Genomic DNA, 210,150 nt, shown 5'->3' with positions numbered 1-210,150 from the left:
TAGACGGACAGATGGGCTGCGTGGAGGAAATTTAATCTTGCGGGGGTGGGAGGTTATAGTATAAAAAGGTGAAAGAAGGAGCTCGTATACTTTTATATAAACGGTGTGTGATTAAAATGCGTTTGTTTCTCTCAAAAAACCTCACTTGTATTGCATCAATTATCGCGGATTGTTCATTTTTGTGAAACAAATGGAAAAAAAAAATGTATTAAAGTATTTCAGGGATATTCTCTTCAAATACGGTAAATGGTAAACAGCAAAGACTTGAGTATATTATATTTATTGTATAGCCACGCGTGTACTGACATAAAAAATACCGATCGGGATACACGCGTCTCACGCGCGATTCGCACCAACCGTCCCAGTATAGGTGTACCGTACATACAAAAGAAAGAATATCCGCAAAGGGGACACAAAGTGAGCTTACGAGGATTAGTAGCCGTGCGCCGCTCATCAACTTTATACCAACTATTAAATGGCACATACGTATACAGGAGGGTATACAAAAGGGAGCCGAGAGTGTTTGCTCTCTGTAAGGGATTGTCGTTTCCCCGTACATATACTCTCAGCCATTACGGAATAAGGGAAAGTCCGTGCACGTACATATACATATAGGTACTTTTAGGTATTGCACAAGAGGTTTTTCCATCATCGCGCGTAAGTACTTAAGCGCGTGCAGGGGCAAGCATACAGTTGAGAAATTTCGTTGCCATAGTGCAGCTGCTGCTGCTTTCTTTCTTTCATCCCCCTCGTGTCTCCTCCCCCTTGACTGGCGCGCCACGTCTTTGTCCGCGTTTGTTTGGCCGTTGTATGTTGTGCAAGGGGGAGGAGGAGGCAGGGCGCACACTTTTCTGGACAAAGTCGCATAGACGTAAGTACATTGCACGTATAGGTGGTGCTGACGAGGATGAGCTCGGTGGAGTGCAGTCCGATGCTCCCTTACTCCCCCTTTTCTAGCTGATTGCGAGCCTGCAGGGCTAATTGCTCCCTCCGGGTAATTGAGGACGTTTTCTCTTGGACACGGGTATGTATGTATAGATGTCACGACGGCGCTTTCTCCTCTGATTGTGTAATCACTGGACACGGGAGATCGGAAGTTAGATTTTTCAACAATTTCTTATTTTCTTACAAGTTCCATTGCCACCGGCTTATTGCAAGTTAACAGTTATTGTTGAAATCTAATCTCACTTTTTTAAGATTTCACTGTTAGTTTGGACAAACGAAACCTCTCCTTATGTATGCTTTGTCGTGAGGTTTATTGATTTTGGTGTGCGCGCTTGTGTTGTATATAAATCTATACACGAAAATCGAGTCATTGGTTCTCCGGTTAATCAAGTCCTGGTGCGCAGTATTTATAGCTAAAGTTACTAATACAGGGGGCGTGAAAGTATACGATGTACTGGCAAATTACTGACTGATTGTTTGGCCAAACGCGTTAGTGTGTTACAGGGAGTACCTTAAATTGCTTTAATTGACCGGTGACCGGACGACTTTAACCGGCCAATCGGTGAATATTGACTGATTTAAATTAAGATGGCATCGCGTACATCTGCACGTGTATACTTAAAAACACCGGTTTGCAATTACAGTCTCGGCATTGATTCGCAAATTAAATATCTTCGCTGGTGGCAACTCGCGTTGAAGAAAAAAAAAAAAAAAAAAATCCAATTGCAATTATCACCCGTTGATTAAAAGTCTCCTGATGCGCCGTCGAGTTTAATATTATCCCTTCGTTGGGAACCTTAACTCCGTTGCAGCCGAGATTTGATTAAAACCTGAAATCGACACGGTATATACTCTTATCGGAAGATCAGTCCATCGGCGTGGTAATTGGTATCTACTGATTACAACTCGAAAATACGAACCACGGCTGTTGGAATTTATTTATTGAAAAAAATACGAAAGTTGGGAAGAACTGGTATTGTTTGGCACGGCTGCGGGCTAGTTTCGAATTTCCCTTGTGCCCTTCGAAGACGTTACGAAAATAAAGGATCGGAGGGCAGGGGGGGGGTGCCTTTTGTTGCTGGAAATCTTAAAAACTTGACGCTTAGAAGACTGGTTTTCCCGAAACTCGGAGGGTCGCTGGTAGACGCTTTTGGAAAAGTTTCGCCAAGTTCGCGGGGATGGCTTTTGGGAAAAACCACGCGGTCGAATTACTCAAGTTGGGGAACAAACTTCCTTAATCGGTGAAACGAATCGAGCGAGGGGCGAGCGCTCGGGATAAAAAGCTCGGTTGTGAAACTCGAATCGAAAATACTCACCTTTTTGATGCTTATACTTACTTTTTTTGCTGAGCTGCATGACAATTTGTGAAATATTACCAAACAGAGTGTTGGCACGAGTTGAAAACTTTTTCCAAGTTTTTCAATTGGCGCCATGATGTTGGGATCATCTGCATAGCTGGTAATTATACTGATTTGATTCGACGCGAAGATAAACAGTCGCAGGAACTACTTTGATAAATTACATATTCCCGCAGCGATGAACGGAATTCATTGTGCGAGTAAGCAGTCAGTATTACTTTTTAAAAATACAGTATAGTTCTTTTAATGGAATATTGACGCACGTTTTTAAAGTTTTTGCACTGGTCTTGAATCTTTCAAAGTACCTTTCAAGGTGGAACCAAAGATGGATTATCAAATTAAAAATGTTGAAAAAATGTCTAAAGACTAAACTATCGTTACTTTTTGTTCTTGCTCGTGACAAGAGATCAGTACGAATAAATGAAATTGTTAAAGTAGTATCTATCAAATGGCTCTTTGAAGCTTAACTTAAGAAAAATAAAAATATATTTAATAGACTTGAGATTTTTGGGCACAAATGAATAATAAAAATTTTTACAAATATAATAGTTGTTTATTACATCGTATGTATATATATATATATATATATATATATATGTATATGTAAGGTGTACGCAACAAATAATACAGTGACATATGAAATCATTCGCTTTTTTTTTTCTTCTTACATTTATTTAGTATAATTATAATACATACGCAAGACGAACGCAAACTCAGACTTAAAAACTTACGTTTTCCGCGGAATTTTCATCTCATTCACGCCATCTCCCATTGAAAGCACAAAAGATGGCAACGAAACGCAAAGTATGGTGTAAAATTAAAGTCGAAATTCATTCATTCCACGGTCTTATAACGTTACGCAATCATCGACCAAAAAAAAAAAAAGGATCTCCAAGCCTTCCGAGGCAAAAGAATCGATAAATTCGTCACTTGCCACCTACAAATTTATTTTACTCATTTTTTCACTCCATCAAACCTTTAATCATATTTTCTTGTCGTTCGTAGGTAAATTTTATTTTTTCCTCGCCTCCACAATTTATTTCTTCGTAATTTTTTTATTATTATTGGTTTTTTTCATTTTTATTTTTACACGAAAAACCACAGTTGTCCTTCTACGCGCTTGTATACGTATATAAGTACACAGTCATTAATACGTATAATCGTGAACACGTACACGCTCGCGACAGAAGTTATTAGTGACTCTTTCCTCGCACCCCAACATTTTTCATTGTTTAACTCCCCCCCCCCCTCTCTTGGAAATATATATATATTTATAATGTAACATACGTGACATGCGTGTCTCTCTAGGCCCGGTATCTAAACTGTGTACGGCATAAATTCGAGAAAACCTATACATAAACTCACACTCTGCGCTTCGACACTTTGGCCCTTTTCGTACTTTTTTTTTCTTCTTCTTCCTCCCTTCCGTCGTCCCACCTTTTCATGTATACATATTTTCACATTTCTTTTGGCAGACGTTAAACAAAATTGCGAGAAAATTCGCCTACGAAAAAAAAAAAAAAATCTCGTAGCTCTCGTGCTCAGCTATTTTGCGTCACGATAATCTTTTTCTTTCTCACCGTGGAATCAGTTAAGCATAACAACGTTGCGATATATGTGTGTACGCATATTCATACCAATCTACGATTACAAATAGTATGTATAGGTATATACACGGGAAAAATGTCATTGTTTCTCAGCCCCTGCGGAGCCGAAAAGTGCCGAAGCGCACCCGCGACAAACAGCCTTCGCTTGTGACAGACGTATTACACACACGTTCCATCGATACGTTTCCTCCGACTCGGCGTATAATATACATGCGTGTAAGAGCATCAGAGTAATGTCGGAAACGAACGATACACGGGGTGGAAAAAAAAAAAAAAGAAGAAGAAGAAATACATGGCCTACGTTACTCGCGAAAAATTCATACTCGCACGCATAAACGCATCACCCGAGTACCATAATACTAAATTACACATTTGTACATTCCTCTATCGTAGGTTTATACACGTATAATAGCTCTCGTTCCGTAAAGCTTGATCGTCCCCACCCTATGTATAATATGTATACGACTATTCGACCTCCGCAGTAGTACAGGTGATTTTCCATTAACGAGCGCCCATACGACGACATTGCCATTATTACGATTAATTTATACTTTTCGTTCTCTCTCTTTCGCTTTGCGATCGAAATCGCGCCCACTACGTATACAAGCACACATATACACAACCTTTCTCTCGCAAGGAACGAAGCTCGCGTGTGTACCCTTGGTTTTTCTTTCCCTTGTTTTCACGATTTTTTTTTTCTTTTTTTTTTTTTTTTTTTTTTTTTTCCTTCGCTCGCACGTACACAACACAGAACTCGGGGTAATTAATATCAGCCTTTGCTTTTTCTCTCTGCAGACCTCGTCGACAGACCTTTCCCCCGCTACTTAGCCCCCCCCCCCTCCCTCGACTCTTTTATACATTATACACCTGCGCTGGTTACTCTCATTATTCTTCTTCTTATTTTCATCACCATCATTATTGTTACTATTTAACGTTAGCGCGATAATTGTTATTATTATTTTTATTAATACTATTATCATCATCATCATGTATACTATATATACCGCGTTACAATTATACTCTTCCCAGCTCACCCTAATATGTATAATATTTATAACTCGTCCGTCTCCTTCATATCTGTTGCGCACTGCACCACATCCCGATATACATATTTCATTACCCGATTTTCTTCGCACGCGCGTGTGTGTGTGTTTACTCTCGTATAGCTTTGACTTTAAACATTGTATGAAAAAAAAATAAAAAGAATAAAAGGCAGCTCGATGGGGCGAAAATGTCGCAGCGAATCGTGCGAGAGATCTGCCTCGATTGTGCCGTTATTTACATGCTCGAGGTCGCCGATGCTTATTTTCGATAAGGGAGTGCGGGGGGGTATGGCACCGGAGCTCGCTCCCATATACTGTTTACACTGATGTGTGCCCACGCTCCCTCCACTTCTCTTCCCCCCCCCTCATTTTTCCAAACTTGTTTGGCTGTTGGATTTCTTTTTTTTTTTGCTTGCGGCGCGAAAAAAGTTTTTTTTCTTCCCTGCTGCCATTCTGACGTGACTCGAGCATATTTTCCACGCGAGATTCGTTCCTGCAGGGCTTTCGGGTTGACGTTTTTTGAAAAAACGCATGCAATTATACCTATACCGATCTCCTGGATAAGTATCGCGACTTTGTTTTTTAGTTTTACTTCGCATAACGTAAATTAATTTTTTGTTTTTTTCCCCATCACACATGTATTCCTTATTTCTCGAGTGTTCATTGTACATTCAATGAGTTGAAAATAAAGAATACATTAATGTTGAACGAATCGAAATCATGACGACGGCCGAAAGTAAAATTGAACCAACACAGAGGGGGAAACATACATCGTATAATTATGACCAATGAACTAATGTTACCACGTGACGAATCGCAATCATAAACTGTGCAGTCCACAAGCGAGTTTGAAGCGTTTCGTCACGATGACAGTTTGGAATATCGTGACGAGACGCCCTTTTTTCCCCACTTATCGTTACCCGTGATAATTTAATAAAAGTCGATTCGATGCGTACATGACATCGTCCTCCGTAGGAGCTTTCGAAATCGAGTAGCAGAGCACGACCCTCGCGTTATTTCCCTCCTTGTATATAATTATGGACAAAAGTGAGGTAGGTATCTCGAAAGCGCTCGATTTAATGCCAAGGGTGCAGGCTCAAGTGGACCCCACCTTCTCTCGCTTTAGCATTTTTCGAGGGAATAATACATAAAAGAGGGATATACATCGGCTCGTTACAAGTCATGAGGGCGGACGAGTACAATTAGAGCTTAACGAGATTCAGCTGCGCTTTTCCTCCTATACACGGTGAGGGAAGGGGAGAATAACACAGCGACTCGAGAATCGATACGAGAGCGCGCGCGCGCGCGTCGAGGGCCCCAAGTAATCTTGACGGAAAATTTCCCCCCCCTGTTCGACTGTCTATGTATATATACACACATATATGTATATGTGCGTGCGTGTATTTGTGTTTATGTGTATGTATATACGTGTCGTCGATCGCCCGATCGTCTCTGCTTTTGCACAACGAGCATCAATGATATGTGTTGATATGCAAATGGAAATTTTCCCTCTCGATGCGACCGTGGGCGCCGTTCGGTTGAATTTCTTTGGAGCTTTGCGAGCGGCGTGTGGGAGTTTGGCGATTTTCTTTTTTTTTTCTTTCATTCATTTGTTGCTGACGATACTTTTTTCGTTGCATTCCGATATTGTGAACCGATTTCGGTATATGTTGATCAGGGTAACGGGGATATGTGGGTAAAACCATATTGTTTTTGACGCGATATGATTAATACATTGATGAACCGAACAAGGAAACCAATTCGATTCCGAGATATGTCGATGTGTAAGGTACAAACAAAATACTTGAAAAACGGAACATTGTTGCTTGTACTTTTTTCCACGTGAGATATGTAAGTGTGTAATATGCGAAAGCAATGATATTGTAATTGCACGAGCTACACGTTTAAAGTGTTTGGTCGAAATTTTTGACTTTTACAAAACACATTTGTGGTGATATGGATAATAATTTTAAGAACAACCAAATCTGTGGTTCGCCAAGTAGTTAACCAGTTCCATTAAATTTGACACTTTTAAACGGAAAAATCCAATGTAGGAAAGTCGAAGAGTACAGTCTTCTTATGCCGATCGTTGAAGAAAAATATTGTTTAGTTTTATGTAGAATAGGTGAAATAGTTTACACAGTATTGACTTAGTTTTTTCTTAAAACGTTTATCAATTTTTTTTAAAAACATTTTATGCTATTAGTTTCGATCACACGCTTTGAACGTGTACTTTGACACTTGGACTTTACAATGTAGGTAGTTTTTCCAAGCCAAATATCATAAAACTACCTGCGCTGCGTATAAATCAGTCATCCGGAGTAAATATACTATACGTATTGCAAGGGTTGCGTTTCGAGGAAGAAATGCCAAATCCCCACACAGGGGCACGCTCCGCGAAGGCAAAACACGCGCTATAACCCCACCCCTCCCCAGGGGGGCGAAGCCCTTTTCGAACAACAGGGGGGGAGGAGGTGGGTCAAAAAAATTCAACTGAAAAATCAAACCTCGACGCGCGCGCTCTGTCCGTTTGTTTTTCCGCGCTGAGCGTATTAAAACCAAACTGCGCGGGTAACCCGATAGCTCGCCGATTTTTCTCCCCCCGTGTATATGGTGTGATTTTTTTTTTTTTTTTTCCAGGCATGAAGCTTCGACGCGTGAAAAACAAAACGGGAGGAACAAACACGAGCGCGTACATTGTCGGTTGGTGCATATGTGTGTACACTCGAGATGAATGGCCGAGTGCGCGTGCAGTATATACAATTACAGGGTTCGCCCGTGACGTCCATGGGACTTGAGCGATTTATTAGCTCGAGTTGCGGATCCCCGACTCCCATTTTTTTTTTCTTCCAAGTATTTATTGAGGTAGATTTGCGCTGAAGAAGTAAAAGGGAGATTTTGGAGGGAAAACGCAGCTTTGCATCAATTGATGAAAATGAAACGAAGGGTAAAGAAAATAGGGGTTTGAGAACTAAAGAGTTATATAATACGCTTGGCTTGATTTTCTTGCGTTGGCTACTCAAATGAAATTTAATTGGATTAGGTTGTGGGAGTCGATACAGAGACGCGTACCGAAAAACCAAAGGGAGACTGTATAAGGTGTTAAACTAGAGAAACAAGGAAAAAAAGCGGTGCAACGTTGGCATTGAAAAAAAAAAAAAAAAAAAAAAGTGTTTTTTTGACGAAACGACGCTTTTTTGGAAAATCCTTTTGTTGACATTGACACAATTATTGCTGAGTTGCTTACCTTATCGCTGTGTAAGCACTAGAATTGACTCGTCTATAATTGACGATAAGTTAAATTGAGACGAGATTTCGAAATTTCATAAGAGCCAATCAATACTAATACTGATAGTGGTGGAAATAACAGTTTTCAAGTTTACGTCGAGATATAACTCGTATATTGATATTTTAGCAGTCACCGAGTTATTTATTACCTCATAGCTGTAATCGTCATTAAAAAACAATTTTTGTTCCCCTGTTGGCGTAATGTAATTGTTTCGATTACAAAATAGTCTATTAAAATAATCATACAGTGCTAAAGAAAAAAAAAAAAAAACCAACAGTTCTTAAGATAAAAAGTTGTATCACTAAATTTGTTTGTCATTCAGGGTTTCCCGAGAGCGTCACTTGTAGCGAAATGGCAATCTAAAATACACCAGCACGCAGTGGCTGTTACGCCTGGATGTTGCACTTTTGTTGACCCACATACCGCAAAAGTGACGATCCATTTGGGGGGATGAGAGTCGAAGGTGGAAAAAGAAAAGAAAAAACTCAAGTTTCATCGCAATATCCTACTCGAATCGACCCAACGAGCGAGTGCAAGGGAAAAGAAATCAAGAGCTGCATGCACCCGCTCTCTCTCTCTCTCTCCCATTCGCGGCTCTAATCGTTTCGCCGGCGGCGGAAAGATACCGCTGCAGCCATTACTCGCGACTCGTTTTTCTCTCGTTTCTTACGTATACCCACATACCTGCTGCTGATGCAGGGGATGATGGTGGTAGTGGCGATAGGTGTATACATGGATACAGTACAAACCGAGCGAAACGCGATATACCTATATACCTGCAAGAGAAAGATGAAACAATGTCTATAATGTATCACCGATGCGGATCTGAAATTACTTCCTCGGATGGACGTTCAATTACTCTCCCCGACTGCAACACAGCTCGTGGTGGTAATAAAATTGCCCATTGCACGGTGCAGCCAGTAAGAGGGGAGTGTATACGAGTGTCGCTCGAGCTTGACCGATCGTTGAGGAGATATATACGTGTGTACCCAAGTACATCTACTGCAGGGTGGTACACGTATACGCACCTGTCGCGCGTTTCTTTTTGTTGGCTGGCTCGCGCTTTTGTTCGAAGGGCAACGGATGGCTACCTGCACCGGAAATGCCGCTCGGAAGCCGGGGCTCGTTCGTTCTAACGATCGAACTTGATCAATGGCCGCTTCATTCGCGAACTCGACTCAAACTGCTGCCAGTACAAAAGGCTTTTTTTTCAAGTTTACCTATACACGTATATGTGCGCACGTGTGCGCGCGTATATCTCTTATAAAGCTGGGAAGGGAAAAATTTATGGCCCAAACGCGCGTACGTGTACATAAAAATGTACCTACTCTTGTGGATGATGCGAAAAGAGTAGGCATCACGCGCGTGACTGCGAATACAACGGAAAATAGGCGTGCAACGTGCATAGGGTCCATACAACTAGAGGGTCTGGAATATGCAAGTGCGTGCACACGCGAGCGGAAAATCGTGCGCGTGTGCGTATATTATGTGAGAAACTTTTTCCCTTTTTTTCTTTTTTTTCCCTCTCCTCTTTGCATGTATACGAAAGTTTACCGATCGAAATGCTTCCCCCTTTTTTTAGGGTAAGGGGGTGTGGTTTGCTCTGTTCACCGGAGCGAAAGAATGTTGCTAACTTTTCCGCTCTCGGAGCTCAAAGTGTCGAGTGCACGTATATCATATACGTATATTTTGTGCACGGCAGTGGGAGTTTGAAAGGAAAAGTTTTTCCTCGATTTTTGAAAATCGGCAGTGTACAAGAGACACAACCCGTGGCTCGATCTGTTGGCAGTGTGAATTAACGTGATGTAACGCCCCGGTCGAATCGGCGAGCGGTAACGTATCAATAGAGTTTGACAAAAGTTTACGAGGGAGATAATTTGCGGTTTCGGCGCTAATTGCAAGACAATAAAGGGGACGAATCCGCGTGAAAAGTGTAATATATAATAATATATATACCTGCTACTTGTAAGAGGGTGCACGGACAATACAGGTATATGTATGGCGTGACAGTGATTTTTCGTTTAATTGAAACGTCCCTCGCGTGCGCGAGTTTGGCCCTTGCCGCGTGTGTGCGGGCAAAGCGCGAAAGAGAAACAATAGAGAATGGAAAGAAGGGGGGGGGAGGAGGAAGAAGAAAAAAAAAATAAATTCCGCAGTCGCGCCGTGTACTTGTACTTACTACTTGAAAGCCCGAGTGTCGTTACTTAAATGCAGCGCGTGCACTCGCGGACCCGTACCCGTACCTTGGCTTGGCTGCACGCGACGCGACGACAACGGCTTGAGGAGCTATTTTTTTTTTTTTTTTTTTTATTGCATACAAATATATGTATATGGTTTCGTGTGTTACGTGAACCCTCCCCCCAAAGACCTCGCAAAAAATGACCAATCGACGCGTGGCAGGTATACAACATTAAAATTAACGGTGAAGAAACGAGTTTTATTTATTTTTTTTTTATTTTCTCATCATTTCTTTTCCTCCTCTCATTTTTCTTTAAAGCGCTCTCATGTCCACCGATGCATAATGCAAGAAAATAAATGTATCGACCCGCGTCCCACACCAAAACTGCGGAATCTCGTTATTTCCGTTGATGAGGGTGTATGTTCACCCCAATATCCCGTACGTGTACACAAATACGTATATATACATCAACAAATGCCACGAGTCAGAGTCGTCATCGTCGTGAGCGAGTTTTCTTCCGTGGGTCCAACAGCCAATAACCCAATAACCAATATCAATCGGTGGTGTGTAGGAAAAATAAATCAAAGGGAGGGTGGGTGTGTGGTGAAGCCCCCGCACACAACCCTGCAGGCAACGAGCGCACGTGCCTCGACTGCGAAATCATAGCTATTCTCGGCACACATAAATATAATAAGTAAGTATGTACGTACACACGCGCGCGCGAGCGTTTAATCGTTCGAATAAACAATGCCGAGGCTTACGATAACGGGATGTATGCGGGGGTAGCTGTGCTCCGTATCCCGTTGCTGAGAAAGCGCACGGACGCCCTCCGTGACTTGCCTCCTCGGATCTATTACTTATCCGTCTTTATGATTACGGACGCATGCGTTATCTATCTTTTTTTTTTTTTTTTTTTTTTTTTTTTTTCTTTCCAGCCGGACGTATTTAGGTGTCAACGATAGTGAAATACACGTGAAAAGACTTCCTGCGGCATTTGTCGGTGTCGGCCGATCGAGGGTTACCCAAACACACGACATATGTTTCATAGGTAGGTATAGCCACGTGTGTATACGAACGAAGCAAGTATATATAATTACCCGAGCGGACAATAAATAAATAAACACGTGTGCATGCATATTTGCGCTGAAAGGCAAGGAAGGATATTACGTTATTACAATCGTATGGTACGACACCCCTCCCCCCCCCCCACCCCGTTTCTCCTCCCTTTGTGTATTTATAGAGCAGACGCGCGTACATTGTACTTATTAGTACATATTACAAGGGCCACCCTCTTCTCCTTCCCCCCCCCCCGCCCCACGGCACTGGACATGCACGTATAGGGGGGCCCTGTATAAATATACTTGCCGCGCAGCTGCTGTTACTTTTATGCGTAACAATTTGACGTGCACGCCTCCCGTTACGTTATACGTGCCGTAAGTACAATCATGCGTCCGGTCGAGGCATGTATATGCCCCCCTTCTTTCCTCACGTAAATGACGGAGGTCGAGGTGTATAGGCTATATATTATATACACCACCAGCGTTGTGCCTTTTCCGGGATACGCAACTCCCCGCTTCCTCCTTTTTATTTTTTTTGCCATTCATAGGTGAAAAGAAAAGAGAAAGTGGCTCGGGGAGTCGGTGACGCGTCCGCGTGAAAATGTTCAACTCGATAATTGTCGGCGCGATCGGCACAATCAAGAGAAACGAGAGAGGGAGGCCCTCTTTATGCAGGAAATGGCAAAAAATGGTACACCAACGAACGACAGAAGAAGAAGACAAGTGGAGAACAATAAAAAAAAAAAAAAAGAGGCAAACCATCGAGGCTGAAACGTGCGCGACCCCGATGTCTGTTTTGTTACAGGTAACCCCCGTCAACTGCATAAACGTATACGTGGAAGAGAATCGAAGAAGGGCGATAATGAAGAGAACGAGTCGTCGTCGAGTGCAGGTTGGCGAATGAAAAAAAAAAAAAAAAAAGACGGCTGCATGCATACACGGCGATTATTCCCGATCGCTCCGATGCGGGGGGGGGGTTACTTCATGCACGAACGAACAAACGCACCCTCTCGTATATACACTTCCTTTCTTTCTTTCTCTCTGTTGTTCGAGCTTGCATATTCAGCCCTGGTTTACCCATATAACGTATATAGGTACCAATACACCCACGGCTAGAAAAGAGGGCCGAACGCAATCGTTAAATCGCGATTGCTACTTCTAGGGGGGGGATGGGGGTAAAGGCTCGATTCGTGCCCCTTTGAAATCCAATCCTCGTCTCCGTGTCTATATACCCGTACGTGGACTTTTCGATTACTTTTGCCTCTCCGCGCGCACCGGTGGATGCTCTTTGGATTGATCGCTCCTTTTTTCCCAATACACCTTTCACCCCCAATCTCCGTATGTATATATATACATATATATATGCGTGAGGGCGTTTGTGCTCATGTACATATATACACTCCGAGGTGCATTATTTCACGGTGTATGTATGTATATGTTACGGCCTTCTCACGCGTGTTTTCCTCTTATCACGCTAACGCGCCCGAGGCACGGAAGCTCCGATCCACCCCGTGCGCCCCTTTGTGCAATAACAGTTGGCCATTAAACGATCAATCGTAAAGTGCAACGTCGGCTGTACGCGGTGTATGTATACATGTAAGCGGTGTGGCGCGCGGATAAAAAGACGTCACGCGCTCTATAGCCGTAAAAGGAGGGAGAAAAAAAAAGAGACGAGCGCCACAGTGTGTTGCACTCGTATATTTATATATATCGAGCGACCCCCGCTTTTTGTCACTTTTCACTTTTTCTTTATCTTCGCGCTCGATGTTTCGCGACCCGGGTACACACTCATACATGTATATAGGTTTTGACGCAAACGAAAAAAGGGGCGAGGGGCCACGTTGGATTTTTCCGGAGAAACCGAGGGATGGAAGTTTTTTTAAACTTGGCTTTTTGCACCGTCATCTTGCGTGTGCATATTAGTCGGAATTTTTTATTTTTTATTTTTGGGGGGAAGTGGGTTATTGGTGTTGCACGAACAACTTGTTGTGTGTACGGATGAGGGGAATAAAGGGGGGCCCTATACTACTCGATCCCGAAACCCTTTCGATATCGTTGCACGCGACTGTCCATCTCAATAGAAGAAAAAAAAAAAAAGGTCAGTGTTCATAGACTCACCGCGAAAACCTTGGATTTACTAATTGTTCGTTTGCAGGACAGCAATTATGATTTTCGATCGGCGTATACGTGGTTTATTCGTGCTAACTTTTTCACGCTTTTCTTCCCGAGTATAATGTACGTGTATAAGGTTGCCGTTACACACACACACACACACATAGGCAACGAATACTTGGTAAAATAAAAGACGGTCGTTCGAATAATGAGCGTATGAAAAAAAAAAAAAAAAAAAAAAAAATACACACGCAATTTAGACCAACGTGTGGGCCTTGGACTCGCTCTCGTGTGGTATGCACGTAATAATTTATTTCACCAGCCACAATTAAATCATCATTATCATCGTTTGATAATGATTCATTGATATTTACTCTCTTTTTTTATTTATTTAGTATCCTCATCCCCAACGCACACGCACACATAAGGTCTATACCTATTACATAATATATATGTATACTATACATCCTTGGAACATTAAACAGTCTTTGCGTACTTTAGAAATCATTGGGTTGTTATTTTTTTTGTTTTTTTTTTCTTTTTTTGTTTTTTCTCTCTCTCTCTTCCTCTTTCACACGCGCACACTTGTACCAGCAACGTTCATCATTGCCAACTCTGTGTGCCAATTTCTTTGTACATACCTTAATTCGTACCTCAATCGATACAACTCTACCCCCTCTCTCTTTTTTTTTGATAGGCTTTATTTATGTAAGTTCAGTCGGTGAAACATTGAAAAAAAAAAAAACAGAAAGAGAGAGAGAGAGAGAGAGTACTTTATGTATAGACATAAGTATACCTATATATACGAGGGTGGGTGTGCACATGTCCAAATCTATACTTCTCCGTCCCTTCGACGTCAAGTGTGCCGAGACTCGCCAAACGCGTCTGTACATTTATAATAATATTATCCACCCGCACCAACACACACGCGCACGAGTTTTCGTCGTAGTTGTAACGATGTTGCGTGTACTTTCCTGGAGGTGGTGGGGTCTTCTTCCTTGTGGTAAAGTTGCAAAAAACACGTAATGCACAGACACACCCGCGAAAGCTGGCACAAACTTTGTCGAAACTTGGCCGTCACAGAGGCACCGCCGCATCTCCCCCAAACTCGCGACCAAAAAAAAAGAAGAAAAAAAAGCCCGAGGATGGGCCATTGGGTTCGTCATCGTGCATCACTGCAGTGCCGCGGTGGGCCACGAGGCGACGAAGAAGCCAGCGTTGCCTAGACGTCCGTGCCCGTGCCCTCCTGGTAACCCTCGTCCGGCGAGCTGCGGGTCGAAAGGACCCGCTTAAGAGCCGACACCGGGGGCAACACTGGCACGCCCTTCTGCCACACGCGTATCTGCTTGGCGCCCGCCGGAAAGGCCGTCGTCTCCGGCTGGACCGCACCACCGACCGCGCCACCGTGTTGCTGGTGATAGCCCATCACCGGTGGCCCCGCATCCTTGGCCTGCATCAAGTAGGGATTGGTAGAGGTGGTAGCCGGCCTACCGAGGGTTTGTTGGTGCTGTTGCTCCCAGCCGGCTAGGCACTCCGAGTAGAGCTGGAGCCTCGTCTCGTCGCTGTACTGCAACTGGGGCTGCACGCACGGCTCGTCACTGGAGCCCCGCCTCGTGTCCCGGATCAAATCCGGATTGTCGATCGGCATGAGCGAGGCCGACTGCGGGGTCGAGGAGAAACACGGCCCGGCCAATTGCAGGCCCGACTGTTGCTGCTCGTAACTCCGGTTCATCACCTGCTGCAGGTAATCGTGTTGCTGGTGGTGGTGGTGGTGGTTCGTGAGGAGGGGCGACCTACTGGCCACGGAGGCTGCCACCGCGCCAGGCATCTCCGGCGAGTGGTAACGCAAGTGGCTGCTGAAACTCGTGGTCTTGGCCTCGTCGTCGTCAACCGCGTGCTGTTTCCTCCGGCCGGCCGTGGCAGTTGACTCGCCACCGTTGGCCAGTCCCTGGTGATGATGGTCGGTGGTAGTCGACGGGGACGACGACGAGCCGTTGTTGTCGGGGTTGCCCGGTGGGGCCGGGGTCTTGGTCAATTGCTGCTCCTTGGGCTGGGGCAGCCTCCTCAGCCGGGCAAACAGGATCATGATGGTCAGGAGGATGAGGAGTATGAGGACGAGGAGGGCGGCCGAGATGCCGGCTATCTGGCCCGAGCCGAGGGTGGCCATGCCCGCGGTGCGCGTCGACACGTGGAGGGTGAAGTTGGTCTCGACGCTGCCCGCTTGGTTCTCGGCCACGCAGAAAAACACCGACGAGTCGGCCTCTTGGGCGTTGGTCAGCGTGAGGGTGCTCTGCTTCTGGAACAACAGGCCCTCCTCGCTTATGATGACGCGCTGGTAACCGTTGATGGCCGTGTTGTTGTTGGCGTACAATTTCCCGTTCCAGATCCACTTGATCCTCGCCGGGGGTATGGCCGACACTTGGCAAACGATGCTCGCGTTTTCCCCGATCGTCGCCTCGTTGTAACGACTGACGATCTGTATGACCGGGGGACAGGCGAAATCGTCGAGGCCGAGCTCGGCGAAGGACCTGTTGGCCAGGTGGTCGGGCCCCCGGCAGACCGGGGCCACGGGACTCGGCAGATTTTGCTTTATCAGGTACGACTTCATCTCGCGCAGGTGGCAGTCGCAGATCCAGGGGTTCTCGTGGAGCTCGAGGCTCGTGAGTTTGCCGAGGGGCTCGAAGGTCCCCGGGTACTTGAGGGTGGCCAGCCGGTTGTGCCCGAGCTTGAGTACCTCGAGGGCCTCGAGCCCGTGGAAGCTCTTGGGGGCCAAGTCGGCCAGCCCGGAGCTCGACAGGTCCAGCTTCACCAGGTTGGGGGTTGCCCGGAAGGCCCGGTCGGGCACGTAACCCAAGGGATTGTGGCCGAGAACGAGCTCGCGCAGAAACGGCACTCCGGCGAAGCTGTGGCTCGGCACCGAGCTCAACCTATTGTGGCTCAGGTCGAGCTCGACGAGGTTCGTCAAACCCGCCAAGGCCGCCGGATCGATCCGGCTGATACGACAGCCCCGCAGGTACAGACGCTGCAGATTCGTCAGGCGCACCTTGACGAAGATGTTGCTGACGAGGGCGCCGAGGTCGTTGTCGCTGACGTCGAGCACCTGGGTCTCCGGGTCTATACCGTCCGGTATGTTGTTCAGGACCCCGGGCTTGCACTCGACCGTCCTCTTGCCGCCCTTCCACTTGCACGTGCACACGTTGGCGCACACGTTGTCCACCGTTGGCGACGCCTCGCCCTGAACCAACAACAACAACAACAACAGCGGACCCCAACACACCAGGTACCACCAACAACACCACACAGCACCACTACTCCTCCCGTACACCCGCATTTTTCCTCCTTGCTCCTCCTTTCGGCTATCCTTTGACGCTCGAAGCTCGATCGTATGTATGGCGACCGGGGCAATCATCGCCGCGACGAAAGTCGGGGCCCGAAGGAGCTGCCCCGGGTGCTCGACGCCCAAATCCCGCGGCCAAAGACGGAGCAAAGCGCCATGTCTGCCCAACCGGAGGGAGGAGCACTCGCTCGTTGTTCTTGATTGTCGTTATAATCCTCGCGGCGTTGAAGAGAGGGGGGAGGGGGGAGGGCAGGTACGTGCCGAGAGTTACGCCACTTTGGGGAAGAGAGGATCAGCGGGCCAAGTGTCCAGCACGTACGGCACCAGCATCACGTAAGCGAGCGTATCCCCCGCTTCTTTCCCGATCCGCGGGCGACCTACATACACACACAGAGAAAAGCGCGCGCGCGCGGCGGTGGCTCGGTCTTCTTTGAGCTTTCCCTTCTTGCCCCGTTATCCTATACGTGGCCGTCGTTGTAAGGTGGTGGTGCACAAACCACGAGTGGACGTGCCTCCGGTGACGATACGACCCGTTAAGGGCGCATCACACACGCAGAGCGTTGAACCTAGTATCCATCGGATCGCGATGGGTGTAAAAGGTACACGTATCACGGGGAGGCGAAAGAGAACCGAGGGGGGTGTGCGTGCGCGCGCTAGCCGATGGGCTCTCTCTCTCTCTTACGTAAACCCCCTCGGGCCGATTGCACCGTGCACTTGCTTAGCTTCTCCGTGCACAGGAGCATCGGTCAACACACACACACACACACGTACACGTTTGGTCGTGGCAAAAGTAACAGTGGGGGGTATACTGGCACCAGGTATATTATACGGGTCAGCGAACGGCGCCGTCACCCACAAAATGGAACCTCCGGCTTGGTGCTCGCGAATTCGGGCACCGACTGATGCTGCTGTTTTTCTCCCTCTCTCTCTTTGTTGTATCCCCTCGTTATCTCGTCCTCCTCCTCGGCGCCACTTGCTCTCGACGAGAGGACTGTGCCAAAGTAAGGCGATCGGGGGTGAGGGGTGGTTCATCTATAGGAGAAACTGATTTTGGTCTTTCTTTGAGATGCGACCGATGATGATGATTGCCACCCTTGCCCATAAGAGTCTTAATCTCTCTCTCTCTCTCTCTCTCGTGGCTGCAACAGCACTGTAGGTATATTGTGCACTCGCAGAACAAAAAAAAAAAAAAAAACGGAAGCGAGAAAATCGGAGAGAGGGTGTAATAGGGGCTGCTCCTTTCAGCGCGGTAGCGTATGTGTGTGTACACGTATGACGCGAGAGTCGTACAGCAGGAGGCGAACGGGTGGCTATCCCGATTGTTGTGTGTGTGTGTGTGTGTGTATAGAGGCGAGAACTGTTGACGGCTTTCCGTGCGAGGCGACGGCTCGCGGCGAACTGTGGCCGTCGCGTATGGAACAGAGAAAGACCGTGGTGTGCCGAGCGCCCGTCCGCCCGGTGGTGGTGGTGCCTCCCCGCGCACACAAAGTAGGGCGCACCCTTCCACCGCTGCTGTACTCCCTCAGCTCTATATATACCTCTCTCTTCGTCTATGTGCCCCCATACACACTATTCCACCCCCCCCACCCCCCTTCGCCCCTCTGGAGATACGTGTGTGTGTGTGTTTGGATGCCCCCGTGGGCGCGCGCACCCAATGGCACCCCCTTGCGTCCGTGTCTGTTCGGGTGTATATATAGGGCGGCTGTACCCTCGGTGAGTGTGCACATTGAGGGGAAGGGGGGTGGCATCGTGTCGTTGACTCTCGGCGCTGGCGCACTGCTCGCCAGCCCTCGGCGTCGCTCTATCTACCCCCCCCCCCCTCCCCTATGCAGCCGCATCTATTTTGTGTCTATGTGGAGAGACATACACACACACACACACACACGCGAGCGCTTAAATTCCCCTTTTTCGTATACACGTATACGCTTCCCTTATTCGAATGCACCCTCGCGCCGTGCTGACAGTGGGCACACACTCGTGCTTTCCCCGCCGGAGACTCGAAATCGTTATTTCTCTCTCCCCGTGCATGGCTCCTCCGAGGCCACCTGTCTACTTTCCACCCTCGATCTTTCCTCTCTCTCTATCTCTCTATGTGTGTGTGTGTGTATCCCACGCTTATTTCGGTCCCTGCAGCTTTTCCATCCGATATTCTGCTCTTTGCCCGCGTACCCAAAGCACCGCCATACTCTGTCGCTCTCTTTTTCTCGCGGTACGTATACATGTATATATGTGTATATTATGTGTAGAAGCCATCATAGTCACGGTGGCGGAGCGAGTCAACCCTTTCTCTCTCGACAAAAGTTCGGCGCACGCGCTCCTATACCTACCCGGTGGCCCACAGATCTCCAACACGCCCCAACCCCCTGAAGCTTCTGATGTGCATTTCGGTATATATAGAGTTGGATTTTCATATATATATATACATATATATATGTAGGTACCTGTCTGCCACGGGAAACAGGTTGTACTCGCTACAACGTGCATTTTAATATTTCATACCCCCCGGTGTTCATCTTATTTACGGGGGAGTCGTAGTTAATTGGCGATTATATATGTATATATATACCTACATGGGAGGAAAGAAGGTCATATGGTGCGCTTTACCGTGTCGTATATGTGTGTATCATAGTCGCTTGAGTTTCGAGTTTCCCCTAATTCTACTTTTTTTTTCTTTCCTATAAAATTATTACCTATACAGGTAGTGGATACGCGTTCAATTTGAAATGTTGTTTCCGCGTACGCGTATTACTCGATTGTAAGTTTTCTTGGATCCGTTGCGTTTGTAACGTGTATAAGTATCAGGAAATCGAGGAATATCTAGGCTAATCGGAGATATATTTGTGCATCTTTTTCATTGTACTTCACAAAAAAATAAAAAACAATTTTTCGAAGGGATCCTGATTGTCAAGGTAATATGAATTATTATTGTTCCCAACAGTTCGAAAGAAAAGACTTTTTTTTTTTTTTTTTTTTTTTTCTTCCAATAAACAAAAAAAAAAGGTAAAATTAGCTCTTTGGCTCTGCTGGTCAGATGAGCGCAATCCCAGTCGACGACGAGTAACTTGGCGTTATCTGCTTCTGAGATATGAGCAAACTGCCCCGCCGCCGTCAACCGTATACGCTTAAATAATTGAGTGGCGGTCGGGTTGGGAGGAGTTTCTCGGAAAAGCGCCTCAAATCGGGTTAGTAAACATTACATACAGTTAAAACGTCCACATAAAGGCTATATACCTACATATAGGTACTTGCAAGTAGGTACACCACGCAAATAACCGAGCACATATGTATACTGCAGCTATGCGAAACTAAACTGCTTGCGTTGCTAACTGGAGAGAATTACTTGCCTGAAAAAAAAAAAAAAATTAACATCGCTTTTCATTTTTCCAAGTTAAACGGAGCGTGTGTTCTTATATGTGTATCAATTATGCAGGCCAATACTCGCGAGCTGTACAGGCTTTCTGAGAAACTTTGGCGGCATGATTTGCATTTTACAAGAGGCTCCTTGCACTTATACATATATATCCTACTTCTTGGAAGCCACCTCATATAAAATATCGAAAGCGAGAGCACAGTGTTACACTACGGTATGTAGAGTAGGGGGGGGGGGGCCTCCAAAATTTTGCTCAATGCATATAATTGCGTGTAAATAACAATAATATCGGTTTAATGGATTCATCATCATCAAGGCAAGACTCGCGGTGGACGGGATGTGTATACATTGTAATGCGCTCAAATTATTAAACCGCCCCGTGCTGATGTCCTAGTGGCTCGCAATGGACGGCCGTCGTCGTTACTTTCAGTTAGGGGTTAACTGATGGTCGGTCTGCAACTATACCATGATTAACCGGGATCTGTTGGATTTTGTGTGAATGAAGGGAAACCTTTTTCTTTTCTCGGTATACAATCTGGGAACCTCGCATTTTCCCCATCACTATAGCTGCGCCCAAGCACTTGGTGTAATTTTGTATGCCCTCGCGGGTGAAATAAAAACCAGTCCTTTCGAACCACGTGCACCGACGCGAGTCTATTTACATGTTGCATGCATCAACGCGACAAAAAAAATAATAATAATAATATATGTACAATTACATGAATGAAAAACCTAAATTAAATTTAGGAAGAAAAAAAAAAAAAACTTCAAAAAAATGTACATTCGAGATTATTTATACCTAGGATAATTTTCATAAAGAGCACAAAGTTATACGTTAAAATATCAATGAAAATTATTATTCACAAATTATGTACCATAAATATGGTGTCGAACTTTTTGAATCCGAGTGACGGGGCCAAACGGGTCGCAGTCACAATATATACATAAATGTATCGATCGATGAATCACTGTACTTCTTCCCCATCCGAGCGTATATACGCTATACATTTGTGCAGCTGCTGTACATATATATGTGTGTACATTCATACCCGCCCGAGCATATCCGAAACAGAGGCAGCTGTCCCACACCTGTCCTACCGCGCGTCCCTTTCTTCTCACCCCCCCCCCCCTCCCACCAACGCCAAATGCACACAGCCAACGAAATCGGAGAAAAAACAACAACAAACAAACAAACGAAAAAAACAGACGGAAAAAGAAAGAGGTAAAAGCACAGGCAGGGTATATCGCAAAGCGATACAACGCACGGGGGTGAATGGACCAACCAACATCGGGTCTGCAAGTGCAGTTTACACAAGGAGAGACTGTATATATATATATATATATATATACAACCCGGGTTAACGAAAGACTCGATTGGAAGGGGTTGGGTGTACCTATACGTATAGAATTTAATTATATACGTATAGGGTGAAAAGTCCAATGTTGTATGTATACACATGTACGTTACGTCAACCAAATACGCTTACTTACATAAGTGTCCGGGGAAGGCTGCGTAGTACCATTGCACCGATAAGAGGTGGACTTTGTCGCGGTGCCAGAGTAAGTATATATATATATATATATAATATATGTGAACTCGAGCACACGCGAGCTTCCTGTAACATCCGAGGGTATAGGAGGGGCTCGTGCGCACACACAAACGAGGAAGGCGCGTGGTATCAAAAAAGATAGTAAGTGTGTATACATATATATAGGTACTGGCGCTTTTAGCCGAGAAAAGTGAGAGATAACAAAGTAGCCCTAGCCTGTCGTCCGCACGTATATATGTATGGGGTTGGAGTCCGGTGCATGCACACTATAAGTATACGTATATTTATATGTATATAAACGAGTGTCCAAATGCACCGAGCGGAGTGCCGGATTACGGGGGGGAACGGAACAAACGAAGGGTTTGTGCACCGCGCACTGCACATACATGCGGGGAGAGACTACTAGACTAGTGTCACATGTACATGCACGCACGCGTGCGCGTGACGGAGGGGTTGCACACGGGAACGTGTAGGTATACATGTGTGTTATATTATTGTAGCGCGAGGTGAGGTGCACTGGTGCGAGCGACGGTCCCAAAATAAGGGGGACGCAAAAGTATAAGAGAACACCCTATACCCCATGTAGAGCAACCTTCCTCCCTCCCTCTTTTTTTGCACGCTGCGCTGCAGCCTGTATACGTATAATAATACCTACATTGTGTATGCTCACTCGTTTGCGAATGTCGCTCCCGGATGATTAGTTTTGCTCTCATGTATACATATATATGTGTGTACTACAACTAATAATATGCACTACACGTGTACGTTATGGGCTGTTCTGTCGATGATGCGCGACACGCGTCACGCACGTGTGTGCATATAATATATATATATACAGTCTTTGCCCTCGTGTATACTTCGCCCCTACTTTTTTTTTCATTACTTACGATACTTTCTCTCTGAACTCCATACCTTATACTGTACAGCCCGCTTTCTCCTTTTGTTCGGTTCGATTCTCCCCCTCCCGATGCCGCTGGAATATCCACGGGGGAGACAACTCCTTTTGCAAAAACGCGCCGACTCTCTTTTTCGTCGTACGTATAGTGTTGTGCGATAGAGGTAAGCTCGATATTTCTCTTTATTCCCGCTGCACCTTCCCTTTTTTTCTCACCCTATACCGTACCATACAATCCCTGAAAATGCTAATCCCCTCACCCTATACGTGCACCATGGATATGTGTACCTATATAAGTACACGGTTGCACGCACATACGGTCAACTTGAATCTTTATAATGCCATTAGTTTTTTGTTCGCACTCGTCTATACTGCACTTGCTAAAAACTCCTCGTTCGCTCTCTATTTTTTGCCCTCCCTTGGCTATATATGTATATGTATAACGTTATTATGCGTGCACAAGAGCGTGAAAAGAAAAGAGCGGTGCCGCTCGAACGATTTGTTTTTTCCCGCCGCTGAAAGTGGATTATGGCAAATAATTGCGTGGGGGCTTATTCCCGTGTGCGTTTGATATATATATCCGTGAGAGGAAGTGTATTATGGTCTGCCCACCCCTTTCCTTCGTCGCGGGAGTTTGGCTCAATTAAATACACCGACTCGCGTTGGCTGGGGGCCCCAATACTCTTTTCATTTTTTCTTTCTTTTTTTTTTCTTTCTTTTTTTTTTTTTTTTTTTTTTTTTTTTCAATGTATAGTTTTCTGATAAAAATGTACTTGTAGCCGGTGCTTTGTAAATATTAATTTGGAAGATAAAATTACTTGATTCCATTTCGAAAGAAAAAAAAACAATAGCCTAAGTGCTTAAATATTTGATTTCAAAGGTAAAGAAAAAAAAAATAAAAGCCCAAAGTAGGAAAAAACATTTTTCTGAATTTTTTATTCCGAGTGATGTTGAATGAAAATTTTTTTTATGAAACAAATGTACTTCGAAGCAAAAAAAAAAAATTTCTTCGATAGTTTTTAAAGGTCCATAAAATAATTGTACCCAAGTCTGGCTGTGCTATGTTGGATGGAAATACGTTTTTCAGGCGAGTTCCCAATACTACCTGTTTGAACTGTTTGTCAATAGTTATGGCTTGAAAGCGGGAAAAATCAGTACGAGACGAAATAAATCCATCTCGAGTATAGCTGGGCATATTGACGTGCGCAAATGAAAATTAAAAACCGAAAAAAAAATGCCTTTTTTATAAATATACATAAATTGCGGCAGCTCGTTTTGTCCACGCCGCTGGTTCTTTGTGCACGAGGAGGGCACTCGCAATTGAAACAATTTGAATAACAAATTTATTTAAAAGCAAGCGTATACGTACACGCACCTACATAGTGATGGGTACGATCGAAATAAAAAAATATTAGTTCGAGTGCTTCCCTCGACATTGAGGGCAGCAATTCAAATTTGACGGCTCGAGCGTGAGTCATGTACGAGTTGCTTTGTTGCAACGATTACACGAATATACGTCGTAAAAAATATTCAGTAATTCAAATGGTTTAATTTTTTTTTCTATCAAGTGCAAGGAGAGTATAATAGAGAAAGCAGGGAAACGTGGTCAAATAAAAATAAAATTCCGGTATCCGCGGTTCTGGAGCGACAGGATGAGAGAGCAAACCTCCGGGTTTGATTGAAATCATGGGGCTGCTCATGTATGTAAATCCACGAGGAGGAGGTGGTCGACAAAGAGACAATGAACGCGTACACACAGTGCACGTATTGTACTGATCGGGAGTTGGTTATTTCACGCTTCGACGAACTCCCATTGTTAATCACAGCCTATACGCTGGCCAATGTTTTTGAAATTCAATCCTCTATAGCGTGTTGACTCGAATTGTTTTTTTATTTTTATTTTTTTTTTACCTTTAAAAAACAACACAATAGAAACAATAATCTAATGAAACGTAGTTATTTGGAATCCATATATTGTACTCACAGGGGGGGAGGAAGCTCATTTATTTATTTCATGAATATTCATCGATGCATTTTCGCTGATGACTGTCTCATGAATGTTTCATACGGATTCGAGAAAAAAAAAAAAAAAAATCAAATCAAATCGCACGGAAAAAAACTTGAGCGAGCACACATATACACTATATTATACAGTTACGATTTTCATAGCAACCTCTCCTCCAGCCCCCCCGTTTACGAGGACAACTTCTGTTTTCCTCGCGATCGAAGGAAAAAGCTCAACTTTGAAAATCTCTTTTGTTGCGTTTTGTTTTTTATCTTCATTCCCGCTCGCTTCGACGCCCCGCTAAAACGCTCGGCTTAAAATATTTAGCCCGCCGCCTCCGCACCTCCCGCACCGGCATGAAACTTTCAAAAGCACACTCTTATGAAACGAGACAGTATCGCGAGTTTTGAGTTTACTCGCATGCCCGTGATCCCGTGCAGAATTTAAGGTGCCGTGAATTTTTAAATGGTCCCTCGCGAGGGCCGCCCGAGTCCGCCCCGCACTTGGCTCCCGGGGAGCAATCTTGAGGAATAAAGCCTCTGGTCTTAATCCGCTTTAATCTCTCGGGCCTTTAGGCTGATTAAATTTCAACGGGGACGAGTTTCAACCGAGCGATGAGTCGCTCTTTAGGAGTGGATTCACAGTGATTCGCCATGACAAATATTCTTATGGTTTTATACATAGGACTTTTTTCTTTCGGCCGTTTCGAAAAGTGTAAAGTGTAGATTGGCAGAGATGAGTGGAGCCAACAACGTAGCATGTACATTTTGGTGGCTACTTCGTTAAATACACGTGTGGCGTGTTTTTTCAAATTTTTTAAGTTCATTTATTTGTTTTTTCAACTTGAGTACTTATCGACGTTATCTTGTTGGTACATACGCTTTTTCATTCGCACGTTTATTAATATGCTTATCAATGTGGGATATTTTTCTTTTACTTTGAGTTGAAAAAACTTACAAAGGCTTTTCGTAACAATTCAATTGAACAAAAGTGTCGTCGTAGCAAAAAAATATTTGAAATACTTACCACGTGTGTGTAAAAATTGGGTCAATAACAGCGCCACTACTTGTGTCATTTTCATTATAATCTTCAAAGTCGTATGAACCGTAAAATATGTTATTGTAATGATGTGTCTTGTCCTCGCACACCAACCCTTTTATATCCTTAATATCCTACGTCCGTTACTAGTTTGCAATTTTCAATCGAATCTCCGACTTTGCAATTATTATTTTTTCTCTCAAAACACAGCTCTTTGTTATTCATTATTACTGTAACTGCTGATTTTATTATTATTATTATTATTATTATTATTATTATTATTATTATATTGTTCTGTTATTATTAAATAGTTTTACGACTTTGTTACATTTTTTCTGAATAAATTCCAAAGATCCAAACTGTAAAAACATACATGGATATCACAACCCCTGTTCTTACGATTCTTTCCGCAACGAATGCGTGCAATCATCCGTGTGCATCGGATACCTCTGTAACAAAGCCAAACGTGCAACATTTTGTCTGCCGATCTTTGCAGTTTTAAAAATTAATTAACACACACAGACAACGGCTTGGCAAACAGACGCACTATTCTATTAAATTGATCACACACGTACAACATTTTATCCTGAACACAATAATTTATCCACACGCACGTTCTGCGGCAAATTCCTCGTCGTTTTTTATTTTTTTTATGCACCCGTTCGCGTAAAAACCCGCACAAACACAAAGCTGCATACATATACGGTTGGATACAACAGCAGCAGTGCACACAGGCTCAGTTTGCCTTGCATCACCCCATTTGTCATTCTCTCTGTCTTATACCGTATCATATATTTTTGTCCCCTCTATTTATATCGCCAACCCGGCCCGTCCAAGCTTCACTCGCGATGGCACACATTCGTCGCTCCACTTTCTCCCTCCCTCCCTTTCTCTCTTGCGTTTTCGTTCTTTTACTTTTTCAGCACATCACCCAAGTAGGTACACACAGAAGGCTTTTAAGGGGTTGGCCCCAGCGGCCTCTCCCTTGGACATTCATGATGTTTGGCGATTTTTCCCTCCTCCTCCTCCTCCTCCCACATGTATACCTGCATGTGTTTCATACGCAACTCACGGAAGTGTAGGTATAAGCGACACGATACAGGAGGTCTACTGAACCTCCTTCCCCCCCCCCTCCCCCACCCCACCTCCTTTTTTTTCTGAAAAGGTATGTAATCTGTCTCTCGAGAGAAATAAGGGAGTTGTATATACTCGCTACTCTCTTATTTCGCATGCACGTGGCAGAGCGCGAGCTAACCCATCGAGGAGAGATATGTCAGGCCATCAATGATGCGAAGCTCTTCTACACCAGCCCCCAACTCGTTTATTTTTTTTTTTTTATCCCCACGTATATATATATATTATCTACCTACTGGAGCGTTTGTCATTAATACGTTGATCAAAAAAAAGTGAGAGAGCGAATCGTTCATTCACAGACGCTTGCCTATCGAGTCTGTTTATCGCTCGTTACGTATTATTACTTTTCCTTTTTTTTTTTTTTTTTTTTTTTTCTTTGTGGTAAGGCGAGGGGGGCTTGAACCGTGTATCTTTATTCAAAATTTTGTTGGCGTTTCGAGGGGGTTTTAGGTGGTAAAAAAAATGCGCGGGCACATAATACATATATCGTACCGCCTACCACTGATTTGTAGAAAGTGGATGTATGGGGTATATGATAACGTTGATGGTGAGATACAAAGAAGCGTTTGTACTTACAAGTACTTCGAACGGGGGAAGATAGCGCGTTTTGAATTCCAGGGGAGATAAGATAATCGCTTGCATGGCCTTCCCTGATGTCTCTTTTGGGGATAATCTTTCTTCTGTAGGGTTAAATGAGTGAGTCATCAATTAACGCGTTACACGTCCATGTGGATGTGTCGTAAAGTACTTGAGTAAATGTTGATTCGAGCAATGAAAACTCCTATAAATAATCCAGATGATAAAAAGTTTTGTGCGCTACTTGCGACGTTACATTTTTATATTTTGTTTTAGACGAAAAACTTTGATTATATTCGCTACTAATATACAGGTGTACATGCAGGATTTTATCTTTACTTGCAACTTATCGATAATGAGTTGAGTATTTTTTTTTTTTTTTTTTTTACATTCAACAAAAAGAGCAATAGCTGCGCGGGGGTGTAAAAATCAGGTATAATGCATCGAGCAGTTTTCTAAAATGTACGATTCTGGTGACTTAGGGATGGAGGCATAAGCATAGAGATAAGAAAAAGAGCAATACACCTCTAGTCCTTCCAAACGCACGAAAGCCGGGAAAACTTTCGTAAAGGAGTAAAACTTATGATTGATATCGTAAATATTAATGCGTATAGCAACACCTTTAGCGGTTCAAAGCGGTTATCAGCGGTTTATGTCTAATATGGTAAGTACCTATACGAAAATGGCCCACAATAAATAAACAAAGCTCATCGTACCCGAGTATCAACAGTACCAACGGGGATATCAGTCTCAGTTATGCCACGGTGACACATGGGTACATACACATATGTGTTATTCGGACCATTCAAGTTATTTAGGTAAGTTATTTCGACTTTACTTCATAGCGCAAGATATATATATTTATTGCTGCTTATCGATACATGTGCCGTTTTTTCTGTTTTATTCATAAATGTGTTTTCTTGAATTTTTCGGTAACGCAGGAGGCACAGGACAATATTAATGCCAAAAGACAACAGAAAAGAGAAAAAAGGCACGAACCGACCCCCACCACCCGTTGACCTCTTATCTGCCTAATATGCATGAGAAAACTTGTAATTACTCAAGGTTAGCGTAGCCAATTTCTATACAGCTATTGTGCCCTCGAGACTCGTTTGCGTCACGTGTGAACACTCCGTGGCTACTTTGACGCTTATTGTACTAACACGCTTTGTATAGCTATATATTAGCTATAGTTGACAAAAAAGTAGTATACGTGCATTGTGAACTTTAATCCTTCGATTGATTAAAAAAGGTCAAAATGTTTAAAACTTTCGACCCCGTGAAGAGCTTATTGACGTTGGACGACGTATGCATCGACAACATTGTATTCAAGTTACATTACAAGGCAAGCTTCGTCCTGCTGGTGTCATTTTCGATACTGGTCAGTGCAACTCAGTACTTTGGCGATCCCATCAACTGCCTAGCGGATGTGATTCCACCGAAGATAATGAACACTTACTGCTGGATCCACTCCACCTTCACGTTACCAGAAAAAAATGGAATCCCCGGCAGGAGTGTCGTCCAACCCGGTGTGGCGATCCACGTGGAAGACAACGACCAAGTCAAGCTGCACAAGTACTACCAGTGGGTGTGCTTCGCCCTTTTCTGCCAAGCCCTCCTGTTTTACGTGCCCCGTTACCTCTGGCTGATATCCGAGGGTGGCAAGATCAAGATGCTCATGGCCTTCTCGAACAAGCCCTACACCAGTGACAAGGACAAGGCCAAGAACAACAAACTCCTCGTCGACTACTTCATCGCGAACCTCCACTCCCACAACCTTTACGCCTACCGATTCTTCGTCTGCGAGATTCTCAACTTCGTCAACGTATTTCTGCAAATGTACGCGGTCGACGTATTTTTGGGCGGCGAGTTCTCAAGGTACGGGCTGGAGGTCATCAACTTCACCGAGATGGACCAGTACGAGCGCATCGACCCCATGACCCGGGTGTTCCCGAAACTGACAAAGTGCACCTTCCCCAAGTACGGGCCGAGCGGTAGCGTGGAGAAGCACGACGGTCTCTGCGTGCTCGCGCTGAACGTCGTCAACGAGAAGGTGTACGTGTTCCTTTGGTTCTGGTTGTGGTTCCTGGCCGCCGTAAGCGCCGTGAACTTGCTTTACCGCGTGTGCGCGTGCACGGGAGTCAACTTCCGTAGGCAATTGTTCCGGGCGCGTTCGAGGCTCAACGCCAAGCGCGAGGTGGATGAGGTTTTCAACGGGTGTCGGATCGGCGATTGGTTCGTTCTCAGTCAGTTCAGCAAGAACGCCGAGCCCCTCACCTACAAGCATCTCATCACCGATCTGGTCAAGGAGATGCAGGCCGGTGAGTTCGTCTAGGGGACGAGCTATATATTCGTGGGACCCGTGGACCTTTTTTTACAAAACCCCATAACGGTCATTGTGGCTGTTTTTTTTATTTTTTTTTTTACTGTAAATATACATACGTTTTTATTCTATGTGTGTGTGTGTGTTTACTGTGATTTTCGCTTAACTTTCACAAGCTGTTATTTTATACAAGGATTGCACTTTTTTTTTTTTTTTTTTGTTAAAAGGCAATTTTTTGCCTTCCCCAGGGTTTACATTTTACGTGTGTTTGTAAAAGTTTAAAATCTCTTGTTATTCTTTTCTTGTAATATCTATATATTTATAAAGTAGGGTTAAACGATTCATCTCTTTGTATACATTGTGCTCTGCGAATTGTAAAAGTATGTAAAAGTATCATTGACAGGCGTAAGTTTTCGCAAAATATTAAAAAATTAAAGTGTAATGATTAAAACGAAAATCTATTCTGTTGAATAGTTAAACCCTTCAACATACCATTATCTCACTGATTATAGATACGAGAGTTATCTACTTTCGAAAAATAAATAACATTAGTGTATACATACATACATATATTATGTATTACCGCGAACGCTTAAAGTGTCGATGCTTAAAGCTATTTGGTGCTAATAGCGCAATACTTTGTACTTCAGCTCACAAGTGTAATTATTGTGACGCTTCATTATCTGTCACCGCTCAAATCAGTAGTTGTTGTTGTTTCTGACGTTCGAAAAGATATATACTTTATGATTAAATTAGTTTAATTACCAATTCGTTTTTAACTTGCGTTTTCTGTTTGAACATACAAAGTAAGATTTCTTAATTTTAACCAAAATGTATATAAAATAAAATATCAAATTATCAAACAAATTATCCAAATAAAAAAAAAAAAAAAAAAAAAAAAAACATGTTTCATTTTATGGGGGAGAAGGCGGATATTCGACAAAAAAAAACTACGGTGGAGAATGGAGCTTTTGTGGTCAGTCCATTAGTGGAAAGTAACATTTGATCATATATTAATTTTTTTACGTGAAAAAACACAGCGCGTGGACCAAAATTTTCATACAGACTTGATACACTCTCGCGCACATGAAGCTGCGACCCTTCCCTAATAATACGAGAGCGAAAATTGTAACAGTGACCCACAAAGAAACACTGCTCACGGTATATAAATAAGTTTGGGCAAACTCAAATGGTTGGGCTCATTTTCAAAGTGGTGTGAGTAAAAAAATGTAAACATCCAAAAAATTCAACATTAAAAAAAACTTACATCACTGCAGTCCTTAAAATAAAAATGTTCACCCACAGCCACGATCCCATGTAGGAAAGCTTCTTGCTAAAAGTAATTTTTTTCTGCGTATACTTCTTTTCCCTCAAAGCGGAGACATTAAATACTTCCAGTCGGTATAACATTTACTCTACCTTTTTTGCGTACATCTGATGCGATGATTCTCAAAAGTCGTGCTCGTCAAAAGAAAAGAAAAATTACAGCACAAGGCCAACTCAACCGAGAACGTGTGCATTTCAGCAGTCGTGCCTCAATCAAGGCTAAAAAGCGAGCGAAAAAAATAAAGGCACGAAATAAAAGCTCGGGCCAACAGCTACCGGAATAGTATGTAAGTAAGAAGAATCCATCGTCGTCGTCATCTCTAGACCGCAATGGGCGAAATAAACGGCATATCCTAAAGTTTCGATGCTTCCAACAGTTTACGTAAACTGACCGGTGGAGATCGAAGTAAAAGGATACTGCCTGAAAATCTCTTGATGTGTACATATGTATACATTTATACGAGTTTGCGTGAGAGAAAAAACAACATTGCTCAAGTTGTTCGAAATTAATTTTTTAAGATACGTGTATACACTATACCAGCTCGTGTATACTGATTTTTTTCAACTAAATGGGTACATGTGGCCCTTATCAGATGCATCCATACACACAGCAAAGCGAAGAAGAGTTGATTCAACGGACGAACGCTCTCGGCAATCGCATGACAAAAAAAAGCCAGCACCAACGGGGGCCATTTGCATGAAGCCAATTATTTCGTGCTTCCGCTCGTAAGTTTGAAGTCTCTTTGGGAGAAAATTTTTTATTTTTCGTAGCCTCTCCTCCCGATGATTATGACCCGGTGCTCTACACGGACCACGCCACTCGTGAAATTTTCCCAGGGGAGGGGGGATATTCCCCCGTACGCGAGTCGAGGATGTTTGGTCTGTATCGTTAATTTTACAAGTTTCTAGGGCCCTTGTCCCCTCGACAAACGAAGCCGAGTATACACCCACCCGTGTACACACGTACGTTTTAAAATCCTCGCTGCCAATTCTGAATTTCACTCAAGTAGATCAAGAGGAACACGACGCGCGGCTCTCTCACTCGCGTAAGATATCCGTGTCAAAGGGTCGTGCGCCGGTATAACATATGTACATGCAGGTACGGCTTCGGGGAAAATTACGGAAAATCAAAAATTCAATAGAGGAACCCGGAATCCGTGCTACCGATATTGGAAATTCAAATGCACCCCTACCCCCCCCCTCACCCCCTTCGTTGGAATACGAATGTCAGCCGAAACGTGTGACCCTCGGCGAAACGTTTCATAAACGAATATTGTACTTCTCGAACAGTGTCCTTGTCTCTGATTATCCGATTTATCAGTATATACATTAGAGAGTAAAATTTTTTTGCAAACTCGCGCCGAAGCATTTCAAACGCAAAATTCATTGGCAAAGGAATAGCGATTGAAATTGAGCGAAAATGTCATATGCCCCTCCCGAGGCTCCCTATGTGCGTATTATATATATCCTTCGACGTCACTCAAAAGCAAGAGTATATAGGGAGAGAAAAATCCATTACGCACAAGCCCCCCATCGAGTGGGCGCACGTGCCTCGGCTACAATGTATACTGTATACGTTCAACGGAAAGCGCACTCGTACGCGCCTATAGGTATATATAACTTTTGTCGAAGAGGGAGGAGATAAGTGTATATGTGTACAGGGGGGAAGAGGACCCATGTCGGAGAGTTCTCTTCCCTTTGCGAGCGGCTTTTCGACTGACCAAGAAAAGCCCTAATTGGTCGGTTGAATCGATACGTATAGCGCGCCTACAACTAGCTTTCTATACTTATAGATACTTTACATGTATGATCTTTTTGGGCTCCTTGGTGCGTGTACAAGTATTGGCACGAAAGAGTACTTTTCGGGCTTTATGAGCGACTTGAGCTCAGCATTTTTTTTTTTTTTCGTTTTTTTTCCTCCTTGTTTCAGGACTTTAGTGCCATACGCGTGTGTACGTTGTAATTTTAGACGGGAAAAAGTGTATCTGATGAGCCATACAGGTGTACGTTTCTCCCGAGGAAATGTCGCAGCCAGACAAAATAGATTTGTTCCGCGAGGTAGTTTGGCCGCAGAGCTCCAAACTAACTTTTTAATCGAACAAATCCAGTTGGGATGTACTTCTACTCTGACGAGCGGAGATGCCGGTTCGTTACATCAACCCCATACATCCCTCCCGGCGAAGCTCATGCGTTGCTCGCAAAGAAAAAAAAAAAAAACAACTTTGCAACTGTAAGTACTAGGTTTACTTGCTATACTTTCTTTGTTACTACATCCAACGCGAATAAGCAACGTTCACGGGATGCACGGTATCGGCAATCTCGCAGCTCTCAAAACCAGCAGCAGTCTCTCTTCCCAGTAACACTCCACGATCTCCTAGTTTCCCCGTATAAACCCCTTTCAGGCATCGGTGGCCACCCTAAAAACGTCACTCGCAGACGAAGAGCTCCCCCCCCCAATCGTCTACCCATCTATATATATACGCACACTCATCCTCCGATCGACCATACACTACCGTGTATAATCCGACTCCAACCCCCTCCTCGAGCTGTAGGTATAGGCACCTACACTGCTCTTCGTGGGGTCCGTCATCTCGAGGAAAGCTGCCGCACCACAGATACGATCGTATACTCACCCGCCACCGTCCAAGACAATCTTTGTTTTCGATTAATGAGCAATAGATTGACGTAGTCGACGCGCCCCTTGGAATCGTATTGTTTCGGGCTCGTTCGATGGTCGTAGTTTTCGCATAAGGCCGCTTTCCCGCGCTCGGGTACGGATCGCCAATTGGACGGGAGCCAAAGCCCATTGGGGGAGTTTAACTTCTCTCTTTCTTTGGCATGTAGATCCTGCAACGTGTACGATTGTTCCTTGTGCAGTTGAAGAAAAAGAACCTTGCAACCATCGGGGGAGAAAAATAGTCGTATGGGATTTAAAAGTAATTAGGTATCCGCCACTTGTTTTGTTTCGGGGCTGCAGTATATAGTCGCTGGAGCCGCGCCAATGTGCGTTTGTTGTGCGTTGCATATATATATATGTGTCCCTGGGCTTTCTCGCTTTTCGATGGGAGGGTTACATGCGGCGAGGCGCGGGCCAATGACGGTTAGCTGAGGGGGTCAGGGAGTCCCCCAAAGGAACTTGTACAGTGAGTCATGCAAACCACACACCGAGTGTGTGTTGCAATATTGGGGGTCGCGCACGTTTGCCCAACAATGTTGTTTATTGCAAGTACTTGGTGAAAAAATGCTTGGATTAGCTGTGTGTGTCCGTTCGGTAATGCAAATGTTGATCTGAATAGAAAAAAAAAAAAATCTGTACAATCTATATACGACTAGTCGTTAATGGCACCCTATACATGCGATACGTACCGATCACGCCTACTTACCATCTTTAATAACAATAGATTCGCGTGCTTAACTCCCTTCTCGTGCCGATGATACAATCAATCACGCCCTTTGAAACAAAGCCGTCAATTTTCGTGTTTCTGGGATATCTGCTCTTTTTTTTTTTTTTTTTTTTCATCTAAAGAAAAAAAAGTCGCAGCAAACAAGTATTACGGATGAACAACCCCCAATAGCATCTCCAAAGCAGCTCCAAATCTACATATAGTGTAGAGTCATCTTTTTTTTTTTTTTTTTTTTTTTTTTCATTACTTTTTTTGTTCAGCCATGTATATGGGTAACTCGAGGTACACATCAAACACGCGTCATTCAAGAGATCGTACATAAGTATAGACATTGCATGGTGCACATTACCTGTATACATGTTTGCGCGACACTATTGTTTTTTCCTCTCCATACAGTCACATCCTCCTCTGGCGTTTTTATTCTTCTCATTCCGCGCTGTATACGCACCGTTATTGCCACCGCAGGGCTTCGAATCGTGTATAACATCGTGTGCTTGCACGAGGCCTTTTTTTTTTTTTTTTTTTTTTATTTGCACAGCCGATGACGAAGATTGCAAAACTGTCGCGACCGTATTACTTAGTAATCAAAGGTTTCATTGGCTTTATCCCCTTGTAAGAATCCATACCGAGGAACACGCGCCAATCATGTAAACGCAATTACAACCGCGCGGTTGATTGTTGGATAAAAAAAAAAATAAATAAAATATATACGCTCGTCCAGCTTTTGATACCCACAAGGCTTCTTTTTTCTATTTGTAAACATGTTTTGGCGCGTTTGATTGGTTTATTCGATATCAATTGAATTTCATAAACAACAACAACAAAAATCGGTAGTTTGAAAATCCAATGTTTGGGGTGTTTTTTGTTGAGCGGCAACAGTTAAACAATTGAGATAAAAGGTAGATCAATTGAAGAACACATCGAGTTTCCATGCGCCTCTGCAAGTGTAATTAGCAGTCGAGAGCCTCTAACGCGAGATTACGAGCGAGAGACCCACTGGTAGTCGGTGAAATTAAAAAATTAATCGATTCCCCCATGGGTAGACAGACGGGATGTGGAAACTCCGGACCAGAAAAGAGGGTGATTAGCAATTTCGTAGCCGAAATGAAGGGGAAATGGATGCCGGCGTGACGCGGTTTTCGGGAGGGCGTTTTCTCGTACCGCACGTCTGACGGGGATCGCGGTGTTATTTGACGGATCGGGTAATGGACCGAGTGATGTAGCAGTGGCCTTTTTTTTGGAGAGGCTTGTGAGTTTTGTACGAACGAATCCATCAAAATCTTGCTCATTTTTCGTTTCGGGACAGATGCACCAACGCGATCTATATATATATATACATGGGCTCGGAGAGTACACGAGTACAGCTGAGTTTGATTACCTCATGATACTTTATTAACCACCAACATTGAGTTTTTTTTTTTTTTTTTTTCTCATGACTACTACTTTTGTTTATCGATGGCTTTTTAAGTACACCAACTCCGACATCTTATGAATTTTTATGAACGAAAAAAATTTCCGTGGGATTTTCATCATGAGACTTTCATTACTAGTCATTAGCGTTGCGTAGCACAATGGAAAGATGTACAAAGCATCATTTTTTTGAAAATAAAAAAAGAAGTAAAAATTCTCTTTTTATTAATTTTGGCGTAATACCCTACGTTTCATATTGAGAGGTATAAGCCGATGCACAGCATCTTGTACGTTTTTTCGATTATCCCTTTGTAAGAATTTTTAAACTATTATCCGGAACGTAAAATTTTTCTTTTTTAATGCTACGTGATAGTCTCGTCTAGTACTGTACAAAAGGTTAGTCGCAAATGTTAATTTTGTTTTAATTAAATAATTTTAAGACAGCTTCCATAAATCAAAATTTTTTATTCGAATTTGCAAAACTTTCAAATAAATTTATAAAAAATGAAATCAACGCTTCATCAAGTAATGAATCATCACTGCAAATTATTTTGGAATGAAAAACAGTCATGAACAAAAATTTCAGGATTCTGTAGACATCCTGTTGTATAAATTTTAGAGTAAATAGTTGTACCACTAGCTTTATTATATCAATATTGTTAAAATAAATAAATAAATCGACTGGATGAATGTAGTTGAGTACTTACTTGATGAAACGGCGGTATAATGAATGTAAAAGTATAATATTCTCGTGTTCTTGACTTAATAAATATAAAAAAACAACAACGTGGTTGATTGTTTCAATGGAAAAAGATATATATTGTTAATACAATGTAACACCGACCTCCTTTGGGATGTAAATAATTTTGTAAAAAAGAGAAAGTAAAAAAAAATAATAATAATCATCCTGTTTGGAGAAACGCATCATCCTTTTCAACAATACATCCATCCACTCTGTATACCGTAAAAACACAAAAAAAAAAAAAAAAAAAACGCCATTCACCAAATGCCGTGAGGATCGTTGTTCTTTGAATGTTTCTGCTCATCGACCGCTTTGCTAGTCTCCGCGCACTTTGGCGCCTCGTAGTCCCAGCACAGGCCAACATTGGGCCTGTCGGTGCAGAAGCACAAGGTGCAGCCTTCGAAAGAAAAAGTCCGTGGCTCGCACGCGATGTAACCTACATTGAAAAAGAAAATTGTGTCATAGATTATACGTTACAAGCAATCACAAGCGTGCGATTGTGCGCTTATGGCACCTACTCTGGTAAGGTTCGACAGACGAACCGAAGCCATTGGTACTATTCATCTGTTTGAGATTATTCGTTTGCAACGATGGCTCGTCTGAAAATAAAATCACCATACATTATCTTTGCTCTGAATAAAGTATTCATATAGTCACTCGGAAAAACTTATTCCCAGTGTACGTATACTAATCTCACCAAAGATTTTATCTCAACTCCATACTATATTGTATAGTATATACGGATATAAACATTGTAAGATCGTATCGGCGCGAAATCCTGACAAGCATCAATCAGTCCAACCCGGAAGCAAAGTCCGCGGCCTTGAGTGCCTTTTTGGTACGAGTTTGAGGCGAAAGGCGCGATAACACGGCAACCCTGAGTACAATTAAGATGTGCGTTATGTGATAAAAGCATCTAAAGGTGACCACGCGCGAGCCGGTTGTATTTTTAAAAGTGTCGAGCTCTCGGTGTTTTTCTATTTTTTAGCGCACGGGACACGGACACAACCCGAAAGTATATATTAATCGGTCTTACGTAAGCGTTGAAAAATACTGTTTTGTCGAGTCTTTGGCGACTATCAAATCGACAAGTGTCGTCCTACAACCATCTTTTTTACCCACTCTAAGGTTTGTAAACGTGTTTTCACTTAGCCGTTTAATCTAAACACTCTTAAATTATTCTTTTTTTTTTTTTTTAACAATTGTTTGAACAGTTCTTGAAAAACAACTTTACCAAGGCAAGAAAAGTTTACGTATTTAAAAAATATCTTATTCTATTTTTGGTATTTCCGCTCTCGTGCCACACTTCACAAAGAAAACGGCTTATTTATTATCAAATGAGCAAAGAGTCATAAAATGTTCATCGGTGTCTCGAAAAAACATTGAAAAACAAAGCCTCACCTGTGTTGTAACGATCATAGTAATCATGACTCCTCGCCCCGAGTTCTTTTTTCAGAAGAGGGTATCCACGGCTCGCAGTCCCGTCAACTGCAACAGGTTTACCGTAACGTAACTTAACGGTCATACCGAGAGATCGATAAATAAGTAAAAAAAAAAAAAAAAAAAAAAAACTTACGAAAGACCAGCAGGACCGCGAGGAGGATGGCGCCGCGTTCGCGAGCCGCAGCGAATGAGCTCGATCCTTTCATCTTGAAGTCCAAGTGAGCTCTGAATGATGGTGTGCGGTGCACGCGGCGTTTGTTGACGCGTTGACGGTCAAGGCCCGCGCGCTTATGCCGACCGACTCCTTTTCGCTTTACTTTGCACAACCGTGTATGACATCCTGATGGGTGTACATGTATACTTGTTGCGCGAAAAAGTATTATGAATTGCCGTGTATGCATAAATATATGTCCATAGGGCACTTGACAATAAACACCTGTGTAATGAAGAAAAAAAAAAAACTTATCTCTCTTTCTTTCTTTTGTTGTCAGCATCGATTGTACTCCGTGACAATACTTACTTATTTTCTTTCGTGTATATCCTTGAACTGTATAGGTGATAGTTTGATGGAAAAGAAGTCGAGTGGTGGGTACAAACCAGTTTTCGAGCGGCATATAACTCTAAAAATAGACGCTTCACGAATTATCTTGTATAAATAAGAGTCTAATTGGTATATAAGCCCATTTTGTGTGGGAAAAAAAAACAAAAACATCTTCTTAATTTAAAGGAATTTTGTGAGAAAAAGTAAATGTTTGACTAGTCGAACGATATAAATCAAGTCACACTGTTTTCACAGCTTGAAAGGTTTAATTTTTTTTTTTTTTTAATAATTCGATGTAATGTATACTAAAAAATAAAGAAAATTATTTCGACGGATCACCTCGCACTTTCTGTACTTAAAATTATTCAATAAGGTGATAAAATTTTCTCACGCTAATGAAATTTTTCTCTCGGAAATTTCGAGCTCGCAATAATAACTTCCGGCACCAAAATTGAAGTCAAGGGGTGTAGGGTATACTTGTGTCATATAAACATCAATTTTATGGAAATTCTCTTGCATTCTCATTTTGCTCGTAAGTGGCCTCGATTTTAGTTAGTATACCCGAAACTACTTACATATATACAGAGTATAGCTTTACAGTTTTTACAAATTTAAGTGCCACTAGGACCTCAAAAACGCGTAATGTTTTTTATTCGCAAAAGCTCGGACTATTCCTCTAATACGTCCAAATCTCTTCCTTGGCAACGGCATATTCAAGAAAGGATTGAAAAATAACCAAAAATTTGGTCGAAGCAAAAGTCTCCGCAACTCACGATACCTCTGATTGGCCCACTTGCTCTCTCCAATCGGCCGTTTGAGAGCCTCGGCAGCAAAGCGCCGTTACGGCGGATGCAAAGGCTGCCCTCGTCCCTGAAGGGGCACGCCGGGAGTGCAGAGATCTTGGAATCCGGCGGTCGGGAAAACTTTTCCACTCGCGGCGCTCTTTGCTACCCTGCCTCGCGGAAAATCCTACGAGAATGCACTCGCCCCACCGAACTTGCCGCGGATTTGCCGCTATACTCGTGCCTGCTTGTTTTTTTTTTTTTTTTCCTTTTCAATCCTATAGAGTGGGTATTTCACTCTTAAAATGTATTTTATGTCTAGAGTCGCAAATGAAGAAAAAATTTTCTTTCCCGAAAGCTTTGGTGGACGTTTATCTCAAATCCGATCGAGATACGTTGACTTTAATGACATTTCAATATTTTAGATTTTTCTTACCAAAGCAGCACAACTCGAGGATTTTGTCCAAGTACCTATATACGGTATGAGATGTAATCATGCCCACATTATTTCCTATTGACATCGAGCACCGTGTATACATACCTATATATGCTTACGGAGCCGGAGAATAAAAGTTGAAAGCTCATTGGTATTGATTGCACTGCGGATGAAAGCGCATAGCTTGGCCCGATAAGCCAAACAATAGCGTCTCAATCACGAATGTCACGGCTCGGTGTATATACATTACATCCGTTGATATTACATGAGTCACGTGTACACTCTTGGTAGTGTGTAACCGGCCACTATATATAATATATATTATACGCGTACCATATTACTTATATACACACGTATATGTATATAGGCGCACACGCGCGCCGAGATGAAGTTCTCTCTCGCGGGTGGGGGATACACACATTTAAGAGTTGATACGCACTGATTCCCATTTAGTTGACAACCTGTGGTGTTTTCGTCCATATTATTGTGTACTGTATTTTACTCACGTGCCAGTACGCGTACTTATACGCATTTATGAGATGAAGCGTTGGGTTGTCCCGTGAGTATACAGTTTTGTTAAGTACATAATATTTATGAGTAATTCAATAATGTGGCATTGTTATAGTTTGGAAAAGATTTTTTTTTTTTTTTTTACACGTTGAAGGTGGCTCGTTTGGATAAACGTTTGATCGATTGCGTTTAATGAATCGAAACGCCCTTACTTTGCATGGATGGGGAAACGATCAAAAACGTACAAGTTCTGTTGTTTCGTTTTAAGCGAAAAGTGTGCCACGACAAGAAAATAATACCCACGCGTATACATTTGGTAATTAGCGTGTCACGTGCGTACACGATAATGCTTACGGTTCACGTTTTGCTGCGCAGTTTCGTTAAAAACTGAGAGAAACGCCGATCGTGACACACAACGCGCACACGCCATTCGTAACATACATTTGGTACGAATTTTGCATTTGTGTCATTATAGTATCTGTGTCAAATATATTTATCGCGTTCGCATCTCCGAAATGCGTACGGGTTCCCGCAGCGTGGACCATTAATGAATTCAACATTATCTCACAACAATCACACATAAATCGGTTATCCAAAGTCGAGTTTATATATATATATTCATATATATATATTTATATAGCTTCTATTAGGAAACGTATATTCCTTTCTGTTATGTGTACGCGCTCGAGTCATTGACACCTGCCGTACACGAATACACGAGATTGAGACGATAAGCATATACATCGAGCGAATATTCAACTTTTTACTCTTATCGGTGCTGCTTTGCTTTGCCACAGGTTCATAATCATTTTGTCTCCTTCGAGAGCGCTTACATCACTTGAGGCAATAGATTTTTTTTTTTTTTTTTATTTCAATCAACGCCAACCTGACTAATTAATACAACATAACTAATTACGCATATATGACGCCGCGACAGGCTTTGTCATCGAACAACGAAAGTTAACGATCCTCAATTGTCATCAATTAATTTTTTTTAGCCTCTGCATCATCTTGCTCGCGTTTTTCTTGCAAGTCGTAGCAGCGCGAGATGGAGGTAAGAGAGAGAAAAAAAAATCCAGTTTAACGACGCGTGGAAAAATGCTGAGAAAAAAGTGGTTGTTTTTTTTTTTCAGCCCGTCGTCCACCGGTGATCAACAACCCACCGAATGGATTTCGGCCGGTGACACTGCCGAGCGTTTACGAAACCTACAACAAACGAGGCCAAAAAATGAGTAAATACAAATAGTGTGATTCTGGAGTGACGCATTGCCATGAAACCAATCGAGTAAATTATAAATGTAAATTTGCCGCTGTAAATATACATGTGTACAACCATATCAACTTCGAGTTGTTTTTACTTCCAAAACGAGATTTTGCTTTCTCGATCAAAAATCGTTTTTTTTTTTTTGTTTTTTTTTTTCTTGTTTTTTACCAGATCAAAACGCGTAGATATAGCAACATTTGTACACGATTGAAATATGTTTCACCACAAAAAAAAGAGCCACACTTTTCGCTCTGATTGAAGACACAATTGTAAAACACTTGCAAATCCCGGAGTAGGGATGATATATAGGTATGCAACCCCGGGTAACCAGAAAATTGAACAAACCGTCCATTACTCCCCACCGGGGGTATGTAAGTGCAACCGAGCCCCAAGACAGGTAGCCCCACCGCTTTGGGAACAGATGCAGGTATCGCAGGTGTTTTTAAAGACGATACCAGGCGTACACTTATCAACCGACTGGACAGCCGAGACGATCGATCCACCCGAAGAACGAAGATTGTGGACACGCTCGTGGTCAGCTATGTACAGAACGCGGGGGGCTATATGTTCGACTCGTTGTATACATATATATACATACGTACACAATGGGGGCTGTAGGAGCACTTGATAGGAGCAGTTGTAGAGGAATATCTCGCTTGGCAGGCAGGTTGGCGTCCAGGTCTCGAATGCAAATAATTACCGGGCGGCTCGACTGTGTGTATGTGTGTTTGTTGCGCGATGATTGAACGCGCAACGAGAATCTTAATGATTTACTGGTGTGTATCAATTGCAACAATATTTTATTTTTTGGTGTTGTTTGTGTGTGATTTGGAAAACAAAATCTTCTTCCGTTTTGTGCGCCGAAGTAAAATTGAAATTTTGTATTTCGTACACATTTCAAACCGATTTTTCCTTTTATTCCTATGGATTTTTTTTTTTTTTTTTATAATTTAAATGAGGAAAACAATAATTGTGCTCAAGTTGAAAAGTCAGATTTTTCGGACTCCCTCGTACTTACACACGTTCAATGTATATAAATTTTACGTTAGTTTTTTTTTAAATTAATTTTATCAAAAAGTGTACTCGTCCACCTTTTCGAGCGTATATTTACTACAAAAAGGACCTGCCTAAGTATTTTCCAAATGAATCAAAGAGTGCGTAGCTGAAAAAAAATTGAAATAGCTAATAAAGCCTTGGTTTTATTGAAGTAAATTCATTTGAAATATTCTTTACCAAATCAATATATTGATAAGAATAAATGAACAAACGGAGTACTTTAATTGGTAGGTTAATAATAAAAAGCGAAAAAAATCGAAATCACTATAGCAATTAAATAAACTTGAATAAGTTACAATCGCTGTTGAAGTCGATTAAAGTAAATGGTAAAATTGCTATTATTTATGAAATGCTGTTGAAGTAGGTTGATTTGATACGATGCAAAAATAATGTTGCCACGTTTTGATATTAAAGTCGATTCGTTTGCAAGCCACACTGGTAAATTTATTATACATAGTAAAAAAAAAAAAATTTCCATTATACGATTGAAATTAAAAACAAGCCAAGTATCCCATTAAAATTGATGAGTAGTATTAGCACAATCGGCAAAGTGTTAGCCTCCGCTAATCCAAAGATCCCTCGAGTGTAAGATCTTTAAAACATATTTACAGATTATCAATTAAAAGATATCGGTATTTTAAATAATTAATTCCGATAGGAGGTGGCCTAATTAATGTAGGCTAAAACTTTTTTTATTTTGAGATATATTTGCTTGTTTGAACATTTATTTCAGCTAACTTGAATCGGCACCCAAACGATCGGTTTCAGTCGTTTATTCTGTGGTATTAAAATTTATCATTGAAATTAATTGAATTTTTTCAATCGACTTTAATCGTTTTTTTGTAGGATGTGGGTTATTTTTAAAGATTTTCATTCGTATGAGATTTTAGAAAGTTTTGAAAAAGTGAATCTCAGTAAAAATAAAATTAGTATATGAAGCGTATGAAAAATCAAACCGACCCACACCGAACGATAACAATAAACAAAAGCTCTCGTTTGTATTTATACGAGTATCGATTTATACATCATCCCTACTTAGAAGAAGATCGTGACTTATTTGCAAAGTCGCGCGAGCCCAATCAGTGCAGTCTATTGACGATACGGTTGCACCTGTTGCAATCAAAGTGAAATGTCGCTTTTGGAATACAAATCATTTTTCGATGCTTCCAATGTACTCGTGCACAGCTGAAATGAAAAATATGTGCTTCACTTGATCAGTTTACAAAACCCAGATTCAAACATTGCGACACGTATTGTTTCCGGCTCTGGTGAATGAACTTGAAAAATCTATCAAAATGCTGGACGATTCAAATTAGAGGACGATCGATTAACCGGCAGAAAAAAATAGCTGGTAGCAACGAGAAATGCAAAAATTATTCGACGTGCAAATCAAATGTTGAGACATAGATAAAGATTTTATCACCTACTGGGTGCAAGAGTGAATGTGAAAATGGTTAATGTACATGTGTCAATCAATTTGTTTGCCTTACATCTCAAGCTTTGAATATGAGCTGATAACGTTTATTACTGTACTTCTAAGCGCCAGAACTTAATGTACTGAAAAATTTTGTGTTCTCGGCGTTAAAAACTTTACCCCAAAAAATATGTAAAATAATATACTTCTTTCACCCACAAAGGAAAACTTACGATAAGTTATCAGAGTACTATAGTGTAACAAACATAGAGCATCGAATTTAAGCCATCACTTTCGAAAAATTGTTTAATTTGAATTAACCGCGTTATTCATCCATAAAAAGTAGATATATCATCCGATTTGCTATCGATCAAGTATTACATCAGTGTTACCTGATACAGTTGTAACAGGATTCTTCAAATAAAACCGGTAACACGCGAGTATTTTTTACCGATTACCATTCAACGATAACTTTATCTCCGATTTTTTCGGACGTGCTGGAAGATAATTTTTATCAATTGCATGAAAAAAAAAAAAATGTCTAGTTGTCTTGGCGGGATCAAAACTTTTTCTTCATCAGAATCGTCTTGTAATAAATTAGGCGATATCGAGTTGCGGTGTAATGGTATGTCCGCCTCTGCAAAATTAAACCAGGGAAACAGTGTCCCATTGTTACTTATTTGCCGCATGTAATGTTTGGAGCACCATTTTCTCGTCACGTAGGATACCGAATCCCCAACTCGCAATGCTTCCTCCATGTATATATTCTCTAAGATCTAAACCAACGTGACGATATCGGTGTCGCGAGACTCGCATAGAGGAACGGAACGCTTCGAAATTCTCGCGGAACTGAAAGGGAACGTTCCGAAAACTCTAACTGCGAGACTACGAGATCGCAGCGCCCCTTCGAAAACGAGTGCAACTGCGTGTGGTTTCTTCATCGTCGACCTAACGATTCACTCTGTTCTTGATGTGTTACCGCATCTGCTGAATGTTTGTTGACTGCTGCTGCCAAACGAAAATCTTTTATTATCAAAATGTGATCTAAAAAAGTAGATGTAACACTCACTGACCCTGAAACAACCAATAATTTCATCATCAAAGTGAGCGAAAAGACTGCTAAAAAAGCTGAACGTAGTATGTAGAGGTTTCAATATTTATTACGAAAAACGCATATTCGACGTTCCAGTTTGTGCACATCTAAAAGTCAAAAAGTAACTCAACTTTTCATGAATTTAGCATTATATTATGAACATGTGGGCATAAGTCTCTGGTTCAGATTTTCAAAACAAATCGTGACTGTGTTGTTTACTTGATGCTAATAACCTGTATACTTTTTCGGCACGGTCATCTCTTTCATTTTGGTCCATTTTGGCGTATCTGTTTACGTTCGCCGATCTTCCACCTTTGCTCTTCTGATCTGCTCGTATTCTGTACAGATGCACGCTAACCTCAACATCATTGCACGAGATTCGCCATGCAAACGTGAGCTTCTTTTTTTCCTCAGCTACTTTGGTAAGGTCGAAAACGCTGCCAAACACTTGAGATCTGCGTATCTTTTGCTTCTTACAATATCCAAATCCATGTTCGATGAGCTTCTGGCTGTCATTTCGGCTGATTCTTCTACCTCCTCTCTTCGGATACTTCGTCAACGGGAATTTTGGACCAGGCTTTTTTCAGTTTTCTAAAGGTATATATAGCACTTTGAACTTTTCAACTGCGATTTTTCTTGGTGCAATAGAAACCAGTTGCTAAAGGTATTATCTGGGTCATGCATCAGATACTCGAGGAAATACGAGCCAAGGCATGATATTTTGCCCAATTCGGTGACGTCTTCAACAATGCACCGTTTAAAGTTTTCCTGCTTGCAGATTGATCCCAGTGAGGATTTCCTCACCGTTCTGTCGACTTTGAAGCCCGCGGCTGTGCTTCTGAAAAACGTAGCCAACAGTTTTTTCCTGTTTTTTTTTTTTCTTCAACTTTTACAAAGTCTCTTCTTTCGTCGTCGCCAATTTTCGCAATCATCTCATCCCTGCTTAAGTATCTTTCTGTTTGCGTTGTAACCTTCTCTCTTTGGCGATACTTTTTCCTCCTGATCGCTATTCTTTGACGTATCCGCTTCTTTTGAACCTGCTCCTGTTGAACAGGCTCTGCCGACTCCGTTTCCGGGGTATTACGTTGCAGAGGATATGATCTGCTGGAATGGCTGTTGGTGTCAAATGCAGTATCGTCAATGGCAAACAGTTTGCTTCATTCATTTATATCCTTTACTTCCGGTAAAGGTGACAATTTAAATATGTTGTTTAAATCCCTGAACCTCTGAAATCTTGAAATAGGAGGTATACCAGGTGGGCTTACGTATCTTTGAGCTAGAGGAATATCCCCGTCAGATACCGTACCTGGAGTACCTGGTGCTGGGGAACAGCTTTGCTATGTGTTTGCGTCCAACTTTTGGTGTTTTGCTGGTGCAAAATCGTCATCTCGAGTGACATGCCTTTCAGGTTGATCTTCAGGAGTGCTGAAAAGACTGCCAGAGGTATAGTATGGGTCATCCGGAGTCGATACTTCATAACTCTTTGGAGTTGAAAGTCTTTCCGAGGCGTATGTGCCTCTCCTTTTTGTAAAATTCTGATCGCTTCCAACGCTCCAGAAAGCACCTCGTCGTCGGAGTCGTTTGCGTAGAAGGAAGAGGCACTTAGTAAATGTCAAATAATCTCTAAAAATAAGCAGCAAAAAAACCAAGAAACACTTTTAAAAGAACTTGATTCGTTGAACAGTGAAACTCAAGAAGTTGAGCAGTTAATATCACAGCTCGAAATCGACGTACTTAAATCGAAATTATAAATTAAATAAGAAAAACTGTGATCAGTTATGATGTTTTACAAATTTACTTTATTGTAAGTGATTGATAAGTCATATGTAGGTACAAAACTATTTATATCAAGTATGAAAGTCTATCATTAAATAACAGAAATAAAATTTCTCATTTCAAATCAACTAATTTATACTTAATATGTCCTAAATAAAAAGGCAAATGTATGACTTAAGATGTCATCATTGATCGAATTGGTTTATTATTTTAAAGATTTCAAAGATTTGAAAATAATTATTTTTAAACATAGTGTGCTATTATGAAAGCTTGTTATCTAATCGACATGCACCTTTATCTTAATCAAATAGTAGGTGATAATGACGCTTTTTACGCATTAAAGTAAATAATAAAATATAATAATAAACCGCTCGTATTACCAACCAAGTAAGATTAAAGTTTAATTTTTTAATTGATAATTATTTTTAATCGTCATTTTTATCCTTTATAGTACAACCACGAGATAAGATTGGAATTTTATTGCTCACTTGTGGATTTTATACAATTTTTAATCGATAGCAGTTATACAAGTGTTGGAAAATTTTTTTTTTATTAAAATAAAAAATACACAACTTGATACTATCGTCTAATAAATACCTGTACGACTTATTACAAACAGATTCTATTTGTACAAGTGATGCGGAATGAGTAGTTTACGAGATGTATAAGGAACCTGATAAAATTTTCCCATCCAAGTATAGTCGCGAGATTTTCATACAGATGAACAAAAATTTTATCGACGACCTCGACAGCTGAGTTAATTTGCCATACTATGTTGATAATATGACTGTGCTAAAGTGAGACTGCCTATATGCGCACGAGAGTGGATGATTGATGAAAAGATCCAAGGTTGCCGTGCATGCGTGACTGAATATATATATTTAGTGAATACATATTAACCGGTGCTTATGGATATAACCCGCGTGTCCCATTGATAAACTCGAAATTTGAGTAGCCAAAATAATATTACTCTTATTTATAAAATATTCTTCGAGCCAGTAACGTTAATATTGTAGCGTTCGGGAAAATCATTATTCGCAGAAACGTATGTATGTTCTCATCACTTCTTTTCAATAATTATTAATTTATACCACGTCATCTAATGCTGAAAAATCGTTGTACACTTGAAAATACCAATGCAGTAGTTTTCCTTATCGCCTGATATTTGCAAGCCCGAGGTACAGCGCGCGGCTCTTTATTGCACAGTTTGCAGTATTGCGCCGACACTTGTCCGAGATCGCTGCACCGTTACTCAAGTATACATCATATATAAGAGTCTACTGACCGATATACATCAATGCGAGACACAGTGGAACGCATTCCACACTATTACGTAAATTCATTTCGATCCGAAGAGTAAGTGTTTTTTTGTACTTTCATTCGTTCGTTCGCTCATATTATTTTTTACTTTTCAAATTTACGTACGATATGATTTATTTTTATTTTTTTTTTTTGCTTTTAATTTGATGTCGTAAAATGAACTAAAATTAAGATACTGTTGTACGTATTTGATATTCGTATATTTTCGAGTCGTAAATAAAAGAACTTAAAGAGTCTCCAACAAAGTACTTGTACAGAATTGAGAGCCAAAAAGATACTACTTGTATCTTTGCCCGATGAAATATTATTATTTCGATGGAATGAAATTTGATCGAAAGCATTTGATTTAAGTTGAACTTAACGATGGGCGTACCGCGTAACCGGTCGCTCTTGGTGATTTCGATCGTCCTGGTCGCCTGCTGCAGTCAGTGCGTCGATGGCTTGAGAATCCTAGGATTGTTTCCGCTGCACGGAAAAAGTCATTTTTCGATGTGCGAGAGCCTCATGAAGGGATTGGCCGCGAAAGGACACCAAGTCGACGTCTACAGCCACTTTCCTCAAAAAAAACCGGTTCCACGTTACACGGACTACAGTCTCGATGGCACGCTACCGGCCGTCGTGAATAACATCACATACGACTACATCCAACGATTCGATAGTCCGAACATCAAATTCATGATGGAAGAGCTCGCGAACAAAGTGTGCGAACTCATGAGCACACCCGAGTTTCAAAAGTTGTTCCAAAGACTCGAGAAAAATCAGCCCTACGACGTCGTCATTATCGAGGTACACGCTTTACACCTACACATTTGGTTTAAACAGTGGAAATTGGTTTTAAAAAGCCTTCATGTGTATTTTACAAAAAAATTGACGAATTTGAACAATTGCCTGTCAAAGTACCCTATACCAATTTTCAAACGACAAATGTTACGTAGGTACTCTCAAAAATAATGGCATTAATCCCAAACTCCCAATTTAATTAGTATAAGAAAAAAATAACATTGAAAAAAAAAAAAAAATGTCACTCGACAGGTGTTTGTGTCCAATTGTTACCTCGCGTGGGGTCGTTTCCTGAAAATCCCAATGGTGGGCGTGATGACGAGTTCCCTGATTGATTGGTACAACGAGCCACTCGGTAATCCGCTTAATTTAGCGGTGACACCGTCGTCCTGGTCGCACTTATACCATCCCATGAACTTTTGGGAAAGACTGACGAATGCGTTCATGTACAACGTCATCGTCATGCAGACGAAGTATTACATCCGCTGTCAGGACAAGTACATCGAACAGTACTTTGGTACCGGATATCCGAACTCCAACGACATCATCGGAGATTTGGATCTGCTGCTGGTCAACATGCACCATTCCGTCAATGGGATCAGGCCATTTACCCCCGCCATCGTCCCCGTCGCTGGTTTGCACATCCAAGACGACGACCCAAACTTACCTAAGGTAAAAACAATGCATTGTATATGATCCCCTACAATTAGGTATTGTTACTTGCAAAATGCGACTACTATAATATCACCACCCGTAGGCAGTGCAAAAATGGTTGGACGAAAGTACGAGTGGCTGCGTTTACATGTCGTTTGGCTCGATGGTCAGGATAGAGACGCTCCCCAAGGCCATTCTGACCGGGATTTACGAGACCTTCAAAAAACTAGCCCCGGTGCGTGTGCTCTTGAAGATAGCCCAGCCCCAGGAACTACCACCGGGTCTTCCGTCGAACGTGATGACGCAAACCTGGTTCTCCCAAATGAAGGTTCTGAGTAAGTGCACCGAGCTATTAAAATAAAAAAAATAAAAATAAATAATAGGTAAACAATTGTACTGTTCCTACTTTTGCAGAGCACAAAAACTTGAAAGCCTTCGTTACCCACGGGGGCCTGGGCAGCACACAGGAATCGCTGTCCGCTGGCGTTCCGATGATCGGCGTGCCCCTGTTCGGCGACCAGCACATAAACGTTAGATCTCAGGTCCGCAGGAACATCGCTACGATGGTCGACATCAAGAACTTCGACACGAACGCCTTTTACTCGGCCGTGAAGGAAGTCCTCGGCAATCCGATTTACAAGTAGGTGTGACCGAGGCTGCGTGGGAAATTACATACCGATCTTTTGCGTGACGCGGTGTCTGAACTGTTTGTAGGAAAAACGCCGAGGAGGTGGCCAGGGATTTCTTCGATCGGCCGATGAGCCCGATGGACGAGGCGACGTTTTGGGTGGAGTACATCGTCCGCCATGGCAAGCAATCGTTAAAGTCGCCGGTCGTCGACATGCCCTGGTACCAGGCACACATGATCGACGTCTACGGCTTCGTTCTGCTGGTGCTCATTGTCGCTTGTTGCATCGTTAAAGCGCTCGTGAGAAAAATATTGAGGCTCTTTTGTTCTTCCTCGTCGGCTCCCGGTAAGAAGAAGAAACGGGAATGAGAACGTCTGATTTGTCGTAAGTATATTGTGCATGAACACCGATGTACCGAGCGCGGATGGTGATCATTTATGTTAAACCAAAGCTTTTTTTAAACTGTTAATTTTAAGGTTTCGTTGATACTTTGTTACGCACGGTTTTTGTTGATATAGATGGAGGAATAAGAAAAAAAATTTAATAATCTCTACTTGTCTTACGTTTCGTATCGATTACCCCGTGATTACGTAACTATAACGATCTTCTTGGCACGAGTGATTCAGATGATTTTTTTTTAGATGACGTAACTAAAAACTACTAAATAAAAGAGACAAAAAGGGAAACGATGACAAATAACTCCTCAAGTGCCGTAGAATTAAATATACCAAAAAAAAATATGATGCATTTTTTACTCATGTAAATTAACAATTTTTTATGAGACGAAAGTTTTTAAATATAAAACTTATGAATTCGTTTGATAGTAATTGATACTAAGTTTTTGTGCGATTAAATTGATATCAAAGTTTAAGTGTGCATCCTCGAAATAAATTTTCTTCGACGTAGCACTTTTTCGTACAAGTAAATGTAAGTTAACAGTTGTGACTGCAGATTTATTATGCCACAATGAAATATCTATTGAGTAAAAATATAAAAAAATATGATGTATAAATAAAGTGAGTAAAAAAGGAAATAGTTAAGTAATGTAATATTGTTTAGTTGGAAACGGTAATAAAATAAGAAAAAGTATTTCAGGTGTTGATCTGATTATTTTTTATTAATTAAAGAGCGAAAGCCTTTGGATCTTGGTCTCAAATTTTGACAATAAAAAATTTTCACATGTAATTAATTATCGACTATCTCGAATAATAGAATATCACAGAGGTAAACAATTAAAAAAATATCCATTCTCTTATATGCTCTCTTTCTTATTGAAACAGAATGAATGTGGAAAGTTGACTGGTACAATTGTTGAGAAATGCAAATAAGTCACTAAAGTCGAATGTTAGGTCCTAATACATTTTCCACCAAGTAATTTTGAAAAAAATATTTTTTGCACGAGTTTAATTTTTAAATCCACTTCAATTAAAAGAAGAATAATTTTTTATTCAACCAATTTGTAATTATTTTTCAATATTATTATTTTTATAAGAATTCTAATGACTCTAAAATCGAAAAATTTTCGGCCAAGAGAAGCAAGGCTTTCTAAATATAATTTTTTTCAAAATTCTCTTATGCACAAGCATCTTGGTTTTTTTTCTTTTCCATGTTTATAATATTTTACCAGGAACCAGAGATACTTAAATGTAATTTTTTGAATGATTGCACGGTAATTGCGTCGCGTCACATATTAAATCAAGTTCGCAAAAATATTGTTTGATTTTCCTTCACCAGTTTTTTCGTGCAACGAAAATTGATTTGACATTGCGCACTTTTTTCCCTAATTATGTTTAAGCTAGAACTCGATATTACTCGTTCGCGTGCAATCTCGAATCAATTGTATCCGAATATTAAAAACATAATTTGCAATTTTTCAATTCTCGCAATTTACAATTTTTTTTCAATTTTTTTTTTGTTTTTTTTTTTCTTTTTATTTTTTTTTTGTTTCCGGTATGGTTTTAGGGCAGATACCCGCCAATGCAAGAAAAGTTCGAGTTTTGCATCCACAAAACTAGATAGTAAGTCTGCTCTCATCTTCAAAAGTAAGAATACTTTATCCAAAACAGCGTCCAAGTCTACCTCGAACTTTTTCTAGCAGGCAAAAAATCGCGGACCAACGAATCTCAAGCTCTATTTTAACAATATAATCAATATCACTCTAGATGTTTCCTTTGCACTCGCTTTAGAGGACTGCTCGAGATTCACTATTCCACGCGTGCGAAGCTTGATTTTACCACACGCACGAGATGGTATAAAAAAAAATGCGTACAATCGGAGCATTCTCGGTTGTTGCACAAAGCTCCGCGCAAGCTGTACCCGATCTTTATCCATCACTAATAACAACACCAACAATCACTTTGCGTACAATAAAAAATACCGTACGCCCCTGTGATGGTTACAACGCCACAAGCCTTAATTTTTCACTTTTTTTTTTGTCGCTGTTATGACAATAGAGACTGCGCAATGTCTCTCGAAATGATGTTATTAACTCTAAGAGTACAAAGTTTGTCAGCGAGGAGAGATGAAACTTGATGGAATTTTCAACAGATTTGTCGTTCATCTCCTCGGAATGCGCAAGAGAGGCTGGCTACTACGAGTGCACAAGAATTTTGGTATTTTAGCATCTATACGATGTATGACAGTACTAGACGGATTTCAACAAGACTCATCCCATCGACAACCAGCCTCTCGTGTTTTATTTTTTTTTTTTTTGTTTTACAAGATTTCTTTTTTTGCGAGTAACATCGCCACAGAAGTAGAAAAAAAAAAGGAACAAAAAAGTGTAAATTTAAGAACTACCCGCAAAACAATGGTTTCAGCGGAAGAAAAGAAGGGAATAGGGGAACGAAATTTATGAAAGAAAGAGGAAATTATCGAAAAACGCGCAGGGGATTTTAATGGGTGGAAAAGTAGGGAAGGGGGTGGGAGTAAATTACCGATAATTTCGAAGGTGATGTGGCCATCTAACTAATCGAAAATTAACGACCAACGTGTGTATGCACGCGCAAGCTGCGCGTACACGCAATACATAGTATATACATTAGACATATACGAAAATCATACTCGCGCAGAAGCACACTCTCCTTTCTTACTTCAATCGCTTGTTTCATATAATAAACGTTCGCTCGTCCTAACGGACGAAATAGGTAACACGCACGACGCACAAGCATTCCCTGGAAAAAAAGGTCCATTGTTTGAACCTCTGTACGCATGGAATCGATTGATTGGTTTATCAAACGCTTGCAGTCACACAAATATCTCTCTCGCATAATACATACGCACAGAAACGCACGAACACTCGCTTTTTATCTATAAATGTATATCATCGCTCACTTTGATCGCTGATTATCACGCACTTTGCAACTTCGTTCATCAAAAAGGGTCGTAAAGTCGGCCACTCGCTCGTTCGCTTTAAAGCTCACTTTGGCAATTTCAATTTTCAATTACGGGACAATTGTCATGTGCACGTGAATAGCGAGATGTAGAAAAAAAGCCAGCGAGAAAAGCCGAACCCTTGAGACAGCTGATTGTATTGCCCGAAGTGATGGTAGTTTTTTTTGTTTTCCAAGCGCATGGATTGTTTCATCAATCGAGGATGAACGCGTCACACGGAACGGTTAGTAATGCGTTTAGTCTCATAATCGTGTATTAAATGTACTTTTATCATTATATATTATCATATTTTTATACATATATATTTATACAGTCTTTTTTCCGACGGCGAATAACCGCCAGAATAATCATTTTTCTCCAGACACCGCACGCTGCCGAATTCATAGATAGTATCTGTGTGGTCGTCTCGTATTTTTTATACTCCGTTCGGTATATATATATATATTTATAATATTTACAAGGAAAATCGATCAAATTATTATTTACCAAATATTTTATAATGCGAAATAATACGAAACAAAAAAAATTAAACGTGAGAAATATTTATATCTCGGATGCTCTTCTCTCAAGAGTTTTATTCCTTTCTTGAGTTGCAAATTTATTTCGGGCGTCACATAGGTCGACAATACTTTCAACAAACTCGTAACTTTAATTATACGTCGTGAATTTGTGCATTACTTACGAGTACTCGCGACACTTTGAAAAATGTTATTCTTCCTCATGTTAGTTTTATGCAACGGTTTTATACATCACAAGTTTCAAAGCCTCAATTTCTCCACAAAAGTTTGTTGTATTCTTTTTTACCTCCCACTAACTTGTTATGTTGAATTATTTCTCGTCTCGTAAAAAATCATCTTAAGATTTAAAATTAGAATTTTTGCAATCGCTAACAGCATTACAATCGTAAAAGCATTGCAAACCGTTCTCACATCACTCGCGTGCACATCCTCTATTCTTTTTAAATTGTACATAGGAAATAATGTTTGTTTCTCTTTTCACAGTGAAAGCCGAAGGAGGTAAACTTTCGTTGTGAAACGAAGAAACGAAAATAAGAAAAAACAAACAAAGAAAAAGAGAAGTCGGATTTCACCGGTTAAGAAGTTTCTGTTTTTAGCAAATTCTTTCTTTCTTTTTTTCTTTACTTCTATTTTTTTCTCGCGTAAATCTACGTCACTTGGCTGGTGGTGTACACTGATTTGTATTATGGTGTAATCTTTCGAAAAGATTTTTCTTCCTCTTTCCTAGGGTTTTGGATTTTTTTTCTTGTAAAATCGCGAGGAAATAGTGACGATATCTTTTAATGATCTGTTCGAATAATTCAACTATTACTCAATGGATCGACGCTAAAAATCGAAAGGTCTTATATTCTTGACTGATCGACTCGTTTTTCGGTGATTTCACAGAATATTTGGCAAATTCATATACTTTATAGTTTAAAATCCATTTTGTTAGTTATTAAAAAAGTTTTAATCACAATAGGCGCATTTCATTTTTAATTTCATTGAAGTAGAAAAAAATTTATCAACTTTACACAGTAAAATTTAAAAATCAACCAAATAAACTTGCAAATCTCACCAAAGGATTCAAGAAAACTGAACGATTATGCGTACCTTACTATACGAATGCCAAGGTTTTTCGTTACCACTAAAGTACTATGCATCAGAATGACGGAGATATATTAATTTACGCATAAAAGAGCGTAAGACGAAATGATGTATTTTTTATGGAAAAAAGATTACCGACCACCAGCCAGTTTACTTTATAAAAATAATTGTACAAAACTAGTCATTTTACAATCTCTGACGTTCAATCATTTTAATAAAAAAAAAATTCGAATGTACGAGATCAAACCAAGAAAAGAAAAAGAAATTTTTTTTTCTAATAAAAATCAGCCAACAGGATCATCGGTGATCCATGAGAAAAACAACCTTTCATTCTTGTATTTTGTACGAAAGATTTGAAAATCGATTGAATTTCAGAGTTGTGTAGACAGTATATATTAAAGCATATAAAATCAAGCCACGGTCAATCAGTTGGTACGATTTTACGATTTCACACTTTCGCTAAATCAAAGAGTATGTATGCGCTGACGTATGATAATTATTGGGAATAGACTTGCGATCTCTAACTGTACATCATTTTTACGCAATATCTTTACGATAATTCATCACTTAGCAGTTTAGTCGACCATAAATATACTCAAGATCAAAAATTATGCGTATGAACATATACAAAAATCGATGTTTAAATGGGCGCCTGTAACGATTCTTTCTCTTTTTTCGACGTAAATGTATTTACACTTGTGATAATGCAATGAAGCAATCGATGTTAACTATTTAATCCATTTTCTCTTTGTACATATCATTACGATACTTAATTATTTTTATTGCAGACAGTGGCTTGATTTTATGCTATATCAGAGTATTTACATTTAAATTTATATACAAAGTATGACTCAGCACTGGCACTCCAAAATCACTGTTCAATCACCGAAGTCGCTAAGCGCAGAGCACATTATGATTAAATTTTTTTTTTCATGCTCAAGTAATACCTTATTTACAAGTAACTTTTTTTTATCTTTGCTTATTACGACTAAAATTGTTTTTCATGATTTTGCATTAAATTCATTGTTTTGTTGTTTCTACACGCAAATCGAATGTTCAAAACACTTTTTTGCATTAGATTTTTTTTGTAGCACTGACAGTACTTGTCTTATTTTTGTTTGTGTTGCGTTCTTTACACGCGCGAAAAATCGGGAGTAGAACTTTAGTTCATTAGTGTGGTTGTTTTTTTCGACTCACCCTCAGACTTAAGTAACACAAAACGTTTTTTTGATCTCACTTTTTCGAGGAAAAAAAAAAAAAAGAAATTGTTCAAAGGTAGCACGCGCACCGCATCGATAAATCATTGGACGTGCACATACGTACGTGAATCTTCGAAATGAGAATTTTTCAACTTCTGAAAGTCACAATCACTGGTCACACCGTAAATTTTTTTCTTTCTCTCTCTCTAAATATATATATCTCTCTCTGTTTTGAGCGATTGATAATACATAAATGTATTATTATCATCGTTGGTGGGAGGGCACAGGGCCATATGATTGCGCTTAATAGAACTACTTGGACACGTTGCTCTCTTCCAGGCTATTATTCTCATCTTGTCTTGATACGTATAAGCACGGATCGATCACTTTAGGGATGGGCTTGATCTCGGTACCAAGCTCCTGCTCGATGCGGTGCAAGTTGAAGCGATCCTCGTACGTAATTAGATTGATTGCAATACCCAGATGGCCGAACCTGCCCGAACGACCGATACGGTGCAAATACGTTTCTGCCATCTTGGGGAAGTCGAAGTTGATTACCACGTTCACAGCCTGAACGTCGATACCACGCGTGAACAAGTCACTGCAGACCTGTGGATGTAGTTAATTTTTTTGTTACACATATTTAATTAAAATTTTTATCTCGGTAGAAATATTTTACCAAATTTCGGCAAAGTCCATTCCGGAAGTCATGGAATACACGGTTTCTGTGTGCTTGCGCCATCTTGGCGTGTATGTAATAACAGCAATAACCCAAATCTGTGATCTTTTTTGCCAATAACTCAACGCGCTGCGTTGTGTTGCAGAATATTATGCTTTGATTAATTTGTAACTGAAAAGCAAATTTAAAAATATTTAGGAAAATTCGAACATATTGATAAGATTGATTTTTCAGGAGTTTCATATTACAAAAACAAATTATTCCTTACCTTGGAAAATAGTGTATTGAGGCAGTGCACTTTCTGACGTTCCTGCACAAAAGCATAGTATTGTGTCACGCCTTTCAGTGTGAGCTCTTCCATCAAGTTGATTTCGTAAGGATCTCTCAAGTGCTTTTCCATAAATTGTTTTACCGTCAATGGGAAAGTTGCTGAATACAGCAAGATCTGACGTTCTTGGGGTAATCTGAAATAAAAATTTTACCATTGCCATACATAAGATTTTTACTTGGTTGACTAAATTTAATGTCTTGGGAGCAAAAGCAAAAGCGTGAGGTCAATACCTGGAAATCACGTGATCCAACATTCCTTTGAAATCTTGTGACAGAAGCTTGTCAGCCTCATCTAAAACCAAAATTCTGCAGTGCTCCATATCGGCAACATTTTTATCCATGAGATCAAGAATTCTTCCAGGTGTGGCTATTATCACATGTACTGAAATAATGCAATTTTTTAAGTTGTTTCAATTTCATTCTCATTTTGTTTAATTTTACTTCAATCGTGCCAAACATTACCTTTTTGATAAATCCTCATTATATCATCGCGCAAGTTAGTGCCACCGGTGGAAACCATCACTTTGACATCCATGTGCTTTGCAAGTTGAATTAGAATTTGTGACGTCTGCAGTGCCAACTCACGGGTAGGCACAATAATCAGTGATTGAATAACGTCTTTTGTAGCGTCAACCTATGGACAGAAAACAAGTCATTTATAAATAGTTTGAAATGCAAATTTTTTTTTTTTTTTTTTTTTTTTTTTTTTTTTTAAATGAACAACACACTAACCTGTTCTAGAACAGGAATTGAGTAAGCTCCAGTTTTGCCAGTTCCATTTTTGGCACGTGCCAAAACGTCTTTGCCGGAAAGTGCAATGGGAATACTGGCTTCCTGAATTGGTGAGGGCTTTTCCCAGCCCTTCTCAAAAATTCCCATAAGGAGTTCGCGCTTCAGACAAAACTCTTCGAATTCGTTTCCACGAGTGTCTGTGACATCCTGCAATTCAAACCAAAAAGTTTAATTTTGTCACACAAAAACTTTTATGCCAATCTATCTTTGCAAACATTTTGTAATCGCTACTTACGCTTGTCTTGATACGCTTGTCCTTTGGTGGAATTTTTAGCTTGGCTTTCCAACCAACGTCATCCATCTTCTCAAGGTCTGACTTCAAACTCAGAGCAGAACTCAAAACGTGGTGGTTAGAATTCATATGGGATTCTGTTGACATCATTTTGAACCAGACACAGTGTATCTAGATATTATCTGAAGCAAAAATGAAACGAATCTCTTAACTTGTTATTGGAAACAATGTCAATAATGTAAAAACAACTAACAGCTATCCTAACTCCCTAAACAGAGTAAATGTGTTTTTCAAAGTTTTAACTACTATGTTGAATGCCTTAATACGAAACTAAACCTCAAAATTACAAGTACACTGAAAAATAGTGTTACATTAGAAATCAAAAGACTCCAAACAAAGGAAAACAAGAACGCCCTTGAGGGCTTTGACCATCCGGCTTTGAGCATTCTTTTATTTACATTTTAAGGATAAACACGAATCTACCGAACTAGTTAGTAATGAGCCTGTATACCTTATAGATCAAGACCTTGCCTGATTTAATAAAGGATAAGAGAATTGTTTTCAAACGTACTTTTAAATTTAATTTGATTATGGAAAATTACCCGGTACAGAAGCCTTTTAAATTACTACTATACAAACGGAGTTGAGGATTTAAGAACACGTAAACGAGACAAGAAAACAAATGATGCAGAACAAAAGTATGAAATTGATGTGTTAAAACATAATCAAAAACATGAAACATGTACTTGTTGATACAAAGATTGGAAAGTGTTAAAATTTCAATAAAAGAAAAGAGTCAGATAGTGTATCAAGCGTTCCATATGTTTTAAAGCTAAGCAAAGGAGATAAGGGGAAAAAAAATCCACGCAGAGCACGCATCAACAATAAATAACAAAAAAAATGCTCGCTCGCCTTTGGAACGTATAAATTTTACGGCATCAAGATAAACAAAGAATAACGTCGAAGCCGTACCAAACTCGATTGAGCAAGACGACGGCAAACATGCGACTTTTAAAACAAATATTCATGTACACCAAATATGCGAACAAAAAGAAATGAGTTTTATTGACATGTAGTGCGCAATGCTCGAAGCTCTTTTTGCAGCTGTACATGCGCGAAAAGTCTAATCCATCGCGAAAGAGGTAAACCACGTAAGTGCCGCGCGTGTGATTTGCCAATTTATCTCTCTCGCTCGCTGTGTGTATACAAGCCACGCGACGACCATATAATACAACTACTCCGAAACCTAGCAAGCGTAGCACGAAGCCGTGTGTTTTTGCCTCTCACGATGATTCCGAAGAAAGGAAAAATATAAAGAAACTCCGACGAACCGGGATGTTGTATATACCCTGCGCTGCTGCCATCGTTAACCATTAAAACCATTACGGTACTCCCCATTTAATTGAATTTCTCGATCGAGGATCAGAGATGAGAAAAAACGCCCGATGATAACGAATTCCAGCACTACGGATAGGGAACCTTTGAAACGAGCATTGACACTGAGAGGAGAGACCCCATGACACTCGCGCGCTGTACAGTATATGGGTATTGGTGCGTGTGGCTCGAGAAATCCGAGAAAAAAATGCAAAAAAAAGAAATCGACGTCGGTCGTCCCCCTAGCTTTCGAATGAACGGAACGGCAAAACAGCAGATAGAAACTGATTACCCACTACAGTGAGTATAAGTAGTAGCGAGGCGTCCGAAATAACGGTCATCGCCGTCGTCGTGGTGCGAGCGAGTGCGAAAAATGTTCTTTAGCTCGTTGTCGGATGCAACAGAAAGAAACAGCGTTACGTACGTTGTAATATGCACAATGCAGGGGAACGGTAGTAACGCGATGCACTTATTTTCTTTAATTTTTTTTTTCACCGTTCTCTCCCTTTCGCTACGTCGGCCCCTTCCACCGCCCCTCTTTAACGTAGTGTGTGTCTATCTACAGGGTTATTTTATACGCATCCGTGTCCCACCAGTCAACCAGTGGTATTTAAACACCCCCAAGAGTCCCTTTGCTCCTTGGCCCGGCCATCACCAGAGGCACAGAGAAGGGAAAAAATTTCGGAGCAGTGTTTCGATTCGTGGACAAGAGACAAGCCTCGCTCCTTTCGTTGTAAAAGAAGCCTGATCCATCAGCACCGAACGAACACAATCATAACGCGCGTACACACACACAGACACATCGCATATTGCACGGGAGAGAAAGCAAGAATGACGAGGCAGACGGAGGGAGAGAAAACTAACCGCGTGATCCCTAAAGAGTATAACAGCACATCGGGGCAAATTATAACAATGGACAAACAAAGAATAAAATGAAAGGACGTACCTTAAACGCTGCTGCTAACCAGCACAATATATATATATGTGTAAATATATATATCGGACGTAGGTATAATGGTCTCCTTCGCTCTCGTCTACGAGGAGGAGAGGACACCACCAAATGGCTCGCTTAGCTCGCTGTATGTAGGTATGTGGGTAATCAACGAAGACTCTCGGAATGCACGAAGGCTCAATTGGTTTGCTCGTTCGCAGGTCGCCGAAAGACTGGCCGACGGACGGACGATAGACGCTGAAGAAAGAAGAGGCCGCTTGCTCCGCGCACGCGATATGCCAAGATGGCCGTTCAACCAATGTCGAGCTTCACAATAAGCTCTCTTCCCTTGGTTTGGTTTCGCGCTGCGTGTGTGTGTGTTGTGTCGTCCCAACTCACCCCCCCCCCTCCGCTCCACTCCAGTACCTATACAGCAACAGCGGGCGGCGGCGGCAGAGACGTGTCGCTCTTTCTCTCTTGAAATCTTAATTGACGGTCTCTCTCTCCAGCTTATGTTACCTTTTTCTCTTTCTATGACTAAGTCCAACTTGCTTTTGGATCGAGGAAAGATAAAAAAGAAATAATGCTGATAAAAAGTCGCCAAATCAATTGTACTCAACAACATTAATTACACTAAACGCTGCCGCGTTGACTCCGTTTTTACACACGCAAAGAGGGGAAAGAGGCATTTTGGAGCAGTAAACGAAACAACGTACACTACATGCATGCACACATACGTCCCACGGCGTCGCCTAGTCTGGTTTTTTATTTTGAAGTCTGACAACTTATCGGGTTTACCCTTTTAAAAGATTTTCTGTCACACGCACACACGTACAACCTGGCTTAGGTTAACTGTTTTTGATAAAATGAAAAAATAATAATCTCCGGCATAAGCCCGCCCACAAATTCAACGAATCGAATATAAACACATATACACACCTACTCGGCGGATTTTGAAAAATACAAACACGCTGGGATTACACTTACCACTTAAGTATTCCTTGGAGTAGTAATACAGAAATCACGTAGAAACGCACTGCGTCGAATTAATTTTTATATTTGGTAAATCGTCATTAGCGGACGGCGACTCAGTTCCTTCAACGGGCAGAGCACAACATGGCACAACAGCCACTGCTCTGGGCACTAATATACTTATAATATTATTAATATTTTACAAAGACGATTGAAACAATACTTAATATATGACCAAGTATTCGATTGTTTTTCTCTCGAGAGACACGCTTAGTGTATATATGATAGCACGATGTATGTATCCCAAGTATCGCTGTATAAAACAGACTATTTTGATTAATCTTAAACACTCGGCGAGAAATGATAATACGTAAATATCAAATCTTGAAATGTATAATCCGCTTTGCTTGCACGTATACAAGTCGTCGTAGTTACACACACTCCGCAATTCCGCAAATGGTAACTTTCTGCATATATATATAGGAGTCACGGGACTAACGAGACCGTCACTGAGCGTCGGCTGCTAAGAAGCTGATAATTGATACGAAATTACGAATTGATAGATTGACCATATATGCAAACGTTGAAAACGGATTATAGTTTACTATGCCAGAATTTTTTTGCATAAATAAAAACTTTTAAATTCACGTCTAGACTCATATATTTACAAATTCATACACATGTGTGATATTTTAAGAAATTGGCGCGAACGTTTAAAATGTACAAATAAAATACTTTAGCCTATAATACACAAATTATGACATTTTTATTGATTATTCGACAAATTATGTAAAAATTTTTTGACAAACGATTTCATTCATTATTCTGAAATTAAATTCAATGCAAAATAATGTACAATAATGATGATTGTTTTTATCATAAAAATAACATTTTAAGCACAGTTAAACAAAACGTTAGACTATACAATCGTTCATGATTTTTTCAGTTAGAAAAAAAAATATGTAATCTCTAGCTAGCTTCATTGCAAGAACAGTGCAAGATAGCGTTATGTATACAATTTTCAGTCTTTTTTTTGCGACATCCTGTATTTTCTGCAAGCTTCTGGACAGTGACGTTCCAAGTAGCGCCTCTGAGAAAAAGCTTTCAAGCAGATTTCACACTTCCACTGCCACTGATGATGGTTCCTCGTTCTCTGATGAGCTCTCAAGTTTGATCTGAAAATCATTTTGATGTCAATCAACAAATATCAAGTATAATTTAATTTGCAGGATAGCTGACCTGTCGGCAAAGGACTTTTTACAAACTGGACACTCAAAGGGCCTTTCCCCGGTATGAAGACGCAAATGTCCTTTCAGCACCCAGGGTCTGTCAAAGCTCTTGTGACAGTATGGACAAAAGTGCAATGTCTTGTTGCGCTTCTGATTAGGTGTCCCTTCGAGTTGCGGACAACTCCTACCCTCTTCGTGGGATCTTGCAGTCTCATTGCGATCAACATTTGGTGATGAGTAGATGATGGACACAACATTGGGCACTTGCATATTCGAGGAGAAAACAGTCAGGTCGGCATCGTCTTCCTGGATCTTTGGGGAAGTATCTGGATGTTTTTCTCTCAGCTGGAGTAGTCTGGGAACATCAGAGTGGTCGATGCAAGATATGTCATAATACTGGGCAATCTTGTCTTCGCTACTGTCACTTGTAAGATTGTCGGAGCAGCTACTGTTGCTGTTAACCAAGCAATCCAAACTGTTGATTGGATTCGGCCTCCACATGAGGCTCTCATTTTTTTGGAAATTGTAACGCGTGATGATGGGCAGGTGGGACCAGGACCAGATGTTGTCCGGCGTACCGTTGTTCTCTTTGTGCTTTCTTCTCTTCTTCTTTGGCTCTTTGACAGCTTGCAACTGATGGACTGGCGATTTCGAGACTGCAATTCAGAAATGGTTTGTAATTAAGAAAAGGTCCTCGAGTGCAACCATAATATTTCAGGAATCGGTATGGTACGGTGCGCAATCAGCCATGACTTCCTATTCTCGTTAAGCCCTATATAATTTAACGACAAAAGAACACCCGATTAGCGCAGAAAAGAGGCTTACCATTGCCGAGTTTGCCGGCTCGTCCGTAGCGCATCATACACTTGATCAAGCAACGAGGCATCCCTGCAGCGAACCCGTCCTATCCCTCGTGCTCACGGCAAATCAAATATCGCAACAATCGGTTCAACGACAATAATTCAATAACCGCAAAATATAAACTACCTGCAACGGCTCATTCACCCAATATTTTTCTACTTGCAACTATACTTTATTATCAGTGAAACCAATATACACAGTCTCTCGTTGCAAAACTTGCAAGTTCGCAGTGGCTCTCACAGCTTTACCAGCTGTCTTTTGTTTTTTTCTTGTTTTTTTTTTTTTTTCTACACGAGCAGTCAGTCAAATGGACGCGTCGAGAGAGCTATATGTACATACATGTATATTGAGGAGGTGTCCGGCCGGCACTTGAATACTCATGTCTTACCTACGCTTAATTTTTTTTTTTTTTTTTTTTTAACCGTTTGATGTACAGGTATAGGTATGATTAATTCATATGCATGAATACAAATGACTCGGAGCAGTTTCGGAGAGCAGGCATAATTTTTTTTTGTGATATAAGTTTATATAACTATACGGTGAAGTTGGAAAAACAATAATCTTTACCCTCTTTTCAGGACGATAATATATTTACTATAATTTTACAACGAAAATTGGTGTACTTGGAAGTCTCAGTAAAAAGTCCAAAATGCAGTATATTAAGGACTGTGGGAGACTTGAAAGTCTCAGGTGACCTTAAAATTTTTCTTTGCAGATTTTGACAATTTCACGTGACTTTGCACGACATGATATATATATGTGACAGGCTTTTCGAGACTTTTGCAGTCTTTTTCAATGTACAGCCCCTCGTAGTGCCCCCAAGATCATCAGACAATTGCACCGTAAATGTTGCCTTTTCTCCATGTGTGTGTGTGTGTGTGTGCTTACATTCATACAAAGTAAGTACAAAGGAACAAAAAAAATTTTGTATAATTTTTCCACATGATGCTAAATACAGCGATTGGTAGTTTTAGTCCGGTTTTTCGTTCAAAAAAAAAATAAATAAATAAATAAATACGTTGACAGTTAAAATTTGAAACATCCTTAGAATGGTGTGTATAATATATGTATACACCGATCAGATATAGAAAAATCACATAATCTTAGAGTGGCTCAAGGAAAGTCAAAATCGTTATCTCTCCGTTAAATCCGACACGGTTTCCGTGCAACAACTCCGATAAATAAAATTTCGGTAAACAGATCGTAGCCGAAGAGGTCCTCATATCTTTTTTTTTTTTTTTTTTTTCCTTCTCTCCTATTTCCTGTCCCAGGGGTTGTTGTTGTTGTTATTGCTCTTTGATCGTAATCGGTAGGTATATAATGCACATCCGCGTGCGCTTGACTATTGATACATCATTTCGGGTAAAGTCATCGATGCGCGTGCATACAAGTACCTTTTGCGTCTCTTACACTCGACACAGGCTAACCAAGATCTTTCCCAATTTTTCAAAGTCGTCAGTAGATGGAAAAGGGCAAAAAAATATATATATACATTTTCTTTCCCACCACTCGGGTACTCACCGAGCAAATCAATCAAGAGATTGTACTTCCACAAGTGCACTGTCTATGTTCGTTAACTTTGAAGGGGTCTTTTTGTTTATTGCCATCACTTCTCCTCAGTATTCAGGTACGTACGAATATTTTCATTTCCTACCACGTGCCATAATAATTATATTCTATTGAATGTGCAGTTTTTGCGAAAACATCAGTAAATTATTATATTACTCGAGTTGCGTAGAGCAACGTCGTCCACTCCATGATAATAACTTTATTTTTGCATATACCGATTAATGTAGGAAACACGCGTTCATGAAATTATTTCTCTACTATGTATTAATAGAAATAACTTCGTGTGCATAAATGTTCTAATGTTATAAATACCGTCAAAGTGTTGCAATGTATACGGATATACACCGATGAGCGTAAGAATATATACATATATTGTATACGTTCAACGAGAGCCGGAAAATTTCGCGTCCCTTTAACGATCTCGAGCGATAATCTCGTATGTCGCTTTGGTTCCTCTCGAAAGCTCGCGACACTTGATAACGCTAGTATAGAAATAATAATAGTGATAATGATAACGAATAATCACCAAAAAATATGGGTACACATGGATGTAGGGGCTCTTTATCGTTGTTCGCTCTTCCTGCATCGTCGCGTGTCGAGGGGGGTACGTAAGTATAGGCCCAACAATAAAAGTGTACGCAATGTAGAAGAGTAGACATCGAAACTCGAGAGAAAAGAGAGACGATGCACGGATAGATGCGGAGAAAAAAATAAAAAAACGTAAGAAGGGGTAGGGGGGGCCCCCCGCGCGTAAACGTTAAAAGAGCGCCCGGCGAGCTTTAAATTGTATAAGTGCACGTATTTATCTCTACCCGTGTGTTGTGTTGTTCACCACCAATCTAGCGTCGTCGCGGAGCCAAAGCGATACACACACATGTACATGTATACGTATATACGATCCAGAGAAAAAGGGGCGCACATTACAATGTAATATACGAACGCGTTGTTGTAGTCGCATCAACAGCAGAGCCGCGAGAGGAGTCGGGTGCCGGAGCCTTCGTCCCGTCTTTTTCTTCATTGCTTTTTTTTATTATTTTATCGTTATTGTTGTTATTTTTGTTTTTTGTTTTTGCTTCACCGTCACGCGCGTTTGTAACGACCAAAAGTTTCAAAGTTACACACACGCTGGTATATCGTTCCGCAAAGTGTCGTGCTTTGGTTTTTGAATAATTATGTGATGAAACAAAGTTGGTGTGAGTTGATCCACTGTTTTATTTTACTTTTATTTTTTTTGTTATCGCGTGAAAAAAAAAAAAAAAGGTGCATAAATCGGTCGTTGGACATCGATGCGCCGGCAAAGCCAATTCATCGGATTAGACGGGGACGTCCGGTTTTCGGCGCATATACGGCAGCCGAAACTCCCCTCCCCTTTCCGAAGCAATAACTTTATAATGTACAAATCACCGCAGTGCTCGTTTCTCCCAATAAACCCACGTACGTGTACTCATACACACGAGCACTCAATTAACGCTTACCAACCGATAAATACGATGCGCGTTGTGATAACTGCATGATTTGTCCGAACTTGCGTCAATTAGCTGCCGATCGAAAGAGCGAATAAGTAATCGAGTCGAGAAAAAAGAAAGTGTCCTCCTCCCGAGTGCGACGTGCTTGCACCTCGGAAGGGACAAATAATATATATATATACCTATACTGCATTGCATGATTGTATGAGACTACAAGGAGTCATTCGCCTCCCGCACGGACATCGGTAGCTCCGCTTCCTTCTACAATGTGTATATTACTTATACCCCCATCGCCATCGTGTCTACGCTATCTCGCCGCAGGAAGCCAACACTCGTGATATACACGTACCCTATATATGTATACTTAATACTCGTACACACAATTGCACCCGCCGTCATCGGCCAAATGTTGAACATTGACACGGATGAATATTCAAACCAAAAGTGTACGTTGGATTTTTAAATTTATTTATTATTTTCTCGTTTGTCTATATTGCAGAACATGCAGAGGCAGCTTTTGGCGCTTTTCTCGCTCGGGATCGCTTGCGTCTGCATCGGAGTGGCGCGTGGTAAGCTATACAAAATACGCAACAAAACAAGGAAAAATAATGAGCTTTGGTTTCCTTTTTTTTTTTTTTTTTTTTTTTTTTACCGATTTCGGGTGATTGTTCCAGCAGGTAGCGTCCCGTGCATCGAGCCGCACTTCAAGTGCAAGAACGACAGGTGCATATCGAAATCGTTCGTCTGCGACGGGGAAGACGATTGCGGCGACAAGTCGGACGAGCTTCACTGCAAGCCCAGACCCAAGCCGGTACGCACATCATCAGTATCGTCTTCCCCCTTTTTTTAGAATATACTTTTTTTTTTTTTTTTTTTTTTTTTTTTACATCAAAATAAGGGTCGTTGTTGTTATTTTAATTGAAAGAAAAACAAACAACGTGTTTGCAGAAATTCGTGGAAAAGTGCAAATCAAGCGAGTGGCAGTGCGGAGATAAGGCCCATTGCATCGATCTCGATGATTTTTGCGACGGCAAAAAGGACTGCCTCGACGCGAGCGACGAGTACGACGGCTGCTACGTCAACGTGAGTACTAGTATACTCTCTCTCGTGCTATTTCTCCCTCATTTTATCATCATCATGCAGAAGCGATGAAATTATGTATATTTTTCCTCAGAAAACCTGCAAAGAGTTCAAATGCAGCAGCGGCCAGTGTATCAGCCGAAAGTGGTAAGATTAAGCCATCACGGAACTCTAGCTTATATTATATCAATTAAAATAACGTATTGATTTCTCATTCCTGTATATGCGTATACGTATGTGTATAAAGGATCTGCGACGGTATGAAGGATTGCGCGGACGGCAGCGACGAGCTCGATTGCGGTAAGTGATGTGTTTTACGCACCATATAGGTATACATACGTATGAAAAAGAAAGAAATAAACCGGCCGAGAGTGTAATTTTATGACAGATAGTTTACCGATTCTACCGGAGAATTGCAACAACACGATCGGCAAGTACCTGTGCGACAACAAGCGCTGCATATCGTTGGCCAGCGTTTGCGACGGTGTAAACAACTGCGGCGACAACTCGGACGAAGGTCCGGCCCAGTGCGCGAGAGGTGAGAACTCGGAAATACCGAATATACTTTACCTATATTTTATACGTTATATTTACGTATATATCGACGTACTTAACATTTCCATGCGTTTCGCAGCTAAAGCTTACTGCTCCCACCCGACCGTGGGGTTTTGCTCGCACGTTTGCTCGCCCACGCCCAGGGGCTCGCAGTGCTCCTGCCGCCCGGGTTTCGTCCTTAACAAGAAAAACGTTTGCGAGGGTGAGTCAATTACTTTTCTCTCTCTTTCCGTTATCCCACCCGACATCGTCCACATTTTACTCGCGATTTTCTCGTGCACCAGTTGTTGCAACAACGTATACATTATATGCCCGCTCTCGCTGTTCGGGAAGGGAGGAAAAAAAAATTAAAAACCCGACGTCATCGTCTCTCGCTGCAGCTCCGGAGCGCGTACATCATAATCTTTGAAAAAAGGCCGGGGCAGATAAGAAGAAGAAGAAGAAGAAGAAGAAGAGAGCGTTGCAACGAAACGCGCGTTCCGCGGCAGTCGCGCGACCGTACCTCCGCGTGAAGTAACAATCGTTATAAACCCTCGCGCATTTTATATTATCGGCGCAAAACAACTTCCTCGTACCATGAACGGCAATGGCTTCGTCCTTTTTCTCGCGGTCCTTCGGCTCCTCCGCGTCCAGGCGCTGCTCCGCCACTCCAATTTCAGCGAAGGTACTATATACTGTTGATCATCTAACGATTGCATGTGTTGTGCTTTATTTTTTTTTGGGGCGACAAACGATATACCTGTTGCGTACGCACGCAACGCCGGCAGACGTGAACGAGTGTTTGGAGTTTGGCGTTTGCGACCAGGTCTGCCGCAATAACAACGGCTCGTACGAGTGCCAGTGCGACGCGGGCTACACCAGGCTCGAGGACAACAAGACCTGCAAGGCTGAGAGTAACTGATGGATTTTACCTTTTTTTTTTCTTCTTTTTTTTTTTTTTCTTTAGTAAAGGGTAAGGTTTACTGCGGAAGGGGGCGGGGAACGATTGTGCTTTTTCTTGCATGGACATACGCGTCAAAGTGCAAAAAGTTGGTTGAAACACACAAACAACATTGTATCAAGAGCCAGATAATAATTAGTGCACACGTATACAACGTGCCGTGCGGTGTACGAAAAAAAAAGTTCTTGAAAAATACCCACTTATCGCGTTATTTACCAACAAACGGCTTGCGCGGCGCATGCAACGTACAATGCTTATTCGGCCTCTCGCTATAAATATAATGCACTTGGCGCGTTACGCGCGAAGTTGGTGTATATACATATAAAATAGCATGACTATCGGTATATATACGATTGCGCTGGACTGACACACATTTTACTCGAGTGGTTGCATCGATCAAACGTCGGAAGCTGAATCATGGTACCACGCCACGTACGAGGATTGGAAAATGAGCTTTTTTTTTTTTTTTTCACCAAATGTTGCGCCTAGTTTTCACAGATATATTCGTATCGTTACGAAATCCATTATATATGATGTTTCTCATTGGTTTCGTAAATGTACACAATATACTTACATTACGAAAACAAGGTCGATTCAATGGATTTTGCTCTTTCGACTTCCTAGCGCGAGATAAGCCGAAGGCGCACGCTACATTTTCCGATACGTCTACAACGCACTACGAACCGTTACATAAACAACGTACACACCGAGCGCACGCAATATACGCATGAATGAACGAAGTACATTATTATCATTATTTGTGATTATCCCTCAAAAAAAAAAAAAGGTCCGTAAATATATAAATGCGTCCGAGATGATGATAAAAAAAAAAAAAAAAAAACCAACGTATGTACAGCCGGGGAGGCGCTCATGGTCTTTGCGTCAAAGACGTCGATACGGGCGTTTTACCTCGACTCGGAGATCTACTTTTCGATAGCCGAGGACCTTCAGCACGTGGTCGGTGTCTCGCTGGACTCGCACTTTGTCTACTGGTCGGACATCCAATTGGGCGACGAGGCCATTTTTCGCAGCCTCGAGGACGGCTCGAAGCGGGAGGTCCTCGTCACCGCCGGTACACACAAACCGCTGTTTTTCACAAAAACAATCCACATTGAAATTCGAATGAATTCATTGGCCATGTAACTGTCACCGTTTAGGTCTCGGTTGCCCGGAGGACATAGCCGTCGACTGGATAACGGGCAACATTTACTTCACCGACAGCATGTACAAGCACATTGGGGTCTGCAGCAACGACGGCACCTATTGCACGGTCATCATAACCGAGGCGACGGAAAAACCACGTGGCATAGCGCTCATGCCGTCCAACGGGTAAAAATCCGCGCGTTTCCAAGTGACGATCGGGTATATCGATTGTGCATATGCAATGTGATTGCAGGTCGTTGTTTTGGAGCGATTGGGGCGACAAGCCGCACATCTCGGTCGGGCACATGGACGGCTCGAGCCGCGAGTTTCTGATAACCGAGAAGATCGGCTGGCCGAACGGCTTGACCATCGACTACCCGGGCAAGCGGCTCTACTGGGTCGACGCCAAGCTCAAAGTCATCGAATCGGTCTCCCTCGACGGCCACGATCGGAGAGTGAGTATATATACCTATACAATACACTCACTTGGTGATGTGCGCCCAACGTCTTTATGTGTGTTTCAGACGGTACTGCAGGACATGGCCAAGCATCCTTACTCGATCGCCATTTTCGAGAACCGATTGTACTGGACCGACTGGAGCACCAACAGCATTCACTCGTGCAACAAGTTCACCGGCAAGGACTTTAACACGCTCTTCCAGAAGAACGAGACCCTCTACGGCATCCACATCTACCACTCGACCCTGAAAGCCAAGGTGCTACAACCCCCCCCCCCCGTATTGTGTTACTTATCGAAAAAAAAAAAAAAATTAACTCGTTGTCCTCGTAGTTGGAGAATCCTTGCGCCAACAGCTCTTGCTCCCAGCTGTGTCTCCTGGGCTCCGGGGGAAAAAACCACACCTGCGCCTGCACCTTGGACAAGGAGCTCAACGAAGACAAGCGCACGTGCAAAGGTACGCTCGTGTCCAATTTGGATACTTGTATGGAGAAAGGCGGGTTAAAATATAATCCAAACTTTGGTCACATTTGTAGACTCGGCGAAGCGGAGGCACATCAGAATAGCCGCGGGCAGTACGATGATCGACTATTATCACGAGCTGCTCGGCCGGCCGAGGATGCACGCCAGCGTCACGTCGGATCCCATCGGTGCCATGACCTACGACTCGCTTACCGGTTTCTCTTTTTATTCATCTTTTTGTTTTATTTGCCCCAAAAAACAACAAAAAACAATTATACATCCTTGTGGCGATTTCAGACTCGATAATCGCGATAAACGAGATCAACCAGTCGATATTTCGGTACAACCCGCACTCGGGGACAGTAAGTCACATAGAGCTCTCGGTAAACGGTATAATAGGCAGCATCGCGTTCGACCACTTGGGCAACAATATATACCTGAGCAACACCTTCCACAAGAAGATCGAGGTCTACAGTTTGACCACCGGCCAGAGGACCGAGTTCTCTTACACCCAAAAGCCATACTCTCTCACTCTCATTCCAGAGGACGGGTCAGTTTATTTGTTTGTTTATAAATAATATATGGTTGGTTGGACGTACAAGTGCCGATTGTCCATCTTCATGTTCCAGCATAATGTTCGTCGTGTTCAAGGCTAACGACGAGTACCACATAGACAGGGTGCAGATGAACGGGCTGGGCTCGAGGAGCCACATGGTCGAGAACGGCCTCGTTGGCCCGACGATCTCGCTGACCTACGACGCGGACACGAAGCGCGTCTACTGGGCGGACGAGGGCGCCGGCCGCATCGAGAGCATCGATACCAAAGGTTGGCGTGTCTTCCTGTATTACCCGAATGTCCTTATAATGATTTATTATTTTACATCCCACTCTTTTTCCCGTCTATCGTGTCGTCCAGGGCAATTCAGGCAACTGTTCCGTACGGGGCTCACGTCGCCCATGAGCATCGCGGTGCTTGACAGCGAAGTATTTTGGACCTCGCGGAAGGTCCACCGGCTCAGTTGGGCCAACAAGAAGATGATCGTGCCCGGTAACAAGGGCATGCTCCTGCGTGAGTTTCCCAGATACTTGTAGAATCCGTGACTTGTTGCAACTGTTTTTTTGTGTTTTTTTTTGGAACTGTATGCGTGTTGCAGAGGTCGCGGACGACCTGGACGTTTTGCACTTGCAGACGATCGATGGGTTGAACAGCGAGCAGTCGCACCCCTGCCACAAGAACAACGGGGGCTGCTCCCACATATGCCTCGTCACCAATTCGACCTCAAGGGTATGGTATTTTTTTTTTTCCTCGCACATTATCCTTGGAGCATATATATATTTATGATTTTGCGAATGTTGACAGTTGTGCGCCTGTCCGGCCGGCATGCTGATAAACTCAGACATGAACACGTGCAAGGAGAAAACGACGTGCGCGGAGAACGAGTTCAGGTGCGAGCGCAGCAAAGTTTGCATCCCGAAAAAAGAGAGGTAAAAAATAACCGTATATGTGTATGATTGGACGGGGCGAACGATATGTGTATGAATGTATGTGCGACAGGTGTAACGGGATGAGCGATTGCCCGTACGACGAGGACGAGCAGGATTGCAAAACGAGCGTCGAGTCGGCGTGCCGGAGCGACGAGTTTGCCTGTTTGAGCGGCGAGTGCATCAAGACGACCAGCCGATGCGACTCGGTCTACGATTGCGCCGATCACTCCGACGAGAACAACTGCGAGAACCACACCTGCACCACCGGTGAGTATATGCATATATTATACATTACGCGCTTTCTTCTTCAAGCTAAATACCGTTGTCCTTGTTGATAATTGTTAATGGAATGTTTTTACGTTAGACGAGCATCGATGCCACAACGGCGCCTGCATCTCCAAGGTAATCCAAAGGACAGTTTTTTTGTTTGTTTTTTAATAATTCATTTCGTATGATTTAAATTTAAAATATCGTTAGTACCTTGTCTGCAACGGTATGCCCGATTGTACCGATTACTCGGACGAGGAGGATTGCGCCGGTCACGCCTGCGACGATCACTCGTTCAGGTGCAGCTCGGGCCTGTGCATACCGCGAAATTGGGAGTGCGACGGGCAATTCGACTGCACCGACGGCTCGGACGAGCACGAGAGTTGCAGGCCAACCGCGTGCGGTCTCTCGATGTTTAGCTGCAGGAACGGCAGGTGCATAGACGAGCTGCTCAGGTAACACCTCCCACGAGGATCTTTTAAATTTTACAAAGGGGGCGTACAAATTATCGCTCGTGAAATGAACGAAAAGTGAACGTATTCGGAAATTCGAACGAAGGAACAACAAAAAAAATTTATCACCCGAATGACCAGCAACTTTGAAATTTCGATTAGGTGCAACAGCGTTGACGATTGCGACGACAATTCGGACGAGGAGGACTGCCCGGAGAGCAAAAAATACGACGCCCTCTTCTGTACGAAGGACGACCATTACAAGTGCAAGAACAGCTCGACCTGCATACCCGAGTTGTGGAGGTCAGTGTGAAACAGTTACGATGTATACATTAGTTTTAAGGATTATCCCTTGATTCGCTACCGATCTGTAGATTAACCCAAGTGTACTTTTTTTCTCATCATGTCGTTTATTTTCCGTTCTTTTCAAGCCTTACTTTTAAAATACGGATGTTTTAAATGAAAAATTATTTGGTACTTTCGTTATTATTTTTGAGCTCATTGTCATATTTTCGACTGCAGTGGGTAGTACATATGGTGCCCTGCGATGGCTGTTTGTCGTCGAAACAGCACCCGATGCTTTTGGTCATTTTATCGGCTATTAATTACATACAATACACCATAACGCGTACAATGTAAATGCTCCCCCCCCCTCTACTTTGCCGCACGTGCGTTTTTCACCAGCATTGTAGTACAATTTTCAAATGATTAATCATGAAATAAGGTGCAACGGGCGCGCCGATTGTCCCGAGCTTGACGACGAGATGGGCTGCGGCAGCTGCCTGCCAGAGACGCAGTTTAGCTGCACCAACGGCAAATGCATACCGATCGAGTGGGCCTGCGATCACATGGACGTGAGTACTGAGTTCAAACGACTCTTTTGTTTTTTTTTTTTTTTCCTTTCCTTCGATCAACATCGCTACATTTTTCATTTGTTGGATTAACGCGTGAAGTAATGCAGATCATGAATTTTTTTCAATAGTGGTCTATACATTTTTTTTTACCATTGGACATGAAGCCAACAAATGTAGCCGGACGATTCTCATGTTTAACACAAAAGTTCCCTGTGTACATGATATACTACACACACTTCCATTTGACTGCTTCAAATTGATATTCCCTATTGATTGAATTTAATCGTCGATCGAAATGACTTTATGTGAATAATTGTTCGATTCGCAGGATTGTGGCGACAACTCGGACGAGTCCAGCTGCGCGAAGCCCGTGGCCACGGCAACGTCCACGTCGCGGCGCGACTGTCCAACCGGGCAATTCGCCTGCATCACCGGCTACTGTCTCGACCTCGACAAGATATGCGACGGGAAGCAGCACTGCGTCGACGGCAGCGACGAGGGTGACCAATGTGGTAGATGCTTCGTCCCTTTTCTTTACTTATTATTAAAAAAAAAAAAAAAAAAAACTTTTTTTTAATCTCATTGTACAAGTGGTAAACAAATAAATAAATGTTCAGACAAGGCTTGCGAGACCAACACGTGCGACAACGTGTGCCACAAGACGCCCGTGGGTCCGGTCTGCAGTTGCCGGAGCGGCTACGAGCTCGAAGCCGATGGCAAGTCCTGCCGCGATATCGACGAGTGCCAGGCCAACGGGTGTCCCCAGATCTGCAACAACCAGCCCGGCTCGTTCGCCTGCTCCTGCTTCGAGGGCTTCGCGCTCAAGCTCGACCGGGTCACCTGCAAGGCTACCGGTGTGTTTTGTTCATTTTTTCTTCCCAAGGATTTTTCTCAAAATCGTTACGAATCGAATACATTGAATATATAGATGAATATTGTTCTCATGCGCCTCTGTAGAACACTTTTTTTTTTTTATGATTAACAATATGGTGTCATTTGTCACGTGGTATTTATTATGTTATTCTTCGTTTTGTGCAACACAGGACCGCCCATGAAGATAATAACAGCGACGCAGGACGACATAAGAACGATATCGCCTTCGTTGGCGCAAAAGTCGGTGACTGTCGTGGCCCAGTTTCCCGGAACCGAGATCACCGGTCTGGACGTAAACTCGCGCGAGAACACAATTTACTGGAGCAACGGTGAGTCATATAATTTTAGGTTTTTTTTTTTTCCTTTCTCTTTATTCCCATCCTCGATCAAGTATCTATATACATGGCGCGCGTGTATCATCAGAAAATCTGGGCACAATCAACAAGATACAGGTGGACACGAAGAAAATCACCTCGGCGACGGACGGCGTCGGCAGACCGGAGATGCTGGCCCTGGACTGGATCACCAACAACGTGTACTTCTTCGACAACCAGCGAGAGCCGCTGATAAAGGTACGTGTATTGTATCCACGACGTGGGTGTCATGCATATAATACATGTATACATTATACACGGATGCGTTTTCAGGCGTGCAACGTGGACGCGAACAAAACCGCGATAATCGTGCGGATAAAAGGATCGAAAACACGCGTGACCGCGATCACGCTAGAGCCGATAAAAGAGTAAGAACCACACCGCATTACCTATATACACCGCAATTGGTACCATTTTGTTGGAGCAAAAATAATTATAATTCGCAGAATCCTCTTTTGGGGCGAGGTGGAGTGGAAGGTGCTGTTCGACAAGCCCAAGGGTGAAATCAGGCGGAGCGACCTGATGGGCAACAACATCAAAGTCATAGTCAACGATACCCTGGGCATAGTCTCCGGTCTGACGATAGACCACCAGAGATCCCTGATCTACTGGGCGGACAACTACCTGGCCAGCGTCGAGTGCGTCGACTTTGACGGCAACAACCGCAAGGCCATTCTAGCCGATCTTGTGGTGAGCACCTATCCTTTCCATCGGTATACACATAAAAATCTATCCTCATCCTCGCGTAAGTAAAACACACGTGTGCGTCTGTCGCCCAGTCCAAGCCCATAGGCCTGAACTTCTTCGAGGATTCGCTCTACTGGCAAGCCGAAACGAGCGGTGTGCTGAGAAAGCACCAGCTTTACGGGAACACGGTCTACCACCTGCTCGTGGTGAGCAGCAGCAACTTGAGCCGGTTGTTCGCCTTGGCGCAGGTCTCGCGGCAGCCCCACACCGAGGACAGGTGCGCGACGCGGGGCTGCCAGCACCTCTGCGTTGTCTCAAAAGGCCAGCCAAGCTGCATCTGCAGCGATGGTTTTCCCGCGATGAACAACGGCACCGAGTGCCCCGGGGACGCGGGCATCGTCACCGACGACGAGCTCGCCCTCGAAGCCAAGACCAACGACGCGAGGTTCCGGCTGCTCGGCGGCACCGACAGGAACACCCTCCAGGCCAGCGTTGCTCGGGACGGGGTCTCCGAGGGCCGGTCCGGCCGGGGGACCGGGGCCTTTTTCGTCATCGCCCTCACGCTCGTGGGCCTCGCGATGCTCTACTCGGTCTACTTTTACGTGAGGAAGAAGAAGCCGGGCTTCTTCAAGAGTCGGGATCTCAGGTGGGTTGCGCGTTGGCTGGACTCCCTTGTTGGATGCTTTATTTTTTTTTTCCTTTGTTTGCAGTATACGGTTTCGGAATCCGGCCTTCCCGAGGAGGAGCGTTGGCAGCTCGCCGGCTACCGGGGGCACCTCGATCTTGATACCCGGGGAGCACGAGTACGCGAATCCGATGTCGAGCGCAAAGGTTCGTCGTCAATGTAATCCATATTTTTTCTTGTTTCGCGGTGTGGATGGGTTTTTTCTCAAAGCGTGTTGATTGCGTTTTCAAGGTTAACAAGTCCAACGCGAAGAAACCACTGGAGCTGCTGGCAGACGTCTCGGACGGCGAGCCGGAGGATACCAATTCTCGTTTGATACGCTGAAGATGACGTGTATAATTTTCACGTGGAGCGAAATATTTGTCATTATCGAAGAATCCCATGAAATACGCTTTCGAAGTAATTTCGGTTTTTTCATGTTTATTTGTTTTTCCCTAGTTTTTATTGTTGACAAGAATCTTTGTCAACGGGAGCGTCGTCGAAGATTTATTTTATCCATCGGGTGTGTACATATATGTAAGTTGTAAATAATTTTTTAACCCCAAACAAATGTTCTCGTATAATTGTTACATTTTGTATAAAAAAAGGTTCATAAGTATATGCTGGTAATTACACTCGTTTCGTGTGTCTACATGTTTGAAGTAACGTGTAGCGACGCTCCTAGAAAATTTTTAACTGTGTTTTCTCGTTGAATCTCACTGATAAAATATTCCCACACAACTATCAAGTACTTTTTATGCCTATATGTTTTATACGTAATTTAAACATATACCTATTGTGTGATACCGTCAAATTTATATATTCTTAATTGTTAAGCTAAAGTTTTATCTATTACTTTAAATAAGTAAAACAGCGAGGAAAATGTTATTACAAACGTGTGATTACGATGTACAATGTTATTTGCTGTAAAGTGCAAGTATACCGAAAGAAACAAAACCTTAAATTAAAAATTACTATTCTGCATAATAAGCTGATAGTAACAAATTAGTAAAGTAATTATTGCTGATATAGTTATTTGTTCGAATCCATTTGTTTCTCGGCTTATGAAAAAGTTGTATCGGTTAAATGCCTTTACGAGATATTTTATATACGTAAAGTCGTTAAAGTCGCATGCTTGTTCTTTACTAAAAATATACGCGTTGTAAAAATGATTAAACAAAAAAAAAATGGTGAAAATAAAAAATGTTTCAAGAATCTTTATGTCGAGCCTGTCATTTTTCCCCATCTGTTGTTGTGGACTGTTCCAAAGTTTCGTGGGCCTACCGATGAAAAATAGAGAGGAGCTGTGAAGTATAAAACGCCAAACATGCACGGAATTGGACGCAGTTGAGTTTGGTGCGAGCACCGATGAGGATCGATTATTACTACCGATTGTCATTACTATACATTAGTATTTCGATCTACTAGACTGTATAACGCAAAAAAAGCCAGGAAGTTATTAGGGGTAAATGACCCAATTACTGCGCACTCGACGGTAACTGAAAATAAGAAAAACAGACTGAAAAATTTGGGTGCTTGGATATATTGTAACACGTACGGACGTTAATATAACGTTCAATCCAGAATCATACTTTACATCATGACATTTATAATTGTTTAACTGAGTGACTCCAAACGAATCTAACTTACAAAACTTTGTAGTCGTGCGTAGTGATTGGTGCGCAGCAATTGGGTCTAGGGCTTCAGCATGAAAACCTTAAGGGAGATACCCGCGCAGTAATTGGGGGCGCAGCGACTGGTGCTAATTTTATAACCGTGCGCAGTAATACCAGCAAGTGATATCAGCACTAAAACAATTATTTAAAAAAAAAAAAAAAAAAATGCTTAACTGAAAAATGTTTGTCGTTTTAATCGCACAAGATGCTGCAGATAAAGATTAAGTAAAACTGGTTCAATTTACATCGAAAAACATTGAGAAATGAAAAATTTAGTACAATCAAAAATTTCAGTGCGCAGTAATTGGGTCATTTACCCCTAGTCCATGCAACAAGTGGATTTGTGATTTTTTTATTATTTTTTCTTGTTCGGATCATTTCAAGTATGTTTTTACATTCATTTATTTTGTTTTTATAATACTCGAACCTTGATTTCAACTGTTTTGCTCAATATTGTTTAATAAATATATACATATGTATAAACAGAAAATATTTCTCGGTATTACGTTTCATTAACGACTATAGGACTCATCAGCTTCAATAACGATGTGGTTAAATAAAAAATGCTTTCGATTGTAAATATGTAAATACTTCGACAACTATCTCTTAATATTTTTTTTTTTTTTTTTTTCATTTTCTCTTTTTTTCGTTTTATTAACGATTACATAACTTAGTTGATATGGTAATTCTATTTAAAATTGTCAAGGTTTATTTTTATCATAAAATAAAAATAGAGTTTCTCGACTCTTTTCTAAAATAAATTTAAATAATACACCGACTAGTTATGAAATTATGCAATAAATGTTGTTTTAATAATGGATATTATTTGATTTAAATTTATTAATCATTGTCACACCGTAAAAACATTGCTAAAAATTTAAACGTAATACTGAATTTTTACGTCATAGTATGAACACGTTTTCCACTCTAGTCGTAAATATTCGATTTAAAAAAAAAATACAAAAAATAAAATTTCTCTCAACAGTATATAGGTACCTACTAAGTTCGAGACGTAACACAGAAATGATTGAAAAGTGACAAAATTGCGTTATCGGCCTCACTCTCAATAACTGTCCCCAAACCTCAAAATATTTTTTGAGCCACAACTTTCACGATTTCGCCCATGTATTTTTATTTTATTTCAGGCATCATAACTCGAAAGTCAAACAAAAATGGCACTCACAAGTTTAGCGTTACTCGCAATATTTTTGGTGGCGAGCCTACTTGGGTGATGCATTTACTATTATCTCAGGAAATTTCGACTGTTTAAGGAATCTTGGAAAGTTCCGGGACCATTCCCGTGGCCTTGCATCGGAAGTGCTCATTACTTTATAGGCAGCACAAAAGGTAGGATTAAATATTTGCACACGCCATTTTCGCTCTACCATCTCGTCTATAATATTTTCACTGATTTATTCACACGACTTGTTTTTTAGAGTCATGTTTTTTTTTTTTTTTTTTTTTTTTTTTTTTTTTTTTTTTTTTTTTTTTTTTTTTTTTGATGAAATACACACAAAAATATGAAAAGATAAACGCATCATGTTGAAATCGCTTTTCATTACAGATATTTTGAATACAGCTCGGCAGCTACTCAAGACTTATCCGTCACCTTTCCGCGTTTTGTTTGGCAGCCGCTTCTTTTACGTGGTCTACGATCCCGAACAACTTAAGGTAAACTTTAAATTTCAAAATTTTTCAAAATTTTTTATTTTAAAATCAAAGACTGTACAGTACGACCGAGTCGAAAAAATTCGACTCACGTACGAGTTTAGTGCAATATAGATGAGCTCCATGGAACTTGATTAAACGGGCTTGAGAAAATTCGTGATATGTATATGAATAAAATGAATCAGAGAGTATCCATAGTTATAACTTTAAAACGTCAATCGAAAACAGCCATCGAAATTCCGATAACTCCTTTGCCATCCGAATTTTTATCATCTATTGTTTCAACTCCAGACTTATTTATGTCACAGTTGTGCATCAAGGAAAAAAAACAATTATTGGTAAATGTACGAGTAATATTAGATGAACAAACAAATGTATGTAATGACTTCACATATTATTTGTGAGATCAAATTGAGTACTGCACGATACTTATGAATTGTTAAAAATAATCAAATTTTCTGTACGTAAAAAACTATAGAAAAAAAAAATGCAGTTTGTTATTTAAAAAGAAATTTCAAAATAGAAGATACAATGAATTCATGCGTAAATATGAAGGCTAAATGCTAAAAAATTCTAAGTCGTAATTAATCACCATCACCCTTTTACTTCCTCAGACAATCTTCCTGAGTCAAAAGACTATAGAAAAGGATAAACTGTACAAGTTTTCACGGCCTTGGATGGGGACTGGACTGTTCACGGCACCTGGTCAGTATGAATGGAACACTTATGCGCTCGAACATGATCGCGGTACAAGTCGGTCGATTTTTTACAGTTAGCGCGTGCAAAGTGTCGGTGTAGCACTATTTTTTTTTTTTTTTTTTTCTTTCATCTTTGATAAGTTTTTCATAAAACTTTTCAAAAAAAAAATTTGCAAAAAATGCTTCACGCAACATTAAAAGATTTTAGGAAAATCTTCTTTTTTTTTTTTTTTTTTTTTTGACCATGGGGATTTGGTCATTAATAAAAATTGTTAAACTTCAATGCCATTAAAAGGTAAAAGGAAAGCTTTCTTGGATCTACTGATGTCATAATCCAATAAATTCACTGACGAGGAGCTCCGCGATGAAGTCAATACAATGATTATGGCAGTAAGTTCCGTATGGATATACTTCAATAAAAGCTTTAGGCAATTAATCATATTTAATTGTTTCAGGGTAACGACACCACAGCAACGGTCAACTGCTTCGTCATGCTCATGCTAGCCATGTACCCCGAAATTCAAGTGAGTATCCGAGTATAATATAGGTATATATATTGTTGGCTTCGATCAAAGCCTTCTCTACTTCGATGATTGTAATTCATTAGGATAAAGTTTACGAGGAGCTTCGCGGAATCTACGGATACGCGGATCCGAGTAGTGTCCCGGTGAGGCACGAGGACCTCCAGCGCATGGAGTACCTGGAGCGCGTGATCAAGGAGACCATGAGGATATTCCCGATTGGATCACTACTCGTCAGGCGCGTCACCGATGACCTCAACATAGGCAAGCCCATACCCTACCAAATGGGAAGAACATATTTATTCATTTTTTTTAATTGGTTCAAAATAGGGGAACACACGCTGGCCAAGGGCCAAATTACCGTCCTTTTCACGATATCTACGTTATTTACGGACATATGGGCACTTGAAGTTTTGAAATTTTTAAAAGCGTCTAATTTCGATTTCAGAGCCATAGCTGTAACTCATTCGTGATTTGTTATACACAGTGTGCCATTTTTTTCGTGAATAATGTGCGGAACAGCAAAATTACAAAGATAGCCAGGATTTTATGCAAGGATAAAAATTATTCATTTTTACCAAAATTTGTGATCACAAATAATCGTCCTTTTCACGATATCTACGTTATTTACGGAGATATGGGCACTTGAAGTTTTGAAATTTTTAAAAGCGTCTAATTTCGATTACAGAACCATACCTGTAACTTATTCGTGATTTGTTATACACAGTGTGCCATTTTTTTCGTGAATAATGTGCGGAACAGCAAAATTACAAAGATAGCCAGGATTTTATGCAAGGATAAAAATTATTCATTTTTACCAAAATTTGTGATTACAAATAATCGTCCTTTCCACGATATCTACGTTATTTACGGAGATATGGCCACTTGAAGTTTTGAAATTTTTTAAAGCCTCGAATTTCGGTTAGAGAGCCATGCCGGTGTCTTATTTCCGTTACTTTATGAATAATGTGCTAGGATTTTATTCAAATTGTACTGGATAGCAAATTTATAAAGGTAGCGAGGAGTTTACGCAAGAAAAAAAAAAATTTTTTTTTTTAACTTTTCGTGCTCATTTAATGGACGCTAAATTTTAGAGCCGGAACGTTGGATACATTGTATCATCTTGTAATTCCTTAAGAAAATTATGGACATTCAAAGATGCAATGACTAGTTGAAAATATAGTTTTATTATTTTATATTTAAACTCATGGTAAAATTTTTGTGACCCAACTAAAGAAAATAAGAAGCTTAACGTCGGAAGGAAGACGCGACCCTGATTTGTATACAGCGCAAGTGAAAAACGGTGAAGAAAAAAAACTTTCAAAAACCGCAAAAAAATTTACTACCCTCCGTCTTCTTCTTTATACGACGCAACTATAAATCGTACTACGTGCCTGCAGTAATTGAGAGTCCACCGGCTGAGCGTTCGGAGGTCACAGCATGTCCAGTCATGAAACCGAAATTTTTAGTCAATGAATTTGTACAAAAAAATAATAAAATATCTTCTTTTCAAATTAACAACGTTTTCGATCGATTTTAAGTTTTTGAAATAATAATTAAATGAAAAAGTGGGAGTATATTTATATTGACATAAAATATTTTTTTAAATCTTAATCACCACATCGTGAACCATACTCGAACCTATTTGAAAAATCCAGAATGGAGGTTAAATAAATTAATGTTGGCGATGCTGATTATGCAATGAGAATGATTTTTAAAAAACTGACTAATCCTGCAGATATATTTAACCTCAATCTCCATTTGCAAATAAGCAATATGCCATCAATTTTCTTGTTGTTAAAACTTACCGCGAATTCACTTGTTTCTCTATTCACGGAGAATTTTTCACGAAATTTCAACGCGATTAGATTATCAATACCAACGATATACATATTTCGGTATATTTTAAGTCCCGACATAAATTTCGTGTCAGCTAAAATCAATTGTTTTGCATAAGGCATTTGAAAATAACATCAACGCAAATATTACGCTCCTGATTGGCAAGTGGCTCTTAAGACCCTCAACTTCAATGCTGTACAAAAAAAAAAAAAAAAGTTTCAAATTTCGTAAACTTACACACTTTTTTTTACTCAATTACTTTTTATCGTACTATCCCTATAATCAGATCTTTGAGTATTGGCCAGTTGAAAAGAAATGAGTTTTCTGTGATAGTCCAAACGGGCATTTTTAGATGTAGGTATAGTACACAAGGCTACGTGGGAGTCCCCCTGCACTCCCCCCACTGGAAGTAACGAATTTTTTCCTAAATATCTCTAGATTGGCAAGTTTCGATTCTTTACACTTACCGCTCGTCAGCTCACAAACTACAAATCAAACAAACAAGTGTATCGTTAAAAAAAAAAAAAAAAAAATTTAGTGCAATTTTTTTTTTTTTGTTTGTACGCCGATTCATTAATTTTCAAAACGTTTTTCTTTAGCCTACTCCGAGACGGTTCCTCGATCGGGAAGTTGAAGCTTCAATTTATTATTCAGCCAAAGCCGCTGCTTTATCCTCACGTGCTGGCATTAACTCAACGGAGAGGTCTCGCGAGCTCGCCAACATTGGAAGAGCTACCACGTGGGATCCATGAAGCATATAAAACGCCACGCGTCGACGAAATCGGGCGCAGTTGAGTTTCGGGCGAGTACCGGCAAGGACCGATCACTACTACCGATTCTCGCGTACGTATTGCATGGAATTATTTTGCGCAACGCGAGAAAGGCCACGAAAGTTTGAGTTAGGAATATCGCTCGAGGCGTTGGAAGATTTACTTCCCAATACAATGCGGGATAAAATTTTTTTTTTTTATATCCACACGCGCCCGATACCGGTGTTCAAATAACTTACCTCGGCTGAAAGTTGAATAAAAAATGTTGAACTACACACGAGCCCAACGATCGATCCCTTGCAGAGCACAATATTTCGACCCGCGGCTCACGTAAAATGACTCAGACTGTCCATCGGTGTATGTATTTTTACATGGATGCGATACACAAAGTTCTGACGTGAGTGATGTTATAAAAATATTGTGCTCCGAGAGCCTCGTAAGTTCAACGCTTCTTTTAAGCGGAGGTAAACTTGTACACAGTAGGAAAGTTATATTATACAAGTGATTAGAACACCGGTACAGCGTGTAAACTTGGTGGACTGCGTATACAAATTCAAAAATTTTGCCCCACCTACATATACACAAAAAATCAATCACAAGTATGATAACGTATGGTTTTTTTGCCCGAACCAGTTGTGAAATGATTCTGGAAGAAAAGACCCGTTGTTCAACAAAATTCCATTGATCCGTGTACTCGTCGTATTCGTTGAAGAAAACGCTACATAATTAAAAGACAAAAAATGGTGGTGTTCGCAAGTTTGGTGTTCATTGGAAAATTTTTGGTCGCGAGCCTCCTTGGCTGCAGCATCTACTACTATCTCAGCAATTTTCGATTGTTCAGAGCATCTTGGAAAATTCCGGGGCCATTCCCGTGGCCTTGCATCGGAAGTGCTCATCGATTCATCGGCAATACGGAAGGTATATTTTGCAAAAAATGTGAATAAACGTGATAAAATAATATATACTACGAGCCTTTCTGCACTGTACAGAAATGCCAAAAAACATTTTCTAAAATTTAAACGACATTTTAGTCGTGTCCACAAGTTTTTACGCTCACAAGTTGAACGTGACAATTGATTTCGTACAATCGAGTGGTTGATTTTTGGGAACTTGGATCGGACCGTTTCGTATTACTTGCGGAGTGGACCAGTACGTCGCTATAATGTTATTGCGATCCACGATTCAAACGTGGCTAGTAGCAGCATCAGCTTGAACAAAAGGCTTTTATTTTTTTTTAAGTTTTGAAAAAAAAAAAAAAAAAATGTATTTAATGCACATGGGTTTTCGAAAATAAAAATATTCAGAGTCGGGCCTGAATGTTTCCATATAGTTCGGGCTTTTCGTAACTTGAAAAAGGTAATATAAAAATTATAAATTATAAAATTCAGAAATTTCATTTTTCTTGTAAGAGCATTATGGTGATGCATATGTACTTATTTCGGGGAAGGAAAATCGAATCGATAGTTAATGAGCTAAAATTACAGTTGGTAATACATGACGTATTTTTTTTCATTACAGATATTTTGAATACAGCTCGGCAGCTACTCAAGACTTATCCGTCACCTTTTCGCGTTTGGTTTGGCAGCCGCTTGTTTTACGTGGTCTACGATCCCGAACAACTTAAGGTACACTTTTAACATTTTCCAAACTTTTTCATTCAAATACTATATGACAGTAAAATTTAAAATTTTTCAACAATTCTCAATCTAAATGTTTATTGCCTGTTTTTTATACTTATGTGTATCAAGAAAACAAAAATTGACCATTGATTGATAGGTATATTCATAAATTACGGCAAATGAAAAGAATGAGTGTTATACTGTACGTTGACTGAATTGAGAAGCAAAATTTAATTATTAGACATGAAACAATCAAAAATAATTTTTAAAAATTTCTAAAAAGATCGAATTACATACTTAAAATTTTTTTTTAATTATTTAAATATTTAAAAAACAGACTCTTTAGATTGCAATAAGATCGTTTGATTGGCAATTGATCGAGGAATACCTCTTAAAGAAAAAAAAGGGGGGGGGGGTTCTTTGCACAAAAACAATGTATGAACCAACCCACGAACGATAACAATTGGGATGAATTTGAAAAACGCAGATAGTACTCTCGAGCCAAAAGACAATCGAAAAAGAAGAACTATACGAGTTATTTCAACCTTGGTTGGGAACTGGACTCTTCACCGCACCTGGTAAGTACTCGTATATAATTTATACATGTATATATTATACGCTTTATGCATGTGTAGTACAACTTGGTACATTACCTATGCATACATCTATATATATATTGTTAGAGATGTGAATCACTAGATAACCGTTAGTGATAAACTAAAATGTATTGGGATCGATAAGCTATATTTTCCTCGATGCAGATAAATTTGCTTTAACGATACATCGGGTGGATATTATACGAATTGGGTTACAGAATTTTTCAAGAATAAATAAGTTCCATTCTTGTTAACCATCCGCTTAGCGCGATCCGGTAAGAGAAAAGAAATTCCGAATTTACTCTACATCGTTATCATGTTATGATTCAACGGGAAATTTTTAAATGAATGAAAACAGCAATAAACTTCCTCGTAGGGAATATAAGCCCAACTACAGAATGACAAAATAAAAACGTGCACGTAAAATAAAGATTTTGTTATATATGTATGTATGTATGTATGTATAAACGGGTGTCAAAATTTTGTGTTCCATCAGCATCGAAATGGCGAATCCACCGGAAACTGATAATGCCGACCTTCAATCAACGAATTTTGGAGTCGTTTGTCGAAGTTTTTTCGGCCCAGTCGGGAATTATGGTCAAGGAAATGGAGGCCGAACTCAACGGAGGCGAATTCGATGTATTCAATTACGTGTCGCTATGTACTCTCGACATCGTCTGCGGTTTGTACTTGTAAAATTAAATTGTCTTTTTGTTTGAAAATTATTGAGAGTAAAGTGTGACAAAACATAATTCTACGATTCACCGCAGAGACTGCGATGGGCGTATCTTCGAAAGCACAGTTGCAGAAATCGTCACCCTATGTCAAATCGGCAAACAGGTATATGTGGTGGCATATGCACTTGTAAAAAATAGCGCGAGAAATTTTCAGTTAAATTTGGTTGAAATTATAAAAAATAAATTATTACAGGCTTTTCCAGATAATCTTCTCGAGGATCTTTAATATATGGCTCCATCCAGACTTTATTTTCAAGCGTACCAGACTCTGGCAAGAGCAACGCAACTGCATCAAACACGTCCACGGCCTGACCAATGACGTACGCACATGTTTTTCTAACTTATAATAATCAATGAATATTCTTAAAGCTATTGATTTTAATTTTCCAGGTGATTCGCAAAAAAAAGAACTCTCTACTTGTTGGAAATGGCAAAGCCAATGGCACCAGCCAAGAAGACAATGAAACAAGTAAGTTAAATCTTCAGTTTTATCCATATCATTTTAAAAGAGTTTTTTTAAACAAAATTCATAATTTATAGCACCACCCACAGTCACCAGAAAAGCCTTTTTGGATCTGCTGATGGAATTATCACACGAAGGCACTAAATTCACAGACGATGAGCTTCGAGAAGAAGTAGACACGATGATGATTGCAGTAAGTGGTAAAAGTTGTAAATAGTCAGACATAGTTGGCAGATCAAAACACAAGAAACGAAATGAGATTTTTTTTTAACTTGACCCGGTTATTATAGATAACCGTTGGTCTAAAAATGACACCTTCGACCATGAGAAGATGAAAAATTTAATTCAAGTATTTTTAATGATTCATAAACCATCTGCACACTTGAACCTATACATTTGGATACCTTAAATAATTGTTGTTTCAGGGTAACGATACCACAGCAACGGTCAACTGCTTCGTCATGCTCATGCTAGCCATGTACCCCGAAATTCAAGTGAGTATCCGAGTATAATATAGGTATATATATTGTTGGCTTCGATCAAAGCCTTCTCAACTTCGATGATTGTAATTCATTAGGATAAAGTTTACGAGGAGCTTCGCGGAATCTACGGATACGCAGATCCGAGTAGTGTCCCGGTGAGGCACGAGGACCTCCAGCGCATGGAGTACCTGGAGCGCGTGATCAAGGAGACCATGAGGATATTCCCGATTGGATCACTACTCGTCAGGCGCGTCACCGATGACCTCAACATAGGCAAGCCCATACCCTACCAAATGGGAAGAACATATTTATTCATTTTTTTTAATTGGTTCAAAATAGGGGAACACACGCTGGCCAAGGGCAGCTCGGTCGTGCTGGGCATTATAAAGACGCACCGCAGCTCGGAGTACTGGAGGGACCCGATGAAGTTCGATCCCGACAGGTTTTTGCCGGAGGAGTGCGCCAAAAGACATCCTTACTGCTTCATACCCTTCAGCGCCGGCCCGAGAAATTGTCTTGGTAAGGCCTCGATAAAATCGGCCCATCAGTCCTACACCAATTATAAATAACTAAAAATTCGTAGGTGTGAAGTACGCGATGATGGCCATGAAGGCGTTGCTGGCGACGGTGGTGCGAAAGTACGTGCTCAAAAAGGACGACGTTCTTGCAATTGAGGACATCAAACTAAAGGCTGACATGATGCTGAAGCCCGTAGTTCCCATAACTATTAGAATTGAGAGGAGAATTGAATGTGCAAGCTAGACGTTGTTATATCTGTGTATTAAGGTTGTTGGTTTTTATTTTCTTTCAGTTGTATGCGATGCCGACAAAAACTTTAATAAATATAGGTGTAAAATTTTTTGTGAATTTGACCGTTGCAAATAAAGATTTTAAAAGAAATAGTTTTCTTGTGAGTGTTTTGCTTTACAACAAGTATGCAAGTATGCTTTGTAAAGGAATATTCCAATTATTCGTTTGCGTCAAAATCGTGTTTATTAAAATAAAAATGATAACAGTATGGTATAACTTAATGGAAAAAAACGAATTAATTGGATAAAGCGCTTGTTTAAAAAAGCTGAATAAAGAAATTAAGATGAAAATTCGAAGAAGTGATCACGAGATAAAGTTTACCAGTAAATTTTGAAATAGTACTTTCTTTTCCAAAGACGTTGATATAATATTAGAAACCAAAATAAAAAACTATTTCGCGCATGATCGAGACTTGATGGAAATCATTGCCATTCAGTTCACGTATTTACCTGTGACAGTGACTCATGTCATTGGTAAACATTTCGTGCACAAAAGAATTAAATCAGTCCTTGGTCTTATTTTCAAAGTTCACGAATTCAGCTGGCGTGAAAACTGACTTGTTAAACCTATTCCGTACTGATGTATGAGAATACAGCAATGACGTCAGTGTTCGCCAAAAATTAATTCACCTGATGGTCACTCACCGAATACGAAATCAAAGTGTGCGTTTAAAATCACGGCATCGACGCTGTTCCTTCGCAAAACGCGAAATTTCAAAGTAGAAACGTGGGTGGCATAACGAGCTTGAGATTCTCGAATGTTGATTTTCTCGGTTTAATCATGAGTTCAAAAAACTCTTGTTTTATTAACACTTAAAAATATACAACCCATTTCATTTTTTGCTTTAGTAGTTAATCAACACTGATGATAAATCAAGTTAAATAAAATAAACTTATATATGAAAATTTAAACAAATTTTTTATACCTCACATTTGTGATCTTTACTCGACGAGGTAGGGATTGTCGATTGCGCCAGCACCAAAGACTATACCACCTTCGTTGTAGGCGGATGGCTTTGTTCGCAAAACGTGTCCAACTTCGCCATTTAAATAAACAGCTGTTTCATCCCTAAAATTCAGCAGTAAAATAAATAAATAAATTTCACTATCGATTTTGCTTAAAAGTTGCTTACCCCATCAGTACTCCATAGATTCCAAGTTCGGAAACAAAATCCTGCAACCTTACGTCATTGTTGCCAGCACGAATCAAGTAATTTTTCTGAAGCGGAGGGTAAATTCTTTCCATAAGTATAAAGGCAGTGCGTTCTTTCGACCCTTTCATTGATTCCAGATGACTTTTAATTTCATCTCCATAAATATTGTAGCCACCACCTTCGCGTTGGGGTTTCAAGACGTATTTTTGTGGATTACTTATTGCCTCAGCAACTGCTTTGTCTCCATCTTCATCCTATTTTATGACAATCTTGTTGAAAAAAAATACAATATTAAATAGATTCATTTGAGTAAATAATAATTACCAAGTCTAAAGAATAAAGACCCATGAATATTTCTTTAATTTTATTTATCACAGCTTGATCTATCAAGAATCTTTCCAGGACTCCAGGTACGGATAATTGCTGTTGCACCTGAATAAAAATTTTTTATAAGTTACGCAAGTTAGCATAAATTTTTTTCATGAGTAGAGAACTTTTTTCATACTTTTTTTGTTCCAGCTAAATGATAATGTATTGAAGGGCACTTGATAGCTGTAGAACGCTCAATCAATAGTCTCACATCCCATTCTTTGTCTGAAGGATAAGCCTCTAGCTGATAGCCAGTACGATAATAAGCTACTGCAACTTCAAAATCTTCACTGCAAAAAATAATGATTATGATCATAAAATCAACGAGTATGCCAAATGTAAATTTTACAGATAATTTACACGAGTAATTCTTTTTTTGATCCTAATCTAGCCTTAGTAGCCAGCTCTGATAAAGTCCTTCTGATAACTTTTATTTCTGGAGATTTTTCGTTTATTGAAAATTCTATTGCCCTTTGATCAAACAAATTGTAAACAACATCTTCAACAATAAATAATATAACAATCCTGAAAAATTAAGTGAAAACATGAACAAGTGATAAAATTATACTTTTCAAGTAATTCAAATGTAAATAATTATCACTTGTGTACAACTGTAGATACTGCAAATTTTTCTTTATAAGTTGACCAAGCTCGTCCAAGAGCATTACCGAATCCATTTGAAGGGTCATTTTGCGGAATCTGATTGAAACAAAAATATCAATTCTAATATTCCAAATGTAATTTTTTTTTTTTTTTTTGTATTGAAATTTCCAATGTTCTTACATTTGACAGTTTATTTTTGAAGCCTAATTCTTCTAAAATGAACCTGTAATTAGTAAACGAATAGTATAATACACATTTGTTTGAGAATATTTAACGTAGTGTAACTGAAAGTAGAACAATTACTTTTGATAATTGGAATTGATCCCTGCTAAACCAGCAAAACTAGTTGAAATCATATTTATTTCTACCTGCTTAATTTCACCTCCTTCACTGCCATGTAGCATGTAATCCGATCTTATCAGTCCAAGACTTAGAGTCTAGAATAAACATATGTCAATCAACAGTAGGTATCCTAAAATGTTTGTTACGTTATTTGTATTACCTGAGCAAAACCTTCCAAATAAACAGTTTGATAAATTTCAAAGAGCTTTCTGGTAAAATCATCCACTTCAATGGTACTACAAAAAATTTAGCCTTGCATATAATTGTATTCAACATATTGGAAGCAAATAGGAAATTCATACTTTTTAAGAGTACTGCTCAGAAATTCATGATCATGTGCTACTTTGTGCATTAATTCATTCAGCATTGATTGAAGCTCTTTAGCTTTTTGAAATTCTCCTTTTGGATATGAACTGGGCAAGAGTAAAAATGGACATATTTGTGCTTGATCCAAACTGAAATTCTCCCTTGGTCTCATTATGCATCCTTAGGTACAAACAAACAAACAAAATAAAGCAGGATATTCAGAATTTATTATATAAAACTCTTGATTAAATGTTACCATGAATGATGTTCCAATCTTTTGCCTTCAAAATTAAGTCATTTAATTCCAACTCTGATAAATGTGTCACACAGGACTGCATGATGAACAAATTAGAACCACTTTTTGATAAAACACACAAATAGTTCAATAAAAACAAGCACAATAATAAATTTCGAAAAACTTATTCAACAAATTATTGTGGAGAATGAGTTTTTTGTTGCTCAAGAGTAAGATAATTACACAATAAACAGGCTTATGTTTTCTCTTCGAAAAAAACACTCGTTGATGACAGCACTGTCTAGTACTCTTGTTAATCGCGATATTGACACTCCTGAGTTGTATCCACGCAGTTTTTAACATGCTTTGGGAGTAAAAAGCATGTCAGGTGGTATTTTGCTCTTGTATTCGTACTACTGTTGTACGACACATACGATATTGGCAGTCAACTTACGTAACTTTTTAATGGCAAAAAAATGCAAGGTTTAAGTAAATAACCATGCTGTAGTTATCTTAGACACAGTTTTTTAATTAAAAAAAAAAAACTAAAGTGATGGATAATTTAACCTCTAACTCTTGCAAATTTCACTGAGAATTTATTTTTACAGATAGTTATCAGTAACGAGTTTTCTTTTTAATTAAACTTCACGATAAATTATTTTTTAAGTAAATTCTGCAATATTACCTGATCGAAAAAAAATGTCCAAAAGAGTAATTTAATTTCAATCCATTTAAACCTGCCAATTTTTTCCCGCGCGTCTGAACATGGCTGCAAAATGGAGTGTGTGTGGTTGAAGACGCCATTTTTGGGGCCACATGTGTGGTACCTACTGTGGTAGAACGTAGAAGCGGTGCTGGCACACGGCAGACGGCACTGCTGGCGTGCTGGCGCTGGCAATTTGGCGAAAGAAACACAGATTAACTGATTAACACACACGCATAGCATACACGCACTCTGCTACTCTGCTAAGCTTGGCTTGCATTTTCCCACTTAGCCCCGAAAATGGCAGAGCCAATCAGTGACTTATACCCAGAGAGACGAGTCTGCTAGACGACCAAAGGAATAAGAGCTGCATGCGGATTGCAGGATCAACTCTTGAAAGCCACGATCGCATAGAACACATGCACACGAGGCTTAATCAATTTTCCGGTTTTTCCAAGAAGTTTTTAAGCAATATATAACCACCATCAAGCGGTTTTTGTATGCAGGTAAATTAAATTTGCAGTTTCATTACAATCACGCGTGCCTACGCTCAATAAATTGACAACCAACATTAAAAGTCGCTTTGTTTTTAGTTCTAATTACGGCTAACCTCTACTGTGTTCCCGGGTTCTTCCACGCACACAGACACATTCAAACGCTTCGCAAAGAGAGAGAGTAAGATATATATATAGGTTTGATGGAAGGATCGGCCCTCCCCCGACGGCCCCGACTCGAGTGCAATTCGAGTAGTTCGACACCAAAGTTACTCGGATAAAGTTGTTAAGTCGTCACAATCAAAAGCATTCATTGTCAACGTGTTTACGGTCATAACGGAAACTTTCTTGCGTTAAGAACAAGTCTTTATTCAGTCTGTGGGTACAGTATATATTACCCGTCCCGGTCAGTGCAAGCAGAATCTGCTAGCGAGCCTCGAACTATCTAGTGCGAGTCGAACGAACGGGAGAGTAACACGAGATACAGGCTTATATTAAACTAAGAGTCGCGAGAAAGAAAAAGAGCCTGTGTCGGCAGAAGTAACGGGAGCTCGTACTTTTGAGGCGTAAGTGTCAGTGAACGACTTAACCACGGCGGGCAAGAAAAAGAGACGCGGCTCCCCGCGTGATCGTGATCGGGACGAAGACGAGGACTACCACCACCGCAGCAGCAGCAGTCGCAGGCGCAGCCGAAGCCGGAGCCGCGACCGCGAGTCCTCGTATCGCAACAGTCGCTCGAGCTCCAAGTCGAACAACCGGGATCGGGACCGACGCAGCACGAGCAGCAGCCGCAGCGGTTGCGGCGGTAGTAGTAGCAAACAACAGTCCTCGTCCTCATCTTCAGCGGCAGCGACGGCTGCGTCTGCAGCCGCAGCAGCAGCAGCTGCCGCCGCCGCCGGCTTCAGCAGCATGTCCAGTGCACCCTTGGCTGCTATGCAACAGGACCAGAGCAATAGTAGTCTGGACCTAGGAGGTGGTAACAGCAATCCCGGTAGCACGACTGGCAGTATGAGCGATTACTCCATGGTTGGGCCACCCCAGACTTTCTCCCAGAGCTCAGCTTTTGCCGCTGCGGTGCAGCGTGCCAAGCAGGTATTTACATGAGTCACGGGTGTTAGTAAACCCCTTGCAGAGGTCCAGAGCTTTCACCTTTCCTTTGATGCCCTCTTTTTTTTTTTTTTTTTATTCTCTTCCTCTTTCTCAACCTCTTCCATCCGCAAATATATAGAGTTGAAATATTCATCCACATATGTGTATTTATAGTATCCTCAGAAACCAATTATTACAGAGGATACTTATACATCCCATTCTGAGCTACCTTAGAGTCGATTCGGATCATTAATGTGTCGAGGTGTGGTGTGCATGTGCAATATATTATGCATTGTATGAGTGCGAGTTTTACTAATACCTAAATACCTACTTGTCTACATGCGCGTCGATGCCGACGCGGCGAATTTAGAGCGCTGCGCGGCATGGCCGACCAACTCGGCGGAGTTCTTCCTTCTGCACGCGTCCCCCACTTATACTTCATTTATTCTGGATTCTGTTTATGACCAACTCGTGGTCTGACGTGACCTTTTTTGACTATCTCAAATAAGGGCATAAGGCTTTTGAAATTTCCTCTTACCTCTTGAAATTATAATTCAAGTATTTAGTAAGAGAACTTATGATTCATGATTACTTCTAACGTGAATAGCTTTCGATATTCATGTATACACATTAACATTGCTCTCTACTTTTTTTTTTTTTTTTTTTTTCCTACCAAGCAGTGAATCAACAAAAGTTTATAGCAAGTCTTAGTATCCACTACCAATCTTTTGAGTTGGAAAGTTTGATCAGCTTATTTATTTGAAGAGAATAAAATGAATACAATAAAAAAAATGTGTACATCACATACCCTCGTTTTTATATATCTATGCTTAATCTGCTTTAATAAAATTTTTTTTTAAGTAGGCGTTGTTATCAACAAAAGAATTTTTCCGTATAGACTATGCCATTTTTACTCTACTTACAGATTGCCGCAAAAATAAATCCAGGAGGTACAAATAATTCCGATCCTACGAAAAAACGGTCTTTGGAAGATGGTTCAGGTAAAAATTGGTCACAAATCTGATTATTTTGTTTTTTACAACTACTTATTAATCTTTTTTTTTTTTTTTTTTTTTTTTAATTTCATGAATATACGTTTCATGTACATGATAACTGAGTAAAAATACCCAATGTTTGGAATGCCCCTATTCTATTGAATTTTAGAACCTGAAGCAAAGAAACTTGCTATCCCTGATCCAATATTTAATCTTCATGGAGGAATGACATCTGGTCATGATAGCACACCCAAACCAACTGCTACTTCAGCACCTACAATTCCTACAATGGGTATGGGTATGTGCAATGAAGAAATCAAAGTTCCTGACAAAATGGTGGGCTTAAGTAAGTTTTGAATTTCAATACAATTTTTACTATTAAACTCCTTGACGTAATACATAATACATCAGTTGAAAAACTTGAGGAATAAAAAAACTTGTACTCGGTGTATTAATTTTTTTTACAATATCTTTTGCAGTAATTGGCAGAGGAGGTGAACAAATTACAAGATTACAAGCTGAAACGGGATGTAAAATTCAAATGGCTGCAGAAAGTGGGGGTCTGCCTGAGCGTATTTGCACGCTATCCGGCACCCGAGAAGCTGTCAAGTAACTCAATTTTTATCATTCTATATTTTTATTTTTATTTTTGTATCTGTTTTAAATACAATGCAGTACAATACCAATGTCTTGTTTAGGCTGAAAAATTGTATTCACAGTTGATACATTTTTAGTTTGCACTCTTAAAATTTTTATTAATATATTGTCAAATGCAATTTTAATTTTGCACAGCCTAAGAACAATCATTGAAACACTTTTAATTTTTGTTACATGTATTAAAATCATATCATCTCAAGGCATAAACGTATTTCATCTTTTTTTTTATAAATGTATACATAATGGTCATTGGTTTTGTCATTAGATGATTCTAAAATTTATTGATCTAAAACATTCGTCTTCATATATTTAACATATCTATATATTTATTAATTTACAAATATGTTCAATATTGTATCTCGTACTATTATTATTTTCACAATAACAATTTCTTTAAATATAATACATATATAACATATAGTTATATTCATAATAATATACAAATATATATATTTATATAATAATTCATGGAAACTTGTATTGATTGTTTGATGCTCATCTCATGACTAAAATTTATTTAAATTTTGATTGTCTTCAATCATAAATATAATTTTAGAATTGAAATGTGATGCGCAATTAATACAAGTTTTTTATAATTGCCATATGATTATATCAAAATAAAAAGATAATTTATTACTATTGTAATACGTCAACCTTCTGCAATCACGTTCAAATATATTTACGTATCAGCGGGCTGAATGTGGCAAGTTTCTGCTTGTTAATTAGACAGAAAATTTCACTTCCCGTTCGTTGCGGCCCATAAAATCGTTCACACATCACAGAAGTAAAGAAATATGTGTAATCTGGGATACTTCTTACTTAAAGGTCCTCATGAACAATGTACCATTATTGTCCCATGTGTGATAACGTGTATATGTATTATATAATATGATATATGATAAATTTTTAATTTTTAATGATCGGACCCTGGATGTGAGTACAAGTGGTCTATTGATAATCTCATAATTGATATATTGTTGATTCTATGATATTAACATTTTCGAAATTTTGACATTTTTCATAAAAATGATTGAATTTACTAATAGCTCTTTACTTTCACTAGGGTTTGGAGAGGGAAAGTTATAGGATATGTATGTGAAAAAAGTTGGATCGGAAGAAATATTGAATAAAAGAGTAGAAAAATGCATGTGACTGTATTTTTCGCTACTGGGAAGAGAAAAATACGATACATTTGCTATCTGTTTGGAACAAGCTCGTCGTCACACCGATGATCGTTATAATTGTTACAAAAAAATATATAATTGATTTCTACATGATCATGTTTCAAATAATACTATATACTTATTTTTTAATAATGATTGAAGAGATATACATATTTATACATACGTATAATACTGATTTTTAAAATGAATATCGCACTTGATATATACACTTCAGCATATACATTTATTTCGATTTTATTTCATTTGTACATGTGTTTTATAGTAATTTAAGTATATTTAATTAATTTTATTTATTTAACTTCTGTTTATCACTAACGATCACTTAGTATTTCGTTTTTTCGTTTGTTACAGTCGAGCTCGAGAACTTGTCCTATCAGTTGTCCACCAAAAACGACCTGATGAACAAATACCAGGAGCAAATCCTCCTTACCCGGGACCTTCACCTCTTCCAACGACTTCTGGTAATCCGGGTTTGGTAGAGATCATGATACCCGGCCCCAAAGTGGGTCTAATAATCGGTAAAGGTGGTGAAACCATCAAGCAGCTCCAAGAGAAATCTGGAGCTAAAATGGTTGTAATTCAAGAAGGTCCTGGTCAAGAACAGGAAAAACCTTTGAGGTACGTTTATCAAAGTTCTTACAGCCACATTTATCTAATAATTTAATATACTTAATGATTACCACCATTTGGTTTTTACAGAATTACCGGTGATCCGGCCAAGGTGGAACATGCTAAGCAATTAGTCTATGAACTAATTGCTGAAAAAGAAATGCAGATATTCAACAGAAGCAGAGGTTTTAATTCAGAAGGAAATCCAGAAGGCGTAGAGGTAACTATTTAATTTAAAGCATTCCGTTCTAATTGCTTGTCAATAGCACTATTCTTCTTAACACGTTTAGCGAACCGTAGTCTGTATCATTAACTGAAATATTGAAATTCAAATAATGCAATAACAATTATTGGACAATATAAATCTCAATCAATATATTTATAATCTTGATTATCTCTCATTAGCTCATTAAAAATTATATCATTTTGTGCATGTAATGTCAGTTGTCGCAATATTGGAGTATTTAGTGGATTTTCTTGAACTTTTTTTTACTTTTTAATCGAATAATGTAGTGTCGAGTCTAGAGTTTTAGATGTTACCTCAAATTTAACACACCAACTTTTAGTTGTTTTTATCTCAAAATGTTTGTATAAACAATTTTGTAAACGTTTTTACTTGACTCCGTTTTTAATTACACAATTCGAATATTTCAACATTTTGGTATTGTTTAAAGCTTGTCAAGAAATTTTCTCGATTACCATTAAATACATCCAGTTTTTTCTTTTTCTTCTCAATCTTTTTGTCATTGGTGTCAAATCCAACGTTATTCCCTCCTACCGATGAGTCATAAAATAACGTATGAAATGCAATCAGTAGAGTGATGCAAATTAAAAAAAAAAATTTTAGTTTTTTTTTTTTTTTTTTTTTTTTTTCTTACAACGAGACAGTTTTCTAAATAATCCCGGAATCCGGGGAATGTGCCTAGGTATTCGTGCCAAAAGCCGCGGTGGGCTTGGTTATCGGCAAAGGCGGAGAAATGATTAAAAAGCTGCAGCAGGAGACGGGCGCCAAGGTGACGTTTTTGCATCTGAAGGACGAGGCGCCCGGCGATCGAACCTGTGTCATCTCAGGCAACGACGAGAACGTCGAGATCGCGCGAAAGAAAATCCAAGACATGATCGACAGCGTCGTGGTACGTCTCACTCTACCCTTCTGCTCCTGCAATTTTCCATGTTGACACAGCTCCACTTATTCCCCCTCATTATTTTTCTCTTCATATTTCATGCACACATTCGTTCTACACGTTTGTTGCAGCTACTCATCATCGATACATTAAAAATTTATACTTCACTTTTTTAGCATCATTTTCCATTCATTTAATATTACTTATTCAACGAACTTTGAGACTTCGTAAGCTGCACTAAATGTGTTAAAAGAGTGTTGTTGCGCGATTGTTGAATTTTATTATAAACATTTTTTTTTTTCTTATATTTTTTAGAAGGGTAGACCCAATCCTCGAGGCAATGGTTTTGCTGGAAGACCTAATGAATACGGTGGATGGAACAATCAACAAAATATGGGCAACAAGATAGAATGCAGTTTTCCTGTTCCCACAAACAAGTGCGGTATCATCATTGGAAAAGGTTAAAACACATTCTTGGCATTATAAAATTTTACAAAACGTCAGTTTGATATGTGTTGTATTTTTTATTTTAGGTGGTGAAACAATTAAGCACATCAATCAACAGACTGGTGCTCATTGTGAACTTGACAGGCGGAATCCTGGTACTGAAACGGAAAAATACTTTACCCTCAAGGGAACGCCTGAACAAGTCGAGCATGCAAAAAGAGTATTTGCGGAAAAGTTGGGTGGTGGAACCATTGTACGTTTATTCATACATTTGACACTGTATTGAAAACTATACATGAGACAGAAAAATATACATCGAAATTTCACATTTCAGCCTCAGGCCAATAATATGTATGGTGCTCAAAATACGATGGGATACAACCCTACGTGGAATCCGGCCTACCAAGCTTGGCCAGGTCAGGCACCTGCGGGCGATCCAAATGCAGGACAAGCCCAAATTAATCCTTCTACGGGTCAGGCTGACTATAGCGCTCAGTGGATTGTGTACTACAGGTCACTAGGTATGCACAAAGAAGCTGATCAAATCGAGCAACAGCTCAAACAACAACAGGCGTCTGTGCCCAAACCTGACATGTCACAACAACAGACGCCAGGCGCAAATCCACCAAATCCTGCAGTTGCTGCTCAACCTCAGCCACAGCAGCAACCACAGCAACAACAGCAAGCTACTCAACAGAACGGTAGCCAAGCAGATTACAGTGCACAGTGGGCAGAGTACTATCGAAGTATAGGAAAAATAAAGGAAGCAGAAGCCATCGAGGCACAAATGAAATCAAAAGTAAGTAAGAACATCGTATTCTGTGAATTTTAACAAAGAATGCAAAATAAATAATTACATGAGAATCAAGCAATAACGTAACAATAAAATTAAAAAAAAAAAATTGTCTAAGCAGCCTGGTAATCCAATGACCAATAATCAGATGGGACAGCCACAGCAGCAGATGCCGAACGCCATGGCGAACCCGGCTGCGCCAACTGGCCCGGGAGCTGCGCCAAACGCCTTTCCACAGGCTTACGGTGGCTATGGCATGAATCCAGCGGCACCGGGCTACTATACGCCTGCGCAAGGTCCAACAGCTCAGCCTGGACAACAAAATCCTGGCTATCCTGCCGCAGCTAGCTACCAAAATTACCAATATCCTCAACAGCAGAGCTCTGACAACTGAGCGTCGGCATCACCGAGCAGTCTGTCATCTAAATGAACCTCTAGTAAGTGTAACTTCTTTCTTACTATATACCCTGCAATTTTCGGTTTTGTAGAGATTTTGTGTTCTTATTGTAAACAAGTCTTTTTGAGATATGATCGCAATAAGGAATGGTTTAATACAATAATTTGCTTTGCTTTATAACAGTAAAACGATCCAAGCAAATATGTATTGCCATTGTGGTAAGTACAATGTATGATTACATATGTTTAGTGGTTATCTCTAAAAGATTTGATTGAAATAATGGATATAACGAGTTGAGGTATATTGCCTTAATTGACTTTTTTTTTATTCATTCAACAGTATTGTGAAAGCATTCAGTGAAGAGATAAAACCAGTCTCGAATCATGTACATTTTTTTCTTTGCTTGAGATCCTAAATACGTCTGTGTATTTTTTTTTTTCTACCTATTAAAATTAATCTGGAAAATAATGATTAACATGTAAACTTGGTTTTGTTCGTATTGCTTTATAGTTACCATCACATATCAATCACGTTATCTATATTACTCAGTTTAAAACTCCCGATTAAAAGTTTAAAAGAAATTTCTATACTTTAAAATATGAAGGATCAATTTTTGTAGTTTATACAAAAAATGCGTACATCATATCTGCGCCCTTAAAGCAAAAACAAATACGTTTACGTTTGATTTATTTAAACAAAAATGGGTTTTGTCTCATATTAAATTATATTGAAATGAATGATAAAATTTCCAAAAAGTCATCTCGAATAAAAAATGAGAATTTTATTATTATATTATACTCTTTGTTATTTTTTTTTGAGCTCTAAGAATAGTTTTCGCTTTCATTTGTGCTTTAATAAATACTTATCGTTGAATGAAAGTAAAGTAATTCTACTTTTTTGACTAATGTAGCTTTTACAATTCAATTTCATGTCAAAGGTTAATGTTACATTGAAATTTTTTTTAAGGTATAATTACCCTGACCGAACGAAAATGTAAAAAAAATTTCTGGTTTTATAAAAACACATTTTCTCTACAAAATTGAATTTTGCAGAATTAGAAAAGCACATATTTTTAAATTTTTGTGCTTGAACTCAATTTGTTTTAATTATAATTTAAATAATAAATCATTGGTGTAAAAATAACTATAAAAATTTTTGTTGTAACATTACTGTAAATCATATCATCTATATGCTTCATAAACGAGACCCTTACTTATTTCAGGAAATATTATCAAATAGGATTCGCTTTTTAAATATATATATACATTTAATATTTTCATAATATATTATGTGTATACTACTATACATTATATCTACATACAATAAGACTATGCTATGCACAATTTTTATCCATTTAAAAAATTTATGATATAACAATGTATTATTACATGTACATGTATTACACCTTTGACATATTTTAAAGTTAGCATTATAATAAATTATGTTTTACAATAACACTTATTTATTTCCATACAGATTACAGAATAGCTTTCCAGAGGAACATTTTTTAAAATCTGAAGATTTTATAGATAACATATGCATGTGAATGTAAATACATGCATATACCTGTAAATTTATATATCTTTAGGATACATAAATAATTATAGATGTTTGACTATTGTTTGAATAAAAAAAAAAAAAAAAAATGAAAAAAATATAAAAATAAACTTATCAGGACATTTTTAGTACCTTAATTATATGCTTTCGTTATGATTTAGGGTCAAGATTCTGTTTTTCTCTTAATTTTTTTTGTATTCTATAGTATACTCCATTGTTCTAGTAAATAAACAACCTGAGACGTAATATTTCGACCACTTGTCGGCTTTCTTCAAAATGAGAGAAAAAAAATAAAATTTCACGATGTATTGCATCAGAAGTATGCTGTTCATGTAATAACTGAAAGTACACATGTATTTCTTGATATGATGATGAATTTTTAATGTGTAAAATAAACAAAAAAACTTAAGGATAAAAGCAGCTCAACTTTATGTAACGCAATTATTTAGGCTTATAAGTACTGTTTAAAAAAAATGCATTTGTAATTGTGTATGAAAGATGAATTTTTTACTTTTTTTTTATTTGTACACTTGGTAACAGATTGTAGCATTTTCTGTTTTAATACATAGAGAACAATACAAATTTGTATTGTCAGTCATGCTATATTATATTGATATTGTAAAATGAAATTTACAAATATATTTCTGCAATATTAAAATGGGTCAAATACAATTATTTTTATGGTGTTTTTTCTAGGAGATAGTGATATACTTTCTTTCTAATATTTCTAAGCATTCGTGTTTTTCATTTAATTCAGAATAGTATGAAGTTATTCTATATAACCCTAAATGTTTGTTGGTAAAATAAAAAAAAAATTCAGAATATGCCTCTTTTATCTAAGTATCTTAAGAATATTTCTGCTATCTACACAATTAAAATTCGTAGGTATGTCAACCAATTTCACTAAATACTTTGCAAAATATGTGAATTTTCATTCTTTATCTAAATTATTCATATAATCAATGAATACTATATCCAAACAATGTGTATAAAAATGAATTAAATTTAAATAAAAAATTATAAATCGTCCTGATAAAGTGAAAGAAAAATTGATTCAACTGTACTTGCAGGAAGAGAGCAAATGGCCAAGTTACATGAACACTTGGGAATTGAGATAACAACGATTTTACAGCGCATTAAAACATGCAGCGATTCAGCGTATATGACGTGAAATATGTACGAAAAATCCAACTGGTGTAGTCTTCTAATTGTAAAAAATGCAGGAAAAATAAGAAAGCGACGATATTTTAAACGAAACATTGATTTATTGAATTTCGTGACCAAATAGCAACCGGACTATCTGTATAGTGCATCGTTTTAGATGATTTTTTGTACCGATGTAGTATATGAGTATAATATTGTAGGTACTCGAGAAATTGTTAAACCATTTTTATTCATTCACTTTTGTAAACGTACATTTATTTTTACTAATTCGATAAACATTACCAGAATGTTTATTACATCATATTTCATTAATTTTCAATAAAGTTGATTTTCCGCTTACATAATTATTACATTGTATCCACAGTGAGAAATAAATTGTATTCAAACATCACTTTTGATGATTAATAAACTATGGAGCTTTCAAACTAATAAAAGTATAAGAACAGAAAAATAGTATTTTTTCTCTACGAAAAATTTTTTTCCCGTCTTTCAAGTACCTTAGCGATTATTGTATTAAGAAATTTTTGTGCGAGATGTTACGGTAGATAATAAAATACTTCAAATACAATGAATATTGTGCCATTTTATCTATTTTTTGCGCTTCACAATAACAAAATTTTATTTTAATACATTTCCGTTTTTTGTTTTTTTTTCGATACACATTCAGGCCATTTATTGTTTTTCTTTGGTAAAAAATACAGCTGTGCATTGTCTAGTTATCTATATTGATAATGTTAGCTAATACTGTTTTTGCCTATAAAAGTTGAGGTCTATCAAACTAATCCCTTTGTTAAGATACAAAATGAAATTTTTCACGTGCATCTAATGAATAATGTAGACTATTAAGCTTTTAAGTTAAAAATAAAGTATAATCTCTCTTTATTGTTTACAATTTCCGTACAATTAGCTATTTTTGTTGTATACTCAACATTCTTTAATTAACGTCATTTAGCCCCTTTTCTATACATTAACATTAATTATATTTATTTGTATTTTCAATGTACGTTGAAAAATTAAAGATCCCGTAAATGCAGCAAGATGAATAAATTATTTTTACAATATCTCCAAGTACTGCTCAATAATCACTATAGAAGTGTACAGGGCTTAAAAGCGATTTTAGTTACCATTACCGAAAAATATTCCATGAAGAATTCTATTGTATCGATATTGTTTATTTAATATTTACACACGGTGAAAAGAGCCGCGTCACGATCGATACTTATTTTGTAAGTATATTATGAAGCGGAACCTACGAAATGTTTGATCAATCGTTCAACGATTGAAGCGCCTCGTGTACGCGCATTTCAAATATTGACTTTAGCGAGAGAAGAACCTTCGTTTCATTATTACACGATAAGTGTGCACGCACCTTTAAATAGTTCATGGCACTTGATGCGTATTTTTTCTATTACAAATTAGGGCTAATTTTCAATACGTGAAAATAAAGTTTTTTTTTTAAAATCACGTTTTTACATTTACATTGGAGTACCAAAAATGTTGTTCAACTGTTGAGTGCATCTTATAAAAGTGGCACGTCTGGGCAGTTCGCGCAAACGAGATGCCCCGACATAAGTACAGGCTGAGCGCAAACCTCCGAGTATGTCTAATACTGTTGCGTCTACGGGTCCTTTGTAAGGCACTTCAACAGTTTTGCCTTCTGATGACCTAAAACATCAAGCATGCATACATTGAATTCCACAATTAATGCCTGATGCAGGTGCTATTGTTTAACTTTAAAAACTGATGACAGATAAAACAAACGTTGGGTTAAATAAATTCAGTACAAGAACACACATGATATCTCATAAATGATTCACGCATGAAAAATGCTTTGTGTATGCTAAGTAATGTGAAAATAATACTTTTGCGTACCCAGCATTTTTTAATGCAAGTTAGCAGAATGACACAAAAATAAACTTCGCAATACAAGTGGCAAATTTATTGTTTTTATCATCAATGTAGACTATTTGAAGGTTAAAATTGATAACTTAATACAGTTAAATTACAATAGAGCTCTAAAATTAGTTTTTACATATTGAAAAAAAAAAAAAAAAAATCAATGTCAAAAATTAAAAAAATAAAATGTTCCAGTTTTCATACAAATTTACCTGTAATCAGCCACTCCACCAGAATGTTTAGTCATAGCTGTATTAGAAGCCATGCCATAAAACAGTTTAAATTTTTTCCCGTCTCTCTCAGTAACTGCACCTCCGCACTCATCGTGGCCTGCAAACATGCCACCAGCCATAACAAAATCGGCGCCAGCACCGAAAGCCTTTGCTATGTCTCCTGGGCACACACAGCCACCATCCTAAAATAACGTAATGGCTATTAAAAAATTAAACATAATTTTAAAAATTTTAGAAATAAAGTTCGATCGTTGTTTGTTTACACTTACAGAAATAATATGACCTTTGAGTCCGTGAGCAGCATCTGCACACTCAATTACTGCACTCAATTGAGGATAGCCAACGCCAGTTTTCATGCGCGTAGTGCACACAGATCCGGGGCCAATTCCAACTTTAATGATATCTGCACCAGACAGAATCAATTCTTCTACCATTTCACCAGTAACTACGTTTCCAGCCTGAGAAAAAAAAAAAAAAAAAAAAAAATCAATTTAACAAAATTTTCAAGATTTAACAAATGAATCCAAATACGTACATGCCTAGGTGTACGCGTGTGATAGGAAAATCAAGTTTTTCGAGAAAAACTGATAACTTAAAAATAACTTACGATTATCGTGTGTTCAGGAAATTGTGATCTAACTTTCCTAACATACTCGACGAAATGCTGGGAATACCCGTTGGCAACATCTATGCAGATGAACAGCAGCTCGGGAACAGCTGCCAAGATGCTTGACAGGCGCTCGAAGTCTTCGTTGCTCGTCCCTGAGCTTGCTGCCATGTGCATCAAGCAGTCCCTATTCTCCGCGGCGAACTCCTTCCAATCCTCGGTCGTGTAGTACTTGTGTACAGTGGTGAATAGGCCGTGCTTGATGACAAATGGGGAAACAAAAAAAAATTAACGAAAAGAAAACATCGAAAAAAAAATACAATAAAATTATTGTAAGTAATTACCTTGGCCAGTGCTCTTGCCATTTCGAAGGTGCCGACTGTGTCCATGTTCGAGGCCATCACGGGAATGCCATTGTAAGTGAGTTTTGAATTACGAAAAGTTATGTCTCGGTAAAGATCCACCTGTAAAAATTCAAAAAACATTCATCCTCAATCATTACTTAAATCAATGCAAAGGAAAAAAAGTTCTCGGATCCTTGGCGACTGAAGGGGCTTACGGTTTTTTATAATAAGTCGATAATAATAACAACAGCAACGAAAAGGTATATGTGTATATATACATCTAAACTCTTCCGTTCTCAAAACCAATAACTTCGAGAGCACAATGACGAGCTTTGGCTATTAATAAGTTTGCGGAAAGAACCTCGGGACCGAAGTTCGTATACTTGTTACACACGTGTGCGAGAGCACCTCGATATTGCATGTGTAAGTATACACAAATAGTTGTATTAGGTTCTCTTAATATTTGCATCGATAAGATACCACAAACACCGGACGTGTATCGTTTTACTTCTCGCCTTACAAGATTACGCATTGCGACGATGGCAGACAGTGCAAATAAAACAAAAACAAGACAGGCACAGCAAACACCGTGAAATATCATGAAAGGGGGCCAAATAGTAATAAAAGTGAAACATTTTTTTCTTGTTTTACTAAAAAATAAAATACACTCACATCTGATCTACTCCTGAGGGTGCTCCTTTTAGGCCTAAGGAGTACATCCTTGAAGTCGAGCTTGACGTCGTTGATGATGTTTGGCATCCTGGCACTGAGATGCAAGCTTCTCCTCTGCAATCCTCCTACTCCTTCTGTCACGACAATTCCCTGATGTTTACCTGCGATTCCAACTTTGAAACTGATGCTGCTGTCAGTGGTATTTGACGTTCCCCTTCTCCTTTTGTTGTGGTGCTGATGATACCGCTGCTGTTCCGCAACTGAGCAAGAACGTTTGCGCCTACTGGCGCGGCTGCGCTGCTGCTCCTGCCCCGCTATCACAAGCAGACGCGACAGCGGACTCGTCGTGCTCGAACCGATCCACCTGCACTGCAACAACAAAAAAAGATGAATTAATAACATAACGATGAAAAATATTCTTTTTTTTTTTTTTTTCTTATTTTTTACTACCAAGTACTTGTATTGGGTACAAAAAAGGGGCAGCTAGAAGGACCAAGACCAAGGGGTGTCATACACGTGACAACTGTACCCTTATACATGTGCAGAAGAGTCGCCGTGAGCCGTCGCGAAACCAACAGAGGGAGGATATAGGATACCCTGGAGGAGGAGGAGGAGGATATTACAAGTTACGAAAAATATGGGTTGAGGTCGAGGACGTTGCGGAGTATAAGGGTCGGGCATGTGGGTAAAAATCCTACACATGTAATGAACGAGCGAGAAAGAAACGGACAGAGGACGAGAGAGAAGAAAAAAAAAGTGTGTGTGAAGAAGCGTGAAAACGCGCTCCCTGGCTGATGCCATTACGCGAGATATGTCGTTTTCCCCGTAAAATTACCAGGGCAATTAAAATATCTTGAAATCGGGAGCGCGTGGCGCGTAATACACACTTCCGCAGTTGTATGTTAGGACTCGCGATTTGTTAAAATTTCGCGATACACGGTATGTTATAATATGCGCGTGTGTTGTGTTATATATATGTTGTTCGGTAAGTACCTTGAACATTCGAAATTCTAACCTCCCCGTGGAAAAGTAGAAAGAGCGCAGCGTAACACAAAACGCCGAGAACAGCCTCAACAGCCAGGAACAGCCCCCGCAACCTCTGCCCCTTTTTCTCTCTCGACGCTTGCGCGCTGCTGCTGCCTCTCTTTCTGAACTTTATACAGGGAGAGCTAGGAGAGAGAGGAGAGACACACTTTTTGTGCTAGTGCAATAATATCGGTGCAGTATACTTACTTAGTCTCGAAACGTGAACGAATCGGGCAACAAACATGAAAGTGCTGCAGAAGAACAAGAAAGGCGCCAAAGCCGCGCCGATGCTCAAGCTCAAGGTGAAGAAGAAGCGAACACGTGTGCGGGCCAAGAAACAGATGAACTCGATGGCAAGGCTGCCGGAGACCGCAGCTGTGAAAAGTAATGCCCCCAAGAAAACTAAGGACGATAAATCGTTGTTGGTCGCTCAGGAGGTCAAGTTCGCCAGGTTATTGGCGCATAATGACAAAAAAGTCAGGGATAAGGTGCTTAAAAATCTCAAGCGCTGGCTGACTGTGCGATCACGGAGCTCCTTTGGTAAGAATGTATATGGCCAATTTCATCGATAATGTTGTTTGTGATTTTTCATTAGGTTTTCTAAATGTTATGCTTGAACCCCTACAGCTTTCACTGAGGAAGACTTTCTGAGGCTATGGAAGGGTCTGTTCTACTGCATGTGGATGTCGGACAAGCCCCTGGTGCAGGAAGACCTTGCGGAGTCTCTGAGCAACCTGGTGCACTGTTTTGAGTCTGTAGACACTGCGCTACTTTACACAAAATGTACCTTGAAAAGCCTTGCTACGGAGTGGCTTGGATTAGACAACTATAGAGTGGATAAATTTGAAATGGTATAGTTGCATTTTTTTTGTCTAATTACGACTAATCATTATGTTTTATTCAATAACCACCTGGTTTGTCTAATTTTTAGCTTGTTAGAAGGATCTTGCGCCAGACTTTTGTTGTCTGTAAGAAACTGTCTTGGAAAAAAAAGTGTGTTGTTGGTGTTGGTAAAGTTCTAGAAGAAATTTTAATGCATGCTAAAAATTGCTTGGGCCTCAAGTTACACATAACTAATGTTTATATGGAAGAGTTGGCTAAAGTTGGCGAAGAAAAAATACCAGAAAGTATGGTCACAGAATTCGTCAGGCCATATGTTATATACTTAGCTAGTATTGATGATATGAGGCAAATAAGCCATATTGTAAAAAGTATATTTAGGTATTTAATTTTCCAATCTGAAGTTGGTTCAGAGTACCTGGAAAAGTACGATGCTTGGAGAAGGGTGAGAAATTCGTTTACCTGTCACTCATAGAAAACAAAATTGCCATGATCCTTGACATTTTTATCTTTATTATTCACAGTCCAACTTCCCTTGTGACAGTATTGATCAAATGCAAAAGGTTGAAATTTCGGACGACGAAGACGAAGCTGAAGCTTTAAATGATGACGAAGATGAAGTAAGGGATTCAAAATGTGTGGAAAAACCGTTAGATCCAAGGGCAGGAATGGTTGATGTAGACCTTCCGCCAATACTTTTTGACGCATCCCAAATAGCTCAAATTTTGAAAGAAAACAAATTTCATCAAGCATCCACCGCCAAAAATCGCAAGTGGATAACTAAATTGATTAATGAGTAAGTCTTTTCATCTATAAATATTGATACTCACCTCATAAAAATTAAAAAATCGTTTTTTTTTGTTTCTTTAGTTTTACCAAGCTCAGTCAAGGTGAAATGCCAATCGGGATGAAAAAAGTTCCCGATCGAGATGACTACAGTGTAAACACGTTTGTAGCCACTAAAGAACTTTTAAATTTTAATAAGGAGTTATATTCCGATTCTGGTAAAAGTAACAAAAGGAAAAAAAATAACGGTAGCCTAGAATTAGAGGAATTGACTCCACCGGACACATTTGATGAATCCAACAATACTAAAAATGTAAATGTGTCGAATTTTCCAAAAAAAAAAAAGTTGAAACATTCTAAGAACCTAGATAATACAGGTTTAACAAACAAAAGAAAGTCGGAAAATTCCAATGTTATTTGTTTGAAGGAAGGTAAAAAAGTGTCAAAAAATGCATCTGACATTAATGAAGAAGGAATAAAGAAGTCTCAAACCGCTAGTGAAGGTTGTATTAAAACTGATAAAAAATTGAATAATTGGAATGTAGAAACTTTGGCTCCAGAAAGTGCTCTAACATCAATGCTAAATACATCAGAAAAAAAGAAAAAACTCAAAAAAAAGAAAATCCTAACAGGAAATAGAAAAAAACTAGATCCATTTCCAAGTAATATGCCATGGTTGACCCCAGTTCTGACTAGACTGGAACATGAAAGTAAAGTGAGTTAAATAAATTTTTTTATTTTTGTCAATTTTTATGGTAAACCATTAGATATTAACAAAAAATTATTACGGAAGATGAATAATATTCATTATTTTTAAAATTGAAGTGTAAATTTTTAGACACCATCGCCGAAAAAGTCTGCACTGCAAACACCCAAAACAGATTCGGCAAAAAAACGTGTTAAAATTGCCCTGCAGAAGAATATGGCGCAAAATACGTCAGAATACTTCCGCAAGATATTGCAGAATCCGGAAATTCCGTTTGACGCCAACAGAAAACCAAAAGCAAGCGTATTAAAGCCAAGCCCACTACCAAGTCCGGTTAATCCATTTTATAAGAAGAAATTATTATAAAAGCACAAATAACGCAGTTTTGTTTTAATCTAATCTTTATTGTTCATTAAAGATTTTAATTGTGACATATTACAATCCAATAATCGTTATCTGTTTATAGATGAGATGTATGATCACCTATTCTCTAACGTTTTTGGTTTTTAAATACTCTAATAGTATAAAATCAAAATTTATGTAAAGATTTTACGAAACAAATACCTGTTTTGTGTTGGATAAATTTTATAAATTTCATTAGAGAAGCTACGAACGATTTTACGAATGTTATTTTGTACATAATCGAGGATTTCTTCAGTCCCTTGTAAAGTCGATTGCAATAATTTCGCTTATAAATAAATTTTCATAAACCTTCAGAAAAGATAGTATTGCTTTTAATTAAATCACCTATAAATACATCAATATACTTTTTAACAATTACTCAAGCCTATACAGTTCATTTTTTGTATTTATTGATATTATCCCGTAGGAGCGAATATCTTTGGCACATGAATTCACCTTCTTGTAGGTACCTACAAGATATTTTAATGAACTATTGAAAATAATAGACAACTAAATTATTCTTTTCGCTGTTTTCTACATCTAGTTTTTTTTTTTTTTTTTTTTTTTTTAATATTTCATTGTTTGCCCTTATTTTTATATCAATACGATCAAACAATGAAAATTATTATTTAGAGTACTAAAATCACAAATCTAAGTTTTGCTCAGTTTGTTTTCTTAATTGTAGTTAATACGTAGTATTTAACACTTTTCACGATTAACTTAATCACGCGTTTATTAGACTTTAAAATTTCAACAAAAAAAGTCGATGACTTTTTATATTAACAAATGATAATGCATAATTCACATACATTCTCGTAATCAATTAATTATATAACTATCTGATCAACATTTCAACGTTATTTCAGTTACATACAATTTATTCGCTTTGCGTTTAACTTTTTAAATTAAATTAATACTAAATGATGTAGCTTTGTAAATTTGTACTTAATTTTTACGCGCTACTTTTATAATGTTTAATTTATTTTTCTCACAGTGTGTTCTACAGATGACCAACAACAAGTTGATAGGACAATTCCACAGTTTTTCTATAATAAAACTTGAAAAACGATAGTACGTCGATAATTCTTTGATGAGGCTACAATTTTAAAAGTTAATAAGTACTTGGTACACAAAATATTATTTTCAGAGTTCGACGGTCGCTTACTCTGTAGAAAAATATCGTATTCTTAAATCATTCGAAAATATTGAAAACGTATCATATATCCTCTGCTTGAACAATATAAACTCTCCGTATGCATGTATTAGTATACTTTGTTGATAAATTCTCGAATTAAAAAAATATCTATAATTGTTCGATAAACTTCGTCAATGTGATATTAGAACTTTGATTTACATATCATTAATATTTAATTACAAAAATATTTGATTCGTTGGTGGAAAAAAAAATTCACGTTAATAAAATATTTTCTTGAGATCAGTTTGTAAATATTACGATTCTTGCTCTGATTTAACACATTTATGTATAGTTATTACAGTTAAGATAGAAACATTCAGCCATCGAACTGACGACGAAATTATTTGAAATTATTCTCGGTCGTGTTTTAAAATCCCCTAAAAAGCACTGACATCAATTTTTTTCACGTCTGCCTTGTTTACACAACACGCATATTATATATTTACCCAAGTTGAAAAAAAAATCGTTGACTTTCCAGTCGATTAATTTTTTCTCTTCTCGTATTCGAACACCAACAACAACAACAACAATAACATTAACAATCTAATAAATGATTACATATTGACTGTTTGCATATAATAGGAGTTTAGGAAACATCAAGATGCACATCCAAAAACGAGTCCTCCTCCTCCTTTCCATATCAAATCATTGTCATGCGAGACAAGAAAAATGTAAACTCATACAATACGTGTACATATTAAGTTACCGATCGCACTTAAAAGTACCGTCTTCTTCGTACGTACGCATCGATAATAATCTTTTTTTGGAGACATTGATTGCAGTTAGTACAGAAGAGGTGGAAAAGAAGGAGAGTGATGATACACAAGAACAACAGAGTACTTTTGTGTACAGTTCACTCGAGCTTGCGCCGGTCGGTCACAAGGACGAGGGCCTTCCACTTGTCGTACCAGGCCATTTCGATTTGATTGAAGCCAGTGCTGAAGAGGGACATGCCAATGAAGAGCAGCGCGAAGCACAGCGTCCATATCTGGAAGAAGGTCGAGACGAGCAGCATCACTAGCATCAGACCTGCAAATAAGTTCAGCCAGTATATAGATATAGATACACGTAAATCGGCGATGTGTGTATAATATAAATATGTATACTTACCGGACAGAAAGGTCCAGAAGACGAGAGCTATCCTGAGGGGCAGTCGGGCAGACTGGGGCCAGGGCTCGCCGGGAAAAGCCTTGTCGCGGTAAAACTGCCCGAGTTCTCGTTCCTTGAGCCGCCAGCGTTCCTCCAGCCAGGCTTTCAGAGCCGTTTCATCCCTCGGTATGTCGGAGATCGGTATCCGTTGCACCTTGAAGTGCACCTCGTTCGGCACCTTGCCTTTTATCATCCTGCAAGTTTTACGTATTTATGAACTCATGATGATCATTTGTACACTTGTAACAGTGCGTGTATATTTTTTACGTACATGTCGAGCTCAGATTGGGGAACGAAATCCGGGTAGCCGATCGTCAGGTCGTAAACTGCTCGTTTTTCAATATTTTGTTAGGTACCGGTTGAAAGTTGTTTCGTTTACATGTCTAAGTACGCGAAAGAGAAAAAGGAGGTCTCACCCGCGTCGAGGTAGTCCGCGTCCCGTAGGTGTCTCACGAGGTAACTGAAGCCCGTGGTCTTGGGATGCAGCGTGTGCTCGTACAGTGGCAAGCCCCGAGATTTCGCGAACCGATCCGAGCGACCTTTGCTGCTGACCGTGAGGTCCGTGCCCTCGGGGAAGATCAGCAACTGGCTGCGTCGGCGCAACGTCACGAGGTAATCGAGCGACCGGGACAGGCGGCCTTGGTCCTCCTCCCACTGCCGGGTTATGTACAGGAAGCCGTTCATCTGCATTATCCAACCTGTTTTTTTTTTGTTTTTTTTCCCCAAACAAGAATTTTATTATAATATAGTATGGTTTTTACAAGGCATGATTTTTATGAATATCGTGTCCTGCTGTCTATAAGGTTGAAAAAATTATTGTTTGAAACTGTGAAAAAAAAAAAAAAAAAAAAAAAAAAAAAAAAAGTTCGGCACTTGTGGACGACCGAAACAACTGTATACCTTCGGATCGTTTTGTATGTAGGCAATCCGTGATTTTTTCGTCAGGACAGTGTGCACTTGTGAAGTCGAGAAATTGTCAGATATAGATACGAAGAAATACAAAGAGTATATAAAAACCTGGGCCGGGAATGTGCCTGATCGGATCCTTGAGTACGAATTTGAGCTTGTGCTCGGCAACGCTGGGCATGCAGGCCTGATAAATGGCTCCCCACAAAAAGTTCCAATCGACTCGGGTCCGGTGATTCATGACGAGGATCGCCGAGTCGTTCGGCCTCACGTGGTCACCCGACACCACCACTTTCATTCCAAAAACCTCCATGAGTATCTGATTTTATCAAAAATCTTATGTATATACATTTTTCTTTTCACTTGGACCAAAACAAATTTCGATTTTTTTTCTTCCCCTGTATAGATGTACTTATTGCTTACAGTAAAATATAAACGGTCCCCATTTCCACGATAAGTTTTTTTTTTTTTTTTTTTTTTTTTTTTGACCAGAGCAAAAAGTGTGTATAGGTACACCGGACTATCTATTTTTTTTGCATCGTTGGGAAATATACATATGGTTATTTATATACTCGCACAACGAACATCCGCTTGTTAACAATATAATATCTGCACGCGATCTATATTATGCTGCGGATAAGGTATACTTTTTTTTCCCTTGTCAAATAATTTGGTCTTACACCCGTGTTTGAATGGTATAAAAATGTAATCACTATAAACGAAAATTAAGGAGGAAAGCGCGTAAGTAAAAAAAAAAAAAAAACAACTCACAGCTGGATACATCTCCCAGCAGCAGAATAGGAGCTCGCCGCATTTTCTGAAAGCCGGTGGATTGATCAGCAGCAGCGGCAACAGGGGACAGGCGATGAACAGAAAACCCGACACGATGCTGCTGTACCACATAACGCAGTACAGCAGCCCACGCCACTTTCTGCTCATTATTTCCAGCTTTGCTCCCTTTTAGCTGCAATTTTTTTTTTTTTTTTTTTCCCTTTACTTGTAACTGGATCATCCACGAGATGGGATCTTTTTTATTTTTGCATACAACGCGCTCTCGCGTGAGCCGAATGATGCTACTCTCATCGGGAACTGGTACATGCCGTGCGAACGTATAGGAAAAAAAAAAAGCCACCGGGTAATTTTTCGTTACGTGGAAAATGCAAACGTCAAAAAGACGATACTATAAATAAACGTTATTGGTGCACGAGTACAGTACACACAATACGAAAATACAATGATGCAATGAATTTCTCTGCCATTATATTAAACTTGACGTCTGCAGCTTTTAAATCTATATAAAATGCAGTTGGATAAAACACGCGACCCCGCAAGTCATTTGATTTACCGTCATATTATCTTATTACGCAACAATTCGGCCTTCGTTTAATACAATTAATTCAATATACAAGAATATACTCTCGCAATGAATCACTTTGAACGACTAAAAACGAAAAATATATGCCCACGCCCGTGTATATTTATGTATATAACGCGTGCATCAGCAGAGAGGTACGAGTCCACGTGGGGAGAGAAAGTACATATATATGTGTGTATTATATACAGTTGTGAGCGCACGCGTGACCTTTAACCCCGACCGCGCGCGTATATGACACACCACCGCCACCCCATCACCGCGACTTGGATTCGACTCGGCTTCGAGAGAGATGTACTGATCATGAACCGGTCCACCCATGCGCTCCTGCAACCCTCCGTATAAGGACGCGCTCCAATTTTTAATTCATAAACAATTAATTTATTATAATTCTACGCGCTTATTTTCACTTTCGTTACAAGTGACGAGCCAAAAAAATGGTTTCTTTCCGATGAAAAGTATACACCGCGAGACTATAAATCAATCGATCGAGACAAATGGCACATCTAAAGTATCATCACTTTCCACACGCGCGTAGGTGTATAATTATATTAAGTACATTTTATTTTGTGCAAACAGCCGAAGATTATGAAAAACACACGAGGGCGCGCGGTGTGCGTGCGTTGCAATGTCCCTCGATCATGTCAATAAAAAAAATCGCGCCCATAACTTATTTCGACAAGTCTAAAATCCTTGCTAGGGATCGCGTGAAAAAAAAAAAAAAAAAAAAAAAAACAACAACAACAACATCACAGAGAGAACGAAACACAATAATCACCGTTTATGAATAAGAACGAATCGCGTCAATTATAGCACAAGAAAACGAGAATAAGAGGTGTAGAAAAGCAGAGCCTCACCCTCTCCTCGGCAACAAAAAACAAAACGTCTTGTGGGACGCTGCATCTACGGCCCCCGACAAGCGTGTACTAAGTACAGGGAGGTTTCTCTTCTTCGATGATGCTATCTCTCCTCTGGCTTCCCTCTATGACATTATGCGCGTCTCGCAGGGGCTTCTCTCCCTTCGCCCGCTTGCCCACCCATTCTCCCTCTCTTGAGGAGCAAAAACATTTTACCACGATCAGCCCCTTCGTTTCGATGCGCTCTCTCTTTCTCCCTCCCTCTCCCGTGCGCGTATGTACTTATACATATACGTTCTAGGGGGAGATGATGATTCAAACGGATGCTGGGGGACTACTATTGATCGCTCCGAGCTTTCTGCGTGCGCGTGGATGACGCGTGTATACCTACAGGGGGAGGTTGGGTGTTCCGAAGATCGGCAGGAGCTTCGATGGATTGAGGACATCATCATTGTAGATCGTTTTTGTAGATGTCGAGAGGGGTAGGGCATGAATCGCTATTGGTGGTTTTTTTTTTTATCACAGAAAAAAATACTTGTTTCGAGGTTGGTTGAAATTTTTGTTTTTATTGTAACGTTTATAGGTATGGTCAGTCACGCGGCGTTAATATCGCCGTTATAAAATCATCCGTCGTTCATTTGTAACATGGAACTAAAACTTTAGGCGTTAAACGAGCATCTTACACAAACACCCTCACCGTACATCTTTGGATTTTACATTACTTCAACCCATTGTAGTACTTGTCACACATGACATTTTATTTATTGTTCCTTTTTTTTTTCTTTGTTTTTGTATTTTTTGGTATAATATTCGATTTTTAAAGAATTTATTTGAAATTGTTTCACGAGATGAAATGAAGAAATCTCACAAGCAATTAGCACACAGGAGTAAAAATTTCCGACACCAACAAAATATTTAAATAGTTAAATCGTTATTTACTTGTTCCTTTCATAAAAACTGTTTTTTTTCTCGTTTTTAAATGTAAAACCATAGAATTTTTAAAACTTGCACCCACTCGATGATTTTAATTCACATTTAGTTTGTGAAAAAAAAATCCCACGCATAAATTTTCATCAGTCACAAAACATAAAATAATTGTTAAACCCATCTCTTTTATCCAAACAATGGACTAATCTAATATAAAATCTGTTGTGTTGCGCGCGTAAAAGTGAATATATAAAGTTCGTGTATTCACAGATCATGGAATGAACAATCAGGCATCAGCGACGTACGACACTATAAATAATTATCATGTACAATATTCGGAATATTTTTTTAGTAACGATTGCGCCTCGGCACGGACATCTTTGTCCTCTTCAGTTCGCACTGGTAAGTCTTTGAGCTGATTGAGCCACCTGACAGCCTCGTCAGGCTTGCCGACTGCAATGTAACTCTTGCCGAGGTATAACTTGTTTTCCCAGTGCGGTTTAGGCGACAACTTTTCTGCCGCCTCGAAGAACGGTATCGCGTCTTCATAAGTTCCTTTGGGTACCTCGGCAAATAAAGCTGATGCAATCTGACGATTAAAACGAAAAAAGGTTGTAACGTCACAGCAACAAGTATTTTCATGTCTAAATTATTAATAGGTAATTCATATGCTTACTTTTTTTTCGAACCAACTCAATTCTGAAACTTCATACTGAAATCTTCCCATGAGATGATGTAAATAATTGTCGTTGGGCATTATTTCAATTGCCTTTTCTACATATTCTCTAAAGACATAACCGGATTTGATTTTTTCCTTTGAGGGTAAAAATTTACTTTTAACCCCAATGAGAATGGCGTACCACTTGTACAGATTACCATCCCGTATATGTAAAAACTTCTCACAAAGTTCCACACCTGTAAATAAATTGACCATTGTATTCTCTGTAAAGACGATTTTCTGTGTAAAATAAAAACTTGTCGAATTACCTTCTAAGATGTATTCTTTATGCTTTTTCGGCTCTAGGAGAGAACAATGATAGCAAGCTCTTGCAAACCTCCAAACAATTTCCACATCTCTTGGATTTTCTTGTAACAAACTTTTGGTTTTGATGTAAACATGTGGTTGCAATGAAGTATCTTCGCTCTCCTTATCAAGCTCCAAAAGTTCAGGATTCATTACTCCGTCAATTTCTCTAAAGAACTAACATATGATCTCTGTCTTTTTAAAATAGAAAATTTGTTTGCATAACTCTCTGAAATTGAATTGCTACGAAAGACTAAAAACCAACTACAACAACATTAGCAACAACAACAACACCAATAACAATGACAATTAAAGTAATAACAGAAAAATTAAAATCAAATATTAAGGGTGTAATTTTACTTCAAGTACAAGTGCAATAAGATACTACAGTGTCAAAATATATACAAACAGGATGCTATTCAAGCCAAAATGAAAGGCAATTCAGTAGAGGTATATACAAACAATGCTATTATTAGAAACTTTATTTACCCATTTGCAATTTCCTCTTCATCATCCGAACAGTCGAAAAATTCATCATCTCCAATATCCGTACCTGCTGTTGAAAAAGTATCGATGTCCACCTCTTCGGTTCCTAGAGAAGCAGTATCATCGGAATAGATTTTTCTCCTTATTATCTTTTTCCTTCTGCTCTTCTGTAAATTTATTTGCTGCGCTCTGAAATAATTTTTAATTTTTAACCCTCACTGTACAAATATCAGTATGATTTAACAAGTCAAAAATTAAATTTTCAATGAACACGATTCAACTGATGTTTAATTAAAAGTATTCACAATTTGGTTATCCTCAAGTGTGACTTGGCGTGACATTGTCTCATAGTCAAAACTAAAGATAGAAAGCACTATTTCTCAGCAATTCCAATAATATGTGCATACATGATATAAGTAACACTATATACCTCAGAGCTTCCAATTCCGCTTGCAACTCCACTACCTTGCGGCTCACTCTGTCAATGTTGCTATTCATGGTTGAGTGTTGTTGTTTTTCCATGACTTTTTGATAAATCAAAACAGCTGCCACACTGGCAACTCCAATGGTCGCTCCGACAACAGCAGCAATAACATTTGAATTTTGTAATGGATTCATTGTGCTGCAACATATGAAACATGTTTGATTCATTTTTAATACAATTTGGCAAGGGTAATATGTAAAGTACCTCTGCAATAGGTACCTATTTCTTATCCTTATAACACTTTTCATGTCAAATAATTTCTGCATAATACCAACAAACAATTTTAGACTGATAAAATTTGAAAAAAAGTGCAGGTAAGAACTTCTTATCGAGCAAAGAAAACTTACTCAAGGCTGGAATGATTTAACAAAATGATAGTCGAGCCAACGGATGCGAAAAAAAAAAATGTGATTTCGAACTAAGGCAATGAATAATGCAGCTAAGCTTGATTGACTCTTGCTTGCTTTTTAATGTTTTGCCTATCGATGCTAGATTTTATGCTTTGATCTTGAAAATAATATAGTTGAAAAAATTATTTACCTTGCACTCAGAAAGTGCTCGTACTTGTGAATTTGAGCTTTCCTCTCACCCCTTTTTTTGGACACTTATTATCTTTTGTAAGTATATTTGAATTGAGCAAACAACTGCAGCAGAGCAGATCAACGTAAATAATTTGACGCTTATACACACACGAGACAGTCAGACACCGAATGATCGGAATAATTTAATTCAATTGAACACACAAACGTTTAGACGCACTCACAAAAAAGGCACACTACAAATGAAAGAAAACAAAAAATCGTGTCTACTTATGTCCACGGTCTCAACATCACATCCTTCTTCACTTTACTCAGTACTTATTCTTGTAGACTCGAAATTTTTTAGACGGCACCGTGATGAAAAATCGTGCGCCCAGCATCTCTCTAACGGGAGATGAATTCACATGAGCAGGAAGGAAGGAAAGGAAAAGAAGGGGAAGGGACGAGAGATCGAGTGGCCGTTCCTTAGGAAAAAAAAAAAAAAATCACACACTTAACCGGCTCGGTAATAAAACAACTAGAATAATAGCTTGATTTGATCGAAAGAGGTGTGTGCTGGCGATAAAATAAAGACACGACGGACAGCACTGCTTTGCTCTTTTGTAGGGGGTTAGGAAACCGGGAGAGAGGAATTGTGGAAAACGCAGTCTATATACAGATGATGCACGTTGAACTCTACTCTCACTTGCGAATTTTGACGTTGTACAATTACAACGCCGATGTTAGAGCAAAAAAATGCGCCTGTCAGCCTGCAGCCCTGGCGCTGCACTCTAACTGCAGACTGTGCTTTGCGGTTTACGACTTTCGCGGCGGCGAGAGGAGTGGAGGAGGTGGACAATTTTTTAGAGCGGGTTAACAAATCGCGATAAGTAAGGGGGAGGGGGAGGAACTGTCACCCGAGCCATGCACTTTCTCTCTGATGCAGCCGGCATGCTGTTGCTTTATTTTCTTTTTTATCTCTTGCAGCTGCACACGCGTTTTTTACAAGCATTCACTTAGAACGTGATGATTTTTTTTTACTTTCTCACACATTTTGTACAATTTTCCTTTATTATCATAAGCACACATGCGAAAAAATACCTATTGTACATTATTGAGTCACACACGCGTTTGTGCTACGTGTAACATAAGTATACGAGAATACGAGTAATATAATAAATATTTGTCACTGCCATACACACACGTGAAGAGAGGATCAGTCGATGACGGGGGGAGCTTGCGAGCTTGCAGCATAGTAGGTATAGGCTGTAACTATATATATTACACTCGCGTTGCACGATATTATATTATACGCTAATTGCCATATCCGTAACATGAAAATTTCTTTTTCTTTATCCTGCGTGTAACGTTTGACGTTGATTCGTTCGGTTATATAATGCACCATTTTTTGGATCGTTTTGCAGCATAATATCAAGTGTCAATTTTTTTTTTATTGAAGCGAATGTTAATGTTTTCCGCTACGAGTATAGACGACCTTGTTGAGCATTACCGATTCAATATTCGCAGCTTTTGTTCGGCCGCTGACTCGTGAGAAATTTCTATGACGCGTGTCTGTGCTTATACAAGATAAAGTATTTCGTTCTAGTAGTCACGAAAATGGATTTGGTGGTGTTTGATGTCGCTGCTTATGATATATTCATTTGTAACAAACAGCCTCGCTCCTTTTGTTTGCCGATACTCGTAGTGTGATATTAAATCGCCGACAATTAACTTATGCCATGCACGTAATATTGTACTATCCATATGTATAATAATAATATAGTTTATTTAACTTTTTGTTTTGTTTTATTTTTATTTAAATATAGTAGCAGTTAATAACCGGAGCACTCGAAACAAAACCGGTGATTTTTCGCGTTTTGACTTGATAAAAAATAACTTTTATCTACTAATAAATGTAGTCCTAGATGGTAAAGGAAAGCTTTTCGTTCGAAATTTCGTACCCAGGTGAGCCAGCCAATAGCGCGAGCTGAGAACAGCGGTCGGTCAGCTGATTTACGTATATATGGGCCATTTTACGAAAACTCTGAAATAAGTATATTTTTAATCGTAAAATGAGATTTTCGAAATTCAGCGTTTACAATTTTTTTTTCGTTATTTTTCCTGATGTTATGTAATAAGTATGGCCCAAACAAGCTATAAACTTTTGGGCCCGACTCTAATATCATTTTTCGAGAACCCACGTAAATATTTAAATGAGATTTTTTTAAAAAACCTTCGAAAAAGCATTATGGCACGGGTCTTTTTAAGTCTCCAAAAATTTATCACTGGGCAAAGTGAAATCATCTCGTAATTTGTGAAAAAAAATTTTTTTTTTTATCATTCCAAACTATAAAAAAAGCTTGGACTGTAAATTTTATAATCTAAGTTCACAGGCACCACAAGCCATTAAACATGAAATTTCGAAACGATACATTTCACCTTCGCACGCAAAAAAATCATTTCGACTCCATCTCTCGGTTGTACTTATTCAGAGAAAATATCAGTTTGCTATAACTTAGATCGTCCCGCAGTTTTTGAGAAATGGCCCATATACATGTGCGTTTCAGGGCTCCGGGGCGCGTCCGCGGCAGGTCAGCTGATTTCATTGCAGTTAATGGCTGACCGAGGCGACATCGAAAACATGGTCGGGAACGCGATCGAGCCCCGGGAGAACGGTGCCGAGGAGGAGGACGAGGTCGAGGAAATCAACGAGGAAGGCGAGTCGCTTTTATCGATTTATTCTAGCCACTTGTGCGTGAGCGTGGGTGTTTCTTCCTGTAGATGATGAACGTGTTTGATTTTGTCCTTGTTGTTGTGGTTACAGTTTTGTTTTTCATTACCCTTGCAACGAAATGACAGCAATGTTGTGTACTTTTGCTTTGCAGAGTTCAAATCGTTGAACGATCAGCTTGACAAGTTGAACGCCGTGCTGGACACGCTGGAGTCGAAAAACGACAACATTCACGCCGAGTTGAAAGAATTGCTCGAGTCGAATCGGGAGGCGAGAAAGCAGTTTAAGGAATCTCAGGAGAGCCAAGCCAATAAGGGTCAAGAGGAAGCAAAGTCTTAATTAATCAACCTTTTTTTGCCAAAGTAAATATTTTACATTTAATTGTATTATTTTGCTGAATTTCATTAGTGTGTGTCCATTATGGTATTTATTATACATTCGTTTGAAATGCACACAACTGATGGATCGAGTTCGAATTGGCATTTTCGAGCAAAACAATTTTTTTGGAGATAATTACACACGTGTACAGTGCGTTGGCGGAAGTTGTAACATTCCTGATTGTAAAAGTTATTTGTACAGATTTTAAGAAGAATGTCGAGGTGCGTAAATATAATGTGTATGTTAACTTGTAGGAAAATATATGAATAAAATTATTTTTCTTACAAAAGTACACGACTGTTTTCGGTATTTGGATCGGCAGTGAATAGCAAAAGATCCTTAAAAATCTCCAAGTCTATGTCCTGCACGATGTACGCGTTGGGCTTGTTGAATTTCATGTGATCAACGAGAATCAGTCCTCGCGTTTTCAAGCCACCGAGTTCGATGTCTATGTGATGCATCACAACGTCCTTGGCTGCGTCAGGTCTCAAGAAAACCCCAACCACGTAGGCGTCACAGGGAATGTAGTAGTGCTCTTCGTTTTTCGAACTGTTAACTCCGTCATCGATTTTGTTCACAAAATGAACCACGGGAGTATCGATTTTTCCGAAAATTTCTTTCCTCCATTCCTGCAATAATCATCATTTTGAAGCAAATCCAAATATATTGTATAACTGCCGCAAAAACAACGTACCATGTCGATTTTGGCTTTCAAGCACGTTTCCCACGTGAGGAGCCACAGTTTATTCGGAGTACTATCTATGACAATGTGCACACTTTCTGGATCACAGAAAAAATTGAATTCCGCCTGCGACGTAATGTTACCGACTCCTGGTGAAGTAAATAAATATCCCATTGTTACTCGAACACAAAATAATCCAAATGCACGTAGCGGAAACTTATAGACAAACTGGAATTACCTGCGGAGTTTCCGCCCATGACGAGAAACCTTTTGACAGAATCAGCAAAGTTTGGATACATTTTAATGGCAAGTGCGATGTTCGTCAAAGGTCCTAGGCAAAGTATCGTCACTTCTCCATGATATTGGGCTGTTATGCTGCGCAGGGCGTTGACAGCGTGTTCGTCCTTTAATCTACTGGTGTCGGGCACGTCCTGGTAAACATCGCCAAAACCATCTGTGCCGTGGTACGCATTGAGTTTGGCGAATTTGACGTTGTCTGTGGACAACAGTGCCGAATCCGCTCCCTTGTAAACGGGTATCTGATGCGCGTGCCATTCAATTTACAACAGAAACAGCAGAACCATAAAATTTTCAAAAATGATAATTATTTATTTTTTTTTTTTTATAAATCTCACAACTCACGTCCAAGGCTCCGCAGACCTCTAGGGTTCTGTAAACGTTGTTGATCACATTGTCAACGTGGGTGTTTCCACTGACGCACGTGATGGCCAATATTTGCACTCTATAGAATTTTTGGGCAGATATCAGCATCGCCAGGGCCAAGGCATCATCGGTACCAGCGTCGCAGTCGACAATTACTTTTGGACACTCCATTATTTCTTTCTTTCTTTTTTTTCCTATTTCTACTATTATTGCTGATGCGTCTCTCTTGGATCTGATCGATAAATTTTTTTTCCTTTTTACTGTTAATACACTACATTTATTATTCCTACGTCCTACTTTTGGCTAACGGGAACGAGTAAAAAATTCAAGATCTACTGTACAAGTATCGTGTAAAATAGAGGATTGCACTTCAAATTAATTCAATCTGGTTAAAAAAAACAAGATTAAAAAAATAAAAAAAATCGAAACTTCAGATAAAATGCCAGAATTATCGGTGCAGAACAAAATTCCTTATCTTTGTCATGAAAAACCTAATGAGCGTTCATATATGTACGAAAAATATTGCGGTCTATTATTTAAAAAAAAAAAAAAAAAAAAAAACCTTTAAAAAACGCAAATTTTCAGTGATTTCTTGAGAAAAAAAAAAAAAAATTAACAGTATAAGTATATAATATACATATAAGAGGTATACATGGTGCACGTGGTCAACCCATCACGTTTTAATATATGTATACTTTAAATCTACAAAAAATCTCATCTTCTGTAGAGTTTTTACAAAAAATTGAAACGAGTTTTTTTCGCATAATATTGTACTGACAAGTCTCATTTGAAAGCTCTGTTCCGGCAGTTTTGAAAAAAATAAAATAAATAAATTTTTGAAAAATTTGTTCGAAGCTTCAAAAGAATCACTATTTTTTTTGTCTCATTAATCGCAATAAAGTACTTCTAATAAGATAATACCAATATACCTGTAGTTCCAAAGGTGTATGAAAAAAAAAATTCCCCACAATGTATAAATCACGGATATAATTTTTAGTGTAACTGCACGTATAGGTAATTGTACACACACACACACACCCACTTATCCCGTTGCTCCGAAACTCCACATCGTAGGTATAAGCTTATAAAAATGTCAGGTCGGAGTACCTATGAGGGCATAAGCGCGCAGACGCTCCGTAACAATACCTACTTACCACTTACGACTTGAGTATACAATTAAAGTTAGAGGTGTATAAAAAATATACACCTACACACGAAAAAACATAATTCGTATATGTAGTTGTGTGTATATATATATATATATATATATAGGTATAGGGCGTGTACGCGAAATGTGTGTATATGTGTATCATGCAGCGATGGGGTAGGTCTGAGGAGGAAGAGGGAGCGAAGGTCCTTTGAAGGCTCCTTGGCTGCGGAGAGTGTGGGTGCGTGGTGTGCGAGGCACCCCTTGGCCGTGTACCCCCTTGTTATTCTCGGATCGTTACTTTTTCCCCCCTCGCTAAATCATATATTATTGTACAAGTACAACCAGTGGAAAGAAAGCTCGCGACCGTATTTTATAAACGTATAGCACTACGTGTAGTTCAGGACAATAAAATGGACGAGGCGAGGTACCTCAAGAGGTGGGTTTTGAAAATTTTGTGATTACTTTTTTTTTTTTTTTTTTTTTTTTTTCTAATTTTTCGCACCTTCGTTACGGTTTTTCGGCGAATAACAATGTGTATAGCTTTTCCGTGCTTATTTACGTGTACCCGTATACTCTGCATGCTCGGCATTTTTATCGGGTTATTTCTCCCTCTCTCTGTTGGATCGTTTAATTAACCTACAAGTTTTCAAGAGCGCGGATGATATTTTGGCCGAGCTTTCCCTTTTTTGCGTACTAAGGGGTTGTTTTTTTTTTTTTTTTTTTTCAGGGGTAACGCGATTTTTTATTTATACATTTATACGTTGCACCTACAGTCGTTGGGGCTTACGATAATCACACCAACTTTCGTTGCAACTGATAATGGCTTATACCCACCTATAAACGACTATTTCGAGAACAAATTGATTTTTCTGCAGTTCTATGTAGTATGGAGTTTATACGAGCGATGAATTTCTTTTTTTTTTTTTTTTTTTTCGGTGCCTATATACCTACACGTACATTTAATTTGGTTGGGTATATAACTTCTCTATGGTGTCGTACCTAGCGACGTGTGGATTATTCATTAATCAGAAGCTTCGGAAAATAAAGAGCAAAAACGTACCGCTTGCGTGAACTCGAGTCGAGCGGTTGAAAAAGAAAAGAAAAAACTTGTGAATTTTGAGTTGCGCTTGCCGAGAGAAATCAAATCAACTGTCAAAATCGTTTCGGGCCGATACTTACATGCACATGGCGTTCTGAAAAATAAGTTGGCCACTTGTGTTGTTATAGAACACTAGCTTTGGGATTTTTTTTTTTTTTTTTTTTTTTAAGTACAGTCGATCGAGTGCTGTTGAAACTAATTATTTATACTTAAAAAAAATTGTAATTTTATTAAGAACTGTCATTTTTCAGAACATGTAGAGCGTTGATTATTAAATTTGTTTTTTCAATTTTACGATCTAAATTCTTACTTGTTGTTAACAAAGTTTTCTTATTCAATTCCATCGTTAAAAAGTTGAAAAATTTTTTTTTCCTCTTATTAAACTTTTTTGATTGCAATCGGTAGCGTTTTTACATGAAAAAAAAAAAAAAAATTGTTTATTGAGCCCGACATAAAATATTCATGACAGATTCTAAATTTGTCACACACGAAAAATAGACAATTTGTTCGTATGTTTTCACTTTTTGCTCTGGTAAAAAAAAGTTTGACGAATATCCATAAGCCACGTTTTTACCATTAATAGTATTATTGTATAATTGATTCTTTGCCTGAAATATTGATGAAACGATTCCAGCGAGGGATAGAAAAACAATAAAACAATATTTGGCAAAAATGCATAAAAATCGAATATTTTCATTAGAAAAATCAGATCCGGAAACCTTGACGTGCACCCAACTGAGAAGGCCCTAGTGGTAAACTATGACGTCGAAGCCCTTATACTGGGCGAACTCGGAGATCCAATGCTGGGAGACCGCAAAGTAAAGTATATATTTTATTCACAAATGATTTTTCCTGCTTTCGTTTCATCATCTTGCAACTCGAGAAAATAATTTTTCCTCAGGAGTGCCAGAAAATAATTAGGCTCAAGAGCCTCAACGCAGACACGAACGTCAAGCTTTTAGCCAAGGAAGTCATAGAAAAATGCTCTCTGATACACGAGTCAAAATTACAGGAAGTGGAACAGTTGATTTACTACCTTCAGAATCGAAAGGACAACAACGAAGGTAAAACTGAATTATAATCATTTGATGATTAGCTGCAAACGAGTTATCGATGAGGGAAAAAAAAAAAAAAAAAAATGGTCCTTAGATGGCGAGAGCAATGGTCGTTTTCCAAGGCCACTGTCGTCGTACTCCCTGAACGCCGAGAGCCCGGAGATGGAGCGCGCAGTGATCAGCAACATCGACAAGTACATGGAATTACTGTACGAGGAGATACCGGATAAAATAAAAGGATCCTCGATGATCTTGCAACTGGCCAGGATACCGGACAACCTTCAGGAGTTAACCAAAAATGGTAATCACCGTGAGGTGTGCCGACGCAATTGAATTCGCAAGTAACCGTGAAATGATCGTTTCAGAGTCCCTGTTTAGCGTGCTGGCCAGAGTCTTGCGAGAAGACTGGAAGAAGAGTATCGACCTGTCCATAAACATCATCTACGTATTTTTTTGCTTCTCCACCTACAGCCAGTTCCACGACGTTGTTCTGGAGCACAGGGTAAAAGAGGGACATACAAAAAAAGGGCAATTTTTTACCTTTGGACACGAGCACGAGTCATGAACTTTTGTCATTCCAGATCGGCTCGCTCTGCATGGACATCATAGATTACGAGTTGAACAGGTACGATCAGTGGCGAGAGGATTTTGAGAAGCGTCGAAGTCACTTTGAAAGTACCACGGGCTTGTGTCTGCGGTCTGTGGCGAGTCCCGAGGGTTCGGATAAGAAATCCAAGGCAGTGGACGACGTGTGCACCACCGACGGGCCGGTCAATTATAAGGAAAAGAAGCGGCCTGCCGATGAAGTTTGCGACTTGTCGAAGGAAGAGATCGACAACCTTAAAGACGAGCTGGAAAAGAGCCGCAGGAAGTTTAAGAATCTGACGAAAAAGCAGGAACAGCTGCTCAAAGGTACGCTTTGGTTATTTATAAATTCATGAAGTGAGGGATTAAAAGCGAGTTTTTTTTTCATTTGTGTCTATCAGTTGCTTTTTACTTGCTGCTGAATATCGCGGAGAGTCCAGAGGTGGAGAAAAAAATGCGAAAGAAGAATCTGACTGGGCTTTTGATGAAGACCTTGGACAGGACTAACACGGATCTATTGATACTGGTCGTGACTTTTTTGAAGAAACTGACGATTTGCAAGGAAAACAAAGACAACATGGTGAGTCGATCGATAGAGTCAAAAAAAAACAAATTAAAAAAAAATTGTTGATTTATTTGCAGGCTGAGGGAAACATCGTAGAAAAGCTACCAAAGCTTCTGCACAGCAGTAATCCGGACCTCGTCTCTAGTACTTTGAAACTTTTGTACAATTTGTCCTTTGATGTAAAGCTTCGAGGGAAAATGGTAAAAGTCGGCCTATTGCAAAAATTTATCAAGTTTTTGTCACACGACGATATCAACAGAACGACGATTCTTGGATTGTTGTACCATCTCAGCATGGATGACAAGGTCAAAGCCATGTTTACGAGTACCGATTGCATTCCTACGGTATAGCTTTGATTTTCAATAATTAACAATCACGATGATAAATATTTTTTTTTTAATATTTTTTATCATTTTGCTCGATACCCAGGTTACAGACTCACTTTTAGAGTCAGACGATGAACAAATGGTTCCTGAATTGATCGCACTTTGTGTGAATCTTGCCATAAACGGCAGAAACGCGGAATTGATGATACAAAACAACCGACTGCGAAACTTGGTTGAAAAAGCATTCAAATCTCAAAACGCCTTACTGATGAAAATAGTTAGGAACATATCGCAGCACGATTTTGCAAAGGAACACTTTGTGGTAAGAGTTGAAAGGAAAAAAAAAAAAAAGAACTCGTAACTTCGTCACCCTTTACTCTGGATCAATAAAGTAAATTGCAGGAATTCGTGGGTGATTTTGCAATGGCTGTGACGCAATCCGAGTGCAAGGACTTTGTCGTGGAGGTCGTTGGCGTCATGGGAAACTTGTCCTTGCCAGATTTGGATTACTCCCAAATTCTCCAGAGATGCAATCTAATTCCGTGGATTCGCAATACCCTTGTTCCGGGTAGACGTAAATTTTGATTTGTTATTATTTATGTAAGCCACGTTCAACCGCACGAGCCAATCGTGATCGTAAATTTCGTTTCGCTTAGGCAAGGCTCCTGACGACTTGGTGCTCGAAGCTGTGATATTTTTAGGTACGGCAGCTGCAGACGAAGACTGCGCTCAATTGATGTGCAAGGCAGACATGCTCTTACCGCTGATCGAACTGTTAAAAGGTTCGCCCTAATTTGATTTTGGATGCTTTAGAAAATCGATGGTGTACTTTTGATTGATGTTTTTACATTTGATTCCGCAGCGAAACAAGAGGACGACGAAATGGTTTTACAAATAATTTACCTTTTTTACCAAATATCCAAGCACGAGTCCACGAGGCATTATCTGATCAGCGAAACTGCCAATGGTAATTTAGTGTCAATTTAGGCTCTCCTTACGGTGCATATATGCGTACAGAATTTTCCAGTATAATTTTCCTTGCAGAGGCACCGGCTTATTTGATCGATCTGATGCACGACAAGAACCCAGCAATACGAAAAATTTGCGACGCGTGCTTGGATGTGATTGCTGTAAGTTTGTCACTTTGAAATACATGTACAAAAAAATGTGCAATAATAGATAACTTTTCTTAACAGCTTTGTGACAAAGATTGGGCAGCCAGGATAAAATTCGAAAAATTCCGATCTCACAATCAGCAGTGGCTGGGAATGGTAGAGTCGATAAACATCGACTCGATCGCCGGTAGTTTGCCACCAGCCGAGGAAGAAGGCATGGACGATGAGGATAGCTTGGTGCCATTTTCCGAATCGGAGCTTTTGCAACACACGATGCTGTTCCCTTCGTCGTCGTCAGGTATATTGTACTTAATAATATTACATACCGTGGAATAGGATCATTGCTAAAAAACGTAATTTAATTTTTTTTTATATTTAAGGTTCTCACGCGAGGTTTACTCTTGATGAGGAAGAGCTGGCAGCTAAAGGTGCTTTCGACAATACTGCGGGAAGTTCGAGTCGGCCCCTTAGTCGGTAAGTTTACTTGAGGAAAATTTTGATTGCGCATCGACCCTAAAAGCTTTGTTTAATCTAATACTCAGGTACAGCAGAGATTTGGACGAGATAACTGAACTCATGGCATCGACAAAGTCACGCCTGTCCATGGGTTCGGGTATAGAAGACTTGTATCACAGTTCGAAGCTTAAATTAGACACCGACACCTCGCACTTGGTCATGTGAACAAGACTCGCCACTTACGCATCGGTCCTGAACAAAAGACTCGAACAGGTAGCGTTCGCACGCTATACGCGCTTTATCTGTCTGTGACTTTTTTTTTTTTTTTTTTTTTTTTTTTAATTTGTCAAAAGAAGCTTCGTTGGTCGATTTTTATCACCAAGCTCACGCTCAACGGTTAGAGAAAAGTATAGGATGAACGAAGTAATCATAAGAAGCCGCCACGTTCCAGCACTCTTTAGTCGTTAATTTTTCTATGACACGCGTATTTATCGTCTAGGTCCGTTTTTTTTTTTTTTTTTTTTTTTTTACCTTGTAAGATTCTATGCTTTGACCAGCAGTATTCGTGCAATGCGTTTTATCGTAAAACAAAAAAAAAGTAGCAATCTAAAACTCGAAAAATAATATAAATTTTGTAAGATAATTGCGATTTGTTTGTAATTATATTGTTAAATGAAGCTAAGTTGAAAGGTGACTTGAAAAATGAATGCATCGCTTTGGAGTGCCACTATCTTACATTTGATTAGTTATGATATACTTTTTTATTTTGTTGGAATGGAAGAAAAAATAAAAAAGATGAACTCGATTTTCAAAGAGTATTGAAAAAATCTTTTTTTTTATTGTTATTTATTATTTAACACAGCCACAGAGATAAAATAGATGATTGATTTGGCGATTATCCAAGTTGTTATGCATATACAGCTTTTTTCCGTATGTTTTTGTATCATGTAATTATGTACACAATATTATACAAATGAAAAGTACTAACTTTTGGACAACAGTAAAAAAAAAATAAAATAAAAAATTTTGAAAAAAGTTAAGCACAATGATTTAAGAAAAAAAAGAATCAATAAAATAAGCTGTTAAATTATCATTGCTTGATTTTTGGCTTGCGATTCGAGCTTGTACACCGCCTTAAAACATAGCTACCCTTAGCAGGATTCAGAACGATCGTATAACTGTTGTCACCGTCCATATAGTAGCCGTGCTCTTTCATGCCCCAACTGACCGGACTGTCGGCAAAACCTTGCACATCTAAGCTACACCAGGGCAGAGTCTCACCTCTCGCTGAAGCGTATTCGCGAAACAGCTCGTGAATCTTAAGGAGCTTGCGCCGTGTAAAAAAACCCGTACACTGCAAATAACTGATCTGACCAACTACCTCTCTGGGCTTTGGACACTGGTACGAGCTCACATACTCCGCCTCCTGGCCATTGTTCGTTCTGTGAAATATTTTCATTTTGAAAAATACATATCGATCGTTGGATAATTATTTTTACAAATTTTTTTTTTTAAGTAAAAATTAAATGAACGTCGTATTACAGAACGAATAGGTTGATTGGCGGAATTAGCCATAATTGAGATTTTCAGTGAAAGAACGAAAGGCTTTCTTGATTTCTCTAATTGACGTTCACGCGAAAAGTAGGGCGGTTTTTATCCCCCATGAGAACGACCATCAATCAATTAAAACATTAGTGATCAATTGTTACAAAATTCAAGGTAATGACTCACAAATTTCCGTCAATACTGAAAAGCCCGAGCCATTCAAAAAACTCGTCGTAGTTGCATCCATCTTCGAGCATTGGAATGTAATTGGCCGTCAATTGAATGCGTTTGTTCGCTCGTTGACGGCAAACCGACACAGCATAGCCACGCTTCTCTAGCCATGCAGCTACCGAAGATGGACATACTCTCTCCTCTGTCGAGTATTAATTTTTAACGAGTTATGAAATTTTTCAACAATTAAAAAAAAAATCCTGGACAAGTGAGCTTACCTGGTGGATCCCATGCTAGTATCACGTCAAACTTAAGCTTGTGCAACCTATCCAGACTGTTTTGGATCCTTTCATAGTAATTCTTTCCAGGGGTCAATTTTTCGTCTTTCAAATCGATTCTCACGACTTGTGAGTTACCGTTGTCAAAAAAATTGTAATCGAACGTACCAAAAAAAAAAAAAAAAAGAAAAAAAATAAAGAATAAAATTCGTGCGGTTTAAAAATAATTATCTCCATTCTGCAGGCAATTTTAATTTACAAATAAATTAATAGAGAAAATATATAAAACACTATATTGGGATGAAAAATTAAATTAAAGTACGAGACAACGTGTAAATGTTTCAAAAAAGTTTTTTTTCTTCTTTTTTTTTAATTTCTATTGCTTATTTTTATTCACCGTTGTGAGATACTTGCGGTGTAAGTATAGTTGGCTTTAAAAATTTCTTTGTAAAAAATACGTGATTATATTTCTTGTTCTTTAGAAAAAGATCAATACGCTCGTAATAACATTACGCGTATATTACGGTATCTCTTTCAAAAGTTCTACGGTACAAATTTCATCTAAAAAGTCCGAAATACGTGTATAATGTCATTATATCAAAAAGGGGCAAAAGGTCGCGTTTCAAAAACTCCACGTTACGACGACTACACCTACTTCACCGTCCGGCAAAGATAAGGGAGGGAGAGGGGGGAGGAGTAGTTGCAAAAAATATCTAGACTCCACATCTAAGTTTCTTTCCATCGATTTACAAAGGAGAAAGGGCGTACGCATGGGGTAAGTATGTATCGGGCCAAGACTACGAGGCCAGTGATAATGTGGGACTAGTATCCAGATTGACGTTGGTCCTCCGTAGTTCTTGCCTGAATGCGTCCAGGTCCTGTGGCGCGATGCCGTCCCAGCTCTCGAGCTCCGAGAGCCGCCTGAGATTCTGGCAGTTTTCCATCAGGAGCTGCACGGTGCTCATCGACAGATCACTGCTGTACAGAATCTTTAGATCCTCGAGCTTACCCATCGGATTCCGAGTAAGCGCTCGGCGCATCGTAGCGTCGCCGATGCCGGTCGACGAGCCCAGGTGGATCGACCTGACGTTGGCGCAATGTTGGAGTATGAACTCTAAATGTGACTCGGCGCAGTCGACCACGCATTTGAGCCTCTCAAGCTTGGCGAACGGTGGGACGGGCAACCTGTTGTTATTGTTGTTGCGCTGCTGCTGCAAAAGCCGGCGGCAGCGTACCCCGGCGACGGGCAGGAACTCGCAATTGTAGAAGACTAGGCTGCGCAAGTTGGGGCAGTACTGGCTGATACCAACGAGCGCGTCGAGGTCGATCTCGCCCACGTGTTCCAGGTGCAGGCTCACAAGGTTGCAGCCAATCACGTCGAGCAGTACGTCCACGTTGTTCGCGTAGTAGTCGCAGGACAGTAGTTTCAGCTCGCGCAGCTCGGTCAGCGCAGCCAGGATCGAGAGGTCGTCTATGCGCTCGTCCCGCAGCATGGAGAGGCTCGTCAGGTGCGGGCACATGTCCACCAGCAGACAGAGATGCTCCAGGCTCATATTTCTGCACTCGAAGGCCTTCAGTCCAAAGGGCTTGTCCGTTCGACGGTCCACGCTGTGCTGGATGTACTCGAGAGCCACCCCGAGCTCGTCGTACCGACCTATGTCTTCGAGGCAGGCGTGATTCAACAGGAGACTTGCGTAGCCCGGCACCGACACTGACGTCCGCAATAGCTTGATCTCGCGGAGCTCTTGGCACTTGAGTAGGAAGAACACGCTGCGGTCCGTCACGGATCTCGAGGCCGTGACGTCGAGCTTCTGCAGCCTAGGACAGTTCTGGCAGAGAGCCGCGATGATGTTGTCGGTACAGTCGAAGCACAGGGTGAACGAGGTCAGGCGCTTCATGTTCCCGAGCGCGTTGACGATGATCTTTTCGATGTCCGAGGTTTTCCAGCCAACGGAGCCCGAGCCGAGATCCAGCACCTCCAGGCCCGTCATGTCCTCCAGGCACTCGTAGAGCGCGTGTCGCATGAGCTTGGGCCAGGCGCTGAACTCGATGCACCTGAGATTCGGGTGGACTATCACGCGGGTCAGGTTTATGGCGACGTTTATCTCTGCGATGAAACTGACGGTCGAGCGCTCGGTGTACGCGTTCTTGATCTCGCTAATCAGCTCGCCTATGCCGCGCAGTGTCTCGACGGCCATGCGGTCGTGGAGGTTCCAGGGCACGTTACAGCCGAGCTGCTGGCGCATTGCCGTCAGCAGAGTGTTCAGGTAGGCCTGGCCCCTTTTCGGATCGAGGCTGGGCAGCATCGTCATGGGCTGTACTATGCGCTTACCGAAGGTCTTCACGTATTCACTGACGGACCTCAGCGCTAGCTCGCAGAGTGACGGCACTCGGTGTTTTCTCGGCATTTTCGGGAGGGGAAGATGTTTCTTTCTTTTTTTTTTTTTTTTTTTTTTTTTTTATATTTGTCTCTAACTTCCTTAAGTTATCATGTGGCTCGCTGCAGTGGAGGTGTGGACTTACCGTAGCGAGAAGGCTCTCTGCGCTCAAAGTACGATGGTTTGCCCTCGATCCCGAGGCTCTGGTAACTGGCGCGCACTAGACTGAGTAACAAGTGGCCGGTTGGAAGTACGGCAACCAAGTCGTCGACGTCCACTCGTCGTCCGATAGTCAAAAGATTCAGCTCACCTGCAATGTTGTACGATTAATTTCGATACCGGAGAATTTTTCAAGTGATTGGTTCAACAGTGATAATTTGGGACGTACCTTTTTTCACAAAAGCTTCGATAAACTCCTTGTTTATCAGATCAACGGCACTTAGACCATCAACTCTATAGTAATCGCTGTCTTCTAAAATAATTTGGTTAAAGCTTTCCGGAATGTTGGATGTGTTAGGAAACGTCACGGACACCTGGCCAGCATCCAAAAAGGATTACGAAATTAAACATATATACTTTACTTGTCTAAAGGTTTCTTCTTTTACATCAAGTAGTTAAACATTTCAGTCAAACAATTAATACCCGTTTTGTAAACGAGATTCCGTCTATAGCCGTGAGAATTTGTCAGAGAATAAGGGAGACCGGGGTAGTCTGGCCACCCTAACTTTATCACGTTGTTATGAACGACTACTTGATTGTAGAATAATTTAAAAAACGCAAATAAAAGGGGCCGGATGTGTAGAAATAGTATCCAATTTGTTGAGTTATTTATTTATAATAGATGTAGTTTAAATATGAAAAAGTGAATGTGTCTCAAACTGGCCATTTTACCCAGGGCCGGGGTAGAGGTGGCCATACCCCGGGGTACAGTGGCCATCGATTTAAAAGGTTGTTATTTTAAATGTTGCTACTAAACTTACGTCTAAAAATTGAAAATTTATGTAAATTAATAATTACTCACATAACAGATTGATAAATAAATATGTATATCGACATAAATATTTTTCTGTCAGTATACACATAGAATAAAGAGAAATATATATTTTTCGGTATATCGTAACTGCAATTGGAATTCATTCCAGCCTTTATCCACAGTTTTTCTCTTATACTTACGCACCATGACTTATTTTTATTGCACCTTTAATACCGAATTGACTTAAAATATGACTAATTACTTAAGTACTACATAACTTTCACCTGACACTGTTTGTTTTGTTTTGGCTATAAGTACGATTAAAAAGTTTAGGTTAGGATCCGCAGATTAGCAGACTGACTCAGTATTGACGTAAACAACAAACTCGATGGCCACTGTACCCCGGAGAGATGGCCACCACACCCCAAAATAGGACTATTTTAAATTGCTTATAATTATATTTCTAAATAATATTTGGTAAAATAAAAAAAAGCAGATTGTAGATTGAGGTTCAAACTTTCAATTTGTATCAATTTTGAATCGATTTGATGTATTTTCCGCTTCAGGCAAGTTTAATAATGTAGCTGTTCCTCCAAATTTTTTAACTATCAAATTTAATTATTTAAAAATTTAACAAAAAGTAATTCTATGGTTTTATTTTATTGACGGCATGTAAGTAGAGATATATTTCAATAAAAAAAAAAATATATTACATTTTTATCTCAATTAAATGGTTGAATATATCCAGTGGCCTGTTTACCCAGGTGGCCACGATTACCCCGGTCTCCCTTACAAGTTCCGGGAGTCCAATGTTTTTTTAACGTTTGTTTGAAATTTTTGATTCACAGTGTTCTGTTGAATTAATCAACATCTCAAATCGAACAGGAAGTACATGCTTCAATGACAAATTCTATTGAAATTACGAGTAATGCAAGAAAACAAAAAAATATTAATGTCGCACCCCAATGATTCGTAATTCAAGGCGCGTAGTTATTTCTTTTGTTCGATATATTTATGCAGGTGTAGTACCGACTCATACCAAGTTTTTTTTATTACCAAAATACAAACGAACAGCTATGGTAACCAGCTATATTTAAGCGCAATTTTTTCTTACACCACTGAACAAGCATAATGAATGACTAAAAATCATTATTTACATAATAATTATAGCACGCAAACTGTGATGTAAACAATGATCGACAGTAAAGGTAACTACGTTGAATTCAATGGAAACAAAATAATGAAAAAAAAAAAAAAAAAAAAACTGATAAAAACGTTTTAAACGAATTTAAAGTACCTCAGCAGCACTCTCGAAACCACTCGAAAATTAATACATCCATCCTATATGTAAACAATTAAATCGCGCTTCCAAATAGGTAAGCCAGCTGCTACAACGAAAACACGACGTGCGCGATGCTATAAGCATTGCGTAGGTCGACTCTGCACACACAATTTAGCAAAAAGAAAAATTTTCGTGGGGATATGGTTTTTTTACATATTATTTTTTAATATTGTTATGGCAATATTAAAAAAAAAATCATTGCTAGTTTGCTACACACGTCTGTAGTTTTAATTAACTCTAATCATATGAAGTAGAAAAACATGTAAAAGAATCTCAAGTGGATAGTTACATAAAAAAAAAAAAAAAAAACTTTGATGAAGAACAAAAAAACTACAATGAAAAAAACAAAGAACATAAAGTATCAATTGGCTGGCTCCTACTTTATGCAGCCTGTCGATTTCAAACAAAGCGAATCGATCAGCTGATGGGAAAATCATCACGCAAAATCTTGGAAATTAATGATTGTAAAAAAACTAACATCTCCTAAACTATTTACCTAAATAAAATAAACATAGTTTATCAATTTAAAAACTTGCAGTAACTTACACGATAAATATGACAACGACAGACGTCGACGACGACGCAAAGAGGACAAGAGCCGCTTGGGTTGGAGTTTGGAGCGCGCCTCCCGGACGACGAGTGCGCGACGTGCGCGTGCTAAAATCGTCGTCGCCGTCCGTCGTTGTTTTGTTTTGAGACATATAGTCTTACCTATAGGATATATGCACTCTTTCTTTCTCCCTGTCACCTTCTCCTTCTCCTCCTGCATTACTTCCGTAGCATAAGTACCTACTCCGTAGATCTTGGAGTCATCATCCAAGAAAGAGAGTCGCTTTCAGGAGGAAAGGATAAGAAAACGAGAGATCGAGAGAGGAGACACGATATGAGACATACGTACAATGATATAGAAGTAGGTACTTATCACGTATAAAATAAAAGAGGGGCGCCGCGGCCTCCGCCATGCACCGTCTACTACTCCCACGCGTATTTTGTACTCATTGCTTTGTTAAAACGATCTGAAGGAGTAACATTAACGTAGGTACATAAATAATATTAGGAGATGTCCTCGTCGACAAGCGCCACAATACCAAAGCCACGATGAAGTAAGTAGGTATGCGTTGTAACATGTAAGTATAATAGAACCTATAATAATCTTACCGAGTGATTGAAGTAATGCGAGTTGATGGTGTCGGACGGTCGCTTGATCGCGTCCTTATCATCATCACTGGTGACATCGTCCACCTTCAGGTTGTTGCCGATAATCACGTTGTCTTTGCCGGCGTGCAGCTCGATCCGGTGCCCCGGTGCCTTGAAATTCCATACCTCCGGGCACAGCATTACTGAGACTTTCCGCTTCGAGTTCACTAGTTTGCCCCGCACAAGTTATGTACTTAAGTCTCAGGATATGGTGGATTTTCCCTCATCTCTATACTTTGATTGTCTGATTTAGGTTTAAATGCTACATATATACCTATCTGAATCACTGATGTCCCTACAAATTTGGAGTCTGCAATTACGGAGTTAGTTGAGAGAGGAGATTGCGTGGAAAAGAGTGGCGAGGGGTGGGGTGAGGGTGGAATGGAACAGCTGATACGAGAAGTGCCCAAGTGCCTCACAATGCGCGCTATGCGCGCTATGCGCGTTGATGCAGTCAAATATAAGATTTTTCAAGATGTGTGAATCGTAATTGTAAATTGTGTATGTGCTGTGTAACTGTGTGTGAATGTGGGTTATTGTGTAATGTATATGTTACTATTTTCAATTTTTTCTTTAAAAAAATTTTTAATTTTTTAAACGCCATCTGCTTGGGCAAACTACAGTTACTCAGTTACTGAATTTACGAAACGTCAAAAAACGAGTACGGGGATATCAGTCGGTAAAAATAAAGAGCGCAAACATGGCGAGCAAAAGTGTCGCCCGTTTGCTCCAAAATTCAAGTAAATTAAACTGCAGATCATCATCACCCGCGGCCGTTGTCTCCGCCAGGAGTTACGCGAGTTGGGAGCCCAAAGACAAGGAAACCCACACTGGCCAGGTCAGTTGAACGCATTGACGTAAATTAAATAGCACTTGCTGAATGTGTTGAAGGTTACGTCAGTGATACAAATAAAGATTTTTTGTAATTACTGTCATCAAATGTTATGTGTCTTCGATTTTTATCAGTACGAAGTAAATATTATTACATTGACTTTTTAATAATATACGTTGATTTACAGAAATTCGAGCCCAATGATTATCGCCTTGTCAGATTCGTTGATAGACCAAAAGAAGTTAATCCTAACTGGGGAATAAAATTGATTGAAGAAGTACCTCCTCAGTCAGAAAAATCAAGGATTGTATCATGTGATGGTGGTGGTGGACCACTGGGACATCCTAAAGTTTACATTAATTTGGTACGACGCATGCAAGACAAAAATTAACTTAGTTAATTTGTTCTATCTCACAGAAGAGTCAACATTCATTTTATTTAAAATTGTTCTTTAATTTTTGACTCTAGGACAAACCAGGTAATCATTCATGTGGGTACTGTGGGCTCCGGTTCTACAAGGAAGATCATCACCATTGTTGTTAAAAATTTTAATTCAATAATGTAGTTCATGTAAATGCGATAACTGCAAAGTTTAACACAAAAAGTTACCGTTTGATTTAAACGAAAATTTATGAAACGTAAAGTACTTGTTTATAAATAAGTTTTAAGTTAAATGAAAATAAAAACGTTAAGAAATACACATCATTACAGACCTTGTATTTCACAAATTAGATATTAAAACTAATAATTGAATGAATATTGTTTTTTACAAGAATACGTCTTTTATTACAAGAAAATTACATCGCTTACAAACTACATAATTTTCCAATATTTTACAAGTAACAAAACAAAAGGCCTATTTATAAAATTTCTATATATTTTATAAACATTTGCAGTTCCATACAACGCGTTTTCATTGATCAAAAAAACCAACACCCCCGCAAAAACTCGTCTCACAAGGCCGCTTTCTGGCTATTCATACTTAAAGGAATAGCTTTTAGCTCAGTCTTCATGCACAAAAACTCGCCACAAACACACATTATGCTCGTAGTCACAATATTCAAGCACCACCAGCTAAATGTTTTCGGAAAGCTTCCATTATAGATCCAACAGCAAATTAAATGTATTAAATGAGCTGTGCAGGCAAAGTCCATGCACTGTTTGGTCCTCTGGACGAGGTACCAGAGTGCCAAGGATCCAATAATAGAGTTGAGAATGAAGACAGTGATAAGAAGATAGCCACCAAAGTCGCGAACGTGGATCTCCTTGTACTGGAAGGCATAGTCAAGAGATTCATTGGTGCCGAGTAGGCTGGCTATTGTGGCAATCCATATGCCTAGGGCAAAATACATGGTGCACTGGACAGCGATTATCTGGGATACTATGAGCATAGGATCCCACGTCGTTTTGCGGAACTGTCCTGTTAAGCCATTCATCCTGACATACTTTGCCTTTGAGCGATTCATTTAAATCTCATTTTAGGTCCAGCTTTGGAGAAATAATTAAACTTCTGCTTTTGACTGCTAATATTTTATCCATCTGTAAATTTATGAATTTTACCTAATACTTTTTATGATGCGTGTCGCAAACAAAAAATTGACAGATGGAATTTAAATGTAAACAATGCATAGTGACAGTGAATTTAAACTGTAAATTATAAAAACAACTAGTTTTAGTGAGTTAAAAGGCTATGGACACTGTAAGGAAAATAATCAAAAATACCAAAATTCCACCTTTTCAACAAACAAAACAATTAAAAAATGAACAAACCTTTTAACACAATCAACATTATATTAGAAAATAAACATAACCTGTATTCGTAAAAATTTACAGTCTTCAATCCAACTTTAGTATTATTCTCTTAAAAAAGCTTGCAAAATTAAATTAAGACTGATGACATCAGATTTTGTACGTAATTTAAGCAAAAGGAATGACTTTGTCGAAACACGAAACAATTGTGGACATTGCAGCTGTGGAGTATAACTCTATACACTATACAAAAATACAATCATCTGTGTGCTGTGCACATATATATTTTTTAATCTGCTAAATCTGCGATTTTGCGCCTATTTTGAAATTCAGATTTTTTTGTCTCAAAATTTATTTGTACACGTCCAATGATACCATATCAACGGATGAAATCATTAACTTTGAAAAAAAAATAATTTCAAATTTTTAATAAACTAATAAGCTTGCTTTGCAAATTATCCTCAAAGAAAATTGTTAAAAATTACAATACGAATATGCACAAAAGAAGAGTATCCAAACAGAAACCAATACGTAACGTATGCTATCAGTTTTTATCGGTAACAACAAATCATCACTTATTCGGATTTCACACGGCTTATAAATAAATAATACTTTTTATATATAGATGGGTTTGCGTCTGTGCGCAAGTGCGTAAGTGTTGTGCGCCTGAGAGTCCTGAGATTGCGCCCTGCGGCTGTCGCTCAGCAGCTCTCTCTCTCAGTTATATCGTACTAACGTAAGTTTGATGCAATATTTAGTATTGTGTGACATTCAGCTTCGAAACTTTTGACATCTGAGGATGCCGATCTTCGACTTCTTCCGGAATCTTTTTGGTAGAGGGTCGCCTGACCAGGAGCCATCGCAGAACAGGTTTGATATTAAACCTTTAAGGAAATATTTTTATTGCGATATCAGAAATCTATACAGGTATCTAGTGTGTTTGGCACTTTTACTGCGTTGTTGTAGGTACTAGAAATTTCTGTGCGACTACGTTAACGAATGTATTTATTTACACGCGTTAACGTGTATGCGTGAACAATTAACAGCTTTTGTTTACCACATTTTTTCACTTTTGATTATGTTTTAGGATCAATGATGGACAGAGACACAGAAACAGCTTCCGGAATCCCATTTGGCAAACTGACGAGGATGACGACGACGACGTTAATGATTTCGGGTTGGTTATAGATTGTTGTTTATTAACTTACATTGACAATGATTACAATTGTAAACTGTAAAAAGCATATATGTTTTTGCCAAACAGCAGAAATCACCATCAGTTCAGAATATTCAGTGATCCCTTTGAAATGACACGCTTCTTTGAGACTCAGATGGACGAGTTGCTGAAAAATTTCTTTGGTGGCTTCAATGGTTTTGGCAATGATTCTAATGTTTTCTTTGGAAGTGAGCTGAATTTCTTTTTTACCACATGCATACAAAATTAGATTATTGCAAACTTTTCCTTATGATATTTCGATCCTTTTTCATCTTCCAGATGCTTTGCCAGGACCATCATCTCCTGAGGGAAATCCGATAGGGCCTAGAGATGAAGTCCTAAAACCTTCTCACGATGAACCAAGTTCACACTTTAAATGTAAGAGATTCTTAAATTGAGTTCTTGATTATTCCACTATTCAACTTACTTTTTCTCTTCCAATAGTTGACTTTAACAACATCTTACCAATGCCAGCTGATGAACCACTTGATGACGTGTTGAAACCTTCATATGAATTACCAGATGGTCAAAAACAAGATTCTGATATTGATGGAAAGTAAGTTATGGGTTTAAATTTAGATTATTTTCTGTGAACTAAATAAGTAACAAATAAATATATATCTGTTTTTTCATTTAATTAATTTAGACTCAAATCAAATGAATTGGCCAAAATATGGAAAAATCCAGCTCAAGATGTACAACCATCCAAGCCTCAATTTTCTTTTCGTTCATTTGGGAAGTCTGTTTCAACTCAGTTTGTCAGACGACCTGATGGGAGCCTGGAACAACGTCGTACGGTTAGAGACAGTGATGGCAATGAAGAAACAACCGTGACTCGACAAATAGGCGACAAAGTTCATACAGTAGTAACAAAGAAAGCCAAAGATGGATCGGAAATTAAATCAGAAGATATAGTTAATATGGATGAAAGTAAGTTTTTAAATTTTATGTACTAGTTACTGCGTCCGCTGATGGTTAAAATTACTAAACTTTGTTTTTTTTAGATGAACTTCAAGGTTTTGATGAAAAATGGACAAAAATTCAAACTCCCAAAAAGGATAGCGCAGATGATTTTCCCTGGCATAAATTTTTCGGCCCCAATCCTAAATTATAGCAAATAAATTGATGTCACTGTTAATTTAACATTTTTTCACACTACAAATGAGTTTATAAATATGTATATAATAAAAATCTTTAAATTATTTAAATTTTAGTTACAAATAAATACATGTAACACGTAAAAAAATTGTTTTTCTGTATAGTTCTGTAATGTAAAACTTTTTATTCAGTTGTGACTCTTTTCTGCATAAGTTATTAATTAAAACTTATTAATACTTGGAAAAAAAATTAAATACAACTATCAGTAATGTTTTGAATTAGATGTTATTTATTGTTTATAAAAAAACTATTTCAACTTTTTTTTCACAAAAAATAAATCTGCATCGAAATTGAAAAAAAATTTTTTTTTTACTTGTACCAAACGAGTATTTTCATGTACGAGGATTTATTATCCTCTCCTTGAAACAGTAATAAAATATAGACATCAGGGTTAAAACTTTAAAAAATATATGCAATATTTAAAAGCTCGTGAAATTACAATTTTGTTCCCATGGAGTTTATGAAATTAAATTACTATTCATAAAAATATGTGCCCTATAATAATCTAATTCAGCTATACTACTTTTAATGTCTTCAACTGCTTCGTGAGATCCTAGTTTTTTAGGAGCCTGTTCATAAACTTCAGGTTTCCAACGTCTGAAAAAAGCAATAGATAATATAAATAAGAAAAATCTTTTCGTCGTCAAATGATGAAAATATAAAGGGATTCAATGTTTACTTGACGACTTCTTTGATCGAGGAAACATCGATTATCCGGTAATGCATGTAATCGTTTGCTGAAGGCATGAATTTGCGAAGGAATAATCTGTCCATATGAACTGAATTTCCAGCCATTGGACACTTTCCCTTTGGTATGTATTTCATCATGAAAAACAAAAGCTCTTCGTCAACTTGTTTTTCAGTTATTTTACTTTCTTCCACCTTCTTCACCAGACCAGACTACAAATAAAAATACCAACTAAATTTACCCCTGCCAAAAAATTCATAGTTATAGATTTTTTTTCTCGATATCAAACTACGTGACACAATATATTAACTCAAGACACATTACTACAAGTCTATCTCCCTTATCAATACTTTCCTTGGTATGGACTTTTTGACACCATTGGTCCATTTTTTGAAGTTCGCTTTCTGGCTGATGCAGGACTTTATGAAATTCTTCGCTAATGATTTTTAAATTTTCATCTGTAATAAAGCAAGCAACTTCTAGAATCTTGTGTTTCTCTGGATCTAACCCTGTCATCTGTGAACAAGTATTAAGTTATAATTCCAATGTCCATCAGTGTAGTACTTAGAAATTAAATGTACAAACCTCCATATCAACCCAGACAATCCTTTTCTGTTTGGTAGCTGCATCAGAAACTCCAGAAGCATTGGCCATGTCAGTAGTTGTACTGGCAGCTATTTAATCAAATGTAAAATAAAAAAAATGAAAATAAGTACTTATGGTCACCACGTGCAAAAATTATAAAGACCGAATAAGTTCAAATAGCAGCAATAAAAAAAATAAAAAAAACCATTGATGACTGAAAGTACCGTTAATGCACAAGTGAGGAGAAACAGCAGGCTGAGCGAGTTTCTTTAAACATCTAACAGTCCTCAATATTGACATAATTGCACAGCTGTGTGCAGTGCTTTTTTTAAATCTAATTAAATGTTCACTTTGAGTTTGGACGCATTTATTCGATCGGAACGTTGGACGCAATAACAACAACAAAACACGTGTGCTTCAAATACACAACGTATAGCAAAAAGTATATTTAGAAGCATACACTTAAATACGTTACCTACGTATACACTTATAAACCAAAATTTTTTCTAAAATAAGTATATTAAATGTAATTGAGTACTTAGAGAGGAAAGTAAATTTCACATTCTGAATAACCTCATGTACTAAGAGGTACTTGAATGAATACGATAAAAAAATATATTTAACGCTTTTGCGTTTCAACGCGCTCTTTTTCCATAGTTATAAAACCTGTGTTTTTCGCGAGAGGTATGTACTTATACATAGGGTACGTACACAAATTATATAGATATATCGATGTACGAAGTAAGTCGTATAAATCAGCTGATTATAATTAAAAATTTTGTCTTACCGCTACAAATAATTTTTTTTAATTTTCAATCAAGTGGTGCGGTTTGTCTTTTACACAGCGTTTGAGATTTTCATGAACAATTAATAAAAAGTAAAACATTTTGCAAACAAAGTAGATACCCAATTAAATTTAACCGTAAATCTAAAAATTTACTACACTCTTTTGTTAACTCTATATCAAAAGACGCGATGCCCTCAGGCGATTGCAACAAAGTTTTGAAGATATAAATGCTACAACTAATGAAAAAAAATTAAAATAGGTAAATCTACTTACTCCTGCTTCTTTTGTTCTTTTTCCCCATGAGGAATAATTTGATAACCAAGCAAAAAAGAACCAACAAACACCGTGTCTTCAGCGTCTTCAGCAATTAAATTGGATTACAGCTGCAACCATGCATCACGTTGTGAACTGTTTCCGAAATGCTTTGTTTACCTGAATTGAAGATGCTGTAGTACGTGCATATACCTACAATACACGGCGGCAACGGGCACTTATTTCTATTGATCCCAGCAAGGGTAGAGAAAATTGTAAGTAAGGTAAGCTTGGAATATTTCCAACCTGAATGTTTCGAACCAATTTTGTGGTGTTTGGTTGGATATGGCACAGGGTGTACATACAGTGATCATAGTTGAGGGTTGGGGTTGGTGGAAGCCATGGATGTATAGAGAGGGTTAAAAACTCACGTGGGTAGTAAGAGCGTGGGATATTTTTAATGAAACGTAAAAATTTTCAGGACTAAAAAACTGTCCACATACTTTGGAATACACATTTTTCGTTTGCGTTTTCTAATTTACGAGAGTTGTCTTAACAATTTATTGGGTCCGACCTACTTTACACCTTCATATTTCCGCGCCAGAACGTCCGCGAGCGGCCCTCTCGAAGCGAGAGAAAAACACCTGTGGAGTGACTACAGAGATATAAACAACGCCACCAGCGCCAAATTCTACATGTAAATTCACACAATGTGGTGGTTTTGGGAAGCTCTCGAAAAGCTCTAAGAGACACCAGCGCCTACAAGCTCTGAGAGTAAAATTACTCCAAAAAAAAAAAAATACACACGTGCTCTCGTGTGCATGGAAGTTGAGTAGTTCCGTGAGATTGTTTGATTATTAAAAATAAATTGGCACGTACGTAACAAATATATACTACTAGTTGTACTTGATTCATTATTAAATTTCACATGTAAACAGCAATATGTTAATTGAACCAAAACTAACAAATACCTCGCCGGATTTCGCCAAGCCGGCTTGCAAGCAAAATCCAGTAAGTAAAACGGACAAATTTTTATTTCTGCAAAAAAAAATTAAACATTCGATGTCTGATCTTCGTTCATGTCATTGCGTTTTTTCAAGCTTTTGCAAGTGCTTGGAAAGCCACATGTTGATTCATTCAACTACATGCTGGAGGAAGGACTCTCGGCGACAATAAAGAACTTGATTCCCGTTTATTTGACGTTACCTAGTGGAGACAAGATCGAGCTGAAATTTGAACATGTTAGCATTTCTCGTCCAGCTGTCCCTAGTGGCACTATTGGTGTGTCTAATTCAAAAATCCTCCCCACGGAGTGTCGTCAGAGAGCCGTCACTTACAAAGGTAGGATCAATGCCAAAATCTCCTGGTCCATCAATGGTAGAAAGCAAGAAACTCTGGAACGCTGTTTGGGAGAAATACCAATCATGGTCAAGGTAAATTTCAATTACAGTCTTCCTTTTTTTCTTCCGACTTTGAATTTTTTTTTTTTTTTTGACGTATATTAAACTGTATGACAATTAATTTAACGTTTTTTTTTTCAAGTCCAACAGATGTCATCTACAAAATCTGAGCCCTGCAGAATTGATCAAAGTAAAAGAACATGAGCAAGAGTGGGGTGGATACTTTATTATCAAAGGATATGAACGTCTTATAAGAATGCTGCTGATGATCAGAAGAAATTATCCCATAGCCATTAAAAGATCTACATGGAAGCAAAGAGGAAAATATTTTAGCGACATGGGTATTTTATTGAGATCTGTCACAGATGATTGTACTTCCATGGTTAGTTACTTGTCCTTATTACTTGTCAGCAACATATTTTTTTTTAATTTTATTGACTTTATTTTTCTTTTCTACTAATTTTTAGACTAATACATTACACTACTTAACTGATGGCTCAGTAAAAGTAATGTTCACCTATAGAAAACAGTTGTTTCACATACCTTTGATTTTAGTATTAAAGTGTTTGATGAATGCATCTGATAAATTCATTTACAATGCCTTGACTGCCGATTGTGACCATGATGTTTATTACAAAAATTGTGTTCTGAACATGTTGAGAACTATTCATTCTGACGATTTGAACTTGCACACTCACGAACAGTGCAAATTATTTATTGGAAAAATGTTTCGGATAAAATTTTACGAACTTCCTCCAACTTGTACAGATACAGAAGTTTGCGATTTCATATTGAAGTTAGTAAAGCTTAATAGTTGTAAGCAATTTGTTAATTTTCTTTTAAACAAAGTTTATTCTTACAGGCAGTGCATAGCCATTCATCTCGATGACCCTTTAGATAAATTTAATCTTTTCTGCTTTATGACTAAAAAGTTATTTGCATTAATTAGTGGTAAATGCATTGTGGAAGGAGTGGATTCTGTTATGATGCAAGAGTGTTTGCTTGGTGGTCATCTATATTTACAGGTCATTAAAGAAAAATTGTATTCATGGCTCATGGTGTTGAGATCGAATATTTCGAAACGTTCTAATAACGTAGGCAACAGTTTTACTTTGAATACCCGTAAGTAATGTTTTTCTGAGCAAATTATTTTTTTACCAACAATTGGGTGCATGATTTATAAAACTTTACAGAGGAAATGCAAAATATGCTCAAATATTGCGGTACTTTTGATTCGCAAATGGAAAATTTTTTATCTACTGGCAATATCAGATCTCAAAGTGGCTTGGGCCTTCTGCAACATTCAGGCTTGACTATTGTCGCTGAAAACATTAATAGAACACGATACATGTCTCACTTTAGAGCAGTTCATAGGGGTTCTTTCTTCCAACAGATGAGAACAACAGAAGCCAGACAATTGCTACCCGATGCTTGGGGTATGATATTAATTTTACAAATGCTTGATACTTTGCGTAATAGTGTTTCTCCACGATAAGCACAATTTATACAATGGTGTTTTTAGGTTTTATTTGCCCAGTACACACTCCAGATGGTACTCCATGTGGTCTTCTTAATCACTTGACAATGAACTGCACCATTACCGAACATCCTGATCCAAAATTGAAGAACGCTGTTCCTAATGTTTTACTAACATTAGGAATGCTTTCCTTATCAACTGTTGATGACTGGAAAAATTCCTACACTGTTCATTTAGATGGTAAAATTATAGGTTTAATAGAGGATAATATTGTTGACAGAGTTGTTGACAAGTTACGTATTTTAAAAACCAATGAGGAGGTAAGCATCAATAAGAATGAGTATGTTTTTGTAAAAAAAAAAAAATTATAACTTTCAAATTGTTGATTTGTGGAAACTTGATATTCAGGTCCCACCAACAATGGAAATAGTTTTTGTGCCCAAAAAAAATGTTGCACTTCAGTATCCCGGCATTTTTCTTTTCACAAATTCAGCTCGGATGATGAGACCCGTAAAAAATTTGCTAGTCAATAAAACGGAATTGATAGGTACCTTTGAACAAGTGTATTTAAACATTTGCGTTACAGCTGAAGAAGCATACGAAGGCGTAAGTGAAATTCTGTGGTAAAAAAAATTTTTTTGACGAGTATATAATAAATCACATTACGAAAAATTATTTTAGCTGACTACTCATCAAGAGCTTTCCAAAACGGCTTTCCTCAGTAACTTGGCTTCTCTAACTCCTTTGTCAGATTACAATCAAAGTCCAAGAAATATGTATCAATGTCAGGTAAATGATAATCGAAAACACGATTATTTATGCACTCAACCGATTTCTCAGCAGCACAATTTAAATGTATTCTGATTCAGATGGTGAAACAAACGATGGGTACTCCATGTCTCACATGGCAGCAACAAACAGAAACGAAAGCATACAGATTACAAACTCCATCAACGCCATTGTTCAGACCCGTTCATTATGATCATATTAATCTTGATGAATTTCCTGTTGGTACAAACGCCATTGTCGCTGTAATTTCGTATACTGTAAGTATAAGAATTTTACCAGCACAAACAAGTCAATAATTCATTATGAAATACGAACAACATAATTGCAATATTTTTCCTTTTAGGGCTATGACATGGAAGATGCTATGATCATAAACAAAGCCGCGTATGAGCGAGGTTTTGCACATGGTATGATTTACAAATCAGAATTCATAGAATTAAAAGAACAAGGGGACTATTTTGCTAAGGATCCTCAGAATTCGGTCATCGGAGATAAACTGGATTCTGATGGATTACCAAATCCGGGCTCAATCATTAAATTTGGAGATCCTTTCTATTGGTAAAAATTTATTCGACTACATTATTTATTCCCGTACAATTTTTTGTTGAGTTGGAAAAAAAAAATTTTAGTTTCTTCGACGGAGACCAAAAGACATTTGTATTGAAAAAATATTCTGGAAAAGAAGACATGTTTGTAGATAACGTAAAACTTTGCGGGACTTTACACCAAAGTGTCAATCGAAAAGCCTGTATCACATATCGAATTTCTGTAAGTAAACTTTTAAGATTTTTCATAAAAATATTAATCTTATTTTGATTCATATTTGTAATTGAAATTAAATTAACATTTGCTAGCGTAATCCGAATGTTGGCGATAAGTTTGCCTCTCGTGCTGGCCAAAAAGGTATTTGCTCACAAAAGTGGCCTGCAGAAGATTTGCCCTTTACGGAAACTGGTCTCGTACCAGATATTATATTCAATCCTCATGGTTTTCCGAGTCGAATGACAATTGGTAAGAACGAAATACATTGCATTTTAATTCGATAATTCTTAAAGTTTTGATACATGTGACTTGAAAATTTGCAGCTATGATGATCGAAGTCATGGCTGGTAAATCGGCTGCAGTCCACGGTTTAGTTCACGATGCAACGCCGTTTAGATTTTCTGAAAATGATACTGCTGTTGAGTACTTTGGAAAATTACTTGAACAGGGTGGCTACAACTACTATGGAACTGAAAGACTGTACTCTGGCATAGATGGTCATGAAATGAAAGCCGACATATTTTTTGGTATTGTATATTATCAAAGGCTTCGACATATGGTCTCAGACAAGTGGCAGGTGAATATTTTCAACATTTAAACTTAAATTGGAAAACTATACAAAATATTTTGATATAATATTTCCAACTCAGGTAAGAAGTACCGGGCCTTCTGACATTTTGACCAAACAACCTATTAAAGGAAGACGAAGAGGAGGTGGTGTCAGATTCGGTGAAATGGAGCGTGATTCATTAATATCGCATGGTTGCTCTTTTCTTCTTCAAGATCGATTATTTCATTGTTCAGATAAAACATTGGTAAACGTCACTTAACTTTTTAAAAATTTAATTAGCGCTCAAGAGCAAATATCATATTTTATAATTTTTTTTCCTTTAGTTACTGGTTTGCAAACAATGTGGGACTTTAATTGGACCCGTAATGGAAGTCGTAATGAGTAAAGCAGGTGCAGGAGAAAAAAAGATGAGGTGTCGGTTGTGTGGAGATGACGGCAAAATTGGCGAAATTGAAATGCCCTACATTTTTAAATATCTCGTTACGCAGCTAACTTCGTGTAATATTAATGTGAAAATAACTTTCACCGAAAAATAATTTTTTTTAATTTGTGCTAATTTTCAATACATACTTCATAGGTGATGAATGTATATACTACTTTGTACATAAAAGATTTTGGAGATTTTTAATTTAAAACTGTTTTGATATAATATTTCTTTTTTATTTATTAGAATTGGACATAAACTTTCATTTTCGAAATAACAATTGAATATTATATTACATATTTTTTATCGTTTGCATGAATAGTTAGGAATTTTCATATGCCCACATAATGTGTACTGCATTCCAAGTGAAATGAAGATTATGTACACAATTATTTAAGCTTAGTTGATTTTTTTCTACACTAGATATCTTAACAGCAATTAAAAATAATATTCTTAACTTTTTTGAAATTGAATGAAATTTGTTTGCCGTACATGTATAATTTTTTGTAACTTTTGATTAGCGAAGTTGTTTATACATATCTATACGTACAATATAATGCAATAGTTATTATACTAAAATAGTTACAGATTTCTAAAACTTTTTGATCAAAAAGTAAATTTCTTATTGAAAACATTTTAAAATCAACAATTCAAGAAAATCAATTATTAACAAACTTTAAGCTCAGATGTAAAAAAAGCTCAAGCTTTTTAAAAAATTAAGCTTTAGCAGGCACCTGAGTTCCAGCTTTGGCTCCTGGTGCTCCGCTACTTCCTGTTTGTTCTTTTTCCAGTTGTTTCCCTAGATACTCCCTGAAAAAGTTTTTATTTTTTTTAATTTTGAGATTGATATCAGTGAACAATAATTGTGTGATGTCAAAAATAATCTAAAGTCCAACATACCAATTGTGTACCATTAACTTTTGTACAGCTAAAAGTGCTTCATATCTAACATTAGGATCTTCGTGACTCAGTAACTGCATAACTAACTGCTTACCGCCTAGTTGTTCAATGATGCTGTGAATAGAAAAAAAAACAGTTAATTTCTTGATAAGCACTGTTTCTGGAAAAAGTTTAACTTACTGTTTGCCTCTAGGATAGTGTCTGACATATTCTCCAACGTCAAAGCAAGCAACACTCAGTACTAAAGGGTCCTTGCTGACTTCCAGCAAATGAACTAAGATACGAAGCAGTTCGTAATTCTTTTCATTGAGACGACTCGAATTTTCTCGCCAGAATTTCCCGGACTTGTGCACAGGTGACCATTCTAGTCTGCCAGATTTCACTTCTGTAGCATATTCATCAAACGAACTTAAATCTTGAACAGACGCTTGTAATTTGTCATTTAAAAATTCAATATCGTCTGTAATATCCTCGTCATCGAATTTTCTTTGACTGAGGATGGACAACTGTTTCAAGACCTTGCATTGAACCATGGCAATACAATGCTCCTTTGCAACTTGCAAATCTCCTACTTTCTCGATCAAGTTCTAAAGAAATTTTCGTAATATCAAGATTGATAATCAAATTCAAGAAACACGTTGAACAAACTTACTCTAAATACTGCAAGGATGATTCGCGTGACTTTCTCTTTAACGGAGTCACTCAAAATATCGGCTAGTATGACGATGACGTTGAATTTATTCATTTTTTCAGCAAGTAAGGGATTAAAGGTGAGTACCCATAAGCAAAATATCAGCTGGTACTGGACTTGAAAATTAACTCTGCCAGAGAGAACACTTAAGAGGGTGGAAATTCCGTCAACTGACACAAAGGCAAAACGATACTCATCTATTCTAAGCATCATTTGCAGACATCTTGCCACTGATTGAATGTAATCGTTATTCTAGATCATAGATTTAATATTGATCAAATGTATGTTTCTACTCTTTTCCCAATATTTTAATTTATCAACCATTTACTTTAATTATTCATTTATTTGTCTATTTTAATAAATATTCTCAATAGTAGATGCATCTAGCATTTCACTTGTGTGAAAATAAGATCAATAGTATGAAGTGTTGAGATCATTTTTATTAGTGATCATGAAATTAATAATCATGCAAGTTGCATCAAGGCTATACTTATTAATTTTATTAATGGGCAAAAGAAAAAAAATGAAGGTAACGAAAGAGCTATTAAAAACAAAATTAAAAAAAAAAAAAAAAACTCAAATACGAAATATTGTTGCAAAGTGCTTCGTATGAAAGGTTTTCTTTTGATAATTATTTTCGTAAAAAAAACTTGGTTTTCAATACTTAGTTAGTGAAAAATCAACCATTAACAAATTATGGTGAGTTGCTAAACCAACCGGGTTGAGCAATTCATGTAGCTCATTGGCCTCTCCAGCTTCAGTGGAATTGGCATCTTGTACTATCTCGGCATGCATGTTTCCCTCTTGTAGGGCTTCAAACTAAAAAACCCACTTTTTGCCAATGATTACTTGAAAAATTACTTATGCTTTTGTTGTCATTAATTTTGAGACTTCTTTTATCATGAGACAAGTAAGCAACACTTAAAAGCTATGTATTAGTTTTCTTTCGTTAATTTATAGCGCAACTATTTTTCTTGTCATGCTAGAATATTGGAAAGCTATAAATCACACAATTTTTAAATAATGTAGTCGTTAAAAATGATCCCTTTTCATTAAAAATAACCAAGCTTGATTAAAAACATTTGTTCTTACAAAGCACCAGCAATTTTTTAATTCACAAAATGCATAATAAGTTAATCTCAATGAACAGTTATAGTTAGTAACACACAAAGCAGACACTTGTATATGAGTATGATTTCAAATGAAAAATATAGAAAAGTGAAAAAAGCCTGCAAAAAGCGTTGATAGATGAAACTACTATTGGTCAACTAGTGAGTTAAAATCAATATTGCTAAATCACAGCAAAAACAATAAAACCCAAAAATTTTTTGAGTAAAAGTTCTTTTTCTTTGTTCAATTTTGTTTCGAAATTCAAAAACTTACGCTGATCTTGAGCTGATCCTTGAGCCATGTCAGGTAAAATTGAAGGTCAGTTTTTTCCATAAGGTCGTGACTCCAGCAGGCTAATTTAGCAATTATTCGAGCTGTCATGTTCATAATAAAACCATCCTGTCTGTTCAAGAGGTTCAAAAATGGTCCCCAGACTGATTCTCTTTTACGAGTGGAGTGTTCCCTGAAAATTTCCACACGACTACGATTTTCCTGTTGGAAAAATGAACGTTTGAGTCTTTGTGAAGACGACCTTCAGTTTTAAAACATCAACTGGATATGTACTTGGAGCATGTCATCAATCATGGTAAGGATGTATTGAATGGTCTGATCTTTGGATACGTGGCCAAGTAAATTGAGGAAAGTCTTGGCAGCCTGTCCAGGGTTTTCTTTGAGCTTGGCCTCTCTGACATTAGTGTCACTTGTATCAAAAGCAACAATAAAGTCGTAATCCTCCTTTGAGATCATGTGAGACCTGGTGGACAAGAGACGATGAGAAATAAAAAACAAAGCTTGCCAAGTGCCAACAAAGGTTCTAAGTCATGATATAATCATTGCTTTGGGTACTAACTGAAGATAAGCCTGCCAATTGATCCTCTGGCTCCTAATGTCAGCAGCCTGCTGCTGCAGCATGCTCGTTGCAGCAAGCATATCTGAAAAGACAAAGGTATAAGTAACAAATCGTTTGTCATTAGAACCAGGAGAAGGCGATGAACAAGAGGAGGAGTGTTATTGCGCGGAAGGGAGGGGCTGCTCCTGGGAGGGCTCACCGATGTTTTCGTCCGGCAAGGCCGGGATGATTTCCTTAATGTTCGTGCGATCCGCCATGGTTGCAGAGAAGGAGACTCACGAGTCCTTTCTTCTTAATACGGCTGAAAAGCACCCACTCCTCGATTGTTTTGGTATTGTTATTCTATATTATTTATTTGGGCTGCTCGATATACAGTCAATAACAAGTTACGCGCACAACACCTACTGCTTCTTCATCTTCGATCACAAGCTTGGTCACGAGATCATTTGGAGCAGTTGCGGAGAATATGGAGCAAAGACGACGTTCTGCTTGATCGACGGAGAATTGCAGTTTGACAGTTTGACGTCACTTGATCAGCTGATCAAATATATATAAGTATATATTTGTATGTATGTATATCCACATTATTTCATATTTTCGCATAAGCATTCAATTTTATGCAACGGTTTTTTTTGATATCGAAAAAAGTTATCAAACCATTCGTTTCATCACTTATATAAGTATCCGTGTACCGATCTACCGATACCGATCCCGTAAATAAAAAAATTTCTTCATGTAGGTAATATAGATAATCAAAATATCACGTATCCGCGCCGCGCATCCGCTGAGATTTTGAGATCGCAGTTACTGCAGAACTGCCGAACAGGTTGTTGTACACAATAATCAGAAATGGTGTTTACGTTTGACTTACATTTTTGTACGAAATGAAGAGCTTTAACAGCCTTAACAGTCAAATTTAATTATTTGACAAGTGATTTTTTTTTAAATCTTCTCGAATCTCTGAACAATGCCTCCAACCATACAGAACGGAGCTGCTGAGAAGCGCAGTGTAGCACGACCAGCAGAGAAAAGGTAAACAGTAATCGCCTTTACAATCCTCAGTTTTTCTGTTAACACAACCGATTCAAAGACACTCAATCTTTATTTTATGTTTACTCAAGATAAATAAGCATCACAACATTTTACTTTAATGTTTAATTTTTGTTTCAGATTGGAGCTTATATGCAAAGTCAAATTTTGCAACTCGCTTCCAGACATTGCATTTGATCCAAAGTTCATTAGTTATCCCTTTGACACAAACAGGTAACAAGCAGCACATTTAATCTATTCAACAACAGCTCAGATGATAGTCAACTTCTTGCATAATTGAATTTTTCTTTGTAGGTTTATTCAGTATAATCCAACATCTCTAGAGCGCAACTATAAGTACGACGTACTCACTGAGGACGATTTGGGAGTTGAGATCGATTTGATAAACAGAGAGACTTACACCAGTGATCAAAATGCTCAATTAGATCCTGCAGATGAAAAGTTACTGGAAGAGGATGTTCTTATGCCACAAGATTCGAAAAGGTCCAAGCATCATGCAAAAAGTGTATCTTGGCTCAGACGTACAGAATACATTTCCACGGAACAAACGAGATTTCAACCTCAAACCACATCTGACAAAGTTGAAGCAAAAGTTGGTCATAATATTAAAAAGCACTTTAAGGTAACTTTTATTTACTATCTATAACGCAAAGTTAATATTTCATCACTTCGATTTAATTGTTATTTTGATCGCTTTTTTCTTTTTTACTTCAGGAAGAAACGTTATGTATGGATCGCGATTCACAAATTAAAGCTATTGAGAAAACATTTGAAGACAATAAGAAACCCATTGAGAAACATTACAGTAAAGCTAACGTTCATCCTGTGGAAATTTCTCCTGTTTTTCCAGATTTCAAGGTATACCTTGTTGTGAAACGTAGTACGGCGGAGTGTTTGATTTTGATTATGGATTTTCAAATGTGTAGCTGTGGAAATACCCTTGTGCCCAAGTTATTTTTGATTCTGACCCAGCACCTATGGGACTGTCGGTTCCTGCACAAATTGAAGAGATGTCTCAAGCAATGATTCGGTAATCGTGATCAAGCAAAACTTATTTTCATGAATACTTACTCACAAGAACAGAAACTAATTGGTAAAATTTTTATTTTAGTGGTGTGATGGATGAAAGTGGAGAACAGTTTGTTGCTTACTTCTTACCGTTTGAGGAAACTCTCGAAAAGAGAAAGCGAGATTTCTGTTCTAATATTGACTATGCCGAAGACGAAGAGTATGATTACAAGATGGCTAGAGAGTACAACTGGAATGTCAAAAGTAAGGCCTCCAAAGGTTACGAAGAAAATTATTTCCTCGTTATGCGTGAAGATGGGGTAAATACAAATAATTTTTACTTGTCAAGATGTACAATAATAATAAATAGTGGGTAAATAAACGGCTCAATTTTCGTGCAGGTGTATTATAATGAATTGGAGACGCGTGTAAGACTAAGTAAGCGTAGACAGAAGGTTGGACAACCGGCTAACAACACGAGGCTTGTGGTACGCCACCGGCCATTGAACGCCACAGAATTCCGTATGCAACGTTACAGAGAAAAACAACTTGAACCACCTTGTGAGGAAGACGAAGAGGAGGAAGAAGAGGAAGAAGAAATGGTACCTCAAAAGACCGAGGACAAGAACGCAGAAAGAGGTACCGTACTCGCAGTGATTTGCTCATGGTTGAGTGTTAATTGCATTCAAAAATGTCTCTTCATTTTCAGGATCCGATGCGGAAGAAAACGAGGATGCTGATGAAGATAACACAGATAACGAGAAAGGCGAGAACGAAGAAAAGGTTGAGAAAGTCAAAAATGAGGGGAGATCACGTTCATCTTCGCGGGCTTCGAGCCACAATTCTGACAAGTCGAGATATCGGTCCCGGTCGCCCTCGAAAGCTCGCTCTGTGCGCTCCACGCGCTCGAGTCGCTCTGTGCGTTCTTCACAGTCGCACTCCCCGTCAAGGTCACGCTCGGGCTCCCCGGCCAAATCGCAGTCACGCTCGAGGTCCCGTTCGCGCTCAGGTTCTGCCAGTGAAGCCGGTAGTGCCAGTGGGAGTGCCAGTGGTAGCGGCAGCGCCAGTGGTAGTGGCAGCGAAAGCGGCTCAGAGCCCGAGTGAAGTCAACCGCGCTCGTCCCGGGCACCTATTAATTTTTTTTCTTGTTTATAAGTTTCTCTTTACATCTCAGGTTCGCGAAATCAATTTACTTATTCAAGCTCATCCAATCATATTTTTCCATTGTATTATCTCCATAATTCATATTATTTAATGTTGAATAGCAACAACAAAAAACTTGTACAGTACGTGTTTACGTTACCTGAACACCTCATTTTTCAAACGTTAACTATTTTAAGATACTTTTTAACTTTCGATCATTTGACGTTCAAGTTAAGAAATTGGAAATGTTTTCATTGAATAAATAGAAATTTTTATATTTTTTACTTGCTACGTGTTACATTATTTTTATATCCTCAGCCCAATCTATAACAAGTCGTGAGACACTTTATACCTATTAAGTTCATAATTTCGTTACTTACAAATTAAACAATCATAAATTGTAAGTCTAAAGAGCGGTGCTCCTTGTACCTTGCCACCAAATTGGTGATTCAGGTGATTTTTGAGCTTGTTTCAACAAGTTTTTTCAATTGTCGATTTGTGACTTTCTTTGCCGATTTTAAATAATATGTCAGAACAGAATTTTTTTTTTCTGTCGTCTGTCGCCGTCGGCGATTGGGCGATGTTAGCGGCGCATATTGGTGACTTTAGGAGACTTTAAAGCTGCTTGTGACGTCATCGGGCACACACGGTAGATCAGAACATCTGGGTAACACACTGCTTTCGAGTTTCGACTCGAGTTCGAATCAGTCGAAACGTCGTCATTGTGAAGCATTGGTGGTCATTGCAACACGTTTATTCTTTGGCAAGTTATTGCGTCATTATATTTTAACGTGATTGCCAAAATTACCGTAGAATATCGATCAATAAATACTCAGCACGTGAACTCTTTTAGGATAAAAAGATTGAAAAAATACGAGTATTGCCTTGAGTTTTAGTTCCAAGTTATTTGGATTGCGACATATCTCGCTGTGCCAGTGCAAGAGTGTGTGTCAGAGGAAGGTGAGTCCAGACACAGGCCGTTTTCAATTTTTTTTTTGTTTTGCTAAAAAGTAATTTGATCTACATGTTCATGTACGCGGTTATTGAATTTGACAAATTTTCTTTCTTAAAGCTTAGTTTTGTGTTTTTTAAACTTTGAGTGAGTCACTCAAAAGTCATTCAAGTTGGACTTTTTTTACTATCTTAAAGATAAGGTAATTATAGTATAATTAGGATGTCGGAAATATACTTGTTGCTTTCACGATTTTTCACTTTTATTTCAACTTTAAGCAACTGTTTGTGACTCCTAAATTTGTTGAATTGGATTTATTATTTTACGTTTACTCTTTGTTTATGTAATGAGGTTTATTAGCAAATGCTTTTATGTAACTTTAAGTGATTTCGTTTTCCTGTGTTATACATGTAGTGTGATTATAATTTTCTGAAACACGGCACTTTTATTTCAATATTTGTTGGCTGATTTAATCAAATTATTAAAAAATGTTTTACAATTGACAATAAATGTTGCAGATGGCTCCCAAAAATAAAGAAAATTCCAATAAAAAAAAGAAGCATTTATCCGAGGATGATGACGATGAAGACTACAGGAAACGCAGAGACAGAAATAACCAGGTAAACTAGTATTTTATCAAATACATTGTAATTGATTGTACACTGAATGCAACTATTTAATTTGTGATCTGTACTATTTTCCAGGCAGTCAAAAAGTCTAGAGTGAAAAGCAAGATAAGAACACAACAAACATTGGATCGAGTTAATCAGCTGAAGAATGAAAATGAGGTTTTGGAAGAAAAAATCAAAATGCTGAGCAAAGAATTGGGATTTCTGAAAGATCTTTTTTTGGCGCACGCTGGTAATGATACAAGAAATACTTTCATAATGCATTCAAAATATTTTATAAGTTTGAATGCTTTAAGTTATAACAAAAATTTTTTAATTTTCAGGTTCAAACCAACATTCCATGAACATGCAAGATATAGATCTGAATGCTCTTCTTTCAGACGAACCAAGCAAATCAGATCCTCTTTTTAAATCTTAATCAATATAAATATTAACATTCCACTAGAAGGAATGAAGGATATAAATCGAGAAACTGTACATTTTATTTATTAAAATGTTAAGTGGCTATCTCGGAAAGATGCCATTCTGTATGCAGCTCTATGATTTACTCAAAGAAATCAACTTGACTGTAACAACAGAAAAGAGAAATTTTATTTGACGCTCATCTTTATGTCAATGCAAATAGTATTTCTCAACTGTTGAAAAAAAAATGATCAGTTTGATGAACTATGCATACGTCACAAGTCATATTAAGTTAAAATGCATCTTAAAGAGAAATATTGATTCGATTTGTTCAACGTAATTTAGTTTTTATAGGTTTTTAGTTGAAAATTAGGATGCATCATGAGAATAAAATAAGTTTTTTTTATTTAAAATTGATAGTATATTATGTAACAAGTGCAAAAATCACCGAAGATTGCAACCTGCACGAATTCATGATTTCGCTATTATGCTAAGATTAAGCGCACTTGGTGTAAAAGATGCCTTAAAATGATTTTTTTTTTTTTACTTATGTAGATGTTATTATCATTCATATTTCATGAAATTTAAATTAAAAAACAATTTTTTTTAGACTATTTGATCGTTGATACTGTTGTTAAAACAGAAACATGTTAGAACGTAAGTGTATTTAAAAAAAATTATAACTTTATTCATAATGTATTTTTAAAATATATGATTTTGTTGATAAAAAATTTATAACAAAAAAGTAAACGTTGTTTATCACACCCCTTTCGTTTACTTGTACAATATAGTTCACAACCATAGAAAACGTTATCAATGAATACACTTTATTATAAATTAATGCAACTATGGGAAAACATAAAAAAAAAAATTTATTTAAAGAGTCGATCGTAAGTATTATCTAATAAATAGAATTTGAAAGTTTCATTGCCACGTATGACACAATAATTGTTCGACATACTGGAAACAAGAAAGCATTTTGAAGCCATTTTTGCCGGATCCTCTCAATTTCCAGAAGTAAAGTGAAACTCGTTATTAAATTGACAAACCTTACACAATGCGGTGAAATCGATGAGTCAACTTTTTTTTTCAAATCGACACACAAAATAGTTACCCACCCACAAATTGAATATTCATCATAGCCAAACAGCACAGTCATGTATACAATTTTCATCATCGAATGAATCGCACAATTCTCTATTACGTAAAAAAAAAAAAAAAAAAAAAAAAAAAAAAAAAACTTATTTTCCCTATACCCATTAGAGTACAAAAGCTACAATTATCATAGGAGAACGTCGCATTGGCAGCCTGAATCAGTTTTGCGGTTTCCTCGGGACTACGCCTCTGTCCTCAAGTTCCTCTTTCAGCTTGAACTTTTGTATCTTGCCGCTCGCGGTCTTTGGAAATTCCTCGCGAAACTCGATGTACCGCGGTATTTTGAACCGAGCGATTTTCCCTTTGGCGTACTCCACGATGTCCTGGGCCGTCAGTTTGGCGTCGGCGCTCAGTCTCACACAAGCGCAAATTTCCTCTCCGTAAACGTCGTCGTGGACCCCAAAAGCGTGAGTTTCGAGAATCGCGGGGTGGGTCGCGAGAAAATCCTCGATTTCCTGCAAACATATGTATGAAAATTAAGCTTTATTTATTTAATTTTTTTTTCATTTCTTTTACTTCGCACCTTTGGAAATATGTTCTCCCCGCCCCGGATCAGCATGTCCTTCAGCCTGCCCACAATGTGCCCGTAGCCGTCCTCGCGAAGGATGTACTGATCCCCGGTCTTGAGCCATCCGTCCTCCTGGATCATTTTTTTCGTGCTCTCCTCGTCACCCCAGTAGCCCATCATCGTGCAGTAGCCCCTGACGCAAAGCTCCCCGGGGGTACCGAACGGCACAATGTCCCCTTTATCGTCTATTACCTACACGAACAAAACATCGATCGGACGTCTGATGGTGATTAAACACGAGTACGTATACGAAATCTTTGACTCACTTTCATCTCTATGTCGTCGGATATGTACCCAATGGTCGTTTCCGTCAACTCTGGCGGCTCATCGTGCAACGACTGATTGACAACTGCCGTAGTTTCGGACAAGCCGTATATAGACTGGAACAGACACACGCGCGATTATATTTTATTTTTTCTTAAAAACGATGGGGAAATCGAAAAAATTATTTCGATGTTGTTGATAAAGTATATAACCTTTATGTGGTCCATGCCCAGGCAAGTGCGGATCCTTCGGTAAAGATCTGGCGTGGCCGGGGATCCACCGGTCAAGCCGGTGTACAAACAGTCGATCTTGATGTTTGTTCGATTTTGCACGTCGATCATGTTCGTCTGGGAAAAATAACGAAAAAGACGTCCTAGTCGTGGCAAACACATATAAAAACAACAACACCATACAGTATATAATAGCTCTTACCCACATTGTCGGGGTGCCGAAGGTAACGCTGCACTTTTGCCCGACAATGGCCTCGATGGACTTGACGGGGTTGAAAGTTGGGTTCTCGAGTACCACGGTCGAGCCGGCGTGCAGGGGACCCACGACGCCCATGATCATACCAAAGGCGTGGAAGTACGGCACGTTTAGGCATATCTTGCGACCCTCGACGTCCAGCCTCGTCACTGCCTTTGAAATGATGTATATATGTGTATATTATACCGTTGGTGTTTTTTGTTTTTTTTTTATTGTCTCAAGTATTGTTACAAGCAATGCAGGTTGTACGTGTACCTGTCTGGCGTTGTTGACGAGGGCGCGGTGCGAAATGAGGGCAGCTTTGGGGTTGCCGGTCGTGCCCGACGTGAACTGTATGTTGGTCCCGGCGTAGGGCGAAATGTCCCCTTGCTCCGCTCGAATCGCCTCGACGTCTCTTTTGCTCGCCAAGGCCTCGACGTCTTGCATCCGCCTCGTGCCACTTTATAAAAACATTTTTTTTTTTCTTTTTTTTATACTCGTGATGCTTCAATCGGCCAAGATGAGCCATCTAGGTATGATTTATTTACTACGAGCGAGTTTCGTAGTAAAATTATTTTAACGAATTAGCCAGTCACAAAAAAAAAAAAAAAACACGAGTACCTATATTTCTCGAGCTTCTCGATTCCGTATACGCTATACACGCGGGCTTTTACAATGATTGCGGCCCACCTCCGTTACTCACGTAGCTATGTATAATTTTCGCGACGTGTCATTAATTTGTAAGCTGTTGAGTTCTTTCAACAAAGCATAATGTTTTTTTTCCCCATCAACAAACAAAAAAACGCACTATCAACACCATGAGCGGTAATTACTTTTCTCGACACTGACAAACAGCTACGGCTGTTTTAATTTTCCCCTTTGCCGTGAGTACATGTACGCATAAGAAATATATTACGTATACCTGTACGTACAAGTTGCACGATTCAAGGCTACAGGCGCAACACTGTGTGTTGATAAATGCATGGTTTGATTGCACCGGTTTACGGTCATTCAACATATAGCACGTACAGAGGATCGGTTTAATCCGAAGAATGCATTTTGAGTAGGAAAAAAAAAAAAAAAAATGAAATCGCTCCAGAGACGATTGACAGCGATCCATCATTTGACGCTACACGTATTAACAAGGAAAATCGATGCCACGTGCGGATGTTGTATCGTCGTGTTTTTCACCTCCGCGATACCTATAAAGCGCTCGAGAAAAATCAACGAATCCTCTTGTCGTTCGAACAATTGAAATTAATGTTTCAACAACGTCATAAATAACCGATTTCATTGGAGCTTCAACTTTGTGGGCTTTCTTTCGTCAAGCCGTTTATTCTTGACAAAAAAAAAAAAAAAAAAAAAAAAAAAAAAAATACCGATTAAAATAACTCGAATCGAAAACACATGAACATATAGTGGCACATCGTAAGTTTCGAGAGGCAGATTCTTACGGAATTATCTTTGTAAAAATTGCGTAATAAGAAACACTTACAATGTGCCACCGGGGCATGGATTATTGATGTCCGCATCAGGCAACGATGACGGCAGATTGACCGGTGTATCCGCGTATACATGTACATATACATAGATAGATAGATCGGCGAGGGTCAGAAGGGCAGCTGAAATCGAATATTCATTTAACCTACTAGCCTTATACCGCGCGAGCCCAAAATTTCTCATAAGCAGGCATATATTATATTATACACACGTACAACCCATATCCTACAAAGGGACATACCTATACATCGCATATATATATATATATATGTATTTCAAAAGATTTACATTGCACATGTGGTACAAGTACGCGCGCTGTCGGCGAACGCCGACGTGCAGAGAAATTAAGGGAGACCTCTGGAGCAAAAGGGGCTCGTCCATTATCCATCCCACGGAAATGGAAAGCCCTACACACACACACGTGTACTCTGATGTCGCAGGTGCCCACACGCGACGATACACGTATACACAATGTCCATGAATAACAAGTGTGGCTCGGAAAATTTATCGCGTCGAGCGTCCGATATGCATACATTATAGCGTATACAGGTGATTATTCCTACACGGAGAGCGATATGTATGTAGGTATTGGAGCTGCTGGAGTGTTTTGGCTTACGAGACGTGTCCCCGTTGGCCCCAGACGACGACGTGCTCGAGAGCGGGGCAGGTCCCCTTGGCCCGGAGCAGCATATCCGCGTAGTTTTGCTCCCTGTAGGAGCCAGCCGCCAACACGGCCCTGGCGCCTATCCTGCCCAGGCAGTACTCGAGCTCGTTCGGCCGGTACGCCGGGTTGATGCCCGCCACCACCAAGCCTGCCCGTGTCGCCCCCATGTAGCTCACCAGCCACCTGTACACATGATTTTACGGATGAATAGTGACATTGTGGACATTTTTGATCGTATATCGGGGCGTGTACTCGAGGTGGTTGGGTCCCCAGACTCCGACCCGGTCGGCCCTGCGCAGACCAAGGCCCCTGAGCCCGGCGGCGAGCCGATCCGCGCGGTCGAGCAGCCCCGAGAAGCTCAGGCGCTGGGCGCCCTGTTGCAGCGACACGAGGCAATCGCGCTCGGGCCAGCGCCGCGCCGCCTCCTCCAGCGCTTGGCCCACCGTCGCCTCGAGCAGCGGCCGGTTCCCCGGGTTGCTCAGGTACGCCGGCTTGCACTCGCTCCGGCCACGAGTGGAGCTACTGCCGCGTCGGCGGCCGCTGAAATCTTTTTTCCCGAGGGTGGGTTTATTTTTTTATTTTTTTATTTTATGTATCTCCCTAAATTTGAAATAGCGACGATTTGCACAAGCGAGCGAGATTTTCACTGGCGAAATAGTATAAAAGGAGGACAAGTATACATGCACTGTGTACATAGTTGAACACACCCGTGACTATTTAAAATTTACAGAGAGATATGGTTGTATCGTGTGGCATGTACACGTACCATTTCGCGCGAAAGCGATCCGCAGTCGGGAGAACATGCCGTTGGCGCACTAATAATCACACGATGATCAAACGACACTGAAATCGCTTAGGGAAGCGCGGCTCCCTCGCGCGTTCATCCGACGTCCAATGCGACGCGATAGGCAACCAGTACGGTATAGTAACCGAAAAGTTTCCTCAGCCGTGGCGATCTTGATCGGTATTATACGAGTAAACTTTCGAGCTCGCTTTTCGCGCGGCTTCAAACGCCGATCGGCAACTCACTTTGCATATACCAACAAAACACACGCTGGTCGAAAATCGGTTCTTCCTTGCAGCAACGCAACTGACGGACGGCTTCTGCCGACGGTGCTTAACGTACATGATGAAACCTCGAGCGCGAGAAGGAGGGATATTTAATATTTTTATGTGATCGACCACGAGCAAAGCGATAAGGGAATTTTTAAACATGCGCTAAAAAAAAAGTACAGCGGCGACAGTGTTATATATATATATATATAAGCGTTCGAGCGACGATTTATCTATATATATACACACTATAGACTATATACATGCATGAGCAAGCGGTGTGTTCCACTGACCTCTGCTTTTGCTCCAGAATTTCGTATTCAATGTGCATTTGTGATTCTTTATAGCGTCGAGCCGAAAGATCCGCGACGATAACCATTATATGTATTTTCATATGCATTTTATTAGCGTCGAAACCTATTAGCATCAACTCTCGAAAAAACCAAGGTTTACATGATATATTATATACAAAGTGTGGGCAGAGAAATAAGATACTGCAGCTTCTACTCGATAACCTTCGCTGGTCGGATGTATATACACACACGCGTCTATACCTATAATCAGTTGAAGTTACATCAGTTCGAATATACATGCACAGATTTTTCGCAACCGTTATCTGCTCGTTTGTACACATAATATATATTATACTCTCGGTTGTTTGTAGAATCGCTCGGTTTATCGCTCTTTTTTTTTTTTTCAATTTTCGCTCGAGACGTTGAACCGATCGCTGTGCCGTTTAACAAAGTTTGCCGTCGCAAAATGTCACACATACACCCTACTGCCGATAGAGATAAAACAATCGTTTGATAATTAATTGTCAACAGCAGCGAGACATAATATGTAAAACCTTACACGGGAGTAAGAAAAAACCACTTTAAAGTCCTATACTCCTCGTTTACAAGGGGGGGGGGGTTTGCTCCCCATACATAACGTTGCTCCTTTTCTGCAATAAGAGACTCGCAAAATCTCTGGTAGTAGGTGTACCACCCATTGTAACATGTGTATAAGTTTTGTACGTATAGAAGGGCGGTGGTGTGGAGGGGGATGGCGTGTCTACGAACCGCTCGGCAGCGGAAGTCGCGTGCCGGCAACCTCCATCTTAACACACCCGCGCTCTCATACACACACACACACGGGCGCGCGCGAGCAACGGACTGCCTGCAGAGAACATTTGCATACACTCACGGAGAGAGAAAGGGTGGCAATATGTATAGGCAAAAGAAGGGGGGTGCCTTTCCCAACGAAGCCCCGAAAGCTCCGATTGGCCGGTGCCGCTGGTTGCGCGAGGAGCCATCAGGAGAGTACAAGGAGCCCATCGGCAGGACCTCGGACAGTCTCCTCGCAGTATTGCCCAGCTCGTCGCTCCTACACCTGCCCCCCCTTCCCCCCATACCTTTTTCTTTTATCGTTGCGTATACATAATAACAATACCTAGTTCTCATTGTGTACAGTATATAGCCGTGGACACGCACGAGGATTGTTGCGGCAACGACCACAAATGCGGCACTCGAGCCGTGGTGCCGATTTTCGATGCGCGAGGCAACACTCGGGTATATATGTACACACATGTGTATTCCCGATGCCGAAGTGAGCGAATGCAAAGAGAAGAGCTGGCTCGGCGAGGAGGAGGAGGATGAGCAGCACCGGGGGCTCGGGGCCCAAGAGGCCCGCCCCGAAGGAGGAGCGGAGCAAGCCAGCCTCGAAGGAGGACAGTCCAGCGAGTGCCTCTGCTAGCAACAAGGACGATGGTAACGAAAAATCGGGACAAGCTCTGCAAGTTGGTGGTGGTGGTAGCAATGGGGCCCCGACACCGGGAGGGGCCTCGGACGCCTCCTCGCAGCCGAGCAGCAAGCCCGGCTCGGCTGGGGCACAGGTGCGCGAGGCGGCCCAGAGGCTGTTGGGTATCGGCACGCGGGGCGAGTGGGCAGCCGCCGATCAGGTGCTCAAGGTCCTCGAGAAGGCCGCGCAGAGCCAGCCCGAGGACACTCTCATCGCACCACTCGCCGGCCTCGCGGATCCGGTAAAGTACAGCTCTTCTCCTTATGTTTGGCCCGTACTCAATTATATAAGATGTACGGGTGTCCGGGGGGTCGTTTTTTGCCGCACGGATAAACTGCTCGGGGTTCTCCCTTATCGTTAGGCCTTGCGCGACATTTCACCGTTTCACCAAGGATCGAGTAAAAAAATAAAATAAATTACACCGCGCAATGGGGTTTTTTTTGTTTTCATGATCATGTCTGACCAAACTTGGTCAGTTCTACTTGACGGTCATATGCATGATATGGACACGAGTCACAAAGACTATATGGAAAAAAAAAAAAAAAAAAAAGGCAACTAACAGAGACGATCCGTATATGACTTGATTTTGTTTGCACAGCAAACGGGCATGACGCCGCTGATGTACGCGGTAAAGGACAACCGCACAGCATTCGTCGACCGGATGATCGAGCTCGGAGCGGACGTCGGGGCCCGCAACAACGTGAGTATATTACTTAACATCATTTTGTATCCCCATTGTAAAATAACCCATGAATCCAATGGGTGTATATGTATATCACTGTTTACCCGTTATAGCTTTGATATTCGTGCACGCGGCCAACTAATTATGGGGTGAGGGGGTAGTAAAGCTCGCACGAAAGCTCGCGGAGAGAGGCACAGGGTGTAAAATATGTAAGAAAAAAAAGGGGGAAAAAAAAAACCAAAGCAGCAGGAGGAGGAGGAGGGCCAAGGCCAAGGGGCTCGCCCCTTGTACTTAACTCGTGCGCTCTCACATTTTACTCCCAAGTAAATATATATACATATACATACACATAAATAAGGTGTATATATATATATGTCGAGAGTAAGTGGGTCGCGAGCGCACACTTGGTCAACTCGGGTTGTAAGTGGCCCCCCGTGCGATGATCCGCGGGAGCGATAGCGTCGTCGCCTGACCTCGCGCCCTCCTCTGCCTCTTGTAACGTCAACGTGGATATATATACATGTGTGCTCTTTAATCCTCACCTCCTTTTCCAAGGGACCTTAATTTCCTCCCCCTTTCCTTTTCCTTCAAAGTTGATTTGTGCCGAGAGAAAGAGAGAGAGCCGATGGCCCATATATATATTTTTTTTTCCTCACAACCCGATCGTACCATGTATAAGTATGGAAACAAAAAAGAAAAGGAAGCAACGGATGATTGAGCGAGCAATCTCGAAAATAGGGGGGTGCAGATATCATGGCCGTTACAGCGCAAGCTAATGGGCACACGCTAGGAGGAAGGATCGGTCGGATGGATGGATGGGTATTGCTTTTTTTTTTGCTTCCTCTTCTTTCATTTGTGTCGACGAGGTGCGGCTTTTGCGCCAAGCTGTTGTGCATTAGCCGATTTACCGCCTTTGGTTATGATTAGATTGCTACAATCCATTTTAACCCTATATACATTCCCCCCGGTGATACATACAATGTACATACACCATACAGGGATTGTAAAAGATGGCTTTTTTTTTTTTCGTTTGTTTCCTTTCATGCGCGCGTTTGCCCTTGACACAGGACAATTACAACGTCCTGCACATATCGGCAATGTTCTCGCGAGAGGACGTCGTCAAGCTTCTCTTGTCGAAGCGAGGAATCGACCCTTACGCTCCAGGGGGAGTAAGCAACCTTTTCTTTCTTTTTCTTTCTTTTTTTTTTTTCTTCACGTTCCAATGAATATTTTCATACAAATGTTGTTTTCGTACCACCGACGGCGACAGCCCAGACAACAGACTGCAGTTCACCTCGTAGCATCGCGACAAACGGGAACTGCCACGTCTATTCTTCGAGTTCTTCTGGCTGCGGCGGGGAGGGACATCCGACTCAAAACGGATGGGGTGAGTACTTCATTTTACTTTACTTTTTCTTCATTATTATCTCGTATACTCATACACACACACACATATATACATAGGGAGAAAGAATACGTGTGTATTTGCATTTAACGTGTAACTTGACAATCGTGTGTCAGAGATGAACGAGCGCTGAATACGCGTATGCCTATATATACGGCCACGGTGTAAGTAGAGAGAGAGAGAGAGAGTGGAGCGACGGAATATCATCGCGTGGCATTCGGCCATCCGAAGCGACTCTCCTCGAAAGTTTAAATGGCGCTCGGATGGCCCGTGTATAGGAATTTCTTTTCTTTTCTTTTTTTTTTTTTTTTTTTTTTTTTTTTTTCCTACCCTCCATCTCCGCTGAATACTTGTTCGCCCGCAGGTCGAAGCCGCGAGCTCCGATGCTTTTGCTCCTCGTCCCCCTGAAATTCGACCGAAAATTTACTCGCGAGAGATAGACGGGCAAATACACATATATATACATAGACGAACCCGGGCCTCGCGTGCCTGCAAGCGCGGGGCTGTTCTCCGTATATGTACATAGAAGCGAGGAGGAGCGGCATCGCGGGAGTTTGTTAACTGGCGCTGCGTGACGCCTTGGATTCACGGTTTAACGTGTATACATATAACGTGCACCGGCTGGGCTTATATGCCTTTTCAACCCCCCACCTATCCCCTACTCTAATGCCTAGCAGTAACAATATAATTTTGCGTTTCTATTGTCAATGAACGAAAAATCTTTGTACGGCGATGAATTTCTTTTTTTTCTTTTTTTTTTTTTTTTTCGTGTAAGCGTTTTTCGTCGCGTCTCCGATTCTCTTTTCGTTCGAGTATATAATATTATATACATGAATGCAGTGTACATATCGGCTATACTCGGGCGTTATGTAGACTGCAGAGGCCCTTTTGATCGATGTAACGCGCATCGATCGCTATGACTACAATTTTATTATTTCTTTTGCGTATCGATATACTTGCACACCTACAAAAATAAAATAAGACAATAGACGGGCGATTAATTGAAATTTCTGTTCTCAAACGATGAGAAATGCCACGAATACACGTATTTGCGTTCAAGTATAAGTTTATTTTGCTCTTTAATGCCAATGTCGCCCGACTTTGCCATTAATTGCTTTTACAAATAATCGCAGCGAACCAAGCTATCGAGAGGGGGTTTTTTTTTTCCCTTTAATCTCGGTGCAAAAGGTAGACACAAATGATGATGATCAAACTACTTTTGCAAAATTGCGCAAGAAGCATATATATGGAAAAGAATAAAATAAATGAGAGCTGGGATGTATATATATATATACTCTCAAATGTACACGGACGGAAAACGATTGGCGTGCGATGCGCGATGGGCTATTGGAAAAAGCGGTGGTTCGCCTCCAGACACCGAAATATCACCATTATATGGATCATGCAAGTACACACGTATACAGATATGGATGGGCAATACGATACGTATACGTGAATGGGGGCCACAGGGAGCTTTAGTCCCGCGCTCACCACCGGTGCATCGAGAAGCCACCGCGAGAGCTTTGGTGTAGTTTCCTCCGGTCGAATAAAAATGACGATGCAACTCGCGCGGAGATAAAAAAAAAAAAAAAAAAACAAAAGTGCACAAAGTACCGGGGGGAAGCGTGTACGAGCGACCGATGCACGCTGGAAGGGCCGGTCATGTCGGCGAATCCAAGGAACGAGGCCGACCTAACAAGACACCGGGCATCGTGAGGTACTGGAGGAACGCGGTCAAGAACATCGTGCTCTACCACAAGGAGGTTCGCCCGTCCCCTTTGTTTTGTTTTTTTTTTTACATTTGGCTCGCGATGGGCGCGTACGGGAGGGAGATGATGAAAAAAAAAAAAAAGGGGGTACGATGGCGATCGGTGTAAAGGGTGTTTGGTTGGTGCGCAGAAAGGTAAGATCCCGCTCCTGTTGGCCGTGGAGGCGGGTAACCAGTCGATGTGCCGGGAATTGCTGTCGCAGTCGGCCACAGAACAGTTGAAGACGGTGACGCCGGCGGGCGATTCCGCGCTACACTTGGCCGCCCGCCGGCGCGACGTCGACATGGTCAGGATTCTGGTCGACTACGGAGCCAACGTGGACATGCAAAATGTAAATAATGTTGTACCACCTATTACATAATATTGTGTATTGAAGTTGTATTGTCATTGAAATTGGATTGTTGTGGGGGAAAAAAAAAAAAAAAAAAAAAAAAAAAAAAACGAAATAGGGATCTGGACAGACGGCACTGCACATAGCGAGCGCCGAGGGGGACGAGACCCTGGTAAAGTTTTTCTGGGGCGTTCGGGCCTCGGCCTCGATTACGGACCACCTGGACCGCACGCCGATGCACCTGGCTGCGGAAAACGGTCACGCGTCCATAATCGAGTTGCTCGCCGATAAATTCAAGGCCAGCATTTTCGAGCGGACGAAGGACGGCTCTACGCTGATGCACATAGCGTCGCTCAACGGACACTCGGAATGCGCGACGATGCTCTTTAAAAAGGGCGTCTATCTGCACATGCCCAACAAAAAGGGCGCCAGATCCATACACACCGCGGCCAAGTACGGCCACGTGGGCATCATCAGCACTCTGTTGCAGCGAGGTGAAAAGGTACGGTTTTTTTTTCCCTTTTTTTTCCTTTTTTTTTTCCTTTTTTTTTCCTTTTTTAAAAGGAAATTACCCGCAGGTCGATGCTACAACCAATGACAATTACACGGCGCTGCACATTGCCGTGGAGAGCGCGAAGCCTGCCGTCGTCGAAACTCTATTGGGCTACGGTGCGGAGGTGCACGTACGGGGTGGAAAACTTCGCGAGACACCGCTTCACATAGCTGCCAGGGTTCCGAGCGGCGACAGGTCGGCTTTTTTCACAAACTGTTTTTTACCTCTAATTTCAAAAGTCCGGAAAAGAATACATACATATATATATTTATATTTGCTAGCAAGTTTATTATACATTTTAAGAATCTTGGGTTGCGCGTGTGTTTGTGTACGTACAGGTGTGCGCTCATGCTGCTTAAATCGGGGGCGGGACCGAATTGGGCCACCGATGACGGACAGACCCCCGTCCACGTGGCCGCCAGCCACGGCAACCTTACCACCCTCAAGCTGTTGCTTGACGATGGCGGCGATCCCATGTTCAAATCCAAGGTAAGCGGCCTCTCCTTTCTTTTTGTTATAGGTATACTCTGTATACATTACCAACTTTACATTCCCATCACCCAACAATTTTACATATGTATATGGGGTACGCGAGTATCCCATAACGCTGTATTATACAATTGACAATGTGTCACATGTTTAATTAATCATAGATAATAGAATAGCTGGTATATACTTTTTCTCCACTTCACTCACACGCAAATATGATACGGGTATAGTAAAAATATATGTGTAGTATGCATATACGTTATCAAGTTAGATCAGATTAGACATTATAGGCATATATATATATATATATATATATATATATATATGCAATTAACTGATGATCCATAGATTTTAATGTAGATTTAATGTTTGAAATGTATTTCACACGTCAAGAGCACGACACAGGTACGTTTATATTTAAATAGAGACTGCATGTGTTATGTGTGTGTGTCTACGAATGCGTGTGTAAATGCACATCAGGTGTATATACAAAATTGATTTGAAACCTTTTGGCAATGCACCGTTTTAACCCTTAATTTGTTTTCAACGCCGTCATACATGTACATTATTTATACAAGGATGTAGCAACTGAGGTATGGCAGGTATAAAATTTACCCCTCATTTGCGCTGCTACGAAAATATCGGGCATATTACTATTGATTTTGCTTAATACATAGTATACACTTTATACTACGTGCTTTTTTTTCTCGCTTGTAAAACAACATATTTTTATGCATAATACAATTGTCTTTTTTCTCCACCGTTGCTTTCGTTGTTTTCCTACACAAGACTTGACAAGGAAATCGAAAACTGTTGCCCTCCCGGCGTGTAAATATACATACTAGTTGCATGAGGAAACAATGCACTTTCGAAAGAGAAAAAAAAAAAGAAAAAAGAAAAAAAAAGAAAAAAAAGAAAAAAAAAAACTCCTGGACTCGTGTGTGCACAGAGCGGGGAGACGCCGCTACATTTGGCTTGCCGCGGCTGTCGAGCCGACGTCGTGCGCCACCTCATCGAGTTCGTGAAGGAAAAGCGGGGCGCCGACACGGCCACGAGCTACGTGAACAGCCTGACCTTCGAAGGCGCGAGCGCCCTCCACTACGCCGCCCAAATCGAGCCGAGCGAGGTAGTGCACGAGGGAGACGACCGGGCGGTCGTACGGGCCCTCCTCGAGAGCGGCGCCGACGTCAGCCTCCAGACCAAACAGGCCCAAGAGTCGGCCTTCCACTACTGCGCCCTGGCGGGCAACAACGCCGTCCTCTCCGAGATGATAAGCCACATGACAGTCACTGACGTCCAAAAAGCCGTCAACCGGCAATCGGCCGTAGGGTGGACGCCCCTCCTCATAGCCGCCCAACGCGGCCACATGGACCTCGTGAACAACCTCCTGGCCAACCACGCCCGAGTCGACGTGTTCGACCTCGAGGGCCGCTCTGCCCTGCACTTGGCCAGCGAGCACGGCTACCTCGAGGTCTGCGACGCCCTATTGGCCAGCAAGGCCTTCATCAATTCGAAATCCCGGGTCGGCCGGACGGCCCTCCACCTCGCCGCCATGAACGGCAACGCCCACCTGGTGCGCTTCCTCGTCCAGGACCACGGGGCTGCCATAGACGTGCTGACCCTGAGGAAACAGACGCCCCTGCACTTGGCGGCCGGGCTCGGGCAGCTGCAGGTGTGCCAGATGCTCCTGGAGCTGGGGGCGAGCATCGACGCGACGGACGACCAGGGCCAGAAGCCCATACACGCGGCAGCGATGAACAACTACGCCGAGGTCGCCCAGTTGTTTTTGCAGCGCCACCCGAGCCTCGTCATGGCTTGCACCAAGGACGGCAACACCTGCGCCCACATAGCCGCCATGCAAGGCGAGTATATTTATGGGAACCGCGCAAACATCTGGTGGTGGATCATTTTGCAGGGCAATTGACCAAACTCGTTTGCGTAGGGTCGGTGCGGGTGATCGAGGAGCTGATGAAGTTCGACCGGCAGGGGGTGATATCGGCGCGCAACAAGCTGACCGAGGCGACGCCGTTGCAATTGGCGGCGGAGGGTGGCCACGCGGAGGTGGTTAAGGCGCTGGTGAGGGCCGGGGCGAGCTGCGCGGACGAGAACAGGGCAGGATTCACGGCGGTGCATCTAGCGGCCCAACACGGACACGGACAGGTACTCGAGGTCATGCGCTCGACCCAGAGTCTCCGCATATCCAGCAAGAAGCTCGGGGTCACCGCCCTACACGTCGCAGCCTACTTTGGACAAGCCGGTGAGTTTTTTTCCTTCTTATTTATACACGGGCACAAGGAAAATGTCTCGAAATACAAGTGTACAGTATACCTATATACACACGTACACGATTCCGAGCGTTATACCGCTCTATCAAATTAAAAATATCAATACGTCAAGTATTTTAAATCCATAAGATGATACGTTTGATTTATTTTGGGGGGTTCTTTTTTTCCTTTCAATTTAGAAGCCAAAAAAAATCAATCGCTTGAATCCAGTGAATCTTCATTAGGGGGCTTTTTTAAAAATTGATTTGTATCGGGAGAGAACGAACCAATGTTGAAATAGTTTTGAAATCAAAGAGTCCTAGCTGTTTGATTTTCGTGGGATATGTACATTGGGGATCAAGCGGAGGAAAATTAAATTTCGGTACCCAAGGGTAAAAATACAAATAAAAAAAAAAGGAATGAAAGATATTAATTATTCGTGACGCGCGTAAATCATACACATATCTACGAAAGCTTTATCGCCAACGCCGTTATGTATACGTATAGATATAGTCACGAGGAGGTATACGTTTATCGGCATTTTTTTTTATTACACCCTCGAGCGCAACTTTAGCGCTGAAACGACACTGTAGCCTCACCTTAACGATCTCGCTGATGGTCACAAGAACAATTAAAAAATCATTCAACGACCGGCTTTCTTGTACAATCCTCCACCGATTGTGGAAACTCGTGTAGCTTTCGCACCCGTAAACACGCTCAAAAGGGCACGCCGACCGCTCCTCGCACGGAATTTCCCGAGATTAAAGTTTACCGATAAAAATTCCAATGCCGCGGGAAGGAAAAACGGATGTCCTTTTTTTTCATTATTTTTCGATCGAAGGAACGAATGAATCATCCAGCTGACTTTGAATACGCCTAAACGAATACCATTTCGAATGTTTTATGCATACATATATAAGTACACACAGCGTTTCCGAAAAAAGGAAAAAATAAACTTGCCGACACGTGTACCCTTCATAAATACACACGTACATAATGGTAAGATCGAGCGTGAAACAAAGAGGCGAGCAAAGTAAAAAAATGTGTGTACATTGCACATAAGTAAGCAAGAACTATAGAGATGAGGAGTGCGATTAAGGGACCTTGCGACAAGGTCTCGCGAGCGCGCGCACACACACGTATAAAAATAATATTAATTCGTGCGCGTGTAAAACTACGTCCACGCGGATGTAAGTAGGTATAGTAGTAATAAGCACGTGGCACAATTTGGCATGTTACGCGTGTTCTTGAAATCTCAAAGATCAGCTTCGCTCCTAAAATGTACTCATTACGGTGTATACCTACTTATTATATACATATACCTATCACATATGCGTGTCTGCACTCTGAGAGACCTGCAAGCTCTCGACTCTATATGCATTTATGTACAGGTATGCGCGTGTACCGTCTAAGGTATAATCATTCATGTTTTACGGCAGTGGTAAAACGAAAAATAATAATGAAAAACAAAAAAGAAAATAGCGTAACAGCCTGACCAAAAGAATTTCATTGATGTTGACATTTCTTTTTTTTTTTTTTTTTTTTTTTTTTTTTTTTTTTTTTGCCGCACTTGCTTATCGATTTCGTGCTTTTTCGCCATTTGATACCATAGGTTGTATATCCATTGTACTATGAATTCTAAAATTTTTTGGAAAATACGTTTCAGTAGAATATCAAGCCTATTAATTCACGTCTTGATAAAATTAAAAAAAAAAAAATTAATACCACGTTCCGGAACTATTATTGCTAAAAATACGTATAAAAAACCAACAGACACGGTGAGGGAGTTGCTGACCCACGTCCCGGGCACCGTGAAATCCGAGCCGCCGAGCGGGAGTTCGCTGGTCAGCGAATTGGGCAGCGAGTCCGGCATGACGCCCCTGCACTTGGCTGCGTATTCCGGCAACGAGAACGTCGTGAGATTGTTGCTGAATTCTGCCGGCGTGCAGGTGACGATTATATATATCATTTATTCGTTATTGACTGCTCGATCGCACGAGAGGTAAGACAAGCCCAACACTTGAGAATAAAAAAAAAAAACAACGCATTATTTTCAAAATACTTACAACAAAGTATTTATTATATGATAAACGAGTGTACCGTGAGCACTTCTAAGAAGTTCGTGTCTCTGAAGAACACGTAAAAGTTGTAAAACTTACGAGTATCGAAAAAATAGATGTATTTCATCGAAACGCCGCGGCAGTTTATTTTTTTCCTTCTCCGATTAGACGTTCTCGAAGGAAAATTATCGAGATTGATCGCGAACCCAAAATTGAATAAAGCCCAAAAAAAAGAACAATGTACCGGTGAATTTTTATGAAGGGGGGACAATTGTACGACAGGTCGAGGCCGCGACGACGGAGAACGGGTTCAATCCATTGCATTTGGCCTGTTTCGGTGGTCACATAACGGTCGTCGGCCTGCTGCTGAGTAGATCGGCCGAGTTGTTGCACAGCGCGGACAGAAACGGCAAGACGGGGCTGCACATAGCCTCGACCCACGGCCACTACCAAATGGTCGAGGTGTTACTCGGCCAAGGGGCCGAGATCAACGCTACGGACAAGAACGGCTGGACGCCGCTGCATTGCGCCGCCCGGGCCGGCTACCTAGACGTCGTCCAGCTGCTGGTCCAGAGCGGGGCCTCGCCCAAGAGCGAGACCAACCTCGGCAGCGCCCCCATATGGTTCGCCGCGTCCGAGGGACACAACGACGTACTCAAGTACCTCATGGAGAAGGAACACGACACCTACGCCCTCATGGAGGACAAACGGGTGAGACGCTCATCGCCAAGCCCCAAGCGATCCCCCCCCTCCCTTTTCTCTCTCTCTCTCTCTCTCTCGCTATTTTAGGGAGAGAGAGAGAGATCATCAAATAAATCGCCGAGCAAACGTTCTCCGATCACGCGAGCGTCACCCCCCTCCCCCCCTCACTCATCCCCGGTAAAATCGAAACATACACACACACAACAAGAAAGGGACAATTTTGTACGTTTGTAAAATGTGTGTTGGTTGGGTTTGGCGCAGTTTGTGTACAACATGATGGTGTGCAGCAAGAGCCACAACAACAAGCCGATCGAGGAGTTTGTCCTGGTTTCGCCGGCACCCGTCGACACCGCCGCCAAACTCTCCAACATCTACATGAAGCTCTCGGAGAAGGAGAAGGAACGGGCCAAGGACTTGATAGCCGCAGGTACTTTTTTTATCAAATCACCCCCCCCCCATATATATTATATATCCATCCATGTACTTACATATATATGCGTGTGGTGGTCGCGGTATACAGGCAAACAGTGCGAGGCGATGGCCACGGAGCTGTTGGCCCTGGCCGCGGGGGCGGACTCGGCGGGCCGAATCCTCACGTCGATGGACCGGCGGAACGTCGAGTTTTTGGACGTTCTGATAGAAAACGAACAAAAGGAGGTGATTGCCCACACGGTGGTCCAGCGCTACCTCCAAGAGTTGTGGCGTGGCAGTCTCAACTGGAACGCCTTTCGCACGATACTGCTCTTCATACTGTTCGTCATATGCCCACCCGTGTGGGTGGTGTTCGCCCTGCCCCTCGGCCACAAGTACAACAACGTGCCCATCATAAAGTTCATGTCTTATCTGACCTCGCACATCTACCTCATGGTCTTCCTCGCCCTGGTCGGCATACTGCCCGTCTACACGGTCAACCGGACACCCCTGACGCCCTACTGGTACGAGTGGTGTTTGCTGGTCATGCTCTCGGGTCTGTTGCTCTTCGAGTTGACGAACCCGAGCGACAAGAGCGGCCTCGGCTGGATCAAGCTGGCCGTCCTGCTGTTCGGCATCTTCGGGGTGGCCTTCCACCTGCTGGGCTACTTCGACCTCGTCGGGGTCGAGAACTACGGGACCCTGCTCTACCTGCGCAACCAGCTCTTCGCCCTGAGCTTTCTCCTCGCTTGCGTCCAGATCCTCGACTTTTTGTCCTTTCACCACCTCTTCGGGCCCTGGGCCATCATCATCGGCAACCTCATGAAGGACCTGGCCCGCTTCCTCGCGGTCCTCGCCATCTTCGTCTTTGGCTTCTCCATGCACTTTGTCGCCCTCAACCAGGCCTTCAAGGAGAAGACCTCCACCAAACAGAAGACGCCCTTCTCCGACGGTGAGTCTTCCTCTCCGTCGCCCATACTATATTTTTTTCGTTTTTTCGTTATGTCTTTCCATTTTATTACCATTATACATACTACTTTCAACTGGTACTATTCGTTTTTTCTTTCGATCGTATACGCGTGTTTGCGATTTTTCTTGCTCGTGGGTGGTTGAAAAATAATATGACCTTTTTTTTTTTTTTTTTGTTCTTTGGAACAAATTTTTTTACTTTTTGATTTTCAAGTAGTTTACCATGTTTTTTTTTTTTGTTTTTTGTTTTTTTATATAAGTGCCCAAGGGGAAAAAAAAGAAAATGTGTTTTTAACAAAAGTTTGTGTTTTTTCAAAACCCCCGATTTTTCGCCCTTTGTTTTTTGAACGGAAGGATCCAATAAGAAGAAGCGTACAGGTAAAACAGTATCCATCAGATAGCACCACTGTAGCAATGACAAAATAGGACATGTAACATTTTACAGTACTTTATTGTCATATACATATACGAATGATTTTCAACCACCCGTTACTTACTAGTTTTCTTTAGTCTCCTCTCATTACTAGCCATACGACATAGATGAGCTTTTCAAAATACTTTTCATTTTTTCAATCCAAACTATTAATAGCTTTTTTTTTTTTTTTTTTTTTTTTTTTATTAAAATTAGCATAAAACCTACTTCGAAACGCCTCAGAGTATGTGATATTCAATTGATTCCTCGTAAATATACCCTCCCAAGCTATAAGTTCACGATCAAAAGAGTCAAAAAGTATTATCCTATGCCGGGTGTATAGCGATTAAAATGTATAGTAACAATTTGCAAATCCACGCGTGACCAAACAAAAACGAAGAAGAAGAGGAGGAGGAGGAGGACGGAGGAGGGAAAACGATATCGATAATTGGTCTAATGGTGTGCGTCTATGTGCATGTACTTACATATAGAACTCGTGATGGCGGATAATTTAACCGAGTGGGAAATGATTGATACGAGGGCGCAAGCAGCCCCGGCCCCGCCTCCGCCACCGGCGGTACAGCCGCACCGGCGCTTCGGACGATACAAGAAAAAAAACGAGTGCGACGAGAGCAGCCGAGATTGTAAGTCTTACTCGGTTGGTCGGCTACGCTGGCTTGTCGACCTGCCTGTAATGGTGATGTGTGTCTTTGCTGCGCGCCAAATTACGTACTGCCAAACGTATATATGCAATTCCGCATTTTGTATACAACTCGCGTGATGCAGTGTGTGTGTGTGTGTGTATTACACGTTATTGTTCTTTTTTTTCCTTCCCCCCCCCCCACTGGAATTGCAAGAACAAACAAAAAATGTTTTACTGTGCTGCGCCGGGTTGATGACTGATTATATAGCGCTTTCAAGCTCGTCGATGTTGTGTGTCCTGTCTCGCCTGAACATGTGTGTTAAGTTTCAATAACAATTATGCATCTTGCCCTATTGTATTACTTATTATTTTGAATCATTTTCATTATTATTACTGTGCCGTCTGCCACACCAATACGATAGTTTGATGATAGTCGGATCGAATCAGCTTAAAACTGCCTCCTCGATTCCCGTGAGGAAATCATTTTTGTGACCATTTTTCTGAAATGGTAAAAAAATGGCACTTTTTTTTGAAGAAGGTTCCGTACACCGCAGCTTGACGTTAAACAATTATTTATGTTTGCCACTTTTCTAATCAACAAATTTTTCCGACTCAAAGGTCAAAGTCGCGTTCGGCAAAAGGCCAATTCGATCCGATTGTGTGCGCACGTATGCGTACAGCACCCCGAAAGTTTGTGTTTCTTCATTAAAAAACAATCCACACACGACCGACACCAATAAATGTCTCTTTGTTTTTTGTTTTTCAACCCCGTATTTACAAAAACAAAACCAGGATTTTCAATGGCAGCTCCACAGTTGATTCAAGAAGAATTTGCGCCAACAAAGTTTTGAAAGCCGCACGTTTTTATACACACCATTAAAAACATACTATAAACAGGTACCTTTTGATAGCACGATCGTGTGTGGCACACTGACTGAGCACGCGTGGCCGGTGTGGATCGCAATGTATTTCTAACATGACTCATGGTGGGTGTCAACTATTATCATCATCTCCACTGCATGTTGTGACTACACACGCGCACACACGTACCAGACAATGCCGTCGGAACTTCGGAAGAGGCGCTGACATATGTAATACACATAACAAAGACAGTCACCGGCAAAGAGTCCAGCTGCGAGGAAGATAGGGCCCAAAAAGGAAACATATATATATACGTGCGACGAGAAAAATAATGAAATATATACATTTATGGCAATTAACAACACACGAATATCGAATGCTAGCTCGTTAGCTGCACAACGGCAATATTGTAGGATTGACTATAATAAACTGTGTCTGTTCTGTCATCACGCATAAAATACATCGCTGTCGGCTGAGTTTTACACACACTATAATTACTGTCGTCACATACGTTATACATGTTTGTTGTCCTGTGAATATTTTATACTATAGATCAGACAATCAGAATGATAGAAAAAAAAAAAAAAAAACCAAGTGCACACCTGTATATGTATAATAAGTATGGGCCAGAGCCGATGGGTCTGTTCTTTTCGAGCGTGTACCGACTAAAAAAACACTCTACGGAAATGGTACCGTGTGCGTTCGCAAAAGAGGCCCCGAGCCATTTGGCCCGCGTATTATATATATTTGTCTATTACATATAGTTGACACAAAAAACAATCGGACTTGAATCACATATATAATATAGATTCCATCGTATACATATTATCCTGAATTTACATTGGAATCGCTCGAATCGAATGCAGCGCCAATGATAATACAGCCACCACAAAAAATGTCCTATAAAATCCACTCTTCACATTTTATAATTATATAGAACCAAAATACATCACGTGTATACACCTCCATCACGCATATCATCAAAGATTATATTAATTTACATCACACGTTGAAAACACATGTACATCGACACGTTAGTCAAAATACCGATTATTTATGTATACAACACTCACACGAATCGTATTAGCCCGAAGCATGAGCATGGCATATTACAAACGATGAAACAAAAAATGTACATGTCGCTCGGTATGTATTGTACGCAGCGAACATTGAAAATGATCAGTGCATCATCAAATACGCATATAGAATAGCCATAAATGTCGGTTGAACGCATATTACATATAGAATAGAATCGCCGATAACGATTTCGCCACAGCCGCAGCTTTGATCAATTATATACGATTGATCGGGTGAATGACGCAGTCGCCGCCTGATGCCCGTGCCTGTTGCCTGCATATACATATATATAAATTATTCGCACCCAAAGCATCAATGCTCGTAAAACACCACACAAAATGCCTGAGAATTAATGGAGAGAAAAAAAAAAAGAGAGAGAGGAAAGGAGATGCAAGTAAGGGACTTTTAGAAATACCGAGACAAAAAGAGAGAGATGTGCCTGGCACGTTCCAGTGAAAATGAGTCCGATGCTCGCGTTCGAGTACCTCTTCTTCGCCGTGTTTGGCCAAACGACGCACAGCGAGCTCAGGGTCGAGACCAACCAGCCCGAGTGGACCGCGGCCCTATTCAAGCTTGCCTTCGGCGTCTACATGCTCGTCGCCGTCATCGTCCTCATCAACCTCCTCATCGCCATGATGAGCGACACGTACCAGAGGATACAGGCCCAATCGGACATCGAGTGGAAGTACGGCTTGAGCAAACTCATACGCAACATGCACAGGTACGTATTGTAAAAAAAAAAACCACCACGTACCCTTTGATTGTGCCATTTTTTTCACCACAATTATATCAATGATGAAACAAAAATTACGAATGAGAGCATTGGTACAGGCAAAAGTAGGTTTTTTGGTCCAAATGGCACTTTTTTTGATTGCAGAACAACGACGGCCCCGTCGCCGCTGAACCTCTTCACGACGTGGATCGTGTACTTCATAAAGCAGTGCCAGCAGAAGACGGTGACGAAGAAGCGCAAGCGGCCCTCCCTGGTGCACATGATGGGGCTGCAGCGTCACGTGGCCGCGAGCCGCATGTCGCCGCGCTCGAAAATGGGGGCCAAGTGGCTGTCGAAGGTGAAGAAGGGCCAGGTCCGGCCGAACAAGGCCGACAGCGTCGCCCTGTCGGTCGTGCACCTCAGCCCGCTGGGTAGCCAGCTCTCCTTCAACAGCGCCACCAAAATCGAGAACGTCGTCGATTGGGACGCCATAAGGAAAAAGTACCTCGCCCTCACCGGGGGCGGCGAACCCGACAAGGAGCCCGACAAGGACGACAAGGACCCCAACGACGACCAGGACCAGCTACAACAGCAGACCCCCAACAACGACGACAACCACAATTAGACACCTTACATCGCTACAACATTATTTTTTACGCAGACCGGATGACCAATGTATACGTGTACTACACAATCATACCCATATACAGAAGATTCGCGCATACGTGTACAACCACACACTTTCATCGGACAATTATGTATTTATAACATACCATAATTAGAGCTGCTCGTACATAGAAAATACATAAGAGCATACCGATCGTCGTCGATGGCTTGCAGGATCCCCTCTGTGAGTGAGTCGCGCTCCGTGTATAGTTCTTTCTTCCTCTACCAGCGAACAGTAAATTTTTTTTGCGTTAGACAGTAAGTAAAACTAATACGTAATCTACCATATACATTACTTTTTATTATAATATATATTCATATATCACACGCCAATCAGCGAATGAGAGATGTGTGTATCGTTACTGTTGCTGCTGTTTGCCAGCGTCAATGAGAATGCGCCCGCAATTTTCTTTTTACTGTGCCTATTATTACGCCTAACAACATAATATACATGAAAAATAAGACTGTTATAGACATATATATAGCGCATGTGCTCGTCCTTATTACATTGTGTGCCACGCATATATTTATGTAAATGTACGTTTATTTGATACGAAGCGTGTGCGCATACCTACATACTTACGTCATCCAATCATCCGCAGCTAGTGTGCACACTATACAACTGTACCCCTCATTATGGCTCTGTCGCGCTTATCACGAAGGACATTTCGGTTATCCGATTCCACACAACGTTGTTTTCGAGTATCGATTGAAACGGCTCAAGATATTCGCTCCTATTTTTTTCTTCAAAAATCGGTATCAGTGCACACCTTTGATTTCCCTTTCGTTTCGTATGGTTGAAATTTACAAACAAACAAACAATATTGATTATAGAAATCATGCACATTGGGCAAAAATACACGTGCACGGAATCGCGCGCGTAAGCAATAAACGAGATATCCCAAACGACTGGCAATCACGCGTACCTATACATATACACCCGTAAACATCGCATACGTCTCGAATCGATCGCGGATAAAATAATACCATGCATTAGACGTTGTGTGTGCACTTTTGGCGCCGAGCAACGTCACGCGAGTTCGCCAAGCGTTAAATTATAAACGCGCGTCCATACGAGTGCACGGCAATATAATAGCGTGACGATTCGACAAACCACACCGCAAGTACACGCGGTTCATGATCCATTGGTAGAAATGGCACGACACACCAAACAATCATCAACATCGTTGCAATGTCATATCATCGCAGAAAAGGAGAATAAAAATATATTATCCATAAAGGCTATAGATATAGATCGTGATTTTCATTGAATGAGCTGGGATGTGCATTTGTCTCCACCGCATCAACGAGCATGAAGTTTTTCTCATCTCAATATATTGTATTGTATAATAATAATAATATAAAGGTACCGCTGCGAGTACCCTCCACACGCACAAAACCACGACCCTTTTTCTTACAATATCCATACTTATGCCGCTCGAGGGGACATTATTATGTTTGTCTTTTGCTCTCGCCCACGTGATTTTTAGGCACGGAATGTTCATGAAAAACCGTGGACGTAGTGAAAAATAATAGCTTAGTTTTTGGGAATGAAACAAGTTACCTTTACTTCTTGCGTGTATTTATATACATGTTTTTATGAGCGAGAACCGATTTTTGAAGCATGTCTATCACGAGAATGACGAGGCCTGCGCAGGCACAAGAAGGGCAACATATACAAACCGAGTCCCGCACTGTTAATATATCTGCCACCGCTGCCGCTGCTGCCTGCATCATCGACGATTATTATATCTTATGAACGAATAACAACGTGATTTGTGCAAAAAATTAAAAAATAGAAAAAAAAAAAAAAAAAAAAAAAAAAAAAATGGCACCTGGTAATCGAAGGCTGAATGACGTTGCAGTGGTAGTATGGCCCCACCAAACGATCGAGCTGCTCTTCTTCGCGATATTCGGCCAAACGACCCACGATAGCTTCAGAATAGTCTCGCGGGACAGACAGGAGACCTGGTCGACGGCCCTATTCAAAATGGCCTTTGGTGTGTACATGCTCGTGTCGGTCGTCGTCCTCATCAACCTCCTGATTGCCATGATGAGCGACACGTACCAAAGGATACAGGCCCAATCGGACATCGAGTGGAAGTACGGATTGAGCAAACTCATACGCAACATGCACAGGTTCGTGCATTTTGCCAAACCCACCCTCCATTACCATTTATTGTTATACATGTATAGAGTTTATAAAAATTTACCTACTACATATTATTACCTATACATGACATTAACTTATGTGTTGGACAGTTCAATGTATACATTTTTGTTTTGTTTTGTTTCATTGTTGTTACATAAATATATAGTTGTCGTTGTTGTTTGTATTATATAAGTGTATTGAAAGTAAGTTTGATTTTCGTTTTTATTTACTTGATTACGTAGCCGCTTTTACATAGTTATGAATGATTATAATACCAAATTTACAAAAAAACAAAAAAAAATAGATTGTAAAAAAAAATTTTTTTTTTTTTCTAATCAAAGTAAAGTAGTGTAGACACGTAAACCATGTAATGTAATGTAGATAGATGTATACGTAGAGGGCATGCAAGCACTGAGAAACTTACTGTAGAAACTCACCGAGAAGTAAATAGAAAAAAAAAAAAAAAGTTTGTCACTCAAGTACCGTGTGTATAATGCAATTGGACGATTTTTGTGCACGTAAAATCTCACGAACGAGTTAGAAAAAAATAACGTGTGAGCTGACGAAACCAGATACCGAAACGTAGAAAAAAAGAAAGTTACCAATATAAGCTTTTGTACATGCACGTATCCATATTGTTAGACGTAATTGCAATGTGACGTAGAGAAGAGCACAAGGTATAACTTGGAACTGATGAATAACTGGAAAAAAAAAAAAAAAAAAAAAAAAAAGTATAAAAGCTGATTACCAATGCTGTGTTCCCGTACGCCCATCTACACACCGACAACAGAACGACGACGGCCCCGTCACCCCTGAACCTGGTGACCTCGTGGCTGGTGTACCTGTTCCGGCTGTGCAGCCGGCGGGGCCACATAAAGGAGCGGCCCTCCCTGGCCAACATGATGGGCCTGCGTCGGAGCGGACGGCTCTCGGCGCGCTCCAAGATGGGGGCCAAGTGGCTGTCCAAGGTGAGGAAGACGCCCTCGCAGGTGGGACACAAGGACAGCCTGACCTTGTCGGCGATGCGACTGGGCGGCTCCCTGGGTAGCCAGGTGTCGTTCGGCGGGGCGACGCGCGTCGAGACGGTCGTCGACTGGGACTTGGTGCGCCGTAAGTACCGGGAGCTCAGGGGCGAGCTGGCCGACCTGGCCTCCGGCAAATCGGCCAAGGACGAGGCTGCCAAGGACGACGCCGAGTCGGATATCACTCCCGAGGACAGCAGCTCCAGTCCCGTGGGCAGCCAAGCCACCCTCATCGCCACGTCGACCTAAACTCCCTCTCACCGCGTCGCCCCTACACCCCCCCACAATCTCGTTCATTCATCCATCCACATCCGTGATTTGGCTCAACGTTATGGACTTTCAGCGATGCGGTTAGTTGCGTAACTTGTAACGCCACATAGCTGTCTCGTGTTATTGTTGTTGCAGTACATCCATGTGTAGTCGGCAAAATAACATTAGTAACTGTTTTGTCTATAGAAGTGCACCCCGTAGGTGTAGAAATTGTTGTATGTAGTAGTTTTTTTGTGACTTGCGGATCTATATACATATCCCCGTGCGTGTAGATGATATATATATATATATCGAAACCCACTGACCTTGTACGAGGCACATACATCCAACGAGGTGATTGATAACTTTGTGCAACTAGCAGGTAGAAGAGTACATCGTTTCACCGAATGATTGTAGTTACTTTTTCGCATTGGAGCGGAAAATTGCACTTTATCCCACATACTGGTGTAAACACACATGTTGTTGTAAACACATAAAAATTCGTAAAGATTTTTTATTTTTTTGTTTGTGTAGATCAAATTGTAACATTGTACAGTATTATTCATAGTGTAGATACATAGATTCATCGTTAACCAGCTGTATGTGTTTGTAATAAATCCACCGCCACAGCCGTAGAAAAGGTTGTAATAGCTGTGATGTCTGCGTATATTATATGATGCAGTAGACCACGTTGTGCCTTGAAATTGAAACAATCTGTAATCGACACTGTGCACAAAATATCGTTCTTTTTTTTCAGTGAACGTGAATATCATCACCATTACGGAAAACCTATTTTTCGCGATATTCGGACAGAAGGACACCGACGATTTCACGATTGCTCTTCACAGCGGCACCCAACCGAGCTGGACATTATTCCTCTTCAAGGTAAACCCATAGGAAGAAGAAAAGGTTTTTTTTCCAACAACGTACTCTCTGCGTTTCAGTTTTCCTTCTCGATCTACATGATGGTCACCGTCATCGTACTGATAAACCTCCTGATCGCCATGATGAGCGACACCTACCAGAACATCGTGTCCCAGTCGGACATCGAGTGGAAGTACGGCTTGAGCAAACTCATCCGCAACATGCAAAAGTCCGCTTAATCCTTTTTTTTTTTCAACGATTTCAAAGTTCACATTACCCATCTCTGTACAAAACGAGTTTTTTCTTCTTTTTTTTTTTTCTGCCACAGAACAACGATGGCACCGTCTCCCCTGAATCTCATAACGTCATGGCTGGTTTATTTGCACAAATCTTTCGAGGAGAGGCGCGAAAACAGAAAGCGCATGAGCGTCATGAACAGCTTCATAGGCCGGAGGCTGCCGAAGAGCCCGTTTTCACCGGTACTTACATACTGTTACAGGCAAACACTATAGCTGTATACAATAAACGGTACAAGAGCTAAAACTGGAAATGTCTTTTTTTTCCAGAACAACAACATCAAATCGGCCCAAGACAGCCTTGGGTTGTCTTTGCTGCAGCCGAGTCCGCTGGGCAGCCAGTTGTCGTTCCGCAATATCTCCAACATCAACAACGTCGTCGACTGGGAAATCACGAGGCGCAAGTACAGAATTCGATTCGGCGGCGAGGTTGAAAAGCTCAAGGGTGCATCGACCATTCTCGACGAAGCGCCGTAAAGCGGGTCAGCTCGCTGATCTGGTTTTCGTTCCTTTTCCTCAATCCCCGCGTAATTTTTCCGATGCCGATGGATCATCCGATACGCGGACAAACAAGAGACGACAAACTTTGTTTTCCACATCTGTGTGCTGCATGTGTGTACGTTGGTGCTGTGTACAAAAAGCTTGGAACGATGTTACAAAGTGTAAAATATGTTGCAATAACACAAGTGACGTTGATGGAGTTCTGAAAGGGCGATTTTATATAGTGCAGGACTCGCAAAATCGAGATAAAGTTTGCTAGAACTTGTGACTCGATGATATTTTCAATTTTCTATTGTCAAATTTATAATGCTATAATTGTAACTTAAAAAAAATACAAGATTTAGCCACAACACGTGAGCTGTACATACACCTTGTAAGTACTTAATCTATATGCTAATCGATTTTGTCAATACCAAATACATGTATCATTTGAAAAAAAAAAAAAAAAAAAAAAAAAAGTTTACTCTATCTAAAGGTGATTATACGTATACAATACAAACTCCGCTGTATATCCCATGTATACTTGGATGAATATATGAATAATATCAGAGTTCGGCGCGTCCAAAGGGCGGTTCGGCGTTGGTTTCGAGGAAAAAAACGCCCCTCGACTCTTTGTCCACGTGCTCGCCCATGTAGTGCACGGCACGCCCGTCGCTTCTGTCGCACCAGTTGGCCTTGAACTCTTTCCAGCCGTAGCACTCGACGGCAGGGAAGCCCACGGGGTTCGCTATGGATTCGCTCATGAATTGGTGCGACCTCCCGTGGCTGCAGTACTCTGAGCAACGACCATACACCAAACAAGTTGATGATGCGTCAACTCGACGGTGATATTATATTGGATGGGGAAAAAAAAAAATAAATATATAGTTACGCGTCGAGAGGACAGGGCACCCGGGCTGTCGGAAGCTGCCTCCGTTGGGGTAAAAATCTGCATGCCCGATCGGCCTGACGAAGCCAGCGGTGCCGGCGCATGTGTGGATCACGTCGACGTAAATCGCGTCGCTCGGGTCCAGCCGGTCTTTGGGCTCGCGCAGCAGAGGCACCTCGAAGTCCGGCCGCGCTGGGTCCAGTCCCGTGATACGGCCGAGTTTCCCCGACAGCGCACGCCCTGCGGAGCCAGCCACGTGTGCCCCGAGACTGTGACCGAGAATGTGGATACTCTCGAGGCTCGCGCCACCCTCTGACGCGAGCACTAGCTCCACGAAGCGGGCCACGTAGTCACCCACCTATATATATTTATTATATGTATACCCAATTGCCATATTGGATTTTACTTTGCAATGATCAACGACCATTCGTTTCAACGCGGTCGCTATATAATATGTACAAAGTCATGTTTAAGAAAAAGGGACATATCGAAAACGCTTCAACTAATATTACTTTTCGTCAGTCATTACTGAAATTTGCATCGAATAATCGCCCTGTAGACTACGTACCTATATGCGATCGACTCCTGCTTGAGAACCATCGCAACTTATACTCATCAGTTCTCTTGCTTCATTGTATGACAAAGAGAAAAAAAAACTATGTTTTTTTGCGGAGGGGGTGTAAGGGGGGGAGCAAAAACAAAAAAATATAAAAATCACTCACCAGTTTAGTGAGCCTGGCAGCAACCAAGTACTCCTTGAAAGAGCCGGAGGACCAATCGACGAGGATGACGTTGTAGTCGGCGGCGTCGAGGTAGTTCCTGCGCATGTCGTGCATCCAGGAGCTGCTGCCCGAATCAGTCCAGCCGTGAATAAGGATTTTCGTCGGCATCGTTGCGTCAAAGTACGAACGGTTCAGGCCACTGGGCTCGCTGACACTCGGTACGGCCGGTTCGCTCGGATTTTGCCGGGTGTACAGGTAAAAGCCGACGTCCCACTCCGGTATGGACAAGGTACTCGGATCCAGTAGGGCGTCGAGGCCGGCCATCGACGCCGAGTTCACGAAACTCTCCAGGAGGATCTCCTCCATCAGAAGATCCGACGGCCCGTCATAACCTACTGGCACCGTCTGCTGGTGGCCGATGCTCGTCGCCGCTCTTTTCACGACCGACTCAACGCTACTGGCAGTACTGGCGTCCTTGATGCCCACAGTGGTAACTGTTAAAAATCAGCCTCTGTATTTGAATACTGAGGTGTGTGTGCGTTTAAGATGAGGACTGTTGAATTACTTGCAAAAAGGAGGAGTGGAAGGCTAGAAAAGCTCGAAACCATGTCCATACGATTCTCGTCGGCGTCTTACTGATATAACATCGAACTGACCGATTTCATTTATTCGGCTGAGTTTTTTTATACATCCAATTTACTCGACTAAAGCCAATTGCTGTGCTCGTTACGCATCATATGTTACGTCATCTGGTTATTTCACGAAAATTTTATTGAAATGTGGTTCGGATGCTCAAAGATGTACTAATATCAATATTACTACTGCGTGTGGGCATCGTTACATAATGTTGGGCTCACAATATTTTTAAGAATTCAAGTAGTTTTCAAGTTTTTTATTGAAGAAATAAAAAATTTGTACAAAATAGACAATACTTATGAGATTAAGGAACATGAAATTCAATGGAATTCTCTGTACAACATTACAAATCTTTACACAGCTACTTATGATATCTTATTGACAATACTGTAAATCTTTTCATTGGTTGGTTGAAAAATTTAAGTAACAGTAATAAAATATATTGTTATGGTTAATTATTCATACATCATTATAACCTTTCTCGGGAATAAATACTTTTTTTGGTAAGGTACAGAGTTTCATCATTGTATCTATTCAATTTGGTTATTGTTAAGTCGCGCAAAGCGGCTACTCGACGAATACAATCCTGTTCTTGGCTAGATAGACCATGTGGAATTTGTTGCTTCATAAGATTTTCATCATTAATGAAAGAATCGCACATTTCAATAGCAACTTGCTCAAACTCATCGGTTTCACTGCTTGGTTTGAGTTTTAAAGAATTTTGAGCAAAACGTTTTGAGTAATCCAAGTACTTTTGCCTGTTTTCTTCCACCTAAGTGAACAAATTGAATGAAAATTGTTTGAAAAATTCATAAATATTAATGAATTCGACTTTCAGTTCATAACGTACCACTCTAATTTCTCTGAGTACGTCTGCAGATGATGGGCATAAGTTGTGAGCTTTCTGCAATGCTTTCATCGCTTCGTCATAATCTCCCAACTGCGACAGAGCTTTCCCATACCTAAAAATTGCATTAGAAAATCATTCCATTAACAATACTAAATTAAATTACTGTAAAGATTTCATACTCACTGGAAATATGCTTTTCCATCATTTTTAACAGGTAGTTTCTGAAACATGGCACAAGCAAGTTTTGGCTTTGAAACCTTATTGTAGCAGACTGTTAAATTTGTTAATGCTCTGGTTAACAATCTGTTCATTTCTCGCTCTTCCTCGTCATTTTCTAGACGTGCTGACTCCAAGTAGTTTACAGCTCTCATGTACCTGTAAAGTTATTTAAGAAATTGATTTTTCATCAACTACAATTATTTACTCATTAAAAGAAAAGGAAAAAATATCTTACTCTCTTATAGCTTGTTTTGTTTTCTGGCGCTTAAAAGTATCTGCAGCAGTAGTCATCAAATCTCTTATGATTTTTTCAACAACGGGAAATCTTTTTTTTTCCTCATTGCTCAATTCATCGTACATATCAGCTTGACCATTGTCCAAGAAATCAATGAGGTCAATTTTAAACAAGACTTCGGCATTAGGTGGTACTCGAGGCAAGCATCCTAATTCACCATAAGCTAAGCTAGGCTGAATAATGAAAAGGGCTTTTTCAAATTTTTTCATTGAGCATATGGCGATTTCAAGGCCTCGTAAAACTTGACCTCGTCCCAAACGAAGAATTGCTTTTTTGTCTCGCATGTAGAACGTTGAATCAAAGGGTTCATCCTGATGTTCAAAATAGCCAACATATTCGACTGTAACTTGAGCATCTTTGGGAATAGTTTCACCATGACCTTCTGTTTTGATCAATTTCAAAATCTGTAAGTTCAAAAAAAAATGTGATAAAACAATTAGGACGTTTTATTTTTTCAAAGTACAAACCTCTCCATTGCCATAAATGCTTTTCATCTTGGGCTTTAGAGTATCAAATGCTATTCCAACAAATGGAATATGTTCATTTTCATTGACCTCTTTTTCATCAGAGTCATCTTGCAGGCTCAAAAATTTTAAAATTTCTTCATTGCTCAGTTGAGTAGTCTTTTTGAAGTCAAAGTCATCCTCTTCGTCAATAAGATCTGCAAAGTCACCTGTATCCAAGGTAAAACCATCACTATTCAGGATTTGACTGAAATAAAAATAAGTAATCAAAAAATTAGAAGAATTTTGCAAATCTTATCTTAAGAAAACTTGAAAAGTTTCAAATAGGTCTAAAAACAATTTAAAATGAATAGATAGGCAGTAGTGTTTGAATAATAGATGAACGACAAATCCTTTAGACAGGGTACGTCGTATAATCCATACACCATATGCCTTTTTATGAGAGATTGTTTTATTACTGTCTTTTGTACTCACTCAATAGTGAAACCTTCTCCCGCCTTGATAACATTGGATGTTTTGTTTGACATTGCTGATTCGTAACCTAAAAAAACATTGAGAACGATTACTTAGATGGAAAGTTTTATGCAACAACGAAAAATTGAATCAAAAGTTGATAATAGCGAAGTATACATAATTACGTCTACCTTATAGACGAAAACGTGACAAAATCGATTGTAAATTTTATATTTTTAAAAACACCGACTGTTTACAATGCAAAAATTGTTTTTCTTTTTTACATACATTATAGTGTGATACATTCATTCTTCCTAGTGTGGCACTTAACACACTTGCCAGCTATGCGTGAACAGTCAAATTTATATTTCTAATTAGTTAATACTTACAAATAAGTCAGCTAAAACCTGAAGAGATGTTATTTGTAGTAAAACAAATTGCTAATGCTAATTGCGACGTGTCGAGACGTGTTCCTTCTTGTGAAAATTATGAATGACTCATAAAGCTATAAAATTTCACACCAATCGTCAAATTACACGAGCTTTCGAAAGAGACATACACACAAAACACACTTCTTTACCTACCGAGCGCCAAGAGATTGCCGGCAAAAGTTTTGTTTGGATACAAGTTAGTATAGCGTATAGCGTTGTTAGTCGTTAGTACTTACAACCGTGCATACAAAATAATCCAATAAGCTCGGTTGTCTTGTATTGATACAAAATGACATTGGATGTTGATGATTCTGCAATTAATAAAAAACTTCAAATACTTTCAGTAAGTTGATTTAATTTTTTGCTTGATTCCTATTGCTTCCAAACAAAATTATTCATCGTTGTTGTAATTTCCAGACCGAACCTCAAGACAATGTTATCTCATGGTTACAAAATGACGGGAACAAAAACATCCCAAAAGTTAAAAAAATTGACCCTTTTCCCGGTAAGTGCTGCCTCATTCTCTCTCCTTCTTTCATAATATTACGACATTTCAATCGGTCTTAATTATTTGTCCGTAATTTATAACTTATTTCATCATTGAAGGTATCTGCATTAAAACTTGGTCAGAGAGTAGAGACAAAATTTTCATAAATTTGTGTCATTCAAAAGAGATAGTCCCACCAGAAGATATATCAGATGAGAAATTTCGAGAGTTAATGACTCAGGATGTTCCTTCATTTGTTATTCCTATGGCCATTGGGACAGAGAAAATGGCTAAAGATAAACGTATTGTTAATACATAATTATGCCTAGCATTAACATTAAGATTTTTATTGAAATTTAATCTACCGTTTTAGAGGATATTGAAAGATCTACTTATGATATTTTGATAAATACAAAATATTTTGACAAATGCAGGCAAAAAGAGCATTTTTTGCGATTTACTGTTGCTGCGATTTTGGAATCAATTAATGATAAATACAAGCAGTCTATTGATGTCTCAAAGTATGTCATCCTACAAAATAGAAAGGTAAGATTGTTTGATAACAAGAAATGACAAAACTTTTCAGTTTAAAATTTTGCTAGGTCATGGGCTATCTGGATACATTTACTATTGAGGACAGGGAAGCAAAAAAACCCGTTGTTAAGAAACCTCTTATTCAAGTCATTGATATTCCTGAAGAAACACAGAATAAACCAAAAATCACAGATTCAAATATCAAATACCACCCAAAAGTGAATAATTTTGTTATTCTGAAGTCATCCAGTGAAAATCATTTGCTTGGATTATTTTATTTACCTTTAGCACATTTAACTGATATAACAGTGGATATAGGAGGGAATCGTATAATTGTTGAAAGTAAAAGAACCGATGTCATTATTGATACTTTATTACCACATTCCATCGATGACAGCCATGTGTCTGCGAGTTTCGACAGCAAATTACACGTAAGATTGCATGTTATTTAACAATTTGATCAATGCACTAATTTGGGTTTCTTTTAAATTAAGGTTGTTCTACTTACAGATTCTTCGCTTAATGATGCCTTTAAACGGCAAGTCATAAAAAATTGAAGTATTCAGAGATGTTTAAAGTTTACTAACTTAAAATTATAAGTGTAAATATTAAGTAATTGAAACAAGTAATGAGTATATCAAATAATAACATTTGTAAAATATTGATACAAAAAGTTAGTTTATGATTTTTAATAAAAAAAAGTAACAAAAACATTGGTATTTTATTATTTATATTATCAAACATATTTCTTCTACCTACAATTCAACAGTTTTAATCTCTGAAAGTTAAAAAAAAAAAAAAACAAGAACTACCCCTTTGCACATAAGGCTCTACTGCTGCATTCATTATTAGAGTAATACGACGTATTGACCTACATAAAACTTATATATACATTTTTCATTATTTTTTAGTTTGTTTCAGTAATGGTAAGTTTTTTCTTTTGACAAAATTTTTTAAAAAAGACAGTAGCATCCTTAAAATGTACATCAAGTTACAATCTTGGGCCTCGTTTTTTTAAAGTTATAAATGACAATTTATATTAGACTTCGCTTTTTACTATCTTGCTCTAGCAAAATAAACTACTATTGTGCAGCATTTGTGCCTTAAATCGCATGAAATAACAAATTCGTTTAAAGTTCAGTGTAAAAAGTTGGTCGTTCTATACCAATCACGGTAAAAATCTTGGGCAGTACAGAAGCCATACTACAAGTTATCACAAAACAAAATATATATTTGTAAACTAAATCGACTAGTATCTTATTTTTATTTCCCAAGGAATTTTCACTTCTCTTCAATTCCTTAGAATTCACTTTAAGTATGGCACACATTATAAAATAAATGAAACTTTTTATTAACGCTTTTAGAACTAATATGTAGGTAAAACCTAAAAGAGTTCTTGATATTATTTTAACAATGTCTTGGTTAGTTAGCCAAGTTATATTATATGGAGGAGGTAATTGAGATGCTGTAAGTATTCCAGTCTTGTAGTTTATCCAGTAACCTACATGAATTCCAGTGCCAGTTCCAACAACAAGTGCTGTATCGCCCCTAAAAAATATTTTACCAATTAAATTTTACATTCCAATGATTAAAACATTATGATTATAAAATGGTCAACGTAAATTATGTCATACCTTGTTGGTGTCCATATGCCAGTGGTTGGATGATAAACTATTGTTCCTACTCCGATAATAAACAATGTTAAAATAGCCCAGTTATTAGTAATGAAATAGTCATCAATTGCATCTACAAGTGGGACCAAAACTATCATCATTCCACTAGCTAGTACTAATCCAGCAATGACATCAAGCACAGTATGCATGCCCAAGTATATTCTACTGACACAAATCAATAAGCACCTGTAAAAAAAATTACATTTTATACATAATTTTTTTTTTTTTTTTTTTTTAAAGTAAAGTAAAATCATAATTAACGTTTAAAGATCTTACCATAGAATAGCTATGACAAATCCAGCAGAAAAAGAATAAATATATTTATTTTTAGTGAAAAAAACAGCACTGAAAGGAATTGAAACAGCAATCATGGCATGTGTTGATGGCATTCCATACTCTAATGACCATTTCTTTTGCAATCTCACTGCTGGTGGACATGAAGGTCTAGGCCAACAAATAATATCTTTCAGAACTTGCCCTGTAGTCAAAATAATTGACCAAACTAAGATGATCCTCCTCCCAATCGTGCCATCAATATTCCAGATCCAAAATGGAAAGAATAGTGAGTAAAAAATTTCATCTCCCAATTCTGTACCAAATACAAACAGATAGTACCAAAATTGGTTTTTTATTGTATGGGATTTAGAATTTTCAATTGCTGATATCTCGCTGCTTGGTGATAATACATCCTTGTGACGTTCTCTTGTTGTGTTTTCATTTATTTGATTGTAAGATCCATGAACTAATGTACTTGATTTTTCACTATTGAGGCCATTCTTCTCGCATTTTGACTTTTCATTACCACTTTTATTTTTTGTTTCTTCATGACTGTTATTTTTATAATGAATTTGAATACCAAAAAATTCTTGAATTTTAGCAACTAAGAGCGGATCCTTGTAATGTTGAACGAAAGTTGACCACATTTTCCATCAATTTGAGAGTGTGTTAGGTATCTAAAAGTAAAAGAAAATTAAGTTGGAAACCAATTTGAATAGTTTTTGTATTACAAATAATTTTCGTGTGATATATTTTTTTTTTTTTTTTAATCAATTAAAATTTGATTGGATATAATTTTTGCGTATCATATATAAATAATAACAAAATATTTTTTCGAAAGAAAAAAACGTTGAGGTTAGGAGATTAAAGTATTCGTAATAGTAAGTATTAAATAGATATTTCCTAATCAATTGATCATTAAATTAGGTACATACTCGTCCAAAGAAATACTTTTGTGATGAAAGTATGAAAAGCCCATTTAATTGTCAAGGGCCGATTTTTTACCGATTAATATATTCCAAAGGTGTAAGAAGAAATAGTAAAAAAAGTGTCAAAAGTATAAACTTCAAAAATGTTCATGACGATGAAAATAAAAAATACGAAGAAACAATGAGCATGCAACACTACACTGTATACTGAGACTATTGAGATAAGTTTAAGAGAAAATATGAATTTTGTTTATACACGCACTTTTACTAGTTAATGGTGAAACATTTCTAGGAGCAGTGAAACAGTCATCCTCCTGAAGAGGTGACACGATAATATAGCCTTTCGTTTTTTTTTTCTGAAGTTAGGAATAAGCAATTGAAGTTGTAGACGTGACGATACTGACGATCAGTGTAACGAACGTATAATGTATATATATATGTATATATAAATGTATTACAGTGTTGTGCCACCCATCAAATCGACTTATAATATCCTCGATAACCCAATAAACCAATAACCCGTAATATCCTCGAACAAGGTACTCGTATAATTATGATTGAACTTCACTAGAAGTTCGTTTAATCATCAAATAACTCTGATCAAATATTCACAGCGCAACTTTAGTACGTAAATGTAAGTATACGTGCAACTTAAATACAATCGTTCAATCTATGTATTTATTTGCACGCGAATATAAGTACGCGCGCACGCGGCTGTGGCTATTGCAAACATCGTCTGCTACTTTTGCAACAAAAATATATATGCGCAATCACCTGTTTTTTATGTATATATGTAATATATTGTATACGAATGTGATAGGTCTGACACTGTGACGACAGGCAGTCTACAGATTGCGGCTTGAAGATATTTTTTACAACTTCTATTTTCTTTCCTTTGTGCAATTTTTCATTTGTTTAATGTAATTGTTTGCTTTTGTATTTTTTTATTCATTCAATGTAATTGCGTGTAACAACCGGCTGGTTATACAATGTACCATAATAAAAAAACCTTGAATTACATTTAATTAACACAAATGTATGTACACAGAAATACATTTTATTAGCTCATTTAGATAAATATTGTCCGTTTTATGTTACATTATGTACGTGGTGGGATGTGATAGTACCTACTCCTCACAAAAAAATCGTACCTGGTTTGCCACCGAGAGACTCTCGTAATTTCCGACGGGTTACAATTTTATTTATTCATTCATGGCTCACGCTGCAAGGTAAATAATAAATAAGCATACTCTGGTAATGATACCAATCATCATGAAAGCTAGAGATGGTAAACAGAGTAAATATGAATGACAAACACGTAATAATAATATACCTACAATGTCTAATATCTAAATAAAATATTTTATTTTATTTTACGGATATTATTATTATTATTATTATGCGTTTATACAGCGTATTAATTGTTTTTGCAATCAAATGCACTTTCTTGCTAACTGGCTAAATTACGGTATTCTTATTCTTGCTATAGCAGCGGGGATTTTTTTTTTTACTAATGTATTCAATTAAGAATTTTAATTCTATTGTCTTTTTGATTCTCGTTGAAATCATTAAAGAAAATTTATTTTGGAAAAAGTGCAGAATTATCACCTGAAAAACGTTCGGTCGAAACATTTTTCTTTATACTTTTCGAAATATTAAAAAAAAAAAAAAAGAAAAATTGTTTTGCAATAAAAAAAACCATATCCTTGATCTCTCTGAATGTCAAAACTTCGGGATGTTACTATATATTCATATTTTTTAAATAATTTTTAGTCCCCCTACAATAGAATCAAAAAATAGTATGAAGTACAAAATACCGAACGAGAATAACTTACCACTGGGCTCTCATAAATAACGCGTTTATATTATTTCAAGCCCGATGGATTTGCGACCATTACCGACACCCGATCACTGAATAGACCCGCGGTGCGGAGCGATATGTCTTATTCGCAAAGGCATAAGCAGGTATTAAAAATTAACGATTTCTTGTGCATACTCACATGGATTCATGACATTTAAATAGGTGGCAGTGTACGTCGGATGGTTTTCGCGACCGTTGCAATACAATGCATTACATAGGTATAACGCATATAGATATATTAGATAGATGCCTTATACTTTCAATAAGAAGTAAAACTTGCGAATAAGAAGAAAAAGAGAGAAAGTAAAATGTATTGACCATCGGCTTGTCTGTAGCCGGTCGCACCCCTGCAATAATCAACACCGGCTGACAGTTCGAACTGTCAGCTGTCGCATGCAAGAGTTTCGGAGCAGCGCTCCAGCTGAGCCAGACCGTATATGTATATACATATGGATGTAGTTGCCGGCCGCCAAAGGAGAGAGGGTTCGGGTTCGACCCATCGTCGCGACCGTCTCGTCCCGGCTCGTGCAAGCAATCGACCATATCGGGGCACACAAGAGAGCTGCCTGCGCCGACCAACAACCAGCGCTCGGCTCAGTTCCATTCTGCCGGTCCGAAGGGGCAGACGCGCGTAGAGAGACGTATACCTTACATGCACATAAAATAGGTATATAAAATTACATGCACCAAGTACACCTACACCCTGCAGTAATCAACAATCGTTTACACAATTGTAGTGTACATAAGATCCTTATAATATCAAGCCGTGGAGTTTTAACATCACCAGCAGCATCATCATTCAAGATATATACCATATCATAAATACACACCATACATCATATACATATACATATTACCTCTCGCGACGCGACGCTCCTTTGTCTTGCTGGAAGTTGGACGGTTGCTCTCACGACATCAGCTACTGCACACACTTACAGGATAGTAACAGACAGCGGCTCCCCAGCTTCATCAGTAGCAGCGTTGTCGAGGAGCAAACTCCAGCAGCTCTACTGGTAGGTCACTTGAAACGAAACTATTGTCTATATATTATGTCCGTATATGTGTAAGTGAGTGCACCTATGTCAGGATTGTCAGGTCGACCCGGGGGGAATCTTATGCATGTACTGTGTACAAATAGGTAATTGCTATTGGCCACAACGACCCCGATCCAGCCGCTCTGCAGCTGCAGCTCTCAGCTGACGGGCCCGGCTTGATTTTACGAGCTTTCTCTCCCCGGCTTTTTTTTTTTTTTTTTTTTTTTTTTTTTTTTTTTTTTTATATTGCCTCTCGCACATCTATATGATGGGAAACGCCAGTTGGTTCATTTTATACATACCTATACGCGGCGCGGCTCTTCTAACTTGGATTCGCAACTCTCGAGCAGTTTTTATATGTATATTTATATTAATTATAATACACCTACTCCTTTCGTTCGCTGTGTCTGTCCATCCACTTGTTTGTATGGAAAGTACACTGTAATTACATTATGCATCAACATATACAACTTTATATTATCCCGGCCCTTCTCCCGAGCAAAACGGAGTCAGCCTATACTTTTAAGCGCACCTATATAAGTACTTACGTGCAATTAAACGGATTTTACAATTTCGGAGTTCGGAGTGCCCATTATATAGCGTTCAGGGGGGGGTGTGTGAGTTGTCATTTCTCTTTGTCATTGCTTTGCGAATTCGAACGTGACAGCGTAGGTAATTTACGTATAGTTATACGTTCTGGGGGGGATTCGAAGACCCAATCGATAGCCGAGCCGGATAGTGCCAGGGCACTTTACAGCTGAGAGCTCAGCTGATGGCGGCTGATGCTCCCTCTCGTTCCCTCTTGCGCGTCGTGTCCTCCTACCTTCCGTCTCGCTCTCTCCTCCGCTGCACTCCCCTAATGGTATAGCTGGTATACAAGTACACCTCTCTGTACAGCCTACACTGTATCTATGCAGGTCGCGGTTCACAATATACACAGGTATATAAGCTGGGCTGCGAGCCTCGGTGCCGCTCTACTGTATACATACACACACACACATACAATGCACCGCTTCTTTGTCTCGATGCAGTGCACGAGGAGCCCCTCGACTGGACGTGCGAAGTAGTAACAATAATGATGACTGTCGATCGATCGATCGTTAATCGGTTCACTGTAGGTACAGGTATAGTTACCGAGTGGACGTTTAACATGTAAGTAGGTGATATTATATCTCTATAGGCGAATGAAAAGAAGAAGAAGAAAAAGCTCGGAGAAAACCTTGACGACGAGCGCAAGTGCGATGACTTCAGCCAACCGTATATCATATACGCACCTATAGGATTAAACAATAATGTATGTTACATATTTTATGTATAATTTTATCTAGCTCGCGATGAGCACGATGTAGTATGCGCTCTTGCAAAATCCATCGGAAACGCACTCGTTACATTGTTAGTAGGTCGGCGAGTTTCTCTTTTTTCTCACTCTCTCGATCCCGCTCTCTTCAAAAGTGTCCGAGTACGTGTACCTATACGTAAGTTTGACCACCTTTTCACTCGGCACATGTACGTTTATATACTTACGTCTTATCGGTTAACGAGTTAAACGGACGATCGGCAATGAGTATCTAAGTATACACACATCATAGGAAACAAACGAAAGATGAGTGTATACCTATACATAGCACCGATTGCACGCACGTAGGTAGTTATACTTACGTGTACTTTCGGTAACGCACTGATTCACTCGGTCTCTGGCTGTTGCCGCCCGCGCGCATATTATACACGTGCAGCTATACATAGTTTTAGAAGCGCCGATACACACACCGTCCGTGTAATACATCTCCATGTATGATCAACAATTCATTTTTCCCTTTCGTTGTAATAATATATTATATTTGCAGAGCATCACACCGGGATGTCTGGAAACTCATCGACGGTGGCTGCGTTCGTGGCGCCGCTGTGCGCGCGCGACGAGGCCGCTCGGAACCTCGCCCTGGCCGTGGCGCGCGACACCGTCGAGGGCTGGCTCAACAACAACAGCACCAACAACAACAACAACACCAAGAGCAGCAGCAGCAACAACAACAACAACAACAACAGCAACAACAACAACAACGGGTATTGGGATCGGGGGTCCCGCGAAGTGCCCACCAACGGTTACCATCGGACCTCCAGTCCCGAAGGGGCGGACTGCGTCGACGGCAGGCTCGACGACGATGAGCCGGCGTGCAATCAGCGGGCGAGGCTCCGCCAGAAGCAGTTCGACGAGGAGGAAGCCGGTGCCCGCGTGTACGGCAAAAGCCCCAAGTTCGACGATGGGCTGGCGAGTTTGAAGGGGGTGCGGGGCCGGCCTGCGGTTCAACAGCAGTGGCTCGACGAGCACCAGGAGCCCGAGCGGGTCGTCTTCAACACCCTCGACGGCTACTTCACCGAGAGCCCGAGGCTTCAGCACCCCGTGGCCGTGAGCCCGAGGCGGCCGTTGGTGCAGGTCGCCCGGGAGCCCGACCGGCTGCTCGCCGAGGCGGAGGTCGTCACGCCGGCCGACGTTGGCCGCATGTTGAACTTGGGCAGTGCCCTGGACGGGCCCCGGCAGGCCCAGCCCAACAAGTACATCAGCCTCGTGAGCCTGCACTTGCCCGTCATACTCAGGCTGAGCGTCAACTGTCCCTTTCAAAACGTCCGCACCAAGTGCGCCGAGATCGTGCAGATGATCAAGGTACCCGCAACTCATCCTACATCACTTTTATACAAATCTCCTCAAGGGCCTTTTTTTTCCCACCTCAAGATGTCAATGCTCACCGGAGAACGTGGATTTTTACATACGTTACCGAATTTCGAACGCTTACTTACCCGCTCTTTTTCTGATAACTTTTTTTCCCCCCCGATTTTACAACGAATTTTATCATGATGAATTAACTCGCTGTAATGGAAGCAAGTCTTCATTGCGTGGAAGCGCCAACGAGCAAGTTTTAGAATCGCTGCATACTCGAGCTTTCCATCCCCGAAATGTTCGGATTAAAGAACTAAAATAAATTTCCTGAATTTTTATGTAAACATAATGTTTGCAGTGATGACTAACCGCGGCAATTTTGAACAACTACAAGATCTTGACTTTCTCAATTTACAATGAATAATAAAAATCGATTTAATGTTATACATTTAAGCACTTTGAGTGCTACGCGTGATGAAATCATAAGTTTAATAAAATGCATTTAATTTACCTTTGAAAAAAAAAAAGTTGCCTCGAATTGGTCCACGATAAACAACCCCACATTATAATATATCCATGAGAGTAAAAAAAAAAAAAAAAAAAAAACAAATTATTAAAATCTGCTGTTGGGATCACGAGGTACTTATATACCTACAGATTTTGTTCCGCTTAGCAGCCCAAAGCGCCCCGAGTCATTCTCCAGCTACTAAAAAGCACGACTATATATCTATACGCTTCTGGTTTAAATATAGGTATAAAGATATCAGTATCTACCCGGGGCGCTTTCGGGCTTCTAGGCTGAACAAAACTATTGACATTGACTTGTTACATAATGGCACGCCAGATCTTACACAGACATGCATGTACATACAGATGGACGATCGTTTTTGTTAATAGCATATTTTTAAGCCTGACGTGACTCATTACTTTAAATGAGTTTTTTTTGTTTTTTTTTTTTTTTGTTTAATTGTTTTTCCGATTAAACAAAGCTTTCTTTGATGAAAAAAAAAAGATAGCGTTTACATAACGTACATAAGTATATATTCAGGAAAAAAAAAACCTGATCGAGTCTTCATTGAATTACTCCACAACACTGATACTTCATAACTATTACAACTACTCTTACAACTGGAGACTGCACTGATTGAATAAGTGCAAATTGTAACGAGTATTCAGATTTAAAAAGTAGTTGCTTCGCGCACGTGTATCCGCACACTGATGCGTCACGAACATAAGTATACACCCTCGAAGATTCTTTCACTCGAGTGATTGTTACTCTGGTTCACTCGGGCAATGACAGTATTGGCACTTTTACAAATTGCGTAATACACTACTTGCATTTTATTATTATGATTCTTTTTTTTTTTTTTTTTTTTTTTTTTTTGTTATGCTCGACTTTGTGAATATTGTAAAAAAAAAACTCATTGTCGTTCAGCCGCCACCGATAAGTATCTCTGAGACGCGCGAATCGTTGCAGCCGCACTTGAGAATCGGTTACGAATATTCGAGGGTCACCCGTATTGTAAAGAATTTTTCTCACTTATTCTTCATGAGCCTTGTCCTTACATAAGCAAACGAAATCAATATCAGCATCGTTTTAAATGAGCACTTGCGGTTCGAGTATCATAAGCGCTTCCGATCGATCGGTGCGGCTTTTTTCACGTCGCTTTGTACAATCGTTCCTTCGACTGTACGTATACATTTCAGATATGCTGCTTGGCGGCCTTTGAATTATAGGTACATTATGTGTTTGTTTTTTTAGTAATTAGTGTAATTGGAAGGCTGATCGGTTCGCGTGAAGACTCGACATTAAACTCTTTCTTTCAACGAAACGAATTTATTTCATTGCAAGAGCATTTAAATGTCATTTATCGGGAGCCTCGTAGTTGAATCAAAGACTACTCATCGACAAACAATTCAAAGGTCAACAAATACCTTGTTTCTTCACTATTCGTTATTATATTGGCTCTCGTTAATGATTTTTTTAATCGATTACGAGAAATACTTAAACTTGAACAAATTATTTTTCTCTTTCAGGATCGAGGTTTGCCTGTCCCTGAACTTGACTTTGATGGCCCGAGCGCGTTCGTTCCCGCTTCGGAGGTGAGTTTTTTAAATTTTATTTCTAATGCTTTAAATTTTCCGAAGGTGATGTGTTAACTTTTAATGGATTTTTTTCCCAATTAAGAGCCGTAAAATTCATATATTTAACAATACCAATTAAGGTGTCGTTAAACATGATACTTTTCCCCCATCGTTGTAATTATATTATAATTTATCTTGAATTCTCGAAGCCGCTGGTAGTATCATTGTACCGAAATCGGAAAATATGTTTATCGCGTTATGATTACCTTTGTGAAAAAATCCTTTCTTGCGAAAAAAAAAAAGTGAAGTGAAAGATTTGAAAAAAAATTTGCTCGGCTCTTTCATCGAGGATACACAAAAGGTAAGTGAATATTTCGTAACTATTGAGTATTAAATTTTTCTCTTAGCACGACAAAAAAGCCCCCGACTAATCATTAAATTGCAAATCGGCGTTATCTTGGAGGCTCGTCCGTTTTATCTACACATATACGCCTATTATGCCACATCACTATCCGCAATCTATAGCTCCTCCCTCGCACACATATCTTCAACTACGTACTTACAACATTAGAATAAAACTGATAAGAAGAAAAAAAAAAATTCCATTTTGAGCGTTGCTTTTCTTTCAATGAGCCCCTACATCGACGAGTAGGTATATATTACTTACTAATTCGCGCACCGGGACAAGGGTGGGCATGTACAGTGACCAGCGACTGTATAACACACGCGGTCCCGCTCGGCCTCGCGGCCACTCTCCTCCTCCTTCCCATAGTGCCCAGTTGAGCCAGCCGATCCGTGCGCGCGTCGCTCCAGGCGCGCTCTTCGGTATTTGCGTGCCGGACGCGCCTCGAGTCGGTCGCTGCACTTTCCATTCGCTTCGGTTTGGACGCGCCGAGACGACCGGATTATTATTATTATTTATTTTTTTTTTTTTCCTTCGAGTAATAATTTTATTCCCCGCGACATTCGGTGCGGCCGCGTGAAGCTATCGAAGTGAAACCCGTCGTTAACGAGGCTAACTGGCCACTTTTCCATTTGGACCGCTTCCCGTCTGCCACTTTCAAGGTAAACTCATGTGCGAGTGTGTTTTCGGCTGATCTATGATTTTTCCTCTGTTTCTTTTTTCTTTTTTTCTCCTTGTGTGTTTATCAAAAAAGTTTGATGGACCATCGTTGGTCTAAAATTTATCTTGATTAAAAGAGCTTTTGAAAATTGTATCAATAATAATCTTGTCGATACAACTACGGATAATTTACAACATTTGTTGATGAACGGTATTGTGAAAAAGCATAAGATTTTCATGACGCACCGAGAGAGCGCTTTCAATCAAACGTAATCAATGAAAAAAATCCAATCGCATATTCAACATCTTTTGTATTGTCGAGTCGGTGCGAGAGAGTTATCTTAAGAAAAAAAAAAAAAAAAAAAAAATCTGCTTGCGCAATAATTTCTATTTTCCCTTCGCGTCAACTCGACCTTTCGCTTCGTTTTGATCGATCGATTATATTCGTTAATCTTTGATTGACAGAATGACTCATTACCCATCAGCTGTGATCGTGAATTCCAGAGACGTGCTTCGAAACAAGTAGCGGTCGCTCGTATACCTAGTTGAAAATTTTTTGAAATGCTAATACGAGCGGCGTGTTTTTTCACAGGCATCAGAGCGCAAACTTGAAAATCAAAAATTTTTTGCTGCTAATGCCAATTATTTAAAAAAAATTTTTTTATTGTCACTCGAAAATTTGCACGTTTCCACAAATCCACATACTGTTGCGTACACACCTGCTCACATAAAGCGTATATAAAGGAGTATTAGGTACACAAAAGAACACCGATGACGAATCATTTGACGGAATAGACGCTTTGTGCGGTCACACGTTGATACTTTGTTTTAAAATTTTCTGGTCTTTATTACAAACTCCCCAAACAATGCTACACCTTTTTCGCGCTGATAAAAAAAAGTTTCACAACTTGTGGGACAGTTTCGGCTTTTATGGAATGAAAAACAAAACAGAGTGGCGTATGATGTACACCGAAACAGTCTTCAATTATTCGCTCGATCCATTCATTCGCAAAAATACAAATTTTAAAATAAATTTGTTTACCCAAAGTTCAAACGGATGAGAATTTTAATTGACTTAATACTGCTATTTTTCTCCTAAGAAATCAATGTACGCATATAATAATCACAAACGATAATAAAGTGTTGAAATCAGTTTCAAGTTTCGCAAAGTGAAAAGTGAAAAAAATTTCAACTCCAGTAGAATGAAAATCTGACGCGGAGGAAAGATTCAATGTTCAATGTCCCTAACGATAAACAACGTTCCAAATTATAAATAATCGTAATACATCTTCACACTAGTGTTGTGTACACATTTTTATGCACGAAATAAAGGTACAAGCGTTTTTCTCCAGTCGAGGTTGAATAAAAATAACGCCCACTATACTATTATTAACGAGTCTAAATTTAGAGATGCGGCGCCTTTGCATTTCTGCTGAATTAATTGCGCCAATACCTTTCTTTATTTTTTCTTTCTCCTTTGTTATTGTTACGATCGATGTTACTTTTCACGTGTTTGTTTTGCATACAAGTACAAAATAACATAAATGCCCCTACGCTGCTTCCGATCATTCGACGCGACGATAAATCTCGTACGTCTCCTCTCCCTTTTTCTCGGTTGCATCAATTGAAAAATAAATTAAACATGCGGTGAGGCTCGTCTCTTACTCAACACTCATTTTCAAGCCTTACATTTACCATATGTACACGTGTATAAGCAGGTGCTGGCTCGTGTGTTGCAATAATCAATGGATCACAAAAGAACGTCTATCCGTGACCTTTAAATTGGCTTTGGACTAGCACTGCGTATAAAAGTTGTTTTTTTTTTTTCCTCAAATCAAGCGATCGATTTCCCAAAGCTTGGATTGTAAAACTTTGTATCTTTTTACCATCATCCACCTACGCAAGCTTTTACACCAACTACATGTACACGTCACACAAGTTACAAAGCAACTGTGCACTTCCGCGCGGCGCACTTCATTTCGCTCTATTCCGGGCACATTTCCATGCAATTTCAACTGCTAGCACAATACGTTCATTCGACAAAATTGGATTAGCCGGTACGATAATTCTCTGTGCTCGTGAGTATACAAAACGTCACTGTAACGAAGGAGTTACATGTTGAAAATGTATAATATAACTATAACTACGAAATCGCTGTTCGATGTAAGGTATAATAAAAAAAAAAAAAAAAAGAAAATTGATGCTAATGGTCTTTGACATCGTTAGTTTCGATAATATACCGTCGAATGTCAAAACTAACTCCTTAATTTTCCATTCCGTCGTAATCAGGGTTCTTTGTTTTGTCTCGTGCGCGAATAATGACATTGATTCATTATATTCATCGGCAAATCATCAGCGTTATCTCGTATCATAGATTTTATTTGTCGATAATCGGCCGATTGAAATTAATTTATCGATTTTTTATTCCTTTCCAGCAACGAATGATAAGACGCGCGTCAGATACAACGTGTACAATATTTTTGTTTCAAATTAAATTTCTAACGATAATGACTGGACGCATGGTATTAGCAAAAACGAAAAAAAAAAAAAAAAAAAAAAAACCTCAATCATCGTCACCGTTATCTTGCCTTGTAACTAACTGTATGGTGTTGTTGGTGTGTATATAGGTACAGCTTGAAATGTGAGAAAAAGGTGCGGCATGTATACGCGTGGATAAATTTTAATAAGCCTCATCGTTAGGTATACACCAAAGCCTTATCGATGAAACAAAGTTTTGAATAAATATCAAGTCGCATCTAATTATTCGAATTTGAAAAGGTGGCAAAAAACATGAAATCTTAATTTTTATCGGAATAAGTTGGCCTTTATATCCTTGAAATGAAAGCTCTTTTCATCACAGTCACCCGTACTCGAAAAAAAGCCGTTTGAACTAAAAAAAAAAAAAAAAAAAGAGCCCCAAGACACCGATGTAAAAGCCATAGGCCTCAATTTGTCCAGAAAACGAGCCAGATTTCATGCAAAACCTGTATTCCTTTGCAGACCGAGACTACCAACAGCGAGAGGATAATGCCCCAGATGCTATTACACCAGGAGCCCGGCTGGAAGCTCGAGCGCAAGGGCTCGGCGTTGCTGCTGCGCCGCGACAGCGGGGCGAGGCGTCAGCGCGTCTGTTTTCGCTGCGACGTCGAGGTGCGGGAGTACGAGCGCGACGACGAGGACCCCGAAGAGCCCGCCGATCCCCCGACCTCCGCCAGCCCCCTCGCCATGTGCGCCAGTTGCCTGGCCGCTCTCTGCGTAACTGTTTTTCTACCCTGGCTCCTCATGGGCGGCTAACGACCGTATAGGCTGTCGATTGCGCTTCGGCGTGTACAAAGTCTATACACCACGAGGCCACTGCGTATGCTACAAAGATTTTCGACGTTCGATCAAAGCGATTCCCCAGTGATGTCCTTGTCGCGCGAGATGCTAACGAGACGGAAATATGTGTGATGGCCAAGTGGGTCAACGAACTCTGCATACACACGTCACACATGTACAGGAAGAAGAAACGAATTGAACTTGGAGACTGACGATTTTGATTTATTTCTACCGATGTACCTATACTTCGTATTGTGTGTGTATTTTAACGGCGCGCGTGTGTTTATTCGATAACTTTGAAAAAGTTTTTGCAGACGCGCGCCGTTAGCCCGAATGTTTCGATATTCGGTGAACACGATTATTTTGTACAGAAGAGAATGGGGGAGTTTAAATATGCGCAACGATTATTATATATGTATACGTGCGAGCTCATGAGGAGGCTCGTGCATATACACGCAAGACAATGCATTTAAAAATACATTCGTTACTTGCAACACAATGTCATTTCGAAATCGTTTCAAATTTCATGTACGTCCGAGGTTTTGTTACTATCGATTGTTGTTTTTATTTTTTAATAAATATATATATATATATATTGTTGACGATAAAACGACTCGTTTCTATTTTTCATCCATTATTTAAAGTGTACTCTACGACATGTGTACGTAATCCCGAGTAAGTAGAGGAGAAGCAGATATTTGTATATGAGGTCGAGCAGAGAGATGATGATCCGCACGTAGGTGTACGTATGCGTATACGCCTATAGGCTCTAGCGGTTAAGAACGAACGCGAAC

The 210,150-nt window shown here is 39.8% G+C and overlaps 37 protein-coding genes and 1 long non-coding RNA gene across 56 annotated transcripts; 20 read left to right on the top strand and 18 right to left on the bottom strand.

Annotated features, from left to right (window-relative positions):
- Positions 1–14,793: 14,793 nt before the first annotated feature.
- Positions 14,794–16,922, bottom strand: LOC106636201 (uncharacterized). Its single transcript, XM_014348522.2, has one exon. The coding sequence runs from the start codon at positions 16,920–16,922 to the stop codon at positions 14,814–14,816; it is 2,109 nt and encodes a 702-aa protein (XP_014204008.2). The 3' UTR covers positions 14,794–14,813.
- Positions 16,923–28,488: 11,566 nt separating this feature from the next.
- On the top strand, positions 28,489–29,884 carry LOC106636287 (innexin inx2-like). Its single transcript, XM_014348645.2, has one exon. The coding sequence runs from the start codon at positions 28,755–28,757 to the stop codon at positions 29,829–29,831; it is 1,077 nt and encodes a 358-aa protein (XP_014204131.2). The 5' UTR covers positions 28,489–28,754; the 3' UTR covers positions 29,832–29,884.
- A 7,047-nt stretch (positions 29,885–36,931) lies between these two features.
- Positions 36,932–38,350, bottom strand: LOC106636200 (uncharacterized). The gene is made up of 4 exons (XM_014348521.2): positions 38,278–38,350; positions 38,103–38,189; positions 37,220–37,300; positions 36,932–37,137 (listed from the first exon to the last, which is right to left on the bottom strand). Exons 1-4 carry the CDS (start codon positions 38,348–38,350, stop codon positions 36,959–36,961), a joined length of 420 nt encoding a protein of 139 aa, XP_014204007.2. The 3' UTR covers positions 36,932–36,958.
- A 2,024-nt stretch (positions 38,351–40,374) lies between these two features.
- On the top strand, positions 40,375–41,716 carry LOC149375983 (uncharacterized). The gene is made up of 3 exons (XR_016293109.1): positions 40,375–40,462; positions 41,412–41,467; positions 41,547–41,716. It is a non-coding gene; the product is annotated as an uncharacterized LOC149375983 (long non-coding RNA).
- A 6,528-nt stretch (positions 41,717–48,244) lies between these two features.
- Positions 48,245–51,485, top strand: LOC106636324 (UDP-glucosyltransferase 2-like). Its single transcript, XM_023391283.2, has 6 exons — positions 48,245–48,372; positions 48,688–49,122; positions 49,369–49,788; positions 49,874–50,105; positions 50,185–50,410; positions 50,485–51,485. Exons 2-6 carry the CDS (start codon positions 48,700–48,702, stop codon positions 50,765–50,767), a joined length of 1,584 nt encoding a protein of 527 aa, XP_023247051.2. The 5' UTR covers positions 48,245–48,372; positions 48,688–48,699; the 3' UTR covers positions 50,768–51,485.
- Positions 51,486–51,488: 3 nt separating this feature from the next.
- On the bottom strand, positions 51,489–62,308 carry me31B (ATP-dependent RNA helicase me31b). 2 transcript variants are annotated; one of them, XM_014348697.2, is made up of 8 exons: positions 61,921–62,308; positions 58,632–58,810; positions 58,337–58,543; positions 58,067–58,238; positions 57,836–57,986; positions 57,543–57,738; positions 57,275–57,445; positions 51,489–57,204 (listed from the first exon to the last, which is right to left on the bottom strand). In XM_014348697.2, exons 2-8 carry the CDS (start codon positions 58,776–58,778, stop codon positions 56,908–56,910), a joined length of 1,341 nt encoding a protein of 446 aa, XP_014204183.1. In that variant the 5' UTR covers positions 58,779–58,810; positions 61,921–62,308; the 3' UTR covers positions 51,489–56,907. The 2 variants fall into 2 exon arrangements, with proteins under 2 accessions (XP_014204183.1, XP_014204182.1); XM_014348696.3 differs by lacking the exon at positions 61,921–62,308 and adding an exon at positions 60,949–61,324.
- Positions 62,309–62,878: 570 nt separating this feature from the next.
- Positions 62,879–64,020, bottom strand: LOC106636305 (uncharacterized). The gene is made up of 3 exons (XM_014348662.2): positions 63,960–64,020; positions 63,145–63,790; positions 62,879–63,080 (listed from the first exon to the last, which is right to left on the bottom strand). The coding sequence occupies exons 1-3, from the start codon at positions 64,018–64,020 to the stop codon at positions 62,927–62,929; spliced, it is 861 nt and encodes a 286-aa protein (XP_014204148.2). The 3' UTR covers positions 62,879–62,926.
- On the bottom strand, positions 63,735–93,544 carry LOC106636272 (glutathione synthetase). 4 transcript variants are annotated; one of them, XM_089594159.1, is made up of 12 exons: positions 92,232–92,648; positions 91,972–92,155; positions 91,830–91,905; positions 91,631–91,764; positions 91,508–91,550; positions 91,326–91,423; positions 91,085–91,249; positions 90,861–91,014; positions 90,680–90,787; positions 90,335–90,609; positions 90,128–90,270; positions 63,735–63,790 (listed from the first exon to the last, which is right to left on the bottom strand). In XM_089594159.1, the coding sequence occupies exons 1-11, from the start codon at positions 92,311–92,313 to the stop codon at positions 90,144–90,146; spliced, it is 1,446 nt and encodes a 481-aa protein (XP_089450285.1). In that variant the 5' UTR covers positions 92,314–92,648; the 3' UTR covers positions 63,735–63,790; positions 90,128–90,143. The 4 variants fall into 4 exon arrangements, with proteins under 4 accessions (XP_089450285.1, XP_089450288.1, XP_089450279.1 ...); XM_089594162.1 differs by lacking the exon at positions 63,735–63,790 and adding an exon at positions 83,245–83,304; XM_089594153.1 differs by lacking the exon at positions 63,735–63,790 and adding an exon at positions 92,896–93,544 and having other exon boundaries at positions 89,891–90,270; positions 92,232–92,574.
- Positions 67,533–78,492, top strand: yl (Putative vitellogenin receptor yl). The gene is made up of 33 exons (XM_089588636.1): positions 67,533–67,599; positions 67,708–67,841; positions 67,979–68,113; positions 68,205–68,257; positions 68,358–68,410; positions 68,499–68,648; positions 68,745–68,867; positions 69,433–69,558; positions 70,462–70,677; positions 70,763–70,934; positions 71,002–71,203; positions 71,273–71,464; positions 71,539–71,662; positions 71,742–71,882; positions 71,965–72,217; positions 72,297–72,493; positions 72,584–72,736; positions 72,822–72,952; positions 73,028–73,152; positions 73,223–73,419; positions 73,517–73,554; positions 73,630–73,874; positions 74,034–74,174; positions 74,596–74,725; positions 75,054–75,237; positions 75,343–75,579; positions 75,769–75,927; positions 76,022–76,170; positions 76,246–76,340; positions 76,419–76,662; positions 76,752–77,305; positions 77,370–77,490; positions 77,576–78,492. The coding sequence occupies exons 1-33, from the start codon at positions 67,533–67,535 to the stop codon at positions 77,666–77,668; spliced, it is 5,334 nt and encodes a 1,777-aa protein (XP_089444762.1). The 3' UTR covers positions 77,669–78,492.
- Positions 80,172–89,286, top strand: LOC106636242 (cytochrome P450 4C1-like). Its single transcript, XM_089594148.1, is given in 12 exon segments — positions 80,172–80,346; positions 80,564–80,670; positions 81,282–81,372; positions 87,207–87,392; positions 87,481–87,550; positions 87,641–87,767; positions 87,838–87,916; positions 87,988–88,103; positions 88,336–88,404; positions 88,488–88,665; positions 88,732–88,911; positions 88,976–89,286. Coding segments are annotated over 12 exon segments (1,557 nt in total). The 3' UTR covers positions 89,155–89,286.
- Positions 81,750–82,359, top strand: LOC106636198 (cytochrome P450 4C1-like). Its single transcript, XM_089598515.1, has 4 exons — positions 81,750–81,755; positions 81,821–81,889; positions 81,973–82,150; positions 82,217–82,359. The coding sequence occupies exons 1-4, from the start codon at positions 81,750–81,752 to the stop codon at positions 82,357–82,359; spliced, it is 396 nt and encodes a 131-aa protein (XP_089454641.1).
- On the top strand, positions 93,122–103,858 carry Psi (P-element somatic inhibitor). 3 transcript variants are annotated; one of them, XM_089594133.1, is made up of 13 exons: positions 93,122–93,419; positions 93,507–94,499; positions 95,422–95,497; positions 95,661–95,837; positions 95,971–96,100; positions 97,684–97,950; positions 98,032–98,161; positions 98,868–99,074; positions 99,381–99,525; positions 99,599–99,765; positions 99,847–100,311; positions 100,427–100,742; positions 103,330–103,858. In XM_089594133.1, the coding sequence occupies exons 2-12, from the start codon at positions 94,317–94,319 to the stop codon at positions 100,697–100,699; spliced, it is 2,220 nt and encodes a 739-aa protein (XP_089450259.1). In that variant the 5' UTR covers positions 93,122–93,419; positions 93,507–94,316; the 3' UTR covers positions 100,700–100,742; positions 103,330–103,858. The 3 variants fall into 3 exon arrangements, with proteins under 3 accessions (XP_089450259.1, XP_089450266.1, XP_089450256.1); XM_089594130.1 differs by lacking the exon at positions 103,330–103,858 and adding an exon at positions 102,179–102,536 and having other exon boundaries at positions 93,123–93,419; XM_089594140.1 differs by lacking the exons at positions 98,868–99,074; positions 103,330–103,858 and adding an exon at positions 102,179–102,536.
- On the bottom strand, positions 103,657–108,253 carry LOC106636340 (GMP reductase 1). Its single transcript, XM_014348717.2, has 7 exons — positions 108,169–108,253; positions 107,176–107,544; positions 106,504–106,623; positions 106,160–106,417; positions 105,822–106,010; positions 105,532–105,734; positions 103,657–105,088 (listed from the first exon to the last, which is right to left on the bottom strand). The coding sequence occupies exons 1-7, from the start codon at positions 108,175–108,177 to the stop codon at positions 104,899–104,901; spliced, it is 1,338 nt and encodes a 445-aa protein (XP_014204203.2). The 5' UTR covers positions 108,178–108,253; the 3' UTR covers positions 103,657–104,898.
- Positions 108,254–108,415: 162 nt separating this feature from the next.
- Positions 108,416–111,254, top strand: Nnp-1 (Ribosomal RNA processing protein 1 homolog Nnp-1). 2 transcript variants are annotated; one of them, XM_014348715.2, is made up of 6 exons: positions 108,416–108,741; positions 108,829–109,052; positions 109,133–109,486; positions 109,566–109,837; positions 109,912–110,542; positions 110,666–111,254. In XM_014348715.2, exons 1-6 carry the CDS (start codon positions 108,444–108,446, stop codon positions 110,897–110,899), a joined length of 2,013 nt encoding a protein of 670 aa, XP_014204201.2. In that variant the 5' UTR covers positions 108,416–108,443; the 3' UTR covers positions 110,900–111,254. The 2 variants fall into 2 exon arrangements, with proteins under 2 accessions (XP_014204201.2, XP_014204202.2); XM_014348716.3 differs by having other exon boundaries at positions 110,653–110,810.
- Positions 111,255–112,339: 1,085 nt separating this feature from the next.
- Positions 112,340–116,539, bottom strand: LOC106636341 (lysocardiolipin acyltransferase 1). Of its 2 annotated transcripts, XM_014348719.2 has the most exons (7): positions 116,415–116,539; positions 114,957–115,149; positions 114,297–114,504; positions 113,696–113,977; positions 113,551–113,605; positions 113,241–113,473; positions 112,340–113,159 (listed from the first exon to the last, which is right to left on the bottom strand). In XM_014348719.2, the coding sequence occupies exons 2-7, from the start codon at positions 115,122–115,124 to the stop codon at positions 112,984–112,986; spliced, it is 1,122 nt and encodes a 373-aa protein (XP_014204205.2). In that variant the 5' UTR covers positions 115,125–115,149; positions 116,415–116,539; the 3' UTR covers positions 112,340–112,983. The 2 variants fall into 2 exon arrangements, with proteins under 2 accessions (XP_014204205.2, XP_089446618.1); XM_089590492.1 differs by lacking the exon at positions 116,415–116,539 and having other exon boundaries at positions 114,297–114,476; positions 114,957–115,079.
- A 421-nt stretch (positions 116,540–116,960) lies between these two features.
- Positions 116,961–120,743, bottom strand: LOC106636330 (regulator of microtubule dynamics protein 1). The gene is made up of 6 exons (XM_014348702.2): positions 119,876–120,743; positions 119,282–119,473; positions 118,855–119,040; positions 118,329–118,534; positions 118,018–118,256; positions 116,961–117,930 (listed from the first exon to the last, which is right to left on the bottom strand). Exons 2-6 carry the CDS (start codon positions 119,467–119,469, stop codon positions 117,664–117,666), a joined length of 1,086 nt encoding a protein of 361 aa, XP_014204188.2. The 5' UTR covers positions 119,470–119,473; positions 119,876–120,743; the 3' UTR covers positions 116,961–117,663.
- A 1,705-nt stretch (positions 120,744–122,448) lies between these two features.
- On the top strand, positions 122,449–123,254 carry LOC106636332 (bublin coiled-coil protein). The gene is made up of 2 exons (XM_014348705.2): positions 122,449–122,570; positions 122,739–123,254. The coding sequence occupies exons 1-2, from the start codon at positions 122,468–122,470 to the stop codon at positions 122,921–122,923; spliced, it is 288 nt and encodes a 95-aa protein (XP_014204191.1). The 5' UTR covers positions 122,449–122,467; the 3' UTR covers positions 122,924–123,254.
- Positions 123,244–124,516, bottom strand: LOC106636331 (nucleoside hydrolase-like). Its single transcript, XM_014348704.2, has 4 exons — positions 124,287–124,516; positions 123,883–124,183; positions 123,657–123,793; positions 123,244–123,591 (listed from the first exon to the last, which is right to left on the bottom strand). Exons 1-4 carry the CDS (start codon positions 124,476–124,478, stop codon positions 123,244–123,246), a joined length of 978 nt encoding a protein of 325 aa, XP_014204190.2. The 5' UTR covers positions 124,479–124,516.
- Positions 124,517–125,669: 1,153 nt separating this feature from the next.
- Positions 125,670–131,693, top strand: Kap3 (kinesin associated protein 3). Its single transcript, XM_014348698.2, has 16 exons — positions 125,670–125,893; positions 127,257–127,374; positions 127,458–127,620; positions 127,706–127,912; positions 127,977–128,113; positions 128,193–128,523; positions 128,598–128,776; positions 128,839–129,105; positions 129,191–129,409; positions 129,490–129,655; positions 129,744–129,869; positions 129,950–130,054; positions 130,132–130,217; positions 130,284–130,500; positions 130,583–130,676; positions 130,745–131,693. Exons 1-16 carry the CDS (start codon positions 125,868–125,870, stop codon positions 130,881–130,883), a joined length of 2,580 nt encoding a protein of 859 aa, XP_014204184.2. The 5' UTR covers positions 125,670–125,867; the 3' UTR covers positions 130,884–131,693.
- Positions 131,464–138,912, bottom strand: LOC106636328 (ribonuclease P protein subunit p40). Of its 2 annotated transcripts, XM_014348701.2 has the most exons (7): positions 138,817–138,912; positions 138,504–138,709; positions 135,419–135,563; positions 135,176–135,340; positions 132,653–132,778; positions 132,390–132,576; positions 131,464–132,100 (listed from the first exon to the last, which is right to left on the bottom strand). In XM_014348701.2, exons 2-7 carry the CDS (start codon positions 138,681–138,683, stop codon positions 131,749–131,751), a joined length of 1,155 nt encoding a protein of 384 aa, XP_014204187.2. In that variant the 5' UTR covers positions 138,684–138,709; positions 138,817–138,912; the 3' UTR covers positions 131,464–131,748. The 2 variants fall into 2 exon arrangements, with proteins under 2 accessions (XP_014204187.2, XP_014204186.2); XM_014348700.2 differs by having other exon boundaries at positions 138,504–138,912.
- Positions 132,786–135,118, bottom strand: LOC106636327 (uncharacterized). Its single transcript, XM_014348699.2, has one exon. It carries the CDS (start codon positions 135,058–135,060, stop codon positions 133,450–133,452), a length of 1,611 nt encoding a protein of 536 aa, XP_014204185.1. The 5' UTR covers positions 135,061–135,118; the 3' UTR covers positions 132,786–133,449.
- Positions 138,913–139,126: 214 nt separating the features above from the next.
- Positions 139,127–140,079, top strand: ND-13A (NADH dehydrogenase (ubiquinone) 13 kDa A subunit). Its single transcript, XM_014348624.2, has 3 exons — positions 139,127–139,380; positions 139,562–139,738; positions 139,843–140,079. The coding sequence occupies exons 1-3, from the start codon at positions 139,243–139,245 to the stop codon at positions 139,915–139,917; spliced, it is 390 nt and encodes a 129-aa protein (XP_014204110.2). The 5' UTR covers positions 139,127–139,242; the 3' UTR covers positions 139,918–140,079.
- Positions 140,080–140,157: 78 nt separating this feature from the next.
- Sys1 (Sys1 golgi trafficking protein) lies at positions 140,158–141,349 on the bottom strand. 2 transcript variants are annotated; one of them, XM_014348621.2, is made up of 2 exons: positions 141,145–141,349; positions 140,158–140,913 (listed from the first exon to the last, which is right to left on the bottom strand). In XM_014348621.2, exon 2 carries the CDS (start codon positions 140,838–140,840, stop codon positions 140,328–140,330), a length of 513 nt encoding a protein of 170 aa, XP_014204107.2. In that variant the 5' UTR covers positions 140,841–140,913; positions 141,145–141,349; the 3' UTR covers positions 140,158–140,327. The 2 variants fall into 2 exon arrangements, with proteins under 2 accessions (XP_014204107.2, XP_014204108.2); XM_014348622.2 differs by having other exon boundaries at positions 141,186–141,349.
- Positions 141,350–141,833: 484 nt separating this feature from the next.
- Positions 141,834–143,639, top strand: LOC106636264 (uncharacterized). Of its 2 annotated transcripts, none has more exons than XM_014348613.3 (7): positions 141,834–141,993; positions 142,211–142,300; positions 142,391–142,527; positions 142,619–142,717; positions 142,784–142,895; positions 142,986–143,269; positions 143,344–143,639. In XM_014348613.3, the coding sequence occupies exons 1-7, from the start codon at positions 141,923–141,925 to the stop codon at positions 143,451–143,453; spliced, it is 903 nt and encodes a 300-aa protein (XP_014204099.2). In that variant the 5' UTR covers positions 141,834–141,922; the 3' UTR covers positions 143,454–143,639. The 2 variants fall into 2 exon arrangements, with proteins under 2 accessions (XP_014204099.2, XP_014204097.2); XM_014348611.3 differs by having other exon boundaries at positions 142,388–142,527.
- A 143-nt stretch (positions 143,640–143,782) lies between these two features.
- On the bottom strand, positions 143,783–145,250 carry LOC106636263 (uncharacterized). 2 transcript variants are annotated; one of them, XM_089590381.1, is made up of 5 exons: positions 144,995–145,250; positions 144,771–144,859; positions 144,552–144,701; positions 144,177–144,397; positions 143,783–144,094 (listed from the first exon to the last, which is right to left on the bottom strand). In XM_089590381.1, the coding sequence occupies exons 1-5, from the start codon at positions 145,068–145,070 to the stop codon at positions 143,956–143,958; spliced, it is 675 nt and encodes a 224-aa protein (XP_089446507.1). In that variant the 5' UTR covers positions 145,071–145,250; the 3' UTR covers positions 143,783–143,955. The 2 variants fall into 2 exon arrangements, with proteins under 2 accessions (XP_089446507.1, XP_089446503.1); XM_089590377.1 differs by having other exon boundaries at positions 144,177–144,399; positions 144,542–144,701; positions 144,995–145,249.
- Positions 145,251–146,622: 1,372 nt separating this feature from the next.
- RpI135 (RNA polymerase I subunit Rpl135) lies at positions 146,623–151,459 on the top strand. The gene is made up of 17 exons (XM_023391240.2): positions 146,623–146,684; positions 146,748–146,820; positions 146,910–147,242; positions 147,352–147,591; positions 147,677–148,005; positions 148,072–148,331; positions 148,403–148,645; positions 148,732–149,006; positions 149,095–149,292; positions 149,368–149,475; positions 149,556–149,732; positions 149,819–150,033; positions 150,105–150,243; positions 150,330–150,486; positions 150,561–150,814; positions 150,888–151,052; positions 151,132–151,459. The coding sequence occupies exons 2-17, from the start codon at positions 146,752–146,754 to the stop codon at positions 151,342–151,344; spliced, it is 3,375 nt and encodes a 1,124-aa protein (XP_023247008.2). The 5' UTR covers positions 146,623–146,684; positions 146,748–146,751; the 3' UTR covers positions 151,345–151,459.
- On the bottom strand, positions 150,052–155,256 carry VhaSFD (V-type proton ATPase subunit VhaSFD). 4 transcript variants are annotated; one of them, XM_023391246.2, is made up of 10 exons: positions 154,983–155,256; positions 154,784–154,865; positions 154,498–154,687; positions 154,207–154,425; positions 153,541–153,642; positions 152,785–153,075; positions 152,313–152,719; positions 152,133–152,246; positions 151,967–152,042; positions 150,052–150,638 (listed from the first exon to the last, which is right to left on the bottom strand). In XM_023391246.2, exons 1-10 carry the CDS (start codon positions 155,038–155,040, stop codon positions 150,630–150,632), a joined length of 1,548 nt encoding a protein of 515 aa, XP_023247014.1. In that variant the 5' UTR covers positions 155,041–155,256; the 3' UTR covers positions 150,052–150,629. The 4 variants fall into 4 exon arrangements, with proteins under 4 accessions (XP_023247014.1, XP_089446207.1, XP_023247013.1 ...); XM_089590081.1 differs by lacking the exon at positions 150,052–150,638 and having other exon boundaries at positions 151,421–152,042; positions 153,508–153,642; XM_023391245.2 differs by lacking the exon at positions 150,052–150,638 and having other exon boundaries at positions 151,422–152,042.
- A 347-nt stretch (positions 155,257–155,603) lies between these two features.
- On the top strand, positions 155,604–158,158 carry LOC111643428 (RNA polymerase II-associated factor 1 homolog). The gene is made up of 8 exons (XM_023391244.2): positions 155,604–155,815; positions 155,954–156,046; positions 156,128–156,455; positions 156,548–156,691; positions 156,760–156,863; positions 156,945–157,161; positions 157,243–157,480; positions 157,551–158,158. Exons 1-8 carry the CDS (start codon positions 155,751–155,753, stop codon positions 157,943–157,945), a joined length of 1,584 nt encoding a protein of 527 aa, XP_023247012.2. The 5' UTR covers positions 155,604–155,750; the 3' UTR covers positions 157,946–158,158.
- Positions 158,159–158,641: 483 nt separating this feature from the next.
- On the top strand, positions 158,642–160,682 carry Irbp18 (Inverted repeat binding protein 18 kDa). 2 transcript variants are annotated; one of them, XM_014348710.3, is made up of 4 exons: positions 158,642–158,940; positions 159,455–159,556; positions 159,641–159,797; positions 159,889–160,682. In XM_014348710.3, exons 2-4 carry the CDS (start codon positions 159,455–159,457, stop codon positions 159,981–159,983), a joined length of 354 nt encoding a protein of 117 aa, XP_014204196.2. In that variant the 5' UTR covers positions 158,642–158,940; the 3' UTR covers positions 159,984–160,682. The 2 variants fall into 2 exon arrangements, with proteins under 2 accessions (XP_014204196.2, XP_014204197.2); XM_014348711.3 differs by having other exon boundaries at positions 158,643–158,944; positions 159,889–160,680.
- Positions 160,683–161,184: 502 nt separating this feature from the next.
- On the bottom strand, positions 161,185–165,651 carry Acsf2 (Acyl-CoA synthetase family member 2). Its single transcript, XM_089590631.1, has 9 exons — positions 165,350–165,651; positions 164,836–165,130; positions 164,536–164,766; positions 162,696–162,879; positions 162,387–162,593; positions 162,167–162,301; positions 161,957–162,070; positions 161,646–161,882; positions 161,185–161,577 (listed from the first exon to the last, which is right to left on the bottom strand). Exons 1-9 carry the CDS (start codon positions 165,384–165,386, stop codon positions 161,281–161,283), a joined length of 1,737 nt encoding a protein of 578 aa, XP_089446757.1. The 5' UTR covers positions 165,387–165,651; the 3' UTR covers positions 161,185–161,280.
- A 1,592-nt stretch (positions 165,652–167,243) lies between these two features.
- On the top strand, positions 167,244–183,484 carry nompC (no mechanoreceptor potential C). Its single transcript, XM_089594559.1, has 18 exons — positions 167,244–167,656; positions 168,014–168,115; positions 169,165–169,266; positions 169,368–169,484; positions 171,402–171,602; positions 171,721–172,104; positions 172,181–172,350; positions 172,494–172,644; positions 173,038–173,049; positions 173,594–174,506; positions 174,587–174,901; positions 176,682–176,857; positions 177,251–177,679; positions 177,932–178,097; positions 178,191–179,033; positions 179,954–180,106; positions 182,497–182,764; positions 182,921–183,484. Exons 1-18 carry the CDS (start codon positions 167,270–167,272, stop codon positions 183,378–183,380), a joined length of 5,349 nt encoding a protein of 1,782 aa, XP_089450685.1. The 5' UTR covers positions 167,244–167,269; the 3' UTR covers positions 183,381–183,484.
- A 136-nt stretch (positions 183,485–183,620) lies between these two features.
- LOC149375982 (short transient receptor potential channel 4) lies at positions 183,621–186,844 on the top strand. The gene is made up of 3 exons (XM_089588632.1): positions 183,621–183,679; positions 185,287–185,560; positions 186,364–186,844. Coding segments are annotated over exons 1-3 (756 nt in total). The 5' UTR covers positions 183,621–183,678.
- On the top strand, positions 186,706–188,941 carry LOC106636345 (transient-receptor-potential-like protein). The gene is made up of 5 exons (XM_014348724.2): positions 186,706–186,945; positions 187,602–187,729; positions 187,789–187,937; positions 188,037–188,187; positions 188,275–188,941. The coding sequence occupies exons 1-5, from the start codon at positions 186,927–186,929 to the stop codon at positions 188,479–188,481; spliced, it is 654 nt and encodes a 217-aa protein (XP_014204210.2). The 5' UTR covers positions 186,706–186,926; the 3' UTR covers positions 188,482–188,941.
- A 36-nt stretch (positions 188,942–188,977) lies between these two features.
- On the bottom strand, positions 188,978–190,763 carry LOC106636343 (pancreatic lipase-related protein 2-like). The gene is made up of 4 exons (XM_014348722.2): positions 190,661–190,763; positions 190,096–190,589; positions 189,377–189,731; positions 188,978–189,280 (listed from the first exon to the last, which is right to left on the bottom strand). Exons 1-4 carry the CDS (start codon positions 190,707–190,709, stop codon positions 189,051–189,053), a joined length of 1,128 nt encoding a protein of 375 aa, XP_014204208.2. The 5' UTR covers positions 190,710–190,763; the 3' UTR covers positions 188,978–189,050.
- A 282-nt stretch (positions 190,764–191,045) lies between these two features.
- shu (inactive peptidyl-prolyl cis-trans isomerase shutdown) lies at positions 191,046–193,568 on the bottom strand. Its single transcript, XM_014348644.2, has 7 exons — positions 193,402–193,568; positions 193,034–193,100; positions 192,563–192,806; positions 192,036–192,499; positions 191,765–191,956; positions 191,582–191,693; positions 191,046–191,503 (listed from the first exon to the last, which is right to left on the bottom strand). Exons 2-7 carry the CDS (start codon positions 193,084–193,086, stop codon positions 191,201–191,203), a joined length of 1,368 nt encoding a protein of 455 aa, XP_014204130.2. The 5' UTR covers positions 193,087–193,100; positions 193,402–193,568; the 3' UTR covers positions 191,046–191,200.
- Positions 193,569–193,672: 104 nt separating this feature from the next.
- Positions 193,673–195,125, top strand: PIH1D1 (PIH1 domain containing 1). Its single transcript, XM_014348638.2, has 6 exons — positions 193,673–193,786; positions 193,861–193,948; positions 194,050–194,232; positions 194,304–194,476; positions 194,533–194,895; positions 194,975–195,125. The coding sequence occupies exons 1-6, from the start codon at positions 193,733–193,735 to the stop codon at positions 195,011–195,013; spliced, it is 900 nt and encodes a 299-aa protein (XP_014204124.2). The 5' UTR covers positions 193,673–193,732; the 3' UTR covers positions 195,014–195,125.
- An 11-nt stretch (positions 195,126–195,136) lies between these two features.
- LOC106636279 (sphingosine-1-phosphate phosphatase 2) lies at positions 195,137–197,732 on the bottom strand. 2 transcript variants are annotated; one of them, XM_014348636.3, is made up of 4 exons: positions 197,605–197,732; positions 196,414–197,090; positions 196,099–196,323; positions 195,137–196,012 (listed from the first exon to the last, which is right to left on the bottom strand). In XM_014348636.3, exons 2-4 carry the CDS (start codon positions 197,058–197,060, stop codon positions 195,595–195,597), a joined length of 1,290 nt encoding a protein of 429 aa, XP_014204122.2. In that variant the 5' UTR covers positions 197,061–197,090; positions 197,605–197,732; the 3' UTR covers positions 195,137–195,594. The 2 variants fall into 2 exon arrangements, with proteins under 2 accessions (XP_014204122.2, XP_089454123.1); XM_089597997.1 differs by lacking the exon at positions 197,605–197,732 and adding an exon at positions 197,349–197,580.
- A 2,081-nt stretch (positions 197,733–199,813) lies between these two features.
- On the top strand, positions 199,814–209,938 carry LOC106636312 (uncharacterized). 2 transcript variants are annotated; one of them, XM_089598202.1, is made up of 4 exons: positions 199,814–200,216; positions 202,082–202,896; positions 204,928–204,993; positions 209,039–209,938. In XM_089598202.1, exons 2-4 carry the CDS (start codon positions 202,096–202,098, stop codon positions 209,330–209,332), a joined length of 1,161 nt encoding a protein of 386 aa, XP_089454328.1. In that variant the 5' UTR covers positions 199,814–200,216; positions 202,082–202,095; the 3' UTR covers positions 209,333–209,938. The 2 variants fall into 2 exon arrangements, with proteins under 2 accessions (XP_089454328.1, XP_014204154.2); XM_014348668.2 differs by lacking the exons at positions 199,814–200,216; positions 202,082–202,896; positions 204,928–204,993 and adding an exon at positions 205,896–206,040.
- Positions 209,939–210,150: the final 212 nt, after the last annotated feature.

The sequence above is a fragment of the Copidosoma floridanum genome, unplaced genomic scaffold (genome assembly GCF_036245765.1).
Source record: "Copidosoma floridanum isolate Cflo_tuat_1 unplaced genomic scaffold, Cflo_Japanese_pri ptg000001l, whole genome shotgun sequence".
Lineage (NCBI taxonomy): Eukaryota > Metazoa > Arthropoda > Insecta > Hymenoptera > Encyrtidae > Copidosoma > Copidosoma floridanum.
This window is presented reverse-complemented; position numbering and strand designations above follow the sequence as displayed.

What these genes read in the sequence shown, in the direction of transcription:
- LOC106636201 (XM_014348522.2), bottom strand. Translation starts at nt 16,922, where the DNA reads ATGCGGGTGTACGGGAGGAGTAGTGGTGCTGTGTGGTGTTGTTGGTGG.
- LOC106636287 (XM_014348645.2), top strand. Translation starts at nt 28,755, where the DNA reads ATGTTTAAAACTTTCGACCCCGTGAAGAGCTTATTGACGTTGGACGAC.
- LOC106636200 (XM_014348521.2), bottom strand. Translation starts at nt 38,350, where the DNA reads ATGAAAGGATCGAGCTCATTCGCTGCGGCTCGCGAACGCGGCGCCATC. An exon ending in CGCGGTCCTGCTGGTCTTTC is followed by an intron (nt 38,190 to 38,277) that starts GTAAGTTTTTTT and finishes AACCTGTTGCAG; the next exon opens with TTGACGGGACTGCGAGCCGT. An exon ending in GTCTGTCGAACCTTACCAGA is followed by an intron (nt 37,138 to 37,219) that starts GTAGGTGCCATA and finishes TTTTCAATGTAG; the next exon opens with GTTACATCGCGTGCGAGCCA.
- LOC106636324 (XM_023391283.2), top strand. Translation starts at nt 48,700, where the DNA reads ATGGGCGTACCGCGTAACCGGTCGCTCTTGGTGATTTCGATCGTCCTG. An exon ending in ACGACCCAAACTTACCTAAG is followed by an intron (nt 49,789 to 49,873) that starts GTAAAAACAATG and finishes CACCACCCGTAG; the next exon opens with GCAGTGCAAAAATGGTTGGA. An exon ending in CTCCCAAATGAAGGTTCTGA is followed by an intron (nt 50,106 to 50,184) that starts GTAAGTGCACCG and finishes CTACTTTTGCAG; the next exon opens with AGCACAAAAACTTGAAAGCC.
- me31B (XM_014348697.2), bottom strand. Translation starts at nt 58,778, where the DNA reads ATGATGTCAACAGAATCCCATATGAATTCTAACCACCACGTTTTGAGT. An exon ending in AATGAGGATTTATCAAAAAG is followed by an intron (nt 57,987 to 58,066) that starts GTAATGTTTGGC and finishes GCATTATTTCAG; the next exon opens with TACATGTGATAATAGCCACA. An exon ending in TCAATACACTATTTTCCAAG is followed by an intron (nt 57,446 to 57,542) that starts GTAAGGAATAAT and finishes TTTGCTTTTCAG; the next exon opens with TTACAAATTAATCAAAGCAT.
- LOC106636305 (XM_014348662.2), bottom strand. Translation starts at nt 64,020, where the DNA reads ATGCCTCGTTGCTTGATCAAGTGTATGATGCGCTACGGACGAGCCGGC. An exon ending in AGCCGGCAAACTCGGCAATG is followed by an intron (nt 63,791 to 63,959) that starts GTAAGCCTCTTT and finishes TCTGAATTGCAG; the next exon opens with TCTCGAAATCGCCAGTCCAT. An exon ending in AAAAAGTCCTTTGCCGACAG is followed by an intron (nt 63,081 to 63,144) that starts GTCAGCTATCCT and finishes AATGATTTTCAG; the next exon opens with ATCAAACTTGAGAGCTCATC.
- yl (XM_089588636.1), top strand. Translation starts at nt 67,533, where the DNA reads ATGCAGAGGCAGCTTTTGGCGCTTTTCTCGCTCGGGATCGCTTGCGTC. An exon ending in CGAGAGCATCGATACCAAAG is followed by an intron (nt 72,494 to 72,583) that starts GTTGGCGTGTCT and finishes CGTGTCGTCCAG; the next exon opens with GGCAATTCAGGCAACTGTTC. An exon ending in TCACCAATTCGACCTCAAGG is followed by an intron (nt 72,953 to 73,027) that starts GTATGGTATTTT and finishes GAATGTTGACAG; the next exon opens with TTGTGCGCCTGTCCGGCCGG.
- LOC106636198 (XM_089598515.1), top strand. An exon ending in CCATGTACCCCGAAATTCAA is followed by an intron (nt 81,890 to 81,972) that starts GTGAGTATCCGA and finishes GTAATTCATTAG; the next exon opens with GATAAAGTTTACGAGGAGCT. An exon ending in CACCGATGACCTCAACATAG is followed by an intron (nt 82,151 to 82,216) that starts GCAAGCCCATAC and finishes GGTTCAAAATAG; the next exon opens with GGGAACACACGCTGGCCAAG.
- LOC106636272 (XM_089594153.1), bottom strand. Translation starts at nt 92,313, where the DNA reads ATGCAGTCCTGTGTGACACATTTATCAGAGTTGGAATTAAATGACTTA. An exon ending in ATTTGGAAGGTTTTGCTCAG is followed by an intron (nt 91,765 to 91,829) that starts GTAATACAAATA and finishes TGTTTATTCTAG; the next exon opens with ACTCTAAGTCTTGGACTGAT. An exon ending in GTCTTTATTCTTTAGACTTG is followed by an intron (nt 90,610 to 90,679) that starts GTAATTATTATT and finishes GTCATAAAATAG; the next exon opens with GATGAAGATGGAGACAAAGC.
- Psi (XM_089594133.1), top strand. Translation starts at nt 94,317, where the DNA reads ATGTCCAGTGCACCCTTGGCTGCTATGCAACAGGACCAGAGCAATAGT. An exon ending in CGGTGCAGCGTGCCAAGCAG is followed by an intron (nt 94,500 to 95,421) that starts GTATTTACATGA and finishes CTCTACTTACAG; the next exon opens with ATTGCCGCAAAAATAAATCC. An exon ending in GAACAGGAAAAACCTTTGAG is followed by an intron (nt 97,951 to 98,031) that starts GTACGTTTATCA and finishes TGGTTTTTACAG; the next exon opens with AATTACCGGTGATCCGGCCA.
- LOC106636340 (XM_014348717.2), bottom strand. An exon ending in TCAAAGGTCATATTATTTCT is followed by an intron (nt 105,735 to 105,821) that starts GTAAGTGTAAAC and finishes ACGTTATTTTAG; the next exon opens with GATGGTGGCTGTGTGTGCCC. An exon ending in GGTGGAGTGGCTGATTACAG is followed by an intron (nt 105,089 to 105,531) that starts GTAAATTTGTAT and finishes TTGATGTTTTAG; the next exon opens with GTCATCAGAAGGCAAAACTG.
- Nnp-1 (XM_014348715.2), top strand. Translation starts at nt 108,444, where the DNA reads ATGAAAGTGCTGCAGAAGAACAAGAAAGGCGCCAAAGCCGCGCCGATG. An exon ending in AGTACGATGCTTGGAGAAGG is followed by an intron (nt 109,487 to 109,565) that starts GTGAGAAATTCG and finishes TATTATTCACAG; the next exon opens with TCCAACTTCCCTTGTGACAG. An exon ending in ATAACTAAATTGATTAATGA is followed by an intron (nt 109,838 to 109,911) that starts GTAAGTCTTTTC and finishes TTGTTTCTTTAG; the next exon opens with TTTTACCAAGCTCAGTCAAG.
- LOC106636341 (XM_014348719.2), bottom strand. Translation starts at nt 115,124, where the DNA reads ATGAGCAGAAAGTGGCGTGGGCTGCTGTACTGCGTTATGTGGTACAGC. An exon ending in GCTGGGAGATGTATCCAGCT is followed by an intron (nt 114,505 to 114,956) that starts GTGAGTTGTTTT and finishes TGATAAAATCAG; the next exon opens with ATACTCATGGAGGTTTTTGG. An exon ending in CAGGCACATTCCCGGCCCAG is followed by an intron (nt 113,978 to 114,296) that starts GTTTTTATATAC and finishes AAAAAAAAACAG; the next exon opens with GTTGGATAATGCAGATGAAC.
- LOC106636330 (XM_014348702.2), bottom strand. Translation starts at nt 119,469, where the DNA reads ATGAATCCATTACAAAATTCAAATGTTATTGCTGCTGTTGTCGGAGCG. An exon ending in GCGGAATTGGAAGCTCTGAG is followed by an intron (nt 119,041 to 119,281) that starts GTATATAGTGTT and finishes AAATTATTTCAG; the next exon opens with AGCGCAGCAAATAAATTTAC. An exon ending in TAAAGAATACATCTTAGAAG is followed by an intron (nt 118,257 to 118,328) that starts GTAATTCGACAA and finishes ATTTATTTACAG; the next exon opens with GTGTGGAACTTTGTGAGAAG.
- LOC106636332 (XM_014348705.2), top strand. Translation starts at nt 122,468, where the DNA reads ATGGCTGACCGAGGCGACATCGAAAACATGGTCGGGAACGCGATCGAG. An exon ending in CGAGGAAATCAACGAGGAAG is followed by an intron (nt 122,571 to 122,738) that starts GCGAGTCGCTTT and finishes TTTGCTTTGCAG; the next exon opens with AGTTCAAATCGTTGAACGAT.
- LOC106636331 (XM_014348704.2), bottom strand. Translation starts at nt 124,478, where the DNA reads ATGGAGTGTCCAAAAGTAATTGTCGACTGCGACGCTGGTACCGATGAT. An exon ending in AGGTCTGCGGAGCCTTGGAC is followed by an intron (nt 124,184 to 124,286) that starts GTGAGTTGTGAG and finishes CACGCGCATCAG; the next exon opens with ATACCCGTTTACAAGGGAGC. An exon ending in TGAAAGCCAAAATCGACATG is followed by an intron (nt 123,592 to 123,656) that starts GTACGTTGTTTT and finishes TGATTATTGCAG; the next exon opens with GAATGGAGGAAAGAAATTTT.
- Kap3 (XM_014348698.2), top strand. Translation starts at nt 125,868, where the DNA reads ATGGACGAGGCGAGGTACCTCAAGAG. An exon ending in TTGCAAAGGAACACTTTGTG is followed by an intron (nt 129,410 to 129,489) that starts GTAAGAGTTGAA and finishes AGTAAATTGCAG; the next exon opens with GAATTCGTGGGTGATTTTGC. An exon ending in GATCAGCGAAACTGCCAATG is followed by an intron (nt 130,055 to 130,131) that starts GTAATTTAGTGT and finishes TTTTCCTTGCAG; the next exon opens with AGGCACCGGCTTATTTGATC.
- LOC106636327 (XM_014348699.2), bottom strand. Translation starts at nt 135,060, where the DNA reads ATGCCGAGAAAACACCGAGTGCCGTCACTCTGCGAGCTAGCGCTGAGG.
- LOC106636328 (XM_014348700.2), bottom strand. Translation starts at nt 138,683, where the DNA reads ATGCTGTGCCCGGAGGTATGGAATTTCAAGGCACCGGGGCACCGGATC. An exon ending in ACTAGCATGGGATCCACCAG is followed by an intron (nt 132,577 to 132,652) that starts GTAAGCTCACTT and finishes AATACTCGACAG; the next exon opens with AGGAGAGAGTATGTCCATCT. An exon ending in TTCAGTATTGACGGAAATTT is followed by an intron (nt 132,101 to 132,389) that starts GTGAGTCATTAC and finishes AATATTTCACAG; the next exon opens with AACGAACAATGGCCAGGAGG.
- ND-13A (XM_014348624.2), top strand. Translation starts at nt 139,243, where the DNA reads ATGGCGAGCAAAAGTGTCGCCCGTTTGCTCCAAAATTCAAGTAAATTA. An exon ending in AGGAAACCCACACTGGCCAG is followed by an intron (nt 139,381 to 139,561) that starts GTCAGTTGAACG and finishes GTTGATTTACAG; the next exon opens with AAATTCGAGCCCAATGATTA. An exon ending in CTAAAGTTTACATTAATTTG is followed by an intron (nt 139,739 to 139,842) that starts GTACGACGCATG and finishes TTTTGACTCTAG; the next exon opens with GACAAACCAGGTAATCATTC.
- Sys1 (XM_014348621.2), bottom strand. Translation starts at nt 140,840, where the DNA reads ATGAATCGCTCAAAGGCAAAGTATGTCAGGATGAATGGCTTAACAGGA.
- LOC106636264 (XM_014348611.3), top strand. Translation starts at nt 141,923, where the DNA reads ATGCCGATCTTCGACTTCTTCCGGAATCTTTTTGGTAGAGGGTCGCCT. An exon ending in GACGACGTTAATGATTTCGG is followed by an intron (nt 142,301 to 142,387) that starts GTTGGTTATAGA and finishes TTTGCCAAACAG; the next exon opens with CAGAAATCACCATCAGTTCA. An exon ending in GATTCTGATATTGATGGAAA is followed by an intron (nt 142,896 to 142,985) that starts GTAAGTTATGGG and finishes TAATTAATTTAG; the next exon opens with ACTCAAATCAAATGAATTGG.
- LOC106636263 (XM_089590377.1), bottom strand. Translation starts at nt 145,070, where the DNA reads ATGTCAATATTGAGGACTGTTAGATGTTTAAAGAAACTCGCTCAGCCT. An exon ending in TCCTCACTTGTGCATTAACG is followed by an intron (nt 144,860 to 144,994) that starts GTACTTTCAGTC and finishes TTGATTAAATAG; the next exon opens with CTGCCAGTACAACTACTGAC. An exon ending in TCGATCAAAGAAGTCGTCAA is followed by an intron (nt 144,095 to 144,176) that starts GTAAACATTGAA and finishes TGCTTTTTTCAG; the next exon opens with ACGTTGGAAACCTGAAGTTT.
- RpI135 (XM_023391240.2), top strand. Translation starts at nt 146,752, where the DNA reads ATGTTAATTGAACCAAAACTAACAAATACCTCGCCGGATTTCGCCAAG. An exon ending in GTTTGCGATTTCATATTGAA is followed by an intron (nt 148,006 to 148,071) that starts GTTAGTAAAGCT and finishes TTATTCTTACAG; the next exon opens with GCAGTGCATAGCCATTCATC. An exon ending in CTGAAGAAGCATACGAAGGC is followed by an intron (nt 149,293 to 149,367) that starts GTAAGTGAAATT and finishes AAATTATTTTAG; the next exon opens with CTGACTACTCATCAAGAGCT.
- VhaSFD (XM_089590081.1), bottom strand. Translation starts at nt 155,040, where the DNA reads ATGGCGGATCGCACGAACATTAAGGAAATCATCCCGGCCTTGCCGGAC. An exon ending in AGGATCAGCTCAAGATCAGC is followed by an intron (nt 153,643 to 154,206) that starts GTAAGTTTTTGA and finishes TGGGTTTTTTAG; the next exon opens with TTTGAAGCCCTACAAGAGGG. An exon ending in CTCACCATAATTTGTTAATG is followed by an intron (nt 153,076 to 153,507) that starts GTTGATTTTTCA and finishes TCTATGATCTAG; the next exon opens with AATAACGATTACATTCAATC.
- LOC111643428 (XM_023391244.2), top strand. Translation starts at nt 155,751, where the DNA reads ATGCCTCCAACCATACAGAACGGAGCTGCTGAGAAGCGCAGTGTAGCA. An exon ending in CTGTTTTTCCAGATTTCAAG is followed by an intron (nt 156,692 to 156,759) that starts GTATACCTTGTT and finishes TCAAATGTGTAG; the next exon opens with CTGTGGAAATACCCTTGTGC. An exon ending in TCGTTATGCGTGAAGATGGG is followed by an intron (nt 157,162 to 157,242) that starts GTAAATACAAAT and finishes ATTTTCGTGCAG; the next exon opens with GTGTATTATAATGAATTGGA.
- Irbp18 (XM_014348710.3), top strand. Translation starts at nt 159,455, where the DNA reads ATGGCTCCCAAAAATAAAGAAAATTCCAATAAAAAAAAGAAGCATTTA. An exon ending in GCAGAGACAGAAATAACCAG is followed by an intron (nt 159,557 to 159,640) that starts GTAAACTAGTAT and finishes ACTATTTTCCAG; the next exon opens with GCAGTCAAAAAGTCTAGAGT. An exon ending in TCTTTTTTTGGCGCACGCTG is followed by an intron (nt 159,798 to 159,888) that starts GTAATGATACAA and finishes TTTAATTTTCAG; the next exon opens with GTTCAAACCAACATTCCATG.
- Acsf2 (XM_089590631.1), bottom strand. Translation starts at nt 165,386, where the DNA reads ATGTTCTCCCGACTGCGGATCGCTTTCGCGCGAAATG. An exon ending in TGGGCATGGACCACATAAAG is followed by an intron (nt 162,071 to 162,166) that starts GTTATATACTTT and finishes TGTCTGTTCCAG; the next exon opens with TCTATATACGGCTTGTCCGA. An exon ending in CCGACGACATAGAGATGAAA is followed by an intron (nt 161,883 to 161,956) that starts GTGAGTCAAAGA and finishes TTGTTCGTGTAG; the next exon opens with GTAATAGACGATAAAGGGGA.
- nompC (XM_089594559.1), top strand. Translation starts at nt 167,270, where the DNA reads ATGAGCAGCACCGGGGGCTCGGGGCCCAAGAGGCCCGCCCCGAAGGAG. An exon ending in ACGTCGGGGCCCGCAACAAC is followed by an intron (nt 168,116 to 169,164) that starts GTGAGTATATTA and finishes CCCTTGACACAG; the next exon opens with GACAATTACAACGTCCTGCA. An exon ending in CCACATAGCCGCCATGCAAG is followed by an intron (nt 174,507 to 174,586) that starts GCGAGTATATTT and finishes TCGTTTGCGTAG; the next exon opens with GGTCGGTGCGGGTGATCGAG.
- LOC149375982 (XM_089588632.1), top strand. An exon ending in CTCATACGCAACATGCACAG is followed by an intron (nt 185,561 to 186,363) that starts GTTCGTGCATTT and finishes CACCGACAACAG; the next exon opens with AACGACGACGGCCCCGTCAC.
- LOC106636345 (XM_014348724.2), top strand. An exon ending in GGACATTATTCCTCTTCAAG is followed by an intron (nt 187,730 to 187,788) that starts GTAAACCCATAG and finishes TCTGCGTTTCAG; the next exon opens with TTTTCCTTCTCGATCTACAT. An exon ending in CGAAGAGCCCGTTTTCACCG is followed by an intron (nt 188,188 to 188,274) that starts GTACTTACATAC and finishes TTTTTTTTCCAG; the next exon opens with AACAACAACATCAAATCGGC.
- LOC106636343 (XM_014348722.2), bottom strand. Translation starts at nt 190,709, where the DNA reads ATGGACATGGTTTCGAGCTTTTCTAGCCTTCCACTCCTCCTTTTTGCA. An exon ending in TCCACTCCTCCTTTTTGCAA is followed by an intron (nt 190,590 to 190,660) that starts GTAATTCAACAG and finishes GATTTTTAACAG; the next exon opens with TTACCACTGTGGGCATCAAG. An exon ending in GTGCCCTGTCCTCTCGACGC is followed by an intron (nt 189,281 to 189,376) that starts GTAACTATATAT and finishes GTCGTTGCTCAG; the next exon opens with AGTACTGCAGCCACGGGAGG.
- shu (XM_014348644.2), bottom strand. Translation starts at nt 193,086, where the DNA reads ATGTCAAACAAAACATCCAATGTTATCAAGGCGGGAGAAGGTTTCACT. An exon ending in GGAGAAGGTTTCACTATTGA is followed by an intron (nt 192,807 to 193,033) that starts GTGAGTACAAAA and finishes TTTTTATTTCAG; the next exon opens with TCAAATCCTGAATAGTGATG. An exon ending in ACAAAACAAGCTATAAGAGA is followed by an intron (nt 191,957 to 192,035) that starts GTAAGATATTTT and finishes ATAACTTTACAG; the next exon opens with GTACATGAGAGCTGTAAACT.
- PIH1D1 (XM_014348638.2), top strand. Translation starts at nt 193,733, where the DNA reads ATGACATTGGATGTTGATGATTCTGCAATTAATAAAAAACTTCAAATA. An exon ending in AAAAATTGACCCTTTTCCCG is followed by an intron (nt 193,949 to 194,049) that starts GTAAGTGCTGCC and finishes TCATCATTGAAG; the next exon opens with GTATCTGCATTAAAACTTGG. An exon ending in GTTTCGACAGCAAATTACAC is followed by an intron (nt 194,896 to 194,974) that starts GTAAGATTGCAT and finishes TTCTACTTACAG; the next exon opens with ATTCTTCGCTTAATGATGCC.
- LOC106636279 (XM_014348636.3), bottom strand. Translation starts at nt 197,060, where the DNA reads ATGTGGTCAACTTTCGTTCAACATTACAAGGATCCGCTCTTAGTTGCT. An exon ending in TTTGTCATAGCTATTCTATG is followed by an intron (nt 196,324 to 196,413) that starts GTAAGATCTTTA and finishes TTTTTTTTACAG; the next exon opens with GTGCTTATTGATTTGTGTCA. An exon ending in GGCATATGGACACCAACAAG is followed by an intron (nt 196,013 to 196,098) that starts GTATGACATAAT and finishes AATATTTTTTAG; the next exon opens with GGGCGATACAGCACTTGTTG.
- LOC106636312 (XM_089598202.1), top strand. Translation starts at nt 202,096, where the DNA reads ATGTCTGGAAACTCATCGACGGTGGCTGCGTTCGTGGCGCCGCTGTGC. An exon ending in AGATCGTGCAGATGATCAAG is followed by an intron (nt 202,897 to 204,927) that starts GTACCCGCAACT and finishes TTTCTCTTTCAG; the next exon opens with GATCGAGGTTTGCCTGTCCC. An exon ending in CGTTCGTTCCCGCTTCGGAG is followed by an intron (nt 204,994 to 209,038) that starts GTGAGTTTTTTA and finishes ATTCCTTTGCAG; the next exon opens with ACCGAGACTACCAACAGCGA.